Source organism: Trifolium pratense, linkage group LG3 (genome assembly GCF_020283565.1).
Source record: "Trifolium pratense cultivar HEN17-A07 linkage group LG3, ARS_RC_1.1, whole genome shotgun sequence".
In the NCBI taxonomy this organism is placed as follows: domain Eukaryota; kingdom Viridiplantae; phylum Streptophyta; class Magnoliopsida; order Fabales; family Fabaceae; genus Trifolium; species Trifolium pratense.
The window spans coordinates 10,947,025-11,175,955 of record NC_060061.1 but is presented as its reverse complement, the minus strand read 5'-3'; the positions used below and the strand labels follow the sequence as shown (position 1 = coordinate 11,175,955).

The 228,931-nt window shown below is 32.6% G+C and overlaps 28 protein-coding genes, 1 long non-coding RNA gene, 2 other non-coding genes and 1 pseudogene across 62 annotated transcripts; 17 read left to right on the top strand and 15 right to left on the bottom strand.

Annotated features, from left to right (window-relative positions):
- Positions 1-1,928: 1,928 nt before the first annotated feature.
- Positions 1,929-6,067, top strand: LOC123914215 (serine hydroxymethyltransferase 4-like). Its single transcript, XM_045965285.1, has 4 exons — positions 1,929-2,815; positions 4,620-5,010; positions 5,105-5,206; positions 5,497-6,067. The coding sequence occupies exons 1-4, from the start codon at positions 1,976-1,978 to the stop codon at positions 5,739-5,741; spliced, it is 1,578 nt and encodes a 525-aa protein (XP_045821241.1). The 5' UTR covers positions 1,929-1,975; the 3' UTR covers positions 5,742-6,067.
- A 904-nt stretch (positions 6,068-6,971) lies between these two features.
- Positions 6,972-7,846, top strand: LOC123914216. Its single transcript, XM_045965286.1, has one exon. The coding sequence runs from the start codon at positions 7,086-7,088 to the stop codon at positions 7,605-7,607; it is 522 nt and encodes a 173-aa protein (XP_045821242.1). The 5' UTR covers positions 6,972-7,085; the 3' UTR covers positions 7,608-7,846.
- Positions 7,847-14,361: 6,515 nt separating this feature from the next.
- On the top strand, positions 14,362-24,043 carry LOC123914214 (myb-like protein X). Of its 2 annotated transcripts, none has more exons than XM_045965283.1 (4): positions 14,362-14,525; positions 15,070-16,010; positions 21,479-22,658; positions 22,935-24,043. In XM_045965283.1, exons 2-4 carry the CDS (start codon positions 15,933-15,935, stop codon positions 23,408-23,410), a joined length of 1,734 nt encoding a protein of 577 aa, XP_045821239.1. In that variant the 5' UTR covers positions 14,362-14,525; positions 15,070-15,932; the 3' UTR covers positions 23,411-24,043. The 2 variants fall into 2 exon arrangements, with proteins under 2 accessions (XP_045821239.1, XP_045821238.1); XM_045965282.1 differs by lacking the exon at positions 14,362-14,525 and adding an exon at positions 14,624-14,783.
- A 6,606-nt stretch (positions 24,044-30,649) lies between these two features.
- LOC123914213 (protein ECERIFERUM 26-like) lies at positions 30,650-41,902 on the top strand. Its single transcript, XM_045965281.1, has 2 exons — positions 30,650-31,338; positions 40,770-41,902. The coding sequence occupies exons 1-2, from the start codon at positions 30,904-30,906 to the stop codon at positions 41,652-41,654; spliced, it is 1,320 nt and encodes a 439-aa protein (XP_045821237.1). The 5' UTR covers positions 30,650-30,903; the 3' UTR covers positions 41,655-41,902.
- Positions 41,903-48,391: 6,489 nt separating this feature from the next.
- Positions 48,392-53,273, top strand: LOC123914210 (protein ECERIFERUM 26-like). The gene is made up of 2 exons (XM_045965279.1): positions 48,392-48,925; positions 52,028-53,273. Exons 1-2 carry the CDS (start codon positions 48,485-48,487, stop codon positions 52,913-52,915), a joined length of 1,329 nt encoding a protein of 442 aa, XP_045821235.1. The 5' UTR covers positions 48,392-48,484; the 3' UTR covers positions 52,916-53,273.
- A 2,195-nt stretch (positions 53,274-55,468) lies between these two features.
- LOC123914212 (chaperone protein dnaJ 20, chloroplastic-like) lies at positions 55,469-59,117 on the bottom strand. The gene is made up of 2 exons (XM_045965280.1): positions 58,580-59,117; positions 55,469-55,709 (listed from the first exon to the last, which is right to left on the bottom strand). Exons 1-2 carry the CDS (start codon positions 59,003-59,005, stop codon positions 55,572-55,574), a joined length of 564 nt encoding a protein of 187 aa, XP_045821236.1. The 5' UTR covers positions 59,006-59,117; the 3' UTR covers positions 55,469-55,571.
- Positions 59,118-62,194: 3,077 nt separating this feature from the next.
- On the bottom strand, positions 62,195-72,152 carry LOC123914208 (uncharacterized protein DDB_G0287625). Of its 25 annotated transcripts, XM_045965262.1 has the most exons (11): positions 71,994-72,133; positions 71,083-71,613; positions 69,953-70,387; positions 69,276-69,792; positions 66,771-68,407; positions 66,628-66,682; positions 66,475-66,542; positions 65,979-66,388; positions 65,537-65,611; positions 65,143-65,286; positions 64,222-64,477 (listed from the first exon to the last, which is right to left on the bottom strand). In XM_045965262.1, the coding sequence occupies exons 2-6, from the start codon at positions 71,606-71,608 to the stop codon at positions 66,642-66,644; spliced, it is 3,156 nt and encodes a 1,051-aa protein (XP_045821218.1). In that variant the 5' UTR covers positions 71,609-71,613; positions 71,994-72,133; the 3' UTR covers positions 64,222-64,477; positions 65,143-65,286; positions 65,537-65,611; positions 65,979-66,388; positions 66,475-66,542; positions 66,628-66,641. The 25 variants fall into 25 exon arrangements, with proteins under 25 accessions (XP_045821234.1, XP_045821233.1, XP_045821230.1 ...); XM_045965274.1 differs by lacking the exon at positions 64,222-64,477 and adding an exon at positions 62,237-62,417 and having other exon boundaries at positions 65,979-66,542; positions 71,083-71,617; positions 71,994-72,125; XM_045965256.1 differs by having other exon boundaries at positions 65,979-66,542.
- Positions 72,153-76,119: 3,967 nt separating this feature from the next.
- LOC123914207 (probable magnesium transporter NIPA2) lies at positions 76,120-79,101 on the top strand. 2 transcript variants are annotated; one of them, XM_045965251.1, is made up of 9 exons: positions 76,120-76,164; positions 76,410-76,628; positions 76,717-76,773; positions 77,112-77,202; positions 77,345-77,505; positions 77,599-77,726; positions 77,809-77,946; positions 78,206-78,298; positions 78,403-79,101. In XM_045965251.1, exons 2-9 carry the CDS (start codon positions 76,502-76,504, stop codon positions 78,604-78,606), a joined length of 999 nt encoding a protein of 332 aa, XP_045821207.1. In that variant the 5' UTR covers positions 76,120-76,164; positions 76,410-76,501; the 3' UTR covers positions 78,607-79,101. The 2 variants fall into 2 exon arrangements, with proteins under 2 accessions (XP_045821207.1, XP_045821206.1); XM_045965250.1 differs by lacking the exon at positions 76,120-76,164 and having other exon boundaries at positions 76,378-76,628.
- Positions 79,102-79,867: 766 nt separating this feature from the next.
- On the bottom strand, positions 79,868-79,949 carry TRNAS-AGA. Its single transcript has one exon. It is a non-coding gene; the product is annotated as a tRNA-Ser (tRNA).
- A 4,497-nt stretch (positions 79,950-84,446) lies between these two features.
- On the top strand, positions 84,447-94,723 carry LOC123914206 (beta-galactosidase 9). The gene is made up of 19 exons (XM_045965248.1): positions 84,447-85,034; positions 85,300-85,395; positions 85,526-85,638; positions 86,119-86,185; positions 86,520-86,612; positions 87,150-87,293; positions 87,503-87,591; positions 88,159-88,264; positions 89,063-89,150; positions 89,264-89,385; positions 89,747-89,950; positions 90,160-90,392; positions 90,998-91,113; positions 91,905-92,002; positions 92,527-92,637; positions 93,280-93,387; positions 93,576-93,781; positions 93,870-94,218; positions 94,365-94,723. The coding sequence occupies exons 1-19, from the start codon at positions 84,822-84,824 to the stop codon at positions 94,506-94,508; spliced, it is 2,700 nt and encodes an 899-aa protein (XP_045821204.1). The 5' UTR covers positions 84,447-84,821; the 3' UTR covers positions 94,509-94,723.
- Positions 94,724-96,356: 1,633 nt separating this feature from the next.
- LOC123914205 (eEF1A lysine and N-terminal methyltransferase) lies at positions 96,357-104,872 on the bottom strand. Its single transcript, XM_045965247.1, has 16 exons — positions 104,364-104,872; positions 104,184-104,291; positions 104,021-104,087; positions 103,445-103,626; positions 102,399-102,647; positions 102,061-102,144; positions 101,926-101,973; positions 101,786-101,850; positions 101,507-101,555; positions 100,368-100,602; positions 99,505-99,626; positions 98,818-98,898; positions 98,618-98,692; positions 97,844-98,019; positions 97,560-97,710; positions 96,357-96,901 (listed from the first exon to the last, which is right to left on the bottom strand). Exons 1-16 carry the CDS (start codon positions 104,709-104,711, stop codon positions 96,704-96,706), a joined length of 2,238 nt encoding a protein of 745 aa, XP_045821203.1. The 5' UTR covers positions 104,712-104,872; the 3' UTR covers positions 96,357-96,703.
- Positions 104,873-107,646: 2,774 nt separating this feature from the next.
- Positions 107,647-112,394, top strand: LOC123914203 (geranylgeranyl transferase type-2 subunit beta 1). Of its 5 annotated transcripts, none has more exons than XM_045965244.1 (10): positions 107,647-107,922; positions 108,012-108,067; positions 108,146-108,296; positions 108,383-108,499; positions 108,705-108,771; positions 108,856-109,004; positions 110,489-110,622; positions 110,713-110,811; positions 110,914-110,989; positions 112,140-112,394. In XM_045965244.1, the coding sequence occupies exons 2-10, from the start codon at positions 108,014-108,016 to the stop codon at positions 112,232-112,234; spliced, it is 942 nt and encodes a 313-aa protein (XP_045821200.1). In that variant the 5' UTR covers positions 107,647-107,922; positions 108,012-108,013; the 3' UTR covers positions 112,235-112,394. The 5 variants fall into 5 exon arrangements, 4 of the variants coding, with proteins under 4 accessions (XP_045821200.1, XP_045821201.1, XP_045821199.1 ...); XM_045965245.1 differs by having other exon boundaries at positions 107,694-107,870; positions 108,002-108,067; XM_045965243.1 differs by having other exon boundaries at positions 107,694-107,922; positions 108,002-108,067.
- Positions 112,395-112,794: 400 nt separating this feature from the next.
- Positions 112,795-116,692, bottom strand: LOC123914202 (cation/H(+) antiporter 4-like). Its single transcript, XM_045965242.1, has 3 exons — positions 116,149-116,692; positions 114,737-115,732; positions 112,795-114,384 (listed from the first exon to the last, which is right to left on the bottom strand). Exons 1-3 carry the CDS (start codon positions 116,428-116,430, stop codon positions 113,302-113,304), a joined length of 2,361 nt encoding a protein of 786 aa, XP_045821198.1. The 5' UTR covers positions 116,431-116,692; the 3' UTR covers positions 112,795-113,301.
- Positions 116,693-117,599: 907 nt separating this feature from the next.
- LOC123914201 (glutamyl-tRNA(Gln) amidotransferase subunit C, chloroplastic/mitochondrial-like) lies at positions 117,600-119,850 on the top strand. Its single transcript, XM_045965241.1, has 6 exons — positions 117,600-117,849; positions 117,927-117,967; positions 119,193-119,248; positions 119,451-119,499; positions 119,582-119,668; positions 119,699-119,850. The coding sequence occupies exons 1-5, from the start codon at positions 117,670-117,672 to the stop codon at positions 119,655-119,657; spliced, it is 402 nt and encodes a 133-aa protein (XP_045821197.1). The 5' UTR covers positions 117,600-117,669; the 3' UTR covers positions 119,658-119,668; positions 119,699-119,850.
- A 668-nt stretch (positions 119,851-120,518) lies between these two features.
- On the bottom strand, positions 120,519-135,649 carry LOC123914200 (protein NO VEIN). The gene is made up of 13 exons (XM_045965240.1): positions 134,996-135,649; positions 134,549-134,883; positions 132,935-133,592; positions 132,221-132,331; positions 131,478-131,652; positions 129,414-131,164; positions 128,578-128,790; positions 126,061-128,322; positions 125,494-125,609; positions 123,744-124,137; positions 123,345-123,662; positions 122,241-122,498; positions 120,519-122,027 (listed from the first exon to the last, which is right to left on the bottom strand). The coding sequence occupies exons 1-13, from the start codon at positions 135,596-135,598 to the stop codon at positions 120,936-120,938; spliced, it is 8,286 nt and encodes a 2,761-aa protein (XP_045821196.1). The 5' UTR covers positions 135,599-135,649; the 3' UTR covers positions 120,519-120,935.
- A 3,070-nt stretch (positions 135,650-138,719) lies between these two features.
- LOC123914199 lies at positions 138,720-140,743 on the top strand. Its single transcript, XR_006811774.1, has 2 exons — positions 138,720-138,919; positions 139,954-140,743. It is a non-coding gene; the product is annotated as an uncharacterized LOC123914199 (long non-coding RNA).
- Positions 140,744-140,765: 22 nt separating this feature from the next.
- LOC123914198 (actin-related protein 2/3 complex subunit 4) lies at positions 140,766-145,605 on the bottom strand. Its single transcript, XM_045965239.1, has 8 exons — positions 145,365-145,605; positions 145,213-145,278; positions 145,081-145,133; positions 144,876-144,903; positions 144,254-144,328; positions 142,800-142,904; positions 141,837-141,926; positions 140,766-141,056 (listed from the first exon to the last, which is right to left on the bottom strand). Exons 1-8 carry the CDS (start codon positions 145,365-145,367, stop codon positions 140,967-140,969), a joined length of 510 nt encoding a protein of 169 aa, XP_045821195.1. The 5' UTR covers positions 145,368-145,605; the 3' UTR covers positions 140,766-140,966.
- Positions 145,606-147,765: 2,160 nt separating this feature from the next.
- LOC123914197 (TBC1 domain family member 13-like) lies at positions 147,766-152,789 on the bottom strand. Its single transcript, XM_045965237.1, has 9 exons — positions 152,383-152,789; positions 152,193-152,285; positions 151,649-151,753; positions 150,799-150,948; positions 150,221-150,319; positions 149,991-150,119; positions 149,294-149,473; positions 148,679-148,795; positions 147,766-148,188 (listed from the first exon to the last, which is right to left on the bottom strand). The coding sequence occupies exons 1-9, from the start codon at positions 152,641-152,643 to the stop codon at positions 148,027-148,029; spliced, it is 1,296 nt and encodes a 431-aa protein (XP_045821193.1). The 5' UTR covers positions 152,644-152,789; the 3' UTR covers positions 147,766-148,026.
- Positions 152,790-155,111: 2,322 nt separating this feature from the next.
- LOC123914196 (small ubiquitin-related modifier 2-like) lies at positions 155,112-157,052 on the bottom strand. Of its 2 annotated transcripts, none has more exons than XM_045965236.1 (4): positions 156,886-157,052; positions 156,610-156,732; positions 155,531-155,683; positions 155,112-155,377 (listed from the first exon to the last, which is right to left on the bottom strand). In XM_045965236.1, the coding sequence occupies exons 2-4, from the start codon at positions 156,724-156,726 to the stop codon at positions 155,300-155,302; spliced, it is 348 nt and encodes a 115-aa protein (XP_045821192.1). In that variant the 5' UTR covers positions 156,727-156,732; positions 156,886-157,052; the 3' UTR covers positions 155,112-155,299. The 2 variants fall into 2 exon arrangements, with proteins under 2 accessions (XP_045821192.1, XP_045821191.1); XM_045965235.1 differs by having other exon boundaries at positions 156,610-156,770; positions 156,896-157,052.
- Positions 157,053-164,555: 7,503 nt separating this feature from the next.
- On the bottom strand, positions 164,556-170,448 carry LOC123914194 (UV radiation resistance-associated protein). The gene is made up of 6 exons (XM_045965234.1): positions 170,024-170,448; positions 168,793-168,999; positions 167,493-167,673; positions 166,570-166,718; positions 165,967-166,194; positions 164,556-165,257 (listed from the first exon to the last, which is right to left on the bottom strand). Exons 1-6 carry the CDS (start codon positions 170,201-170,203, stop codon positions 165,135-165,137), a joined length of 1,068 nt encoding a protein of 355 aa, XP_045821190.1. The 5' UTR covers positions 170,204-170,448; the 3' UTR covers positions 164,556-165,134.
- A 3,159-nt stretch (positions 170,449-173,607) lies between these two features.
- LOC123914192 (UBX domain-containing protein 1) lies at positions 173,608-178,243 on the top strand. Its single transcript, XM_045965232.1, has 12 exons — positions 173,608-173,897; positions 174,080-174,218; positions 174,315-174,410; positions 174,926-175,002; positions 175,183-175,262; positions 175,835-175,895; positions 176,046-176,113; positions 176,196-176,277; positions 176,852-176,932; positions 177,010-177,087; positions 177,232-177,351; positions 177,795-178,243. Exons 1-12 carry the CDS (start codon positions 173,730-173,732, stop codon positions 177,969-177,971), a joined length of 1,227 nt encoding a protein of 408 aa, XP_045821188.1. The 5' UTR covers positions 173,608-173,729; the 3' UTR covers positions 177,972-178,243.
- A 544-nt stretch (positions 178,244-178,787) lies between these two features.
- LOC123914193 (PLASMODESMATA CALLOSE-BINDING PROTEIN 1-like) lies at positions 178,788-181,745 on the top strand. The gene is made up of 3 exons (XM_045965233.1): positions 178,788-179,287; positions 179,482-179,515; positions 181,153-181,745. The coding sequence occupies exons 1-3, from the start codon at positions 178,969-178,971 to the stop codon at positions 181,364-181,366; spliced, it is 567 nt and encodes a 188-aa protein (XP_045821189.1). The 5' UTR covers positions 178,788-178,968; the 3' UTR covers positions 181,367-181,745.
- On the bottom strand, positions 181,634-182,379 carry LOC123914575 (PLASMODESMATA CALLOSE-BINDING PROTEIN 3-like). Its single transcript, XM_045965777.1, has 2 exons — positions 182,046-182,379; positions 181,634-181,644 (listed from the first exon to the last, which is right to left on the bottom strand). The coding sequence occupies exons 1-2, from the start codon at positions 182,377-182,379 to the stop codon at positions 181,634-181,636; spliced, it is 345 nt and encodes a 114-aa protein (XP_045821733.1).
- A 1,436-nt stretch (positions 182,380-183,815) lies between these two features.
- LOC123914191 (PLASMODESMATA CALLOSE-BINDING PROTEIN 3-like) lies at positions 183,816-184,517 on the bottom strand. The gene is made up of 2 exons (XM_045965231.1): positions 184,202-184,517; positions 183,816-183,841 (listed from the first exon to the last, which is right to left on the bottom strand). The coding sequence occupies exons 1-2, from the start codon at positions 184,515-184,517 to the stop codon at positions 183,816-183,818; spliced, it is 342 nt and encodes a 113-aa protein (XP_045821187.1).
- Positions 184,518-185,068: 551 nt separating this feature from the next.
- Positions 185,069-189,036, bottom strand: LOC123914190 (pentatricopeptide repeat-containing protein At1g71210, mitochondrial). The gene is made up of 2 exons (XM_045965230.1): positions 186,265-189,036; positions 185,069-185,816 (listed from the first exon to the last, which is right to left on the bottom strand). Exon 1 carries the CDS (start codon positions 188,929-188,931, stop codon positions 186,355-186,357), a length of 2,577 nt encoding a protein of 858 aa, XP_045821186.1. The 5' UTR covers positions 188,932-189,036; the 3' UTR covers positions 185,069-185,816; positions 186,265-186,354.
- Positions 189,037-191,253: 2,217 nt separating this feature from the next.
- TRNAW-CCA lies at positions 191,254-191,325 on the bottom strand. The gene has a single exon. It is a non-coding gene; the product is annotated as a tRNA-Trp (tRNA).
- Positions 191,326-192,778: 1,453 nt separating this feature from the next.
- Positions 192,779-193,809, top strand: LOC123914574 (gibberellin-regulated protein 12-like). Its single transcript, XM_045965776.1, has 3 exons — positions 192,779-192,805; positions 193,321-193,351; positions 193,450-193,809. The coding sequence occupies exons 1-3, from the start codon at positions 192,779-192,781 to the stop codon at positions 193,629-193,631; spliced, it is 240 nt and encodes a 79-aa protein (XP_045821732.1). The 3' UTR covers positions 193,632-193,809.
- Positions 193,810-194,574: 765 nt separating this feature from the next.
- LOC123914189 (E3 ubiquitin-protein ligase SGR9, amyloplastic) lies at positions 194,575-195,968 on the bottom strand. The gene has a single exon (XM_045965229.1). The coding sequence runs from the start codon at positions 195,768-195,770 to the stop codon at positions 194,937-194,939; it is 834 nt and encodes a 277-aa protein (XP_045821185.1). The 5' UTR covers positions 195,771-195,968; the 3' UTR covers positions 194,575-194,936.
- A 1,241-nt stretch (positions 195,969-197,209) lies between these two features.
- LOC123914188 lies at positions 197,210-199,967 on the top strand. The gene is made up of 2 exons (XM_045965227.1): positions 197,210-197,437; positions 198,523-199,967. Exon 2 carries the CDS (start codon positions 198,535-198,537, stop codon positions 199,825-199,827), a length of 1,293 nt encoding a protein of 430 aa, XP_045821183.1. The 5' UTR covers positions 197,210-197,437; positions 198,523-198,534; the 3' UTR covers positions 199,828-199,967.
- Positions 199,968-200,781: 814 nt separating this feature from the next.
- Positions 200,782-201,306, top strand: LOC123914573. The gene has a single exon (XM_045965774.1). The coding sequence runs from the start codon at positions 200,782-200,784 to the stop codon at positions 201,304-201,306; it is 525 nt and encodes a 174-aa protein (XP_045821730.1).
- Positions 201,307-214,751: 13,445 nt separating this feature from the next.
- On the top strand, positions 214,752-216,228 carry LOC123914187 (annotated as a pseudogene).
- A 678-nt stretch (positions 216,229-216,906) lies between these two features.
- On the top strand, positions 216,907-217,236 carry LOC123914572. Its single transcript, XM_045965773.1, has one exon. It carries the CDS (start codon positions 216,907-216,909, stop codon positions 217,234-217,236), a length of 330 nt encoding a protein of 109 aa, XP_045821729.1.
- The last annotated feature ends 11,695 nt before the right edge of the window (positions 217,237-228,931 follow it).

Here is a 228,931-nt window from a genome sequence, read left to right as displayed (position 1 = left end):
GCTACACCAGTTTGATGCATTACATCAATGATGTTAATCCGGGAAATGTTTTTTTGAGTATTCTTTTATACTTTAAAATAAATTGTGGGGGATTATCCTGATGGAATATATTATAGATGCAATATATGAGATATTGCTTGTAGAGAAAGAGCCATTATATTAATTTGCGCTTATGAGGCGGATAAATCCTTAAGGACAGTGCGATCAGCACGCCTCAGGTATTGTATCACGGTTCACTATTTTGCAGGTTTATGATTATGTGGTTGTTTACTATGCAAATGACATCAAACTACTATACCACAAGAGATAAGTTCCTATGAACTCTATTTTAATTTATTCTCATTCATATTTGTTTGATTACATAAATTAATATGTTGTTTATTATTATGGATGTGACGATAGGTCCAAATTTTACAACAATCTTAAGGATTTATCCGCCTCACAATAACACACAAAAATCTCCCTCACCCAAAATTATGAAACTCTTGTGAATCGAATTCAAAGACAAGAATAAATCCTTAAGATTGTTGTAAAATTTGGACCTATCATCACATCCATAATAATAAACAACATATTAATTTATGTAATCAAACAAATATGAATGAGAATAAATTAAAATATAGTTCATAGGAACTTATCTCTTGTGGTGTAGTAGTTTGATGTCATTCGCATAGTAAACAATAATAACAATATTAATAATTAACAATAATAATACTTTAAAATAAATTATAATATCAAAATATCCAACAGTGGGCTAGTAGTAGTACATCATCAGTGGCTGAATCTTGACTGTGTAGTTTAAAATGAATTTTAAGATTAATTCATGCATCCAAATTTATGGAATGGAGCAGTTACTAGTCTCAGTCATATAAATAAACTCGCAAATGAACCAAAATGTCACGGTCAGTGCAGCCAGAAGAAGGGTTGGTGTTAAGACTATGGCAAATTTTATAGTTGCCTTGCGACCAACAACACTGAAAATTTTAGTAAAAATAAAAAAGACACTGAGAGTGAGAATTGGTGCATTAGAAACCAAATTTCAGTGACTTGCATGCCATAAGAACCAATCAAATGGCTTGACGTTACTTGTGATTCAAGCAACAACGAAATTTTAAATGAATAATAAAATGTCCCATGCTATACATATGGTCCGTTTTGAGTACAAGTCAAACTTGTAAATCTATTGCGACTGGTATGCTTTTTAATCAAAAGAAATAAAATTCTACTATTTTTTAATACATAAAATTCTACTCTTTTTTTTTTCTTTCTATAGTAATAAATAAAAAAAAATTTGGCAAATTTCTTTCAGCCAGACTATAAAGCCTTAAAAAACCTGGCTCAAATTATTAATCTCAAATCATGTGTTTTAGCGAGCTTGAAAGAACAACCATACAAATTTGTTGATTTTATCTGCTCTATCCAACTGGTCGAATCCAAAACATTTTTTTACCACTAAATTCATCTATTTACTTCCTCAGAAAAAACATAAAAAAAATTCGGAAGCTTAGCTCAGTTGGTAGTGATATGACGCTATATATGCATGAGCCCGAGTTCGAACCCGGGACACTCCACTTATTTACCTTTAAGTGATTCAAGTGAAGTGGTAAAAAAAAAAAAGTTAAATTAACAATTGAAGTGATTCAAGTGAGTAATCACAATTTTTAAATATAGAAATCCACGGGAGAAGAAAAAAGTGAACAAGTGGATCCAATGATCAGTTCTGACATCAAGTGTTCCAGCTCCCTCCCAATCACAGCTGTAGGAATCAAACCATGTTCCTTTATAACAAATTCAGCGCTAATCACCACCAAACTAATTAACGATTAATGAATAATTACGGACATTAAGCCCTCATTAATATCAAACAAAAAAAGAAAGTGAGTAATCACAATTTTCAAATATAGAAATACACAAGAAAAGAAAAAAGTGAACAAGTGGATACAATTTAGTCTCGTAACTAACCAACCATTAAGCAATGGCCACAACACTCCATTATCGTTTGGTTACAAACCCTTCCTTTTTAAACAAAATCAACACCAACACAATTCCATTTCCATTCCAATTCCACTCTCTCTCTTTCCCTCTCTCTTCTTCTTCTTCTTCCTCTTCCCCCCTCAGATCCATTTCCATTTCCGCCATGGATCCTGTAACCGAATGGGGAAACACACCTCTCGTAACCGTCGATCCCGAAATCCACGACCTAATCGAAAAAGAAAAACGTCGTCAATGCCGTGGAATCGAACTAATCGCATCGGAAAATTTCACTTCCTTCGCCGTCATTCAAGCTCTCGGAAGTGCATTAACGAACAAATACTCCGAAGGTATGCCGGGAAACCGTTACTACGGCGGTAACGAATTCATCGATGAAATTGAAAATCTCTGTCGATCACGTGCACTTCAAGCTTTCCATTTAGATTCATCTTCTTGGGGAGTTAATGTTCAACCTTACTCTGGTTCACCTGCTAATTTTGCTGCTTATACTGCTGTTTTGAATCCTCATGATCGGATTATGGGATTGGATCTTCCTTCTGGTGGTCATTTGACGCATGGTTATTATACTTCTGGTGGGAAGAAGATATCGGCGACTTCGATTTACTTTGAGAGTTTGCCTTATAAGGTGAATTCGACTACTGGTTTTATTGATTATGATAGGTTGGAAGAGAAGGCGTTGGATTTTAGACCTAGGTTGATTATTTGTGGTGGTAGTGCTTATCCTAGAGATTGGGATTATAAACGATTTAGAGATGTTGCTGATAAATGTGGTGCTCTTTTGCTTTGTGATATGGCTCATTATAGTGGCCTTGTTGCTGCTCAGGTATAAAATCTTATACTATCATTTTTACAATTCTAGTTTTATTAAAATTTAACGTTACATATTTACATAGTATTATATAAGATGCAATAGTGTGATGATTGATGAAGCCTCAAGTTGTTTTTGAATTGAATGATATTTGTAATTTCAATTCAACCGTTATATTTATTAGATTCATATTCTATGTTTTTATTCTATATAAAATTATTAGACGTGTATGAGCTCCCCTAGGACGAATCATTTGGGAGAATTCGAGTTCGATTCCTAATGGGAACAATCATTTGTCAGGTTTTATTTACCTCGCGGATGAAGTCTGGATTATCGGGGCCCCATCCCCTTGGAACAAGGAACCAAAGGGTTAAATACCAAAAATAAAATAAAATAATATTACAAGGTTTTCGGCCACCCTTCAATTGGCTAAAAAGTTCAATCAGCTAGCATTGAGAATAACTCTACATCTACTTTCACATGTTCTCTGCATTAAAGTAAGGTTAACATGTTTTGACCCTCACTCATCTTTTGAGTATGTTGAAATCCTCCGGCATCCTTTTTTTCCACCTCACAATGGCTAAGAAGTTCAGTAACTCCTTCCTTAGTTGGTTTTTCTGAATGCATAAAAGTTTCAGAATCGCTCCACTAGAGGAAGCATCCATGTTGACATCATCTACAACATAATCACTTCCACTAGAAAAACTCTCCTCAGGAGTTTGAAATGAATCAAACATTTTTAAAATAATACATGATCTGTGGATTCATGGGTATAGGTTCAATAGAAAACATTTGTTTGTAAAATTAACTAACCCCACAAACTTGTCTTGAAAGGTGACAATTGAATGAGCTTTATAAGCTCATTCATATGCTAGATCTAGATCCCACCTTTTTTATGATCCTCATGTAATGATTGAAAGTTTATTGATACGAGCTATACTGACTTTTGCTCAAAAATAAAACTAACAATTTGAAGAGTATCCTTTAAAAAACAATTGAAGTGAGTAATCACAATTTTCAATTTTTTTTTGACACACAATTTTCAAATTTAGAAAAACAAGAAGAAAAAAAAACAAGTGGATATAATTTATTCTTGCCGGTAACCGACTTACCAGCGATTAAGCAGTGACCACAGGTCCACAACACTACTCCATTAACGTTTGGTGAGAAAGTATCTTCCTTTTTAAAACACAATCGACACACACATTCCAATTTCATTTCCATTCCCATTCCACTGCTAACACAATCACTAACCACTCTCTTCTTCATTCAGTGAATCTGCATTACTGTTTTGTCCATTTACAGAATATGTTATATGTTCGATCTGGATCCAATGTTAAAGGCTCAATAGAAAATATTTATTCTCCTATCTGTTAGAATTTTTTTTTATTCTACTATCTGTTCTCTTAGCTTTTGGACTTAACTCAACCCCACAAGCCTTTCTTTAAAGGTGACAATTGAATGGGCTTTATAAGCTCCTATCTAGCTCAGTGTGTAGATAATACAATGTCCTATAAACAGATCTATGATAAACTTTGGTACTATGTTAATTTTGGGCCTAACTCATCTTCACAAGCTGATTTTTTAATGATGAGTTTAGTATAAAACCCAAGAACATCAATAACATTATAATAACTATAAGGAATTTTAAAAGGTATACCTTTTTAATAAATATTATTGACGATTTTTAGCCACCTTGGTGATGTAAGGATTTATTAGAAGCCATGTTCATTTATGTCTCAGCTTTTCGTACTGATAATAATATGACTTGTTTTGTTCAGTTAGAATGAATGATAACTTTATTTTGTTGTGTGTACAGGAAGTCAATAATCCATTTGAGTTCTGTGACATAGTGACAACAACAACTCACAAGAGCTTGAGGGGCCCTAGGGCGGGTATGATTTTCTACAGGAAGGGACCTAAACCACCCAAGAAGGGCCAGGCTGAGAACGCAGTTTATGATTTTGAGGACAAGATCAACTTTGCAGTCTTCCCCTCCCTTCAAGGAGGTCCTCACAATCACCAGATTGGTGCCCTTGCTGTTGCCTTGAAACAGGCCATGTCACCTGGGTTCAAGGCATATGCCAAGCAAGTTAAGGCCAATGCAGTTGCCATTGGAAATTACTTGATGAGCAAGGGATACAGTCTTGTCACTGGTGGAACTGAGAACCATCTTGTATTGTGGGATCTCCGACCTCTTGGATTGACTGGTAAAGGATACCTCACACCTAAAAGTCATCTCATCTGTTTTAAATTGTGCACAATTGTTTGAAACATAATATCACTGTTTGATGTTCTTTGCAGGAAACAAGGTGGAGAAACTTTGTGACCTCTGTAACATCACAGTGAACAAAAATGCTGTTTTTGGCGATAGCAGTGCCTTGGCCCCTGGAGGAGTACGAGTTGGTAAGAACTTTTTATGAACTTTACTGTTTTGGGAGTCCAGACTTGTGATGCATTGATAGTAAATAAAGGCATCTTAGAAGTTGTTGTAGATTTTATTGGAAAACAATTGAGGATGTGTTTGTAGTGCTGTACTTCTTTACCAAGTAGTATTATTCGATTAGTTTCAGCTGAGCATGTCTAATCGAAAATTGTTGATTATGCAACGTGATTGTTAAAATACTTGTTTTAATGCGTGCCTTTATTTTATTTTATATTTTACACGAGGTAGCTCACTGGAGTTCTGTTAACAGGTGCTCCGGCCATGACTTCTAGAGGCTTGGTTGAAAAGGACTTTGAACAGATTGGAGAGTTCCTTCACCGTGCTGTGACTCTCACACTAGAGATCCAGAAGGAGCATGGAAAACTTCTGAAGGATTTCAACAAGGGCTTGGTGGACAACAAGGCTATTGCACAACTCAGAGCTGATGTTGAGAAGTTCTCTTCCTCATTTGGTATGCCTGGTTTCCTGGTATCTGAGATGAAGTACAAGGATTAAACTTCCCTCTCAAATGTCTCACTCAAAGTTTGAGACAAGGTAGAGGAGTAACGGAGAAAAATAAATAAGCTTTTTCCTATTTTAGGTGCGATATCACGATGGTGTTTCAATTCAAAATTTTGAAGTTTTTGATACACCTTTGTTTTCATGTTTTCTGTTAGCATGATCATAGTTTTTCGTAATAGCATCGTATCGAAATAAAATGTGTTATTTTCCTTTTGCTTAGAGGCTTGTATGTTTCACCATTTTATATACAAAAATGCACGCAAACAGCCTGCAACTACATATTAAATTTAGCTAATAGAATAAAGTAGATTGTTCTTTGAGATCTTGAGTTGTTCAAATCCCACACTCTCTATATTGTGTGGATTGATGGATTTTTGGAAAAGGAAGAAATAGTGAGAAGAGAAATTGAAGAAAGATGTTATCTTGTTCATTTATTATGTAGGAAATGGGGATGAATTGAAATTTTTGGTGGGTTTCACTAAAACATTTCACTCCATTTTAGGCTAGATTTCTAGTATGCATTGCAGGTACTGTGACTTATCCTCCATTTTCCCATAATTCTAGCAAATTTGTACTCCCTCCCATTTTATCTATAAACAAAAAGATATATATTTGATTCAATTTTTTATATAAACTAAAAGGTACATGTACATGTATTTGGTTCAAATTTGGGAAAATGTTTTTTAGACCATGCAAGTGTTTATTTTCACGACAGTAACACCACAAACGCGTGTTTCTTTATCAAGCTACACTTTATAGTTTCTTATTTTTCACGGTGTAAAGGAATATAGAAGTGTGTATTGGAGGTACAACGTGTATCCAAACAGGGCATAACATTAGGCAAATGTCAAATGTTCTTTCTAAGGAAAAATGTTTAAATTAGTTATTATGTTAGTTTTTTGAGTTCGACCTTTATACCTCTTAATTAGGACTCCTGGGTCATTTTGTACGCCAGTAACCAATTGAATTTTCGGCTCAAGATGATTTTAGCGGATTCACTTGTCATGAGTATTAGTAAAATTAACACATGATGATGATTAACATATTTTAAATTAACTAATTGATATTTTAAATGTTAAATTAAACAAACTCTCTACTATCCGTTTATAAAGACATTGTTTATTTTCCCAACGGTCATATTCATATAGTAGCCCACCAACCAAATCAAATTTCCAAAGCAAAGTAGAGTTGAAATGAATATATGACCGTTACTTTGAATCTATCTTAGCATAAAAACATCTCACACTCATAAATCTCATAAATCTCCACACTCAAAAATCTCATCTCATAGTTAACCTTAATCACAATTTGGAAAGAACAAATAGAACTATAACAAAAATGAGTCAACAACACCAATACAACATTCACAAAGCATTCCTCTTCTGCAACTATATACTCTTATCAGCATCCTCTAGTTGCATCTTCCTCACTCTCTCCCTTAACCTCTTCCCTTCAATCTGTGGCTTCTTCTTCATTCTCCTCCACGCGTTCACCATCGCCGGAGCTGTTTCCGCTTCTGCATCATCATCTCTAAGAACTATTACAAGATGGTATTCTGCACACATGGTAGTCACTGTTTTAACAGCTATATTTCAAGGTTCAGTTTCTGTGCTGATTTTTACTAGAACTGAAGATTTTCTTGCAGAGTTGAAATCTTATGTGAGAGAAGAAGATGGTGCTGTTATACTGAAACTTTGTGGTGGATTAACTATTGTTATATTTTTGTTGGAATGGGTTGTTTTGATACTTGCTTTTTTCTTGAAGTGTTATTCTTACCATGAAGGTGATGGTGCTATGAGGAGTGGTAAGGTTCAGAATGAAGAGGAATTGAAGGATTGGCCATGGCCTTTTCAAGTTTAGTCTATTGTTCAGTTTATAAGTCATAATAACAATGATATTAAGTGCAAATTATTTGATTTATTTATTTGTTGGATTTGAATGTTTGATTATTATTACTCTGTTTTTTAATCCTTTTATTATTCTAGTTTAAATTTGTTCATTTTAAAAATATTAGTATATATCAAAATTTAAGGGCTAAATTAGAGTCCTAATTGAATGTGTGATATACTCCATTGAATACAATTTCCCTTACTCATGTTGCTCTTTAGTCTCCCTTTGATTCTATTATTCTGAAGTCAGTGAAGAGGAATTGTAAAGTTAATCTACTAACTTTTCTACTCATTTATAAATTATAAGTTCCTTTCATTATATTAAAGTAAATGGTGTGTTATAAATTATAAATACAGTTCATTTAGTCGGTATATTGATATGCATGGTGTTTGAGTTTGAATAAAAAAAAATTTACTTCTTCATACTTAAATGTGTGAGTCAAATAAAAAAACCATGTGTTGTAAAAAAAAAAAAACACCTTGATAAAAGTGTTGGCTAGAAATTTCCAATTTCTCCTTGTTTTAATCAATGTCCAAATTTTCATCTTTCAATATAAAAATCTCGATAGAAACAATAATTTAAAAGTGGTTATAATTAGAGACAGCGGTAATAGTATTTTCATCTGAAAAAGTTATAGGAAGCTATTATACGGTTTCTTTGATGATCTAGCATGTTTTCTAGCACAACAGTACGTAACAATGGTTATATAAACTAATAACTATAAATTTGATAGTTGATCGATCAATTCGAAATAATGAGAGAAACAATCCCAAAAGTTAGTTGATCAATCTTTAAAGATTGACAACAATCATCATTTCAATTTGTTGGTGTCTAGCTATAGTAGCATTTGCAATGGTATATCACCAATCCAAAAATTTATGTCTATCCTGTAAATTTGAAAAGAAAAAAAATCACCGAAAATATGTTATAAAGCCAAAACAAAATGCTATATGAATGCAAATTTAGAAAATGTAACAATCTATAGGAACAATTTCTTAATTTTCTCTTTTGCTATGAACAACATCGGTAGCATTAAAGTGGGCCTTAGACGGAGCATCAGCACCCGAAAAAGTAGGTGCCTCGGTGCCACCAGGTCCACGACCTTCCTTTGGTTGTTGATGACCGTGAGTACCATAACCTTGTTCCTTATAATCTTCTATATCTTTATAATTCAAGTATGGACTATCATTCAATGGAAGCCCTTCATTGTTCCCTTTAGATTCACTTGTTCCCTTTGTCTCCTCTTTCACCATTTGCTTCTCCATTTTCTTTCTTTCTTGGATTACAAGTTACAACCTCCTCTTTTGTTCCATCATTTGCTATATATAAGAAGACAACACTAATTTTCAATTGTTTTGTCTTTGGTTTAACGTAACACACATGGTGATCAATGAGTATTTTATGGACACGTGGCAACCTTTTTATAGAGTTTTCCATTTCCATCCACATCACAAGACCCTAATTTTAGGACTTTTATTTTAAGTGTATTGTGTATCGTGCTCAAATTAACCTCCACCTTAAGTTTATTGTGTGTGTATATGACATGTGACATATATAGTATGATGATATTATTTATTTATTTGACTAATGTTACGTATTATGATGATAATATTGATAACAAAATAACAATAATAAGAGTGAGGACATGACATGATGAGTGGAAGATTATTTATTTGACTATTTTTATTCAATCACTATACACTTAATATTGTAGGTGAATGATTTTATCAAGCAATGGACAATATGTTCACATTTGACCTATTAATTTGCCTATAGTATAAGACATGGTAATAAAAATCATGTCACTGCAACAAAAATCAGTTTATGCATCAACACAAATTAATGTCTAAAGGTAGTATAACAGTGGATCTATGTCTAATCATGATAAGTTAGTTATTAGCTCAATCAAAATTAGCTTCAAGATATTTAAGAATACTTAAATGAGATGATGCAAGTCTCTTTTAACTTAACTAAAATTCTAAATTTGATCTCTGGTTTGGACATACAGCAATATTAAGATTTTTAGAAAGAATTTACCGTCATTTAAATCTCACAAGATTTGAAGAATAACTCTTTATAGTTGCACGTAGACGATGTCTAATTTACGAGAAAAAAATAGCTTCAAAATCCTTTCTCTATTAGAATTGGTGCCTTTTTAAACAAACCATTTGCAAATTGCAACCCTAAACTATATTTGCACCCATGCAGAGCACTCAGGTCTCATTCCATGATGCCAAAAGTGCTGAACCTCTTTCCTCTGATAGCTTCTAGACCCTTCATGAAATGTGGCATGTGAATCAACCTTATCCAACTTGAGGGGTTGAGTTGCAAAAATTATGACACCAAAATCTCATAACAGTATGGGCCAACTTACTAAATTTGCGGATTGAGGTAAATATGTTTCAAACCAATCCATTCATTTGACATCTCTTGATAGTTCGCCAGTCATAATATCCTCCGGAATCATACGCATTGAGTTAAAAACAATCATACAAGGAAAAGGAAATCATATTTTAACTCAAAGTTTGACGACATTATGTTTGCTGTTTATGTGTTTTCTCACTTATATTCGTTTTTTTTTCTTTCCAAATAATGCGAGGTTTCGTATGAGACTTCTGACCTCATTTGCTACACAACATTTGTTTAATTGTGCAGTGAATTTTCACGTTTGTGGCAAAATTGCGACAAATTTCCATGCATAGGTTTGAATTTATATAGCTTTAGGATTTTCCCGAAAAAACATGCATTATGATGCGTTTTACGATTGTTGTCGTTTTGAAACACATTGATTTATTGGAGGAAAATATTTACAATATGGTATTTTTTTTTGCGCAAATCAAGTGCTATAAGTTGCAATCATAAGGAAAATGTTAACAAGTGTTATAAGGACATATGTTATGAAATCAAATATGAAAATTATTTTTTGAAACTAGTACTTTTTAACTTTTTAAATATTAAATTTTCTATATTATTAAATGCAAAATTTATTTATTAAATTACTTTAGGATACATGTTAACATAATCCTAATTTAATATTTTTTTCTACAGTGTAATGAATCTTTTAAAAATTCGAAGTATTTACCTTTTGCGAATCAAACAAATTATTGGGGAATGAATCCTCTGCAGTGTAAATTGTCTGCAGTGAAATCTCAGCCATTGATGTTTTACTATTATAATAGGTCCTACAGAATTGGATGAATATGATTAAAAGTGAACACACTCCGGTAAAAAATACACTCGAGAGGACCCAAATTATTGCAAGGAGTCTTTATTTATTATTTTTAATATAAAATTGGAAATGTAAATACTTCTACCAAAAAAATAAATTAGAAATACAAGTTCCTCATTTACAACTAGACACGTGTATGATCAGATATATGTAGTGATAAGCTAGGGTGGCGCCATCTGGAAGTGGCAGATGGTAATGGGAAGAACCAAAGCACATGTCTTCGGCAAATGACTTTTCAATTTTTTTCTCAAGTACACTGTACATGCACGATTTCACCTTTATTTTTTTTTGGTTGAGTTTAATAGATATTATCGGTGTAAAATAGTTTTATATTGACATTTAATAGAAAACTACTATGGTTCTATGTCATATAAATATTTTTCAAACCACTTGAAACGATTTAATAAAAAACCACGGTTCGATCCCCTGAAACTGCATTTGGGAGGAGACTGAAACCACTTGATGCCAAAACTCGTCCCAAACTCTAGAGTACTAGAGTTCCCTTCCCCTAGGAAGCAAATGGTGAAAACAAAAAATATATATAAAAATTTTAAAAATAACTATACAATAGTCGAACAATGTGGTAAATTGGTGGATTTTCATTAGATTTCATTGAATGTCTATATAAAACTGTTTTACATTAACCATGCATATCCTTTAAATAATTTTTTATTTTAGTAAATAGTATATGTACAAACACAATAAACTAATTTTATAAGTGTGTACTTTGTCAAGTCTTTTATTAGATTTCACTTTAATTGTATGATATGAAAAAATGTTTGACTTCTATTATAAGTCAGTGTAAAATTAATTTACACTGAGATAATATATTGATTAAACTCTTTTTATTTTAGGTAAGATTTCACTTTTTAAATCTAATAAGGAAAAATTTAAGGGCTTGTTGTACCAAATTTTTTGAAGGGCTTAATTATATTTTTATTTCATCTCATTAAGGTGAATGTGGTTGAATAATTTAACAGAATATAAGGTTATTTTTTGTAATAGTTTAATAAAAGACCAACAAAAAAAGAGTGTAATGGAGATGCACAATCGCTGTAATAAAGCGTGGTTTACACGAACATTCAATCATATTTCATTTAACTGCCATGTCAAATTTTATTATTTTTTAAAATATTTAAAAGAAAATTATAAAAATTGTTTTGCTTCCGCGTTGTTTGATATGCAACCCCCACCACTCCAACATTTTCCTCTTCACACATGCCCATCCTCTTCCATTGCAATTATGCACAACCTTTTTTTCATCCCAGCACCATTGAAGTCATACTTAAAAAAACCATCTTTTGTCAGAAAAGAAAAAGGGATAGATGCACAATAGGTTAACAAATTTGGATAGAGGGACCAACCACCATTAATGGGGTGGGATATTGAAAATAGTGGGAGGGAGTTGAGATGGAAGAAGAAGAAGAAGAAGAAGAAGAAGAAGAAGGAAGAATATGTGTAGAAATTAAGGGATACGATATTTGTTGTGGCGTTCACAAAAATCAGGGGGAGGGTGAATATGAAATAGCAGAAACATCATAGATGAAGATTGATAGTTTGAAAGAAAGTTACAACGTTAATGGAGAAAATATGGGAAACTGGTTGGCAAGAGACAAATTAATTTTTTATATATTTTAATTAAATAAATAAATGACATGGCAAAACTCTATTGGATGTTCGTGTAAAGAATTTTTCCATTGTGTGCTTATATTTCAATAAAGTATGTAAAAAAGCTTAAGAACATCAACTAAGAGAGGTTTAAGACATGAAAAATATCTATTTTATTTTTTACGTATCGGTGACAAATATTTATTTTATATTTTTTTATGTATTAATGACAATTATTTGTTAAATATTTTTTTAATGATAAATATTATTTTTTTTTTGCTAATAAAATTTTTGTATTATATTTTTCATACAATAGTAAAGAATATTTAAAAAATCACAGCAAAGCCGCGATTCAAGAAACCATAGTTTGTTTATGTCTCAAAGAGATAATAATCTTAGAAGAACAAACAAAATTTCATTGATTGATGAACCTCCTCCTTTGGTTTTTCATGAGAAGAACATGTTTAATCAATTTGCTCCCATTAATCGAAGGTGAGGTGGGAACAACGTCGTGATCAAGAGACATGTGTTTGCATTTTATGATCCACTGGTCCTCTTTAGAAAACTCATCTATTTAAAGAAAAAAAACAAAAAATCAGAAAAGAGGTTACCATAAAAATTACTACTTTGGTAGTGGGAAATTCAAATACTAGATCATTAGTCTACCAGAGGTTATTCCCTGTAGACATATGAATATGGGAGTAAGTAAAAAAAATCATTAGAGTATTAAAGAATTTAAAACATATTTATAAGTTATAACTATAAAAAGAATAAACAAAATTGACTGTAACAAGAAAATTTAACTATATTGTCAAAAACATACGTTTTTGGATAAGATTACTTTTACAAAAGTTACTTACGAGGGCGGCGTTTAATCATAGGGGTTTCTTGTCTAATCCGCATGATTTGGTGTCTTTTACTCGCCGGATATTGAAGACTGCTCCTATCTTTTTTTTCTTCCATTGTTCTTTAACTAGAGTTTCCTGGGAAGCTATTTCTAATCGGTTAGGACTAATGTTGGCTTCAAGTATGGAAGGATGAAACTATTTCTTATTGTTTAGTGATGTGATTAAATCCTAAAAAGGCATGCTCGTTAAACATCTGATTTGGTTGATTACTACTTGATGCATTTGGAAGCTTAGAAACAATATTATTTTTAATGGAGCTATGTTGAATGCTTCCTTATTGATAAATGATATTGTAGTCATTTCTTGGGTTTGGTTTAGCCGCCATTTCGAACGCAAATCATATTTTTGATTTTCTAATTGGTGTTATAACCGTCTTGGATGCTTACAAAACATATAATAATTTGTTTTGAATGGTAACAGATTGAATTAAATACCCATGTATACTCCTTATAATTAATTTTACTTATCAAAAACCTAACTATAGTTAAACATAATTAACACCGATGCGTTTGGTTTTTTTTGGGTTACCATGATATTGATACGAAATTTTCACCTCTGTTAGCAATGACTAATCTCCGTCGAGAAACCTATGGGGCACACGAGGTGAGTTCTCTCCTCCCAATCAAATTTTTTCTATACGCATGAGTCATAAATCAAACTCCTTATCATATATTTAAGAGGACCAAAACTCTTACTACTGAAAATAATTCATTGGTAATGTGTTTGATATCTAATTACCTAACTAATAAATTTGTTGTCTATAATAATGTACAATAAAAACAAAAGATTATACATATAAATATGTATATGGTCTATGCACTAGCTTTTGCCCACACCCCCTCTATTGTCCTTCCTTTTTTGTGTTTAAGATTCTAAACATTTGGGCTTTCAAGTGCTTTTCATCCTCGTGTGTACACAACCCAACAAAACCAATAACATTAACACTTAGCATATATTAACAATTACAAAAAAATGACATATATATAATATTTTTGAGACAACACACAACACAACTCAAGCACACAAACACAAATCAAGAGAGAGAGAGAGAACAAAGAACAAAACAGAGAAACAAAACAAAACAAACAAAACCCAGAATCCTCTAAAGAGTGAATTCAATAGCAACAACAACAAAGAAAGAAAGTACTTATCCCAATACCATATATTATTTTTTATTACAACATAATAAAAAATTACATAGTTTTTTTTTATTTTTAATTTTATTTTTATTTATACATATATATATTTTTAATAATAATAAAATTAAGATTAAAGATTATTGTTATTATTACTATTATTCTCTCTTTCTTATAATAATTGTATTCATTCATTCATTCATGTGAAAGAAAGAAAGAAAGAGAGATCTTGTTCTTCTACAATGTCCACTTTGTAGCGTACTAGGTAAATCTCTTTTAATAACGAATTTTCACTTTAACTCTATTTTTCATCACTCGAAAATTTTCACGTTTTTTTTTTCTTTCTCGTTAACGCTTCGAATCAAAGCTTCTTTTTTTCCCTTTTAATCGATACCGATTATTGTAAGGTGTTTTTGATTCTCTTTATTCGGTTTAATTTGAACCTTTTTATGGATTTTTTGAAATTGGGATTGGGATTAGGGTTTTTTCATTTCTTCTGCGTGATTTTCGGTTTCTATACTCAAGCTTCGTTTTTTTGGTGTTTTTTTTAGGGTTTCATTGGATCGTGTGTTGTGGGCACTTGCTGAATTTGGAAAATTTCTGAGTTGTTTAGGGTTTGGATCAGAGAGAGTGTGATTATTGAATGGAAGATTTTGCTTGAAATGGGCAAAAACTCTGATCTTTTCAGAGTTTTAGATTGTGGGTTTGGAACTATTTTCACTTGGAGATTGCTTAAGATGATGGTATTTAACATTGCTTCTTTTAGCATGGAAGAAGATTGTGTATACCGTTATCAGTGATTTGGGATTTTGTTAACCGATTTTGGACTCGGTACAGAGGCTTTCCTGGTCACCATTTTTGGTGTTTTTCTTCTTTTTTGTTTTCCAATTTTTGACCGGGGGATAATTGGTTGAGAAAAAAAGTAAGCAGAGATTATCGGGTTTCGGCGGTCAATTTTAGTTTCTGAAGCAGCCCTTTGAGTTGGCATAGCTTATCTGAGCTTAACACGGTTCCACGGTACTGATTGGGGTTGTATTGAACCGTTTACCTTCATGTTAGAACTTTGAAGTAGTTAGACAGAGTGAGTGATTTCTTTGTTGCTTATTGGTTTTGAATCAATTTCCAATAATACAGTTAGAGCTGTTTGATTATTTCGGTGAATCAATTTCCAATAATACAGTTAGAGCTGTTTGATTATTTCGGTGAAGGCAAATAAACCTCGGTGGTTTGGATAATTTGTGTGTGCAAGAGGTTTATGGAGGAATATTAAAGCTGGAAATGAATGTGGTGACATGGTGCATGGACAGGAGCATAGTTGTTGGTTCGTTCCCTTTCTTGAACAGTGTTACTGAATACTAATCGGAGGACTCAGTTTTGGAACGATTTTATACTAGGTGTATCTGGATTTTGTGCAATGTCGCGCTGCTTTCCATTTCCACCACCAGGATATGAAAAGAAGACTAGAACAGATGAAGTTGACATAATAAAAAAGGTTAATATGCTTTTCCTATGTTCACATCATGCATATAGTCTAGCTTAATATTATTTCTGACGCTAAATGGGGTTTCTCGTTAGTTGAATTATGTTGCGCATCAATAAGGTTCATTCTCTAGAAGGAACATTGAAATGTATAGCTAGAAAATAGGTGATATCATGCAGTTGTGTTTGATTTAATAATGTAGTATCTAATGCTTGATCTGTTTCTTAATAGCTATCCTACAAAAATTATGTGGCCTCTTTAAAATTGTCTAATACACAATGAAAATATTAAAGTTCTTGTTCAATTGAGGTATAGCTGCTGTTGAAAATAACTGGGAGCGAACATTACACCATATTTTTTCTTGGCTTATGTTGGTTAGTAGGGTGGTGCACTATTTGTTGATGAAAGTTGGTTAATGCGATTTACCCGTTTGGTTTTTGATTTAGATAGAAAGATATTGAATGTTGCCTTTATGGATTTATCTAGGAGTGTACGTGGGCCGGGTTGGGTAAATTCACTAATTTCCGGGTTGGGCAGTGGGTTACCCAAATTATTTTTTTATTTTTTTATATTAAATATATAATTGTCGAATCTTTATATATTTTTCATAAAAATAACTCAACCGTTATATTTTCTTGAAAAATAGTGTAATTTTTTTCATTATTAAAATTAATCACCCATTTTTTGTATAAACCCATTAATTTATGGGTTGGATAGTGTGCTATCCAAATGATTAATGATTTTATTTTTACTTTTTCAATATCAAATGACTAATAGATGAATCATTATATTTGTTTATGAAAATTATTCAATTTTTTATTGGATAGAGGCTTTTTTTTTTTTAAATAGTGCGATTAGTTATCATATTTATTTATAAAAATTATTCAATCTTTTTATTTTCATAAAAAATGTATAATTATTTTCAATATAAAAATATTTAATAATCAAATAGCAAAATCTTTAGTATTTTCATAAAAAATATTTCAAAATACATAGCACTAGTGGGTCAGTGGGTTTCTTGGGTTGGGTCCGGTTTTACCCAAAACCCGATTATTTTAATGGGTTTTTCATTTTTAAAATCCATATCCACCCACTAGCCCGACCCAACCCACTTTTTTGGGTTAGATTGGGTGGGTTTGACCGGGTCGACCGGATTTGCCCAATCCATGTACACCCCTAGATTTATCTGTCTTCTTATATGATCACTGGATTCTTGTTAGTTTTTTCTGTGTTGTGTTTAAAGTTTGGCTTTTTTTGGACTTTTGTGCTACTATTACGTGGTTATAAATATCAAGTCCTGAGAGGTTTGAGTGGAGAAATTGTGTCATGGCTGGTGAAGGTCAAGATTTTAAGATGATTAAAAGTTTATATGCCATGCTTACATTATGCACATCCATCTTGTCATTTACTTCCCAGCCTTGGCAATTTTTTTTCTTTTTTGTTTACCAAACAACGAGCTTTTTTTTAAGTGAATTTGATTTGTATTTTCATGTTAGGAGTGATCAGTAATGTATCGTTTACTTCAAACCAATCTATAATATTTAGCATGTCTGTCGAAGTAAATGTATATTTGTCCGGTCAGTCTCTCATAATATATAGACAAATACTTTTTATAGTTTTTTTTTTGCTCATTTTGTTGGGTGCGGGTGTGGGTAAACTTAGTCTTTGATTAGTATTGAATGAGCAAAATTAATCGTTAGTAATGAAGTTATGAACCCTTTTGTTGTAAAACAATGAGATTTGTGGGGATTTTGTGCCTTCCATGTGGCACCTTAGGTACTGAAGCAAATGTTTGGTGTACCTAGAGATTATCCACACATATGTAGATATCAGATATTCTCCATGTGCACTTCATATGCATTTCTGTTATTCTCCATGTTCTCTTGATCATGTCATTCAAAGAACAAAACTTGAATCTCAAATCTTGTTAGGCTGTTCAATCAGATTCATAGGATTTAAAGAGTTTTTTTTTTTTATCACATTATAATAATAGTATAACAATAATCATAATAATCACTTTTTGGGTTCTAATATGTTTAAATGGAATGATATGGTCATGCATGTGATGGAAATTGCACGGTTATTAACTGAAATGTATAATCAGACGAACATTCAAAGCTGAATTATGAGGCTTTAAATTAAAACAACTCCCAGAGGTGTGTACCCTGGAAAAATTGCTTCTAGATATTCTTAGCCAATCCAATTGATTTTACACTAGTAAGCCAGTTATAGGGCTCACAAGATACCTCTTCTCTGAAACCTTTGCATTGCAAGTTTTATGTAGCAGATCTATAGAACATGCTATGTGTAGCTTGCAAAGTTCCCACTGAATTTCATATCTTTTGATTGCAAGACTGGCTACCAGAAATTGAGTCGAGAGGCTATGGCTATTGTCTGATCTCTCCTTTTCTGATTTTTCTCTGTTTCTTTCTGTTAGACCTTTTTTTTTTGTTTCAACCTTGCATTAGATTCTGTTTGCAAGTTTAAACCTTGCATTCGATTCTGTTTGCATTAGCATTTCTGTCCTCTGATAGGTAGCCAAGCTTTTCTATAAGAATGCATTTGAAATTTTTAGGTGAACTTTTTCAAAAAAGCATCTTTTTATGTGGGACGAGGATCCTTGAGTGTGGTGGTTGAAGTTATGGACATCAGTTAGATTATCAAGATTGTTGATTTAGAGTAGTGCTTGCTTGAAGCCTTGAACTTCAAACTTTAATTGGATTCTGCAACTTGAGGTCTTGAACTTTGTTGTAGTTAACTGCTTCCCTTTATTTAGTAGTTTCAGAGGACTTTCAGATAACTGTTGACTAGGATTATATTATTTTTTGTATGCTAAATAATTGCCTTAAAAAATAATTTTAGGTACCGAGTTTGAATTGTTCCCCATGAATTGAGTATTATCTCTGGATCATTGGTATTATAAACAAGATTTATTTTTTGAGATAATACTTATTTTAAACATTTGAGAGTTAATTGAGATTTATGTTTAGAACATAAGTTTTGCTTTAGCATCGAGTTTGATACTCTATGCCAGAAGGCCTTCTATTTTTCTAATCCTGTTTCTAGAACATTGAACAACCTTCCTTAAATCGGGTATGTTTGTAAAAAAAATCTCGCAACTTGTAAGGGTTTTTCAAGGTACTAATGGTAGGGGTCCTGAGGGACATTTGTTTGGATTTTCAAGTAGAGTGGGGCATTTTTACCAAAAAAAAAAGAATGGAGGATAAAGTATTTCACTGTTTTCAAAACATTTTTGTAATCGGTTTCAACTTTCAAATATCTGGAGAATTGCAAATTTCTGTGCATTTGCTAAGATTGAACATGTTAGGAGCTGTCCCAATGTGGCATTAAAGCATGTTTCTTTACCCAATTTAGTGCTGACACAAGCAGTGATAACATTGATTATTTGTTTAATGCTTACCAAAATGAGTTTAAGTAGTTTGTTGAAATCATTCCACTTTTGGGAGCACACAATTGCACTCAGCAGCAGCTTGTTCCTTATTTTTTAAATGATCAATTTACAATTAGCTTCCTTGTGTCGTGGAGTATATCGGTGTCAACATTTTAAAAACTGAATCGAAATGGCGAGACCTCTGATGGAGAATTACAAGCCCAAATTAATCCTCTAGGACAGAATACTCCTGTCACTAGAATTTTATATGATATACGAGGAGAAAATAATCTCTATTATATTTACACAAAATGGCTTAATAACATTCTGAATCTAGACGGTATTTTATAACTCAAAAAAATCGTTAAATCATATACTTAAGTATAAAATCCTAACAATATGCTTCTCCCGTTGTCATATCTTCTGGGTCATGTTTTGATTGGTAATTGAATTAGATATAGTTTGAACAAGATATAGTTTTAATGAGAGTTGTTGGTTCAAAATCTTAAGCAGTCTGCTTTCTTAATCATAAAACATTTTAGTGCTGATCCCGTCACTCTGCACTGGTTATTCCAAAAAGATTTAGCTTCTCACTAGATAAAGATCCCAAGATCTTCATCGGTTTTGCTAAGTATGCTTCTCTACAGAGTAGAGAATATGTTAATAGAGTTAAGTATAAAACTTTTGTCTGATTTAGTAGACAATTGTACTGACTATGGTGCATACATTGCTTCTTGTGATTGAGAAGATTAGTGACAGAGGGTTTGTTGGTTGTTTTGTTCTGTGAGTGCGGCTTAATTTTGTCAGTAGCTAAATAACCGGGGCCTCTTCTACTTTGCATTCATTTTAGGTCAAGTAGTAGGTATTGGAGGGTGTTTTCCCTGGTTTCATTGAAGTTTCTTGTTCATCTGTCGGTTATTGCTGGACATCTATAATTTCTTTTCAGGAGTCTCTTATTTATAATCCTTAGTTTACATGTGAGTTGCACTTCTTAAGCTGTTGATTATGTGTGGGAGACTGGGACTTGATAATCCCGACTTATTTATTGCTGTTGACATCTAATGTCAGATTACCTAAGCTTGATATTTCCTTTATTTTTATTTCAACGTCTAACGTACAATATCTTTGGGCACAGAGAGAAAACGGGAGGACAGAAAATTGAAGAAGGAAAATAAATTTCGTTTGTTGTTCAAATAGAGGAAAGGAAAGTAAAAAAGTTCTCTCCATTTGTTTGGTGGAACGGAGAAGTGAGAAGAAAAAACATGAACAATTGATTGATTATTTTATCCTTGATAAAATGAGAAATGTCAAGTGAACCCCACACTAGATAGGAGAGAGAAATAGATATGATTGAAGAGAAGGGAAACTGTGTCATCAAAATTTGTTTTTTCTCCCCTAGTGGATTGAATATTTAACTGTGTCCTCAGAATTTTTTTTTTCTCTCCTAGTGGATAGAATATTTAACTGGGTCCCTCATCATTGTTTTTTTCTTCTTTTCTCCGTGTTTCCTTCCCTCTCCCAAACAAGTGATTTTACATTTTTCTTTTCATTTTCACGTCTTCCATACTCTTCCGTGCTTTCCCTTAAAACAAACAAACATAACTATGTCAGAGCACATGTTAATTTTAATATGAAATCTATTCCGAAAGAAAGATGTGAACTGGAACTTGAAATAGCTAGCTGGGCTGACTGAGAGAATCTTATCATTGAGTTCCCTTAAAACAAGCAAACCTAAGAATGCTGTCATATCACATGTTAATTTTAATATGTGAATTGGAAATTGGAATAGCTAGTGTGGTTTAGAGAATCTGATCATTGAGTTTGTTTTAAAGTGAGATATTGCTGGAGTTTGGTTTTGTTTAAAAATTCATTGATAGAAGTGTGTTTCCCCTTTTCTTGGTTATAGTTGACTAAAATATGCTTAACTAAAATCTAGAATACTTTGTAGGTAGGCAGTGAATATCTGAATGACTTTGATTTGTTGTCAGTTATGTTTGGAATTTCTTCCTTGGATATCTTTAATCTTGAACGAGATTAGGAACATGTTTTGCATGATTTCTTAGTATCTCTTTTGACTTATGATTTGCAGGAAAAGGATAGGGAAAGAAAACATAAAAAAGATAAGAAGGACAAAGAGAAGAAAGAAAGTAAGGATAAAAGAGAGAAAGAAGGACGAGATAAAAAGCATAAGGAAAAGGATAAAAAGGATAAAAACAGGGAAAAAAAGAAAGACAAGGACAAAGACAGAGACAGAGACAGAGACAAAGACAAAGATAGAGATAAAAACAAAACCAGTGCTGCTGATGGCAAGGGACTTCCGGGACAAGCTGAGGGTCTCAATGCAGTCAAACTCCAAAAAGAAATCAAGCCTGATAAGAAAGGTATATTTGTCGACAATAAAATTACCAGACAGTATACTGGTAACAATGGGGAGATGGATAGAGATAATAATCATCTGGCCGAGGAGAACAAGGATTCTAAATTCCTCCTCGAGTTGGAGAGGAGAATTAAGGATGATAATGGAGGGGCCGGTAATCAATTGGCTCAAAAGTTTACAAATGCGGACCATAGAAAGGATGAAGGGACTGTTAGGTTGTTGGCTAGGAATAGTAGTGCCTTGCATGGTGGCAGTGAAAAACTCAAGGATAAGGGTTTTGATGCTAAGAAGATTGATGGGAAAGGAATCCATGCCGAGGTACGACCTGTTGGAAATACAGCAGTTCAGAATCATGCTGGGAAAGGAATCCATGCTGAGGTACGACCTGTTGGAAATACAGCAGTTCAGAATCATGCTGGAAATTTTCATCCTAAAACTGATGGAACGCCCAAACTTTTGGGTAAGTATTCTGACGGGAATTTGGAAGCAAGAGTTGGAGGAAAAGAAAAGGTTGATGAAAAGAAAGATGGAGGAAAAGAAAAGGTCAAGGAAAAGAAAGACGAAGGGAAAGAAAAAGTCAAGGAAAAGAAAGACGAAGGAAAAGAGAAGGTCAAGAAAAAGAAAGATGATAAACGAGGAGAAAAAAGGAAAAATAAAGAGGAGAAGAAAGGGCATGGGAAGGACAAAGACAGGGATAAAGATAAGAAAGAGAAAACTAAGGAGCATACTGAACTTAAAACCACGGAGCAGAATAAATTGAAAGAAAATAACAATGTTGGTCCTATACATTCAAATTCCTTCACACAGATTAGCAAGAACGGCCATGAGAATTATGTTGGTGTTGAAAATCCCAAGAAACGGAAGGAGATAGAGTCAAATGGAGTTCCACATGGTGAGTGTTATTTATGGCGAGTCTTGTTCTCATTGCTTTATAGTGATCTTATTAGTCGTGTTTAAATACAAATAAGAAATTTCTTGCTCACCTAATAGGCTATAATCAGATACTACATCCTGTGAGATATAATGGTGAGGTTTTCATTAGTCACTACAATGTGTGCTTATGTTGATATTTCATTATTGGAATTTTGTATCAACATTTTCTTTAGTTTATGTGCATTGTTTTGATGCTGACTGACATATTATAGTTAATTTTTGAATTTTCTTACAGCCAGTGAGAATTGGCCGAGTAAGTTGCCAAGACCGTCCTCTTCTCACCCATTCAAGGAAAATGGAAGGATATTGGAACCTTGCCAAATTTCAATTTCAAATTCTTCAGATAGGTCAGGAGTAGCCACAAGCAGTGCTAAGGTAGAAAACAAGGAATGCAAGATAAATGGCTTCATTGAAGCTCAACCACTTGTAGTACCCTCAAATAAGACTCATGCTGCAACTGTGCCAACTATTCCATTAATTGAAGCATCTTCAAAACCATCCCATCCGGATACCAAATATCTAAGCCGCATATATTCGGTACCTAAAGTGGTATGGTCTGATTTGGATGATCAAGAATGGTTGTTTGACAGGCAAGAAAGAAAACCCGCAGTGAAATCTTCAGAGGCTGGAGAGACACCACAAGTATGGGCAGAAGCTGTGCACATAGAGCCAGCAGATGTTTATGCTCTGCCATATGTCATTCCATACTGATCGATTATTTTATTGGCACACAATACTTCAATTATATCTGGCACACAATGACCCTCCTCTTGCAACATGTATTGGAGGAACTACCGCACTTTGGGCTAGAAACATATTCCGATTTTCTTGACACGTTCCATTGTGCCTTGGTAATTGGCAACAAGTAATGAATGACTGGATGCATTGAACTTAAACTGTCTTGATGGTTACTTGTGTCGAACAGATTGCCTTGATTTTGCACCGATTGGAAGGTAATCGTCTGTCACGAATTGTTGCAGGTCTGGATGAGCTTTTTGCATGTTAGTAAAATTTCATTTAGATAGAGATTTTATAGAGGCAGCAGCCGGTACAGGTTGCGGAGAAGGGGAGGGAAAAGGTACAACTACAAGCTTGTGCTACTTGTTTATTCTATTTTTACCGAGTTGTACTGCTCTTTCTAATTGAGAATGCAAGTGCAACCAGATGTGGTCTTTAATTTGCAACTACACCACAATTTTGATTTGTAACATAGAACTCCTATTTACAAGAATGTGTATGATAGAGAAGGGGATAAAAATAGTCGGATTCATTTATTCAGTTTCTTGTAAATTTTATTGTTTACTTCATCATTTTGTAGGAGTATTAATTATCTTTCAGTTTGAATTATGTCTTCATAAAGGGATATAATAATAAAACAGAAAGACTGTTATAGTGATTGTTTTAAAAAGAAAAACAATTCTTGGTTAGATTTTATTTATCTTGTGGTCGTAGTCTGAAGGTGTTAAAGACGGAGTAATGCAAAAGTTGATCATCCAATGACGTGGTTCATCGAAGCATGTACTATTAGTCATTGAACACTTAAATAAGCTAAAAACAATCAAGTTCTTTAATATGCCAGGTAAAGAGTAAATTGTGAAATACTCCCCTGAAATCTTAAAATTCGTCAAATAGTTCATGAAATTATAAAAAGTCAATCAAATTGTCTCTTGACACTACTAGTCAGAGTCCACGTTAGGGGATAATTTAATTGACGTTTTATAGTTTTAGGAGGTATTTGCCTATTTCTAAATTTCGGGGGGTATTTGACGAATTTTGAAATTTCAGGGGAATATTTGGCAGTTTACTCGCCTGATAAATTGATAATGGTCCTGCCTCCAAATGAAGGCAACCAAAATTGTTCCAATTATTCTACTTATTGGAGGGGACGGTGATTCAGATTTTATTCATTCGAGACTTTTTCTGGAGAGAGTGAGACTTATTCCAATCATAGTACCGCACATAGCCTCTTGAACTTCCTAGTAAATACTTCTCCTATGTATAAGAGAAAAAAAAATTATTTTTTAATCCATTAAAGAATTAATATATTTAGATTATAACATATAAATATATCAAATCTTTAATGAATTTAAAAAGTAATTTTTTTTCCTTATATAGGACCGAAAGGAGTATTGCTCATTGAGTGAGTGAATGTTATTTTCATTTTCTTTTCTTTCTTAAATTCAATATCCAGTCCAAAAACAATTAATTTGAGGGAACCAATTCCACTGTTCATTTGCAGTGATTTCATTTAAAGTCAGCGTTTTTTTTTTGTGCAATGTATAGACTAGCCGATCGGTTTTTAAAAATATTACTCGCTCTAGTCCTTTTTATAAAGAACATTTTGAAAAAATCACACAGACTAAGAAAACACATTGTAAATAGTTATTTTCATTTATTACACTTATAAATTTAAGTTTATTCCATGTACTCCCTTATTTAATTACTCTTAAATCAACTAATTTACTTATTTTTAATATTCTCTTTCATAATAAATAAGGCATAAGTGAAATTATACATTTAAAACATTTGAAAGTTAGTCAAGATTTCTTATAAAAAAGACCAATTTTTTCTCCAAAGTGTTTCTTATAAAAAGGACTAGAGGGAGTATTAGTAATTATTTTAAAAACCATAGTTTTGGAGTAAAAATTAAAATATTATTAATCGTATCTTGATTTCTTAGAACAACTAAAGTTTTGGAGCAAAAATTAAAATCTAAAAAGACCAAAGGTTAAGGATGATGGGAATACAAATTAAAATGTGGTTGACAATTTTTTTTAGGAAAATGCTAAACAGTGTCCCCGTGACACTAGTTAAGTATACCAATATGAAAGTTTTATCTCGAAATTTGTGCATTTAATACATTAAAAGCATAAAAAGTCATGTCTTTAGCATTAACTTTATCTTTTGATTTCTTTTTTTTGTATGCTTAACAATTGTCTCAAGCATTGTTTAGCATGACTTTTTTTAAAATGACCTACATTTTTAAAAATATTTTTTTGATTTATTTATTCAATTTTCAATGCATTATTAATTATTTTTTCAATTTTCAATGCATTATTAATTTTTTTTTTAATTGTACCCTCTAACTAATAATACTTGTATCACTCCTAATTTAATACTAATATCGTCTACTCTAAAATACAACGATACATAAATAATAGGAGTATTTTACTAAAAATGTTCTTTGGAATATTTTATTTTTTTCACCATCAATATCTGGTTTATTGAACCGCCTAATCTGGTTCGAAGGTCAGTTTTGACATCATATGATTCCAACCCCTCCAAATTACAATTGCGATGATCAAACTGTGACCATCCCTACTAAATTAAGCATCAATCAGACACTAATCATCTATCGATCGGTTGGAAATACTTTCTTATCCAAGTGAAGTGGAATCATGAATCTTTGGCATTAAAAAGTAGTTGAAGTCATAAATACTCCTCTACAGCACATAAATAGATAGTAGATACTATGTAGTACGAATGTTCAAGTGTGTGTGCATACAAAATCAGAGAGTGATTCACAAACTCGATCGTGATATTGTATGTCTTCAAAGCATACTATAATTTGCTTTATATTGTGAGCGATTGAGTACCCTTTTATACTCCTTTATAATATATTGTTTGCTTATAAAAAAAAAAAAAAACTCGATCGTGACTTAGGCCAAACCTACTACAAACTGATGTGCAAAAACTAAAATAATTAAATGCTGAATATATAAACCGAATTTAAAGCATTTAAGGAGATCAATTTCACATTCACATCAACTAATTTTTCAAACGTTTTTAACTTTCATCAATGAGCAGCTGACATATATTGAGGTCAAGGTAAATGCACAACACATCCATGAAAGTGATTCACTTGGATACAGTACATCTGTAGCCAAAGGGTAGCTAGGGGACTGATCAAAATAAATATCCTTAGCATTCATAATTTAATAGTACTACTCTCTCTATGAATGTCACTTACTAGTTACTACACTTTTTAATGTGTGATGAATTATTTTTTGTTCAATTGCATCCTCTAATTATTAGTATTGTACTCCCTCCGACATTATTTATGAGCAAAAGTCAACAAAAAATTTGGCCTTAAATATAAGCAAAAGTTGTCAAAATCAACTTTATCTAATGTTATTTTTCCAAAAGTACCCTCATTAATTATTTTACTTTTTTAACATAATTGTAGAGTTCCAATGCAAATTATAAGGCTATTTTAGGAATTTCAATAGAAATATCACATGAAAGACAAAAAAACTACTCCTTAATAACTGTGCAAAAGAGAATTTTGACTTACAAAAGTCGTAAGGAGTACACTGTTTTTGAAACATTATACACGAATAATTAATAAGTGTGCTTAACTATACTCAATGATTAATAAATGAGTACTGCTATAGTAACAATAATTGGATGATGCTCTATTGAATTATCCTAACAAACTAATGAATCACTAATCAATTAAACCGTTTTTAAAACATTATACACGAATAATCCTAACAAACTAATCAATGACTCATCAATTTAATTCATCTAAAACTTTTTAAGACATTATTAATCACCTACAATTAGCAAAATCACACAATGAGCTTTGAAGAGGAAAATGTCAAAATTGACAAGGTTCAATATCAGAGATTAGTGAAAAAGTTATTAGTAGTATTTTTTAATCTACAAAGAGGATATTACAGACAAGGCATTAGAAGCATGTTGATTAAAGTATTCATGCATTGTTTTTAATGTTTATGTACTCGTGTCACATGGATTGTTTTTTGACGGATAGGAATTTTCTGAGAGGAATTTTGACTATAAAGGAAAATGACATGTAAATTTATTTGTATAAAATTAACAGTTGCATTAAATATGAAAAATGCTAAATATGACAATTTATTCCAGCAACTTTTTGGTGCTTATAAACACGAAAAATTATATTTTTCTCAAAAAAAAAAAAAGAAAATTTATACGGCCAGTGTTAACTTGTTTCCGAAGAATACATGATAATTTTTTTAAAATAATATAATTTTGTATTATAAAATTAAAATGTTTACTTTTAAAAAATTGAATTCATAGTTTTTAAGATAAAATTAACATATTTGAGTTTTTAACATATGCTCTTATTTTTATTTGTCAAAAAAAAAATATGCTCTTAACACTCAGGTTAACATTTTTTGAATGATAATGAGTACACTAATGACATTATTTAATAGTACTCTAAAATACCACTTCATCTATTTCTCTTTACTTATTGTAGTTGCAGAAAATTTTCTTCGAATTTATTTTATATTTTCAAAGTTTAATATAACATTAATTTTGTTTAATAGTTTTTATAAATATTAAGTATAGGCTATATAGCTCATTAATTCCTTTCCTTTTTTTTTTTTTTTATTTTGTAGAGGATTGGTGTTAGGGAAGTCTAACAAATAAAACCATTTGCAATGTATTTTCCGGGAACAGATTACCTCCCGTGCAAAATTCACTACAGAGAGTGCGGTGCTATTATCCACCCTTAATATAATTGTTTTATAATGTAATTTACTCTTCATTGTACACATGGATGGTCATGATTTCACTTACAGAAAAAGTGACAATTAGAAAATGAAACAAAACTATAATTGTTTGGTTCAACATAAAAGTTATAATGAAGTTATTTTTTATGAGATGATTTGTATTTTTGTCTAGTAAAAAAAAATGTAATATTTCTTTCTTTTTTTCCCAATGAAGCGATAGTGGACTTGGCTACAATGAAAGTATTTTATGGAAATATCATTGTTTTTCTAATACACTGGTGACGCAATAAAAAAATAGAAAAATAAAACGCATTTAAATGAGATAACACATAAGAAAGAAACTTCTTTGTAATTTACTATATTTAAATTGGATCTCATAACATTGCTCTATAGTCCTTGACTTTAACTGGGAAGCAAAATAATGGTCTTTGGTTTAATTTTACCACTGACATGTATGATGATGGTCCATCCTATGAGAGCAGATACGCCATTATAGAAACTGTCCCAATTAATGGTCCCAAGTCGAGTTATAGGGTAAGGTATCCCATAAAGCTTTTTTAAAAATGATTGAATGGTTAGAATTTTACATTTAAAATAAACTAGTAAGAAATTCAGCATTTTTTTTTTTTGGAAAGAGGAGCAGAAAGATATGTTATCTCAGAAGATAAATATATTAAAAAATATAAGAGAGAAAGATGTACAAATAAAAAGGGACTAGGCCAAAATCTTTTTAAAAGTTAACAAACCTAAAATTAGGTCTACCAAGTTTGTTAACAACAAAACTTTCTCTAATCGCATGAGGAATTTCATTCCAAATTGTAAGACAATCAAGCTTAAGCCCTATGTTAGCTAAGCCATCAGCACAATAATTTTCATCCCTATACATATGAGAGACTATGAAATTCATACTTCTAATAAGAACTGAACAATTAAACCATCTATTTCTTAAGTTCCAAGGACCAAAGATAATGATTTAAAAGCAAGCACCACTAAAGTGGAATCAGTCTCTAACCATAAATTGTTCCAATTGTTATTAGCAGCTATTTACAACGTCTATATATAAGTATTTTTTTAAAAGAAAATGTTTACTTTTTAGATTCATTATAAAATTAATGTACTTAGACTATAATGTTGCCTAGATAAATCAACTTTATAATGAATGTAAAAAGTAAACTTTTTCTGAGTGGGAAGGGTAGCTCAACTGGTTAAAGTTCTGGGTTAAAGCACGATGTCTAGACTTCAACACTGTGTTTGTTTAGGTAGATTTACAAAAGAGAGAAATAAGAAAGAGAGAGATAGCAAAGAAATTAGCTATTTCTATGGTTTGGATGAGAAGAGAAATAAGGAAAGAGAGAAATATAATGGTTAATAACTGCCAAAAATAAATCTCTCCATATTAGGAGAGATTTGTGTAACAAGAAGTGAAATAAATAATTTTACAACAATACCCTCATTCAACTAATTTATTTTCTTGTAGAAAAGGGTAAATTTGTTATTTTCTCATTTTTATTAATTTCTCTCTTCTCACTTTTCTATTCATCCAAACTATATAAAATTTCTATCCAATTTCTCTTCTATCTCTCTTCTCTCTTATTTCTCTCTTCACTATTTCTCTCTTCCCTATCTCTTTGACATCCAAACATAGTGCAAGTCCCAACAAAAGAGAAAAAATTAACATTGTAATACTAACTAACAACTAACATTATTTATAAATAAAAAAAACTTTTTCTTATATATAGACTCGAAGAGAGTATAATATTTTTTTTTATGTTGATTTACGTTTGTATTTAATATACTTTAAAATTTAAATAAGTAAATATTGTTATTTTATTCTAAGGAAATATCCATATATACTTAATAATGTCAATTTGATAAAATTATTTACCTCATTTTATTTGCTTATAACTTAACAATTTTTTCTTCATGTTTTCTCTACTGTTCTTAATCTAAGGGTTTATAAATTACAAAAAATAAAAATACACTTAAGAAGAGAAAGAATCAACCATTAGATTAAGAAAATGAGAGAAAACATGAGAGAAAAAATTGGAGAGTATCCAAATACTTAATTTTTGTAGAACAATCAAATGCCACACAAAAACTCAACCGCTAGCTGAAGAAATGATTGGAATACAGCTGCTTGTTGTGGGAAGTGTGGGTGGTTAAGTCTCACATTGACTATAAATGAGAAAAATATTGAATTTATAAGAGATGTGGGTCAATAACTTAATGCCTTAAGATTTTGGGTAAAGTGAGATGTTCAACTCACTTGTACTCTGTGCTCAATGTAGATGATTTCTCGGCTGCCCCTTCATGACCCAACAGTCGATTGATCGATGGTTTGATGAAAGATTCAACCGACTCTTTGCATCGAAAGTCTTCCTAACGAAGGATGGTCACAATTTGCCTTATGGCCCACTAACATGTAACAAGAGAGTGAGCATAAATGCATACTGAGGATAACCAATCCATAAATTGAGAAGGGATTGAGTGTATAAATCTAACTACTATTTATGTAGCTTCTACGGACCAATGGCCAAACGCATAAGTTCCCATTAATTCTCTATCCCATCCTCTTGGTGGTTCCTCACTTCCTCTCATATCAAATACTACTTCATAGTAATTCTATATATATTGTTGTTGCCACCCTCTCCTTTGGTACAACAACATTTTTTTTTTAAAAAATTCTTATAAGGTGAAGCCATCAATATGGTTTTCTCACATGAAGAGAAAGAGAGTTTAGTGTATGATGTAAGACTATCTTCAGTTGGACCGGGTCGGGTCACCGGATCAGATGTTTTCCACAACCCCGGCGGTTTGGACTTGGCCATGAAACTTCACTACCTTAAAGTGGTTTATTTATATGACTCTAAGGCCGCACAAGGCCTAACCATTGCAAAAATAAAAGAGTCCATGTTCAGTGTATTCAACCATTACTTTATTACTTGTGGCCGATTTCGACGATCGGATTCAGGCCGACCGTTCATCAAATGTAATGATTGTGGAGCTAGGACAATTGAGGCCAAATGCACCAAAACTCTAGATGAATGGCTTTCTATGAGGGATTGGCCTTCCTATAAATTGCTCGTCTCTCAACAAGTCATTGGACCAGAATTATCGTTTTCTCCTCCCGTTTTATTGCAGGTTCTTTAATTTGCTTAAGACTTATATGCATGCACGTCATACACACCTTAATCATATATTTTAATTCTTACGATATTAATTTTAATAATTTAATATTGTATTTTTTTTCTTGACCAATTTTATTATTGGTTTAATATGTTAAGTATATCACATCATATTACCGCAATACATATGCATGTCTCTACTCTCTTCTATATATATATATATATACTTCACTTCAGACAAAAATAAAAAACACTAATTAAGAGATAGCATTTTTTTTAAGTAGATAGATGAAATGAAAAACTATTGAGTTAGAATTTGTAGACTAAAGTTAGCATTTCTATCATTTTTTTTTTTTTTTGAGTTGGTGAAATAGAATTAAGAGAAAAAAGGTAAAAGCTTATTAAAAATAAACAAACTAAAAAGAGACAATTAGTTTGAATTTTTTTTTTATCCGAGAGGCATGAAAAAATTTAGTGGACACTCCTCTTCCTCAAGCCATGGTCATGACTCTAGAAAATCCATTATTTTTGGTTATATGTCTTTTTCTACTCTTGAAGATTCTAATTTAAGGATTTATATTTCTTATTTAAATATTCCGTCCCTTTCCGCTTAAATAAAAAAACAAAGGTTTTGTGTTTTCCAAAACTTATGATGTGGATCCGACTCCTAAATAAGGAAATCATTTTAGAGAATAAAGTGAATATTATGGTTTTTTTTTTTTTTTACTAAAAAGTGAATATTATGGATTATTTATTAATAAATCAAAATAGATATTGTAAGTATATTATAACTTAAATTTTAATGTTAATATACAATTACACTCAAGTTTTTTCAAATTTTAGTTAATACTGAAAATATATTAAATAGCACAAATAAAATTTATTTTAATTAATCAGTTTTTATCATAAGTAACTACTAGCTATAGCCAGTTTAATTTTGATTAATGTGTAAAAAAATAATATTAATTTACTTCAACTAATTTACGGTTAAATGTGTTTTTCGTCCCTATAAAATTAGCGAATTTTGTCCATGTGAGCTTAGTTCAGTTAGTAGGGACATTGTATATATTATGCAGGAGCCAAGATTCGAATTCTAGACATTCCACTTATTCACCTTTAAAGTGAAATTTCTAGCCATTAGACAACTTTACAAAAAAAAATTAGCAAATTTTGGTTTTCGCTCATATAAAAAAAAATCACATGTTTTAATTCCTTGAATATTTTATGTTTTGTTTTTAGTCTTTAACAATTTTTGTTCATTTTAATGTCAATGTTACGACTATTTTATGTTCAAGATGTGTTTACATATTATGTTAAACCTATTAAGACTATATTATGTCCAAAATATGTCAAAAACATATAAGAACTTTATCTATTAGGGACTAGAAACAAAAAAATAAGGTTGGACAACAAGTTTTTTTATTTTTTATTTTATTTTATAGAAACTGAATTGGTTGGAAAACAAGTAATTTAATTTAGGCTTATATATATGCAATTAGTCCCTGAAATTGTATCAAGTTTTGGTATTAGTCCCTGCACTTTTTTTTGTTGGCTATTAGTCCTTGTAATTTGAAAATAGTTTGCTTTTAGTCCCTACCGTTACACAAACGTTAAAAAATTCTTAGAAATTAACGGAGTGTCATGTGGTCCAATCCAAATAAACCACGTGGCACAACAAAAGTCTCACTTTTATGCTATTAATTTTATTAATAAAATTAAATAATTAGAAAGAAACAGAGATTACATAAAAGAGGGCTTTAGGAGTTGATCTTCTTCTTCCTCCGTCAAACAGCTTCCATGGCTTAGCAACCAAACAAAGATAAAACTACACCGAGAAATAATTGAAATTTGATAGCAAATTTCACCGAAAATTCCTTCCAATTTAATTAATTGGAAGAGATGAGTTAAGTTTAAACAAGTACTAATTAATAATCTATTTCTTCACATATGCTTCCTCTCTTCATTGCTGCTCTTCTGCTCTTGCGATCTCTACTGCAGCTGTTGTTGCGTTAGATGTTGTTTTCGTCACTGGCTTCAGATGATTTTCTAAATGAAGATGATTTTGATCGGTGGTTGTGGTTGTGACGGTCGTACTCGTGGTCGCGATCGGAATGGTGGATTTTCGGTTGGGAAGTAGAATTGCCACATGATGATGGTGGATTTGGCTTATGCACATAGGAATGGAAAAAACATTGTCATCTTCTTCATTTTAATTAATTATTATTTTTATTAAATCCACCCTTATTTATTTATGTTCTTCAAAAAATAAATAACATAGACTTTTGTTGTGCCACGTGGCTTATTTAGATTGGACCACGTGGCACTCCGTTAATTTCTAAGAATTTTTTAACGTTTGTGTAACGGTAGGGATCAAAAGCAAACTGTTTTCAAATTGCAAGGACTAATAGCCAACAAAAAAAAGTGCAGGGACTAATACCAAAACTTGATACAATTACAGGGACTAATTGTATATTTAAGCCTTTAATTTATATCATAAAGTTTTAAACCATGAGAATACATAATATTATATAAACTTATTGTGAAAACATTTTCAATTTTTTTTTTAAAGTATGTGTTAGTTTTACTTTTAATTGTTAATAAGAAGAAATGAGGTTCTTAAGAAATAATAAAAATAACCAACTATATGCAAAAAAAAAATCCACTTCCTCTTTTTTTAGGGTTTTACAATAAAACTGATGATCGAACTTAAAACTTTATGCATACTATCCAAATTCCTCGTCATTATATTAAATTTAGTGGCTTAAATTCACTTCTATTACCGTTAAAAATAATAATTATAAGAGAATATTTTATTGAGGCTAAACTATACAGAAGTTATGCATAGATATGTCAAAGAGCATATGATTAGAAGGTACAAAACGCAACTCAACCGGCAATGAAGAGTGAAATAGTAACAGAAAACTGTGCACGGGTCGGGTGTGGTCGGTTTCGGTTTCAATTTAGCCCAATCATATGAAACCGATCACACATAATACTGACCCAATTTCGACCGAACTATGCATCGGTTTTTCCGGGTCTCGGGTTACATGGGTCACGGGTAACACGGATCGGTTGATTCGGGTATTAAAAACTAGTTTTACAAAAACAAAACAAAAGGAGAAAAATCGAAAACATAAGAGAAGTGTCATGGATAGAGGAGTACTAATATCGAAATTAGAAAATAAAAAAAACACAGTGAATCAAAAATTTGAAGAGAAGAAGATAGAGTGATGATTGAGATTGAATGTTTATTGTTTGTTCTTGCTTAATAGATGGGAGTAAAAAGAATGATCGATCGTTTCAAATTTTGATTTGAGCTTTTTAGAGTTAATTGAAGAATGGAGTTTGAGTCTCTCACAAAAATGATGTTCTTAGTAGTTGTATGTTAGATCTAGTGTTGTAGAAGAAATTACTCCATGACTTATGATTAGGGTTGGGAACAGGCCAGGCCAGGCCAGGCCTACGATTTTTTTTTAGGCCTGAGCCTGGCCTGTGGCCTATCAAATGTTATTTTTTTTGGCCTGGCCTGAGCCTTTTAAAAGCCTGGCCTGGCCTTGTAGCCTGTTTAAAAGTCTGTGTTACATTAAAGCTTCTCTATATAGTTTTTTTAAATAGGCTAAATAGGCCTTAAAAAGTTCACATTTAAATTTTTATAATTTCTACAACATTAAGAAAAAGCTAATAATATGATTAACACAATAATTAAAAACTAATAAAATAACAAATACGATTACGAAAAGTCGCAATAATTAAAAGCTAATAATATTTATATAAATAATATTTTTTTTATAAGATATAAATAATAATATTATATAAATAATAATTATTATAAACAGGCCGGCCTATCAGGCTTCGTAGGCCTTTTTAGAAGCCTAAGCCTGGCCTATTTATGTAAACAGGCCGTTTTCAAAGCCTAAGCCTGGCATTTTTAATAATCAGGCCAGGCCAGGCCAGACTTATACAGGCCAGGCCGAAGGCCCCTGTAGGCCGCCTGGCCTATTCCCAACCCTACTTATGATGAGAGAGACTTGTTGTTTGTGGTGAGAGTCTGAGAGAGAAACTTCAGCAAGTATATGACTCATGTAGAAGATGTAAAGAAATTTATTTATTTTTTACTTACAAGAGAGAAAGTGATATTGATACTTAAAATTAATTTTATTACTAATAAATTGAGACTACTAGAAAGTTACGCCAATTAAATTATGTGAAGACTAGTCAGTGGGTAGCATGCTATGATAACTAGTTTGCTTTTGTGGGTCTCAAGAAAAATGACACATACTAATAATACTATGCTATGCATTAGTTTTCTTTCTTTTTTCCTGTGATTAGACAAGGCACTGCAAAATTTTGAGAAAAAATGCATTGGGGCAGTGATGCATTGACTCACATAGCTGTATATTTACATGTGTCGGTCGGGTTCGGTCTGTATGGGTGGAGTTTAAATAAAACCGGGCCCGATCGGTTCAACTCATCTAGACCTGATTTTTCTTGAACTGTGGTCCGGTTCACCCAATTCAACCCGCCCGAATTGGTTTTTCACTTTCGGTTTTTTCGGTTTCGGTCGGGTATTTTTTTTCTGCACACCCCTAAAACTAACAATAGTACAATACAGCCTCTTCACAATAAATCTGCTACTTCAATAACTTTGATAGCAAAATAAGCAAAGACAACTTGAAAATCTAATTAACACCTAATCCTACTTCATGTAAAGATAACATGTCTCAACATGCTAGCAAAACAAAGTAGATACATGAGAAGTCGGAAGTTAGTATAAGCGAAGAGTATCTAGACATCAGAGAACAAAACAAATTTTATTCACATCTTCTGTTTATATCTTCTTATTATATTAATAATAAAAAAATGTACATAAACCGGAGAGACATAGACCTTATCATTATTAGCTAAATTATATGAGACACCTTCACGCACGCATCTTGAATGACTCTGACTTGTCTTATAATTGAAACTTATTATTAGAGGACTAATGCAATTTTAATTTTTGGGTTACTATATATTATAAAGATAAAATTTCTACCGTTATTAAGAGTGACTAATAAGTCACATAAACTCACTTCTACCCGAATATTTTTTTCATATAAAAAACATTATAATTCGTCCTTTTTTGGCCCCGTTGTGTCATGAGTCATCTCAACTCAATTAATTCTCCAATCTCTGCACCATTTTTCTGGTAGAGAATTAATACACGTCCTTAAAAGGCAAAACCTATTAATATTATCCTTGTAGTACATTCGCAACTTATTTGCTTTTTTTTTTCTTCATCATTCATCAATATAGTACTCCCATTTAATTAGTACACGTACAAATTACAATTGCCGAACTATTCACTATCTTAAACATGAGGGGTTCTTTTTTAGTACAAATACAAACTACTAATAAGTAATATGATTATTAGTACAAAAATAAATTTGTCAAAAAAAAAAAGTAATAATAAATTCAAGCATGGCCATGGTTTTATATTTAAGGACAACTTTTTTATGAGATGAGTGTTTATGTGGACTTTTTTGCTAGGCTTGGAGCCTCATCAGGTACCAATTTCACAAGTCATACCTCTTCTTCGAAAAGCATACGTTAGGATCGATGTTATAGGAACTTTATTCCTTATCTTTGTTATATGAAAAAAAAAAAAAAAAAACTAGTTAGTGTTCTCATGGTACTAGTTAACAAATTAAAAAAAACACAAAAAAAAAAGTTATGGATTAAAAGAATTAAAATTTAGATTTTTAATTGGCTGACTACACAATTTTTTAAAAGAACTTTCTAAATTTGAATTTTTTAAAGTGTGTATCAAATACAGTAGTACTCCCTCCGGTCCTTTTTATAAGGAACACTTAGGGCAAAAAATTTGGTCCTTTTTATAAGAAACTTTAACCAATTTTCTAATGTTTTAAATGTTCAATTTCACTTATGCCCTTATTTATTATGGGAGAGAATTTAAAAATAAGTAAGTTAGTAGAATAAAGATTAATTAAATAAGGGTATACATGGAATAAATTAAAATTTATAAGAGTATTAAATGAAAATAACTATGTTAAATGTGCTTCATTGGTCTGTGTGATTTTTTCAAAGTGTTCCTTATAATAAGGACCAGAGGGAGTATTATTTAACGCATGCCATATTTAAATATGGAGAATGTTAACTTGTGCCCTTAAGGGCACATATTAAGAAGATAAATGTGGAAAAAATTTATTGAACATGACCCTTTAAATATCAAGAGAATATATCTTTATCTCACTACTACTCATAGTCTCATAGTATAGACATTTCTCTACCTCTTTAATACTTTTTGTCCTTTTATTTATGAGAGTTTGCGACAGTCAGAGGATTCAATCCCAAATCTGCAAATTGATTTTTGACTCTGTAATACACTTTTGAATAAGTCTTGATTTTATAAATATCTCATAAAAGTCTCTGATTTTATTAATATGTCAAATTAGTTCTTGTAGTATTTAATAACTTACTACTAATTTGGTCCATAAATTTTTCTCGCTTACTATTAATTTAATCTCTAACATATTCTAAGGTACCGTTTGGCCCGACTTTTTTATTGCCTAAAAGTTACTTTAAAAATAAGCTCAAAATAAGTGCTTTAGAAATAAAGTTAAAGTTGTTTGGTGATTTCATTTTTTTGGAAAACTTTAAATAAACTATTTTTTAAGATCTGTTTGATTAAATATTTTGTAAAAGTTTCTATAATATCAAAAATCATTATAAATAAATAAAATGATTTAAAAATATATTAAACAAATATTAACATTTTGTGTGTCTATATATAACATTTTTTTACGCAATCTATATATAACATTTTACTTAATAGTGTTTTATAAAATCTACCGTTTGATTAGAACTAGAAGTATATATTATTTAGATCTTCTATGTCAAATTTTACACAAATTTAAAATAATTTGATACGTTATTGATATTCATAAAAATTAAAAATGTTCAATAAAGATGCATAAATCTTTAATTTTAACGAACCTCGGTAACATATAAAATAATTTTAGGTTTGTGTAAAATTTTAATACAAATAATCTAAATGATATAAACTTTAAATCCATTGTAAATTTTATAAATTTATATTTGTTAAAATATTATTACATGACATAACAAATTATCAACTGTTTAATTTTATCTACCACAAATATACTGATTAAAATGAATGATTATTTTTTATTATTTTTATTTAATGAATAGTAGTATGCACTTTTACTGTGATGATGAAAATTAATAATAGTGCATTTTCTATGTGTAAAAATAATACAAATAATAATAGCAATAGTGCACATGATATCAAGGTGATGCATATAAATGAATATCTCACTTAAATCTGAATTATTTGCGTTGCATATACAAATGAATAATTGTTATATATAAGATTGTTATGAAAGACGATGCATATATATAAGATTTAATCACGTGTGTCAAAAAATAATATATAACAATATCACTTAAATATTTTTGCTTTCTCTGGGATTCGAAGAGGTTAGGGAGCGAAAAGTTGTTTTGGCCTAAAAAAAGTTCCATATATTAACTTTGCTAAAAGTTGATTATTGATATATTTTACACATACAAATTAAGTTACTTTTTTTATTAAGTACTTCTAATAAATACTGTTTGGCCTGACTTCTCCTTTTTTGGAGTAAAAAGTCAGAAATAAGCTGGGCCAAACGGTACCTAAAAAACACTAATATTAATGAAATTTGACAGAATCCATTTTTAAAATAAATATTCATATATACACTCATAAACTTATTAATTTAAGAACATTCTATAAAAATATATGGATCAATATATATTTATAGATGCTCTTAAATATATCGTGTGGTGTGTTGTTCCTTTTGAAAGAGTAGAGATAAGATGCATTCATTAATCCCCGAGTCCATGTTGTTTTCAGTCCATTAATTGATGTTGGGGGGAAGTCAATTTCTTAATATCAGGATAACAAGGGTCCTCCTAATGACACTGATTAAGAAAATAAATATTAAAAAAAAATTCAAATTTGACTTATAAAGTTGAATATACTGCTTTCAAATATAATATTTTTATATATTTATTTACTTAATTAATGTTCTAAGAATACTCTTTAGCAATTTTTTAAAATATATAGAAGGGAAAAGACTAATTTTTAAGAGAGCCTTTTTCTTCTTCAAGACATTAATAAATTATAGTGTACTCCCTCCGTCCCAAATTAAAAGGAAAAAAACAAAAATCACACTTATTAAGAAAAAGTAGAACATGATAATTTGAAATATGTTTTTGTGGTTTTTCTTTGGAATAAGTTGAATGGGAAGATATAACAACAATTTTTATTGGTTATTGTTTACTAAGAAAAGGGGAGAGAGAAAATTAAATGCAATTTATATTTAATTTTATGTGATTAACAAAAAACAAATTCTTAAAAATAAATTTTCTCTAATAATTTAGAATAAAAATAAGATTTTTTCCTTTATAATTTGTAACGGAGAGAGTATACTCCCTTGTCATGCAATATATCTAATGTTTGATCATTTTACAGAAAAGATCACATAATAATAAAAGAATTCTATATTAATTATTGGTGTATTTTTATTATTATAAACCTAAAGTGGAGAACAAGCAATTAAAGTTATATGAAAAATTTAAAATAACAAATGAATTCATGAGTCTTTTAAGTTTCGCGTTTGTAATAGTTAGGTCATTTAACTGTTTTAGGTAACAAATAGATACTTTGGGTCCGTTTGATTCGCTAAAAATAAGGGACTGGACAGGACAACTGTAGTTGTACTGTGTTTGATTGTAAAACTGTTTCAGGAACTGGACAAACTGAGAAGCAATGGACAGGACAAAAACAGAATTTTTTGTACCTCACTAAACCACAGCACAACTTTTTGTCCGCAGTACAAGTTGTCTAAAATGCCAAAATACCATTTTATTAACAAAATATCGTATAAGACAAAAAAATGTTCAATATCCCAAAAGTTTGTTCTGTGCTGTGCTGTTCTGTCATGTGTTGTGTTGTTCTGTCTTGTACTGTTCTGTCCAGTACTCACCCTTTAACAAATCAAACACACCCTTTAAGTTTTTTAGTTACCAAATTGTTTCTAACTTTTTGTACTGTTACCCTTCTTAAAGTTATTCTCCCTCCCAGTTGGGCCTCAATTGTCTGAACTTAATGGTTAACATCAGTTAAGCATCAAATTCACCATGGTTAACATCAAAATTAACGGTCATGTCGGTGTTTTTGTAAATATAGGATAACTAGAAAGGTAACGATACAACAAGTTAAAAATTTAAAGACCTATTTATTACCTTGAAAACCTAACTATTACAAACGCAAAATTTAAATACCCCTAAATGCATTTCGTCTAATAATCATATACCCAATTTTGCATTAAACAGCAGCCATGAATTGAATTCATGAGAAGCATTCATAAGTCTTTGTTTTTGCAGGTAACTCAATTCAAGTGTGGTGGGATTTCATTGGGTCTTAGTTGGGCCCATGTACTTGGGGACCCACTTTCAGCTTCAGATTTCATCAACCTATGGGGCCAAACCTTGAACAATTTGAGCCTAAAAAGTCCTTTCAACATTCCAAGATCCGCCCCAACACCCCTTAAATCAGGGCTCGAAAAGAATCCGGCTACGGTTAAACAGGTCGACCCGGTTGGCGATCACTGGATCCTAGCCAACAACAAAAAAATGGACACATTCTCCTTCCACATAACTAGCTCTCAAATGAATAAATTGCAAGCCCAAATTTGGAGTCCGAATGATGAACAAACCCCTCATTTTGAATCCCTATGCGCAATAATTTGGCGTTGCATTGCCCGAGTTCGAGAAGGATCCGAACCCACAACAGTGACTATTTGCCGACCCGACCCTAATGGTAGGGGCAATGATATAATTGGAAATGACCAATTGATATGCAAGGTTGAAGCTGGAAACGAATGTTCTATTGTTGACACTAATTTGAAAATTTTGGCTAGCATGCTTGTGGATCAAGGTATTGATGAGAGGAATCAAATTGAGGAAGTTGTAGAAAAAGATCATGGGGTGACTGATTTTTTTGTCTATGGTGCTAATTTGACATTTCTTGACTTAGAAGATGTCAATGTGTATGACTTAAAATTGAAGGGACAAAAACCCAGATTTGTTTATTACACACTTCAAGGGGTTGGAGATGAAGGTGTTGTTTTGGTGCTTCCTTGGTCAAAAGATCCTAGCATAAATAATATTGATGGAAAGTTTGTTACCATTATATTGCCAGAAGATGAAATGGTGAAACTTAAATCTGAGCTTAAGATGAATGGTGTTATGTTTGAAGGTGTTTATTAATATGAAAAATTATAAGCAAGTGTAAGAATAAATAAGTTTGGTATTGCAGTCCAAAAAAAAAAAAGTTTGGTATTATTTGTGTGTAATTTATGTTTGACTGTGGTGTGAAAATATATATAGTTTGCAGTATATTATGTTGGTTTATTTGGGGCTCTCAAATAAATGTTGTATATTGGCATGCAAGGCCTAATTGTTTGTCGTATAAATTATATTTTTAAGGGAAAATATTATCATATTTCTTTTTTCAAGGATTCGTTTTATATTCTCTAATATTCATGTTTCATTCTCTAATTATCCAAATAATCGGGATTGAAATCCTCGTAGTGATAATTTAGCTTCAGAGTTTGGATGATACTTTTATTATGATGAATAAATATGATATGTGAATGAACTATTTAGACACATTAACTGCAAGGTGTCTTTATTTGATCATGCAAATTAAGAAGAGTTGCATCATGTTTTGTTCTTAACCGTTTAGAGAGGACTTATATTTAGTCTACATGATGTGTGATACTAATTTTAGTATATATTACTTTTATTAATTTGTTTGTTTCTAGAGTGATCTAAGTATCATAATCTCTTTGGGTTAAGAATAATTTTAGTATGATATGAGAATGGTCTCAGTACCATTATTGATTGATATTGTAGGTATGGTAGTACCAATGATTTATAAATTTGATATTGTAGTATCAATTCGAGTGGTATCGAAGTACCATTCACGAAGGTGTATTTCTTGTTTGATTTTTTTACAGTGCAGTAGCAAATCGGTATACAATTAAACTGAGTTAGTTTATCCCGAGACTTCTGCTTGCACAATTTTGGACACTTACGTCCAGGGGCGGACCTAAGTTGTGGCAGAGTGTGGCCTTGGCCACACTGGTATTTTTATATATAGTGTATGTTTGGTAAGTCCAATAAGTTAACTTATATATTTTTTACACTAGCTTATAAATTTGTTTGATAAAATGAATGTGTTTGGTAACATACTTATCTAATTAGTTTATAGTATTTTTTTTGAGATGCTATTTTCAGTAGCGTATGAACATATATTTTATAGCTTTTTAGATTTTATCGCATTTTTATCCTTATTATTTTCATTTTTAAAAATTATAATAAGTACCCACTAATCATACGCACTAATCATGTACTTTTATGTCATTTTGTACTTAGAACAACTAAATTTATCAAACATTTTAATTTTAAGACTCAAACAAAAAAACAAACAGAGCTCTTTCAATGTCTTGATTTTCTGCTACAAATATTAAAAGGTTCAACAATGAATTGATTTAAGACTTAAACTTGGCCTTTCTTTTATTTACATCTTCATGAAATGATTTCATATATGATTGTTTCTTTACGATCTTGGCCACACCAGAATTTCATGTCTGGATCCGTCCCTACTTATGTGTTAAAGAGAGCGACTTAGTCTGCGATTCAACCCAATAATTTTTTCGGTAGCTGAAAAATTATTTTTAAGCGATTTTTTAACTCCGGTAACATCACCAAATGAGTAAAATTTTGAACAATATTAATGCTAAGCTATAATAACATCAACAAAATATTACTTGTAAAAAAATATTTTATTACCTTAAACCGAAACCTCATTCTCACACTCTACATTTATATTTTTATTAACACAAAAAAAGTTGTATCTAAAGTCATGAGTTTGATCTTTGACTTTTGAATGCAACAGTATTAAAACTTTTAGGGAGAGTTTGTCATCTATTTTAATCCATCAAAACTCGAATGATTGGTCTTTACAATTAAGCGTAAGTACCCTGTTTACGTCAAGAAAAAAAAAGTTGTAACGAAAATCACGCATCCACCTTATAATAAAATCTCTTGGTACATTTTCCCTTATTATAATAATTGATGTGTACTGCGTCAAAAAAAAATAATTGATGTGTACTTCCATTTTTATCATTTTACTCATCAAGCAGGCCTTTATGGAAAACATGTGCCCTCGAGATCATTTCTAGGAATGGAGTGTTTGGAAACCCATCTCTTTCCTTGAAAGCTTTATTTAATTGAACAAATGTCTTGTTATCTTCCTAAATAACACACCTTTCAATTTTCAACTTTAAGGGCCCGTTTGGTGCACAGGATAAGAGAGTGACAGGATAAGATATAAAACAGAATAAGGATAGGATAAGATAACAGCAGGATAACAATTATACTCAGTTATCATATCCTATGTTTGGTGCACACAGGATAACAAACATGATAACTATTATATTTTGTTTTTAATACATACTTGCTCATAATAATATGATAAGATATATAACATATTTAATTAACAAAATTACTCTTGTAAAACAATTGTTATTTTTTTAAAATTATTTTGTAATACTTTGAATTTTATAAATAAAAAATATAAATAAGTAATCAAATAACTTTATATAATTTAAAATAAAAATCATGAGAAAATAATCAAGTTTAATTTTTTATATGAATCATGATCAAATAAATAACTCAATAATATATACATGTTAGATAAGCCAAATAAATATATGATATATCTCATACGTAAATAATAAAACTACTATTGCAAAAGAATTATATTTAATTTTTTATAAAATTTAAATTAATATCCCTATTTGTCAATTTTTTAATAATCATTTTACTTTAAAATATTGTAATTTTAGTAAAATTTTGATTTTTTAGAATATATAAATTACAAAATTACCCTGTGAGAAAATCACATATATTTAAAAATTAATTATTTTATTAATTTTATTTTATGTATTTTAAAATATATTTTATAAAATAAATCAATAATTTTTTTTTCTTCTTATCCTATCCTGCTGGTAACCCAGCTCAAATTCAGGATAAGAATTATAACTAGAGAGACATGATAGGATAAGCTTCAGGATTAACTTATCATATCCTGCTGTATCATCAAACACTGGATTGCGACAGGATATGATACAGTTATCATATCCTGTGTCTTATCCTGTGCACCAAACGTGCCCTAATAGAATAGGATAGGATGAACAAAATTTTCATTATCTAGCTAATTTAATTTCTTACTATTTCACATTTTGTTTAACTAACTAAGCGTGTGTTTCCAAAAATGAGAAAATACGGTGATACATACCGAATGTTTGTCAAATTCTTTAATTCATCGTCTATTTCTTCTATCTTTTATTATTTATTTTTTACAAAGTAAACAAGCGTAGAAAATACGTAAAAAAAAAAAAAAATTAATGATGACGAAATGTGTCGGCGGTGACGACATGAAGTCTCATTGAATGTACTCAACACGCTATAAACGTTAAATTTGCATTTGCTCGATTTTAAATCCTTAATTATTGCATGAATTAGGATATGTTAACATTCTCCAAAAAAATATCGTAAATTATACGAGAGAAAGAAATTTATTGAATAATGATGATGATGAAATGGGTGACTGCAGTGACGACATTGAAGTCATTGAGTGCACTCAATCAAAAAGCAAGATTATGCATTCATACATAAAGTGCACTTTACGTATAGCTGATGAAAGTCATAACCGAATAACTAATTTTGGCACTTTATGGTTTTCTTTTCTTTTACAAAAGAGGTTAAGAGTTGTAATTTTGGAGGTGAAGATGAACTACTTTAGGAGTTTGATAGTTTTAAACTAAATAAATAAATGACGAGTAATACTAATAATAGTCAAAGTATGCATTTATTTTTTTATTACATAGAGGGCAAAAGCCAAAGAAGAAAAAACTACGACGGAATTACACGAGAAATATATATTCCCATAGTATTTGCATGCAACACTCTCTATGGCCAACAAGGTCTAAAATACAAGTCTATTTAGTATGTTTGAAAAACATTTCTCATATATAATCAAATAATTGATTTCGCCACTTTTGTTAATAACGACATTCGTGACTTTTTATTAGTTAGACAGAGACAACAATGTGTATCGTATATGAATTATTATAAAATGTACGATTTAAATGCGTAAATTATGTCACTCATTTGTTGTCGCCATCAAACAACGCAAATCTAGGATGTTGTCGCCATCAAAGGTAAGTTTTTTTCTCTAATCGAGAGATAATCTAATATGTAAGAAATGGGATGGGATCCTCTCCTGTGAGATTTCTACCGGAGAAAATCCAGTGACAATCTTGACCATTGAATACTTTTTAATAATATAGTAACTGTCTGCTGCAAAAAAAAAAAAAGTGCATCGTTAGAATTTAACCGGACAAACTTTCACTGTAGAGGATCTCCTCCCGTAAGAAACTATATCCTTTTGTTAGACTAAACCCTAATTTAAGTGCATGGTCATGGAAAGGCCTGTTATTGTATATGACCTTGCTTGCTTACTTGGTTTATAAATGTAAACAAAAATTACAATGGAGCATAAAAGAATAATGGGTACATGGACGATCTTGCCCGTGTTGACGGTCATTCATTCGCCTTGAATTTTTTTAGGGTTTTTATTTTGTCTTTTAGGATTATCTAGAAGTTGGTTTGTTTCATTGTCCTACGCGTTTTTGTGTGGACTCACAGAGTTAAGGTTTATGTCCCCTCAATTTTTGTATATATTTCTTTTTCTTTTTTAATATAATAATGAGTTATAGACAAAGGATGGGGGCGAAGCCTACTTTGTCCCTTAATGTCTAGATGCACTTTGATGACAGTCAATTATATGATGTTTTTAGTAGTAATTTAGGGTAGTTTTAATAGCAATTGAAGCCCAAAAGCAAGCAAATATTTGGAAAAGTGAAGTTATTTGGCCCAGAAGCAAGAAAAGTGGAAAAAGCATAAAAAAGGGCAAAAACGTAATAAACAGCGCAACCATCGTACCTACGATGAGATCCAGCGTGGCGCGTCATTGTGGCACGATGAAGCCGGTTGAAGAAAGCAGAAAATCTGGAGAAGATCTTATATCGTACCACGATACGATCCATCGTGGCCACGATGAGGCGAAATTACACGCCGTCGTGGCCATGATGATGGGTGCGATGGACGCGCAGAAAAGCCCAAAACCCAGCTGAAAAACTATAAATAGAGCCCTCCTTCTTCACTATTATTCCAAAATATTGAGAGCTATTCAATATTCACTCTAGAGTTAGGAGAACTCTAAGGCGGAGGCAAGGAGGGTCAAGGAACTCCAAGGCCAATAAGGTTATTTTCTTTATTGTCTTTGTAATTTATTTTTCCTATGTTAGGTGGAGTAGATGAACTCCCTTACGAATGATTGGTATTGTATAATTTGGTGTTAAATTCAATTGTTCTTACATAAACTCTTTTATTGTCCGGTTTTTATTCTTTATTTTAATATTGATCACATTCGAATAAACTCTAAGGAAAATTAGTGGATATCGCATAGGAAACGAAGGTAATTGTCCCGAACGAAGGATGTACATTCAAATCTCTTAAGGAGACCATTAAATTCAGTATTTGTGGTTTAAGTGTAGGATTAAAGCTAATAATAAGAACAATCAATTCTACACGAGTTAGGGTGAGAACTAGTATAGGCACACGTGACAAATTGTGAAACCATTGAGCCTTAAGGGTAAAGATACCTAAGTATAAATAACTACGAAAAAGTGGAACCGACTTGGGCGAGGATAATTATAAACAACGTAAAGGCAACCTATACTAGGCTCTTCTCAGATTGTAATAGAAATAGGCAAAGAGTGCTCCTGAACCTATTTTATAAAGGAAGAGTAATGAAGGGATTCGAAAACACTGGACCACCTCGTGTGGACACACACGCACCGTTTTATTATTATTTGTCATTTACTTTCCTGCTCTTTATTTTTATGCACAACTCTTTCAAACAAACAAAGCGAATGTAAAACACTTTTACTTTTCAAATTCCCAAGCGAAACTAGTAATTTTGGCACAATCATGTGGAGAACGATAACTTATTACTTTATTACTTGGTTGCGATTTTATGCACTTGCAGAGCCACCATCACACTTCGTCCTATATAAACATAATATAAACACATCTTGAACATAAAATAGTCATAACATTTAAGGATTAAAATAAACATAAATTTGTCATTAAGGATTAAAAATAAAATAGAAATTTTTTAGAAGACTTCCGTAGAGATAAAAACCAAAATAAACTAATTTTATAAGGACGAAAAAATATATTTAATTTAAATTTTTTTGACTTAATTTAATTTAAAGATATATCAATACTTAAAAATGTCAATTTGATAAAAAAAATTTTTTATCTCATTTTTGTTTTTTCTTTAATAACTTGATCTTAATATTTGTAAAACAATCAATGCGACACTTATAATAAACTGAAAAATAATAGTACAATATTCAATAACATCTAACCAAGATATTGAACTCAATTGATTAATGAGTTTTTTTCTAGGACAAATCGTTCAGGAGAACTCGAGTTTAATTTCTGATAGAAATAATTCTTAATCAAGTTTTTCTACCTCACGCCGAACTCTAGATTACCGGATCCCTTCTTCTATAAATTAGAGAGCTAATGCAAAAAAAAATATATATAATCAAATCTCAACCGTACGTGTTATTTTCAAAAGAATAAAAAACTCAACCGTTAGATCAAGACTATTTATGTCGACAACTAACTATAGGATTAAATTTCCTAAAATAAAAAAGAATGTACAATATCTTGTACGGACTATGAACCAATGGGAAAAATCATAAGTTCCCATTAATTCTCTACGCATCAATGTGGTGGTTCCTCACATATTAAATACCACTTCATAATAATTCTATATATTGGTGTTGCCATCCTCTCCTTTGGTGTACCAAAGCCTCTTTTCAATCAATCAACAAATTATTTTTATTTTTGCCAAAAACAAAAAACAAAATTATTTCTTATAAGGTGAAACTATGAATATGAATTTCTCAAATGAAGAGAAAGAGAGTTTGATATATGATGTAAGACTATCTTCAGTTGGACCGGGTCGGGTCACTGGATCGGATGTTTTCCACAACCCCGGCGGTTTGGACTTGGCCATGAAACTTCACTACCTTAAAGTGGTTTACTTATTTAACTCCGAGGCCATACAAGGTTTAACCATTACGGAAATAAAAGATTCGTTTGTCACTATATTCAACTATTACTTTATTATTTGTGGCCGATTTCGACGATCGGAATCCGGCCGTCCGTTCATCAAATGTAATGACTCTGGAGCTAGGACAATTGAGACCAAATGCACCAAAACCCTAGATGAATGGCTTGCTATGAAAGATTGGTCTTCCTATAAGTTGCTCTTTTCTCAACAAATCATTGGACCAGAATTATCATTTTCTCCTCCTATTTTATTGCAGGTTCTTTAATTTGCATGGACTTATATATTCATATGCATCATGCATGCATGCCATACACACCTTAACCATATATTTTAATTCTTATGATATAAATCTTAATAATTTACTATTGGTTTATTATGTTAAGATTACCAGTAAGAAAAAAGTATTGTATATCATATTTAGTCCCTTACGTTTATTTTAGGTTTTAAGTTGATTTTTTATATTTTAAAAGTTTTAAGGTTGTCTCTTAAATTTCTAAAATTTGAATTAGTTAATCCCTAATTAAAGCTATGACAATTGAGGCCAAATGCACCAACACTCTATAGATGAATGGCTTATTATAATGGATTGGCCTTCCTATAAGTTGCACGCTATACACACCTTAATCATATATTTTATTTCTTATAATATAAATTTTAATAATTTATTATTGGTTTAATATGTTAAGTATATCTCATTACTTACCATAATACATATGCATCTCTCTACTCTCTTTTATATATACTCCACTTCAAACAATTCAACAAATAAAGTAATTAAGCGATAAAGTTAGCATTTCTATCAAAAAAATTCTTTTTTGTGAGTTGGTGAATAGAATTAAGAGAAAAAAGGTAAAAGCTTATTAAAAAAACTTGAGTGCACACTCCTCTAGCCATGGTCATGACTCTAGCTAGAAAATCCATTATTCTTTGGTTATGTCTTTTTCTACAGTTGAAGATTCTAATTTAAGGATTTATATTTCTTATTTAAATATTCTCTTCCCTTTCCGCTTAAAATGAAAAACATAGGTTTTTTTGTGTTTTCCAAAACTTATTATGAAATCATGTGGATCCGACTCCTTTAAACAAGGAAATCATTTTAGAAAATAAAGTGAATATTTTATACAAAAAAAGAAGTGAATGTTATGGATTATTAAATTAATAAATCAAAGATAGGTATCATAATTATATCATAACTTAAATTTTAATGTTAATATACAATTACACTCAATTTTTTTAAAATTTTATTTAATACTAAAAAATATATTAAATAGTACAAATAAAATTTATTTTAATCTGTTTTTAGCATAACTACTAGCTAAGCCAGTTTAATTTTGCGTAAAAAATATTATTAATTTACTTCAATTAATTTATATCATAAATTTTTAAACCACGAGAATACATTTTCAATTTTTATTTTTTACTATATGTGTTAGTCTTACTTTTAATTGTTAATAGAATTCCAGTCCATGCATTAATTTTACATGCAATGTTACCAATTGAGCTATGTTCATGGGGTGTGAGTAATATATAATTTAGTGATACAATAATATTGTTGCGCTCTAATCATCGCAAATTTTAATATGGATTACTTTTTCAAGTGGTTCACGATGGACCAATGGATTGGTATTTAAAAAATATTTAAAAATATATTGTCGATACATTTATGTTTAAAAGTATAATTTAATGGTTATTTTCATTTTCATGATTGAAATAATGACTTAATTGACACTTGTTTGATTAAAATAACATATAATAAACATGTAAATAGTATTATTGACAGTCGTTAAAATTTCGAATAATTTTAAATATTGGTCTACAATAGAACACTTGTAAAACTAGTCCACCGTAATATTAGCCCTCTTATTATATATATGCCACATCATCGCTAGCTAAATTATATGAGACTTCACACATCTTGAATGACTCATCTTATAATTGAAGATTAGTATTAGCGGACTAACAAGATTTACAAAACTTCTAGACTAACAAAATTTCTAGAAATATATGGCCACGAATAGATTTTGCCTTTTTTTTTTTACTTAGGAATGGATTTGCCTATGTTTGCTACCATATTGACATAAAATTATTCATGGGTATGAAAGTTCCTTAAAATAAAATAACTTTCAATAATTTCTCTTATTCCCATAATTTTATTCTCAAAAAAATATGTGGAAAAAAAAAAGTTTCCATGAAAATAGAAATACATTTTAAATAACTTTTAATAATTTCTCTTTTATTCATCTTTATAAATAATTCTTAGGAAAATGTAATTAATATTAATCAAACATGATTTTTTAAAAATACCCGAAAATAAAGTTCTCATTATTATTTCCCAAAAATATTATTCTTAAAAGTAAAATTAACAAAAAATGTGAGTTTATAATGATTTTATCATGTTATCTATCTAAAAAAAATATTAACAACCTAAATAAACTCCCGAAAAAAAAATTATAATTCTTTCTTTATATAGGCCCGTTGTGACAGTCATGAGTCAACTCAATTATCTTACTTACTATGAATTAAATTCATAGCATATTCTCAAAAAGATTAATATAAATAAAATGACAGATTATCAAACTTTTTTAATATTGCTAAAGTCATAAACTTATTTATTAGCATCCTATAAAGATATGGGTCAATTTGTGATATAGTTTACTCAAAATCGATACCTTCAATTCCTATGTGAGATGTCGTGTGGTGAGTTGTTCCTTTCGAAAGAGTGTTTCCCTTAATCCCGGAGTTCATGTTTATTTCGGTCCATTAATTCTTGTTAGGAAAAGTCAAATATATATATATATTATTTTAAAAAAATCTATCTAAGTTGAAAATAAATCTGGGTTATTTTTGTTTTTTGTTTTTTAAATAAAATTAGTTAAACAGGAGAAACAGTACTTTTCACTCAAAATCATATATTTCTCATTGATAATAGTTAGGTCAAATATATTTATGAGTTATTTTAAGTTTTTTAAGAAACAAATAGATCATTTTAAGTTTTTTAGCTAACAAATCGGTCATTAGAGTTTCTAATCTGTTATACTATTATCCTTCTTCGAGTTTTCCTCCATTTCATTTGGGCCTCAATTGTTTGAGCATCATGGTTAGGATCAGATTGAGACTCAAATTCATTTTGGTTAACATCAAAATTAACGGTCACATCAATATTTTTGTAAATATTGGCAATAAGTTAGAAACTTAACGACCTACCTGAAAAACTTAAAGACTTAAATGTTACAAACACAAAATTCAAAAAAACCATGAATACATTGGGCATAATAATTATATACTCAGTTTTGCAATAAACTAGAGCCATGAATTGAATATCCATAAGAGGAAGCATTCATAAGTCTTGGTTTTGCAGGTTACTCAATTCAAGTGTGGTGGGATTTCATTGGGTCTTAGTTGGGCCCATGTACTTGGGGACCCACTTTCAGCTTCAAATTTCATCAACCTATGGGGCCAAACTTTGAACAATTTGAGCCTAAAAATTCCCTTCAACATTCCAAGATCCGCCCCAACATCCCTTAAACCAGGGCTCGAAAAGGATCCGGTTACGGTTAAACGAGTCAACCCGATTGGCGATCATTGGATCCTTGCCGACAGCAAAAAAATGGACACATTCTCCTTCCACATAACTAGTTCTCAAATGAACAACTTGCAAGCCCAAATTTGGAGTCCGAATGATGAACAAGTCCCTCCTTTTGAATCCCTATGCGCAATAATTTGGCGTTGCATTGCCCGGGTTCGAGAAGGATCCGAACCCACAACGGTGACTATTTGCCGACCTGGCCCTAATGGTAGGGGCAATGATATTATTGGAAATGACCAATTGATATGCAAGGTTGAAGCTGGAAACGAATGTTCTATTGTTGACACTAATTTGAAAATTTTGGCTAGGATGCTTGTGGATCAAGGTATTGATGAGAGGAATCAAATTGAGGAAGTGGTAGAAAAAGATAATGGGGTGACTGATTTTTTTGTCTATGGTGCTAATTTGACATTTCTTGACTTAGAAGATGTCAATGTGTATGACTTAAAATTGAAGGGACAAAAACCCAGATTTGTTTACTACACACTTCAAGGGGTTGGAGATGAAGGTGTTGTTTTGGTGCTTCCTTGGTCAAAAGATCCTAGCATAAATAATATTGATGGAAAGTTTGTTACCATTATATTGCCAGAAGATGAAATGGTGAAACTTAAATCTGAGCTTATGATGAATGGTGTTATGTTTGAAGGTGTTTATTACTGAAAAATTATAATTAAGTAAGTGTAAGAATAAAAAAGTTTGGTATCTGTGGAGTTTAATTTCTATACACAGTCGGTATAAAATTATTTTACACATATATTCAATAATGTATTATCACGTTATTTAATAAATGTGACACATCATGTATTTATAAACATAATATATACATGATGTGTCAATATATTATTAACGCATATGTAAAATAATTTTACACATATAAATTAAATTTTTATTTTGTGTAATTTATGTTTGATTGTGGTGTGGAAAATATAGATTGCAGTATATTATATTGGTTTATTTGGGCTCTCAAGTTTCAAATAATTGTTTGTATATTGGCATGCAAGGCCTAATTGCTTGTCGTATATATTATATTTTTAAGGGAAAATATTGTCATTTTTATTTCTTTTTTTAAGGATTCGTTTTATTTTATGTTGATTGGCAATTGCACGTATAAAAAAGTTTATAACAAAAAATACACATATATATCTTGTGGTAGTGGCCCTAATATCTAGTGGTAGTAGCCCTATAATTTTTTAGCTGGAATTAAGATTAAACTTAAAACAATTTAATGTATTTTTTTTATAAAAATACTTTAGGATAATAAAATCTCGAATAATTAGTCTTTGCTTGCAAATGCGTGTAAATGATACCTGATTTTACGTCAAGAAAAAAAGTTGTAACCAAAATCCAAAATCACGCATACACCTTATAATAAAATCTCTTGGTACATTGTCCCTTATTATAATTGATGTGTACTTCCATTTTTATCATTTACTACTAATCAGGCAGACCTTTATGGCAAACATGTGCCCTCCCTCGGGATAATTTGGAGTGTTTGGAAACCCATCTCTTTCCTTGAAAGTTTCATTTAATTGAACTTTAATAGAATAGGATAGGATGAACAAAATTTTCATTATCTAGCTAATTTAATTTCTTACTATTTCACATTTTGTTTAACTAACTAAGCGTGTGTTTCCAAAAATGAGAAAATACGGTGATACATACCGAATGTTTGTCAAATTCTTTAATTCATCGTCTATTTCTTCTATCTTTTATTATTTATTTTTTACAAAGTAAACAAGTGTAGAGAATATGTAAAAAAAAAAACAATTTAATGATGACGAAATGTGTCGGCGGTGACGACATGAAGTCTCATTGAATGTACTCAACACGCTATAATCGTTAAATTTGCATTTGCTCAATTTTAAATCCTTGACTATTGCATGAATTAGGACATGTTAACATTCTCCAAAAAAAAAGTATCGTAAATTATACGAGAATATACAAGAGAAAGAAATTTATTGAATAATGAAATTTATTGAATAATGATGATGATGATGAAATGGGTGACTGCAGTGACGACATTGAAGTCATTGAGTGCACTCAATCAAAAAGCAAGATTATGCATTCATACATAAATTGCACTTTACGTATAGCTGATGAAAGTCGTAACCCAATAACTAATTTTGGCACTTTATGGTTTTCTTTTCTTTTACAAAAGAAGTTAAGAGTTATAATTTTGGAGGTGAAGATGAACTACTTTAGGAGTTTGATAGTTTTAAACTAAATAAATAAATGACGAGTAATACTAATAATAGTCAAAGTATGTATTTATTTTTTTATTACATAGAGGGCAAAAGCCCAAAGAAAAAAAAAACTACAACGGAATAACACGAGAAATACATATTCCCATAGTATTTGCATGCAACACTGTCTATAGCCAACACGGTCTAAAATACAAGTCTATTTAGTATTTTTGAAAAACATTTCTCATATATAATCAAATAATTGATTTCGCCACTTTTATTAATAACGACATTCGTGACTTTTTTATTAGTTAGACAGAGACAACAATGTGTACCGTATATGAATTATTATAAAATGTACGGTTTAAATGCGTAAATTATGTCACTCATTTGTTGTCGCCATCGAACATTGCAAATCTAGGATGTTGTCGCCATCAAAGGTAAGTTTTTTTCTCTAATTGAGAGATAACCTAATATGTAAGAAAAGGGACGGGATCCTCTCCCGTGAGATTTCTACCGGAGAAAATCTAGTGACAATCTTGACCATTGAATACTTTTTTTAATAATATAGTAATTATCTCCTGCAAAAAAAAAAAGTGCATCGTTAGAATTTAACCGGACAAACTTTCACTGCAGAGGATCTCCTCCCGGAAGAAACTATATCCTTTTGTCTATATCCTTTTGTTACACTAAACCCTAATTTAAGTGCATGGTCATGGAAAGGCCTGATATTGTATAGGAAAATGTTATGTAAACACATTTATTCGACAAAAATACAACAAATATATTTTTTTGATTTTTTTAATATTTTTTGCATACCTCATTTTGCGTGCTTGTGAGTGGAAAGAGAGTTGTGTTAATTTTGTGTCTCAAAATTTGTGTTTGAATAACACACCTCTATTGTATATGACCTTGCTTGCTTACTTGGTTTATAAATGTAAACAAAAATTACAATGGAGCATAAAAGAAACTATATGTTTTTTTTAAAAAAAAAAGTAAACTATATGGTTAGCATACTAAAAAGTGCATATTTTCTAAACATTAATGTTATTATATATAATTTGATGTAGAGTATGAAAAGATACATATTTACATATACATTTATACACATAGGGAACAAAGGAAAATTGTAGTCACAATTCTTCCCTCTGCTGGCGCATTCGAGCAGCCCATGACATGTTCTCAGCAGCATCCTTGCTCTCACTTCTTCTCTTCAGACCAGAGAGTTGAGATTGCCAACGAGATTTCCATTCGCCTCTTTGTTCACTCACCTGATAAGAAAGCAACAACTTAGATCAGTATGTAAATTGAAAACCAACAACATTCAAGTCCTATTCAGTGAAAAAATAATTAGAAGAGTCCTATGAGCATAAAACACTGCAGTTTAGTCAGCTGAACAAGTAGATACAAAAGATTAAAACGTCGCCATCTAGTTTGAAGGCATGATTCATTAACATGATTATAAAAAACATGGTATGAATAAAAAATGATTAAGCAGATCACATTAGATAGACTCAGAAGGTAAATATTGTCATCATTGATTATTTTTGTTATATTTATATAAACCTATTGTCTGCGACTCATTCTATAAACGATTAAAACAATCAGAAAACAACCTCTGGAATTCTGTGATTAGTTTAAAATATAGACTGCTGATGAGCTGAAAAGCCAACTTTACATTTAATTTAATATTTAATACTACTATATTAATATTAACACTTGTTCAGATTTTGTGGTGGTGTAAGCTGGGATTGAAAAAGACATGTCCATAATGAAATAAATATGGAGTGAGAACCAAAAAAAAAACTAGAATAGAAGCCACAACATTATTTATTCTATTATTCATACAAGCAAAAAGTCTTGAAGACTGGTTTTCCATCTCTCTCAATTCATAAAATATATATCTATATAATTGATTATGGACATAGATAAGGAGTCAATTTGCAATTTTATAGACTAAGTAAATAATAATATAAGCTCACATCAGGAGAAAGCTGTTATATACCATAATGAAAAATAAGAAAAATGAGAAAATGCTAAGTTTTAGAAAAAAATTACTTAATTAGTGCCTACACCATACCGAAAACGTCAGTCAGATACACCTAACCAGGTTCCCAGTTTTTTATTTTATAGTATAAATTATAAAATTATAAATTGTTTGACTGCATACCAAAGCACACCTAACAAGTATGCTTGTTTCATGCTTCAATGGTTTTAAACTTCTATTTGCGCTCTTTTTGGGTCAAGTAGCCGCCTAGTGGCAGTGGCTAGACTCTCACACCTTAAATGTGGACAAATGGGGAATCCCATGTTCAAACTCAGGAGACTTCTATTTTCACTTTTAACAAGAGTATGATTAGTTTGAGAAAATATTTTTTTAAAGCTATCACTATATATTTACTTTGGTTCCTATTTTAAAAGGATTTGTACATGAAACAATGAGAACAATTTACGGTAAGCAAAAAAAAAAAAGTGAAAACAAAATGATATTTTTTGTAATTAAAAATGGAAGCAAAATGTATTCTGAAACTATACAGACCCTGAAGAGTTTCTTAAAATCCTAAAAAAATTTAAACATAAAGAAAGAGGGGGATGGCACAAAGAAAAGGAGTCATTAAGCACCAGAAGTATCAGAAATCACAAGTGCAGGATGAAGCAATTTTCATTCCGCCTCAAAATTTTATGATACTCCTTACAATCCAATTTTGAGGTTTTTTCCTAAGGTAACCAAATCAGTTGGAAAATAATTTTGAGACTCATACAAAATAGTCTCACTTCACTGAGATTTTATTAAGTTTCAGGCTCAAAAGTTAATTTGATGTTAAACTTGTGTAAATTTTAACATATCATAACCAAAACTAACTTTTTGCTCAACTCTTATCAAACTGAGGTTTGAGAGCAAAACTAATTTTAACATATCATAACCAAACAAGATAATTTTTAGCAAAATCACATTCTTCCCATGTGAAATCAATTTAAGGGATATGAACACAAGAATCATCTACTATTGAAGTAAAAAGGAGCATGACCTAAACTTGCTTCGGAGACCAAAAGCTTCTCAAACAAAAAAGAAACAAACAAACAAACCAATAAAGAGAAATCCATCACAGAAGTTATGATAACAACCGTCATACACTGACAAAACTTGAGAACAAATTCCAACCTCAAAAAAGGGAAGAAAAATATCCTAACAAAGAATAGATCAGAACCTTCACACAGCAACCTTTCATAATCAAAACAATTAAGGGTTTGTTTGGATTGACTTATTTGAACATTGAACTTATCTATTGACATAAACACTTTGTGAAAATGTTTGGAAGAGCTTATGGAAACAAACAACTTATGACATATCTATAAACTATTTCAGCTCAAGGGCCCATTTGGATTTGGCTTATTTTTGAGCTTATGAAAATAGCTTATACAAATAAATAAACTTTTATGTTAATTTATAAGTTTTCACTAACAAAAATTGTATCTTTATAAGTTGTTTTCTCATAAATTACATTGAAAAAGTTATAATAATACATAAAAGCTTATTTATTTGCATAAGCTGTTTCGCATAAGCTCAAAAATAAGTCAATCCAAACAGGCCCTAATTCCATAAAGCTCTACAATATAGCTTATGAAAACAGTTCAACTTTATTTTATCATTTCTAATAAAAATAACCAATACATAAGCACTTATGCTATAAGCACTTAATTAACAAAAATTATATCTTCATAAGTTGTTTTTTCATAAACTACCTTCACAAGCTTATAATAATACATTAAAACTTATTCATTTGCATAAGCTATTTCGCATAAACTCAAAACTAAGCTAATCCAAACGGGCCCTAAGTCGTTTAACAATAGATTTAATTTATATAAACAATTAGTGTAAAAATGTTTTAAACATACATCCAAAATCTAATCATAATGAATCATATATTAGTTCCTAAATTGCATATCAATCAATTAAACTCCTTAACAATTATGCAGAACAATAACAAACTCAAACTAAAACAACCCATAAATTCCAAAACAATAAATAAACAATAAAACACAAAAATCATAAACAAATTAAACAAAAAAACACACCCAAGTAAAAAAAAATCAAATTTTTATAAAAAAAAAAAAGAAAAAAAAAAAAAGAAGTAGAAACCTGATTATCAGAATGATTATATCTTTTACGAGCATTGAAAGCAAGATGAATCCCTCTAGCCATATCTCTATCATACATAATTCTCCTTGAAGGATCAGATAACGTTTCATACGCCTCCTGTACCTGAATAAACCTCTTGGTATACTCTTCGACCCGACCCGGTGGAGAAACATCAGGGTGATATTTTCTTGCTAGTTGTTTATAAGCGCTTTTGATATCCATCAATGAACCGGATTCGGATATACCGAGAAGATCATAGAAACTGAGTTGGTCGGCGACAACGCCGTCGTTGAAAGTGGCTTTGAGTTTTGACCCGAATGAAATTCGGGTTATGGGTTTGGGTTTGAAGGATAGTGATGGTGGAGTTAGTGTTGGAATGAAGAAGCGATTATCGCTTCCGGGGATTGTTAAGCCGTAACAACGCATCTCTCTCTTCTTTCTCTCTGTTGTGTCTCTCTTCAGTCTTCACTCCCTCTCTCTCTCTCTCTCTCTCTCTCTCTCTCTCTCTCTCTCTCTCTCTCTTATTTGTAGTTGAGGTAGTATCTGTTTTTATTATTTTATGGTTTTATTTGTTTTTTGCTATATTTTTTTAGTGACTTATTTTCTATTTTATATTTTTTTTATCTGTATTTTATTGCTTTAATGGAAATAATAATCGAATGATAATTCATGTGTTTAATTGAACTTTTTTTCCTTTAGTACAAGCAACACACCAAAGTCCGGGGGACGATAACCCGCAGCAACCATACCAAGACCTAATGAGAGATGTATCGCTCTACCTCTGTTTTTGGCGCCAAAAATGAACTCTGGCTCGATGGCACTGAAAATGTATCGGAGCTCAAGTGATTCATCGAAGCGACAAGAACTTGAAAATTGTTCAAGTGTCAGTAGTGGGACGGAGGATTTCAATATAAATCTCTGCAGATATTTTCTCTCTAACACATAGTACATCTCAATAGTTAACGCACTATTTTATTGATTAAAATTCATGGGTCCTATAAAAATTATTTGTTGATCCACATTATTTCATGGAACTCGTATGAATATCGACCAATAGAATAGAGTGTGTCCATAAATTTTTTTTTTTAACCATATTAACTTTTTTCCTTTTTTTTTCTTACAAAAACAAACTCAAATTATTTCATTAATCAAAATATTATAGAACCGAATAGAAAAGACAACAACTAATTATAAAAAGAAAAAGAACAACTTTGTTAAGAATAGACCATCTTAATTAAAGTATGGGCAACGATATTTGTTTGTCATCTAATCATTTTTTACTTCAAAGTTAAAAAATAACAATAGCAAAGTGTTTGAAATTAAATCAGTAAATTAAGATATTATACCAATAATATGTGATACAAATAACTGATATTACGTTGTTCCAAATACGGTTGTTCCTTTGCTTCGAAATACTCCAAATAACGTGATTGACACACAAAATTTTGTCTTTTCACGAGTTGATGCCTTGATTAATGACTGGTGCGCTGTGCAGCAGGCTAGACCTGATGTGATGGGGCAGCATACAACTACTGAGATTAAATGGACCAAGCCGGCCAATGGGCGAGTGAAATGTAATATTGATGTCTCTTTTTCATTGCATAATAATAGAGTTGGGATAGGTGTTTGTATTCGAGATGAGAAAGACACTTATGTATTAGCGAAGTTTGATTAATTCTCACCAATTTGTGATGTTCGTGTCGGCAAAGCTTCTGGCTTCTTGTTAGCGTTATCTTGGGTTCATGAATTAAATTTAGGACTGGTGGATTTTGAACTTGACTCGAAGTTGGTAATAGATAGTTTCCATTCAAATAATCATGATGTTACCGAGTTTGGAGAAATTATCTCACATTGTAGAAGACTTTTCAACGCTTTTTATGTTAACTCTAGTGTTAATTATTATTATTTTTTACAATAATTTTAGAACAGAGAATAATAATATTTTGGAAAAGATTTTAGCGATCGAAAAATATTTAAGACATTGGCGGATTAGAATAAATCCTTCTATTGGAGTTTTTTGTTTTGTTTTGATCATATGATGTGATCAGTTTTATAAAATGGAAAAACTCTTTATGGTCTCGAAAATATTTGTTTTTATGGTCTCAAAAAAAATTGTTATCCTTAACGTTTTATATAGTTCTGCTTTTTTTATTTTTATTCAATTTGTTCTTTTGTGTAATTGGTTTGTGGTTGTCATTAATATCTTTTCGGCAACAAACGAACAAAGAGGTTAAGAACTAGAAGTAGAAAGTAAAGAAAATATGGTTGTGGTTGTGGTTGTGTAATTTTTATCTTTCTTTTTTTTTTTTGTTACATGCTAAATAAAGAAAGGAAAAACACGACCAAATGAAGTATTCGCAAAGGGAAAAAGTTTCAGCCGCGTCGTTTCTGAAAAACTCTAGCATGCCATTCAAAGGAGAAGCGTGAATCGAGAGGCTGACAACTGAAAAAGCACCAAATTTAGCTAGAAAATATGCGCATTTGTTTTCCCTATCTAAAAGTGTGACAAATAGTATAATTGTTGTGAGATGTAAAATACACCGTTTGCCTTATAATGAATTTCATTTTTTCCTCCCAAGTGTCTTAGTTTATAGTCCATCATTCACTAACTTAATGGACCTTTCCAAAGATTTGGTGTCTAGACCCAATAAACTATATAACTCTAATATCCATATATGCAACTCACTCGTACATGAAACGTAGAGCTGAAACACGCGTAGCTCTCGTCACTTATCCGTGCAAATTACGTATAGCTGAAGCACATGTAGCTCATGTCCCTCGTGCGTGTAGATCATGTGGAGCTGGTGCACGCGTAGCTAACATATCTTCGTACATAACACGTAGCAGGCCAAGTCGAGGTCCAAATGACTTGCATAATTAAAGTAAGGGTGGAGCTCACCATGGCCTGAATGACCACATTGAGCTTGCCGTGATGAAGGTTGAGCTCAACATGACCTGAATGGTCAAACTAAGCTATATACACGTTAAAGGTAGAACTTATGGTTGAGTTGAGCTAGACATGTTAAAGATGGATCTCATGGTCGAGTTGAGCTGGGCATGCTGAAGATGAAGCTCACAAAATTGAGCTAGGCGTGCTGAAGGTGGAGCTCATGGCCGAGCCGAGCTACACATAACGAAGGTAAAGTTCATGGTTGAGTTGAGCTAGACATGCTGAAGGGGAGTTTATGGTTTAATTGAACTAGGCATACTGAAGACAGAGTTCATGTATGCTGAAATGGAGTTCATGGTAACTTGAATGATAAAAGTGTAATAAAGTACATATAGGGTGATCCTCCATACCGGTCCACAGTCCACTAAACTCAAATTTGTTAGGACATAAACATTTGTTCTTCATCAGATCAAGATATATCAGTCTACAATCCAACAAAAACATCATACCTTTGTCATTCAATAAAAACGCAAGTCATTATCGTTGCATAGGGTTAATAACATCGTGAATGACTTTATCTTCATCTTCTTTTCTAATATTCCAGCGCATTATAACACATAATTAATGAATAGGGAGTGAGAGGTCAAATAGTTATGTGGACTTATTAAGTAATTTCTTTTCGAAAAATTGATAGATTAGTATTTAATTAAATAAGGGTATTAAAGTGTTGTTAAAAAAAGTTAATAAATTTCTGTCAAAAAAAAGTTAATAAATATTGTGTTAATATTTCAATTTGACAAATAACTTGGGACATACAATTATACAAATATTGAAGTATGTAAATTAAAATAAAACAGAGAGAATAAATATCTCTATTAATTATAGACAAAGTACAATATATTAGTCAAGTTGGTGTCATATTTTTTGTCTTTTCCTTTTTTCTTCATCCTGTACCAAAAAAAAAATATAAATTAACAAAAAAGACGAATATTGAAGTGTGATTTATGAAACTTATAAATAATAAAATAAAGAGAATAAAGTTCATATGAGTTTAATTCAATCGATAAAAACATCACTTTATATATATATAAAAGTCAAAATTCAAACCCAAAATACTCCACTTAATCCCCTAAAAGGTGAAATTTATATATTTGACCAAAAATAAAAATAAATATCTTTACTTGTCCTAGACAAGTAAAATCCCATATGTAACAGCCAAATTGGTGTCATATAAATCAAAAACAGTATGATAAGAATAAGTGATTTAATTGCTAGAATGACGAGGAAAATAAGATTGTGGATGAGGTTGGAACTTGGAAGTGATATTTGTCTTCTTGTTCTTGTTACATACATCGACCTTATTTATAAATAAAAAAGAATTTTAATTTGGTGTTCACATATATAAGTGAAAAGTCATCAAATTAAACTTTATTCAATCTTATTATTTCAAAAATACCTATTGATAATTCTCTTATTTTTCAAGATCAGTCTTAGGTAGAGTACTTGGAAGTGATAATTCTCTTATTTTTCAATGTTGAGAGACTATAATAAAGATATGTTCCTTATCTAATCTAACGGTAAAAAACTAACTTGACCATGGTGGGAAAATTTATCACTTCCCCATGCTAAATGCCACCTTACCTCAAAGGTTTCGAGGATAACAAACTCCCTGATGGAACCAGAAGAGGCAAGCTTTGGTTATTACTAGATAGAGATATTTGAAGTAATCAAAATAGCAATTAACCTTCTTATATTTCTATACCAAAATCATATTTTAAATTGGATTTTATCATGTGACCGTACATCAATGACTCCACCATTTTATTTTACTCTTGTAAGATCGCATAAATTTTATACTTTGATTATTTTACCCCCAAAGCAAAGGATTTGAATCCCCTATCTTTAAGGCGGAAAATGTTAGGTGGTTTTAAGCAAAAATTGGATAAAATAGAAAAATGTTATTTAAAATGGAGAGAATCTATAGTTAAGGATCCACTTTCCGTATCGTATATACAGTTATTTGTTTTCCTTGAGAATATATTAAAAAAACGTAAGGAAAAAAAATAAAGTTAGCAAAAGTTGATTTGAATTGTTGAGAAAATGGATTAAGATCTTAAAGAAGACTATTTATACCCTCCATCATGAGATTGACGAATTAAAGAAGCTGAAGGATTCTTCCCCCAAAATACAGTACTAACATGATTTAATAGATCTATTTTATTGGTTGTCAAAAAAAAAAAAAAAAAAGATCTATTATATTAGTGTTCTACATTTGTCATTACTCATTACAATCTAAAATATAGAATTAACATCGAGTTCTAAATTCAGATGCCCCGACCAATGACGCTTTCTTGATTTTAATAGATAGATTTTGTGATTACTGTTAAAATCACTTGGTAGAAAAGAATCCAAGAGTCATAATAACATACAATCTTAATTTTTTTAACGCATATACCTAAATTTATTCAAATTATCAACATTCTTGAAAATTACATTTGATTCTAAACATGACATGACAGCATCCATTCTCTTAACCCGCGCTATTTAACCCTTCTACTAAAATTTCACTCCATTTATAAACATAAATCACACCTAAGCCACTGATTACTTTACTATTGCTTGAGGGTACAGAGCTTCATATATACCAGAAAAGTACTGCCCATTCCTGAGCCCTTAACCTCATATTAGTAGTTCACTTTTCTTTTATTATACTACTATGCAGAACTAAGAACAAATTAACCTCGTGGTAATACCTTTTCTTTACTTATAACTATGCAGAACAAACACATTTCGGCAAGACCTAATTCCCTAATATAAACTCCAACTTATAAGGCTGCGGTCAGTGACCAGACCAGTTGGTGGAGAAAAAATTGATTATACAAGGACAAGTGACCCTAAAAAAATAAGGAAAAACATAACACAAAAAAACTTGAGAACAAACTTCACAGAATCATCTGGTGAAAGAGATTCCGCAGCTGCTAATAAGATCATCATATCCAATGCATAACCTAACCAGAAAAAAGATAAATCGGGGAAAGAAGAGGGTGGGAAGAGAATGAGAAAGAAAAAGAAAATGGGTAAGCCTTCATATGTGATTCACAGTCACTAACATAATGTCTTGTGTCCTCGAGTTAGGAAAAATTCTAGAGCTATCAAGTATCTCTCTCATCATCGAACTTTGCCAGGCTCCTCTAAAGTGAGTTTTGGATTTAGAGGATAAAGTAATACAGGTCGACCATTAATGAGGAAAATATCAACCATTGATATTTTAACACAATCATGATTTGCTGTGCATATACAAAATATCAACAGTTGATTTATTAATTTATGGTTGAAAATGAGATCCCTTACTTTATCCTCTAAAGCAAATTGCTCACGTTAGAAGAGCTAAAATTATTGTTAACAACTTTATACTTCAAACCACAATCATATCATTAACACAAGAAAAACTCACAACACATAAGACAGAGAAAATCAGTCAGAGTGCATAGAATTGCAATTGCAGAGTGAAATATGGAAACATCACTATGAAATATGAAAACAAAAAAACTAAATGAAGCACTACAAGACTAAAGAGATTATGTTCATTTTAAAGGTGGCAACTATACATGCAAATGTTACTGAAGATCCTACACATATAGCGGAACAACCCAATAGTTTCACGGAGAATTACCTGTTGAAATCAATTGCATTTCAGCATTTACTTAAAGAATATGCTGTAAGTCAGCCAAGTGCTCAAATGCTACATGATGTAACTCATTGCAGCAACATCCAGGTTCAGTTGACATATAGAAGCTTTACCTAACCATGATAATGGCTTTGGGGGAAAAATGGGAGAAAAGAAAAAGAAAAAAAAAAAAGGGGGGAAAAAAGAAAAAATGGAAAAAAAAAATGCAGGACAATATAAGACACCAGGTGATGATTGTAAAAATATTGGCAAACAGTACTTAATGCAAACACTGAAACATATAATACAAAGTTAAACAGCTCTCATTGCTCTCAGCACTTATTGGGGAAAAAAATGAGACATGCTCTGAAGCATAGAGCATCGGAATCTGACTGCATACCTTAATTTATAAAGAGAAAATCAACCCGGCAAAACTGTATCTCAAAGCTCCAATGGATTTCAATGTGAATATAACCTGCATTTGTTTTGGGTATAACATGCCCACCGTGCCACAAAACATGAGTAAATGAAATGGAACCTATTGGTGGGCGACATAAAAGAATGTCGCTCGCAACTAAACATGATCATACCACGAAAACCCCTGAAGAGTATATAATCTAGATACAACAGAGACTAACAAGGCAACATGAACTAAAATATCACTAGAAGATTCAGTTTACACATTTCTACCCTTGGCCCAAAAAGTTTTAGATGTATATAATCAGGAGACTGGTTAATTTCAGATTCCACCAGATTTTAAAATTAAATATCAAGAACCAACATAGTAAACTGTGACACCTTTAATTAAACAACAGTATAGTTAAAATAACATTCCAACATACATTTAATCAACCAGTAAAAGAAGCATGATATAGTGCTGCATGGTTGATCATGACAAAAGTAGGTCATTTCTTGAAACCTTAAATCACACCAACAGCTGTGGGATTCTACATCTGATCTTTTCCAACCCAACCTGCAAAAAGAAGTAAACAATCGAAGAAGTTCATAAGCCAACAGAGAATATTCTTGGGACCCAATCAAATACTGGAAGCATCATCTGAGAATAGAAGTTCTCCTAAGAGGTATAGTCTATCTGTTGCATCCTTAATAAGAATATGCTATTATCCGATAATCATAAACATGTGCATAAATCTTCAACCATAGACAAAACCATGACGAGTGCAGTGCTTTTTCTCATAAGATTATGCTCTGGTGAAGATAAATCATATCAGCTTCCGGTAACACAGCTTCCCTGATCAGCATTTAAAAGCAAAGAACGTGGATTATCCTCTTGTTTCAAGTACTCCACATTTGAGATGAAATAACAGAAATCTATACTTATAGCTATATTGTTAGCATTGTCTAAAGCCAGGTAGAAAGTTTGAAATCATTGAGATCCACCACTCCTATTAAGCACAGAAAGCAACTTAGCTTTAATAATAACACACAAGTAATCAAATTTGTTCAATAATCAAGATCATTGGCTATTACCTAGGCGAGCTTGCTTAGCATTTCCCACTTCCCGCTTCTTCTACACATTTCCACCCTGTATCAAAGAATAAGATGAGATTTTGCAACATCTAACCTTACATGATTAATGTAAATGTTCAACAGTAGGATAGGACTTGCCATACCTGGGTTATCATCAGCTCCAGCATTTTCAGTCCACCCATCTAACTTTGTGTTCTCATTCTCAGAAATCAACATTCCATTACCATTCAGGCTTGTTAAGTCCTTCACATGCAAAATTGGTTCATGTGTGGCCTTGTCAAGATGTTTTGAATTTTCATCACCGGTACCATTTTCTACATCATTCAAATGGTGCTTAACGTCTGCAGATCCAGAATCAAATTTTGTTTTCCCTTTTGATTCGTACTGCTTGAAATTTTTAGGGGAAGAACCACTCCCATCATATTGCTGACGATTTTCTGATTTTGATTTAGACAAGGTTTTCTCTTGGTGCTCTGATCTTTCATCTTTATTTTCATAATCATCACCGCAGTGATGTTTGGCATTAGGAGACTTTGACCTGAATCTTTTGTGTTCAAAATCATTCTCATCTCTATGTGACGAAGTGCCTCCTTTGTCATGCTTACCTTCTGATGATATTGACCTGGAACGCCTTCTATCACGATGCTTTGACTTCTTATCTCTATTTTCACCAGATTTACCTTTAGAATGATGCTTCCCTTCATCAGACTCTGACCTGTTACCTTTTTTATCATGATGTTTTGACTTTTCATGTTTGCTTCCATCCTCTCTGACATCAGTCCGATCCCTATTTTCCAAAGATCTTGATCTGGAGCGTCTTTTATCACTATGCCTTGATCTTCTACTTCTGTTCTCATCCAATTTCCCAGACAAGCGACGCTTATCATCCACAGATTTTGACCTAGACCGCTTCCTGTGCCTGGATCTGCTTTCATCCACTTTTCTAGGGGATGATCGCCTCCTCTGAGGCTTCTCGCCCACAGATATGGACCTGGACCGCCTTCGCTCTCGATGTTTGGATTTTTCAGGTATGACTTCTTCGTTTTTGTCAAAGGAGTTAAGCTTATCATCTGAAGATACGGACCTCCTATTTTTGTTTTCATCCAGTTTGTCAGACAAGTGATGCTTATCATCGTCCACAGATTTTGACCTGGACCGATTCTTGTGCATGGGTCTGCTTTCAGCCACCTTTCTTGGGGAAGATCGGCTCCTGTGAGGTTTCTCATCCACAGATACTGACCTGGACCGCCTTCGCTCTCTATGCTTGGATTTTTCAGGTATGACTTCTTCATTTTTGTCTGAGAAGTTAAGCTTATCATCTGAAGATCTTGACCTCGAGCGCCTTCTGTTTCTTAATTTTTTCTCATCAATCTTTGGAGAAGACCTACTTCCTCTGCGATTACTTGGAGAACCAGAATCAGCACGAGACTGTTTCCTTCCTCTATGAGATGAACTTCCTCCGTGACGTTTTGGAGAAACAGGAGATCTCCTTGAATGAGGGCTCACACTCCTACTTCTGTTTCTTCTCGAACCAGATGAATGATTATCAAGAAATCTATCTGAATCCCGTCGTCTGAACCTATCACTATGTTCCCTGTTGTCTCTATACGACCTCCAGTCCCTTTCATACCTTGGATGATGATGGAACCTCAATGGTGACCTGGACCGATGAACCTTAGAATGGCGGGCAGGTGAGTATGAACGAGACTTCCTCCTTCTCCTGTAATTGATAGGAGATCTTGACTTTGATCGTGCTCTTTCAGGAGCGGGAGAAGGTGATCTACAAAAGGGAATTGAATTTTAGATTTAGAGACACCTTTGGGGGTGGGGGGGGGTTGCCACCATATTTTATTTTAAAATAATCATGATCAGCGATAGAATTGCCAACTGTCAGGCCACCAACAATATGTTACTTCCTTCTTACCTTTGCTGCCTTTGACTTCTACTTCTACATACATAGCCCTACCATTTCTAACTAGAAAATAATAGGAACTTCATTTGATTCAAAAATTTCAACCACACTACTCTAAAGTGTGAAACCTATAATAATTTTGTCAGTCACTAAGGGACAAGCAAAATTATGTACTTTGAACAGAATTTATTATCCAAATTATACATAGTTTTTCTCATGAAAAGTCTCCTTTCTGTTCACACATAACAAAAACATATCAAGCAACTTGGAATTCTCCTCAGTATATTGGTGATGTTGCATATGAAGCTCACTTTTTTTATCAAAAAAGTCATTAATATGTAGCTATAAATTTATTATTCTATACTATATTACTATCTGGATATTGAAATGCAGTATACCTCATGCTTTGACAATCATTATATTTAAATTTAGTATACTGATATACTTAACCTCGTCATGTGATATAAAGTAAAAGAATTATGGTTTTCAATTTGCCCCATTTGTAACTTAAAAACACACATTTAAGGCGTCTTTGCTCACTTTGCTACATCTTATGTTTTTTCAAGCAACGCGCTGAGTTCATGATTCCTAAAATTACATATGCAGGACATGCTAGCATGATGCTACTAACAGAATTTCAAACAGCTATAACATTAAAAAAAAAATGAAAGAAAATATACAATGAGCAAAAATAGTATACATTATCCTTAAAAAGACAACCAACAAAATATCACACCTGGATTTCTGTTTCAGCTCTTTTTCTTCATTTTCAAGTCCATCAGGATTCAATTTCTTACTTATTTCTAAAGCTCGTGCTGCTGCTAAATCTGTGGCAGATTTCATGGTTGCAGCTCGGTTAGCAGCCTGCTGTGCAGTCATTGTTTGCTGCATAATCAGTGCTTGCTGGAATTGCATCTGTTGCATGGCAACAGCTTGCTGCATCATCAAAGGAAGAGAGGATGAAGCATGTGAAGAATTCACGGTTGGTTTCGGCGGAAGTGATTTAGCCATTTCAACATTCAAAGGACGCCCCCCAACATCAATGTTGTTCAATGCCATAGCAGCAGTTGCTTCTTCAGGTTTTGAGTATTCTATATAAGCAAAATGCTTTGACTCGGTGATTGTACATTCAACAACAGTGCCACAGAAACCAAAGAGTTGTTTTAGCTGTTCCGCAGTGAGAAGTGGGCTAAGATTGCTAACTTGAAGAGTTTTCTTCAACACATCCTCCTTATTGGCTTGGTCAGGTGAACCTGATGATAGTGGTAGCAAAATCAGGAATAAGAAACAACTAGAAACAGTAAAGAAGACAATAAATTAAAATCTCAAGGAGAGTAAGTACTCCTACAAGAGTTAGGCAGTGAAGAACACACCGCCAACACAGAATAAAAATTAAGATAGCACAAAACATACCAGCGGAATCTTTTGCTGACTGAGCTTGCACCTGAGCTGCATGAGCTTGAAGGGCTTGGGCAGCAACTATTGCCTGAGCGGCAGCCATTGCAGCAGCAGAAGGTGCCATAGGAGCCTGGCTAAGTGATCCCATTGAAGTTGTGGCAGCTAAGGCAGTCATGAGCAAATTATGAGGTGGGTGATTCAAATTACAATCAACTTTTGCACAGCGCCCATTCAAGTAATCGCGACAAACTTCCCCAAGTGTGGCTCCAATTCCTGGCAAAATAGCACCCCCAGAAGTTCCAGCAATAATTCCTGGAATCATTCCCAACAATCCTGGGAATGCCCCTGAGACAGAGCCAGAGTAATTTGGCATGTTGGGCATAGTTTGATTAATCATATTTGGATAGGAAGATGCAGGAGCTAAACCCAGCAGTCCTCCATTACTATTACCTACGAAAAAAGAAAAAAAAAACAAATCAAGTTGTTGAAAATTCACTACCATAGAGGTTATTACAAGCCAAAAGACAGATATGTTTGCAGCAGTAAGGTCATCTTTATTTTCTTCTTAATTAAGGGTTTTATGATACAGCATAACGAATATCAAGAACAAAAAGTCAATGACTTTAGTAACAAATCCTGTTGTCCGAAATAGAGGGAGCATTCTTTTCAACTTTGGTATTTGTTACTCGATTTATTAGATTTAGACCCTAGTATTATTCCTTCCTACTCATAATTATATACCAAACAAACCAAAAATGGTAAGTATAAAAGAGAAACCAAGTAGAACTGGTGGTTATCAATGCCAGACAGTGTGCCCTCAAAAGTCAAAACGCTATAGTGGGATGACTGCTATTCAGAATTTTCTATACATATTAATATATTATAATATATATATATATATATATATATATATATATATATAATAAAGATTCTTTTCTGAAACATTTAGCTTCAATTCAATTGAGGCCTGATAATGGCCGCTACAGAAAACAGCTCCGCTGCATACTTCAAACAGCAACCATTGGACGCGATTGACAACACATAATATCAACTCAAAAGAACCACATTGTGCTATATACATATTCACATTCACATGCAATAAACATTAAAGCAGAAGATTTTGCTGTGTTAACAATGATGAGTACCTGCACTGAAAAACACAGGGAAGGGACTGCCATTGATTGGCCTGCCATTACATTCAACATTGACCATATAATTCCCTCTCTTAGGCACCACATAAGTAACCGTATAAGTCCCATCACCCATATCCTTCACAATCCCTTCTTGATCAGACCCTCCAACACCCAAACCTGGCGTCACTTTCACCTTAATTTGAGCACCCCCAGTCGAAACCTTCCTCTCGTCAGCATCCTTAGTCACCACAGAGAACGAAGAAGCCGCACAGGCAGTTCCTCCTGCAATTCCAGTGCCAGCAGCAGTGCACTTCGAAGGATCAACAGGCCCAATGGGCTTATGAGACAAGTCCTCATATTCATCCGAATCACTATCCGAATTAGCAGCCCTCTTCTCATGACTTTTCACCAAACCCTTAAAAGTGGCTTCAAAAGCGGCTTTAGCTGCCGCATCTTTCTCAGCCTCGCTCTTAATCTTCGCTTCCTCCGCTTGTTTCATCCATACCGGTTTCACAACGGCCAAACTCCGATCAGCCATGAACCCTAACTTCAACAACAACACAAAAATTGACGAATCTACAATGAATACCTAATCGATAAAGTAAATAAATCCTCAAAATAATTATTCAACTCAACTTCCGTCAACGGTGTAAAAAATTCCGAAATTGAATCTATAAACCCTAAAACTAGGGGCGAAAAAACCCTAGGAAAAAAAGTAAAAATAAATTGATAATCTGAATATTAAATTGGGAAATAATAATCGAAAAGAAATTGATGGAGAAGAAAATTGGTTTGGTGTTGATGTGATTTGGAAGATTGAAGAAAGAAAAAGGGTTGAGGAATAGGCTATATATGAAAACGTGTTTTCGGGGGAAGGGTAGAATGGGAAATTGAGAGTAAAAGATATAGCGATGAAGTCGTACCTGTTATCCTCCGTTTGGCGGCCAAGTTTGGTGATGGAGGGAGAGGATTGGGTGGAATCCAAATCCTGATCGATACACGAATGAATGAACGAACGAACAGGGTCAGTGTGATCTATAAGGGAACATGCTTACGTGTATTTTATACTTACTTTCCTAATTGGAGAAAAATAAAATATCTTCACAAAAAATATAGAGATATTTTTTTGGTAAATATAAATAAAGATATTTTTTAGTGAATGAATTAAATAATATCGACACTAAATATTAGTGCTGCTTTTTGTAATTCATTTCAAATTTACGATGTTTGTTAATAAAAGATTTTTACTATTAAAAAAAATCAATGGTATTATTATTATTATGAAAATTCAATAGCAAAATTATGTATTTTTTTTATATATAGTACTAGCGGGTCAGGCAGGCGCGCCTGTGTCTAACTTATGTCAAAAAAAAAATATGTCTTATGTTATGGTGAGTTTGTTAATAAAATATTTTTGCTGCAAAAAAAAATGTGTCTTATGTTATGATGTTTGTTAATAAAATTTTTTTGTTGCTACTAAAACAACAAGGATATTGTTGGTATTATTAAAAGTTCACACAACAACTCATGTATTCTTTTTATATATATAGTATATAAATGTACGAAGGATCCAAAGCCCAATCAAAATTGCAATCAATTAACATAAGGTATGTTGTTAAAACCCTAAACAAATTTCACTTGGGAGTTTTTAAGTCAATCATGAGTCCTTAAGTCGGGGTTTTTAAGCAATCATCCACGTTAAACTTGTAACATAAGTAAGGAGAAAGACTTCGAGCAATATTAACAAGTTTAGCCAAGTGATTATTATTATAACCATTTTTCAAGTTGATATGAGAGACATTAAATATGACTTGGTTCCATGTTTTGAAGAAGAGTTATTTACCAATAATAATCTCACTTGGAAATTTATAGAATTTCATATTTCACGTGCAATTACTTCAAAGAATATAAGTCATTGGTCCATGTGTTCTTTAATATTAATCTTGTTGAGATTCAAATGCAAACCACTATCTAACTTCAGGCTAAAATTTTTGCTTCACACTCCCGACAAAATGATGTTGGTCCAAAATTCTCGCAAATATCACAAAATCTAAGCAAATGCATAATAGATTATGGACAAATATTACATCAAAGGCCGTCATCGGCCATACCTCATACAACCTTTTACATTAGTGAGTAACTTTGAGTGTGTGGGATAACTTCCAAAGAAAGACATTAATTCAATGAGGACCATTCCAATGTCAAGTTTTTCCAAAGTTTACAATTTGAACAAGTGGACTAGGATGTTGGATGGGAAGAAGGACATAAATCGATTAAGAGAATAATAATTTGTCTAAACCAAGACTCCAATAGAAAACAATTGAAGTCACATGAACAGATATGCCTTCAGGTTGGTTCTTCACAAATGCCTTCACTTTTGTTGGTTGGTTCTCCACAAATGTCTTCCCACTAATGCCTTCAGGTTTATGCGGCACATGACCACAGATTCCTCCTGTAAAAGGTGTAATTCATCTGATGAAAATCTTTTACATTTACTCAGGAATTGTCCCGATTCTACTTCTATTTGGGATGCTCTTCTTTTCTCTTCACCATCTTCTTATTCAACAATTGAATTTGCGAATTGGTTTACCATACATGCCACTTCTTCCAATGGGGTTCTATTTATGGTAACTTGTTGGTTTATTTGGAAGTATAGGAATGATTTTGTGTTTAATAATAACAGGTGGAACAAGTCAAGTGTCATTGCCTTTGCCAAATTCACTACTTTGTTGACACTTTTTTGCAGGTTTTTGAATCATCGCATTTGCAGAAGCCTTTATGTCATGTATCTTGGGTTACTCCTTTAGGAAACACTATCAAAGTCAACGTGGATGGCAACTCCCTCAACAATCCTGGTAGAGCCGACTTTGGAGGTATCATGCGCAATAGTAAGGGTAATTGGCTACTCGGATTTTCTGGATTTGTTGGGATTGCTACTAGCTTACAAGCCGAGCTTCATGCCATTTACAACGGTCTTTGCTTAGCAATGGACCAAGGTTTCAACAATGTGATTATTGAATCAGATTCTACAATTGCAATTGGTTTGGTGGAACATGATATCTCTCATCTTCATCCTTATGCTCCTCTCATCAAAAATATTAGACAATTCCAAAACATGGATTGGACTATTTCTTTCCATCATACTATTAGAGAAGGCAACAAGTGTGCATATTGGCTTGCCAAGAAGGGTGCTACCTCAGACGTCTCTCTAAAGATTTGGCATAAATGTCATCCTCAACTTAGTAATGTTTTGATAGCTGGTGCTTCAAGTGTTGCTCGCCCTCGAGCCTAGTTTGCTTTATGTTTTTCTTTTAATTTCTTATGTATCAAAACTTCTCTAAACATATAACAAAAAGATAGAGAGATAAGAGATCTCATTGTGCAAGTCCCCTAAAAGAATCTAATTTTCGGAAGCTACAATGTCTCAAATATTATGCTCAAACTTCTCTAAACATACAACAAAAAGATAAAGAGATAAGAGATCTCCTTGTGCAAGTTCCCAACAAGAATTTATTGTATTATTAAATGCATAATTTTGATATTAAGATACTTTAACATGTGCCGTTAACATTACCCTTAGTTAATTTTTGCGAAAAAACCTTAAACAACGGTAAATTTGGAATAGATGGAGTAGTACATAGTGAAACATTAAGGTCTAAGAAATGTTGTTAAGATGCAAAGGATATTGTGGATCCAAAGGGCCAAGAGATCTCAACAAAAGTGGTTGCACTATAGTATAGGTGGTCCATGAAGGAATTGAACTAGTAGAATTTGTTTATATCTTGAGCCCTTTAACTATGCGGTAAAAATTTTGAACCCTTTAACTATGCGGGTAGGATATCTGACTCACGTATGGGGAAAAATTAGTTGAGACGAGAGAATCCACATTATATGTCCCATAAATTTCGCGACAGAGATTAATCATCGCTAAATGACGGTGAAATACATATAACAAGGAAAAAAATATAGCTACTTTTGTTTGTATGGAAAAGAGAAAATGTGACTTAATTTACTCAATTACCCGAGAACAAATTATAAGAGTGGAAGAAAGATAAAAGAATAAACAGTCACGGGCATAATAGAAAAATTAACATAAATATTGTAAAATAATCCATCTGTTCTAAATTATATATAAAAAAAAATTATAAGTCACATTTTAATACCAATGAGACATTTTATTTAATTTTTTCTCTTATACCGTTGGCTATTTACTACTCTATTTTTTTCCCCAATGATTTAACTTTTTTTCCATACTATTAATGAAGGATAATTTTATAAATTACTCATAATTTTTTTAACACAAAATTAATTACACATTTAAAGTTGTGTGATCAAAACGACTTATAATTTAAAACAAATGGAGTAATATATAAAATAAAATGAGACAATTTTTCGGACATGATACATTTGTTGGACAAAGATAGTAATATATTTAAATTGCATTCAAAGCCAACATGGTCTATTGAAGAGACATTTTTATATGATTTTTTTTTATCAATTAGTGGCTAGAAAATCTATCATAAATGAGATGTTTGAGGTTCGAACCCTAACTCCTACACATATAATGTGAGATCCCTGACAACTAAGCTAAGCTCACGGGAACTATAATTTTTTTATAGGATGCATGTATGAAAGAAATTACAACGTAAGTGCATTCCAATTAATTTCTTTACTTAATAACAAAAATAAATCAAAATAAAAAATTTCACAAAATCAAAATATTAATGCTTGAAAATTCGTTATAGGACACAAAAATAGGTGATTTATGAGACATGAGAAATGTTTTTATTATTATTAATTTAAAAACATAGCTAGTAGTAGCACAACACAACACAACACAACATTGTTCATGGTTATTACGAAAAGACATTCGAAAACGGTAGTTGCGGACAATCATATCTCGTCGAGTGTTGAAGTTATTGTTTCTTGTTTTCATGTGTAACATCTCATCTTCTTCACTCTTGCCTCTTCTATCTCTTGAAATTATAACATTTCACTCTCAATCAAATATTTTATTTTGTTCCCTTATTTGATCTACACAATAATGGTCTTTTAGTTACCAAGTAACTCATTTTGTAACGTGCCATGAAAGAGGTATGTACTTTTTATATATATATATATATATATATATATATATATATATATATATATATATATATATATATATATATATATATATATATATATATATATATATATATATATATATATATATATATATATATATATATATATATATATATATATATATACTAATGTGCATTTCATTTGATAATAATGCAATCTAATTTTGTTCTCTTCATTTTTTGTTAACAAGATCATTTGTGTTCATTGTTAAGGTCAAATTCATTGGATTCTGCATCTTGGATTTACAATTGATTTGATTCACTAAAACATTTTCTGAGAATCATTTATGTTCCTGTGATATTACATGGGGATATCCAAAGACAACGTAACAGGACTTGTTCTTGCGGTTTCTTCTAGCATTTTTATTGGCTCTAGCTTTATTGTTAAAAAAATGGGACTAAAAAAATCAAACACTCCAGGAAGAAGCGCAGGTCCATTTAATTTTGATTGTTTGTGGATTTTTTTTTAATTTACATTTGTTTCTTTAATCATTACATTTTATGGATTTGATTTGATCAGCCTCAGGAGGACATGCATATTTGTATGAACCATGGTGGTGGATTGGAATGATCTCAAGTATGTGATTTCCAGATTTTGTGTTTTTTATACTCTCATTTACTGAGTTTCACTATATTAGACAACATGTCCAATTTGTATATACACAACATTGATGACGATTTTATTGGTCTTTACTACCACTTTAATCATCTTAAGAGGTAGATAATATCATTTACTCTGTATCCAAATGAATCTCATATCATATAATTCTTTAACTTCAAGGAGGTCATCAACATCTCGATTATATAAGATCGATGTATTAATGTTTGTCATTGTTATTACACACATCCGAGTCTTAGCCTCTTAAAAAAAATCGATCAGCTCACTCTACACACAAATGCTTCAATTTTTTGTAGTGATTGTCGGAGAAATTGCCAATTTTGCCGCTTATGCATTTGCTCCCGCGCTACTTGTGACTCCTTTAGGAGCTTTAAGCATCATTGTTAGGTAATAAATATGGTATTCTCTAAAAATATAAGTTCTTAGGACTTTTCTATTATTTTTTTCAATACAAATATAGCTTCACATCTTCTAAATTTACTTTTGAATGTTTGCATGAAAGTAGTTATGAACTCATATCATGGTGCAGTGCAGTACTAGCTCACTTCATATTGCAAGAGAAATTGCACATATTTGGTGTGCTTGGATGTGCTCTTTGTATGGTGGGATCTACAACTATTGTTTTGCATGCTCCACATGAAAGAATTATTCACTCTGTTAAAGAAGTGTGGCATCTTGCTACAGAACTTGGTATTTTTCCCATTGAATTGTTTGAAAACTTAAAATTGGATCATACATTTATGGTTAATTAAACTAACGACGTTTTCTCTCATTCGTCGACAGGCTTTATTCTCTATACTTGTGTAGTGGTGATTTTAGTTTCAATCCTCATTTTCTATTGTGTTCCAAGATATGGTCAAACACATCTAGTTGTATATGTTGGAATATGCTCTTTCACTGGTTCACTTACGGTATGAATTATATCTTAAACACATGTATTTTGGTTGGTCATATACACACCATTTATAAACTTAGTGATACTATTTATTGCAGGTTATGGGCGTGAAAGCAGTTGGAATAGCTATAAAGCTTACATTTGAAGGCATGAATCAATTTATTTACTTTCAAACTTGGTTCTTTACTTTGGTTGTGATAGGATGTTGTATCTTACAAATTAACTACTTGAACAAGGTGAGATTTGTCATTGCAATACTATTTTGTCGTTTTGTTGTGCATTGTTTCATCCTATACCATTTTTTTTTTCTACGGTTGAAAAGTTTGTGTCAAAAGCAATGTTTACTTTTTTATACAAAAATGCAATGTTTGAATCACAATATTAAATGTATGATGTTCATAATTTAAGATTACAACTCTGCAAAATATATCATAACTATGCTTATTAAAAAAAATTATTGTAATGATATTTATTTAGTTCATAAACATGTTTCAGGCCCTGGACACCTTTAACACCGCAGTTGTATCACCAGTTTACTACGTCATGTTTACATCACTTACCATATTTGCCAGCATAATCATGTTTAAGGTACCTTTAACGTCTGGTTACATCACCTTCAACATTTTGTGTGTGCGCGCGCACTCTTTTTAAATCATTATTTGTTTATGTGCTTTATCATTTATTTGTTGCAGGATTGGGACACACAAAATGCATCACAAATTGCTACTGAGTTGTGTGGCTTTGTCACAATTTTGGCAGGAACATTTCTCCTTCACAAAACAAAAGATATGGGAAACAAACCCATTGAACAATCTTCGGCATTTTCAACTCCAGATCGAGCTATCTTTGCAACTCCAGAGCAAGATAATATTAATAATAACTCAAGCCCGTGTTAACTATGAATTTTTTTAACCAGGCAAGGCAACAACAACGATCTTTCATTTTTGCTCCCATGCTAAACAACTTCGAAAAAATGAAGGTTATATCTCATGGTCTTTCAAAGAAATGAAAGACAAAGAAAAGGTGTGGGCAACATTGTCTGATTTGAACAAGCTTATAGTGTTGAAAAGAGCAAAGAGGAAAGTATGATAGTTCCTATTGAGGTTTTCACATACCTCAATTTCATCATCCTTATTCATGTATACAGACAAACTTCAAAATGTTCATTTGGGAGCAACATAAGATCAACAAACAAAGATGAACATCAAATTTATAAACCTAAAGTATTTTTGTTTGGATAAATACTCTCATGTGTTATGCTTCATTGGGAATCAAAAAGGTTATAAGAAAAAAATGAATGATCACATCAATAAACAGAGATAAAAGTCAAATTTTGAAGCTTTTGAGTATTTATTTTGTTCAAGTGAATATTTTTCATGTGCCATGCTTTAATGGGTAATAATAAGGTAACCTTTTTATTTTATTTATTTTTACATAAGAAGGGTAACAAGATAAATAATAAATAACAAATATCATATGATGGTTATAAATTCATCTCACAAAAAAATTTCCAATGCACTTCTTGAAAGTTATAGAAAATATTAGGCTAAATTGATATTTCGGTTTCTTAACTTAGTTTTTTTATTTGATTTTAGTCTCCAAATTAGTTAGTCATGTCGGTCTATTCTGTTATTTTTTTTATTTTTTTATAAAATGAACTCATGATCAACAGATCAAAGTGTCATTTTAGATTTTATTGAAAACTAAATCCCTCCTTCTCCTTTTCTCCGATATTAGGGTTTCTTATCTTCTTATTAGAGTTCTTCATCTTCTAAATTCTAAGACTTTGTTTGCGAACTAATTTTCAGAGGAGAGAGAAGCTCTTACATTTCTTTATAAAAATAAGAACACTATAAAATAATTTTTAAAATAATATAAGTGTGATTGAATTTGAAGTATTATATGACAATTGATCATAATATTCTTTCAATTATTTTAAAATATTAACAATATATAAACCAAACTCTTCGAGACTCTCCCCTTTAAAATCATCCAAAAGCCAACTTAAATTCAAACTCTAAATAATTTTAAGGATAAAAAAAAAACTCTTGCATTAACAAATAACACTTTATGGGAACAAGAACTATAGTATAAAAGAGGAGAAAACATAACATGTTTTCGTTTTCGTTTTCAAAGAAAAAAAAAAACACAAAAAATCGTGAACAGCAGGATTCGAACCTGCGCGGGCAGAGCCCACATGATTTCTAGTCATGCCCGATAACCACTCCGGCATGTCCACCTTGATGGGAATTTTTATCGTATTCGTATTTTATTATTAGTTTAATTTTAATATGGTGAAAATTGAAACATTATTATTATTATTATTATGAAAAAAAATAGTTTTCGTCACTTTACCAAAAAGAATAGTTTTACTATGCTGCATTTTCTCGGGAAAATTTAACTTTCATGGAAAATCACTGAAAAATTCAAACGAGTTTCACGATCTTCGTGTTCTCGATGCAATCTGAATCGTTATCGAAAAAGGTTTTGGTGCTTGAAGAAGAAGAAGTTAGCGTAGGGTTTTTGTTCCAATGATTCCTCCAAGAAGGAAGAAATGGACCGAAGCAGAAGAGAAAACCCTAATCGACAAGTACGGTGAGATGTTATCCGATGGTTCACTCGCGAAGATGAGAACTCGTGAGAAGAAGTTTAAACCGATTGCTTGTTATGTGAATTCGGTTCATCATGTTCGCGATCCTGTGGTTTATCCTTGGCAATGGAGTTGGAAAGATGTTTCTACTAAGGTGCAGAATATGAGGCATCAGTATTTGCTTGTGAAGCAGAAGATTAAGAAGCCGGAGTTTTCGGGGATTGAGAATTCTGGTGGTGGTGGTGGTGGGGATTGTGATGGGAGTGAGTTTGATTGGATTGAGGGTTTAAGTCATTGGTCTAATTTTCTTAGGTATAAGGAAGTGTTTGGTGATGTTGCGCTTGTTATTGGTGGTGGTGGTCATGGTGGTAATAATGAGTTGATGGGGATTGGGGATGGGGATGGTGATCGTGATCATGGAGATGGGTTTCTTGGTGGTGGTGGAGGAATGGATATGGTTGAGTTTGGTCAAATGGGTCATTCGGGGGATGGGGATGGTGATTTTGCGGCTGCTATGGATGGAGTTGATAATGAGGTGATGGGTTTAGGGTTTGAGTATGATGCTGAAGAAGGGGAGGTGAATTTTAACGGGAATGGGAGGATGAGAGAAGATGCGGAAAATGGTTATGTGTATGAGGAAGGGGAAGTGACAGGGTCGAATTCAAAGAAAAAGAGGAAGGCGGCGAAGGGGATGGAAAAGAAGGTGTGGAGGGTTTTTGCTGATCAGTTGGGGCAGTTGAAGGAAATGGAGGTTCGATTTGAGCAGCGTGAGATGGATAGAGAGCGTGAGAGACAGAAGAGGGAAAATTTGCGAGTGGAGTGGGAAAAGAGATTTGAGGAAAGGGAAAAGGAGAGGGAGGAGAGGGAGAAGGAGAGGGAAAAGCTGAGGAGGCAGAGAATGTCTGAGTGGGAAGCTATAGAGAAGGAAAATGAAGAGAATGAAAGGAAAAGAAGAGAGGAAGAGTTGATTCATGAGAGGGAACGGGAGGAGAGGATGAATCGTAGGAGGCTAGAATGGAAGAAGAGGATTGACGATATGCTAAATCAGCACCGAGCAGAAATGGGTCAGGTGCAGACTCGGATTCTTCACGAGCAACAAAATCTTAGCAGTCAATTGCTTGGTATATTCTCACAGTGGACTGCCCAACCTGCTGCCCTATCTGATCATACTAGTGCTAGCAACCATTATCTTTCACAAATGATGCAAAATTTGCATCATGTAAATGGTATTGTTCATGAAGACACTAGGGTTGAGGGGGATAATCAAGAAGATCAATTCATTGTTGATGGATGATGTATCTCTTCCATTTTTGTGTTTCCTTGCTGAGGTGTCCAGAAACATTTCTGTCACCAGAAGTGGCGTAAAGTGCACATATTGTTCAATGCATTCATTATTGTACTATCTTCAAATAGGTAATTGTTGTATACTATGTCCAGTTTATAATATTAGTGTAACTAATCTATAAAATAATGCATTTTGTTCCTTGTGTTCCTCTGTATTGAACAATGAAACTGTGAGTGTAAAGGTCACATTTTTCGTCCAATACATGTTTGAAATGCTTTTATTCAAGCTCTTGATTCTTTAATATACATAAACTGAACTAGAAATTTTCCATCGGTTCTTTAATATGCAATCCAACTCATTGTAATGCCAATGCAACAGAAGATGCCGTTCTAGAATCTATAGTGCTATATCAATTCATTGTTTCCTGCTATCATTTGACTAATTAGTATAGGCTAATTATTGCCTTGTTTTCCACCTCATTCACTTGAGGGGTATGTTACCTCATGCACTTAAATTTTTGCTCTTATGAATTTTGCCTGTGCTTGTTGCATGTAATCCTGGAATAACGTATGGAATTTTAAGTTACTTGATCTTCATTTTATGATATTTATTGTATTTGTTTTGCACATTTGGATTATAACATTATGGTAAAGAGAAGTAGATGATATTTATTGTATTTGTTTTGTACATTTGGATTATAACATTATGGTAAAAAGAGAACTAGGAATGAATAAAAAGTCCTTTTATGCTCGCTCCTCATTGTACATTTATACTCATAAACATGTAAAGTGAAGGGGATGTTCACCTAAGGATCTGAGCCGTCTGCCTTTGAGGCGGGAAAAGGCACGCTGCCTTTCAAGCAACTTGGTCCGTCTGATGAATCGAGTGCTCCTTATTTAGCCACATTCCCGCCTATTTTTGACACCTGCTCTGCTGACGCCGTCATGGCCGTTTGATGCAATGGAATTCATTTAGTTTTTTTAACCTCTGTAGAAATATCATTTGGGAGCAATTTTGTTTTCCTCTACATCTATTATGTTTTTTTTCCTCATAATACTGTAGCTATTGTTCTTGACGGGATATTGTCGGTCGATGTTGTGCGGTGAGTTGATAGCAGCAACTTTGCTTGACAAAAAAAGGTTTTTGTGGAATGTTGTTTGTGTGTTTGAACATTTTATACAGTGTTTGAGCCGTTGTTTTTTAAAGAGAGTTAGATACGTGCCTTAATTTGGAAAACTCGATTCATCACAGGAACCAGGTTGCCTGAAAGACATAATTTATTTCCCGCCTCAACGGCAGACGATCCAGTCATCCAGACACTTCACCAAATAATAGAACTTTCTATTCTGTTTACTAGAGTTTTACATTCTCTTGGCTAGCCTTTTAATCACGAGACTAAACATCTGTTTTATTTTAGAGTTGTTACCAAATTCAAGTATTTGCATCGTCTTGTAATCATGTTTGCCTTCACATTAATTTTTAATCATCAAATGTTATTCAAGCTCTTGATTTTTAATACACTTAAGCCGGTGGAGAAATTTTCTATCGGTTCTTTAATATGCAATCCAACTCATTGTAATGCCAATGCAACATCATTTGCCATTCTAGAATCTGGAGTGCTATATCAATTCTTTGTTATTGTTTCCTGCTATCATATGACTATTCAGTATAGGTTGATTATGGCCTTGATTTCAGCCTCATGGACTTGGAAGCTGTGCTACTGTCACACTGTGTGTGTGCTTAGTACAATTGAAATGTGAGGAGAAACGCTGAGAAAAGATATTGAGGGATGTATCTCAGTATCTGTGTTTATATCTACTTCATTTAGTTCCTTGATTTTGTACTCTTATGAAGTTTGCATGTACTTGTGCATGTAATACTGGAATCTCGTATGTAGTATTAAGTTATTTGATCTTCATTTTATGATTTATTCTATTCTTTTTGTATATTTAGTTTATAACATTATGGTAAAGACAAGTTCTTTTATGCTCATTTAGTAAGTAAATTGAAGGGGATACTCACCAAATTATACCAGTCACAATTTTCAATTTGTTAAGAATTAGATAATTGTGTTTGAACCACTATGTTGCATGAGATGCTCAGTGGCATAGTTATTTTTGACCAGCTTGTACAAATTTAAGAAGTTTAAAATTTGTGTTAGCATTTTTTTAGTGTTATTTTATAAGTACTAGTATATGTTTGACTAATCTCATTGTCAACCCGTTAAAAATGGACATGACAAGTTCATTTATGTTTTAAAAAATTAAAACTGTATTAAAATTTGAGCCGCATGATCCTAATCAAACGGTTGAGAGATTCTAACTGCAGCTCGCACAAAAAATTCAATGTCCTTAATCCATTTCTAAACTCAAACTCTCACTTAAAGCGAGTCACTTTATTTGAATATAGAAAGAGTTGGCAGGTTGACTCATCAAAATAAAAAATACAGGTCATAGTAAAGTTTAAGTTGAATTAATGAATTAATAAAGATAAAAATGATAAATATTACAACTATTACATCATAATTTACCCACCGTACATAATTTTGGATATTATACTTACCAAAAAAACCTTTATAATTATAACATGCTAACTAGTTCTCTAGAAACACTGATTAAAGAATTAAAATAAATAAGTTTTATATTAAAAATAACACCTTTTATACTTTTAAGAATTTAACTACATAAATTCCAAAATATTTTATTATCTTTACTTTTTTAACTAATACTCGGAAAACACTAGTTAGTAAAATCATACCCTAAATATTGATTTTTTTTTTTATAACAAAAATAAAATTGAAAAATCGAAAGTTGAGTAGTTGGGTTTAATTTAATTTAATTTTAAATTTCAAACTTTTATATGAGAATTAATTTAGGAATAATTCACCAAGTTTTGTTTTCTCCCTTCCAAAATTCCAAACAAAACGAGGAATATATATGGGAACAATTCAGTTAATCATTAATTGTAAATAAAATAAAATATAGTATTGGATTTGGATAGGAGCAAAGCAATGGTTGGTTTTAGTCTTTTGTGTTTCCGGTAAGAACAAAGTAAAAGCAATAAAGAAATAAAGAGGAAACGGTGAAGTGAAGTTTTGTTTATTCAATATGATTGCGAATTATACTTACTTACTTACTTACAGTGACTGGTTGTTGGAAATGAAAATTCAAGCAATCCATTAGAACAATAAGATCATTCACTATTGCAATTTGCAAGCTGCAATTCAATTAACAAAGATGTTATTGAGTTTCAATTCCAAAGAAGGAAGAAGCAGAAGAACGGTAATTGCATGGATTTGTGTCTTTGTTTTCGTATCATCAATTACAGTTGGAGCAGCTCAGTGGTTCAAACCGTTCAACGTCACCTATGATCATCGTGCTCTCATCCTTGACGGTCACCGTCGCATGCTCATCTCCGCCGGCATTCACTATCCCCGCGCCACTCCCGAGGTCTTTTCAATTCTTGCTTTCAGCTTATTTCTATTACTTCATTAGGATAACTTGTTAAAACAACTTATATCTGTCGAGTTTAACTCAATTGGTGGGGACATCGTGTAATATATGCAGGGGTCTCGGTTTAAACCCACCATGGTCACTCCACTTATTCACCTTAAGTGTGGAATTCTAGCCATCAGACTACTTGACCAAAAAACAATTTGATTTGATCTTTTGTTATAGAAATAATTATGGATTTATGTATTTGATGTAATTTTAGATGTGGCCTGATCTGATTGCAAAGGCCAAGGAAGGTGGGGCAGATGTAATAGAAACTTATGTTTTTTGGAATGGGCATGAGCCTGCTAAAGGACAGGTGAAAATTTATATTACTCCTTGCTATCCTGGCTGGTAGCCTTATATATTCTTGCTTCAACCGAATTATGATATTTGTTTTTATTACCAAAATAACGTTTTCTTTGTTTAATATGGTTGAACATGTGCAGTATAATTTTGAAGGGAGATACGATCTCGTGAAGTTTGCAAAGCTAGTTGCATCCAATGGACTCTATTTCTTTCTCCGCATAGGCCCTTATGCATGTGCTGAGTGGAACTTCGGGTCTCTTCCTCTTTACTTATTATTATCTTACAATTTCTTGTTGCTTAAGTTTAACATTTCCATTTCTTCAACAAATAAAAAAGTTTTACCATTTCCATTCCTATAAACAACTTGAAGAGTAGGCTTTGTATTCTTTAGTGGCAATATGAAATCACTTGTTATAGAAGGATAATTGATGTTACTGACTTACTGGTACTTTGACGTAACCATAATTTACAAGATATTTTATGTGACCAAACTTATTAGTTTTAGATTTATCTTATCTGTTTGGAAAAGAAAAATATGCATAATTTCAAATTTGATATCCCGCTGCACTCCTAGTTTCATCTGTTTCTTTTGTTTTGCTTATATTTTAGTTGTTTACTTTTTTCAGCTCTTAAGGTTATCTTACCCTCGCCCATGGTTTGGTTATTTCTCTCTAGTAATGCTTATTTTTCTATAAAAGATAGACAATATTTCAAAATATTCATTGATTTGCAGTGGTTTCCCAGTGTGGTTGCGTGATATCCCTGGTATTGAATTTCGAACAAATAATGCACCTTTCAAGGTAGAGTGCTCTATTGGTTGGAATTTGTTTCTTTAATTAATTATTTTATTTAGTTTAACAGAGAAATAGCATGTTTTCTGTTTCTCCTTTTGTATTTATGATCATTCTTTTTATTCAGTGTTCCAAGTGTTAGATTTTGATTGACTAGGAAAGTGCTTTTTTATTTGGTTTGAACTCATCAATTGATAACACCACACTGTACATTCGTATTAAATATTTTTGGTGGATATTGCTTTTTTAGTTGGACTTGGAAAGCATTGCCTTAATATGATTTTGATCCACTTGTTTTTCTTCCATAATTTTTGAACCACTTTTTTTTTCTTCCATAATGTAGGAGGAGATGAAGCGGTTTGTTTCCAAAGTGGTGAATCTTATGAAGGAGGAAAAGCTGTTTTCTTGGCAAGGTGGACCTATTATTTTGTTACAGGTTAGAAGAGAGTATGGAGTTAGGGTTTTATGTGGATTATTTGATGTTTTTTCTTTCATAATTTGAAGGATATTCATATTCCTGTCTCTAGATTCTTGTTTACCTTATTGCCCCTGTGCTTCTTAGGAAGTATTATTTTTGGTTGGAGCGGCCTTTTACCAGATTGTAGATATACCAGTCTCTGGACTTCTCACTTCTAATTTGTTACTTTGTTTCTGATGGGCACCTAAGTAGGTGATATGTTATCGAATAGGTGTGATATTCTGAATGGTTGGCGATAGTGGTACATTCCTTCATAATTGATATATTAGTAGATATTGTATGTTAGGTTTGAATTGTTGATTCTTGTTATATGCCCATTTCTGTATTCCGATTATAAATCCAACTTATGGGCAGACCTAACTGTCTATGTTTGGTATCGTTGACTTTGCTTTATTTTGTTGTCATGGAACTAAAATATGCAAGTGTTGAATTTGATGCTTCCGTCAGTAGAATGCTGCGTTTAACAAGTTGTGTTGTGTGACTGAATTTTATCAGATTGAGAATGAATATGGGAATTTGGAGAGCTCCTATGGCAATGAAGGTAAAGAGTATGTTAAATGGGCGGCAAGCATGGCTCTAAGTCTTGGTGCTGGTGTTCCATGGGTCATGTGCAGGCAACCTGATGCTCCATATGATATCGTAAATTCTATTCTGTTCCACTATTGAAAAGAACCGTGATTTATCTCTACTTATCAAAATAAAATTAAATATGTTCAGGTCTTTTTTATTGATTATGAAAAATAACAAAAAGGAAACACATTTAAAATATTTACTATCTAGAATAACTGATGATTAAATTGGTTAGTTAAATCGATATTATTATTCATAGATTGTATTGTTATCCACAGATTGATACATGCAATGCATACTACTGCGACGGATTTAAACCAAACTCTCACAACAAACCAACTTTTTGGACGGAGAATTGGGATGGATGGTATGAACAAACACATCTTTTAAGGGAATTATCTTTTAATATGAGGGAGGGATGGTTGTCAATAGTCGCTGTAGCGGTTGCTGTTGCAGACCACATTAGTGTACTGGTCACCAATAGTCGCCATTACCTCTTTCTTGTACTGTTACTTTGCTTTCTTTGCCAAAGTAGCTGCTTCCTGATCTGCCACTAGCATTTTATGGAGCTAGCTGCTCTGTGCATGTTCTGCCATTGCATGCTTTGCTCATATGTGATGCAGATGTCAGTAATTTAGGGAATTATTATGTAATTAAGAAAGTACTATGATATCAGGAAGGTATTTACTTGTAGGTGCACTAATAGTAAAGGACTAGAGGGTGTATGATTATATAGGGAATGAAAGTAATATACAAGTTTAAGAATCAACGCTTCTGTGTGTGTGTGTGTGTGTGTGTGTGTGAAAGTGCATGCACCTCTGTGTGTTGAACTGTTCATAAGTAATAGATGGTAAAAGAAGTATTGTGCTCACAACTTATTTGGTATGGCTGTGTGGTGATAAATATTTTCATTGCTTCCCATTGATTTTTGAAGGTATACACAGTGGGGTGAAAGATTGCCTCATAGACCAGTTGAAGACCTTGCATTTGCAGTTGCACGTTTTTTCCAGCGCGGAGGAAGCCTTCAGAATTATTATATGGTATAATAGTTGATTACATTTTTTATTTGGACTAAAAGTTCATTTTTGGTTTCTTTACTGGCAGATTATGGTAGCTAACCAAAATCCGCGTTATAAATATGGCTTTGCGACCTGTGGTGGATAAAATAGGCGCTATGGCCTGTGGTACCTGGCACAGAATCTGCCATGCCACAAGGCCATGATGCTGCCATGGAAGCAACTTGACGACATTGTTCTTTACCGCGCTAAGCTAATACTACCTCCGTCCCTAATTATAAGATCCTGTTTGACAAAAATGTAGTATTCATTTACCTTGTTTTGACCGTATTTTTTTAATAATATATAAATGTAAATATTAGCATATAAGATCTTGTTCAATTTGTTTTGATGAGTATTTTCAAAATATTAAATTTTTATAATTTTTACTAATAGACAATTAAAGATATTAGTGATCAAAATTGTGCATTGGCGTACGTGTAGTGGTCAAACAGGGTCTTATAATTAGGGACGGAGGTAGTAGTTTTTTTGTTTGAACAAGGCACTAAGCTAATAGTTACCGCTTGATGGGTTCTTGTCCAATATTTGTATTATAGGGATTTACTACATTGTGGTTTCTTTTATCACTTTTTGTTCTTTATTAGGATTGAACATTTCTTTTGATTAGAAAAAAAAAGGATTAAACATATTTTTGTTCCTAAAAATTTAACAAATTTTGATTTATAATCTATATTTTACATCTATATCCATTTTATAATTTGTTTTTTGTGGATATATGAGTTATCTGTGGTCTGCATCTTGACAGACCTTTTTATGTTACAGTATTTTGGTGGAACAAATTTTGGCCGCACTGCAGGGGGACCCTTGCAAATTACAAGTTATGATTATGATGCGCCAATCGATGAGTATGGTACGTTGAAGTATAACAAATGACTCTGTTATTGAGACGGTAGCTAATTTTGGGATTCATATAACTGTTGACATGGTTGATGGCAATCAATTTGATTAAGCTTGTTTTTCTAGGTCTGCTGAGGGAGCCAAAATGGGGTCACTTGAAAGATTTACATGCTGCTTTAAAGCTTTGTGAGCCTGCTCTAGTGGCCGCCGACTCACCAACGTATATAAAACTGGGTACAAATCAGGAGGTTTGAGCCATAGCAGAAATAGTTATTATTTAATAAAAAGGGAATAGTAGCTATGATACCATGTTGAAGTTATAAGGTTTTAGATAAACAGGGAAGAAAAAAATGAAGACTTTGAATTATGAATATAATTTAATATGATTGATGATTATAATTTTAGACAAGACTAAGTACTAATCTACATTCATACTAATACAATACTTCAGACCCTAATTAAATAGGAAAACAAATTATGACATCTACAAAGAAATGTGGAAACTAATCTTAAGAGATACTCCTACGAGATAAGAACTTAGAAGCTAATAATCCTATGAGATAAATGGATGACATTTTTATTTTGTTGAATAACTTTTATCAATTCCAGGCACATGTATACCAAGCAGATGTCCACCCTAAAGGATTGAACTTGTCACTGTCTCAAATCTCTAGAAAATGCTCAGCGTTCCTTGCCAACATTGATGAACATAAAGCAGCTACTGTGACCTTTCGTGGTCAAGCATACACTTTACCACCATGGTCTGTGAGCATATTGCCAGATTGCAGGAATACAGCTTTCAATACTGCTAAGGTTAGTTTATGCAAGGGGTATTTTTGGGGCTTCAAGAAGTTTTGCATGACATCATTTTATGTCTCACTTAATTCAAACACAAAAGTTAGCTCATCGGGTGAGGGTTTCTCCCTCCTTATAACCAATAATTGGCCATTTGTCCGTATCACTGGTCAATGTGATATCTCATCAATTTTATCTTGTGGTTTTCTAACTCTAAATTTGCACAGGTTGGAGCACAAACTTCAGTCAAACTGGTAGGATCTGATTTGCCGCCTGCATCTAATATTTTGCCAGCCCAGCAATTGATACACCGCAATGGCATCTCCCCTATCTCAAAGTCTTGGATGACTGCGAAAGAGCCAATCAGTATATGGAGTAAGAGCAGTTTCACTGCAGAAGGTATATGGGAGCACTTAAATGTAACAAAAGATCAATCTGACTATCTTTGGTATTCAACCAGGTAATTATGCACTCCTGAATACTCTGCTTTGGGTATCAGTTGCTTTACAAAACATATTATACCGTTTGTTTTACTTTTAGTTTCTGACATATACAAATACATGCTTTACTGTAACAAAAAAAGAAAAGTAAGGTAGACTTGAAGTGCGGACAATACACAAGCCCCCACACTACCTCCTGTTTAAATTCAACCATTTTATTAGGACGGGGACAACAAAATATTAGACTCTTAGGAACTTTGTCATAGAAACTTTCTTACCATGTCAACAACAGACTTTCCTCCTAACAGCTTAAGAATGGTGAAGGCTTGTGAATAATTTTACATCTAACAAGAAGAAAAGAATACAAGAAAAAATATGCAGAACAAGATATTCATGATCCATCATTGCAAAATTTAAAATAAAAGATATAAGTTGCTTAAAAAGATCTCAAAACTGAAGAGCTCTCTAGTATTCCCTTTGTATATCTGCTCAAGGGGTTTCCTGGAAGAAACCATGTTCTGAATTCCATAAAATCACAATCGAATTTTTTTCCTCAACAGTTTGGTCAAATAATAATTCAATAGTTTTCTGATTCCATTCTCATTAACTCGTGTGCAAAATGCAGAATATATGTTTCAGATGGTGATATCTTGTTTTGGAAGAAAAATGCTGTTCATCCAAAACTTACTATCGACAGTGTCCGCGATATCCTGCGTGTATTTGTCAATGGCCAACTCATAGGTAATTAAATTTTATGGTACTGAACATATGTTTTATATGAATGAGTATCTTTTTATTCCTTAAGTTAATGGAAGTTTTGTTCCGAATAATGCACTTTGTTGTGTAGTTTCCCATGCAAGACTGATTCATATACTGAATAAATAAAATGTATTTATTGTTACAAAAACAAGCTACTCAAAGTAACAGAACTATAACTAACAACTACCAACACCCACTAGTATGCTAATAACTGATTACCAGTTATGTCTACTAAATTAACCAACTAGAAAATCCCGGAAAACTTCTAGTTGTTCATAATTTTATACTCTATCATCCCCATGCAAACCCAATGTGGTTGAGAAGTGAGCATGCAAGCTTCTTGACAGAAAGAGCTCTGGTTGTTGTGCTCAGTTAAAAGGCAATATCAACGTACACTTTACTTGCATTTCTTTCTTCCTCCTCATCTCCCAGCTTGTGTTTTAGAGAACTTGTAGTTATATTTTTATTTGCATCTCTCACTTTCAATGTACCATATCAGTGAAGCTTAATTTGGTATAATCTAATAGTCGAATAATATTTTACTATAAATTTTATTTTTGAACAAGGTTTTTAAAATGTTCATTCATTTAGATTTATTCTAGTTGACATGTAAATTATATCATGAATACTAAGGTGTATATTGTGAAGTACAATGGGTACTTCTTTCTCCAAATGGAAGCATCAATTATATCACAATTTTATGCTTTAGAGGTATAATCTCTATTTCATTTTTTTTCTCTATATTCATGTAATTCATTTCTTTCCAAGTGAAGGTACCGTTGTTGGCCATTGGGTCAAGGTGGTCCAGACTCTTCAATTTCAACCAGGCTACAATAATTTAACACTTTTATCTCAAACAGTAGGCTTGCAGGTGAAAATATCTACCCTTCTTCTTTTAACTTGTGTGTTTAAGTTTGCCGTGTAGGTATTAACTGAATATGGCATCAGATTTCATAATTATACACTTGCATTTATATAACTACATGCAATAATTTTTTTCCAATCCAACCATTGAAAGGTTGTGTTTATTTAGATCCATGGAGTGCAAAGTAATTCATGATTTTTAAAGAAAATAGAAAATATGAACATGTTATGCACATTGGGACCTTTTAATTCGATGCTGGAATTTTTTTCATTTTTTTAGAACATTTCCGTATAAAACATGTGTTTAATGATGAGAGAATGATTTTGTTGTCACCAATGTAAATCAGTGTTGGAGATATACATGTTAGCTTAGTTATCTATTAAAAGATTATCCAATAATGAATGGGTGAGTAAGGATTGTCCAATGTGTACACATAAGTATACATATCATTTTCCTCTCATATCAAACAACTGAGAGATAATGTTTACTCACTTTACATATATTCCACACTATTTGAAACAATGTTACAGAATTATGGTGCCTTCATTGAGAAAGATGGAGCGGGAATAAGAGGTACTATCAAGCTCACTGGATTTGAGAGTGGGAACATAGATCTTTCAAAATCATTATGGACCTACCAGGTTTGTATATTCTGTGATGTTGATTTTCATTTCTTGTTCTCTGATGCATTAATCTTTATAAATGATAAAGTTTGGTGATAAATAACATATTGGATGAAAAAAGAACTGCTATTGATGTAAACAAGAATTGCAAAAGGAAGGAAAATGCGTGAAATATCGGTAATACTTGTTTAATTTTGAGCCATTTAGGAAGTCATAGTTCAGATGCAAATAAGTTGGATCAAGATTATATTTTCTAGCATAGAAATGGCTTTTGAATCTTGATCTCTGGTTATGTATCCTTCGCATTATGATTAGGCCAAGTTGACTGTTTGAGGTTATGTACGTCTTTAAGAATTTCCATTGTCATGGTAATATAAGGACAGACATTTGAATTGCACATTTTTTTCGGTTTCTTGGAAGTCTTTTTTGTTCAACTTTGAGTTCGCCGCTATTTCTGTTTTCACTCCAAAATGCAGCTTAAGTGGTTGTATGTTTGCTTGTTACATCATTGGTTTCATTATCTTGTTCCAAGTTAATTTACATGTTCTGTAATTTTCACACTCATGCTATCAAATTCTTGTGGGATTTTTCATTTTACACCTTTCCTATAGGTCCAAGTAATTACAAAACTAACTCCAGTATATTCATTTTTTATCCTAGGTTGGGCTTCAAGGTGAGTTTTTAAAATTTTACAACGAAGAGAATGAAAATGCAGAATGGGTAGAATTGACTCCTGATGCCATTCCATCCACGTTTACATGGTACAAGGTAATTTTAAACCGTTGAAGTGGTGTATATCTATCAAAACTGTGGTATGCTAAACAATGATTACAATAAATAACCAAGTTGTATTAAATTTTAAAATAGACATTTAGCCCAATGGTCATTGTTTCTTTTCCTAAAGTACATTTTTTCTTTAAAATTACCTAATAATTATTGTCTATTTATTCAACCAGACATACTTTGATGTCCCTGGTGGTAAAGATCCAGTTGCTCTTGACTTTGAAAGCATGGGGAAAGGTCAAGCTTGGGTGAATGGTCACCATATCGGAAGATATTGGACTCGGGTTTCCCCAAAAAGTGGATGTCAAGTCTGTGATTATCGCGGGGCCTACGATTCAGACAAGTGCACAACTAATTGTGGAAAACCAACTCAAACCTTGTAAGTAGTCTTAAAAAGAAGCAATAATTGTTGGTTTCGTCTGAATGCAATAAACTTATTAAATTTGAATCATTGGTCAAATCTCTAGGTACCATGTGCCACGATCATGGTTGAAAGCATCCAACAATTTCCTTGTTATCTCGGAGGAAACCGGAGGAAATCCCTTTGGGATTTCTGTCAAATTACATTCAGCCAGTTTAGTTTGTGCTCAAATGTCAGAATCCTATTATCCACCTTTGCAGAAGTTGGTGAATGCAAGTCTCATTGGTCAAGAAGTTTCTTCAAATGATATGATACCCGAAATGCACTTGCGTTGTCGAGATGGACATATAATTTCCTCCATAACATTTGCTAGCTTTGGAACTCCTGAAGGTAGTTGTCAGAGTTTTTCTAGAGGGGACTGTGATGCACCTAGTTCAACGTCTATAGTTTCCAAGGTAAAACTCCAAACCATGCTCCTTTTGACACAAAGTTTTTTCGATAAAGTTGACATATGGCTCCATGCAAAGAAAGCAAAAGGTCCACAAGGTTTTGATATCATGGATTTGAATTAGACACTAAATATATATTTTACATTTTGAAGGCTTGCCTAGGGAAAAGCAGCTGCTCCATTAAAATCTCAGGTGCTGTATTCGGAGATGACCCCTGCAAGGATGTTGCGAAAACGTTGTCCGTGGAAGCAAGATGCGCATCACCATCATCCACTGATGGTTCCTTCCAACTTTGAGGCTGTAAAATGAGTTTGATGTGAACTCTGTTTTGGCCCCAAAGTTTGTTATGAGCTTTGTACATACACAAACAAACCTAGCCAATAGCCATGTACTAATCTGAAATAATCCCTTGTTTATATTCACCGGCTGATTGTATAAAAAAGATTCATGGCTAGGTGTATTTCAAAAGATTTTATAAATAAAAAGTATCTTGATATTTTATTTTAGATAATAAAGTATCTTGATATTCAATCATAACAAAATGGAATCAGTAGAACACTATTCTTTGGCCAGTCATAACATGCAAAGTTTCAAACCATGGATGCATCACCTATTCTCAAACAATATATGATGAAAAGGTGAAAAAAATAGTGATTAACTTAAAAGTCAACGGTACACCTATTCTCAAACCATGGATGCATCACCAGCAACATGCACAAGCAAGCAATAAGATAATGAGCAGATAAATCCGGTCTTGTGTGGTGGTCCATAATTTGAAGTTGTATTATAGTTATACCACTTGTCTTTGCAAATCAGAATAAGCCATTACATTCATAATGACCTTGATTTTTTTCATCAACCTTCCTCCCAGTCGATATTGTCCTCGTCGTCTTCTGCTGGAGCATCAACTTCAACATTAAGCTCCACCATTGCCTCTAGCAGGAGCTTCTTCCCACTCAGTACCATCATCATCATCATCATCATCTTCCTCGCGTTTATATTTATCGCCAACTTTGCGAATGGAAGTACTGCTAGAAGGATCATCTGCTGCGTTCGCATCTTGGGGATTTTTGGCAGCTTCTTCCAATTTGTGTTGCTTCTTTAGTAAAGCAGCATAATAAGCCTTAATATACTCATCCTGTATATTTTTATCATCGTGCCCAATTGTTGATTTTTTTTCATCTGTGTATTGTGCTGCTGTGGAAGTTGAAGTCCCGTCCATTTTTGTTTCTTGCTTGACCTCTCCTCCACGTTGTTCCTTCGTAAGATTCATACCTGATGTGATATCACTCGAGATCATAGGAGAGAGACAGCAAAAGGTGCAAAAATATATAGCGCAAAAGGTCCTTTGCCAAATCTTCTTCTCTAACCCATTGTCGTCTGGAATAAAAATTATCAACGGACCGATACAATCAAAATTCAAAGTTCCATAATAAATAAATAACCTTCTATTTTGTATTCTTTTTTGTAATAAGGCTTAAATGGTCTTTTGGTCCCTCTAAATTGGCGTGTTTTTGTTTTTAGTCCTGTATCTGTTTTTTGATTAGCAATTCATCCCTGTTCCCTGTATGTTAAAATTTTTTGATTTTAATCCCAAAAGCTAAAATCCGTAGGAAAATTCATAGGAAAACCTGCGGATTTTCCTTTGAATTTTCCTGCGGATTTAAAATCTGCATGTTTCCTACGGATTTTCCTACCGATTTTAGCTTTAGGGACTAAAAACAAAAACACGTCAATTTACAAGACCAAAATATCATTTAAACCTTGTAATAATGACTATAATCTGTTATTCCCTTCTATCTAATTTACTTAAAAATTAAAATAATTTCCTTTCTGTTTTTGTTTTGCTTCCTTTATAATTGAATATGTGAACTATATCAACAGAACTATCACTAATAAACTACATTGTACATTCATATGATAAGAATTATAATTAATAGAAGTATTCCTCTTATTATTTTCATGCATTTGTATCTCTCACTTCATAGGAAAACAATCTATATCCTTATTCTCACTTTATTTTTCCCTATTTCTTTAAGAATGTAGTGTGTATTTTCTTTGTTGGCTGTTTGAACACAATCTTTCCTTAGTTTTTTTTTTTTTTGATTAACTATTTTCCTCTAACTTGTATTATAATGCTTGTGTAATTCAAATAATGAATTCTCTCATTTCTCTACACCATTGAGGATTGCCAGTTGCTAATAACGGCCACAAGACATTCTTATAAAATCCAGAAAAATGACCTAAACATTATTCATCTTCTGGAAATTGAGGTACAACAATTTATACGCGGACATCTAGAAAAAAAAAAAAAACCCCACAAAATAATATCCCAAAATTAAGTTATATATTGCCGGACAAGTAGTTGATTGATACTAGGTTAAGAATCCAATGAGCAGATCAGTGACAAATATTTGGCTCTATAAAATCACTTTCTCCCTCATAGATAAGTTTCATGCACGTAAAAACAGTTAGGAAGGATAGCTGTGTTTCACTTCAAACGCTTGATCTTCTTTGTAGCATTAATAATCTTCTGACCTATTTCCGGGTGATCGAACTTTAACAATTTATCAAGTTTAAGAGTAGCTTCGGAAAAGCAGTGATCCTCAATACATGATTCTGATTTTAGAGCAAAATGGATCTCATTTACATCCTCATCATGCTGGAGGCAAAAGAGGTGGCTGAAGACCTATGTCAAGACAACAGAAATTAAACAAAAATATTACCGAATAATAACCGGTCTCTAAATACAATATAAACAACACCATGACCATTCTGTTGGTGGAAAGGGCATGGTGTGAAGAACCTTTACATTTTCATAAGATCAAAATTCAATACCAAATAAATAGTTACGTGTTGGATGGCAACATCCAGGGTGTGATATTCTCAATAAACAACCAAATGCTTCCTCTTGGTAAAAAAAATGAAATGTCATACTAGAAAGAACCAAAGGATGGATCAATGGCTTTTTTGTTAAAATTTAATACAGTAGCAGTTTACCCAACTATTATTTTACGAGATTATCTGTTAATAATTTTGTAACACATTTGCATAATATGCAATGCAACATGAACAAGTAGACTTGCTTAAGCCTAACTTTGGCACAAAATTTGTTTCAATTTTTAAATAGAAATATGCACTATGGATAAGTAGCAATATGCAAATGGATCCATGCAGTTACTAGTTAGAGACAAAATTATCCAACTCAGCCAGGGTTTCCTTTCTTTTTTATCAGTATTTTTTCTTATAAAAAAACTTTCACGTGAAGGAAACAAGAGGCTTCCTAAAATGGTGTAGAATATGGCATCACCCAAATGAACATTATCTCACTAATATTTTGTTTATACCTTTTTCATTCTCAAGAGAACCATGTCCTTGATGGCTTGGGACCGTGACACCAAATTGACAACAAAGAGTCCTTGCTCTGAAAGTTTGTCCTTTACAGTCTCAAGAAAAGATTCGTCCAAAAAGTCTAGGGCAGGACATGCCAGTCCAGAGCTGTCCAAAATATGTAATGATTAATTAGCAATTTTAAATCATATAATATACTATTTATATCATTGCACCCTTTTTCTTGGCAAGTCCGTAATAGCTTAATAAATGTAATAACTAAATGCACAGTTCAACTCACCTTGAGTCTGAAGAGTCGACATCAATAATAATTATATCAACTTTTGTAGCTTTTACATCTTCTGCATGAGTAGTTGAACTACCATTTGAAGGAGACTCGGAACTTTTGCTGTGAGACTGAGCTGCTCCAGAACTAGCATTCTCTCGAACAAACTGGATCCCATCAGCTATATGTACCTGGATCCCCAACATAATGGGATTTAGTAGACAATGTGATGAAATCCCCATTCCATAACTAATTCATCAAAATCATTTTTTTTTTGGTCAAGTAGCCTAGTGGCTAGAAATTCCACCCTTAAGGTGGATTAAGTGGGATGACCGGGGTTCGAACCCCGGCCCCCTGCATATAAAATGCAATGTCCCTGCCATCTGAGCTAAGCTCACGGGACCAAAATCATAAATTTTATTGTAGTTATCTTAATATTCCGGACACTGGTCTGGTGGTCCAGTCCCAAATAAAAAACTGAACTAGCTTTATACGCTGTTACGACATTCTACAACTCGCCCTGCATACAAAATATCTCACTAAATTTTGCCTCTAAATCTCAGTTTGACTAAAGGTGATAAAAAGTAGCTTTTGAGTTACATTGAAAAATTTACATGAAGTTTTACATCAAACTTGCAAGTAAAAAGTTAAAATACAAATCACTTTGCTTCAAAGTCAATTTTATTAAAATTAATTTCACAAAATCAAAATCATGCAAACACCCGTCCAAACATACACTAAGTTTCAGAAAATCTTGAGAAGAAAAGGTCACAGAAGTATATTAACTACCTTTAAGCGTTTATCCTCAACAAAACTGAAGTGCTCCCTTGCAATATCAACAATTACAGGGTCTAACTCCACTGCCTGTGGATATAAATTAACATCAAGCCATGTGATATCATATAAAATCATTCTAAGAACAACCATTTAGAATTGGTTCTGGAAATAAATTTATTCTCCCTCTGCTCATAACTGGAAAAATATATTACCTCAATTTCCAAAACAGGGATACACCCGTGAAGAAACATAGGAAGTAGACCTGCTCCAAGACCTATGATTACAGCTTTTACCTGAGATATATCACTGCTATGAATCAGCAACAAATAATAGTAAAAGTATGTTTCAGAGCATGTAAAGAATGTCAAAAACAAATTAATTATGCCAGTACATGCTATTATCTATTACAGACCAACTAAAAAATTTAACATGTGTCCCATTAGTGCAACTAAGTTGGTAGCTACCAGGGACATTATTGGAGGGGCCAGGGTTCGAACCCCGGATTCTCCACTTCTCTGTGAGTCTAGCTATCATGCTACTTGACCAAAATAAAAACTATTAAAAAGAAAAAAAAATCCTCATTAAATTGTGAAAACATAACACTTGTTGAGTATAACTTAGTGTGTTATTATTGGGGTGGCATGATCTATGATGCCACACAGTGAATGATACACTAGATTGGAAAAAATTAAAGAGCAAAATTAACAAGAAAAAGGAATTTGTGCTATACAAAAAACTAGATTATAAACAAAAATCAATCACTAGTCAGCAAATGATTACTCATTAACTGTTTCTGGAACATCCTTGACCGCACCAAGTAGTATATATTGCCTGAACTGGAAATATTTTTACCAAGAACTTCTATATAATTTTCCCATATAAAAGTTAAAAGTGCTTGCCATTTTCCCACTTGATGCCACATTTTTCATGTAAGAGGATATTAACGTGAATCCTGAAATAATCCCTGTATGATAAGAACTAGCTAAATAGCCATGATAGACAGTCATCTGGTTATATGCTCCTGCAACACCAATAGAAAATATTAATATAGCAAAGAGAATGAAGTTAAAGGCAGAATTGTAAACTAAAAAAAGTGATTAATTTAAATTTTTTATAAAATACTTTCTGGAGTTAACTGAAAATCAACAAATGCTAGAGAAAATGTTTATTTCCATCAAAATCAATTTTGAGACAACAAAAGAGCAAATGATGAACACAAATTAACATCATTTCATGAAACAAACAGAAAATGCATACTATCAATTTTACAACGGATTGAAAAGTATAGTTTCAATTTTGGAGTACTATGAAATTTAATACCAAAAGGTTTTACAATAATCCAATGTTTAAATTCCACATGACATTCGCCAGATCATTATGTGAGCGGTGTCACAGACTAAAAAAGGATAATGATGGCAATGTTTTGAAAAGCACATTTATTGATGGTTTAAAATGATTTCCGAAGAGCCTTCCAATACCTCTACATTGACTACACATTGTTGGGGAAGAAATTTCAAATTGTACACTACAACGTTTGGCCTATCATCAATGGCAAATGAAGCACAGCAAAGAAGTATGCACAACTATATTGCTAAAATAAAACATTTCAAATGACACTTATTTGATGAGGAAATTTTTTATTAGAGATGCAGAGGGGAAGATACCATGAACGATCCCCATTCCTCTTAAACTTATAATGATATATTAACTATTAAGATTTTACAAGTTGAGCAGTGAACATCAAACAGTGAATTCAACATACCATCATTCCGTCTTTGAGACCCCCTTTTCTTAGATTTAGAGGATGAGTTGTTTTTTTTCTCACCAACCAATTTTGTGGTTAGCAAAGCTTCAGACTGAACCAAATTTGCAGCTCTTTCAAAAACAAGGCGTCGAAACATCAACTCTCCAGAAGGAAAGGCGCAACTGATTTCTTCATCCACGTTTTCATAAACTACATCTTCAACAATAATTGATCCGGTTAAAGGAGATGTGATCTGCAAAACACAGATAATTATTGATGGTACAATGGGACATATAAGGATCATTTAAAATAAAATAGGCTATCACTTAAATAAGAGACCATATAATATAATGAAAATCACAAAAGCAAAAAAAACAGTGAATAAATAACTTTTTCTTTCTTATTGATAATAAGCATACTTTAATGAAAATTAATACAATAATGTGATAAGATACACACTTACATCAATAAAGCAGACGATAAAAAGATGAAAAACAAATTAAGAACACAGCGTTACAGAACACATCCCGTCCTCTAACAATAATGGCGAAACTGTGTGAAAACCAAGGGCTTAACACTATAAATAAAAATGGCATTTGATAGAGTGTATCATGTGTCTACTGTTAGCCTGTTCATATCTGATCACTTAGCCATTCTATGGACATCTTTCAACAATTACTCTCGTAGACTTTAGAACATAATTGGCACAAAATCAATCTAGTGGACAGTGCCGAGTGCATGTCATCTACCTCCCCAACATATATGTTGACAGGTAGGAAAGTTTTCTGCATCAAATTTCCCTTTTTTGTTGCTTTCTGTTTTATTCTTTTGTTTAGGAGGACTTCTTGTTCTAACTTTCTCTTCATATTCTTGCGAAAGTTGTTCTTATATTAAAACAAAAGTTATTGAAATCTAAGAAGAAGAAGAAGAAAAACACAGACGCACACAACAACTCCCTAGAAACCATGTACTGTAGAAGTAGTTTACTTTTATACACACGAATCAGATTTTAAACAGTACTCTTGTTTCCCATGCAGTACATTTAAATTACAATCAAGTTTTAACCAACTAAGGAGTCGCACAAAGCCCAAATAGAGAGAGGAGTTAACTTCATCAAAATAATAACAAAAGATAAATATCATTATATAGTTATTGACCTGGTGAACAATGTTTCGCTTCTTGATCCCATCACTTGCCATCAAGAAACTGTGCATATATTCAAGAATTTATTTATGAGAAAAGCCACAATTCATGAAGTGTAAGCATGACAAGGACACCTAGAAAAATGGCTTGGAATATAGTGATAACTGTAACGCATAAGACTCATTTGAATATTTTAACATCATAATATTAACAGAAAACAATGAATACTTCGATTGAAATTGTTCAAAATGGAGTAAAAATCACATAAAAAGCAGCTGGTACAAGATACGAACGGTATTTGAGCTTCATTCGAGTTCTCTTTAGGTTCCAACTGTTTAACCAATGGAGATAAATCCTTCTGAAAAGGGGTAACAAACAAAATTCAGTAATAGTTATTTTGTTATAATGGCGTAACTTAAGATGACATTTCTACCTGAATCTCATCCATGCTGGCATTAGTATGGCTGGTGTCCAAGAAAACCTAAAGGTGAGATTTGTTCAAAAATTCAATTATAAAAGTAACCAAAATACCAGAAAATGTTATTTCATTATGTTAATAACATAGTACCATTATGAGACGAGCTGCTTTGGAGCTTCTGACCACCATCCATTGTCCTTCTTCAGAAAAGAAGAGCCACTCGCAAGCACGAATCTGTGATGCAACATCCAGACATAAAATTCAAACAGAATATTGGATACCATTGTTATCTTAATCCAAAAACATTTAAAATAAGACGAAAGAGAAGCAAATAAATGAAGAACATAAGAAATACTAGAAAATCCTTCCATCTGCCATTCCTAATCAATGAAATAGTATCCCTCCAGCCTACAATTTTTACAATGGCATTAACTACAACAACCAACCCTCATCTATAAGGTGAGGTTTACTATGCTGCTAAGACACACCTTAGGCACAATGAAAACTCCACAGTGATATGTAAATGGGTCAGACAGTTCCTCAGCATCAAGGACTACAGCTCTATAAGAGAAAATAGAGCACCCTTGGCCACCCAGAGTTAGCTGCAATCGCCGACCTTGGGAAATTTTTGCCAGCTCTTCTTGCAGATCTTCCACGGCGTATAATGTATCAGAGCTACTGGATAATTTTTCACGAACTTGGTTTTCATTTTGAAGAGCATCCCGGAGTCCAGAAGCCTAGGACAAATGGAAGAAAAAAAACATAAACAGTTACAAAAATCTAATAAAATCTACAGAATATTTTTAGAATTTTACACATATACTGTAGGATTAGTTAGTCCTCTAGTTGAGAGGCAACCTAAGGAGTTATCCTTAATTTTATTATGTTTCCTAATCTGTTAGCCTAATTTGATTAGGTTTAGGAGACTTATGAGCTTTGACTTGCATTAGTAGTACTATTAATATCCATTATTTAACCTAGTTTTATGTATAAATAAAATAAGTACTATACAATACAATACATCAAATCCATCCAATCTCAAAGTATTCAAAGCACCTCTCTACCCTAGCTAAACCCTACAAAATTAAACAAAAGAATTAATAGTTCTCTACAACCATAACATTTACCCGCCTTAGCTTGTTTAAAAGGTTGAAATACCTCTCATAGTCCTATACACACACACACACACACACATAAATGCATATACACTACTCTTTTTGCTGGTTCAAGAAATAAAGTTATCTGTGCAGCTCACAAAAGCTACATTAATCATCCATGAATATTTATTATAAGAAAGAACTCGTGCCCACATGCAACTGAACAAAAAGGTATATTCTTTGGTACCCAACTTAACATTGTTGGGTACCGGTACGGTGGTACCTCATAGGCAAAATCCATTTAAAACATGGATTTTTTAAATATAAGCTGAGTACTACAGTGAATTTTGCTTATGAGGTACCGGTCAACAATGTAAGCTGAGTACCACAGTGTTCACAACAACAAAAAAAAGGCATAATTAGCCCATATATTCTACCTGTTTTGAATTACAATTAAGAGAAGCATTACGAAGTAATGATGTAATCTGGTGTACTGTAGTAGACAGCTCCTTCTCCACAACCACCATAAATGTTTGATGGTTAGATTCACTAGAAGAGTTCAAAGGTATGGCATCAACGCTCATTTTCCACCCAAGTCGAAACTTTGAGAAAAGTATATCTGAAAAGTGTGAATCAATTATTCATCTTCTACTCTAGCCATTCAAAATCAAGCAGAACAAAACTAAAAAAAGAACAAAACACAAAAAACAGTTCCAACAAATCATCCATTGGCAACTAATAAAGTTCACTTTCCATTTCCAAGATTGCTACAATCAATACAAAATGAAATCAACAGAAAATAGCTTGTGCAAAATGTTTCTATTCGATGACAAGTACAAGAGATAGGACACAAGTTTTGTGTTAAAATGTTTACATAGGTTAGCAACACCAAAAGCATCACAACCAATTAGTGTGTTCAACTACATTTTCCACAGTCCACACATCATATATTTCTCATTAATTTATAATCAAACAAAAAAAAAAAACTAACTAGATGAAGAAAAGAAACTAACCTAGTACGTAAGATTCGGCCAAGGTAAGGCACACAAACTTTCCACCGGGTTTTAAAACTCTCTTAACCTGTAAGATAAGATAAACTAGAACAATTTAACAAACACCATACATTCAAATTCAAATTCAAATTCCACCACAAATCACTCTACAGTAAACAAAAACCTCTAATAGATACTGATTTCCCAAATCGAAATCAGGACCAAGCTTAGGTTCCATTAAAGCATCCAATCCACCTTTATCAACAACAGCAGCAAAAGCCTCATCTTCAAACTGCAAAACAGCAGCAAAACCATCAATGAAAGTAACAATCAAACAGAACAATAATCAGGTGGAGCAACGAACCTGCATGGAAGTCATATCCATTACACGCCAACGCATAAGCGGTCGAGAACGGATGTTACGGCGGAGCATATCGGAAATGACGAGTTTAGAGAAATCAATGTTAGTAATGGAAGTGTAACCAGCATCATAAAGGTGTTCGGAGAGACGGGAGTTGCCACAACCGGGGACGAGAAGTTGGAGAGACGACGGCGGCGAGGAAGGAGTTAGGGTTTGGAGGAGGGAGATGAGTGGGTCCCTTAGGTTGGGCCATTCGGCGTACCATTCGAAAGAATCGGGACAAATGGTGAAGAAATTGTCCCAATTTTCTTTGCTTGTGAAGTCTCCTAGAGTTTCTAGAATATCACCCATTTTCGACTGAAAAGTGTTTGGCTGTTGTTGCTGCTACTGTGGTGGCGACTGGCGAGTGAGGAGGTGGGGTTTTACAAGTCCTACCAGGTTCAACCAAAGATTTAGTATTGAGTAATCACACTTGTGTATAACTTATTTTACTAGCGTATAAGTTATTTTTCGAACGCTTTAATAGCTTATCAGCTTATAACTTATTATTTTTTCTTCCTATTTTATCTTATTATTTTACTTGAAAAAAATTAAATATTAATTAAACATGTTTTTTTTATGCCATTTGCTAGTTCAACCGCTAATTTTACCAAATTTCTTCCCTTTATCGAGAGTCGGTGACTATTCATAGCTATTACCAAAAGTTCGACTCACTACAAAAATTCAATCAGTCAACTTATTCGCTATAAGTTAAAAAATAACTTATAAACTATCTGCTATGGCTATGTTTGAAAAAGCAAATCAGCTGAATACTCTATTCATTCCAAAATATAAGGGCTAGTCGCACAATTTTAATCACTAATATCTTTAATTCTCAATTAGTAAAAGTTATAAAAATTTGATATTCTAAAAAGGGGTTTTCTAACTTAGACCCTAGTTAGGTCTAAGTTAGCAAGGTGCACCTTTTCAACTGGACTAAAATACCCATTCTTTTAATTTTTGAAAGAATAGAGCAACAGGGGCATTTCTGTTATTTTACATAAAAAAAAAATAACAACACGCGACCCACCTTCTTAAACAATTAATAGACGTGGATCCAGTGTCGCGCGCGTACGGAAGGACCATGGTTACAGACCGTTGATTTCCATCAGACAGCCAAGATGTGATCTCATTAAGACTGTCTGATCAATCAGACAGCCCAGATCATCCTGATCTATCAGATCATCCTGTCTGCGCCACACTAGATTATAAGCTGGAGAGAGAAAATTTTGCTTTTGAAAAGGCAGCCACGTGTCAGCATATGAATGGGTCTGCGTGATTTTTTCCATTTTATACTTTAAACTCGATTATTTCGTCGTAAATTAATTTTTTATTTTTTATTTTTTATACCAAAATTCATAATTTTTTTTTCTCTACAAATAGAGACTTGGTTCGTTTGTTTTGGACACCGAAAAAAAAACGCAATTTTTCACTACTTTAAACTCGATTATTTCGTCGTAAATTAATTTTTTATTTTTTATTTTTGGTAGAATGGTAGAATGGTTGCACATAGTTGTATTCTGAAACCATTTTACTGGTAGAATGGTTTCAATGGGTAATTTATTAATTGTGTTTGCTTCTGAAACCATTTATCTGGTACAATGGTTTCAGAGAGTTGTAATCTGAAACCATTTTGCTGGTAGAATGGTTTCAGTAAGTTGATTATTAGTTATTTGCTTCTGAAACCATTTAGCTTGTAGAATGGTTGCACATAGTTGTATTCTGAAACCATTTTACTGGTAGAATGGTTTCAGTGAGTAATTTATTAATTGTGTTTGCTTCTGAAACCATTTATCTGGTACAATGGTTTCAGAGAGTTGTAATCTGAAACCATTTTGCTGGTAGAATGGTTTCAGTAAGTTGATTATTAGTTATTTGCTTCTGAAACCATTTTAGCTTGTAGAATGGTTGCACATAGTTGTATTCTGAAACCATTTTACTGGTAGAATGGTTTCAGTGAGTAATTTATTAATTGTGTTTGCTTCTGAAACCATTTATCTGGTACAATGGTTTCAGAGAGTTGTAATCTGAAACCATTTTGCTGGTAGAATGGTTTCAGTAAGTTGATTATTAGTTATTTGCTTCTGAAACCATTTAGCTTGTAGAATGGTTGCACATAGTTGTATTCTGAAACCATTTTACTGGTAGAATGGTTTCAGTGAGTAATTTATTAATTGTGTTTGCTTCTGAAACCATTTATCTGGTACAATGGTTTCAGAGAGTTGTAATCTGAAACCATTTTGCTGGTAGAATGGTTTCAGTAAGTTGATTATTAGTTATTTGCTTCTGAAACCATTTAGCTTGTAGAATGGTTGCACATAGTTGTATTCTGAAACCATTTTACTGGTAGAATGGTTTCAGTGAGTAATTTATTAATTGTGTTTGCTTCTGAAACCATTTATCTGGTACAATGGTTTCAGAGAGTTGTAATCTGAAACCATTTTGCTGGTAGAATGGTTTCAGTAAGTTGATTATTAGTTATTTGCTTCTGAAACCATTTAGCTTGTAGAATGGTTTCAGAGATTTGTACTCCGAAACCATTTTTCTGGTAGAATGGTTTCAGTGAGTTGATGTAAGGTAGTGAAAAATGAGATTAAGGTAGTGAAAAATTGCGTTTTTTTTTTTTGTGTCCAAATCAAACGAACCAAGTCTCTATTTGTAGAGAAAAAAAAATTATGAATTTTGGTATAAAAAATAAAAAATAAAAAATTAATTTACGACGAAATAATCGAGTTTAAAGTAGTGAAAAATTGGGTTTTTTTTTTGGTGTCCAAATCAAACGAACCAAGTCTCTATTTGTAGAGAAAAAAAAATTATGAATTTTGGTATAAAAATTAAAAAATAAAAAATTAATTTACGACGAAATAATCGTGTTTAAAGTATTAAATGAAAAAAAATTAACGCAGCCAATCATATGCTGACACGTGGCCTGCCTTTTCAAAAGGCTTTCTCTCTCCGCGTCATCCTTTCCACCACGCGCGCCTGTCGGCGCGTGTGATGCACGCGCGCGATTTTTGTCAAATGAGAAGCTGCCACGTGTCTGGGGGGAAAAAAGAAGTGGGGGGCGCGTGTAAAATTGCAGAAAATTACAGAAATGCCCCTGTTGCTCAATTCTTTCAAAAATTAAAAACATGGGTATTTTTGTCCAACTCAAAAGGTGCACCTTGCTAACTTAGACCCAACTGGGTCTAAGTTAGCAGCCCCCTTCTAAAAATACTCATAAAAAAAATTAAACAAGATGTTACATACTGATATGTATATCTTCTATATAAAATGATAAAAATAAATGAATACTATCATATCATTTAGTCGAATCGAAGTAGTTCTGATTCACGTTGTTTCTCCTCCCTCTTTTCACCGCCGACCGTCCATCTCAATTCCTGCGCCGCCGCTTCTTCTCGTCGCCGACGCCCCTCTCCGTCCATTCCAGCGGTGCCGATCTTCTCTCTCTACTCCACAAGCATATACACCGTGAGCAAAGACACCAACTTTCCTCTTCACAAGTCACTACATATATCTGCAAGTAACTTTCTTACTCATTCTTTCATTCTCTTCTGCTTTCAAATCTAAATTGATTCCAAATCTCAATTCCGTTTCCATAGTTTGCTTCAGAGATGGGAGAGCTAGTTGCTGATAAACATGTTCGTTACATACTATCAGTTGAAAAGGTGTGTTTCTCATTTCTCAATTCATAATTTTTTTTCCATTGATGAATTTCTTGCTAATAATAACTATTTATTTTCCAGAAGAAAGATAGTTTTGAATCTGTTGTGATGGAACATTTGAGGATGAATGGAGCATATTGGGGATTAACTGCCCTTGATATTATGGGAAAGCTTGACACTGTGGATACCAATGAGGTTGTTTCATGGATCATGAGTTGTCAGCATGAATCAGGTTGTTCATTCACTTTGATAATTATATTTTTGGTTAATTTCACGTTTAGTTTTCGCTGTAATTTGTACCTTTGTGTTGTTCTGAAGGGGGATTTGGTGGAAATGTTGGACATGATCCACACATCTTGTATACGCTGAGTGCCGTGCAAGTGCTTGCTCTCTTTAATAAGCTGGATGTTGTTGATGTAGATAAAGTCACAAACTGTATCCTTTCACGCACATGTTAGTTGATCTTGATCTGGATGTGTATATTTAAATGACTCAATGTGTTTCATGAAGAAATTAATAAAACGTCGTTTGTTATGAATTTTGATATAGTTGAATAGAAGTTAGTTGCCAAAATTATAATAGTGAAATTAAGTAAGCTGTAAAATATACTGGATCTTGTGTTTCTTAATATTTATGTTAGATATTGTCAGCCTGCAAAACGAAGATGGGTCTTTTTCAGGTGATATATGGGGTGAAGTTGATACCCGGTATATTTCTTAAGATTCCTTTTGATTGTTGAGTGCATATGAGCTTACTGCACTTTTTGACTAAAATCAACTTGTTTGTTTTAGGTTCTCATACATTGCTATTTGCTGTGTATCGATATTACATCGCTTGGATAGAATAAACGTGGAGAAGGCGGTGAAATACATTATAAGTTGCAAAAATATGGATGGTGGTTTTGGTTGCACACCTGGTGGAGAATCTCATGCTGGACAGAGTATGTTATACGTTGTTCATCATATTTGCTTTAATATTACTTACCTACTTTTATTTTTTGATAAGCACTTACCTACTTAATTTATCTATGTTACTTAATGCATGTACATCTATTCCTTGTGAAGATTTGTTTTCTTTTTTCACCACTTTACCTTTATTTAATATATTTCCTGGATTTATAATATAGCGAGCATCTCACTAAACCTTTATCCGCTAAGAGGTTAATATATGGATGGACTTTAGATAACCGCTTTAGCTCCTGGAGGCCTAATTCCATAATTTGGAATTTTAGCAATTTTTACCATAACTGTTTCATTGTTCAGTTGCTGATTGACTTATGTGGTATTTGAAGATTAGGCAGTGTAGCTTTTATTTAAGGAAATGCTGCAAAGTTTATTTCTTATGTGAAGAAAAAGGGAAAAGAATATTTTCTTCAAAACTAATAATTAGTCACCATAAAAGTGCATGCCAAACTCAGAAGGCCAAATAAACATGTATGATAGGTTGTGATGCTTGTTTTTTCTTGTTTATTTTCTTACTCTCTAGGCACACCTTGTGCTTAAAGAGTTTTTAATGTATTATTCGTTTGGCTTCTTCAAAAATAAAAAAAAAAATGTATGATAGGATCAGATGACAGGTGGAAATTTTTTTATTAGAGTAGACTGCAGAGAATGGGAGAGAAAGAGAGAAAACCCATCGTGTGAAAACACGTGTATATATTAGACATTTGGGCTTATGGAGTTATCATAGTTATGCCAAATCAAGTCTATTTTGAAAGGGAGTATAGCCATAGCAACACTTCAGTACAACATAAATAAGTCAACATCCACCCCAAGCTGGGACACATATATACTTTATTGACCAAATCTATTACATATTATTTGTTGATCTTTTAGAGATTTAGCTAAGGTGTCTTCTACCTGGTCATTTTAATATGCAAAGCCAGAAGGTATATTTTTTTAAGTGAAATGACATTCGACCTCAATAACATAGTTTTCTTATGAAAGTTGGATTGGAGTATTGTCTATTGCTGCTTGTTTTCTTGTGAAATGACAATCAATAATTCAAGAATAATAGAAAATGAATTATTGATTGAAAATAGATATATTGCAGAAGAGTAACCCCAGAGCAAAAGCTCCTCAGAGAAGAGACATTTCTCTCTCTTCCCAAACCATACAATTCCTAAATGAATAATACTCAATGCTTTCTCTCTTGCTATCCCTATCTTTTATATAACTGTCATTCCCCTCTAACAAGCTAGCCAGGAGCCACCTCAGCAAATGTAACCAACTCCTCTCTTCATTATTCAACACATTTGTTGGGCTCAGGCCCAAGCCCAAACCAAGTACCTAACAATCTGCTTTGATTTTCCCATTTTCTGAATTTCAAATGTAAGAATGCAATTTGTCAAAAAAAAAAAGGTAAGAATGCAATGAGTTGTAGACTTGAAGCAGTATTGTAAGGTATTGCTTTTCCTATTTTCAGTTTTCTGCTGTGTGGGGGCCCTTGCTATAACTGGGTCGCTAGATCTTATTGACAAGGACCTACTTGGTTGGTGGTTATGTGAGAGACAAGTTAAATCTGGAGGTCTGAATGGGCGCCCAGAGAAACTCCCTGATGTGAGTAAATCTTTTCAAGTTTAGATTTATTGCTTTAGATGCTCTTACTGTTTTTCTTATTTTCTCTTACCAGTTTTTAGATTATGTCAGGTATGCTACTCATGGTGGGTTCTTTCTAGCCTGATCATGATTGATAGGGTTCACTGGATCAGTAAGGAGAAGCTTATAAAGTTTATCTTGGACTGCCAGGTTATTTACTGGAATCTGTATACAAATCAGCATGTTCTGTTTTCATCTTTTGTGGTGTTAACTCGTATTTCTGAAAATTATGTTGTATGTTGAAACTGTTAGGACACAGAAAAGGGTGGTATTTCAGACAGACCAGATGATGCTGTGGATGTTTTTCATACATACTTTGGGGTGGCTGGTAATTTTTTTCTTTCCTTTTTTGTATTTCATTTGTTCTTGATTTAATTTAATTATGCTAAAATCTTGTCATGTGGGTATCCCTCGGTTCATAATGGAACCACAGCACCTCTCTCTATCTCATGCATTTTAATTATCTTAATGTTGAAATGATAGTGCTCACACTAGCGACTCCATTTAGACATATTATTTCAAAAGATACACAAAAGCCATTCTTCATGAAACCTAGTGATTTTTTGTTCTCGCTTCATGTTTAGGTTCATGTCATGACATCAATTATCCCATGTGCCCAAGCTTGTGGGCCTAAAGTGTGGACAGTGCATAAGACCACCTAATTTCATTTTGAAATTTATTTTTTGTTTAGAAGAATGGGGGCAAAGAAGAATTGCATTGTAGATCATTTGGTTATATATATTCACAATCATTGTAGTATAATTTCAGTTTTATTTTCTGAAAGTGCTTGTTAAAAAGTGAATCCAAACTGGCTGGATATCAACCATAGGATTCGAACACCATGGTGGAAATGGAGAAATGTTTCGAGACTCTAAGTAGTTTGTGATAGACAAGTAAGATTGAGTTTTGAAAGAAAATTTTACCACATCTATAAATTATGCAGAGTTGTAAGAAATTGGATGTTGGGTTTTATAGCTAATGAGAAAGTAATCACACGATGGATGAGTAATCACACGAACCAATATAGGATTAAGAACAGAGACTTTAGCAAGAAAGTTGGGGTGCACTCATAAAAGGATGATAGGGTCCTGTCTTAGATGGTTTGAGCTGTGTAGAGTAGACTTGTAGAAGCACTGATAAAGAAGCATTGTTTGTTTGGGTGGAAGATAGTTCAATAGTTACATGCAGAGAGAAACAAAGGAAACCAATAGGCCAAACCATTAAGAGAGATTTGAATATAAATGATTTGTCATTAGACATGTTTCATAACATATATCATGCACCAAATTTAATTTAGCATGTCCCTTTTATCATTTGAATATAAATGATGTAACTCAGCAATGAATCCCTTTTATCCTTTTTTGACAACACAGTTTTATTAATGTGTTTTATATTCCTTTTAAACAATGGACTCTTGCGTAAAAAAAAAAAAAAACAATGGACTCCGGATGCTGAAGTTGTTTTATTTGTTGTTGCAGGACTTTCGCTTCTTGAATATCCTGGATTGAAACCGATAGACCCAGCTTATGCTTTACCTGTTGACGTTGTAGATCAAATTTTCTTTAGTAAATAGGGACTTGGAGTTCAAGAACGTTATCAAGTAATGATAAAGTCTTGTGTTTAGATTCATAAGCTCTTTAATTCTTAGTAATTGTTGTATTCAATTTTCTGTGTAAAACATCAACTATTTGACCATCTAATAGCTAAATTTACAGTGATACTGTTCTCCATTATATTTATGCTACTATTTAAAAATGTGAAGTACAACTCAAATGACGAATGACAAATGACTGTAGAGACATTCGATATCCTAAGGCGCAAGTACGACTCCACATTACGAGTGTGTGTGTGTGCGCGTGCGAGTTTATCCGCTAGGTTATTTGTAAAACCATGTTTGCTTCGAGCCATTCTCCTCCTTTAAAAATATATAAAGAAAAGCAAAAAAAAAAAAAAAAGCCACTGAGATCTTTAAAAGGGTGATTGTCCATCAAAATTTCACATGCAGGATGCACTATATTTTGACTAAAAGTTAAGTGTCTTGCAAAGAAACAGCTTCTGTTATTCGTTCTTTAATCTAATAATCAATTTGGCACAACCGTGAGAAATAAGATGAGAATAAAAATATGTAGCTGATTTTGCTGGAAAAAATCTGTAGCTAGTTGTATTAAAACAATGTACTAAAACAATTTTGTTTTTGGATTTAATTTATATACACCGACGGTGTAAAATTATTTTACACCATCAATCAATGTCAACCATGTTTTCCGCCACATCACCCCACTTTCTTGATATAACATGGCAAAATGGTGGTTGTTTATTGGACGATCGTGTAAAACTATTTTACACCATCGGTGCATATCAATTAAACTCTTTGTTTTTTCTTTTACACCTTTGTTTACACTCTTCTTTCTTTCTTTCTATTTCTATAGTCTTTTTCCATCACTTCACACAAATACACAATCAGATTTCACATTTTCTCTTCCCTGCATCTCTGTTTATATCTCATAAAAGGGGTGGGGGAAAATCTTGTATCCCTTTTAGTTGTGTGAAAAAAGAGAGTATCTCTATTGTTTTGCACATTGCATCTCTTTGTTTTTTTTTTCTTTTCTTGTTTCACTTGGCTACTAGAATTTCCACCAGCTATCTGTCTTTGACTTGTTGCTGCACTACCAAAACACCGGCTCGGCTCCCAAAATCTGGTGAAGCAATCAAATCACCAATGACGCCTAACTCTGAATATTCACTCCAATCTTTTAGCCCTTCTAACTGAGGTAAGTCTGACTCATGTGTTCTCCCAACAATGAAAAAATCATGTTCATTCGCTATATCGCGAAGAACAGAAGATATCCTTTGACTATCATTCACAATCATTTTTTGGTAATAAACATTTTCCGAGCCATATTGTGGTGGTTTCTTTAATTCTTCTAGTGCCTCATTATCTAGTAGATATTCCATGTTTGGCACGTATAGCTCAAGTGCAAGGTGGTACACAACCAAGTTGATTTTCAGGTTCCTTATCGCTCTTTTAGCTAAGCACAAAGCCTCTCTGTCATCTCTTCCACCAAGAAAAATCACGGCTAGCTTAATGGATGAGTTGTTTTGTAACAAAGAACGAGTCACGAGGATTCCTACTGTGCATGGAGATACTTCTAATACCTTGCAATTTAAGGACCTTATGTTCTTGTCATCAGATTCAATGCCACCATCCACAGTCCATCTTATGTGGAAAGGAAGAATCACGATGGACGCAACTTTGTCCAATGCAAGTTGACAAACGTCTTCATGCATAAGGGTAGGTGGAGATATGGCTGTGTAAGTGTGTGTAGTTACTCCACCATAGTTTTCATGTTCATATAGGTCAAGAGCTAGAATGACGTCATCCGAGTAAGACTTGTGGCCAGTTTTTTGAAGACGATGGGAGATGAAAATGGGGGATGTCCTTCCAACTAGTTCAATAAGATGCAATGCATCCACAATGATAGGTTGTTCTGTTGTTGGAGAACAAATGTCGATGACATCTGTTATAGCTGATATGTTGTATTGTTTGTGAATGCAGGCCAGTAGTCTCAGTTCTGCATCCGGTTTTAAACTCACGATGTTCCTTCTCTGGTAGCCGGCATATTTTCTTGATGGGTCATACAATATCTTCACTAACCATTTTACTAGGCACGCTATGATCATAATACTGACAATCATCACTCCATAAGATGCATTATTAAAAAGCTGCATGGATGCAAATACAATCGAAACTTTTACATATGATCATAGTTATCATAAGACTAGTTTAAGCACCCGAAGAAAAACATTATGGTTTCGGGGTCTATTTGAATTGACTTATTTGGCTTATCAACACATATGCACTTAATGAGACTGTTTGAGAGAGTTTATGATAAAACATATGAAAACAACTTATATGAAATTACTTTATAAGCTTATTTCCATAGGCTCACCATGATAGCTTATATGAAAACAGTTCGACTTTATTTAATCTTTTGTTACGTAAATAAGCCAAATAAGTCAATAAGTTGTTTATCCAAACAAAGCCTTATTGAAAGGAAAATTAAGGTGGAAGTACCTTTGTATCATATGAGCCAGAAAATATGCCAATATCCACTACACCTTTTGCATTCAAAATTAGGGCAAGAGCCAAGGCATCTTTCAAGGGGATCTCGCAAATGAGGGAAGGTATAAGGTATGCTATTATTTTGACAAAGTGTGTAAAGCTAATGAAACCACCGGTAAAAATAATTTCTCTTGGTGTATCCGGCAAAGTCAAATCTGCCTTCATCACACAACAAGTCACAAATATAGGCAGAAATACACTTGTACCAAAGAATTCAAGCTTCTTAACCAATGCAGATCCTAATGGAGGTCCTTCTGGCACAGCCAACCCCAAAACAAATGCACCTAAGATGAAATCTTGGTTTATGCGAACTGAAATCCAACCTAAACCAAATACCAGTACAATGATAACATAGATGTAACCATCATCCACAGGTCTTTCTTCTTTAGTATGTTTGATGATCCAAAACATTAATGGCCGAAAAATCAACGGAACAAGGATAACAAAAGCTAACAATGGCATTCCAACTTTTATGATCCTGCTTAAATCATGTGAATACTTTATGACATTAAGAATACTTCCCATAGTTGTTCCTAGTATGTCACTCACCAACACTGAGGATAATGCCAACCTTCCAAGTTCGGAGTTAAGGATTTTAAGTTCGTTGAGGAGCGAAGCAATGACTGCAAAAGAAGTTATGGTATGGTGTAGCACCACATTAGGAAAAGTTGCTATAACTTCATGACTAGTACCTTGAAGTATGGAGAGTGGAATCAAAAGACAAATGAGTAAAGGCATAGCCAATCCCATGATTGCAATGGTCCAAGCCTTGTGTCCTGTCCTTGTTACCATGCTCAAATCCATTTGCACAGCATTGATAAAGATGAAGAGTGCATAACCGATTGATGTTATTGTTGCAAGTATGTCTTGACTTCCATATGGAAACAATATATTCTTGTATTTGTCGATTTCTCTTATTTGAATTGAAGGACCTAAAATTAGGCCAGCCTGCAAATCAATACAATTTTCTCAGGCACGTATATATTACAACCTATGAATCCATTAAGGAAGCGGAACTAGTGTACCTTAACACAAGTCATAAGTAATAAGAGATACAATGCTCATATTAATATGACACGTGATCACATCAACCGGTGAACTGGTTGGTTCGTGGTTCAACCGGTCGATTCTTGAAACATGGAAAACAGCTTCAACTCATTTTGTGTGTTTGTGTGTGTATGTGTGTCTGTTATATATACCTTGTTGAGATTGGTTCGAGGCCATAATGTTTAGACAAAAAATATGTAAAACTCTTCAAATGTTTTCCATGACCCTATAATAAACTTGAGCCTAGTTTGATATCAACTTCTAATGAATAACCTCAATCATCATAAAATAAAAACATGTAAAAGAATAGTACTTACCATCATTTGTCCAATAAATTCAGGGAAATCCAAACGTTTTAGGAATAAATCGAAGATTTGTGTGATAGCAAAAATCACAAGAACTTGCATCTCAAACATAGGAAGTGCAGACTTCATTGGAACCCTTCCATTTTTTTGTCCACCCCATAATCCATCTGAAACAATATTTGGTGGAGCAGCAGAACAAACATTGAAGGTTAAGGTTGTAGAATCTGATGATGTATTAAAATATGATATTGACAAGAATAAGGTCTGATTTGCAGATAGATTTAAAAAATCCATCTCACAACACCAAAGTTCTCAAAAAGATATATATGAGAATTGAAATTCAAAGATGTTGGAAGGAAAATGATTCAATAAACATATAATAATCTTTTGCTTTTTCTTTTGTTGTCACCAAGTTTTTCTTTGATGTCAGTAAGATTAGAGTTTATGATCGGATACTTTGATGTCACCAACATCAAAGTATACGATCATAAACTGTTGTTGTGGTAATCATTCTTTAATTCTATAAATAAATAATTATGTTATGACTTTGTGGCTTATTGATATAACTGCTTGTGACAGAACATTTTTATCAGAAGTATTATAGTTACAGTTTTTTTTTTTTTTTTTTGAAGATTATAGTTACAGTTGTATTCAATTTTTAACTATAGACTATAATTAGATGTATTATAGTTACAGTTGTATTCAATTTTTAACTATAGACTAAAATAGACATATGTGGCTTATTGCTATAACTGTTTTTTTAGAAATAATTGTTTATGCATGCCTCATTCTGTTACACTGAATCTTATTCAATCAATAGAGAAGGACAATTGTTGAAACAAATTTTCAATCTCATGTCAAATCTGTTGAGCATTTTTATGAGATGCGTTTTGTATTCTTTTGAGAGAATCACTCTGAGCAAACTACATTCCATATTTTTTAGAAAAATTCTCGAGACGAGCAGGGCGCGCGAGAAGTACATAGGTTGCCAAAAGTAATTCTTGAGAACATGTGTTAATTTGGGCTTAATGGCCCAACCCATAAATAAATAAATATGAGATTTTCTTCTTGCACCCCTTGAAAGTCATCGTTTGCCCCCGTAAATTTCAAAAATACTCTTCTCGCTACTTAAGTAGGGAACTCAGGGGGCGCCAAATTTGAGAAAAAACAGTTCGCACCCTAGAATGTGAACCTTAAAAAATAGGGGGCGAAGGAAGAGGAAATATTAGTTTTTATAAAGTCTGCATTCTAAAATGCAAACTATTTTTCCCCAATTTTTGCTATTTCACAATGTTTTTACTCATATATTAATAAAATTGTATTTTTTTTAATAATATTTACGAGATAATATTATTACGAAGTTAGTGATTCCTATTGCAATTTATAGAACTGAAAATTATCCTATTTAGAGAAGGACTTGTGCGAGAAGTTTGAATTTGTTTAGGGACTAAATTGAAATTAAAAACTTTTTGCTGATAAAGCAAAAAATAGAGTTCTGTTATCCAGAGGGACAAGGGTTTTGTAAGTTTAAAGATGAGTAGCAAAATGTTGCTTAGAGGAACACCATTAACATTAACATTATGGAATCCAAAAATCCAACACAAGTTGTTACAGTTACGAAGGTTGTCTTCAAAAACAAATTGTTCTTCTCTTCAACCTCCTAATGTTTCTCATTTGGCAAAAACTGCTCATATCTCTCTTACCCCAACTGAGGTTATTATTATTTATTTATTATTTAATTATAAATATATTTTTTTATATAAAAATAATAGTGATTTATCTTATTTCAGGTTGAAGAATTTGGTCCTAAAATTCAGCAGGTGATCGGCTGGTAAGTGAAATATAAACTGCTTTTATTGGTGAATTTTTTGGTACATGTATGAATATGTATCGATGCGCTGAGGTGGATAGTTGTGATAGGTTTTTATTAATTTTTTTATCCATCAGAATTATCCACATCAGCGTGTTTTTATTTGGCTATTTTTATGTTTGATAATTCTGAGGTTTGATAAATTTGGTTATTTGATTGATTTCATTGATATTGTTAGGTTTTATCATTTTTTTTTTGTAAGGCTGTATGTTTTCTCAAAGTCAGTAGTTAACTAATCCTTCGGAGTGTTTCGGGTGATAAAGTGTCGGTATGAATTCTAGCCACGCTACTTGACCAAAAAAAAAGTGTCGGTATGAATGTGAGTGAACTTTTGAGATAAGTATAGCTTTGGGAGGTTTAACTATCAGTATGTATCTTGTTTGGAGGTTCTGGTTTTGTATGGGCTGCTTTTTTTTTTTTTTTTTGAGGTGGTCTGGATCATGCTTTTGTGAATATCATAAAATCTCAGTGTTTCTGGCTGGTTTGGTTGAATCTCATTCCGGAATCAGCTGTCATTTTCCTGCTTGTTTGTGCAGCGGCTCAGTCAGCTAGACTGTTTGTTTCTGCTCATTGTCATTTTCGCTATGCTGCCTACAAAATTTGACAGTTGTTAAGTTGGAGTGTTAATTTATAGAATTAGCTTCATCTGTGAGGTCTAATAGTTATAGAGGATAGTTGTGGTTTTTCGTGATCTTTTGTTCGTATCTCTCTATCCGTGTCTGTTAGGTATCGGATTAGAAGTTGTTATTCTCGCATCTTTTTCAGTTGTCTGATGTTCGGTTGTGGCATGGATCGAAATCCTAGAGGTCCGTTGAGCCAGTTCTTTAGCTCAGACCGGGGTTTAGCTTCTCATATAATACCCTTATCTCATTTAGCGTCGATTTTGAGGCTGATTTCTCAGGTTTGGAATGCTAATTGTCTCTATGTATTACAAGCATTGTATTCTGTTCACCAGATTGTGTATCTTTGCATTAGGTTCAAGAGGGCATCATATAGGCTTTAGGGTTGGAGTATCTCTTTGTCATTATATCGCCCTGTGTCTGCTTTGGCCGGAACTTTTGTGTTCTTTGAATTGTTGGCATGTCTTGTTCCTTGTCTTTTTAATTGATTTTTTTGGCCTTTTAAAAAAAATCATTTTATTTTCAAATGGACCAACACTTTAAATATAGATTGATTTGTGTGACAGGTTTGGACAGTTGCAGGGTGTTGATCTGCAAAGCATTGAGCCCTCCATTAGAGCAGGTACTCTCTAAAAACTAATATCATAAATTTCTCGACCGTTTGTTTTTTTGCAGATGTTCGGTGTCAACCTTACTTTCGAAATGTTAGTGCTATTGCTGTGACTTACACAAATAGAATATCAATTTGCACGTTTACATGAAAATGCATTGTTGTTTATTGGTTTGGCTGTATGGTTTTAGTTTCTAATTCATGTTATCTGCAGACACTGAAAACAATTTGCGCGACAATACTCCTGAAATATTTGATCATCGGTGAGTTGTTTATTCATTATTTGTAACTTGAGCATATTTGATACAACTAACGGTGTCTTATTGAGTGGCATATTCGTGACAGGGATGCGATCATCGCTTCTGTTCCAAGCTATGAGGAGCCTTACATTAAAGTTCCAAAGGTCCTAAACGTGGACTGAAGTTGCTTAGTTATTTTGCTAAATAAGAAACTTATGAAGACTATTGTCTTGTACTTATAATTTTGTGGTTCTATATGAACCATCTCTTATTCTAAATTTTCACAATGGAAATCAGCTCAATGATTCTGTACATGGATAAATTTTTGAAATTAGCTTATTGTAACTTTTGAAATTAGCATATCATAATTTTTTTTTGATCTTTTACATTTTAATATAATATTTTAACAAACATTTTAATATGGTTAAAACTTAAAATAGAGAAAACAAGACTGTTTAAAAAAAAAAAAGAAAGAGAGAGAAACAAGAATACATTATTCTTCTGTTTCTATATATTCTATTTATATTATTGTGGATATTGTGTATAGATAAAACAAAATTCTCACCTTATTGCTCATAGTCTATGAAATACGATATGACTATTTCATAAACGTAGTTAGGTAAAATTTCATGTTATTTTGTAAAGTAATAAAGAACTGAAATTCCATTATTGCTAAATCTCTTCATGTGATTCGTAAACTCCAAAAAATGTAGAGATTCACTCTAGGAACAAAACGAAAAGGTATATAACTTTTTTTTGACTGAAAAAAGCTATATAACTGTTAATTGAAAAATCAACTATTGAAATTGAAGTTAATATATGGTTTAAATTTCCAATTAAACAAATGTATCTGATTAGTATTTCCTCTAATCCGTACAAGTGTTCAAATGATAGAGAACACAATCAAAGGTCTCGAGTTCAAACACAAGTTAAAAATTCTGCCGTTTTAATGTGATCCTATAGTTGCAATACCCAATTTATTCAAAATAAATTCTTGTAATTCAAATCTATCATACAACTTAATAAGTAACAAAGACCTTCAATGAATTTACTAAGATAAAAAGAAATGCATTACTATAAATAAAAACCAAAATTCCAAAGTAGGACAATGAATAATACATTTGATATTGGAATGCATGCAGTTTTGCATTTCTCCTAATGTTTGCTATATATATCAAATTGGAACCCTACTATGTTACCTGCAAAATTTATACAAATTTATAAAACATCAACCAGAATTATGGATCTTAACATGGTGGCAGCCATAATCCTTCCTCGAGACAAAATATCAAATAGGTGACACTGACAGGAACCTCTACCAAAAATATTGGAGACCTGTATAAAAAGTATTCCTTAATATTCCCACAATATTTGCCCAGCCAGACCAAGGTTGTTAGGTTTACTTCAAAGATTATTAGCACATGCAAATAAATTCACAAAATTCACAACAAGCGGTGAAGCTATGAGGCAACAGGTAACTGCCTCTGTTGTTTTGGCATCATAATAACCAGTTGTAGCCCACCTTGCCGACATAACTTTGCTGGATCTTCGAATTCAGCAATGTGCCCACTGTCCTCTCCTGTAATTACAACAAATGCAATTCTATAAGATTTGCCTTTCTCAATTGCACACTGCCACTCATTCATTGAGATGTGGAACCAGTCTTTTCTTGGAGACCTGGTTGCTTTAACTTCTATATACACTTTATTGGCATCCTCTCCGATGGTTAAATCATATGGATCTCCTTTTTCTCCACCTTTATTAACCCACTTAACAGAAGCCTTGCCATATTTATCAGCAAAGTATTTGTATGCAATTTTCTCGCCTAAATCGCCAGTTTTCTTTAATTTTGCTGCATCAAATGTACCACCATCTTGAAGTCGGTCTGTCATGTTAAAAACTGCCGAACTCGAGTTGGAGCAAGCTGGCGAACTAAATTGAGCTTCGGTTCGAGATTCGTCCATATCCTCACCCAAACTAACATGATCAAATTCGATATGGTGAGTCGTCTCAAAATCATGGTATGGTTGATTTTTAAAGTTTTCTTGTCGATCATCGGTGACATTCCAGTCAACTGATCCCTGTTCATAACTAATGCCTTCAGAATTATCATCAACTTTCACTTCATAGAAGCTACTAATCTGGGCAGGTTTGGTCTTGAAACCATTGTCAGGGGGATAACCGAAATCTGGTGCATTTTTCCAACCAGCAGGTGGCCAGTTTGAGTTTCTTCCAGCCTTCCTTTTTGACAAATGCAATATCTGTTCATTTGATGACGGAACATAGTCTGAAGGGAGTGATATTTCATCCTCTACAGGCGAAGACACAGTAGATAGTGCCCAAACAGGTTCTTCATCAGGAAGTTTTGGCACCTTTTGGTTATTCAACATATTCTCAAGGGATTCAGATTCTGCCATGTTTGTTATCCCATAAAGGAAATTTGCCAAGTGATGAATTTCACAATCCTCATCAATCCCATCAAGTAACAAACTCGAAAGCTCCATAAACAAGGAATGAGGGTCTGCTTCTCGAATAATGTACAAATTGTCTCCCTGTGATAAAGACATACATACAAACGAACCCGTGATATAGATATTGGTTCTCAAGCGAAAAACTTATGCAAGGAAAAGTTGTGATTTGCAATAGATAGCTAATGGGTTATTTGTGTTTCAGGCACAATAGTCATTTGATACAGGCAAAGAAGGAAATAATCAATACTCTCAATATTTTAATGCAGTGTGAAAAATACACGAATGCCAACATACCTGTAGAAGACAGCTACATTCAACTCGTTCCTTTGATACACTGTGACAGTCCTTTATTACATTCTTGTAGAACAGCTTCTCAACAACAATGACTTTAAGATTATTCAAAATACCGAAACCGGACTGCTTGAGTTTAATATATTTATCATTATGACGTTTATAAATGTAGCGCTGAGCATATGGAAGAGTCATATTGATCAATGATTCTTTCGAGCTACAATCAAAAAGACCATAAGGTATTGCCTCACGAGTCACCACCTGCACGTTGTTATATAGCATTAACGTAATTACATGAATATCAAATTTCTCTTGCTCAAGTAAACAACTATATTCGCATACATTTTCGGAAAGACAACTGGATGTAAATTTTGAATCCACAAGTAAACAACTTTTGAAACTTACTCCGTAATATCACATAAATTACTTTTTTTTTAGAGGAAGAAGGGAGGGGCGCGCGGGGTGTGTGTGTGTGTGATGATGGATAGAAGACTATGCTACAAAAAGCACCCAATTAAGTCAAAGGGAAAGCATTAAGCACCAAGCACTTTTGGGTGTTTTTCTAAATGTTGATAAAAAAAAACGTTGATCCCAAAAATTTAAGATAATGCATAAATGTGAATTACATTAAATGATGCTAGACACAACATCGATGTGGACCACGTTCCCAAGTTTGATCACTAACATAATAAAATGAAGTATTTTGTTACCAATGAATTGCTTTGCAACTTGGACAAAACAAGCCATTATTTTCATATGATAATCACATTAAAAGCTTCAGCAATTGAGGAGGAGGCTTGTAAGTGGTTGTAAATTTGTAATTAACCACCAATGTCAATGTCGGGCATTTTTGGAGAACATACACCCATGGCCCTGGGGCATGTCACTCCAAGTTGATTCCCATTTTTAAACTAAAAGTGTAAATAGATCCTCATATGTTAAGCACAAAAATATAATGCAAAATATGGCATGAATTAGAAAATAATCACACGCGCATGTGCACACATGTATGTGTTAGGGACGTAGCACCAGTGTTTGAGAAGTGTGTAGACTACAATGAATAATATGACCAAGATAAAGAAGTGCACAAGAAAAGAGTGATCATACCTCTGAGATAGCTGGAATACCTAATTTTTTCATAAGGAAGGAAAATTTTTTTAGCACCATTTCTTTATTAACCTCAGTTACTTCACCAAAATAAAGAAAATCAAGGTTATTTGAATGCTTAAATTCTTCTCTCAACTTTTTATCATCACACCAGCAGACAAGACCAAATGAAGGATGCAATGAAACCCACTTATCTTGCACAGTGGGAAGCACAGGAAATTCTAGTTTGGAAAGACAATCTTTCAAATACATGACATCTTCAACACTCAACAAACCAGATTTTAGTCCATCTGCCCACATGAGGAAAACTTGGAAAATCTGGAAAGAGAAAAGAGCAAGGTAAAGAATGTTTCAGGCAAACGAAATCAAGTCAAAATTTATTGCTCATCATAGACTTACTTTATCTGCAGCTTGTGAAGGCAAAGTGACGGTTGATAACTGCAGCAAAATTTGAATATAGCTGCGTAGAGGAGGTGCCTCTTGGACCTCACACTCATTAACAAAGAAACCACGAAGGCCAGGGTAAATATTGCACAATGACTTGTTAACTGGGGAATGAGATGAGCTGCATTGAGGATTGAACTTCTCCATCTTCTGAACAGAGCCAGTCGGATCATGCCAATACACTTCATTGGGATGCAGCAACGTCCCACGAACATCTTCATCATGACTATAGACAGATGAGTTAGGGACAAATATAAAAGGTCCGGACATCAAATCTTCCACGGTTTTCTGTTTTGAAACTGCCATTTCCTTCCAAATGAATGTGTAAAATTGGGACATTTGGCTTATGCTGGGAAAAATGAAAATTTATTAGTCAGTGAATGTATAATTTTAAAAGGAGAGAGAAAAAGCACGGATAATCAGTGTGTAGCCAATTCAAACATAGCTATAAATATGGGCATACATCATACAGGCATGGATAGTATACAACAACACAAATACAAGGATACGAAAAACTTACAAAATTATAGAAAAAAATGGAAGATAATTTCATACAAAAAGGGGAAGGGGAAATCAGAAAAACAATGTGGAGATCAAACAATCTTGATCTAAATGCATTCTGTTTTTTATTCATAAAAAATACAATAAAGAGAGGAAGTGGATGGACAAGACTTGGTCGATGATGCTGGTCACGTTCTATAAATGACATTTGTTAGCATTTAATATGAGAGAATAACTATATAACAACTTTATCTCAAGTTGCATTAAGTCCCACCATAATCACATAATTTTATATGTTTGAGTTTATGGTCTGTGAAAACTGATATCGATCTTGCAATGACACATTTATCATTGAATATTTTGGTGTAAGGCTACAGCTAACATTTTATATGTTGGAGTTTATGGTCTGTGAAAACTGATATCGATCTTGTAATGACAAATTTATCATTGAATATTTTGGTGTAAGGCTACAGGCTACAGCTTATACTTATCTTTTGATTGTACACATGCATACATTACTTAAATATATTTTTCCTGATATCTATTTTGGACATTGGTTTGACCAGCATTAGTCCATACAGCCAAAATGATACACACCAAATCCTTAAGATCTCATTCTTCTGACATTCATTCTTCTGACATAAAAGTGGATTTCTGCAAAATGTACAGCACGCCTATGCATTGTAAATGCTCTAACTAAGCTCAAAAGAACTCTTGCATGAGGGGCATGTTATAGATCTAAACCCACAAATAGCTTTTCCATCTAACATCTTAAGCTTTGACAAGATAATAAGCATTGAAAATCGGATAATTACAGCATGCAAAAAGGACAGTTTAAGTGGTCACCGTGACTGTGTCATACATATAGTCATGCATGATAAACATTCTTGGACACCATCTAATACTCAACGCATTATGCATTCTACAAAATTTTGCTTTCAGTTTTTATACCGAAGCAGATGAAACCCATAAAAATTAGACAAACAAAAGTTTTTATCGTATCTAAAATGCCTGTCGGTTTTGAAAACATTGATTCTCTGTTATAACTTGATGAAGTGTTGATCTTATATAGTGTACCCAAACAGTTTTCAATTTAAAATTTCATATATCCATTTTCCATGTTGTATGAAAAGTGTGGAAAAGTGTGAATACTCAGACAATCAAAGCCTTTTAGTCTGTACATAAAAGCCTAAAAAGTACACACCTGGCCTTGAAAGAAGTCCTTGATGATTTTCTCCAGGCTTTAATAATATCCAAAATGTCACCAAGAGTAACTCTAGTCTTTAACCCAATATCATTTACCAATCTTTCACTTTTCACCTGAATACATACAGCAGACATAATGATATCAAGACCCACCACCGTTAAAGCCTATTTTGATAGACAACGATGTTGTACTATTCAAAAATTCAAATCCAAGCACAACACTAATGTAAAACAACGAGAACCGCAAAATAATACCAATAAATAATAAATTTTCTAAAATAATCAAAATATCTATTAACCAGAAATCCTTAAGATAAATAATGTACCTTATATTACCAACCCTAAATATAGCAGGACCATCAAACCAAGCATATGACACAAAATCAGAAATAAAAACAGGTGATAAAATTCTACAACGAACTACAGATAACCGCCCCAAGACCCAAGCAAGCAAACTACACTGATAATTAATCTCAAGTTTGAAATTACACCGTAAACTAAAAAAAAAAATCAATGAAAGTACTCAATTGCACTGTATCACTCAAATGTACAAAAAAAAACTAACCTTTGGAACAGCATATGGCGCAAAAGTTCCAAGGATCAGTCGGACAGCTTCACAATCATGAAATAAATCTTTAGGATAGTGTAGCTCATCATCCATGGTTGATACCACCCATCGGATATCACATAAGTTTGATATAAAAGTAGACTTAAAGGGATGGCCATCTTCAACAGATTTAGAGTAGAAGTAACCTCTAGTTTTATCACTATAGCAAGCATCCCATAATGTATCAAGAGCCTCCAAGAGGTACTCACAATTTTCTTGATCACCACTTTTAGACAATAATGATACTAATTGTACTATTTCTGGGGATTCCCAATCTTTGACAATTGATTCAGCAGAAATTAGACCCCTATCCCACATCACCTGCTTAAAAGTGGCATCACATATGTCAACAACACTCTTATCCACCTGCACTAATTGAGCAAAATCAGTGATGCCAATTTCTTCAAAAAACTCCCTCCACTTGATTAGTGGTGATGAAACTGACTCATTTGCTGGGTGCTTTAGATAGCTTATGTCGACTTCATGCCACCTCATATTCACAACATCAGCCAACCTTTTTGCAGTGACAGGATTCCCAAATCCAGTGCAGAAATGAATTGGTACCTCAGCAGGACATTTAAAACCACAATCTGTCAGCAATAAAGATTTACAGCGCAGCTCTGAGATTATATGCTCCCTTTCAATGAAACAATCAGAACAAGTAGATTTCAAGTGCAGCATTAGAAAACATATATATTCTATCATCAACATTTTGTTCTTGCTTGCCATTGTCTGATCGGATAACATGGGTAAAATATGCAACTTCACAACATCATGTGCAGACAACTGTTGAACACCAATAGTTTCAAGTAACCGAGTAACATTGTCCAAAGAAGTTACATTCAAGCTTGAAGTACCGGAAGCTGAAGAAAGAAGGGAAGGACTTACAGTCCGCAGTTTACCACATATATTGGGGAAAGCTTCAATTTTATGCTCACCATCAAATCCTGTGTTAAAAGTATTGGACTGCAACCATATAGTTCCTTCATCCACTGAACTGTATGTACCATCTGAAAGTGGAATGAACGGTGTTTTTTTAAGGCGTTTTAGAATATCATCTTTTATTTCTATATTGATCGACATTGTGCCAGATGAATCAAACATCAACACATATAGTGTACTTAGACAAGATGCTAACCAACTCATATTCATTGATATCAGCCAATTCTTTGTGCAAAATAAAGATGACATCACTCGAACAAGTACTGAAGGCCCAAACTCCTCAATGCCTAGTGCCCGCGCTAGCGTATCAGACAATATTACATTTTTATCCAAGTATCGGAGCCCTAGGTGCTCAAGAAGTACGTTATCAGGAAGAAGACAACGCACCTGCTCAGTCCAACCTCTCAATACCTTGCAGGGAGGGGCCCATCCATTGTTGTCGCCCTCCACAAGTAAGCAATTCATCATGCGTAATTTAGAAATAATCAAACGAGGGAGAGTGGAGAAAAAACCATGCACTTCCCCAACTAAAGGAATGAAGCTCATGAAAGCAGATAATCCCTTTCCAGGCTCACTCCTAAAACAGGGAAGCTCACAAAACTCTTTCACTGCTCTGACAAACAAATTAGGATACTCCGACAACAGCCATTGGTTCCATGGGCTATCTCCATCAACTTCCTCTCTGGAGGAGGGAAGAACAAAATCTCCTTGAAGAATAAATTTGAGGCCATATGTTCTTAAAGGAAGGAAAGCAAAAACTGGCTGCTGGTTTAAACATGGACTGTAACCATCATCTGATTCCTGCAGTGTAAACGCCATAGATATTTCAGTTGTTTGCACGTCAAAGCGGATGGAATTTGTCTGCAACTTCTGAGATACTACAAACCATGTCATTCTCTCTTTCCCATGAGAAACCTTGATGATACCATCTTCTGAAATTTCTTTTTTCATAACAATAAATGTATCATTAAGCAAGTTTCTCAACTTGATACACTTAAGGCGGTGAAGGAATAGTAACAAAGAAGGATGAAGATCTGAAAACAGAGTCATAATATTATTCATGACAGCTCCGTCTGACAGATGAGATCTGAAAGGAAGCAGAATGCATGTGTTCCAGGGATTATCAACATATGAATCAGTACCAGTAAATGCCATCCTCCTGAGCAGCCCAATATCACACGGAGGAATTAATGTGGGCAAAACAAAACCAATCTGGCCTTCACTAATATCAAATTTAACATGAAAACCATTGGAGTGAATCTCTGGAGCATCTGTGACCTGAAGTGAAACCAACCGAAGTTAATAAAACTCATTATGTGGATAATATATTAATAAAGGAAAAGTACAATTAGAAAACCTTAAGGAAAAGAAGCAAGTTTTATTATGATATATCATTTTCTTACAAATGCAACTGAAAATGATTAAGAGGTCAACAAAACACCTCCTAAACTATCTTGAAGTTTTTAGTTTTTCAGCATTCATTAAAAATGTTATTATAAAGAGAAAACTAATTAAAATGTTTCCTTAACATACTCGAAACACAGACTTGAAGCCAATGCCTTTCTTTCCAATGTATCCAGCGCTGGAACCTTTCTTTGTTGAATTTCCAACATCACAAAGTGCTCTAATATTTTGAGCAGAGAATCCTCGCTCATTATTCAATATAGCAATACCAGAATCTTGAAGAATGAAAGCAAGAGTTGGCTCCACATTATCTGGATAATTATTATCGTCTGCATTTTGAACCTGAATCAAAAGGAGAAACTATAAGATACATGTTCAGAACAATAACACAAATCTCACCATCCCTACCAAGTACCAACATACAGAATTTCAAATATTGATAATGCATCTTAAATTTGAAAGATTTATTAAAATCATCCCTTCATAAACAGTGAAAAGTAATGCCAAGGATTTATACAGAACTCCTATAAAATAACTGCAAATTCAATAAGATGACAAACATTTTCAGAACATTATCACTGCCTTGCATTATAATTACCCCTTACCACCAAAGACAACTTCTTAATAAATTCACTCAAGCAGGAGCATCTATTTATGTACATGGTAAGTACAATTTACATGAAGAGAAATTATAACTAGCTTTAACTTCTACGGTACATTGAATCTAAGAATGAAAGGAACCCATTATATAATGAATTCTAATTGTACTTGGAAAGTCGAACGTTATTATATTCAATTTCTAACAGTTTTTTTTTAATCACTATTTCTAACAGTTACTAAGATGATGTGGATCAGTACATGTATTTTACAAAAAATAATAAAAAAGGCATGACAGCATAAAAAAACACTCCCCATCACTCCTTTATTCCTAAGCATGAGAAATGAAGTTGAAAGGAAATCCTCACCAATTCAAGGATAAAATGTGAATCTTGAGAATATAGCTCTTGTGAAAGACAATGCAATGCTCTCCCTAACCTAGCATGTTGCTTCTTCAACATGCAACTGTCAATATCAGAAAGACTGGGATCTAGGCCAAATTCATCTCGCCTAATAGATTCAATGACCAGAGAAGAATCAATATCTTTGCCACTTTGAAATGAATCTTCCAGGCAGCTAGTCATGGATTCATCAATAGTTTTTTCTCCATCAACCGTTTGACTAATTTCAGTACACGGTGCAAGTGATGTAACCATATTCACTTCAGGCACAAGAGACTTATCCATGATACCTTGGTCATGCTTCAGTCCTATGCTTATTTCAGTTTTAGCATCTTTTAAGCATGAAACACGGGCACCAAACTGGTCAGAAGTGTCGTTTGAAATAAATGCATGATAATCATTAATCCACTCAGTAATACCCAGAGACAGTCCTATTTCATGAAGCATGAGATGCTGCTCCATGTTGCTGCATTCACATAAAATAGCTGCAGCAGCATCCTTGAAAACAGATCGCATGCCAGAGAGCAACACATCAGCAGCAAAACTATGAAATTCAGCAGGTAGATAACCAAGACAATCAAGGACAAACCTTGAAAGAATTGATGCTACCTTATTCAATTTATGGTAGTGTTTGCCAAACTCACCACTCATTTTAGAAGTTGAAACTTCAGTTAATATTTTTGTTTTACATAAAGCTTCCTCAGACAGGAGAACATTTTTATGATCACTAACTTCAATATCTTCCACAAAGTTTCTAAACATGACTTCAAATGCACTACAGGCGTCGCGTTTTAGAAGTGACAGTGGAACTTTTCTTTTCCCCCCAAATAGTGAGATCAAAGATAGTAAATTCACTGCAGTTCGGAAAGAGGATCCTTGAACTGCAGCCTCGAGGAAAGATTTCAAGGTCGCAGAATGATCGATTCGTATCACCTTTCCATCTCTGGTAACCAAACACAACAATTCTTCTGTATTTACGTCATTCAGCAACCATGATATAAGCGATCCAAGGGAGGGTGCAAACATAAGATCCCAATGAGACCACTTGCTCAAGTCAGACAACATTGGTGACTTAAGTAATATTTCAATTGCCTTTTTAGCTGTAATAGTTTCAGAGCTTCGTGTTCTGTGGCCCACTTCTGACCTATCAGTGGTGTTTCCAGAATTGTTATCTCCATCACTTAAAGAATCTACGTGACAGTTCTCTTCAATCATGGTTGCAGAAAATACAACACATTTTGAAGTCACATTAGATTTATGCTCTCGAACAGTAGCCATCAGATCCTCAACAGACCCACTTTCCACAAATTCAAAACAAATTGAAGGAAACTGCCTCATAAGCAGCATGGAAATAATCTGCTTGGTTACTGTTTCATTCTCCCACAAACTACTAAGAGCCTGAGATAGTAGAGCAACCAACTCATTTGAGGACATACAGGCCTTGAAAGAGGAATTTTCGCACATGTCACCACCTAATATTTTGAGAAGCTCACGGGGCAATTGGAGAACATTATTCTCAAGGAATGATAAGAGATCCCCATGACCAAGAGAATTGAAGTTCTTCACGCCAAACTGCTCAGCCAACCAACTTTCACAGTTGCAAAACTTTTTCAAAAACATAATTTTATATTTCACCTCAGAGTCACTATTTCTATATACTTCATTATCAAGGTCAAAATACATTCCAATTTTTCTGACAACATCTTCAGCAGAAATACCTGTTATAAATTCCACAATGTCAGGAAGGGTAGACAAGATTGCGTAGGATAAGGAGTTTTGAGACGAAAAAAGTAACAAAAATAGTTTGTGTACCCTGGGTAATTAAAAACATAAGAAAATAAATTCCTAGAGTACTCATCTTTAATCATGGATATATCACTCTAATATAAAAATATAAGGAGTAGGCCCATAAAACTCATTTTCATAACTTGCCAAGTGGAAATTCTTTCAAAGGGAAACTATAAAAAAAATGGCCAAAATTAGTGGATACATTTGTTAGCCAATGCTTGATCCAAAGGCAAATAGACTCACATTTTGTATTCTCTGCACTATCTTTTGTTACCAGTGCTACATTTTCCAGGCTGGGTCCAACATCTATGGTCTCATATTCAGAACTCTTGGTCGGTGAGTTAGTTAATTCACTATGGTTGAAGACTTGGACGGTATCATAGATGCTATTCCACATTCCAGATTTGATGGCTGAAACCTGCAGCATTTTAGAATGGAAGTATTTCAATAGATGATATCATACACCTTTTAAAGGGGGGAAAAAGCCTATAGTATATACATCAATTCCATAAGGAAACCATACAACCAAACAGAAAAATATAAAGAGAAGTGAAAAGTGAAATAATTTATACAGGAAATAACTATGGCAAATTCTAACATGTGCCCTTAGGGCACTTCTTAATGAACCATACTGAAAATTGTATATTCAACACAAAAGCTTTTATTTTTGTATCCCTTAACAAGTGCCCAAAGTGCACATGCTAGCAAGACCCAATAACTTAGCAAAGCTGCAGTAAAAATAGGCTATGAATAACAGTATGTCCTCCCCTAATATTAGCCCATTTTGTGATGGGAGGAAGTTCAAGCCAAATGAACATTTAGCAAACAAAAACAATCCAGCTATTAATAACGTCTAATTAGCGTAAATTGGGAAGTGGTTAGGTCTCAAATGAAGCGGTTAATTATAATAAAAATTCAACTAATATACCATAAATAAATTTGTAAGTGTGAAGGAAAAATAATGAAATCAACAAAAAGAAGCTTACAGCAGCATTTAGTAACCCAATCAAGGGATATGATTCAAACAACTTTTGGACTCTCTTCTTTCCCCGGGATTTTATTTTTACTCCATAGAATTGAAACATCCTCTCCAAAACCTGCACATACATTGTGATTTAAAAACCAAATTTCTCAATGAAAAGAAAATGTGAAACAAGTGCTTCAAGGCTACTATGAAGATGTAGATGAATAATAATTCATAGCATGGTATCTTTTTTTCTAATAATGATTCAATACTTGCAATTCTCTGGAACCAGAATCATAAACATGTATGCAAATATGATACTAGCAAAGTTAGCAAATATGATAATATACCCTTTGAACCATAACACATTAGAATATTATATCACTCTTAAATGTTACGGAAGGATCCAACCTTCAAGCCATGGGATGGAAGTGATTCTAAATTCAGACCTCAAGATTTTCAAAAAATATAACAACATTTGCTCATTTTTCCAGCTCAATATCATGTTGACATTTTCTAAAAGAGATTACTAATTACCCAAATGAAAGATAAGATAAAATGGGTAAAGCAAAGAAGCAACATGTGAAATCAAATCTTCAAAATGTGCATTGTCATAATTACTTAGTACATTTTTGTAACAGACAGACAAAATGAACCTATCTCCAGAGAGCAGCAAGGAAAGGTATTACTATAAATGTATCATTATCATCTCATTTAAGTGATCTTAAATGCCTACCTCAGAGACTCCGTGCTCCGAACATGCTTCCTTCCAGGTTGTGACAAACATTTGCAAAGAATCATCAGTAATTGAAAGATATTTGTCCATGTCAGATGACACCTTGGTTATGATTGGGACTGGATCAACCTTTTTATACTTAAAGTTTTTTTTTGACGGTAGAGATTTTGTAGAAGTAACATTTTCAGATTTTCTTTTTTTTCTAGGGGGCTCAGTAAATCCACTTCTAAGGCTGCTATTAGAAAGGGAGTCTCCCTGCTTATCACCCTTCACCACAAGGCGTGCCATCTCTTCTGTTGCAGATGGGTAGGGACAGCTACTCACTCGTTCTGAACTTTTGCCAAATTGTGATGATGAGTTTGACCAATTCATAATAATGTTATCATTCTGATCATTATCTGTAGAATAATCACTACCTTCATCTTCTGAGCTTGAAGACGCAAATCGAATATGCTTGCCACAAAATAACTTTTCAGCAGAAGAAAATGACTCAACACGCTGAGCAATGGTGCTAAAACGGTCATCTAACTGCTTTTTCTGGGAAGAAGAAATAGGACGCTTTCTAAACTCGTCACTTTTCGATCTTAATGTCTTCAGGCATTTCTCTAGTGTAGATTGCTCTGATTTTCTAGCTTCCTTTATGGCAGTTATGTGCATTCTGTGATCACAAAATCAGTAATTAGGATAAGATGGCCTATTCAAGTACAAATGTTACACTTGTACATGACAGATCAAACTTAAAAGATATCAAATACCCTGACAAGATAAAAGCAGTTACGAGGGCAGGCAGATTGATGGTGTCATGGTGTCATGGTGTGTGTGTGTGTGTATATGCATTTTATTTTCATAACCAAAACTTATAATATGTGTGAAAATTACATTTGATATGGGGTTAGACCTCCCATTACCCAATTATATAATTGGAAGAAGAAGCTTGTGACAAGGAGAGTGAGTAGCAACAAGCAAGAATAGGATCATTGTTAATTTGATATAACATAATGTTTGGATGACTGAGAATACGGATTGCTGTTATAGTAGAATGTGTGAGTGCAGAGAGCGAAGTTAAGGGAATCTATTATGGGTGAGTTGAGCATAAGGAAAGGAGGTATAAAATGAGTGATTCAGTTGGTAGGGAGGTTGTAGCCCAACAAAGTGCTGTCTATTTAGTTTTATAAAAGATTGTAGCCCATATGTGCCATTACAATTACAACTCAAAATTGGAAGCAAAGAATTTAGATAAAATCAATATCCAAGAAAAATATTTGAACTCAAATTGACATTAAAAATGTAATAACAATCTCACTCGCTCACCTTCCCACCCCGCCCCCAAATAAAGCCAGTTTGTATGTGTTTCAACGTGACACATTATAATGCCTTTATCAGCATTGGTTCTATTGATAATTAATTTTGATCTACCAAATAAAATATCGTCTAAGGATATAATTTCATCAGGAGCTGTTAGTTCACTAACTAATTTGGCATTAATTCAAAGTTCATTCATTCAATTATCATTTATTGCATAAATGTTTTCAATCTATCTGTCTCTTTCAAATACTATAAACCACTACAAGCCCTATTCAACAAAATATGTAAGATGAACAAGACATAACATACCCCAAGTTCTGAATTCGAATCCCAAGAATTTCTTTGCGTCCAACCGACCGTTTCTTGGCAATAAACTCCAGAAACTCTTCAACCCCAACAACTGCTTTAGATACGTCTAAAATCTCGATCAAAAACCGAACTATCTCCTCACTAGTTATCTTAAATACTTCAGTCACATTGGAACGAACCGAAAAATAATGAATAACTAAAGGGTGGCGCAAAAAAGGCCCCAACCCAAGCTCTTCAAAGCTATCAACACCTTCATTTATGCATATAGCCAGTTCCAAATCATACAAAGAAGTAATCCTTCTAACCCCAACAAAGCAATGGATAAAAGCATTCACCTTCACATAACAACCAAAACAAAACATTGAAAACCAACCCTTTTAATCAAATTCATCATTGAATTGAACTAAACCAAAAAAAAAAAAACTTTGTTAAGTTAAGTATATATACCTTTCCTTCAGTGATCATAAGACGGTTTAGTGTGGGAACCTGTTGAATTTTGATACCCAAAGAGTTCAAAGAATCAACTTGAAGTGTCAAGAGAGCTTTTTGAGACACTTTCCATGCAGAAATAGTCTCTCCAGAAGCAATAAGGTCACGGCAGGCTTTGGAAGAAGCTTTGTCAACCTTATCAATAGCCTGTTTGGGATTTTGCTGCCGAGGAGTAGAGACAGGCTGGTTTTGAGACTGAGGAGCGGAGGGAGGTTGGTTTTGGGGCTGAGAAGTGGAACCGGGAGGCGGAGGAGGAGGAGGGTTTTGCGGACGATAGGTGTATGTGGGAGGGTTTTGAGACTGAGGAGCGGAGGGAGGTGGGTTTTGTGGCTGAGAAGTGGAACCGGGAGGCGGAGGAGGAGGAGGGTTTTGCGGACGATAGTTGTATGCGGGAGGGTTTTGCGGCGGAGGAGGGTTACGGAATTGTTGGTAAGGGCGGGAAGTGTTAGGGGGATGGAAGTTGTGGGGTTGGTAGGAGAAGTTAGGGTTTTGGAAATTTGAAGGTGGAGGAGGTTGCCCTGGTGGACGGCGGCCGCCGCCAGGGAAACGGTGAGGATACATTGGCGTAACGTAAGGAGAAGGAGAAAGAAAAAGCGTCGAAGTGAAATAAGGTTAAATCTTTTATATTATAAGCTTGTATACACAAGCAAATTCTAAACCCTAATTTGTTTTCTTTGTTTTCCCTCCGTTTTATCTTGCAATTTTTATTAAAAAACAATACAATTTTGTCTTGACTAAGATTTGAACCCACAACCCTTCAGTGCAAGACAATATTTTCAACCACTATGGTAAGTATATTAATTGTGATTAAAATTATGTGCAATAATTGATAAGCACCATCAATTTTAAAAGTATATCATATCAAAATTATTGTTGACTATATTATTCATCAAGAAATATTTTTATGTCTTTCCTGATCAATGATTTTTTTTCTACCGGATCATAAATTTAGAGAATAATTATCATGTGAGATTTGAAAAGTTATTATCACGTGTAATTTGGAAAGTTATTATCAAACTCAATTATGCTAAATCAATTTTTTTGCAATACAACCAAACAGAACCTTAGTCATGTCACTAATCACATTCATTATTTTGATTTTAACATTGCAGATTTAATATTAACCGATGATCAATTGATACAATATGCACTAGCAGACCAATTGTGATTTAAATTATGTCCACAAAGTGTTAAGCTCCATCAACTTTCATAAGAAAGATTTCATACGACAATTAAGCACCATCAATTTTCATTGCACAATTTAAACAATTAAACACCGATAATCTCTTATCTCTTATATTATAAGCTTACCAACATAAGCTAACCCTAAACCAAATTTTTTTCCGCTCTCATTTTCTCTTTCTTTTTATTGTAGCTTTGTATTCAAAAAATACAGATTTGTCTACGATGGAAATCAAACATGCATCCCTTACTTACAATAAAACCTTTCAACCGCTAAAACATGTGCTTCAATTATGAAAAAATTTAGAAATCCTAATATGTTAACCCTGTTTTCAATAAATTTGAACGGCAGAATTAATCACAATTTTTATTTATTTATGGATGTCTACTTGAGTTTATGTTCTTGATTGTGTCTTTAATGTTTTTTTAACCTCTAATTATCATCAATTTTTTAACCTTTAGGTATCAACAATTTTTTTTAATAAGTAAACAAAACGATGAGTTTCCAAAATTATTTAAAAAATTTATAAAATATAAAATAAGCACATAAACAAATATAGAATAATTAGTCCATGAAATTCCCTATACTACTCTTATTGAAAATGATCTTAGAATTTTTGTATTTTATTTTTTATTGTTACATATTACAGCTAATTAGACTCATGCACCGCATGGGTCAAAGTTCTAGTTATAAGAAGAAGAAAGTCGGTTTAAAAGGTCGAAAAAATACTAGTAGTAGGGTTTACCGTTAATCAATTTAAATGAATTTTTATTTTTTTAATTATTATATTTGTAATTTATTTTTTTATATTTATAATTATAATTCAAAATAGAATTAGGGCTAGTTTAGATTTGATTTATATAAGATAAGATAAGATAATCAAATCAAATTTGATTTTATTCGGTTACTAAGGACCAGCCAGATAGAACACGTTCTGTCTATTATGTAAATTTATGTCAAAAATAAAATAAAAAACATGTCTTATGTTATGGTGAGTTTGTTAATAAAAGATTTTTGCTGTTAAAAGAAAAGACATGTTATGTTACCGTGATTTTGTTATAAAAAAAAATTTGCTGCTCAAAAAACAAATCAAGGGTATTGTTGGTATTATAAAAAGTTTACACCAAAAATTTTGGTGTCTAACTTATGTCCAAATAAATAATATATATGTCTTATGTTATGGTCAGTTTGTTAAACAAAGGTTTTACTGTGATAACATCGGTGCATAAGGGTACCTAAGCTACTAGCAATAGAAAACAAGATATTTGGACGCTAATACTCTTGTGACAACCCAATATAAGCGAAGCGAACCAGAACATGCGCTGAGTGTGTTTGCTGAACCATATGATTGAAATCTTTTGACTACACAAACAATTTTAACATGTCGGGGTTAAAAGACCATGAAGCAACCAATTTAACCCTTCTAACATCTTCAAGAGATGAAAATGAGAATTCATAGAATCCTTTACCTAATGAGATGATCCCCATTTGGCTACATCATTCCAAAGTGGAGATAGCTTATTCTTCAAGGCAACAACAATGAAGAGTGTTGCACCCTTTGGGCTAACTGATTGTGCTTCCATGCTTCCAAACATGCGAGATATTCCTCCTTCGGGACCATAATAGCAAATTTGTCGCTTTTTACACACACTTGAGGTAGCTACGACAACAGGATATTAGAAAATTAGAGAGAGCTTGCACAAAGGTTTTTTGGGTTTTGGCTTCTCAAGAACTAAATTTGGTTGTTTCGAACATGAATCAAGGCAAGAACAAGGGATACATAAAGCTTTCCATGATGATCGAATCAGAAAATCACAAGACGGTGAAGTCAGGTGAGAAGGTATGAGGGTGAACAATGTATTTTCGCCTGAGCATTTTTGTTTTCGACTAACTATGTTTTAAAGTTCTCATACTAATAACTAATTGTTGAATAAGAGAAACACTTTAATTTATATTTGTTTTCATTAATTAAATTATCGCTAACGATAATTTTACAAATGTTGCTAATGAGATGTGAACTCAGTATCTCGAGATTGGAAAGTTAAGTTGTTACCATTGAGCTAGAAAAGACACAATTAAAAATAATTTTCAAAGTTAAAGACCCAAGTTAAAAATCTATAGTATCTTTTTTTTTTTGACTAAAAAAGTCTATAGTATTAATCAACACAAGAAAAACATTAATGTAGAGCAAATATTTGCGAGAAAGACAACTCGGTGAAAAAATTGATCTTGTACGAAAGTTTGAATTTTCAATTTTTATAGTAAAACTTTAAAACAAAATTTTTTGGGCAAGAGTTTAAAGTTTAAATTTTTGAGGCGTATACACCATGAAAACCTTGGGCGGGAGTTTGAAAATCTTGGGCGGTAGTTTTGAGCGGTATTCATGAAAACCTTGGGTGGGAGTATGAAATTCCAATTTTTATCGGCAACAGTAACACTCGCGTCTATAAATTCAACAACATGAAGCCAACTCTCTCATTCCCCATTTTCACTTCTCTCTTCTTTCTCTCTCAAAATCTCCCTTTCATAAATCTTTTCCCATATCTCAATCTATATTCTCTCCCCCCCCCCCTCTCTCTCTCTTTCAAAATTTCCCTATCACTCTTGCACCACCACCGTGCTACTTCTACACCGCCATCACGCCACCACTGCCTTGTCTTCTTCGATCGTGTTTTCAATCATCACTCTATACAACAACGGTTAGTTAGTCCTTTTAATTATTTATTGAAGTTAAAAACACAAAAATAATTTATAGTATCGATAAAAAAACTACTGATATAAATAAAAAAAATCAATATCATTAACCGACTACTATATTGTTTGCATCACACAAGGTTGATAATAAATTTATCTTTGCTTTAAAAGGACGATGATACATCTTATTGATTTCAAAGATAATACTTATGCATTTTCCAATTGTTATAAAAACAATTTTGCCAATTGCTCTTTGGACTTCGTAATCCTATGCATAAAATAACTCTCGTGGTTCAGCCTCTTCTTATCTTATTTAAATTCGTAATACTTTTTGTATTTTGTGATAATCCTTTTTGGACTTCACATGGGGAAGACAGAACCTCTGGCTCTGAATGAAAATTGCTATAAAGTATATCACAAACATCAATCATACAAAGGGTTGTAAGTTCATCAATCTTCTTGGTTAAACTCTTTTTTCTTTTGTTGTAGGACAACTTTACAACAAAAGAAAAAAGAGTTTGACCAAGAAGATTGATGAACACGCAACCCTTTGTAGGATTGATGTTTTTGTTATACTTTATATCGATTTTCATTCGCGGCCGGAGCTTTTGCCTTTCCCATGGGAAGTCCAAAAAGGATTATCACAAAATACAAAAATTATTCTGAATTTGAGCAAGGTAAGAAGAAGCTGAACCATGAGAGTTATTTTATGCATAGGATTACGAAGTCCAAAGAGCAATTGGCAAAATTGGAGCAAAACAATTGGAAAATGCATAAGTCCTTGATCTTGTATCATTGTATTCTCAAAGAAAATTTGATCAACATTCTAAACAATTGGAAAATGCAATTGGAAAATGCAATAGGATTACGTCTCCACAATTTTTAACCATTGGATTGATTAAAGTCGTTAGATCTCATGTACCAAAAACAAAAATGTCATTAGATCATATCTAAGCATTTTACATTGAATATTATTTTCCTTTCTCCTCTAACATTTGTTGGTCTCTTTTGTGTGCACTTGATGCCGGCAACACCTCAGTTAGCCACATATAATGTTGTTTGTCTTCTATGTCGCATTTGCGCTCTTGATGCTTCTGTGATATCCTCCATCTAAGTCTTCAACTTCTCTCTGAATATCACATTTGTGGCCTAATTTATGTTATGCATAAGTTTGAAATGTTTGAAGTGACAGAAGTTGTGGTGTCTATATGTTAGCCGTCTCTTAGATATAATTGTAGAGATCATTTACCAAACTATATAGGTAACTCATGAAATAGGAAGTTCCTCTAGCTTTTAAAGGATGTCATAAGGGTGCTTGCAAACACAGAAGACTAATGAAGTTGGAATCAATCTCGTTTGCTACTGGATTCTTTCACCCTGCTAGTTAGTCTGCTTTATGGGGAACCGCCTCGGAATAACGGCAGGTAGTTGCTCTCAATGACGAAACAGATTCCCAATTCCATCTCTCGAGAGTATCAGCACCGTAACTAAAGTGAGAGGCTTAAAATCACATAGAATAAGTGGAATCTCATGCAAGTTGAAATTTCATTATTTGAAATTTCAACTTGGTTCCTACAAAATTATGTTGATGGTATTCACTGAGAAATTGACAAAGTATGAAATGGTGAAGGCCGTGAAGATTAGATGTAGTTTTGCAGTGTTTGCCGCGACTGGTTAGATTGTATGCAGTCAACCAGTAACTACCTAATCCGAAATAGTGTGACTCTCCAACCATCGACTGTTGTCTTGGGTATGAGCCCAACAACTTGAACCCTAAAGGATACTGAAACTAGTACAAGAGCAAAAGACTTTTTTTTTTTTGAAACGGACAAGAGCAAAAGACATTAGGTGTGTGATAAGTGATAACCATTTATAATGAAGGCACAATATTTTCCAATATGACTTAATATTTCCCTCTACAGAAACTATTCTTTACTGCTACTGAATATAATAAAGACACGAGCATTGGTAATCAGAAAGAAAGTAGGACTAGATTTGAAATAGTACAATTTACACGGACTTGGTAGTTCTAATTCTAACTAGTCCAAAGCATCAGATAAACTGCTTCAGAAACTCCGTAGCCACGAGCCTCCCCCGTGTGTTCACTGACATTTTGAGCTCACTTATCTCCTTATCGATATCCTGTAATTTAAAAGCCAATATTATCCTACTTGATCCCAACAAATCAGCAGAATTACAATAATGGTAGAAAAAGAAGAAGAAAATAATGACTTGTTTTTGTTCAAAGGAAACATGCAATGGACCAATGAAATTAACAACTTTTTCTGTCACGAAGGCTATAGCAAAAGTAAAAACAACAGAGAACATCATCTTGCTCTAATTCATACTATCAGTGTCTTTTCTTTTTGGTTTACATCCGTAATCAGTAAATTATTTTAAAGCAACATAAGTATGGCAGACATGCCTCTACAATAAGTGTACTGCACCAAGTACCAACTACAAGTACGTTATGGAGAAATCAGTAAGTAAGCCACCTGTGTGGGAAGGGATTATCTACCTTTAAATTGTCTACCTTTGGTGACTTTGCCTGCATCTCTCTCTTAACCAAGATTTCTCACTCATTTAAATAATTTATTTTAATCATTCATCTCTGTCCTAAAGTCACCAAAGTAACCAAATAGTAAAGGTAGGGAATCCATTCTGCACTATTGCACTGTGCACCTTACCCTGCTTGAGAGTTGAAAATCATGGTCTATTGTTATACCCTAATAAAAGAATATAAAAATGTTGTTCTTTTTGTTTTATGGTAGCATGCTAAAAGTTTCGATATTACTTGATTATTTATAGAATTCAGGTCATCGACATTTTAAAGATTGGAATTCTGATATCATATCAGACAATGTCACATACACAAGCCACAAAATCAGACGCAAAATAAGTTATAGGGTCAAATATTCTTGCCTCCATAAATTGCACTATAAAATCAATGAGTTTTTGCTTCTGCATCTCCTCACAGTGGTAATTTGTAATAAGGAAGCTAATATCATATCCCTGTCAAGAGAAACAGCAAAAAATATGACACTCTAATTAGCTATGTCTTGCAGGAGTGATTGTCCAGCAAGAATCAAAATACTGTTAGCAAGGCATATAATCCACCCCACTGAATTTTGAAAGACAAATGCTAATCACTACCTACATCAACTTGTTAAGGAATCAAAAATGAAAAAGTGCAGCATTTAATGTCACAATTCATTGAATGTTATTAAGCGAAACTGAGGCTTTGTAGAATGAACTCCGATTAACAGCTCAACTAACTAAACATACAAAAAATTGATCAATAAAAAACGTTATATTTATTGATTCCTGAACCATTACTCTAAAGACACTCATGAGCAGGGTCCATTTAAAAATTGATCACAATAAACACAATGTACTATATTCTGAATATAAAAGGGTGCCAGAGTAGAAGGGGGAACTAAAATAAATGTGAGGATTATTTGGAAGTCCACACTTCCTCACCTGTCAAGTATATTGTGTGTGAAGAGGATTTTCTCTCACCTTTTCAACCAAGGGATAACTAGGAATTAGGAGAGAAACAAGAAGAGACTTGACAGTAATACAGTATGTTGTATGCTTTACCCTACCCTTGGTGATAATGACAAGGAGTAATTCCAATCACAACCACATAAACATGCAATATCAATATCTGAGGCAAACTCGACAAATATTTTTATCATCAAAAGATTCAATGAAACTTCATACATATTTATCCCTCTGCCCTGCAGCCATTTTTTTATCTATCACCAATAGATGTTCATCACCAATATCTAAACATTACTTTATTTGATCAGAAAAATTATTGCCAGATGCCGTTGTTGAATTTAAAATAAAACAGCCTAGTTTAATTCGCAAAGAGATATAAACCTGCACAGGCTTTCTCCTCAGTACTTGGAAAGCCTCAGCTCTCATTGACAAAAATCTAAGAAATTTCTTCGTCAATATGTTTTCAAGTTCATCAGCCTGCTTCACCTGCAAAGATGAAATGAAATAAAACAAAAACAAGGAATTAGGGACAAATAATAATGAATAATGTCACTTCATATGTAAATCTGATGGTTGCTAACACATTCTAATTCTGATATTAGTTTGCTTGTCTGCTAAGAGAATTAAATTGTGAAAGGAATTATAACCACCAGTTAATTGAAGTCACAAAACATTTGTAGCCAATCTAGTGCTACTTTGATACTTTTAGGATGCTCTAGTATAATAAGAGAATGCAAGAAAAATCATCAACAAAGGATGAATATCCATCAAAAATATTATATAATTTACAAATAGTAAATAAAAACTTACATTAAAAACTCATACCATAATTTAACCCCAGTATGATCATTGAACCGTTAGCATTCTTATCATTTTTAAATTCACAAATCTAAGAAGACCCCATCTAAGAAGACCTCTGAAAACTGATTGTTCAAGACACATACATTTGACCTCCTGATGTCCAACAAAACAACTGACTCAGTTCCTCTCAAATATATCAAAGTAAAGATGGTGATCCTATTTAGAAAAAATAAAAATAAGAAAAAAAGGGGGGCTGAATGTAACTGTTTCATAGAATATAGACACACTTTTCTAGCAAAACAATATAACACTCATTTGGCCAGTTGGATCATATATAAGCCTTACCTAATTATGTTTCTAAGATGAATAGCCCTAACTCCTAACCCTAAAAAGAAAGGTACGAAGTTGAAATCCCCTCAGTGTATTTTTTGACTGGTGTCACAGCCACTTTCAGTCTTGTACAAAGTTTATCTGTGCATTTGTCCAAGTGCCCGGCATCTCGGTTCCAGTAGGTATACCTGAACATTTTTATTTTAACTTATGACTCAACCAGCTAATCAGTTGTCTTTTTAAACTCAATTACTTTTTCTCTTATTTTGGCACATTCTACTTATTCTCTCTCTGCCCACCCATTCTCCAAACAGTTATTCTAATGCACTAAGTTGACCAAATTTCAATACTTGTAAAAGGTACATCATACCATAAAGTAACAGAACTAAAGTCTAACGGAGATGTCAGAGGTCCACCATCAGGTTTATACTTTTTACTATCTATTAGTAACAGAACTTACAAACTGTTAACATATAGTATGCCAAAATAAAAAATAAACAAAGGAAACCTAGAATAAAAGGAACTGCAAAGAAAACTCAAAACATAATGGAAAAATATCACCAGCCTGAACAGACAGTTCATCTCTTAAAGAAACACCGATTGTAATCTAATCGTCATATCAACAAAGGGCAAAGACCAATTTCAGATGATTCCAACAAAACACCAAAAGAAATAATTTCCCAAATAAAAGATAAAAGGTTTACCTTAAGACTTATCCTTAATGAATTGATAGATGTTTCTATTAAGCATTTTTCAGCTTCATTTCGGCATATCACAACCTGTAACAAAAATAACATGCATTCTTTAGAAAAGTATAATAAAGACGAAATTCTTAAGGCATAAACTCAACATATTCCTAATTAAGTCTACATCATTTAGAAAGTAATAATTTTTTTGGAAGCATACAACATATATAAAGGCAGCGTAAAAAGATGAAAACATTAACCCTCAATTCCCACCTATAAGAGTCAGCTCAGTCCAAATGAAGAGACACAAAAATCAAATATTTATGTTAAAGATGAAAAATATAGCAAGATCTAAGAATTAAAGAGTGAGACATCTTGATATGTAATGCACCAAAAAACAATCTTCATCTATAACGCACTGACATATGCACATTGCACATATACATGATACTGACACGTAGACACAAGTAATAATTTGAGAAAATTGAAGTGATTATATGTAAACACATGTGTCAGTGACGTGTAGATGTCACACATGTGTCGGACAAGCCTTCGATATGAAATGTCGGTTCAAAAAAACAAGGAAAATGCTGAAGTAAAAACTGGAGCGAGAATGATGTGATATAAGATGGGGTCTTACAGGATTGAGAAGGAGTTCAGGGCTGGACCTGCACATAGAAACATATATAAATAATCCTCAATTGAATTAATCTATTTAGGTCAAATTCAGATATTGATCAAACTTTATTTAATTTCAATGAATCTTAACATATCATAAACAATAATGATCTTAATTAATATTATGATCTTAATCTTAATTGAAGTGAGAAAATAGAAATAGTTACTTGAGTTCAACTTCGGGTTTGTTATGTCTTTCAACTTCTTGACAAGGAAAATTCTGCAATTACAGAAAATAGAAATATGATCGGAAGCAAAATGAATATATAATAATAACATAGAAAATGGTGAAAACGAACCTGAAGGCACATTGCAGCGTGGAGTGTGTTGCGAATGCAGGTTAAATATAAGCGTAATGTGCTACCCTGAAAAGAAACATGGAAAATGGAGTGAGTGGTGAATTGTGAAGAAAACTGCGATGAAAGATGATTCAGAGTGCATCGTATTGTACCATGAGTTTGTTTGGATTTGAATCTGAGAAAATTGGAAAATTGTTGAAGTGGAGTTTAAGCGAGGTGGATAAATAAAGTGAATGAATGAATGAATCTGATGATGAAAGAAGGAGGATCCGAATGAATGAATGAATGAATCTCACCAACTACTAGCTACTGCACTTTTCAGGAGGAAGGAATCAAATCATATATATTCTACCTGCATAATCATAAAATGAAACAAAAAATATATATATTTATGTGTTTGGACTTTGGGTATCCAATCAGAAAAATTGATTTTAACTTTGACTGATTATGGAAGGAAAATTAATACCGACTAAAATTGAATTGAATATTGAATTGGATGTAAAATATTTATGTTTAACCAATACTGCTGAGATGACAAAGTGGCTATAAGGGGGAAAGTTTGTCGTTCATTTTGGTTCTATAGACTCGAGAGATTAACATCTGCATTTGTGTGCAGAAAATATGGTTTAAACGATTAATGAGTTCCCTATAGAACAAATTGTTTGAGAGAACCCGAGTCTGATTCCTGATTGAACAACTCTTCGAGAGACTTAACTCTGAATTATTGAACCCCATTCCATAAGAACCGGAGGGTTAACATGAAAAAATTATGTTTAGAAGCATTTAGATAGAAGTAAGTTTCCATTAAATATTAAATTTGAGTGTAAAAACTAATTTTAGATTTAGAAGTTTCAAGAAAAATCAATTCTAAAGACAAAATTAGACAAAATTAATTTTAATTTACAAACACCTAAAATATCAAAATTAATTATACACCTAAAGAATTAATTTTGGGTAGAAGAGAACCAAACATACAAATATGACTGTTGCAAAAATCTTCACCATTTTTTTTTACTTCCTTTTCGACCAGCTTTATCTATTTTTCAAACTCGGACATTTGGATAAGATTGTGAGAGTCTATTAGTTAAGGCCTTAAGGGTCATGCTGGACACTAGTTAAGGAACAAAAAAAAGAAACTTTTACATCGAAAATAACATTATTCATATTATAAATATATTGACTACACAAATTTCAAGGTCATTATATCATATCCGGTAAAGCGTCTCAGAACACTATTTAGCATTTTCTCGAATAAAAAAAGTAACTTTTGCATTGAAAATTACTACATGGCAAATGCTAAATAGTGCCCCAGGGGCACTAGTTAAAAATTCAAATGTAGAAAGTTTATCTTGAGTATTGTGTAATCAACACATGAAAAATCTAAATTTTGATTTTTTCAAAGCATAACTTTTCTTTTATTTCCTCTTTTAGTTCCTTAACTAGTGTCTCGGGGGCACTAGTTAGCAAGACCCTTACTACATTTTGATTTTGAGAAATGATATTTGTACATCCAATTTTAGACAACATTTGAGACAACTTTCTCTCTCACACTCTCATTGTGAATCTTACTCTCTCTCCTAATCAATTTTTTTAATGTTTTTGTCCCAAAAGATAAAGGGAAAAAATGTTGTCCCAAAAATTGTTGTTCAAATAACACTACTCTTGATTTTAACCTGAAAATACAATAGTAGTAAACCTTTGGAGAACAAAGTTTTGTTGCCCATGGTTTTATTCGACCATTGACATCCTATAGTAAAATTCATTCAAAACACGGTGCAAAATATTTGTTTTAATATTAACCCTTTGGCTTGCAGACTAAAAGGACGATAGCGATCCTAGTGTGGGTCTGACTTCACATTAAGCAGATGAATCATGACGGTATCAATATCTAAAACGTAAAAACTTAAGAAAACGAGATCATCTCAATATAAACAGGTTTCAAATTCTAGAACATGAATGTGTAAAATCTTGAAATTTCATGTGTATAGGTGGCATTTGGATTCAACAATGGTTATTATTTTTGGGAAGAATTTGTTATTTCTAATGAAGTAAAACAATATATTTATTTATCATGGATAGTAAAAAATAAACTACAATTTATCATGGAATTCAACAATTGTTGAATTTGTTTAACCGATTGAACATTGACCTGTAAGTAAGTTTGAACTCTAATCCAATTTTTAAAACATTGCTATAGCACAATCACCATCACACAATGTCATACACCGCCACACCCAACTCCAACCTCATTCCTCCGCCATCATATCCATCGTAAACAGGAGGAACAATGGCTCACTTCTGTTTGCCAACCCAAGACAACAACCAGAGAGGACCACCACAAACAAAGGTTGTGGACCTTTGGGGCCAAGACAAGAGGTTGAATGAGAAGAAAGCTTACACAGGGATAAGGGGAGAGATTGGTTTGCAACATGGTTTGCTTGTGCAAAAAAGAGGATTTACATTCACAGGGCATGGAAAAGGCACTCACAAGAGCCCTTCTCGCCAATTTCTGTTTATCCTGTTAGAAGGTAGTGTGCTATATAATATCCATACTTCAATATAAGTTAAAAATTTCATATCATAGTTTGATCTAAAGTCCCAACAAACTATTATTTTTTGAAGAGTGAGGAGAGGTCAATATAGGCATATTACAAGCACGAATTGATGGAACCATAAGATAAATAAACACTAAATAGTACTAGACAAATAAATAGTTGCTGCAGCCTCAAATTTAGAGTCATTTACAAGCATTAGATTTCAAACACTAAATTAGAGATACAAAAGCAAAATGCAAAAAATTAGGGGCGAGAACCATTAGACTGACTGTACACGAAACTTATTGGCAACATAGAGCAAGTGGCTAATGTTTGTCGAGGGGTAATTTTGTAGCAACTTGAGATTTGAAGTGAAATCACCTGCTAGGAGGCGCTTGCGAATGAGAATTAGCATTGCACAACATACCCGGAGAAGCGTCTCCTGCAGAGCATTGTGTCAGTTTTCCCACTAAAAAGTGCATCGAGACCAAAAAAATTAACAGATAATCCAAACTCATTGACTCCCTGGTCTACAATCATCAGTTATATATACAGTTTAAGAACAGACAGAAATTTCCAGTAGCATGCAATAGTCACTGAAAACTAGAAACTTATGACACACTCGAGCGCTCTCATGCACAAAAAATAATAAGGAACAAAACATGTGTTCAATGTTCCAATAAATGGCCATAACCTTCACTTTTCCTTCACAATCAAGATCCTCTAAAGTGGATTTAGAGTATAAATGCAAACTGAAACACTAATGAAAAATCAACATCACTATGAGCAAAAACTTCTTTGCTGCTAAAAGTAACTTCAAAACATCAAACCCAATCCGACCTCTTATTATTGTTATCGAAGAAAGTGGGAGACAATCAAATTGACAAATACCATGCCATTAAAATAAAAAGTACATCGGAACAAGATTGTACCTGTGTACCCTCTGGATCACCTAAAAGAGTGTCCCAAATGTGAAGGCTGTCGGCAAAATTGAATTCCTGAGTCAACAGGAGAGTGATCCACCTAAATGCATAGAATTGGGGATTGATCTGACATTCAGAACAAGAAAAATTAGCCATTTCTGATAAACTATTTAATAGCCAAAAGCAAATGCATGGTTGAATGATTTGGAAAGCATGTAGAAAAAAATGTAGACTAATTAAAGGCCCGTCCATGTTGCTTAATTGGTAGATAAACATAAAAAGTATTAACAGACAAAAATTAACTAGCAAAATAACAATTCTAACACAGGAGGTAATATCACTAAAGCAATGAAGCAGCAAAGGGCCCATTTTTTCGTATACTCAATATTTAGTTTATTTAACAAATTTAATAGACCAGACTTCAGAGAAGTGCACAAAGTCTACAGACAATTGCATAACAGTGTATACCACAATGTAAAAACAAAAAAATTAAAATAGCTAACTGTAACTGTAACAGCAAGAACAAGAATGGTTTAAATTAGATGCACGGCCTACTCAGTATAGTTCCAAATGTAAACTAAAAGCCAAACTGTACTATACATAATATATCTTAAAAACTCTTACTTTGGAAGTGATCTCAAGATGACGCCACAGCTCTTCATCATGTTTTCTTAAAAGCTGGGACAATTTTGTAATAGTTGATCGGATTCCCACAACACTATTGTCTAGTTGTTGAACAAAGTTATCTCGGAACCCACTCAATAGCTCAACAAAACAAAAGAACGCATCAGCTTCAGCAAAGGTCTGCATATTGTAATTGGGAGCTGTTAAGCACAATAAACCAATAATATAAGAGAGCATAAGTGTAGCATAAATCTACATGACTCTTTATTACTATCTAAAAATTTATTTTCTAACAAAACAAACATTCCCGTGATCATACATTATACCAAGATTTCTTGTCTAAATTTCCGTGTGTAATGATACTTTTTTAACTGATCACACCTAAATTTTGATTTGTCATCTCTATCCCCATTATGGATTATCCTTCAATTTATGTATTCACTTGGAAATATCAACCCTTTTTTTTTGTTACAAAGTATCAGCCAGTTGAAAGATGAAATAAAAACGTGTGAAACGTGACAGATATGCATACAGAGTGCTTCTTATCAATATTAATAAGATTTCACACAACAAAAAATTTGATTAATTGAATGGAAAGGAGGCTACAGGGTCATGTATAATATTCTACTCTATGATGGAATAAATACTGGAAAACTAAGATTACAAGAAGTCAGGAAAAAAAAAATGATATACTCACTGCATTTTCTTCATCTGGGTCATTTTTGAACACATAGTATAGAGGAGCCAATAACTCATTCATCCCTTGAACATATTTTACACCTGGATTTAGCTTTGCAAAAATAATTAATATGTTCTTTAAAGCCTCCTGAAAATGTCAGCAAAAAAAGAAGGTAAATCATAGGTTCATGCCAGAAAAGACTTGAATCATGGAGATCATACCAATTTCCACAAAAATAAAGGAACAACCTGGTTGGATTTTGAAAATTTAGAATCACCAGAGAAAAAGTGCATATCAGGATGAGTGCGCTTTACATCTCGGTCAATCTGATCTATGATTTCTGTATCCTACAAAATGCAAAGAGGATCATTTGCTTCTTCACAACAGCCTGTGCATACCAAAATATTATAGTACAATAGCATCCAATTTGAAAAAACTAAAGATTAACAGATTGACAGTAGCAAGATTATCAACAGTACATGTGGTAACAAATCTGAAAAGGCCGTCACGTCATCATAAAGACATTCTATTATAGGTAAAAATTGACTATGAGATACTCATTAAAATTATAGAAAAATGTCAGAGTAGACAACAAGTAATTAACATTACAGATATCACAAATGTGCGCTACCAGTCCACTTTTTGTGCAGGTACGGGAAGTTTTTATTTCATGTGAAAAACAGTTTCCGGTTGTCACCAATTTAAGTAACATGTGATAAGTATCACGGGGACTGTGCAACATAGTTGATAGTTTATGCACGACCAGAGACTTCATCATATTGAAATATTCAAATATCTAATTAAAACAGATTCCTTTGCATTGTACCTGGAAGAACTGATTCCATACGCTGGTCTTCCCAAGACTCAAAGGATGCTCATCATGAGGGATTTCTGATCTAGAGAGCAAAGCCCTGTCACGCTTGGCATCATCAGCATCACCAATTGTTGAGTTATACATCTTCCTTGTGATTTCTGACTAGCTAGCGACAGAAACATTCAGAGCCAAAAAAGATAAAGCAAATAGAAGGTGCATCAAAAATACCAAGTCAACAAACATAGCACATAGACAAACATGTACTCTACAGATTTAAAAAAAGCAAAATCTGATAAAAGTTCAAAAGTTAATTTGATAATAGAGTCCTTAGAATTATCTCACTACTTCTGGCCCATAGTTTGATGCAAGAATCAATACAGATTATGCGAAAAGAAATGCAATCCGATTCTACAGATTTTAGTTCAACCTCTCACAATTAAGGAATCTTTCCTTGGGTAGAATCTGATATGGACTTGAAAGTTATCGTTGACAGGGTTCGCTTTGGAAGTTAAAATAATGCTTTTCTCACTCCTATTCTACAAGAGATCATTTCTCTTCTTCATCTTTCATCTTCCGAACCGGAAAACTCCCATTTATCGGGAAACCAATCAGTGTGCTGATTTCTTAGCTAATAAGGGGCATTATGCTCCCTTTGAATTTGAAGGCCTTAGTTTTGATGTTCCCTGTCCTTTACTTGCTACTATCACGTTGGATGATGTTAGGGGTGTCTATTTGCCTCATTTAATTAGTTAATTTTATTTCCTTTCTATTAAAAAAAGAAGAAAGAACACGAATCTTTCAAGCCACTCTTCTACCCTCCAAACTAAGATGATATAACATAATTCATAAGCAACTAACTTACAGGATTCATGAGAATCTCCTCTTTGAATTGCTTGTACTGTGACCTCTTCTTAGCTAATTCAGATGACCAAAGCCCTCGATCTGGTGGAAGATATCCAAGCAAAAGCTGCAAACATCAATAAGCATAAGTTGCAATAATAGTATTCTACAATTTGAATTTCACTCCTTTCAATCAACAAAAAAGAAAACTCTAGTCTATATTAACTTAAACCACCCAAATTAAATCCCAATATGGAAGGCATCATTACACTTCCATCACTACATTTCCATCCATAGCAAACAATACACCCTCCAGTCACCGTTATAAGCAAAAAATCACTCTTTAGGTTCACTAAATACTGATACATCAATTATTTAATGAACATAAAATGTATTTTTTGCTTATAACAGTGACCAGAGGGTGTACACGGTAACAAACATTCGACTCTCATTCTAATAAACACCTTCTTACTTTACATGATTTTCCATTCTCCTTCGAGAAAAGTAACACATCAACAATTATTACTTAAATCAATTAAAAAAACAAACTGAAAGAAAAATGGCACCTTCCACAATGTAGAACGTATTCCAGCGGAATCAGGCACACCTTGACAAGCAATCCTCCTCAATTCTCGCATATCCATCACCTTCTTCGACAACTAAACAAAACCAAACAATTCAAAAAAAAAAAAAAAATCAAAATTTGAAAAAGCGATAATAAACGAATAAGAGTGAAGAGTGGAAACTGGGAACTACCTCAGCCAACAATTGAGTCTGGTGAGAGATATCAAATTCGGAAGGAGGTGCGTCATGAGGATCTTCGGATTGAGATTCTTGGATAATCTGTGTAGGGGGAGGATCTTGAAGTATGAGAGGGGGAGGAGAGGGAGGTTGGGGAGGTGGAATTGGAGTGAAGACGGGGGAGGTGTATTCGGTGATGGCGGGAGAAGGAGGAGATGATGTAGGTGATGACCAGAGAGAACTGTTAAGCCAATCGGGAACTTTCTTCTTCATCATTTTGATCGCTGATTAAGGAATGTTACGAAATTTAGGGTTTCTGGATTTTCATTTCTCGATTGAAAAGAGAAGAGATCAACAACATAACATAACATAAGACACATGTCATTGCATTGGTTTTTTGGAATCTTGGTGTGATTTTAATTACTAGACTAGATTACTAGATTAATTATATTTTTAATTATTCAAATTATGGTAAAAAAAATAAATGAAAGAATTTAAAGCTATGTTGCCCGAGTGTGGGTACGTACGGGTATCCGGTACGGGTATCGGTACGATGTATGTCATTTTTTGAAAAATTAAAGTACGAGTACGTCCCTATAATTTTTTTTAATATAATTATATATATTAAATAATAGAATTATATTGTTAAAACAAATAATTAAACCTAAAAAATATCACACGACACTTTAAAAGTAATTTAAATTGTTCGAAACATTAAGATATGAAATTAAAAAGCAATTAGCTCAAAAAAAGTTCATTATTTCCCTGTTCATCATCACTAAAAAGAGCGACCTCAAGTTAGGTTCACCGCGAGAAAGACTAGCAATTTCAAGAATATCAACTATATATTAAATAAATTTCATTCATCTCTACGAATATCCCACATTTTTGTTGCACTTTCATTATAAGTATTACTATTTCTCCTTCTCGAGAGAAGACGAAGATTGATATGAATAAAAACCGGATAGTTGATACTTTATTATTATTTTTTAGTAGTAGTTACTACTTTTATATTATAAACAAATAAAAAACTTAAATTTTCCTATAAAAAAAATACTAATAAAAGGAAAAGGAGAAGAAAAAAAATGTATTTTTTTGGATTGGTATACCACAGGTGTACCCATTCCAAAAAAAAAAACTAGGTACGGCGTCGGTGCGTACCGGGGGAGTACCATACACGTACCGGTATCCGGTACCGGTACTCTGTCCAAAATGGAGTACCCATGCAACATAGATTTAAAGAAATGTATACTTAAGTTTGAATTTACTTATTTTTGAGCTTATACAAAATGACTTATACAAATAAATAAGTTTTTATGCATTATTATAAACTTTTTAAAGTAGTTTATGAGAAAATAACTTATAAAAATACAATTTTTGTTAATAAAAACTTATAAATTAACATAATTTTTTTTTTATTTGAATAATTTATTTTCATAAGCTGAAAAATAAGTTGAATCCAAACAGGCCCTTATAGAACTACTACTATTATAATTACATATAACGGTACATATTAAAATAAGATGTATAGTGAAATGTTCACCCAATTTATTATTATTATTCGTTTGTTGTCCATTTATAAGAAAGATGGAGAAAGATAAAAGACTTATTGTCGAAATTATTAGGTCGGACGTCGTGACCCGGGATCTCACAATTATACGTGACTTTAATTTTAGTGGATTATCACCTCATCTAAGACAAAAAAAAAGACTTATTTTTTTTCCACCACCAGTATCATGTCCACTGAACCGTCTAATCTGATTTGGTGGTCAATTTTGTCATGATGTGATTTTTAACCCTTCTCGATCACAGTTGCAGGTCATCGAACAGTAGTCCTCCCTACCAAGTCTAGCGTCAATCACCACTAAACCAACTAATACTCAAAAAATATTTAGTAATCATTGCCAAAAAATTGTCTCATTTTCTACCAAACTGCTTTCAAATTTTTAATTGCATTAATTATTAGCTATAAAATAGGGAGTGGAGTATTTTATTTTTTTTCACCCTCTGGTTCCTAGGAAAGGGGGCCCTAGTAGTCCAAAATCCGGGACGAGTTCTAGTATCAAATGGTTCTAGTCCCCTCCCAAATGCAGTTGCAGAGGATCGAACCTTGATCCTCCATACCAAGTTAAGTGAAATGGAGTATTTTTTAGAATTAGAATGAATGAGTTCTATTTTTTCTTACACTCGAGCATAATCTCCTCGTAACTAATAAATTAAACTTTGTGCCTAAATTAACTGATGAATTTAATTCATATACACCTTACATTTAACATAAACAAAAGTTCTCAGTCAATATGTATGATTGCTTATAGTTTTTTTAAAGTCATCGAATGAATACTTATTACTGTCGATAGTGTAAAACTTTTTACAACGGCAGTATATCAAAATTAATCTCTAAAGCAACAAGTTTCAATAGTTAGAGACATACATATACTATGTAATTTCACTGTGTAATTGGCATAACTCTTCTCATCTAATAATTTCGTTTGTAGACAAACATGTAAAGTCTGTCATGAAAATGTTCAATTGTAGTTCACCACATTGTAGAAAATAATCCTTTCAACTGAACTCAACATTAGCAGCATTATATTATAATTGGTACCAAACAAACTACTATGTTCATCAATACAATATAGGTAGTTTGATCCCATTGGTAAGAAATTTAGAATTCAGATCATATACTCACAAAAATTTAAGTTCGAATTCGACAGTCAATATGAGAACATTGTTGATATATAATATCATCATAAGGGCATGAGATTAAATTTTCACCAAGTCAATAAAGATTGTATTTAGTTAGTACTCCCTAAGATAAAGGTTATAATCAAGAACATGCAAGTTTTAGGTACATTTTTGGGATCATGTACCAAAATAGTCAAACAATTAAACAGATTAACAATTCATAATAAGCTCACTACTACTAAACCATTTAATTTCCTCCAGCTGCACCACCACCTCCTGTTTGCTGTTTTACAGCATCAATCTGGTCATCATTTACCATCTTCAACTGAAGATACATATCAAAAACAGAAACTATATGTCACTTGAATCAAAATCATAAACTTTATAAGTAAATAGTTCTCTCACAATTCCAAATTATAAGTCACTTGAAATGAAGGAAACTATGAAAAGAAAGCAAAAAGTTATGAAAGAAACTAACCGTCTTTGGTGTATCACGCTCTTTTCGAATAGGTTTGCCTTCAAGGATAAAGTTCATAGTCTCATAGTCCATGTTCACCTTTTGACAGTAACTTTGTAATGCTGGTTTTAAGTACCGATTCTGGTTCAATCTGAAGAAAATCTCCTTCCCATCCTACATTTGAATGAAGAGAAGCACATTGGCAGATAACAAAAGTAAAAATGTGAGAGATGTAATTAACTACTTGTTCTGCATGTTTTGATTCATGCAAAAACTTAGCACATGGACATTTATGTTAGATAATAAGCTAAAGCTAAAAAAAATACCTAGAGGCTCTATTTGGTAAGGACAGATTTTGAATTTATAGCTTATAAGCCCATATGACAAAAAAAGACCTGTCTGGTAAACATTTTTTAAAAAGAGCTTATTTTAAAAAGAGCTTATAACTTATTTTATCAGCTTATAACTTATTTTTCAAATATTATTTCAAGTAGCTTATGAGTTTATAACTTATCATTTGTTCTTCCAATTTTACCTCTATCATCTTTTTTATCAAATACATATTTACCAAACACTACAAATTCAATCAGCTAACTTATAAGTAAAACTTCTCTTATAATAAGTACTAGACTAGATGGAGTATTTGCTATTTTTTACCAAACAGAACCTTAGGGTATATTTGACAAGACATATAAAATGACTTATAGCTTATAAGCTCATATGAGGAAAAAAAAACATGTTTGGTAATCGTCATATCATCACAGCCTCATAACTTATTTTACTAGCTTATACCTTATTTTTCATATGTTATTTCAAATAGCTTATGAGCTTATGAATATAAAAACTAATGAATCGACTTAAAATCAAGGACCAAAAGTTATGAATATTTGAAGGACTAAAACTTGATAAATTTTTTGTAGAAACTAAAAACAAAATTCAAAATATTTACCTTGAACAAAAACTTATTTAACCATTTATGCTTTTGTAAAGAGAAATCAAATTATGTTTTACTTACTAATTGCAAGAAAAAAAATGATTATGAAGAGAGCAAAATAAGGGAAACAGAAGTAATGGAAATGAAAAGAGTGTTACATTCATACCTGACCCCTGATTGAAAATTTGATATAAACACTAGCATCATCTTCAGTCTCTTCATCGTTGTCTGAATATTTTCTCTTACCAGCAAGTTTCCCACCATTTGAAGTCATATTGCTCATATATTTCTACACACAAACACAAGAACAACAATAATAATAAGATCCTTGTCACAATCAAAAGGCAAAACAAATTTTTTCTTCTATACAAAAAAAAAAACACTCTATGTTAAACAAATGCTTGTCTCGGATGAGAAATGAAGAAAAAGATGGAGTACATACCAGAAAATACCACAAAGGTGTAGTGAGGAAGTTTGTTCAACCTAGTGGCCTTGACTCTTGAGTTTCTCTCCCCTCTGCAATAGTATTATGCAGGTTGTAGTAACTTTTTATCTTGAGTACTTACTCTTTTTTTTTTTTATATAAAATCGTGAGTACTTTTTAGAGAGTACTTGTTATAGTACAAAGGGTTTTAAGGAGGATAAAAATGCTAGCAACACACTCTTTAATAAACACACTCCAACACACTCTTTTTTATTTGTTGAAATTCACATGGGTCTCATAAAAAAAGTGGACCAATATAACTTTTATGGGACCCGTATAAATTTTAACCAATAGAAGAGAGTGTGTTAGAGTGTGTTTATTATTGGAGTGTGTTGCTAGCACTCCTCTAAAATAAAAGATAGTTGGTGTAAATTAAAGGATTAATAATTGTGATTTTTGAGCAGGGAAAAGTTGGCAGTTTCACAAATACAGTACTAGTATTGTGTTAAGGGTATGATGAGTGAGTGAGTTGCTTGCTTCAGTTTCCATTTGAAGCTTATGGACATTAATAACATGTACTACTATATTGCTATTGTTATAATAAATTGGAAAATCAACAAAATTATCTTGAAAGACATTGGTTACTATTAATGTTGAAATATCTATCTATAATGTCAACTTAAAATAGTAATGTAAAATTATCAATGTAAATGTCAACTTGCAATAGTAAATCTAAGTTAATGTATTCATAGTTTTAGTAGTATAAATACCACCCTTTGGATCATGTAAAAGACACTCTTGAGAGCAATAAGTAATCTCATAAAACTTCTCCATTCTCTCCATTCTCTTCATTAGTATAATATATATTTATAGTATTATAACTACATTAGTAATTTATATCATTATATTAGTCCTTAAAGGATACTTAAATATTTGATTTTCTCAACACGTTATCAGCACGATCGTTTCTATCGGAAGTGATTTACCACCACTAGGTATATATCATCTATCCTTATTACTTTAATCTTATGATAATTATAATTATTATTCGCCCCGTTATAGAGAACTGGCAATTTGTCAAGTGATTTATAACTAGAGTGGCTATTATTATTATTATTATTATTATTACTACTACTTTACCCACTTATTATAGAAAACTCACAACTTGTCAAGAACTTTATAATAAGTGTGAATATTATTTAAGTTTTGTGTGGAGGTCTAAAATCCCCATAATATCACAAAAGATAATTTTTGATTAATAATACTAATTTCCATGGAGGTATTCAAAACCCCATCTATATTACTAACTTTCATACTTAATGGAGGATTAAAACCCCATATGTATGACTAACTTTTATACTTAATGGAGGTATTCAAAACCCCATCTATATTACTAACTTTCATACTTAATGGAGGATTAAAACCCCATATGTATGACTAACTTTTATACTTAATGGAGGTATTCAAAACCCCATCTATATTACTAACTTTCATACTTAATGGAGGATTAAAACCCCATATGTATGACTAACTTTTATACTTAATGGAGGTATTCAAAACCCCATCTGTATTACTAACTTTCATACTTAATGGAGGATTAAAACCACATATGTATGACTAACTTTTATACTTAATGGAGGTGTCCAAAAACCCCATCTATAATGCTAATCTTCATATTAAATGGAAGACTAAAACCCACATCTATAATATTGCTAACTTTAATTCTTAATGGAAGACTAAAATCCCAGTCAATAATATTATTTCACGAGAGACTCATAATTAAGATTTTGAAATTTGATATTATTTAAAGTTATTATCATATAACTTTACATGTTGTTCTCTCCATTTGTGCATCTTAAGAGCTAGATGATTTTTAACATACTTAGAATAATTTTACTCATTCCCAACGGTAACAAACAATAAAATTTAACACTTTTCTCATATCCCCTAACGGCCACATAACGGCCATGAACAGTAAAAGCTTACATTTTTCCACTATCTCCCAACGGCCACAAACCCAACGGTAACGTAACGGACACTTCATAAAATTCACCTATAAATACTTCACCTTCACTCATAAGTTTTCATACCATTCTCAAACTTTTACTCACATTTCCAAAATGTTTAAATTTTTTCTTATGCTTATCACTCTACTTGTCTTTATGTTTTTCATCTTCTGGATCACCAAATATGAAGAATTAGGAGAACCTTTTATAATAGTAACAATATTTGTTGTTTTACCATTACTTGTATTAGCCTGGTTTATTAGCTGATAGAATCATGGTTTTTGTAATCATAGCTATTGAATAAAATAATTTATTTATTTTTTTGTCATTGTTTATACATTAAAAAAATTGATTCTGTTCTTTTGTATTTTAGATATAAACATGTCAAACGTTAAGCATCATTTCAAAATTCTAAACATAACCGGAGATAATTACATAACATGGAACAATAGCATACCCCGAAATAAATGCAACAACATTTAATCGTGGGCGTGGTGGCCATAATCGTCATAAAGGACGAGGGGGTAAAGCTCATTTTGATGGTCGAGGCAGAAATCACGGTCGAAACCACTTTCGTGGTAGAGGTCGTGGACGAGGATATGTGAATAATTATAGGCCTCCTAAATATGACCAAAATAATAAGAATCATCAAGGTAAAGATAAATATATCCAAGAAGGTCCCTCAAGGAACCGTGATGATATCTGTTTTAGATGCGGAAAAAATGGACATTGGTCTAAGACGTGTAGGACACCAGAACACCTGTGTAAAAAATACAGGGCATCTGTTGAAGAAAAGGGAAAGGAAGTAAATTTTAATGAAGTTGAACCCAATAATGATACTACCTACCTTGAGGCTGCTGATTTTGTTGAAGAAGAAAATGAAATGAATATGAATTAAGTAACTAATTAAATAAGTATTTGAATAATGTGTGGTGTGCTTGTATTACTTAATAATATGTGTGACTTGTGTGGTGTGCTTGTATTACTTAATAATATGTGTGACTTGTGTGGTGTGCTTGTATTACTTAATAATATGTGTGACTTGTGTGGTGTGCTTGAATTACTTAATAATATGTATGACTTATGTGGTGGGCATTGTGTAATATTTGGTTATTGAATAATAATGTTGAATGTATTATATTGATTTATTGTTTTCCTATCTTTAATCTTGATTTTATTTTAAGAAGGTCAGACATGGAACATGTCAAAGACATTTGCATCCCGGACAGTGGAACTACCCACACGATCCTCAAAAGTAAGAAATATTTCAATGATTTAAATTCTACTAAAGGTGTGATAAATACTATCTCAGGACCTGCTGATTTAATAGAAGGGACAGGTAATGCTATGTTCATGTTACCAAATGGAACAAAATTTGTCATTAATGATGCTTTATATTCTCCTAAATCAAAGAGAAATTTGTTGAGTTTTAATGACATATATCGTCAAGGGTTTGACACTGAAACTGTAACTGAAGGCAATATGAAATATATTAATATTACTACTAATGTTTCTGGAAAGAAGAAAACCTTAGAAAAGCTACCAAAATTGCCTTCGGGATTACATTATACATATATACATAAAATTGAATGTAATTTGGTAGTAAAAGAAGACCCCAAAACTATGATTTTATGGCATGACCGTTTAGGTCACCCTGGCTCAACAATGATGCGAAAAATAATTGAAAGTACTCATGGTCATCCTTTGAAAGGTTTAAAGTTTACAAAAGAGGATAAACCATGTGAAGCCTGTTCTCTTGGAAAACTAATAACAAAACATTCACCAGGCAAAATTCATACAGAATCACCTGCATTTCTTGAAAGGATTCAAGGTGATATATGTGGACCTATCCATCCACCGTCTGGACCATTCAGATATTTTATGGTATTAATTGATGCATCTAGTAGATGGTCGTATGTTTGTTTATTGTCAAGTCGTGATATGGCATTTGCAAAATTTCTTGCACAAATAATTAAATTAAGAGCACAATTTCCTGATTATACTATAAAGAAAATTAGACTTGACAATGCTGGTGAATTTACATCAGAATCATTCAATAATTATTGCATGTCAGTAGGAATCACTGTTGAACACCCTGTTCCTCATGTGCATACACAAAATGGCTTAGCTGAGTCATTAATAAAACGTCTTCAATATATAGCTAGACCATTAATAATGAGAACTAAGCTACCAGTTACTGTTTGGGGTCATGCAATTTTACATGCTGCAACACTCATCCGTCTAAGGCCGAGTGCTGATCATAAACACACCCCTTATCAGCTTGCAATAGGTAAGGAACCAAATATTTCCCATTTAAAAATTTTTGGTTGTGCAGTATATGTCCCAATAGCTCCACCACAAAGAACAAAAATGGGACCTCAAAGGAGATTGGGAATATATGTAGGGTATGAATCACCGTCTATTATTAGATACCTTGAACCTTTAACAGGTGATGTTTTTCAGGCAAGATTTGCTGATTGTCATTTTGATGAAACAAAATTTCCAACACTAGGGGGAGAAAATAAACACATAGAAAATGAAATAACATGGTATGTACCATCTTTATTACATTTGGACCCATATAATAAATCATGGGAAGAAAATGTAAAGAAAATAGTACACTTACAAGATTTAGCAAACCAACTGCCAGATTCATTCACTGATTTGAAAAGAGTGACAAAGTCACATGTACCAGCTATAAATGTCCCAGCAAGAATTGATATTTCAAAAACAAATGATGTAGCAAGTACATCCAAGGCACGCTTGAAGCGTGGCCGACCTATGGGATCCAAAGACAAAAATCCCCGAAAAAGAAAAGAAACAGAAAAGGTGAATATGATTGAAAGTGATCCTGAAAAGACACTAGATAACAACAAATCCATGATTGAAAATTGTGCTCTCGAAGAAGCACAAAATGATGACAATGAGATCATTAATAATGAAGCTGATAACAAGAATGATCTCGAGATTTCAATAAATTATGTTAATACAGGAAATCTGTGGAGCCGAAAAGGTATGAACATTGATGAAATATTTTCGTTCTCAATTGCATGTGAAATCATAAACGAAAATGATGATCCTGAACCCAAAACTGTGAATGAATGTCAAAATAGACATGATTGGAAAAATTGGAAAGATGCGATAAATACTGAGTTAAACTCTCTTAAAAATCGAAAAGTATTTGGACCCATTGTGGATATACCTGAAGGTGTGAAACCTGTTGGGTATAAGTGGGTCTTTGTAAGAAAACGAAATGAGAAAAATGAGATTGTAAGATACAAGGCTCGTCTTGTTGCACAAGGTTTTTCCCAAAGACCAGGAATTGATTATGAGGTAACATATTCTCCTGTTATGGATGCCATTACTTTTCGTTATTTAATTGGTTTATCAGTGTTTAACAAATTGGACATGTATCTCATAGATGTTGTTACTGCTTACTTGTATGGATCACTTGATAGTAACATATATATGAAAATCCCGGAAGGATTTAAGATGCCTGAAAACTCAAAACCCAGAGAGACGTATGCAATAAAGTTGCAGAGGTCATTATACGGGTTAAAGCAGTCAGGACGCATGTGGTATAACAGACTGAGTGAATATTTATTTAAAGAAGGCTATGTAAATAATCCTATTTGCCCTTGTGTTTTTATAAGAAAAACAATATCTGGTTTTGTAATAATCGCTGTCTATGTTGATGATTTAAATATCATTGGTACCAATAAAGAAATTAAAGAAGCAAGAGATTACTTAAAGAAAGAATTTGAAATGAAAGATTTGGGGAAAACCAAATTCTGCCTTGGTTTGCAAATTGAATATACTAAAAATGGTATATTGGTACATCAATCAAACTATACAGAAAGGGTATTGAAAAGATTCAACATGGACAAAGCCAACCCTTTGAGTACCCCAATGATGGGCAGAACATTAAATGTTGAAAAGGATCCGTTTAGACCTAAGGAAGAAAATGAAACAGATCTTGGCTCTGAAGTACCATACCTCAGTGCCATTGGGGCACTCATGTACCTTGCCAACTGTACAAGGCCTGATATAGCCTTTGCAGTGAATTTACTAGCAAGATTCAGTTCATGTCCTACAAAGAGACATTGGAAAGGAATAAAACATATTTTTCGATATCTCCGAGGTACTTCTGATTTTGGTTTGTTTTATTCTAACAATACAAAACCAGTTTTACTTGGTTATGCAGATGCAGGATATTTGTCAGATCCACATAATGCTAAATCACAGACTGGATATGTGTTTACATATGGTGACACCGCAATATCATGGAGATCTCAAAAGCAAACACTTGTAGCAACTTCTTCAAATCATGCTGAAGTAATTGCCCTCCATGAAGCTAGCAAAGAATGTAGATGGTTGAGATCAGTAACTCAACATATCCAAGGAACGTCTGGTTTACCAACTGATAAGAATCCAACAATTTTGTATGAAGACAATGCTGCATGTGTTACTCAGATGAAAGAAGGATACGTCAAAAGTGATAGAACCAAACACATTCCTCCAAAATTCTTCTCATTCACACAAGAGCTAGAAAGAAACAAAGAGGTTGATATTCAATACATTCGTTCGAGTGAAAATGTGGCCGATCTCTTTACAAAGGCATTTTCCACATCAGTCTTCAAGAAACACGTACGAAGTATTGGAATGCGTCACCTTCGAGACATTTGAAGAAGAATTACCTAGGCTTGGTTAAGGGGGAGCATAATGTTGTACTCTTTTTCCCTTATTGAGGTTTTTATCCCAATGGGTTTTTCCTAATAAGGTTTTTAACGAGGCAGCACATGTTCCCATCACAATCTCCTCGACCAAGCTTCAATAAAGCACCATGATAGATATTTCAAAGGGGGAGTGTTATAATAAATTGGAAAATCAACAAAATTATCTTGAAAGACATTGGTTACTATTAATGTTGAAATATCTATCTATAATGTCAACTTAAAATAGTAATGTAAAATTATCAATGTAAATGTCAACTTGCAATAGTAAATCTAAGTTAATGTATTCATAGTTTTAGTAGTATAAATACCACCCTTTGGATCATGTAAAAGACACTCTTGAGAGCAATAAGTAATCTCATAAAACTTCTCCATTCTCTCCATTCTCTTCATTAGTATAATATATATTTATAGTATTATAACTACATTAGTAATTTATATCATTATATTAGTCCTTAAAGGATACTTAAATATTTGATTTTCTCAACAGCTATATATAATATATAATATATAATATTCTATCCAAAAAAAATATACGAGTATATAATAATAATAGTATGAAGTATGAACACAGTTAAGCATTTTTTGGACGTTTATAAAGATTCTATTTAAAAATTATTTATTTAAAAAGTTAAATACTATTTTAATTTTTATTGTATTGATTTTTATATATTTTTCCATTAAAAAACATATATTTTCATATATATTTTTACTACTAACTATATTTAAGAGTATACAATAGTTAGTGGTATTTCTTAAAAAAGAAAAAGCAAGTATATGACATCCGAAGCTCAAACAACACGCAAGGGAAAATCTTACATTTTGAAAGTAAGTACTAGCTTAATGAGTAGTCAAATTTTCTGCACATAATGAAAGTAGCTTAATGAGTAGTCAAATTTTCTGCACATAATATTCCTGATACTGTCATACTACTTCGGTAGATATAGAGAATCTCATAGCTTTATTTCAAAAGTTTGGTGTTAAGCATCTACTAGGATTTACTACCATTTTCACAATGTAAAATGAAAACAAAACAAAACAAAAAAAATATTCTTATGAAAAATAGAAATGGTTTCAAATATTTTTCACATATGCGCTAAAATTAGAAGACACAAGTAAATTTGAGTCTCATTTTCCATTTATATTTGTTCTGGTCCCTGTATTCTTAAATTTGTTCATTTTATCCATCAATTTATTAATTTCACTGATGTTTAATTTTTTCTCTGTTGATCAAGAAATGGTTGAGATCCACCTGGAGCAAGAAAACTTCCACACAAACGTAAGAATTTGTCCAGAAAATGTCTATACAGCATGACAGCCTCACAAGAGATTCACCTGAAATGTTCTTTCAGAAGAACAATATAATCAACAACTGTGTATACTTTTGAAAAGAATATCAAATCTGTTATAGAAAATTCGACTCAATTTTGATAACAATGCTACATTGGACGGTGCACCAAAAAAATTGCACCTGTGTGTGAATTAACAAAAATCAATTTACAAGAAATTTGAAGTTCAGAAAGAAGTACTAGATTAAGTTATCTATAAAAGCTGAAGACTGGATAGTTCTAAAAAGTTCCCTCAGATTAGCCAATACATGGCGTGGTCCCAAACTCTTGGCACCAATGAAATTCAAAAGCTGCTCTAAGTCCTACAATCAAAAAACATAAGTGAAATAAGCAGTGAGTTAAGATTAATCAGAGTGAAATAAGCAGTAAGTTAAGATTAATCAGAATGGAGATTTTACATGGTAGTAAGTAAAATGATATCCCGCTCAATAACACAACTATGGTTTCAAGGAGAAAGTAAAGAAACAAAGAGTGGGAATGCAAAGACATTCCTCATAATGACAAGGCCAGTGCAAATTCAACAGCTTTTTTCAAATAGTTAGGAGAATAAAACTATGGTGAAGAAACAAGTTAACTAACATACAGTAGGTCTATTAACCGAGTCTATTAATGCATTGCAAAGAAACATAAGAGAAAGACAACACAATCCAATATGATGCTTTAGCAAAGTCTAGAAAATGAATCCAATCTTCTCCAAAACGTTACTATTTCAGTGAAACAGATATGAAAAAAGCTGCTTAACGACAGAAACACAGATCATAATCAGATATACAATCTACTAAACAAAGGAATGTAAATAAGTCGCAAGCCATTAAGAAAAGTTCACAACGCAAACAAATAAATTAAGCAAATGGTAAATAAGGGGTGGAGTGTCGGTGAAAGAACCTCTGAAGGAAACAATGAACAAGAGGGAGACTATCATGTTATGTTTTGCAAAAGTTCAAACTAAATATTAAATTCAAAGCTCGAAATTACTACAGGGAAAATATTAACATATATGTGGATATATACCTTGCTTAACAAGAATACAGCGTAAGCTGCTCTTGTTGTGTCTTGACCTTCTAAAAATAGGGGGAATTCTACATGCTTGGCATTTGTGAAAGATTTTGCACTTGTTGAAGCTTCAGAAGAAGTTAGCTCTAACGAGGGTGCATGGTCAATAATATATGAATGAGAGGCACCCAACCGTACAGGATAACGTAGAGGAACTTGCAAGTATGAAGCTATAAGTGAAACAGCCTGGAAAGAAGAAAAATCAATCAGCCTGGTAGAAGCATGTTTCAACAATTATTAGGTCCACGGTCCCATATAAGCTATAGTAAAAGAGAGGTGCTTTTATCCCCCCTGACAATTTCAGATTTTGCCCATCTGGACGAAAACAGAGTTTTAGAAACTGTGTGTGTGTGTGTGGGTGGGTGGGTGTGTGTGTGTGTGGGTGGGTGGGTGTGTGTGTGTGTGTGGGGGGGGGGGGGGGGGGGGGGGGGGGGTAGCGTATTAAATCTGTATCACGACATTTTTTTGGATGAATCATAAAAAGCACAAGTTAAAAATAAAAACATAAACAGATCATATGCAGTTCTGAGGCAAAGAAGGCCAGGGAGGTAATAAACTTACATGTGCAACATATCCTAGGGCTGTGGCAGATTTCTGAATTTCCTTTTTATCTGTGAAAAAACTCATCTTTCTAAATGATAGCATACTTAAATGCAGACCCTGAATCGTCAAGGATCCTTGATTAGTTGGTTTGAGTTCGGGAGGAACCCCTGGGCAAGGATATAAACACAACTTCTTTTAACAATGATTATGAGAAGATATCATTTAGAAATGCAGTCAATATTATCCAAAAAATTGCAAAATTTAAATTACTACTATGCAAAATAAAATAGACTTTAACATTTAGTGAATTGCTATTATTCTAGTAGTGTTTCAGTGCATCCATTCCATACTGTGAAACATTCCACGAAAGCCTCTTTATGGTATAAAGAAAAGTAACATGAATAAACAATAGTACTAATTGATAAGTTGAATGTTCAAAGGATCTACAATTGTGTCATCAATATTTCAATATAGAGGTTATTAATCAAATAATATTTAGGCACGCAAAAGATTCACTCAGCTAGTACAGTGTACACCTACATTTAGAACAACAATAATGTGGTCTGCAGTTTATTGCTTATAATACTGCCTTTTATTCTATAAAAAACGAGAGTGAAGTATGAGATATACTGTTAATCAAGAATGTGACATTGTACTTTGTTTTCAAAAAAGTTATAATTTAAGGCAGTAAACATGAAGCAAGAACTATGCAGAAGCATCAATGAAAAAGAACAAGTTGTGAGGTGCATCAGGTAGATGAGTCACAGAATGAGAGAGACTCCTTTTCAACACAACAGCCCAATTTAAGAAATAGGAAACCAAGGGAGAGTGGGTGAACCATCTTAGCACCTCAAGTTTCTTCTTTTGTATGAGTTCAGTCGTGTCTTATTATAGGGGTACAATCCACACCAAAAAAAAATTATCACTAAGCTGACTATTACCTGCTGGGCCACCTAAAGGATATGCTTCAAGCTCTTGCTCTTGTGCTGGTCCAACCACCAACTTAACAGGATACAGCATTGAAATTTGAGATGTCATGTATTGTTGCCTTATCCTTAGCATCTTCTGTAAGTTTCTCAGATGAACATAGCCATTTTCTTCTGACAGTAATCTACTTGATTCCTATAATAACAGCATCATCAGGTTTCAAACTACAATAGCAGGAGTAAATATATGACATTACTATTTTCCCCTGTATATGAAATATAGCACAAATAAATAATAACTTAATTTGTATATGTCAAAATAATAAATTTGTCAGATGCTATTTCTTACAAAGGCCAACATAGGGGGAAAAAAAGGCCTTTCAAAAATTGAGGGTGCTTGAATTTGTCTTTGGGATAGGTACAATAGAAACTGAAAAAGGCACACTCTATTCATCTGACCATAAATTAGGCCAAAAGCAAAAAAGATCAATATTATGATGTCAATCGTTAACACATTCTTTAACATCAAACAAATGAGTTTTTTTTGCAGCAAGACAACAAATGAGTCTTTAAGAAACTATTATTCGTCAAAGAAAAAATCCCCCAACGTGTTATCACTATGCTAAAAGTAACATGTTTGCAGTAGTCAAGAAGGAGACATATCACCTAGCCAATACAAAAGCACAAAGTTGTACACAAGCAGCATTGCCTTTTTCAATTTGTAGTTTAAAAAAACTCAGACCAAAAAAATAAAACCAGTGAATGTTACGTACTACCCTTGAGAGGTTTGTTTTTTTTTTTACACAACTTCCCCTGAGAGTTGAGACTATTTATTTTTTGGTGTCGGCTAAGTTGTTGCTAGGGTCTTCAATATTAAAATTTTCTTAAGAATGTCAAATGATATACGAATTGAAAGCTGAAAAGCTTCATACATTGTAAAAACTAAATTTGTACACATCAGAATTTAGAAAACTGCAAATTGTAAACATAAATATTCTCAGAACCCCTTCACAATTACAACCCTTTAGAAATCCTTATATCCTCTTCTAAATTCTAATGTCAACTGAAATGGTGTGAAAAAGGCCAGGTTTCAACCCATGTCCCTCCCAATTAGTTGTTGACATTCATCAGATCAGCTACTTTTATGCTTGTTTTCAGGACGTGCCTTCGTAATTCTCAATTACTAAGGAAAGAAAAAATAATAGAGCCCACTGATTTTTAAATTTTAATTATTTCCCCAAAAAAGCATAAGCCACCAAGCCCGCTAGGAAAAACTAACATATTCTGTAAACAACAAAAATAATAATAATCTCACCTGAAGGTTTCTGCTAGTTACAGAGAGAGTGCCACCCGCCACTAAAAGTGACTGCACAGCACCACTAAGCTGCTCCTCCTGCTTACCAGCATCCTCCTTTGCCAGCCTAGAACGTATGGACATATTCTCCATCATCAATTTCTTTGATTCCAATTTTTGACGCATCTCATATAGTTCATTTAATCGACCCAATGATTCACCATTGACCTGCTCACAAAATCATTGCCCGCTAATACGCGGGCTCATTAATTAGGAACAAGTATAGTTAAAAAAATATACACAGACTGACACATCAGAAACTGACATTAATGACCCTGTTTGGTTGGTGTTTTCAACAACTTTTCTACAGTTTTGAAAATTCGAAAAGCAAAAAAACTTGCTTGATTAGCTTCTTATCCTAAACTCTATCCCAAATTTGTTTGAATTTTAAAAAAGAAAACAAAAGCATCTCATTTGAATTTGAATTATCCCATTGTTTATTAATTTTTAGATCAACGGGATGTCTCCCTTCTCTCAATTACTTATTTAGTATATATATCGAAAGCGACGTGAAGCCAAAGGGTGGCTATTTTAGTGTATGTTTGATCTGGCAGCTTGGTAGACCAAATCACGACGAAAACTCACAGTAACTTGGAAACTCCAGTTTGTAGCTTCTCTGATATGGACGTGTGTTTGCAACCTCAAATGCTAAACTAAACACTCAATTAGTTGGTAAATACAGAAGCCCTTAACTTGTGATGCAGAGGTTCAATCCCTCCCCCACCCCCAAATCACTATAAACCCTCATTCAAGCCTACCCCAAATGAGAGATCAACTAATCCAACCATAATACACTGGAAAGTGATTGACTTTAACCTTTAAGCCTCTCAGCAACCAACTAAAACACCAGAATCCCTAAATTGTGAATTGCGGAGAACCCTAAATGGAAAATAGACCACAAGAAAGTAATGAATTGGCAAATAAATTATTGCCTTCTAATCTTACGAATTTACTATAGATGATAACACTACAAACAAACACCGCAAAATTGCAATTACTTCAATTTAATTGCTTTTAGGAATAAATAGAATCAAATATAGAATGTGATTTCATAGTGGAACTTTCCCCTTGCTTTAATTTCAATTTATCTTCAATTCAGAATTAACTCACCAACAACACACAAAAATTCAATAATTCCCAATTTCGAAAAAACAAAAACCTAATTCTGATTAAGCAAACACTAAAACCCTACCTGGATAAGGGACTCAAGTTTATGCTGAAGGTTTTTCTTTTTCTCGTTAGCTTCGTTGAGTGCAGAAGAGAGACTCGATAACCTAGCAAGATCATGCTCAAAATCTTCCCACTCAATCACTCTAACATCTTCTGGATCAGTAACAGTTTTCAGCAATGTGAGATTTAGATTTTGTTCCATGAGGGGTCGACCTCATCATCGTCCTGGAATGGTTTGTGAATCACGGTACCAAGCTCATCGATCGATGGATCGATGACTGTTGTTGTTGTTGTGTGGGTGATTTGATTTTCTCGGGAAAATGGGTGGATTTTCTCGGGAAAAAAGAAAAAGGGAAAAAAATGGGTGTGGAACGATGTTGGTAAGAGTTTGGTTTATTCAGTTAGAAGAAACAAACCGTATGATGATATTATTGGACACGTTGTGTTGTACGCGCGCATCATACTTTACTTTAACATGCCAAATTGCCATAGTTGTTAATTAGTGGGAATCTATTCTGCATTGTATTTCCTCCTACCTTATTTATATTCCTCCGACTTTATTTATAAGCAAAATAATTGAGTAAACAGCCACTTTGGTCCTTGAAAGTGTCACTCGCTGTCAAGTTAGTCCCTGAATGAAGGAAAACTAAAAAATAGTCCCTGAATGTTAATTCCGTTAGTCAATTAGGTCCAAAACGTTAGATAGACGTTAAATGTGATGATGTGGCATTGTTATTAGAATATTTTATTAATTTACTGATTTTTTTATTGTCCATTATGACTTTTATTTTATTTAACATCAATTTAAAAAAAAAATAATAATAATAATACACAATATCCAAAGAAGAAGAAAAAAAACACAACCAATTGAGAAATCTAGCTATCTTCTTCCTCTTCTCTCCTCCCCCTTCACCATCACAACACACGCTCCACACCTCACCACACCAAACTATGTGATTAAAACTTATTCACAATCCCAACAAGTTAGTGATTATGCACTTCTTTCCAACATTTTCCTATATGAATCCCCTCTCTCAAACACATTTCAATCTTCTTCTTTCTCACAAACCCACCACCACACTCAATCTTTCCGGCATCGCTGCAAAACCGTCTGACACCAATGGTCGACACCATTTTTCTACTCATTAAAGTTCTACCTCCTTCACCTAACGGATCGTTAAACTACCACCATCATTGTCGGAGCTCCGCCACTTTAAATACCGTTTCCAGTCACCCACGATGCCGGATCTTGAAATATAAATATGAGATTTATGTTTCTCTTCAACTCTTTGATGAAAACCCTCCAATTGATTTTAAACCCGGCCGATTTCCGACCACTGCAAGCCAACCCATAAAAAACAAGCACCAAATCCTTGCTCCTAGTCACGAGCTCTATCTATTTATCAAAGTTTTTTCATTTATTGAAACCTTGTCGCCTGACCGCCGTCGTCTTTGCCACGGGCAGCAAGAGAGAGGATGTGGATGCAATTTGGAGAGAAAATTGAAATGGAGCAAGAATGAAGAGAAATTAAATTATTATGTTTATGTCTTTTTTAAATTGATGTTAAATAAAATAAAAGTCATAATGGACATTAAAAAAATCAGTAAATTAATAAAATATTCTAATAACAATGTCACATCATCACATTTAACGTCTATCTAACGTTTTGGACCTAATTGACTAACGGAATTAACATTCAGGGACTATTTTTTAGTTTTCCTTCATTCAGGGACTAACTTGACAGCGAGTGACACTTTCAAGGACCAAAGTGACTGTTTACTCCAAAATAATTTATATATCACCAACATAGTGCGACGTAAGTGTAAATACTTGGATCACTTAACCATTTAATCATAGGTTCGATCCCTGGCCAGTATGTATGGAGAAATAATTGTTGGAAGATGTCAACCCCTCAAATGAATCTCAGTTACCTCGAGGAGATTAATCTCTACAGTTTTAAAAAGTATATTTTGCCTATAAATAAAGCCGAGTACAAATTTCACTATAGCTGGTTTTATAGTGCAAAAGTGATATAAAACTTGCATTACTTGCATATGCATTTTTTTTAAAAGGTAAATGAATTTCACTATTTGTTCATGTGAATAGAGCTCATTTCAGTGGCGGAATTGGAAAATAATTCTTGGGTGGGCCGCAAAAAAATTATAATATTTAAATTAAATATAAAAATTATATTTCATACAAAAATTTAATTTAGAATAAATATAAATTTTACCATAAAATTAAATTTCATGCTCTAAATAATATTCGACGTGTTCCAAATGACTTGAAAAATTATCAATGATTTATTTTAAATTAATATTTATATAAGTTGGATCATCAAAAAATTATATATTTTATTGCTTAAAAGATAATAATTATTTTTAATTGAAAATAGTTGTGCTTTTTTTATAAAAGAAAAACAAAATTGTTTATTTTTTGTATTGATATATATACATGAAAATTAACATTTTATGAAAAAATGTGTTTGGTTAAGTGGTTTGAGGAATTGTTTTGGTCTCAAACTCTCCATGGGTTCAAATTATGGGTATTAAACATGAATTTTTTAAAAGAAAAGAAGAAAAGAAGAAAATGCAAAAAATATGGGAAGAGGGAGTTGAACACAGGACCTGTTGCCATAAAACCATGCAACAGACCACTAGACCAAACTCCCAGTTTAATATATTTTTACCGCAACTAATATATATAGTAGATAGGTATAATTTTATAAACCTCCCAAGGGTATTTAAGTAATTTCACATTTTTTGGGGGTGGGCCTTGGCCCTCCCCAGCCCCCCCCTAGGTCCGCTGATGGCTCATTTGGTATAAATGTTGTATTTTATACAAAAAATTGAATATCACTATTTATTCAAATCACACGCAATAAGATAGCGCGATGAAATGGTAAAAAATATATTTAATCATGATATAAGACTATTTTGTTTGTGTATATTAGATGAAATTGGTGATAATACAATTATAACGCCAATTTGGTATAGTATAACAATATGGTCGTCGAGAATCTCTATGATGATAGAACTAAAATCGTTTAGTTTTGTTTGGACTTCGGCCTTCTTTTGTTAAAAAAAAAAAAAAAGAGAATTTAATGACATTTGAATCTTGATAATATTACTACTCCCAAAAAATAGAATAAATTAGATGAGAATCCTAACCCAAAAAAAAAATTAGATGAGAAAAATAGGCTTGAAAGACCACTTAAGACTTAATTAAAGATTATATGTTTATTTTGTTTTAAATTTTAAAAAAAGAACATAATAACCGGTAAAAAAAAACAGAAAACAAGATATGCACTATTTTTCGGTACAAGGATATGCACTATTTTTTAACTTTATCCAATAACAATTATGTTTTATTGATAAATCACTTTGACACAATAAATTATTGATTATAATTTATATGTGATGTTTCTATCTCCTGAAATAAATAAGATAAAAAAGCATATCTATTTTTTTTTTTACTAAAGAAAAAAACATATCTATTAAACTCCTAAAATAAGCACAGTATCTTGTAAAAAAAAAAAAGTACAGTATCAATCTAAAATATTTTCCTTTTTTCACAAGACAAGATCTCAACCTAAAAATTAAAATCTAATCTAATTAAAATAAAAAAAAAACAAAATCATACACATATAAAGCCAAAATCGAAACATCAAAAACCATTGATTTGTATTTTTCCAATCGGATCCACCGACGAAAAAAGTGACCGGAGAATGGCCGGGGTTTCTCTCCAGTGCGGTGATTGTGGCGCTCTGTTGAAATCAGTAGAAGAAGCTCAAGAACACGCTGAACTCACTTCACACTCCAATTTCGCTGAATCCACAGAACCCGTTCTCAATCTCGTCTGCACCACTTGCTCCAAACCCTGCCGATCCAAAACCGTTAGTCCCACCCCCAATTCTTATTATAAAACCTAATCCTTCCAATTATTCATAAAGTTTCAATTTTTCCAATTCGATTGATATAAATTAACTTTTTTTTGATATTTTAGGGTTTAATTTGATTATTTTGATTGAAAATTTGAATCCGATTAACTGAATTACGTTACTGTTTGATAATATAGGAGAGTGATTTACACACTAAGAGAACAGGGCACACTGAGTTTGTTGATAAGACTTCGGAAACAGCGAAATCAATAAGTTTAGAGGTTCCTAAGGGGGGTTCAGAATCACAAGAGGGTGGAACTAGTGATCAAAATGAAGGTGATGGTTTTTTAAATAAGCTTAGTGGTTATTTTGGTTGAATATGTGTATCTAGTTTATTCATTATTGATTTGCTTTTAATATTGTAAAATACAGAATTGGTTGTTCCTGAAGTTGATAAGAAGTTGCTTGAGGAACTTGAATCAATGGGCTTTTCTACAGCTCGTGCAACAAGGGCACTTCACTTTTCCGGTAAATTTACATGCACTCGCAGTTTTTGAACATACTTGTATTGTATGGAGTATTCTATATGGGTTTGTATTACTGATCATCACTGTTCTATAGAGCATTCATGAAATTTGAGATTAATATTTGTTTTACTAGTACTAGTATGATAGTATCATCAACATTGATCGTTATTATGCCAAAGAGCATCAGTTTCTGCTGTTTGAAGGATATTTAAAAAGAGCATTTTTTTATCCTATTGGTTGGGGTTGGGTTCGCAAATAATAGAATATTAAGTAGATAATTTGGTATTCATGCATGATGAATAAAATCGGAGTAATAAATTATCAGTTGCAAATCCTAATTTTTATTGTTCATATGTTAAAGTAGATGGATCTAGGATACATGTAGTACACAGTTATTAATTTATAAGGTTTTTTCAATACATTATTTTATGTTATCTATATGGGCATTGATAATTAATTAATTAATTAATTATGTACTCTTTAGAATATTGAACTTAGGCTTCTCTCTTATTACAGGTAATGCTAGCCTCGAGGCTGCTGTAACTTGGATAGAAAACCATGAGAATACGCCTGACATAGATGAGATGCCCTTGGTACAGCAATTCTGTTTATTCATTCAGCTTTTTGTTATTTTATTGCGCATGCACTGTTTCATAAGCTGTATATGTTGATTTGGCAAACTTCAGTAAAAATAAGAAGACTAGTTCACATTATGAATAAATACAGTGTAATTAAGTTGCAATCTCTACCTTCTGACCCGATGGTTGACTCAGGTACCTGCTGTCAGTAAAGCTCAAGCTTCCAAACCCTCTCTTACCCCAGAAGAAACAAATGCCATACTAAAGGAACTAAGGTATGAAACTGAATGCAAAATAAGTTTCACGTTGTGGGCCAAATTATAAAGCTGTTTTAGACTTTGAATTTATTGTGGCAAAAGATTGGGGAATAATTTTAAACATGCATTGGTTGAAGTAAAGTGATATGTCTAATGGTAATCTCTTATAAGAAAAAAGAAGCAATTATTGTTGAGGCATTCTGGTAATTATTTCTAAAGTAGCTTAGGGCAACACAGTGAACACTTGACATTGATGTACATGTATTACACCTGTTTTATGGATGGTCTTTGTAATGCATCTGCAGATTTCAGTGTTCTCTATCATTGCGATGTGGGTTATTTATACGCCCTAAATATACAACAGGATTAGTGATGGTTGAATCCATGACCATATATTTTGTTGTGGGAATAATGAATTTATGTTCCTTTAATGTTTTTATGTTTAGTTTTTTAAAACCTCAGTCACTCAAAGTGCATGTCGTGTAGTATTTTCCTAAAATAACATATGCCTGTATATCTTGTAGTTTTTAAAGCCAATTTATTCTTACTAGTCTTTGTAGTTATTGAACTTTTTGAGTTATAATCTTAAGGGAGAAAGCTCGTAAGAAGAAAGAAGAAGAAGAGAAGAGAATGGAGAGAGAAAGAGAAAAGGTATTTTGCAAACTCATGAGTAAGAGGACCATAACTTGTTTAAAATACGCAAAGATCGTAATATCGTTGTATGAATTTCAAGCTGCCATATGCATGGTTTGCCCTAAATATTTGGGAAGCAATTGACTTCATCTTTGTTTTCTTATTCAGGAGAGAATTCGAGTTGGCAAGGAGTTGCTTGAAGCAAAGAGGATTGAAGAAGACAATGAGAGAAAACGGTACGACTCACCTATTTGTCACCCATCCTATGTTTTAATTTGAAACCTCCCAGCTACAACAGAATTCTGCTTCCTTTTGCAGGTTGTTAGCTTTGAGAAAAGCAGAGAAAGAGGAAGAGAGAAGGGCTAGAGAGAAAATCAGGCAAAAGCTGGAAGAAGACAAGGTTTATACTTTTTTTAATTGTTTTGTTATTTTTGACTTCCGAATATGTTTATCATCTTTCTCAATACATCAGAAGTAGAATTCCCAGATAACTATTCAGGCCATAAGAACATTTTTTAAAGAGTATATGACTATATTTAATCCTACGCTTGTCATTTGGCTGTTATTGGATACCAATAGGCAATGGTACTTTTTGGGATATTTATTCCAATTTTTTTAATCCAAATTTTGACATTTGGCCGTAATTGGATACCAACAGGCAATGACACTTTTTGGGATTTTTGTTTCAAATTTTTTCCCAAGGTAATCTACCTTGAAAATATTATTATGGACCCAAAGACAATGAAAGTTGGCTGGGAAGGGAGGTTCTGATTCATTATAAAAAAACTGTCGAAGAAAAGCAATATTGGAGCCTCCTATCATAGTATTACTATTGATGGATGAGGAGCTTTAGAGTACTTTAGTCCAATTTTTTAGGGATACTTGTGGAGCAATTTTAACAAGATGGCACAACAAATTAAACATCTGTTATTGGGGGAGCAGAACTAAGTCACTTTATTTCTCAATCATGACAGGCGGAAAGAAGGCGAAAACTTGGATTGCCTGCAGAGGAGCCTTCAACTGTCAAACCTTCAACTGTTGTAGAGGAGAAAAAGGTATTATCTTGCCCAGAAATGGTGGTGTTTTTTATGCCATGCCTATTTATTTGAAATTTTCAAATTTCTGCATGCAGAGTTTCCTACCAATTAGACCTGCCACCAAAACCGAGCAAATGAGAGAGTGCTTGCGTTCTCTAAAGCAGAACCATAAGGTACATTTACATTGTCACTTGCTGTGAATTCTGTGGTTCATCTGCATACTGATAATTCTCAGATAATGTTTGTGAAACAGCATTTTCTGCTTAAATATTGTTACCCCTTTGCATGTTTACATGTTTGATGTATTATTGGAGCAGGAGGATGATGCCAGAGTGAAGAAAGCATTCCAAACTCTTCTAACTTATGTGGGGAATGTTGCCAGAAATCCCAATGAAGAAAAATTCAGGAAGATTCGTCTTAGTAACGCAGCTTTTCAGGTAAGATGGTGCACTTTGTAATTTTGGAATTTTCAGAGAATTCAGTGTAGTTACTAATACATAGGGAAGAAAAAAAAGAATCTTACTCAACCAGAAAAAAGAAAAGATCAAGTCTGATCAATAGTCTGAAATTCGGGATGGGCATTATAACAGAGTTTGGGACCTTCGAGTCATCAAATTATTGTCGGGTGTAGGTAGAATTCTGCATCCACCACATGGATCCAAAAGTTATACTATCAGTATCAGGTTTATCAGTTTCAGTAGTTTTTAGTTGACATAGGTTCGACTTTTTGTCATTGTAATACTCAATTGTGTATAGTATTTCTCTTGTCTAAAACTACGTCAGGGTAAGATGTTATTGTATGCTTATGAATATATTTACATGCATATAAATAATTCAAATACTGTATGTTAATAAGCCCATGTCGTCGTTGTGTTTACAGGAAAGAGTTGGTGCTTTGAAGGGAGGCATTGAATTCCTTGAAATCTGCGGGTTTGAGAAGATCGATGGTGGTGAAGTTTTGTTTTTGCCCAGGGACAAGGTTGATATTGCAGTCCTGAATTCAGCTGGATCTGAACTCGACTCTGCAATAAAGAATCCCTTTTTTGGAGTTCTTTAGTCGATGCAATTGTAACTTTAAAAGGCTTAACAAATTATAGTTTGGTGTTTTAAGACGAAGTGCTTTATTTGTTCATGAAACTGTTCTTTTTCATAGCTTAAAGGGTTTCAAACATATTTGTCTCTGTCATAATAGCTTTTTGCAGTTTTAGCTGTTTTTAAGCTTGGGATATTTGAAGCAGTTTAAGCTTAATATTGAGAGGTGTATATCTAAACTATTTCAGGGAATAAGTTATTGCCAAGAATATATATAGTCAGTAATCTTTGAGACAATTTTTTTTTTTTCCAAGTCTTGGTAGTCTGTCAATATAGGACAGGAATTGATTTGGCAATCTAATCTAATTTTGGACGTAATTCATAGCAATACACAAAATTTATCAGTATCTTTTGGCACATCAAAATTTATCATTCATATTTCAACTTCCTTGCTTATATTGATAATGATAATACAGAGTTATTAGAAGTTAATCTATCAGTATCTTTTATTAAAAAGCACACATCATAATAGCAATATTTGTTTGCAAGTCGCCAACAGAAGAAGCCAAGTTGGTGAACTTGATTCTCACGTAGTTGGGATTGACACCAACGTTACAACATAAAAAAACAAAACTGAAATACAAATTTTTACGATGACATTTTTGCAGTAAGCCACTAGGTTTAGTCTAGTGGCGAGTGATTTGGATAGTATGTATGATTCAATTTTGGATGTTGAAATAACATTCTATACATAATAATTTGGGTTATTAAGCTTGTCTCTCAATTTTCTTCTTTAATTTCTCATAATTAGCAGCTATATATAATCAATAATCAATTTTAAAAAAAGAAAAGAAAAAGAGAAGCAAAAAAGAAAGCAAAAGCTGCTTCTATTCTCACACACCACACTGACTATATAATATTTTTCTCTTTTCTGCTCAACACTTCTCTTCTTCTTTCCTCCACTCCCTCTCTTCCTTTACCAAAGCAAAACAATACCTTAATATAACAACATTCATTCTTCAATGGCATCATCAACATTCTTGTTGTTATTGTTAACCATTACTATGGTAATGATGAATGTGAATGGTCAACAAGTTGGTAGTGCAAGTTGGTGTGTTGTGAGAAGTGATGCAAGCTTCAATGCATTACAAACAGCATTAGATTATGCATGTGGAGCAGGTGCTGATTGTCTTCCTCTTCAACCAGATGGACTGTGTTTTCTCCCTAATACTATTCAAGCTCATGCTTCTTATGCATTCAATAGTTACTATCAAAAAAGAGCTAGAGCCCCTGGTTCTTGTGAATTTTCTGGCACTGCTACCATTGCTCAAACCGATCCAAGTAACCATTCTTTCTTTCATTCGTCGGTTTCTGTATTATCCTTATACATTTTTTTCTTCCGTAGACGAAATGACAAACACCTAAGTGAAAATGTTCGGTTTAACAATGTCGAGCTAGACTTATTAATTTTATTTTAGTTATCTATTACTTTGATCTCATTGATTAATTTTTTTACTCATTTTTTGTGTGTGTAGGTTATGGATCTTGTGTGTACCCTTCTTCTACAAGGTATGTCATTTGTATATTATTATTATTACTTTAATATATGGTTTTCATTTTAAAGTGAAACTACATTCCTTGATATTGAAGTAAATGGATTTTATTCTCAATCAAGCTCAATTTTATTTGTTTATTTGTTATCCTTTCACTTTGGTGACTTTTCTGTTGTCTGATCCTAATGGCTTACCAAATAAGATAGGGGTAGAAAGAAACTAGGTAGAAATGGAAGTTTCACTGTTTTGTGTTTTTGAGAGTGTGTGTCATTGGAGCTTAGGTTAGGATGTGAGTGAGCTGTTGAATAGGAAATAGGAGAGGGGACCTAGGGATCTCAACGGTTCCGTGGAGTGTGAATACGATCCTTATCCCGCGGGAAAGGATTTCACACTGTTACAGCACCGTCTTGTAACAGATTTGGACCGTTTGATTTTAAATCGACAGTTCATATTGTTTTGTCGTGTAAAACTGTGTATGTAATATTAACCGAATATATTGCGGGAAACTGTGTCAAATAATCACTGGTATTTTAATTTTCTACCATCATCACATCACATGAGACCACAGGCTCTTTGTTTGTGTCCCGTTTGTTTTTGTTCAAATTTTCAAAATCTTGGATTGCATAATTTGGTCATACTATTTGACTGACAAACACTGATCCTGATGGCTACTTTCCAGACCCTTTGTAATTAGACCGTTGGATGAGTCTCCCTGTCTCAGTCCATCCAACGGCTGAGATTCAGCTTTGATTGTGATTTTCACTTTTACAGTGCTAAAGTAACAACTTATGTGAAAATGTCATCATGTTGAGTTGTTGTTATCTCTCTCTCTCTCTCTCTCTGATGCCCAAAATTGACCCATCTTTCTTACCTTACACTTTTGTGTATCACTACTACTACACCTTCCTCAGTAGACCTCTCTAGTTATCCAAAATAGTGAAAGTTACTAGTAAAAAGTAAAAACTTCAAAATCTTGGTAATAATATGTGCCAACTTTATTTTCATGATTTAAAAAATATCATTATTGCTTGTGATTGAATCATTGTTTGTAATGTGTTTGATGCCTCAGACATGACAAAATAATGTGCCATGCCATGTGGTCACATACCTACCTACATGGTTATATAAAAGTTCAATATTGTACCACTTTTGTTTCACATGGTAGCACCATTTTCTTTATTCTGTTTTAGCTTAAAATTTTGTATTGATCCTTAAATAGCAATGAGTAAATGAACAAGGATAACTAACTAACTAACTTTAAGCTGGTTTTTGAAAATTAATTTTTGTGCTAAGCCACGAGAATATGGTTATCAATATCTTATGATAATCGATATGAGCCGTTGTCCATATCTATTTTAGACACGATCATCGCAAATCATTTTGATCAATCATAACTTGCCCCTTAAAACTTTGAGTATCCAACTGCTTTTTTGTCGTTTGAGTTATGATTTGAATCGCAAATTATATTGAGCAATGTATGCAAAAATAGTCTGTGTTTTTACTATGCTTCGCAAATTATCTTAACTAAATGTCACTTTATCGTACATCTTATGATTCATAATAAGATTCGATACATAATTAATTCAATACATGTTACAATTCTAATTAGTCGAATCTAACGGTTAACTATTTCATTTCTCATAATGTTTTTAGTGGTGCTGGAGGACCATATACACCAACCACATCAGTTCCAATGACCAATCCAAACATGTCATCACCTGCAACTTCAGCACCTATCTTTGGTGGCTTATCACCAGGACTAAGCTCTCCATTCAATGACAATTCTAGAGCATCTTCAAAGGAACTAGCCACATGGTTTTTACTTTTCTTTTCTTCCTCTCTTCTCATTCTCTCTATTATATCTTAATATGATCTTGAGGAGGCTAATTGCAGTTTTGTCACAAGTTAAAGGCAAGCCTTTTGTTGTTTATAACTTTGCTTAATGCAAATGCTTCTTATACACTCCAATGTATAAGTAAGGTTATGAACAAGTTAAACATGATTTGGATCCGTAACGTGCAGCAGTTGTAGAGACCGTTAGATCTAGTAAGAGCTAGGGTTGTAGCAAGGCCTTTGATGATCATGCTGAGATTCTTGATTTATATAGGGCTCAAATTTATTTAAATAGCTCAATTTATTTGTTCCCTTTGCAAAATGTACTAGGTTTAAAAACAGTGCAATATCATTAGCATATAAATGAATTTATTTAATTTGGTTTCTCTTGATCTTATGATTTAATTCGGTTTCTATATTCGTGCATCGACCCATAAAAGATTGAAGATGACATTGTTCGTGCATGTACAAAGATACCTTGCGAGCTAAGAAAAGCACTATGTACAACCATTAATGTGTTTAGAAGTGAAAGCACTATGAATGTTGCATCTCACAAATTATTATAAGATAAAAACTTATATCTTGGTTGATCAAACACCGTATGATTTTAGTTCTCATAAAATGAGCGAATTTTAATTTGGTTCCTCCAGATATTTTAAAATGATTCAAATATTTAATCCAAAAATTAATTAAGTGGGTATTGAAATTCATACTTGGATCAATGGAGACAACATTTGCACTACCAGCAAAATCACAAGTACCATTAGCTTGCTTCTTGATCTGATAATAGCTATTGAAAGCATATGAAGCATGACTTTGGAGTGTGTTTGGATTATAACAGCTTCCAGTAAGTTGAATAGGCTCATAATCAGCTCCAGCTACAGGTCCACAAGCATAATTTAAAGCATCAATAAGTTGTTTTGTAGTAGCTTCACTCTTAGCAACACACCACGTTTTATCTCCTCTTACAATCATCACATTCATCAAAATCATGGTTGTCACAAAGGTTAACATGAACATTACTGAAAATAGCTTTGATGGGGCCATTGTAGGAATATATCAAAATAAGTTGTGGAATGGTTACTCTTTTCTTAATTATTATGAGGTGATTTTAATTTGTTTTTATCTATTTTGCTCTATATATTAGAGTATATATAAATAGAACATGATATGAAATTATTAAAGTAAAAAAGATTTTCAACATAAAATATTTAATATTTAACAAAATAATCAATCAAAACCAATTTTTTTAAATTAAAATTCTTCCTTTTTATAATATTTTTTTCTTTCTATAAAACATATTTTGTAAAAAACAGTCTGCTACATAAAGAGCAAATCTTAAAAAAATTTCATCACCCACCTCTCATGATTTTTTTTTTTTAATGAAAAATAGTTCAAAAGTGTGAACCATTCCTTCACCCCCAAGAAAATATATGAACAAGTGAATTAAAAAAAAAAACAAAAGAAGAGATTTCAATTTATAGAATTATATGGTGTGTGTGATTGATCAATACTATGTCACATCCGCTTCGGTGTTCAATCAAAATATGGTCTTGAACGATGGCCAAATTTTTATAAGGTTCACTAGTTAAGGTGTAAATTGAGTTCACACACTAAGTATCGAATTGTATTTTTTCATAATATTTTCATTCACGGGGAGCATGACTTTCATTCACGGGGAGCATGGCGAGTGCAATCGTCTGAATAGCAAGTGAAGAAAATAACCCAACTTTATTTTTTTATTCCTAAAATAGGGTGTAACTTATTTTTATTATGTTTTTTTAGCACCAAATATTATATCGACATAAAATTCATATTAAAATACTTGCAACTAGCTTTGCAAACATCAAAATAACCAAAATATGAATAAATTGTGTTTTTTTTTTTAAAGAGTGTGAGATATGTTAGTGTAAAAGCTTAAAAACTTAATTAATTAGGTTTGGTTTAAAAAAATTGGGATGAGTTTGGTGAATGAACAAACCTGATTTTTTTTTTTTTGGGTTAACTGGTTTATGTGGGTTGGGACCGAATAAACCCGTTACCCATATTTAATCACCGGTTTTGCAATTTTAAAAACGTCGTATTCATTTAGTATTGTCCAACATTGTTGTGTCTTTTATCCATATATTTGATCACCGGTTTTGCAGTTTATGACACAAGTTAGCATGATATTTTCTGATGAAATAACTGTGCCAATGGTTTTAGTATTTTTTTCTTAGTCGACATCAATCATAGAGTTAGAAAATATAAGTACACATTCACAAATTATTATAACATAAGTTTTATTTAATAATTAAATCTTATAATTTACATTACAAGACAAAAATATATAATTTCCAAAGGCTCTGCGACCGGTGCATATGCTCCTTTAGCTGCATTAATTAAACAAATAAAAAAGTTTTTCTAATTATTAGTCACCTTTATAAAAAATGTTAGGAATTAGAAAGGTAATAAAACATTGAAAACAATTTAAGGTCATACCTTCAAGGATATCTACATGGTCCATAGCCTGTACCCACATTAAAAAGAGAAGATGAAATTAATTATCAATCCACAATGTAATGTCTACTATATACATATATATAAATATATCACTATTGAAAAAAAGTTTAAATTTTCATCTAAAAATTAAAAACAAAATACAAAAAATAAATATCATTAAATGTTTAATTGAGTAAAATTTAAAAGGCAAAACATGTTTTTAGTCTATAAAATAAGTAAAGTTTGATCTGGTCCTTGTAAAAAAAAAGTTATAATCGACGAAAAAAATTGTTGAACATAACTGAAATTTTATCATTTTATAAGAAATAAAAAATATATTTAAAATTTAGTAATAAAATTAATTAAATGGAGGGTATTTTGTTCATACTAGGATCAGATACAGCAATGGATGCAAGGCCACCAAAACTGCAGGAACCAGGGGCTTGGTGCTTGTTGACATAGTAACTATCAAATGCATATGAAGCATGACCTTGGAGTGTGTTTGGATTATAGCAGCTTCCACCAGGTTGAATTGGCTTACAATCAGCACCATTTGCACATGCATAATTTAAAGCATTTTGCAGTTGTGGCCCAGCAGCACTACTCTTAACCACACACCATGTTCTTGCTTCTATATTCATCAAAATCATAGTTGTTACAATAGTTAACATTAACACAATAGAAACTGATTTTGGTGAGGCCATTGAAGAAATCAAAGGGAGAGGTATTATTATTTTTAAAATTATGTTTATGTTTTGATCTGTTATGTATCATGTATAAATAGAACATGGATTGATCAATCATGTATAATGTATAAATTATAGAAGACAAAATATACATATAAAAATAAAATATTTAGTATAATTTAATATTTTTAATCTTAATATGTAACTTTTTATTTATTAAAAAATATTTTTATATCATTTTGATCAATACTTAGGATTGATGACAGTCAAATTGTCTGGTAGAAAAAGGTGATGATAAAATCAGAATAAAGTACATGGTTCCAAAAGATTTTGAATATTTTTTTTTTATTGGGATTTCAAATATTACCTTTTCTTTACACTATTTCTTTTTCACTTTATTACACATGGATGAAGAAAATTATTAATATTCTTATTTTGTTTAATCTAGTTTTCTGAATTTTTATTATATCATTTGATTTCTTAATATTATATTACCACAATTATCCCACTCATTAATTGAAAAGTAAGGCTTTAGTAAAAAGAAATTGAAAAGTAAAGCAATAAGAGTATAATGTTAATAAATTTTTTTAAACAAAAAACAGACTATACAATCTTAGGCAAACAACTCCAATAGCATTAGCAAGCAGAGAATATTGTAGTCGAGGAGGCTGGCTAAGATATGATCGATATTTTATATAAAAAGACTAAACAATAATTCTTATTTATACAAATACAAGACTCAAAATCTTAATTAAATAGGGAAACAAATCATGATAATAAGAGTAATATGAAAATTAATCTTATGTTATGTGGTAGTCTAAGATATTGTAATACAAGAAACTAATCCTATGAGATAATCTAAGATACTTTAATATCAAGGTATTACAATATGTTTTCACATCTTCTAACAAATGCACAAAATAAATATTGCCAAATGATGAAAAGGCATTATAAATTATGCTTTCACGAAGAATGCAAGGAATATAGCTCAGAGGCAAATTGCAAGGTTGATGTATGAATTAAATTCCTTATATGGCACTGGCATGAAGCTCCCAACCATTTATGCAATGAGAACTCCATTTCTCGAGGAATTTGACCACATCCTCAACTTGCCGAGATAAAACGCATCAAACACGAGATATTCTATCATGGCAGAGGATTGCAAAGATAGAAGACAGCAATGTTGTAAGATATCGGCAATGGCGACGCCATGGATGATTGTGGTGACGGGATTTTTTACAACCGCTGTGGACAATTTGTGAAGGATGGTGGCACCACTGCATTTTCTGGCAGGCTAAAATGGTGGCTTTCTGCCATCTGCAATCGATAACACAAAAAGGCTTTCTATTAATTTCTTTGTGAATAAACCACCTAGTGGGCAGGTTCAAAATATTTATAGTGAAATAGCAAAATCCAGTGTATGAAACATATATAAAATAAGTGAGAACAATAATCGCATATTTGTCGTCTCTTATTCTGCAATCCTACTTCATGAATCAACTGATATTAGTTTTCATTCTGTGTAATGGCAACTAGCTTGAAAAAAGGATAAGAAGATATGCCCAAATACATTGCTAATGTCGGTCTAGTGTGATAATAATACAAGGTGGAAACATATTTTATTCCTACTGCTTCCACAAAGAAAAATAATAGAAGGATCATAAGAGATACAAGGATTGCTCTAAAAATAACACTCAGGTGGAATAAAAAAAATGTATTGAATGTAACCATATTTTTCAATAACCAAGTAAGAATAGATCCTTACCAAAATTATATGAACCCTTCCGCATCTTTAACACGTCAATTGATTCTCCTTAAATGAATATGTTAGTATACTCCGTTGGATAAAATACTTTTATCGTACATTTCTTCTATTGTTCTCTATTGGATAAAATCCTTTTTTATGCATTTCTTCGACCCACTGCTTAGCCTCATCATTTCTCCCATGATTTTTGAAACCATCTACCATAATATTATACGTCCAATCATTAGGCTCATAACCCCTTTGACATATCCTATTAACCAACTCACAAGCTTGGTTCATATCATAATTGGTTATTCTTCTCAGCAACAGATTGTAGGTGTACGTATCAAGCGGAAAGCACATCGCTATTAATTCCTCCAGTTCCTCGATAGACCGGTTTACTCTGAGACGACCAGAAAATGCACCAATGACAAAGCTCAGTGTAGAAATAGGAGAACTTTCTCCCTCTTCCGCTCTTCCTATTTGAACACATATATCATAGACATCCGGCGACGTCAAAGAATGACAAAGAAATATGTTACCAAGAAAAGAAGTTAATCGACGTCCTCTTTTCATATACACTTGAACAAGATTTATCGCTTCATCATATCTTTTCAATGAGCAAAGTTTCTGCACAAGACTCTCATAGCATTCAATGCCTGGATTTAATTTAGCGTTTAACATTTCAAACAAGAAATCACGTGCAATGTCAGCCTTATTGTTCTTGCAGAGACCAATAACCATGGATGTGTATAATTTTTTACTCACCACACCCTGGCGCCGAAGACTATCAAAGAATTTCAAAGCATAATGTATCCTTCCGCTTTTCAAATAACTAATCAACACAAGAGCTTGAGAAATAATAGTGGGCACAATGTTACACCTTACCATCAAGTCATATAATTCCCTGGCCAAATCTGGTTTATTGGCATGCACAGCCCCATCAATGAAAAAGTTGAAAATCTGAATATCAGGTTTACCGTGAGTCAGCATATCCAATAAATATAAAACGCGTCGTATTGGATTATCCATATCAAGTAAACTGCAAATAACAGCTCTGTACAAGGGTCGCGTCAGTTCAAAATGTTTCTCTTTCATTTCAACCAGAAGTCGAGCAGCAATGTCCCCCTTCTTTGACTTAATAAAACCCTTAATCATCTTAGAGTAAGACAGTCCACAAGTTGCATTGTTAAGCTCCCCGTGAATCAAATAACCATCTTCTACTCTTCCAGCTTGGCACAGAGCCGATATAAACTTGTCATACGTGACAGCGCTTGGTGTAAAACCCCGTTCCACGGCAAGATGGATCAGCTCCTTCATCTCATCAACCTTGCGCTCTCTACACAAAGCACTGGCAAGCGTGGTAAAGGTTTGTGTATCAAGAAAAAGACCATTACCGATAGAACTTTTGAGAACACTGTACGCCTCCTTAACACTTCCATCCCAACACAGAGTAAGTATCAAATACTTATAAGCCATTTGATTCGGATTCAGTCCAAACTGAGACCTGGATTTGTACAATTGGAGCGCAACATCTACCATCCCAGTTTTGCAAAAGAAGCACAAAACAGCATTCATGGTAACCATATCAGGTGGAATACAAGACTCATTCATATCCATCAACAAATCATAGACCTCATGAAGTCGACTCTCCCTCAAAAGCCTACAAATCAACATGTTATACCTAGGAGAACCAGGAACATACCCTCCAGAATCTCTCTTCTGCCTAAAAAACCCCAAAGCCTCATCCAACCTACCGCCATTCACAAGACCCTTTACACAAACACCATAAGCATGTTCCATAGGAACCAACCCTGAATTCCCAAATTCCTTAACCAACTCAACCGCATGCTCGAACCTATTCCTCTCACACAATGAACCAACAAGAAAACCCACCTCAGAACCACGCAACTTTTTCCCACTACCCAACAAACCGTTAAGATAATCTTCAGCCTCATCCAACCTACCCTGCTTACACATAAACTTAACAACAATAGCATCAGTAACATTTGTCGCATAACCCCTAACGCGAATCTGATTGAGAATCATATTAAAAGCATTAAAATAATTATCCTCAGCAAGAGCATTGAGTAAAATATGGTAACCAAAGGTATCCAAGTCAAGACCTTGAAAACACATTTTACCAAACACTTGGAGTGCAATGTCAAGTTTACCAGCAATAGCATAACCAACAACAAGGGTATCATTAAAACGAACCCTATGAGCGACAACACGTTCGCGAAACTTTTGAAGGAAGTCAACAACACAAGGAATGTGATCAGCGTGTGTTAGGATACGGAAAATGGCAACGAAAGTGGCGCGAGTGTGATGGAAACGAGGTTGACGACCAGCCCAATCAAAGAATTTGACGCAGGATTGGATGTCATTGTTGTCGCCGCCATGACGGAGGACACTGATGACAAATTCTGGAGTGAGGGGAAGTGAAAGGGAGGAAAGAGAAGATGAGAAATCGTCGCCGCCGGAAGAGAGGATTTTGTAGATTTGAAGAAGGAGAGGGTCGTGGTAATTGTGGCGGGTTTGAAACCAGGTTTTGAAAGTGGAAGCGACGTCGTTTTGGGTGATGGAGAATGAAGGTGTAGAAGTAAAAGATGCATAGTGAGTGAGGATTGAAGTGGAAGAAGAAAATAGGGATTTGAATTTGGTTACTACATGTTTCAATGGTAGCATACTTTGTTGCGTGTGTTCCAAGTGTTTGTGAAAATGTCTCTGTTGTTTTCGTACACTTGAGTCTTTATACTAGTCTTCAAACATTGATTTTTTTTGGTACAATCTTCAAACATTGATTTGAGTTTGTTTATTTATTAAGTGGTAAATACTTGGTGATTAATCATTTGGTTCTTGGTTTCGACGGGTGCATATAGAAAAATATTTGTCAGTAGAGATCAACTCCTTAAATAAATCTCAATTATCTTGAGAAGATTAATTTCCGCAGTTAGGTGCAGATGATATTTTAGAATATTTTAATTTAATTAATGTCCATGTTGACAAGGTGATAAGCCATGTCATCAAAATTTATCAACTAAGCACCAAATTGAATTGGGGACTACAAATTTTTTTTTTGACACAGGGGACTACAAAATTAGAAATGGGTAAATGTGACGAGTTAAAATTGCTCAAATAATATTTTACACATATATTTAATATCGTGTTACCACATCATTAAATAAATGTGACACGTCATGTGTTTTAAAACATTTTTTTTTTTTGACTAAAAATAAAGGATATTCATTCATTCAAACTGATAGAGTACATCGATGTAATACAAATTCAAATTTGCTAAAAACAAAAAAGATGAATTTGCAAACAAACTCACAGCATCCATGTTAATAGCATAAAACGGCAAATTACATAAGCCTACATATATGACTATATTGAAGTGTCTGGAATGTCCATGCCCCCAGATCTGCAGCGTTGATAACACAAAAGTCGACATTGGATAGATTTGTACTTGATCGGATCTAATTCGTCAACCTGAAACAAATGAACACCGCACAAAGACGGGAAAACAAAATACACCGCACAGAGACGGCACAACAGAATACACCGCACAAGGACGGGATAACAAATAACACAAAACCAAACAAATATGTGAAAAATCACACTTATTTAATAACGAGAAAGAAAAAACAATTTGGAGGGGTGATTTTAGGTCAAGATTTGACCTGAAATCACCCCTCTTTGATAAACTAAGAAGAAGAAAAAATGTGACGGCTAGGGTTAGAACTTAGAAGATGAGAGATGATGTGTCAATATATTATTTATTTTTTTACACAACGTGTCAATATATTATTGAATGTATGTTTAAAATAATTTTACCCCAACAATTAATATAAATTAAATTAATAATTATATTTGGGCTGGGCCGAGCTAGCCCATTTGACAGCTCTACTTTTTTTTTTTGAAGCAAACAAATTTATAGCATTTCATTACGTATCAAGTAATACAATTTGGTATATCAACCAAAATTTGGGCATTAGCTATACATGTGGCTGCCTCAGCTAAGCTATAAGCAACCTCATTTGCTTGTCGCCTAACAAACTCAACAGTAGAGTTATTATAAAGAGAGAAAACTGACTTTTACAATGAGCAATGATTTCACCAAACTCGGTATTGTCAACCTTATTGACTGAAAATTATCCACCACTAATTTCGAGTCTAATTCAAAATCAACCGGACCAATGTTTAACACGTGTACCCAGTTGAGAGCCGATAATAAACCAAGAGCTTCTCCGATCCGAATGTCACATATTGGCTTATATTGATCATACTTGGCAGCCACATAAGCACCAAACTTATCTCGAATGCAAATTCCAAATCCTACTATGTTAAAATTGGACGAAGAAGCTGCATCTATATTGCACTTGTCTCAGCCACTAGAAGGCTTTCTCCATCTATGTTCAATCTCTGTCTGTTGCACTGTCGCAATACCTCTAGCTACTTGAACAATCCGCCACTCTGTCAAAACTGTAGCAGCAAGCGAGTACACGAAACTCTGTGCATCTGTCACACTGTTCCATATGCGGTTGTTCCTCTGTTTCCATATACTCCAAACAACACAAGCCATGAATGTGTCATCTTCAGCAGTGAGCTGCTGCAAGAGCTCAAAGATCAATTCTTAAGCATCTAGATTGCGCCGCAAACCTGCTAGAACAACATTATTAAAACTGCACATACTCCAAATATTTTCTGCTACTCACAATCAAAGAAAATATGGCGACTATCTTCTTCGTCCTCATTACATAAAGCACAAATATCAGTACAGTTCACTCCTCGCGTACGAAGATTAACGCGTGTGGGCACACACCGTCTGCGGACATGCCAAAGAAAATTCTTGATCTTTGGAGGTACTTTTAATTTCCACAATAAACTCCAGTTACCATTCCACTTTTTCTCTTCAGGTAGTATAATATCTTGACAGCTCTACTTATTACTTCTAAGTTCTCTGGTAGACAAAAAGTAAGAAATAGTAAAAGAAAAAAAACAACAAAATGAACCTGACGTGAATCGAACACGCAACCTTCTGATCTGGAGTCAGACACGCTACCATTGCGCCACAGATCCTTTTGTTATAATGTTTGACACTTGCTTTTAAGTATTACTCCATCCGTTTCAAATTACTTGATTTTTTAGAAAATTATATTTTTTTCAAATTACTTGATTTTTTGATAATTTATGTTACCCTCCTTATTTTAAATCTTTTTATTGTATCATTTTTTTTGTACATAACATATTAAATTTTTTTTTTTTGTACATAACATATTAAATTTATTGAAAAGAGAAAGTGTGTGAAAAAAAATATTGGTAATTAAAATAAGGGTATAATAGGAAAATAAGGTGCAAAAATACATTTTCTTAATTTCTTGTTTTTTTTCTAAAAACTCAAGTAATTTGAAACAGATGGAGTATAAACATTAAATTTTTTAAAGAAATATGTGAAGTCAACCCATTCAAAATTGAAATATTTTACTTTTTAAATAAATAATTTATTTAAATAGAATACTTAAAGAGTACCACAGAACACTCATTAGCATGATTTTTTTCCCCTACTCCCCACAAAATTCGTCATCTCACCTCTACTAATTAATACTTTCCATACACACACAGCGTGTTATTGTGAAATAACATATACTTTTGTTAAAGAATTCTACTATTCAATATTATTACTCTTTTTTCTTGAAGTACGCAATACATTATTGCAAATTTGCCTCCGAATTAGATTAGGTGGTTCAGTAGATCGGATATTAATGATAAAAAAAATTGGCTGTTAAATTTTGAGTAAATTGACGATTTTATGTCAAAATTTGCATTGATTAATAAGAGTATATTATTATGCATTTTTCAATAATTAATATCAGGGTCGACCCAAGAGTAAGGTCACTAAAACAATTGTCTCAGACCACCAAAAATATAAAAAAAATTACTTAATAAAAAAACTCATATTCTAGCACTTTCGAAATTAATATTGCTTTAATAAAGACTAAATCAATTTTGGCAAGGACATTACGCTATATATGTCATGGCCGGTGTTCGAATCCTGAACACATCAATTATTCATTTTAAATGTGAAATTTCTAGCTACTAGATTACATCATAAAAATATAGAAAAAAGGACTAATTCTAACCACATAATTGTCTTAAGACCTTATTTGTTGGGCAGGCCCTAATTACTACTTTGAATACACATTAATTCGTTGTAGAATCACAGTTGATTTTATTTTGCTTATAGAGTTTTATCGCCATATTATTTTCCTCAAATCAAAGCATGCAATGCAATGTGGCTGATTTAACGGTTACATTTTGATGAAATTAAATATTTATACCAAAATTAACGTTGAATGTGCGTATATTAAGCTTCTTACTGTCTTTTATATATCGTTCTTTCCCATAAGTCATACATAGCATTAGTCATCTTCATTGATAAAGGCTGCAAGAAATAAAAAAAAAAAAAATCAAACAAAGCAGCTTCATGGCTAAAATTACATGTCTTAGCTTTACCATTGTTCTCATCCTATCCATGGCTTTTGTCATCCAACTTGCCTCGGTGAGTTTTCTTTTGTATGTTGAAAAATATTTGTTATAGACACATAGATTTTGGTTTTTCTTTGTTATATATTTGTTGAAAATTGTTATTTTATTCTTTTTTTTTCTATTTTAACTAAAAGAGTACATTAGGTTATGTAGAGTTTCTTTTTCAACCCTTAACAAACACTTCCAAAATCCAAAGTATATTTTCGTTTTCGGTCCACTGAACCACCTAATCTGACTTGTGGGTCAGTTATGACATCAGATTGTTTCATCCCCTCCCAATTGCAGTTGCATGAAATATAACCATGATCCTCGCTACCATGTCTAACGCCAATCAATATACTTTTTAACACCGCTGTCACACAATTGGTCATCGATTCTGTTTAAATTTAAACTTAGTATTTTTGATTTAGCATAAAAATTAAATCTATTTTTTAAAAACCGTTCGATCAAGATTGGATGACTTATATAACCATGAATGTGTGAATGCTTTTTCTGATGGTTTTATTGTTGGAAATAAAAAATCTACAGGCTGGTGGTGAGGGATCACTTCGTCAACAAGGTAATGTCTCAATATTTCTATAAAATTTTAAGGATTATAATTAAATTAAAAATACTAGAAAAAAATATTAATAATACAATTTTAATTAATTTTTGCAGAATGTGCTGGTGCATGTACTTATCGATGTTCTGAGACTTCTCACAAGAAGCCATGTTTGTTCTATTGCAACAAATGTTGTAACAAATGTTTGTGTGTCCCATCTGGAACTTATGGTAACAAGGAAGAGTGTCCATGCTATAACAACTGGAAAACTCAAGAAGGAAAACCAAAATGTCCCTAAATATGATGTTAACCCGTAATTAGCGTACCAGCCAGAAGTTTAAGAAGGAAAACCCTAATAAGTACTTTGATTTTATTTTTCTTGATAAAAGAAGTTACTTCAATATTAATTTGTTATGCAATTTAATTTACATTGTAACGATTTTTCTAGCTTCATCAGTATTCAGTACTACTAGTTATCTACTATGCATCTTCTAAAATATTTCCAACAAGAATATTAGAGAGTTTTATAGATTAATGATTCATATCTTTTTGTTTTTTTAATCATTGGATTTCCATGACATCAAAATTGATGATAAGCTTAAATTATAAGATACTTGAACGAAACTCACTTGGGTTGGTCTAGTGGTGTTGGTTTGGGTCCTTGGAGTATGCTTCTCTCAAGGTCTCAAGTTCGATTCCCCATGGTGTCAATTTCGGTGGGCTAAGTCCATATAAAGTAAAAAAAACTCTGATTTTAAATGAGGTCTTCGCAAGTGGGCGGTGATTCCTAGGGTCGAATACCAAGTTTTTTAAAAAAAATACTTGAATTATTTATTTGCTACGCACCTTTCCTATCATAATTTCTCTAATGCAAAGAAAAAAATAATAATAAACCAATTATTACATTACAATGCACTAAACAATAAGAACCTTACAAAATTATATGCAAGAAGCCAAACAATCATTCTATCTGCTCTCGTCTACCACAACAGTCCCTATCTAATTAAGGTCCAAAACATAAAAAACCAAACAAAATTAACACATATGCAAGAAGCCATATTAAGCCTACCAAGTGCCACGCCATCTTCTCCTCATCACCCAAATCATACGCCTTATCTCTCACATATATATATATATATATATATCAATTATATCCTAGGAAGCCTCCAATAAATCAAGTGCTAAATAGTAAATAAATCCCTTTTTTCGATTTGTTTGTGAAGTAAGAAATAAAAATGAAGTTAACTAGTCAAGTAAACTTAGCTTAGTTGGCAGGAACAATGACATGAACAACACATTAAATATGTAAAGGACTGGAATTCGAACTCCGATCATTGCATTATATATTTAACCAAAAAAAAATGAAGTTAACTACTGTAATGTTAAAGTTGAATTCTTAAATCCTATTATGTTGTTTAGCTAGGGATCTGGATTCCCTGATGTTGGGTATCACACAGTTTTCACGCTGTTTTGCATCTCAGCCATTCATTATCAGATCGAACGGATCAGAACAATTCATTTACAAAATTACTCAAAACGATCACAACCACACGATTATGATCGAACAGTCCCTAGCTCTGTAACAGCAGGAAATCCAGATCCGCTAGCCAGCACCCATTTTAAGCAAGATTTCCCAAAGCCGTTGGATCTCTCCAAAAACATCATCGGACGGTAACCGGAACCTGCAGCAAGGACAGGTGTTTTTGTTACCCAGCCACGGCAAAATACACATCCAATGAAACAAATGCTGACATGGCAACTGACACACGTCTCTCCCCACTCGCATCTCATCTTTACATATCACACACTCTCTCCCGCCCACACTCACCACCACCGCCGGCAAAGAAACAACCGTCGCCGCCGAAGCTGCCACCTCTTTAACTTCTTTCCCTTCTTCACAATCCAAAACACCCACCAATCTCCAACACCGGCTCACTGTCTCGATAAACGGAATCAAAACAGACCCCAAACACCCTCCAAGCGGTGGTGCAGAAGAACAAGACGACATGATCAATAATGTGTTGGAGAAGATTTTGTTCAAATTCAATCTCCAATGAGAAAACGGTGCGTTTAGAGCTTCTGGGTTGTGGTTATGTGTTTCGCAGAGGAGAAGAAGGAGCAAGACTGCGTCGATTTCACGTTGTCTCATGGTTGTTGAGATAGGAGGTGGAAGCGGTGAGGTTGATTGGGTTAGGAGGTGTAGAGAGGAAAGAAGGTGGCGTGAAATGAGATGAGTTTTTTGGGAGAGAGAGAGTTTGTGGAGGTGATGAAGGGTAAGAGAGAAGATGGATGGGGAAGAAAGGAGGAAAGTGAGACGGTGGTGGTGGCGGCGGGTGGATGAGTGAATGGAGTTTGTAAGATGAGTAAGGTGGGAAGGTGTGAGAGTTGAAACTGCTTCCATGATGATGGTTGTTGTTGTTGTTTCTTCCATAACCATTGATTCATTAATTTGTTTGGATGAGTTTGGGATTTTTATTTATTTATAGAATAGAAACTAGTAGAAAGAATAGAATGGTGCTTGATGATTAAGGTGGTTTTTTATGTATGAATGAATGAAAAATGAATGAATGTACCTATTCTATTTCTATGTGGAATTTTATGTGTGTTTTACTTCCTTTTTGTATGATCCTATGTGTCCTTGGTCTCTGTTTCTTTATTCTTTTTTCATTTTATTGAAAAGTCAAAAAATGATAGTGGAAGTTTACATCAAATTCATGGATCAGATTTTTCGGTGTCTTACGATCTACGCATTGCATCACCCGTTATATTGTCTTTATTTAACTAATTAACTTAGATGAATGGACAAATTTCACTAAATTCATTCGCAACTATTTTATAAAAAATTACTAGACTAATGGGCGTACTCAGGCTCCTCAGGTTCGGGCTGAAAATCACAAAATCGATAAAAATTATAATGATTAATTTGGACCCAATTTCGACCGTCTATATTTTCGAACATGTACTTTAATCCCATAGTACAATATTTGATTACCACACAAGACAAAAACTCTACTAGTGAAAAAATGAAGAAGATCGTGGTGTGACGGTTGCAGGACTGCCTAAGTTGGAGGTTCGCGTTGTTACACACCATCTTCACTATTCAAATTTCCTTTCAATTTCATTTCCACAAGTGCAACTTTGCATGAAGTATAAGTTTGAGGTTGTGTAAGATGAACCATAAATTAAATTTTGGCGTTGGTGAACTTTTTCAGATTCTAAGTTTTGCCACGGTTTAACCGTGACCAACTCTTTTTGGAACTCTTTTTTTCAACCGTTCCGGTTTACATTTGTTATCATAAAACTTAGGGAAGTGGTCCGAAAAATGTTCCATTTAGCTAAATCGTGGCTAAATGTTCAAAATTCATTTTTTAAGTTTTCTAGAAAGGGTAATATGAGAATATTGGTTTATTTGTAGGGGTAAAGTGTTAAATGTTGGGGTGGAAAAAAAATTCCTAAACGAACTAATTGAATTTGACAAAAGGTACGATTATATTTTGATGGGTTTTTTTTTACAAAATTTTGATGGTTGTTCTTTGCTCCGTTTGCATTACTCACATTAAAAAAATATTATTGAAAAATATTTTATTGTAAAATTTACACCATTAAAAAATATCTATTAATAAAATTTGCATTACCAAAAAAATTCTAATAAGAATTTCGGGTTAATGGGTTGCCCCGTTATCCTTATTCATTTTTTGGATGTTTTTGTTACCATGTAACTTTCTCGTGCGCCTTGTTAATTTTCTAATTTATCCTTCCATTATTTAGTGGACGTGTAAAAGAAAAAGTTTTTTTCAAAAAAAATTCTCATTTTTATAATGTTCGTTTTTGAAGTAACAGACATTATATATATCAATTTGGATGGACTAATTTAAAAGGTTCAGAAACAAAAGTAAAGGACATTATGATAATTTCGTAAGCATTGCCAGGGTAGAAAAGAAAATCTAATAGGAATTAGGAAATACCGACGCTACTCTTTTTTAATAAGTCAAATAGTACTTATTTCTCCATAGTAGTGACCAAGGACAAAAACTAGCAGTGTCGGAACCCACCCAAAGTGATCTTCTTCATCACCGTCCTTCTATTCTTATTAACCTCAACAAGGTATGTTTCTTCTTCTTCTTATATTCAGAAACATCAACTACGTTGAGTCACTATATATTTTCATTGTTTCAAATATTGCTTACAAACTGTTCGACGCAATGTGTGACTGAATTATTTGTTACAGGAATCAATCAATGAATGATCCTTTTATTTCAAACCCATTTTTGTTGTAATTTACACTGTAAATATTGTTTCTTTCATTTGATGTGCCTAAAAATATTGTTTTCTCTACCCATCGTCCTTTTTTATTATAATCATAATATCATGAATGTTTATACTTTGAGCTATAATCTGTTCTGTGATCGTTCATGTATGTTAATACTATTGAAATTCCTACGACAGAAAACATTAAACTCATGCTTTTTTTGTGTTACAATGTGGGAGGTTGTGTCAAAATACAAAATTTAGTTGAAAGTAGTAAAGAACTGGTGTAATATTGTGCAAATGTGTGGGGGGGAAATGATTCTGCCACATGTTTTTTGGGTTTCTCCTCTCCCTCACAATTGATTTTTCTGTCACTTCATTCTTTTCTTGAGAGCTTTGTTTAATAAAACATAGATGTCTCTATGATTCATTCTGATTGCTTTCTGGTTTAACACATTTGTTGTGTAACTTAAGATAAGACGCGTTGGATTTGAGTCCTTTTGTCGGGTCAGAAACATAAGACGTGTATCTTTCTTCCCTCAAAATTTCAAAATAAATCTCCTTGCATTTCCATATCGCTACTTTTTATTCAAATCTAGTGCAAGTTCTGCATATTTTCAGTTTGGATAACATTCATTCGTTCAAGCATCAGTTGATTTGTACACGTCCATTTGATGAAAGATCTAACCCGTTAGAAAATTAAGATATTGGGTACAGTTTTCATGATTTGAATTTTATGGTTGCTGCCTGGTTTCTATTTAATATACTGAAAGGGGTGGACTTACTTATTCTTGGTATTAGGTGCTGCTGTTTCTTGATTTTGAATGTTAGCCAGAGTTGTAAATCCATGGAAAATTAGTTAAATTTTGCTAAATATTCATAATTTTTTGTGTAATGGTTAAATTATGCATAAATTTACTTATATTGTTCTTGGGTTACAGGGTTTAACCTGGATGTGGCGCAGAAGCGGAGAAGGTTTCAGCCGTCTCCGGCGGTTCTCAACCGCAGTGCGGCGACACTTGGAAGATGAAGGTGACTGGCTCTATGCCTCAGAGTGGTGGGGTTCTGCTTCTGACGAAGGCAAAACTGTTTTCCGGTCAACTTCTGGCAAGGGAAATGGCATCGTTTCAGTCACTGCACATCCATCCTCCAGACCCAATAGAATTGAATGGTCAAAAATGGAAAGATGGTTGCAGCAGAGGTGTGAGGAAGCGCATCCTGGATATGGGAATGAAGGGAATCTGAGGGTGCTTGGATATCAATGGCGGGCGCTGCGTTTCAATGATGATACTCGCCAGAGCACGACAAAAGTAATGCTTACTTGCAGAGAAAACAAGCCGGAACTTGTCTATCTTATGCAGCAACCGCATTGCTTGGCTGTTCCGTATCTGAAGAGTATGGTTTCTGCTGGGTTGACTTCCGTAGCCTCATGTAATTTTGATATTATTAGCACATTGCAAGGAAAGAAAAATATGCGTATTTTATGCATTGGTCATGGTGGGGGAAGCTTGCCACTTTTTTTGGCAAGTAAAATCCAAGGTGCCATTGTCGACGTAGTTGAAATCGATCCCCTTGTTATCTCAGCATCGATTCATGCAATGGGGTTCCCGGCTTTTTCACTCATGACAAAATCAGGTCACAGGGCTATTGCAAAACCGGATATCATCAATCAAGTTATGTGGAAAGGCATCCATGAGAGGATTTGCCTTCATGAAGCAGATGCTGAGGAATTTATAACTAATAATACAAATCTATATGATATGATCTTTGTTGATGCTTATGATGGTAATGATGTATTTCCCCACAAGTTATGGAACCCTGATTCGCCATTCCTAAAATCTCTTAAAACTTGTCTTCATCCCAAACATGGTACTGTTGTGGTGAACCTGCATTCCGACTCTGATGTATTGAACCATGATGGATCAGTTCCATCTGAGTCTGAGCAAATTCTACCAATGGGAAAGTATGTGTCTCAAGTTTGCCGAGCATACAAAGACACACTTTTAGAAACCAGAAGCTCTTGTGAAGAGAAAACAGGTTCTGGCATTGCTTATACTGTTCAAGTTCCTTGGACGTGTAATACGTCCCTAGTTGTGTGTAGAGGCTTTGGTAGAGATAACCAATATATGAACCGGAATTTGGTTGTAAACACTCTCATATCCAAATCCCTTGAACTGGAACATGTTATGGACTTGCCATTCTCATGTTTGGAATACATAAAAGGAGGTTTTATTCTTGTTGATTAGTTTGTTTTCCAGAATATCTATGTAATAGGTTTTTTTTTTTAGACAAACATAGTTCTTGAGACTCTTCCCGTCTTTCGTTTTTATAGCCAAATGTTATTTGTTAGTAGCTAAGATTTTAATCCCGAAAACCACTTGAGTTACATCACACCGGTGTTTTTAGTTCTATTTTCAATTGTAGTTTTTGAATTTTAATTTTGTCTTATAGTTTTGAATTCTTAATTTAAAGGAAAACTTGGAGGGGTTAAGTGCTGGCTACTGACTTACTGTGTAAATGTAAGTCTAGTAAAAAAAAATTAGATTCATAGAAGAGCTTCATGAGTTATGTAAAAAAATATGTACCCTTTTATACAATATCCTTTATTTTACACTCACTTGATCTTAACCAAAAGGTCAAGAAAAATATTTTTTAAAAATTTTAATTATGGTATATCCTTTATTCTACAAAAAATTACAATAAATCGGATTCATTAAGTTGTTAATGTACTGTTTTCATCAGAAAAGAGTTGTTATTTTATTTTATTAATAAGACTTGTTATTTTTTTATATATCAGTGCATAGTTCATTATTATGATTAAGTAACATTATTGTGTTAGTTATTGATGAATATTATTTGGCTAAAAGAAGATAGTATAGTTTTTGTATATTCTTCAGAAATTTTGCCCTGATCTTGAGGTTACGTATATTTCAAATCTAATATAATTATCTTATTTTTTTGGATCTATATATATAACAAGATTACTTATCGGGTGAATCTTTTTAGATTTTATTTTATCTTTTCACCAAATCTTATTAGATTTATTAGCCTATTTTTTCTTGATAATCAAGTATTACCGTTATCAACTTCTGCCTATAAAAGCAATGTATACTAAACAAATTAAACCAAACTCAAACAAAAAACCAATTACTTTTCCACTTCTACTTCATACTTGCCATAAACTTTTCATCACTCATTCAATGGAATCCTTCTCCTTCAAGTTAAGAGTGAATCCAATCTCTAAACCCATCTCACCAAACACTCCTTCTTTGAATAGTTACTTCACCATTCGTTTTCGTTATAACCACTTGACTATTTCTTCTACATCCAATAATCCAAAAAACCCTATCTTTAATTACACAACACCTATCAACGACAACTTCTCGATTCCTCGTGAAGTCTTATGCAATTATAGTAGACACACAATCATGGATTCCATTGATAACACTCGCTTTTTGATCGACACCTTTCATGATGTGCCTTATTATGTATTACCTGAAGTTCTACATCAAATGGGAGATTGGGCTAGAAATATGGTTGCACCCAACACTGAAGGATGTGGAATGTTGCATATGAATGTATTGCTTCAGATTGTTACTAGAGTCGATATGGGGTTTTCACCGAGATTGGATGTTGAAACTACTACCTCAAAGTCTACGGATCAATGTTCAATTTGTTTGGAAGAATTTTGCAACGGATTCCGTAAAGAATGTCTTATCAAGTAGATCGATCAATGCATCAATTGTTCTTCTTCTTATTCTTGTCCGTTGTGTCGAGGTGATGTATTATGAATAAAGAAGGAGCAATATGTATTTACTATACAGTACAATAATTGTCGTTTTTTATACAAGTGCATTAGTTGTTTAATGGTTTTTAAGTATGCATCTATATGAAAAAGTTTTTTGATTATGTTTACCAAACAAAATATATCTATCTATGTTTTAACGCTGTTATTTTTTTCTGCGCATAACAAATCGCCCATTAATAATGATACGCATTTAAAAAACAAAAAAATAAATATTAATTTGAACATAATTAAGTCATAAACATTAACGAGCTATTCATCTACCAAAAAACAAACGAGCTAATTCAACGATTCCTTTTCTTTCTTTTTTTTGTCAAAAAAAAACGATTCTTTTTTTTTGGTACATAACGATTCATTTTTTTTGACTAAAAATAAAGGATATTCATTCATTCAAACTGATAGAGTACATCCATGTAATACAAATTCAAATTTGCTAAAAACAAAAAGGATGAATCTGCAAACAAACTCACAGCATCCATGTTAATAGCATAAAACGGCAAATTACATAAGCCTACATATATGACTCAATGTTTTAAGAACCGGACCGGACCGGCCGGTTCGACCGGTTCAACCGTGAACCGAACACAGCACCGGTCCGGAAGAAAGGCCAAAACCGGTAGTCAGTGAAACCGGTAAAAAACCGTTTTGAACCGGAGTGAACCGGTGGGAACCGTCGAAACCGGTGAACCGGTCACGGTTCTAGAAAACCGGCCGGTTCTCAATCAGTTTTAAAAAAACGAATTTTTCATTTTTTTTTTTCTTTCTTTTTTCTGTTTTCATTTTTCTTTTCACTGGAAACGCTAAACATGGAACTGAAACATTTTCTATGTTTTTTTTTTATTTATTTCAGTTTCAAACAAATACTCACTTTTTTTCATTTTTTCCATCGTTAGTAAGTATTAACTTTTCCTGTGTAAAAAAAATGTACCGGTAACTTTTCCATTTTCTTCCAAGTTTTTCATGAACAAAGAGGGAAGTTTATTTATGGAACACAAGGAATGAAGAAGAAGAAGAAGAAGAAGAAGAAGAAGAAGAAGAAGAAGAAGAAGAAGAAGAAGAAGAAGAAGAAGAAGAAGAAGAAGAAGAAGAAGAAGAAATGAGAGGCACACAAGAAACAACAAAACAATAACAATGACATAACATGAATAAATCAAAAACTAGTAATCCATTTTTCTTGAAAAAAAAAAACATACGTGAAGAGAGAAGAGAACAGGGGGGAGGCGGCTGTGCATCTATTTTAATTTTTTAGGGTTTGTGTTACTAGTGTGTTATTATAATATATATATATATATATATATATAGAAGTAAATTTGGACCATAGAAAGTTAAAAGTTTAATTTTTAAAAAAGTCCAATGTGATTTATTTTTTTTAAGAAAAAAATCTTTAGATTTCCATATATAAAACAAGTACAAGATTTTTTATTTTTATTTTTTTATGGTAAAATAAGTTCAAACATCAAAATTATATGAATGGTTTAATGTAAACGGTTTAATAACGGTTGAACCGATCCGACCGGTTGAACTTTGAACCGGAGGTCACAACGGTTCGACCTCCGGTCCGGTTCTTAAAACATTGATATGACTATATTGAAGTGTCTGGAATGTCCATGCCCCCAGATCTGCAGCGTTGATGACACAAAAGTCGACATTGGATAGATTTGTACCTGATCGGATCTAATCCTTCAACCTGAAACAAATGAACACCGCAGAAAGACGGGAAAACAAAACACACCGCACAGAGACGGCACAACAGAATACACCGCACAAGGACGGGATAACAAATAACACAAAACCAAATAAATATGTGAAAAATCACACTTATTTAATAACGAGAAAGAAAAAACAATTTGGAGGGGTGATTTTAGGTCAAGATTTGACCTGAAATCACCCCTCTTTGATAAACTAAGAAGAAGAAAAAAGGTGACGGCTAGGGTTAGAACTTAGGAGATGAGAGAAAAAGAGATGCAAAGACAAGCACTTTAGGTACATAACGATTCATGTTCTCATGTATGTCATGTATTTTTATTTTATTTTTCAAAGGGATGTCATGTAAATAAATGTATCAAGTTTAATTTAAGTTTAACTATCAAGTTTAATTTAAGTTTAACTTAGAACAAGAACACGATGTTTTTTTATTAAGGAGTGTGAGCGGTTCAGATTTAGATCTATCAAAATAAAATATTATCCGATATAAAGATTAAAATAGTATGCAATTACGTTCACTTGGAATTTCTTTTGAAAAGGTCTCGTTAAATTGCTGTTTGGATTGTATTGATACATGTTTAAAATGTTAAGAAAATCTATTAGTACAAGAATTTAATTTATATGTATTGTCGGTGTAAAGTTATTTTACACATGCATCCAATAATATACCAACACATCCTTTATATATTAAAATAGAATACAGTGCTAACAACAATTAGCGCCTAAACGTTTTCAACATATCCCGCCTAAATTCCCTTCACACATCCTTGATATTCTCAATTTTCACTAATTAATAGTATAATAATAATAATAATAATAATAATAATAATAATAATAATAATAATAATAATAATAACTACTATGTCAAAATAATAACTACTATTCAGTTTCCATTCACCTTCATCGTAAAAAAAACTTCCTCTCTTCCCAAGATACTACATTATTATTACTTTGTAATTATATTTCATCATAAATGGTGACGTTTCTTCTTCTTGAGAACCCTTTTTTTCCCTCTCCTCCATTTTGCAAACAAACAACTCTGCTTTTTTCCTCCATTTTTGTTCTACATCATCATACATGGGATTTTTTTGGACATTTTTTACATTATCATATACATGTGTAGCAAGTTGAAATTTTATTCGCTATTAGAATCCACTATTTATTTTTGAAAGAATTCTTTATGGATGGGTTGAATTTTTTTGGGGTCTTTCTTTTTTGACAGCGCTATGTCTCTCCATTTTCTATTTTTATCTCTTCCACATGAATTTCTTCTCTCTATTTTTATTCTTCAAATTTCTTTTTCTTTCATTCATGTTGCCTGGTATAACAAGTCTATACGCATAACCAATGTGACTGTATTTTGAGATGGAAATGGTGCAAGCAATTTATAATGGTAATTGGTATGTTGATGCTTAGATAATGGTAATTGGTATGTTGATGCATCATTTATGCACTATGATAAATATTTAATTGTATTATACATTTTTGTTTTGAGTGTGGTTCTTTTTTGTACATCTATTTTATTGTATTGAAGATAAAGTTCATGTGTACCAACGGTGTAAAATAATTAATTAAACTCACATTATTGGATGCACGTGTAAAATAATTAATTAAACTCGCATTATTGGATGCATCTGTAAAATAACTTTACATCGATGGTGCACAATAATTAAACTCGCATTATTGGATGATGCATGTGTAAAATAACTTTACACCGACGGTGTAAAATAATTAATTAAACTCACATTATTGGATGATGCATGTGTAAAATAACTTTACACCGACGGTGTAAAATAATTAATGCATGTGTAAAATAACTTTACACCGACGGTGTAAACTCACATTATTGGATGGTGCATGTGTAAAATAACTTTACACCGACGGTGTAAAATAACTTTACACTTACGGTGTAAAATAATTAATGCATGTGTAAAATAACTTTACACCGACGGTGTAAAATAATTAATGCATGTGTAAATAACTTTACGCCGACGGTGTAAAATAATTAATTAAACTCACATTATTGAATGATGCATGTGTAAAATAACTTTACACCGACGGTGTAAAATAACTTTACACTGACGGTGTAAAATAATTAATGCATGTGTAAAATAACTTTACACCGACGGTGTAAAATAATTAATTAAACTCAAATTATTGGATGATGCATGTGTAAAAACTTTACACCGACGGTGTAAAATAATTAATGCATGTGTAAATAACTTTACACCGACGGTGTAAAATAATTAATGCATGTGTAAAATAACTTTACACCGACGGTGTAAAATAATTAATTAAACTCACATTATTGGATGATGCATGTGTAAAATAACTTTACACCGACGGTGTAAAATAATTTTACACCGACGGTGTAAAATAATTAATTAAACTCACATTATTGGATGATGTGTGTAAAATAACTTTACACCGACGGTGTAAAATAATTAATTAAACTCACATTATTGGATGATGCATGTGTAAAATAATTAATGCATGTGTAAATAACTCTACACCGACGGTGTAAAATAATTAATGCATGTGTAAAATAACTTTACACCGACGGTGTAAAATAATTAATTAAACTCACATTATTGGATGATGCATGTGTAAAATAACTTTACACCGACGGTGTAAAATAACTTTACACTGACGGTGTAAAAACACCGACGGTGTAAAATAATTAATGCATGTGTAAAATAACTTTACACCGACGGTGTAAAATAATTAATTAAACTCACATTATTGGATGATGCATGTGTAAAATAACTTTACACCGACAGTATAAAATAATTAATTAAACTCACATTATTGGGATGAGAAATTTAATGGGATGAGAAACAATGTATGTATTCGTAGATTAGCTTTATACTTTGTGGTCTGATTTGTATTTGTAGAATGATGCAGGAAAATTGGCTGTTAAAATATTACATGGATTATGGAATCTTGCATTTTTTTTTGTTATTTGATTGATGTGCGGTTTCAATGGTATATGAATTAAAATTGAAGTGGTTTGGTAGCTGCTTATATATATATATATATATATATATATATATATATATATATATATATATATATGTAGTATATACTGTATATAGATTATTTTTCATATTAGTACTCTTCATGAATATTGAATTAGATCGATAATAACTAAAATCTAATTTCTATGAAAATAAAAAATTGTTTATTGCTTACTTTTGATAGTTGCACTGGCCAAATTTGATCGATAATAACCAAAACTTACCGTAGTATTTGAGTTTTAGTTGGTATCATGTCTTTGAAATTCTAAAGGAATATTCATGATGTTCTTGCAGCGACGTGTATTCTTCTTTTTCTTTTTTAGACAATTTTTTGATAATTTTCTCTCTTATACTTACATTATATTCTTATTTTCTCTCTTTCTTTATATCTCTCTATTATTTTTATCCAATTAATAAAAAAAGTTATCTCAAAATTATATAAAAAAGTTGTTCAAATAACAAATGTGTAGTTTGATGGTGTCTAATCTATTGTCTTTCTACTAAGTATCCCAAAAATTCTACTAGAGTTTATTGACATTAAATTACTAATGTATGAAGTTATGGAAGTGTGTTTAGATTACTATTCATGTTCTAGAATTTCACTTACTTTTTTCTCCTAATAAAGCTATCATATTTCTAGGCATGTTTTAATCAATTTATTGAGTTCTTCAGTGTTTGGAGTACTCCTTTTCTTATTTTTTTTCCCACTTATTGTATAAGTTTAACAATAGAATGCGAGACAGTTGAGGGAACACGGAAGGCAAGAGTCTATTTCACAAGGCAAAAAAATCAGCTTATAGCTTATGTCTTATAGTTAAAAACATGTTTGGTAATAATCTTTTTAAAAAGAGTCATCAACCATAAGCTATAAGCTATTAGCTAGCTTATCAGTCATCCGTTAATTTTGCCAAACAGAGCCTAAGAGAGAATGGTGATGAAATTTTCCGGCTATGTTTTGAGTTTGCTTTTAGAACATCTTCAATAGTAATACCACTTTGAGTTTCATACATTACTAACAAATGGTCTCTATAATGCTTATGCAACTCACAATGGTACAAAAATAAGCAACTCATACTTCTATTTTTTTATAAAAGTTATTTAAATTGACCCATCATATTAAATAAGGCAACATGTACCCAAAAAAAAAGTCAAATTTTAGGAAAAAACTAACAAAAAAATAAAATGACCAAAGATTAGAGACATATTAAATATGTTTAGGAGAAAACTTAGGTAAAATACCATCCATTCTTTTTGTCTGTTTTCCACTTAAAATTGACACATAAACAATTTTTTCATGTCAGTTTTTAATAAATTAACACTAAAAATGGAAACATAGGATGCGGGGTAAAAAAATTGTTGATGTGTCAAATTTTAAGTCTTATACAATATATATTTAAATTTTTACATAATTATTTACTTTATTTTTTTTGACACTTACATAATTATTTACTTAAAAAATATTTTATTCTTCTTCATAGTCATTTTTTTAAGAAAATTATTGTAATATATAACTCCTCCAAAATTCGTCCGTGCATCGCACGGGTAGAAGAACTAGTTATGTATGGTGTTTAAAAACATATGATGTGTCATATTAATTAAATGATGTGGCAAGATATCATTGGATGAATGCGTAAAAAAACTTTACACCGACAATATATACAAATTAAACTCTTATTAAAAATACAATCTATTATTCCACAAATTTTAGTTCAATTGGTAAAAAAATTTGAAATTGTTAAGTCGGATATGCCACACCCTTTATTATTTATTTTTAAATTTCATATGACTTCCCTTAAAAGACAAAAAAAAGAACTTGTTATACAGACCCATTAACTTGTTATACAGACCTTTGTGTCAAACAAAAAAAAAACTTGTATATACGGTGCTTGGTCCTATTTTTTTAAGACTTAATCTTTTAATTTAAATTTGTTTGGTAAAATATTTTTATAATTTTTTTTGATATTTTAATACAAATTTATGATAAATAATAGGCTTATGAAACTCGTGTTTTTTAATAAAAGAATATTATATTACGTAGAGACTTGAATTAGTTTATTTTATTTTAAATCTGCACGCCTTTAAATAGGCTTATAATAGAAATCCTAGTTAAAATAGGTTAATAATTAACTTATCATACATTCACTATCATCTAAATTTTAAAAGATAATTAACCTAATAATAGAAAACTTAAAAAAAGATAATAACAACTTAAAAAACGATAATAGCAACTAATAATAACAAGTTAAAAAATATAATTATCAGTCCTTATGAGATTAACTCAGTTGGTAGGGACATCACACATATTATGCAAGAGTCGGGGTTTGAACCTCGAACAATCCACTTATTCACCTTTAGACTATGATTGGATTGATGTAATATAATAAAATGGAGTGAAGCGGAATAGAGTGAAGTGGAATGTGATTTAGCGGAATGAAATAAATCTTTCATTCCATTGTTTGAATATTTTAAAAAGAAGAAAAATTGAAGGTAAGTGGTGGTTAGAGATGAAATCCATTCAATTATTATTTTTCAAATTCAAACAGTGGAACATTATTCTATTCCATCCATTTCCATTTCATTCCATCTTATTCCATCAATCTAAAAATAGCTTTGAGGTGGAATTTATAGCCGCTAGGCTACTAGACAAAAAATAATTAATTATCATAATTTGTTTACATCACTTATATTGTGTTTTCTTCATTAAAAAAAAATTGTGTTGCCCCTACTTCTTCCTAAAATCTACTTTTTCAAGACGCTACAACTTGACCCTACTTTTTCAAGACTTAAAAGCTATTCCCTCTGTCTCATATTATAAGCAAAAAAACTCATTTTTTCATGTCCCAAATTATAAGCAAAAAAAACTAATTATTATTATTTTCAAGATAAACTTTTACTTAATTTAATCTCTCTCATTTTTTTCTCATAATCAATAATCAATAAAAACTGTTTTTACATCTTCCAGTGAAACTGATTTCAACAAACACACAAAAAGTCAACCTTGAAATTATCATATTTTACTTTTCTTAATAAGTGTGAAAATATTTTTTTTTTGCCTATATTATGGGACGGAGGGAGTACTTTAAAATAAATTTGAATATAAAAACTTTAAATTTAACGTTTTTAAGGAACACATTTAAAAGGCTTAAATATCAACATCAGCAAAAAAAAATCTACTCAACACCGCCAAATCATCATAAATTTCACATGTTAGCAAAAAATCTAGTTCAAAGACAATTTTAAAAGTTTTGAGATTTTGCAGGGACTAAAATTAATATTTTTTTTTTTTTACAGAAATCAAAATCAAAACGAGACATATTTGCAAGGGACCAAAACCACCTTTAAGTCAATTTATAATAATGGAATTTGGCTATAAATGTATAATTGGAAAATTATAATTATTAAAAATATATAAAAATAAAAATACTAGTAGATGGTATAAATATATAATTGGTAAATATAAGTTTGGCAAATTCTTAAACACATTTGTATATAAGTATATATGTGGAAAAGTATTAATTTGAAAAATATTAATTCTCAAATTTGTATTAAATATAAAAATTACGTAATTATTTAAATTTTAACTGGGAGATAACTTTATTTGTTCACTATGTACCAAAAAAAAACTTTATTTGTTCACAAATTAAATGACATGTAAATTGTCAAAGAGTTGCAATGGTTGGTGAAAATGTTTTTAATGATTTCTTTTCTTGACAAGATTTAATTATTGGTTGTAAACACACATTTTGCCTATAAAATAAAGGCATTGTATACCAAAGAAATTAAATCAAAATCATATACACAAAACCAATTACTTTTCTACTTCTACTTCATCCTTGTGATAAACATTTGATCACTCAACTCATTCATGGAGTCTTATTCATTTGACTTAAATGTGACTCCAAATCTTGAGTCAATCCAATCGGTTTTACCCGACCCTTCTTTGAATAGTTGCTTCTCTATTTTTTTACATTACAACCATTTAACTATTTCGGCCACGGCCAATGACCCGAAAAACCTCACATTTAATTATCAAACACCCATCCATGGCAACTTCACGATTCCTCATGAAATATTATGTAATTATAATATACACCCGGTCATTGATGAATATGATCACATCCCTCGTTTTTTGTACGACACCTTCCGACCTGTGCCTAATGCCATATTAGACAAGGTTCTATGTCAAATGGCTGATTGTGCTAGAGGAATGGTTGCACTTAACATTGAAGGAAGTGGAATGTTGAAGATGAATGTGTTGCTTCGAGTTGTCACTACACTTGAGGTGGAAGAAGATCAATCTGGTCGATTTCAAGAAAATGTGGGATTTTCAATGCAATCGTATGTTAAAGCTATGTCATCAAATTTTAAGGGACCATGTTCAATTTGTGTTGAGGAGTTCTGCAGCGGATCACACTCAGAACTATTTTATACAAGATGCTCTCATATTTTTCATAAAAATTGTATTGCCAAGTGGATTTATGGATGCATTAAGCGTTCATCTCCTTACTCTTGCCCGATGTGTCGTCGTCAAATATTATGAAAAGTGAAGGGACAATATGCATGTTTTTGTACAAGTAAACTAGTTGTTTAATGGTCAATAACTATGCATCAAATATGAAAAATTGGATTTGTACCAATAAAAATAAGTTAGATGCGTACATCTATATGGATGGAAAAATTATTATTATTGTATTTTTCGGACAAAATATTTCATAGTGTATTATCAAGTGAATTTATGGATGATTTAATTCATCATTCATCTCCTTATTCTTATTAGTTTTGTCGATGTGAGATACTTGCTCAACTTCTCATTTTGTGAGGGTAGTTGGAATTATATTTTTGTTATCTTAACTTATATTTTTGGTCTCCATCTATCTGAATGAAATTTCACAATATCGTTGTTGCTGTCAATACAAACATATAAAAAAATTATAGGGGTTCATGGATGATCAAAATTAACATCTCACTAAAATTCAAAGGTTTATTAAACACTTATGTTCATTTAAACACTTGGGCATAATCTTTAGTGCGTTTGCAAGTTCTCTCTAACAAATTGTTAAAATATGATTATGAACATGGACTTCGTTTTGCTATGACAACAAACTATGAAGCTTTTAAAATTTGACTGCCTGATTTTTCAATTAAATACTAAGTTGGTATGGAAAAAAGTTGATATGGTTTAGAGTATCAATGAGTTAAAATAAAATAAAATCAATTAATCATGAAAAAAAAGACTTTGAAAATATGATTATAATTAATTGAAACAACGTTGAAAACATTCAAATGAATTAATGACACACGAATTCTAATGAACGAATGTTATAAGGGAATTGACTAGGGAAGAAGGTGAGTGTGGTACTTTAGAGTACCAATGCGTCATAATTAAAAAAAATTCACTAATTAGTCCAAAAAATATATCTTGGAAATATGATCATAGTTAATGTAACTAACGTTGGAAACATACAAATGAATCTATGACGTACAATTTCTAATGAATGAATGTCAAAAGGAAATTGATGAAAAAAGAAAGGAGAATGTTAACATGTGCACCAAAGGCACGTGTTAAGAAGATAAATGTGGTAAACATTAAATGTTAAGTTGTGAATTCAACTCTTTAAACATTAAATATTTTGTATCATTAAATGCTATATTTCTACTTTTAGGTAGCTTAACATGTGTCCTTGGTGCACATGTTAACATGACCCAAAAAGAAAATAGGTAGGGTTTAGAGTACCAATGCGTTAGAATTAAATGAAATTCAAACCCACTTGGGTTGGTGCATTGATATTGGTTTGGGACCTGGAGTGTGCTCCTCTTGAGGTCCGAGGTTCGATTCTCTCTGGTGCTAATTTGGGTGGGCTAATTTAGCTTATTCAAAAAAAAAAAATTAAATGAAATTCATTAATTAGGCGAAAAACATCTAGGAAATTTGATCATAATTAATATAAGCAACATCACCAATCGTTAGATGGTGCAGTGGTGATTGACGTTGAACTTGGTAGGAAAGACTACAGTTCTATACCTTGCAACTAAGATTGGAAGGGGCTACAATCACTTGATACCAGAACTGACCCCAAAATCAGATTAGACTGGTGGTAAAAAAATGGAAACATACAAATGAATTGTTGACACACACATTTGACTTTTTTGGTACATTGAAAACTGAATGTATGTGTTCTATATTATAGACTACATACATCCATTTTGCAATGCACAAATTTGCTTATAAATGTAATTGGGGGGAGTAGAATTTAGAGTACTAATTAATACGTCAGAATTAAAAGAAATCCATTAATTAGTCAAAAAAAATTTGGGAAATATGATCATAATTATTATAAGCAGCGTTGGAAACATACAAATAAATTAATGACGCACAAATTCTGATGAATAATGTTAAAAAGAAATTAATGAAGGAAGAAAATAAGTAGGGTTTAGAGTTCCAATGTTGTTAGAAATAAATGAAATTCATTTTAATTAGGCGGAAGATATCTTGGAAATATGATCATAATTAATGTAAGTAACGTTGGAAACATACAAATGAATCAATGACACACATATTATGATGAGTGAATGTTAAAAGGAAATTGATTAGGGAAGAAAATGGGTAGAATTTTGAGTACTAATGCGTCATAATTAAGAAAACATACAAATGAATTAATGACGCACATATTCTAACCGATGGATGATAAAAGAAAGTGGGTATGATTTAGAGTTAGGGTTGGGAATAGGCCAGGCGGCCTACAGGCGCCTTCGGCCTGGCCTGTGTAAGTCTGGCCTGACCTTACTTGTTTATTAAAAATGTCAGACTTAGGTTTTGAAAAAAGTCTGTTTATATAAATAGGTCAGGCTCATGCTTCTTAAAAAACCTACAAAGCCTAATAGGCCGGCCTGTTTATATTTAATTATTATTATTTATATTATTTTTTGCCAAATAAAAAATATATTATTATTTAATCATATTTGTTATTTTATTAACTTTTAATTATTGTGTCAATCATTTTATTAGTTTTTTCTTAATGTTGAAGAAATTATAAAAATTTAAATGTGAAATAGGCTTTTAAGGCATGTTTAGCCTATTTAAAAAGACTATATAGAGATATTTATGTAACACATGCTTTTAAATAGGCTACAAGGTCAGACCAGGTTTTAAAAAGGCTCATGCCAGACCAAAATAAATAACATTTGATAGGTCATAGGCCAGGCTCAGACCTGAAAAAAAATCGTAGGTCAGGCTTAGGGCTATCAAGGTCTGACCTGGCCTGTTCCCAACTCTATTTAGAGTAACAATAAATCATAATTAAAAGAAATCAATTAATTATGAAAAAAAAAAGGGGGACTCGCCCTCATGTGATACCAAATTAGGAGGGAAAATTAAGTGATTAGGGTGGTATTAGAACTGTTGGACTATCGTCTTGGTAAGTTTATCTCAATTGATAGAGATATGAGATATCATATTATATGAGCAACTACGTTGGGTTACCAGATACTCCCTCCGGTCCTTATTATAAGGAACAATTTGGAAAAAACACACATACCAAGAAACCTTATCTTTCTTAATAAAAATTCTAAAATTTTACAATCTATTCCAAAACTAACCTTGCTGTATTAATTTATCCTTAGGGAATATATCACTCTAATTAATGCATAACTTTGGAATGAATACAATTTAATAAGGGTAAAAATGGAATTGTAAGAATAAATTTAATGATTGTTTCTTATAAAAAGGACCAAATTTTTTTTCCAAATTGTTCCTTATAAAAAGGACCGGAGGGAGTATTTTCATTGTTTCAAATATTGCTTACAAACTGTTCGACGCAATGTGTGACTGAATCATTTGTTACAGAAATCAATCAATGAATGAATGATCCCTTTCTTTCAAACCCATTTTTGTTGTACTTTACACTTTAAATATTGTTTCTTTCATTTCATGTGCCTAAAAATATTGTTTTCTTTACCTATCATCCCTTTTTATTATAATCATAATATCATGATTGTTTATAATATGAGCTAAAGTCTGTTCTGTGCTCGTTCATGAATGTTTATACTACTAAAATTCCTACGACAGAAAACGATAAACTTATGTGCTTTTTGTGTTACAATGTGGGAGGTTATGTCAAAATTTAGTTGAAAGTAGGGAAGAAATTATTCTGCCACATGTTTTTTGGGTTTCTCTTCCCTCACAATTGATTTTTCTTTCACTCCATTCTTTTTTTGAGAGCTTTGTTTAATAAAACATAGATGTCTTTATGCTAGCTGTTAGTGCCTTCTTTTTCTTTCGTTGTATAACTTAAGATAATAAGACGTGTTGGATTTGAGTACTTTTGTCGGATCAGAAACCTAAGAGGTGTACCTTTCTTCCCTCAAAATTTCAAAAAAAGAATCCAATGCGTCGTTGACTTGTACATGTCCATTTCATGAAAGACCTGAAATAACATTCACTCTTTCAATCTTTCAAGCATTAGTTGACTTGTACATGTCCATTTCATGAAAGACCTGACCTATTAGAAAATTAAGATATTGGGTACAGTTTTCATGTTTTGAATTTGATGGCTGCTGGCCCGGTTTCTAGGTGCTGCTGTTTATTGATTTTGGAAATTTTGAGTTTGAAATTGAATGGTAACTAGAGTTGTAAATCCATGGCAAAGTAGTAAAATTTTGCTAAATATACATCATTTTTTGTGTAATGGTTAAATTTTCCATAAATTTACTTATGTTGTTCTTGGGTTATATCCTAGGGTTTAACCTCGATGTGGCGCAGAAGCAGAGAAGGTTTCAGCCGTCTCCGGCGGTTCTCAACCGCAGTGCGACGACACTTGGAAGATGAAGGTGACTGGCTCTATGCCTCAGAGTGGTGGGGTTCTGCTTCTGACAAAGGTAAAACTGTTCTCCGATCAACTTCTGGCAAGGGAAATGGCGTCGTTTCAGTCACTGCACATCCATCCTCCAGACCCAATAGAATGGAATGGTCAAAAATGGAAAGATGGTTGCAGCAGAGGTGTGAGGAAGTGCATCCTGGATATGGGAGTGAAGGGAATCTGAGGGTTCTTGGATATCAATGGCGGGCGCTGCGTTTCAATGATGTTACTCGCCAGAGCACGACAAAAGTAAAGCTTCCTTGCAGAGAAAACAAGCCGGAACTTGTCTATCTTATGCAGCAACCACATTGCTTAGCTGCTCCGTATCTGAAGAGTATGGTTTCTGCTGGGTTGACTGCCGTAGCCTCATGTAATTTTGATATTATTAGCACATTGCAAGGAAAGAAAAATATGCGTATTTTATGCATTGGTCATGGTGGGGGAAGCTTGCCACTTTTTTTGGCAAGTAAAATCCAAGGTGCCATTGTTGACGTAGTTGAAATTGATCCCCTTGTTATCTCAGCATCGATTCGTGCAATGGGGTTCCCGGCTTTTTCACTCATGACAAAATCAGGTCACAGGGCTATTGCGAAACCGGATATCATTGATGAAGTTATGGAAAGGCATCCACGAGAGGATTTGCCTTCATGAAGCAGATGCTGAGGAATTTATAACTAATAATACAAATCTATATGATATGATCTTTGTTGATGCTTATGATGGTAATGATGTATTTCCCCACAAGTTATGGAACCCTGATTCGCCATTCCTAAAATCTCTTAAAACTTGTCTTCATCCCAAACATGGTACTGTAAACTGCTGTGGTGAACCTGCATTCCGACTCTGATGTATTGAACCATGATGGATCAGTTCCATCTGAGTCTGAGCAAATTCTACCAATGGGAAAGTATGTATCTCAAGTTTGCCGAGCATACAAAGACACACTTTTAGAAACCAGAAGCTCTTGTGAAGAGAAAACAGGTTCTGGCATTGCTTTTACTGTTCAAGTTCCTTGGACGTGTAATACGTCCCTAGTTGTGTGTAGAGGCTTTGGTAGAGATAACCAATATATGAATCGGAATTTGGTTGTAAACACTCTCACATCCAAATCCCTTGAACTGGAACATGTTATGGACTTGCCATTCTCATGTTTGGAATACATAAAAGGAGGTTTTATTCTTGTTGAATAGTTTGTTTTCCAGAATATCTATGTAATGTTTTTTTTAGACAACATAGTTCTTGAGACTCTTCCGTTTTTATTTTATGAATAAGACTTGTTTTTTTTTTTTTTATAATAATAATAAGACTTGTTATTTGATATATCAGTGCATAGTTCATTATTATGATTAAGTGTCAGTTATTGATGAATATTATTTGGCTAAAAGAAGATAGTATAGTTTTGGTATATTCCTCACAAATTTTCCGGTTACATATATTTCAAATCTAATATAATTATCTTATTTTTTGGATCGATATCTATAAAAAAGATATAACAAGATTACTTATTGGGTGATTCTTTTTAGATTTTATTTTATCTTTTCATCAAATCTTATTAGATTTATTAGCCTATTTTTTCTTGATAATTAAGTATTACCGTTACAACTTCTACCTATAAAAACAATGTATACTAAACAAATTAAACCAAACTCAAACAAAAAACCAATTACTTTTCCACTTCTACTTCATATTTGCCATAAACTTTTCATCACTCATTCAATGGAATCCTTCTCCTTCAAGTTAAGAGTGAGTCCAATCTTTAAACCCATCTTACCAAACACTCCTTCTTTGAATGGTTACCTCACCATTCGTTTTCGTTATAACCACTTAACTATTTCTTCTACATCTAATAACCCAAAAAAACCTATCTTTAATCACACAAAACCTATCGACGCCAACTTCTTGATTCCTTGTGAAGTCTTATGCAATTATAATAGACACACAATCATGGATTCCATTGATATCACTCGCTTTTTGATCGACACCTTTCATGATGTGCCTTATTACGTATTACCTGAAGTTCTACATCAAATGGGAGATTCGGCTAGAAACATGGTTGCACTCAACACCGAAGGATGTGGAATGTTGCATATGAATGTGTTGCTTCAGATTGTTACTAGAGTCGATCAATTTGATCTTAATTGTATTGGTCGACAAAATATGGGATTTTCACCGAGATTGGATGTTGAAACTACTACCTTAAAGTCTACGGATCAATGTTCAATTTGTGTGGAAGAATTTTGCAAAGGATTCCGTAAAGAATGTCTTATCAAGTAGATCGATCAATGCATCAATCGTTCGTCTTCTTATTCTTGTCCGTTGTGTCGGCGTGAGGTATTATGAATAAAGAAGGAGCGATATGAACTTCCTAAAGTACAATAGTTTTCGTTTTTTGTACAATTACATTAGTTGTTTAATGGTTTAAGTATGCATCTGATATGAAAAATTGTATTTTAGAAGTTTTATTATTGTGGTTCCCAAACAAAATATATCTATGTTTTTAACACTGTTACTTTTTTCTGTGAATAACAAATCGCCATCTATAAGAATATACAATAATGATAAGAAATTTTTTAAAGATATTTTGAACATAATTAAGTCATACAATTGTCATGAAGGGAATGTTGAAAACATTAACAAGCTAATTCAATGAAAGGGATCGGATGCCATGTAAATGTATCAAAGTTTAAGTTTAACTTGTAACATGAACACAACGTTCTAACGTTCTCTTCTTTTGTCCAAAAAAAAAAAAAAATGTTCTCTTTTTTTAGGAGTATGAACGGTTCAGATTAGATCTATTTTAAAATATAATATTATCCGATATAAAGATTAAAATAGTATGCAATTTCGTTCAGTTGGAATTTTTTTCTAAAAAGTCTGTTTTCATTAATTTGATGTTTGGATTATATTGATATGTGTTTAAATTGTTTTAAAAAAATCTATTTAGTAAAAATACAATCTATTAGTCCTGAAGTCCTAGCTCAATCGACAAAAAATGCTAGAATTGTTAGGCTGAACGTTATGATCGAAGTTCGAACTCTGAGTCTTTCACTTATGTGTGTGAGTTTATATGATGTTTATTTTTTTTTTTACAAATAATCAAATATCCACTTAATTTCATTTAACCATAAAAATGTTTATTTATTTTTAAACTTCATATGACTTACCTAAAATTTCATATGAGATTAAAAAAAAAATTAGTTTAGTCATTTCATTTATATACTAAAAAAAAGCAGAATTGTTCGCACCAAAATTGTTAAATTTTCATGATCAGGAGATCCTGCATTTAAATTCAACTGCAGGCTATCCATATGCGTCTTTTTCGTTCATTTTATTTACACCAACCTCAACTTTTTCTCCTACATGCACACAATGCCGACCCTATCGTTGATGAGTTGGCATAGTAATGAGGCGGAGCACGGATGGATTTTGCCGTTCCCAAATTCAAATCCGTCCTAATTTTTAACGGGTATGAAAAGTAGAATCTCAAATCGAACGCAGGGTTCGAGTCCCCGTGGGTTTCAGGTATCTCTATTCCGCCTCACCTCTATATGAACTTGAGTTGAATTTTGGTATTTTTTATTAAAAAATGGGTAAAAGTCAAAAAAAATTGTTTTGTTAAATAATTTTTTTAAACAAAGAATATAAATAGAAAAACCAACTTTATTTAAAATCGCGTTAGTCGAGTAAAAACAATGAAAACGACACTGGCAAGTCGGAATGCTACGAAATTTTGTAGATTCGCTATATGTATTTTTATAGTACTCTATACAAAACATGGCGTGAAAATTTTATTCCTACGCCGTTGTGGCTGGGAAAAATTCAAACTCAATCAACTCGATTTTTTCCCGTCAAAATCGGGGAGGGTGGGTACCCGCGGATATGAGTTATGTTGTCATGCCTATTGATGAGTGCTTCTTCTTTCCTTCACTATAAAAAATTCGCTCATTAGCTATGAAGCACAAACTTCGACATGGATATCTGACACGACACAGACACGGCGACACTGCACTAATGTAAAAAATATATGACACTGACACCGCTACATACTCCATCCGTCCCAAAATATAAGCAAAAATGAGTTCAAAAAACTTGATGTATTTAGTTAAAGATTTAGACCAAATATATTCATTTTTGTTGACCATTTTTTGCTTATATGTTGGGAAAGATAGAGTATTTATAAAAGATCTAAATAGTATTCGACCTTTATTTATTCATCTACTATTGAAAAAGTTACAAATAATGTAATAAAAATATGTATGATGTGTGTCTAACGAGAGTAGAAGCAAAGAAAGAGCTGATTTTTTTCTTTCAGTTTCTATCAGTTTCCACGAAGAAATATGTAAATTTCCAGTTTCAATCGATTTTTTAATTTGCAGCAACATGTTTTCTCAATTTGCTCTTCAGCTATTGAACTCATGGTTCCTCAAACTAACATCACTTTACCTCAATTTCCGCTTGTGGCTGTTGCTTTAGCCACCGCTTCTGTCGTTCGTCGTTAAATTAAAGATTAAATATAATTTTTAAACTAATAATTCAATAATTAAAATTTTCGTTAATGTCTTCAAAGTACTCATACTTAGATTTATAAAGATTTTTTTATATGTTAGCCTTTTGTGTATTACTGCATTATATTTTGTCATTGAGAAAAGGAAAGTAGAGGTACAAATTGAATTTATTTATGAGATAATAGATATTTTTTATATATGTTAGCCTTTTGTGTAATAGATAAGTGAAGGAAGCTCTACCAGCGGTGCTGTCGTTGTGCCATGCAGTGGCGACTCCAGGATTGTTAGGGAGCCTGGACAAATTTTTGGAGGGAATTTTATCAACCCAAATTTCGAATATAGAAATATTTAAACTTTGTTTTTCAATATTTAATTTTGGAAGAAATTTTTAAACAAGAAATAACATGCAAGAGTATAGTCATGTTTCCAATATAATTAAGGCTCAACTAAATAAGAGACTACAATGAAAACTTAATCCACATCGACGTATATAATTATATTAAACTACTTATTTATACAATCAAAACAACTTAACAAATTTTAAAATTCAAAACACCATCAAGTCATCAAACAAAGATTATAGATTGAGAAGGTTTTAGGTTGTTAAAAATTAGAATTAATTGCATATTTGATCTGTTATGTTTATTTTAGGTTTCAATTTGGTCCCTTATTTTTTAAAAGTTTTAAGTTGGTCATTTTCCTCAAATTTTAGTTTAAATCGTCGACTTTTCTAATGAATTTGTGTACGTAGACCACTTAGGAGAGTACTATGTGAATGTTTTAGAAAAATTAACTCAAAATTTAACAAAAAGTTAGAAAAAATTAACTCAAAATTTAACGAAAACGACCAACTTATGTTGAGATCAATAACATAAGGAACCAACTTGAAACTTTTAAAAAATAAGGGACCAAATTGAAACCTAAAATAAACATTAGAGACTAAATATGTTTCGTACGGTACCTTTACGAAATGCGTTTCTTTCTTTTATTTTTATTTTTTCTTGTTTCTTATTATTACAAAAAAAAAAAAAAAAAGAGGCAGCCCAGGCATGTGCCGGGCTTGCCAGACGGCATAATCGCCACTGGTGCCATGCATGTTAAACTCCTGCCCTTGCCATGCAGTCACATCTCACACCATTACCGCCATTGATCTTAATTGATTTGGTTTGAGATGAATTTTTTATAAAAATAAAATTTGAATATTTTTTTGCAATAAAAAAGTTTAACTTATTGTATTATGAATCTTGGTCTTGCATAATTTTTTTATAGAAACTACAACATATCACTTTTTTCGTCGAAACCAAAAACAAAATTTGATAATTTTGTCAGGAGCAGAAAACATAATTAATCATATAAATTTATAAGACTTAAATATGACTTTGGTCCCTGCAAATATGTCTTGTTTGGATTTTGGTCCTTGTAAAAAAAATAGATTTTAGTTCTTGCAAAATTTCAAAAAATTTAAAATGGTCTCCGAGCTAGATTTTTTATTGACATGTCAAATTTCTGATAATTTGGCAGATGCTAAGTAGACTTCTTTTACTTTTCTTCGCACTTCTTTCTTCAACAAACAATAAACCTTAATTTTTCATTTACTCCTTTCTATTTTAAACGGATCAAATTCAATTTTTTTAATTAATTATGTTTTTATGAAAAAATGAAAATTTAATTTAAAACCTGAAATTTAAATGAAAATGTTATTAAAATATTAAATTCGGCAAAAGAAGTCTACTCAGCATCCAGTTCATGGACCATTTTAAAAGTTTTGAGATTTTGCAGTGACTAAAATCTATATTTGCAAGGGACCCAAACCATATTTAAGCCAATTTATAATTATGGAATTTGGCTATAAATGTATAAATGAAAAATTATAATTATTAAAAATATATAAAAATAAAAGTACTAGTACATTGTATAAATATATAATTGGTAAATATAAATTTGGCAAATTCTTAAAAACATTTGTATATAAGTATATATATGTGGAAAAGTATTAATTCGAAAAATATTAATTCTCAAATTTGTATTAAATATAAAAATTAATTATTTAAATGACATGTAAATTGTCAAAGAATTGCAATGACATGTAAATTGTCAAAGAGTTGCAATGGTTGGTAGAAATGTTTTTAATGATTTCTTTTCTTGACAAGATATAATTATTGGTTGTAAACACATTTTGCCTATAAAATAAAGGCAGTGTATACAAAAGATCAAAATCATATATACAAAACCAATTACTTTTCTACTTCTATTTCATACTTGTGCTAAACATTTGATCATTCAACTCATTCATGGAGTCTTATTTACTTGACTTAAGTGTGACTCCAAATCATGGGTCAATCCAATCGGTCTTACCAAACCCTTCTTTGAACAGTTGCTTCTCTATTTTTTTACATTACAACCATTTAACTATTTCTGCGACACCCAATGACCCAAAAAACCTTACATTTAATTATCAAACACCCATCCATGACAACTTCATGATTCCTCATGTAATATTATGTAATTATAATATACACCCTGTCGTCGATGGATATGATCACATCACTCGCTTTTTGTACGACACCTTTCGTCTTGTGCCTAATGCCATATTAGACGAGGTTCTATGTCAAATGGCCGATTGTGCTAGAAGAATGGTTGCAAGTAACATTGAAGGAACTGGAATGTTGAAATTGAATGTGTTACTTCGAGTTGTCACTACACTCGAGGTGGAAGAAGATCAATCTGGTCGATTTGGAGAAAATGTGGGGTTTTCAATGAATTCATATGTTAAAGCTATGTTATCAAATTTTAAGGGACCATGTTCAATTTGTGTTGAGGAGTTCTGCAGCGGATCGCACTCAGAACTCTTTTATACAAGATGCTCTCATATTTTTCATAAAAATTGTATTGCCAAGTGGATTTATGAATGCATTAAGCGTTCATCTCCTTATTCTTGCCCGATGTGTCGACGTCAAATAATATGAAAAGTGAAGGGGCAATATGTATGTTTTGGTACAAATAAACTAGTTGTTTAATGGTCATTAACTATGCATCAAATAATTGTTTCAAAAAAAAAAAAAAAAACTATGCATCAAATAAGAATAATTGTATTTGTACCAATAAAAAGAATTTAGATGCCTACATCTATTTGAATGGAAAAGTTATTATTATTATTATTATTATATATTCTGGACAAAATATTTCATAAAGAGTGTATTATCAAGTGAATTTATGGATGTATTCCTCATTCATCTCCTTATTCTTATTCTTGGAATTGCATTTCTGTTATATTAATTTATATTTTTTGGCCTCCATATTTGAATGAAATTTCACAGTATTATTGTTGTTGTCAATACAAAAATTTAAAAAATTTATAGGGGTTCATGGATGATCAAAATTTAATTAACATCTCACTAAAATTCAAAGGTTTATCAAACACACTTAAACACTTGTGCAACATCTTTAGTGCGTTTGCAAATTCTCTCTAACAAATTGTTAAAATATGATTATGAACATGGACTTCATTTTGCTATGACAGCAAACTATGAAGCTTTTAAAATCTCACATCCTGATTTTTCAATTAAATAAGTTGGTATGGAAAAATGTTGATATGGTTTAGGGTACCAATGAATTAGAATTAAATAAAATCAATTAATCAAGGGAAAAAAATACCTTAGAAATATGATTAAACTTAATTGAAGCATCGTTGAAAAATTCAAATGAATTAATGGCACACGAATTCTAATGAACGGATGTTATAAGGGAATTGACTAGGGAAGAAAGTGAGTGTGGTACTTTAGAGTACCAATGTGTCATAATTAAATAAAATTCAATAATTAGTCAAAAAAATATCTTGGAAATATATAATCACAATTAATGTAAGTAACGTTGGAAACATACAAATGAATTAATGAAGCAAAAATTCTAATTAATAAATGTCAAAAGGAAATTGATGAAGGAAGAAAATAGGTAGGGTTTAGAGTACGAGTGTGTTAGAATTTAATGAAATTCATTAATTAGGCGAAAAATGTCTTGGAAATTTGATTATAATTAATGTAAGAAACGTTATCAATTGTTAGTTGTTTCAGTGGTGATTAACGCTGAACTTAGTAGGGAGGGTCACGGTTCGATACCCCGCAACTAAGATCGGGAGGGGATTAAAACCACTTGATGCTAGAATTGACCCCTGAATCAGATTAAACTGGTGGTAAAAGCCAAAAAAAAAATGGAAACATACAAATGAATTGATGACATGCATATTATGATAAATGAATGTTAAAAGAAAATTGACCAAGGAAGAAAATGTGTACTCCTTCCAATCACAGTTATAAGCAAATTTGACTTTTCTGGTACATTAAAAAATGGATGTATGTGCTCTATATTATATAGACTACATACATCCATTTTGCAATGTATCACCAAAGTCAAATTTACTTATAAATGTGATTGGGGAATAGAATTTAGAGTACTAATGCGTCAGAATTAAAAGAAATCCATTAATTATAAAAAAATATCTTGGAAATATGATCATAATTGATATAAGCAACGTTGGAAACATACAAAAGAATTAATGACGCACAAATTCTAATGAATGAATGTTAAAAGGAAATTGATGAAGGAAGAAAATAGGTAGGGTTTAGAGTGCCAATGCGTTAGAATTAAATGAAATTAGTTTTAATTAGGTGAAAAATATCTTGGAAATATGATCATAATTAATGTAAGCAACGTTGAAAGCATACAAATGAATCGATGACGCACATATTATGATGAGTGAATTTTAAAAGGAAATTGATTAAGGAAGAAAATGGGTAGAATTTTGAGTACTAATGCGTCAGAATTAAAAGAAACATACAAATGAATTAATGATACCAGATTCTAACCAATGAATGATAAAAGAAATTTGATGATGAAATAAAGTGGGTTTTTTTTATAAGCAAAAAATATGAATTATAAGGAGTACAAAGTGTACTGTACTCGACCCTTACAATTCGATAACAATCTCCTTAAATGTTTTTTGGAAACAAGCTAAAGGATTATTACACCAATCAGTAAAAGATACATAAACATTAGCCCTATCCTTCCTATGAACCAAAACCAAGAAATGTAAACAATTTGATCCATCAAGGAAGACACATTTCCAACATCTCCTCCAAACACAATGTTGTTGCGCATACGCCAAAGACACCACGTCGTAGCAAGCCAAATAAGGTGACTAAACTTGGCTCTATGTTTTCCTTTCGCTAATTTTCCAAACATATTAAAAGTGGGTGTGATTTAGAGTACCAATGAATCATAATTAAAAAAAATCAATTAATTATGCAAAAAATGGAACTCGCCCTCATGATATAGGAGTACCAAATTAGGAGGGAAAATTAAGTGATTAAGGTGGGATTAGAATTGTTGGACCATCATCTTTATAAGTTTACTGTTTACCTCAATTGATAGAGATAGGGGTGGCCCAAGCCCATGTGCAACATGGGCCATGACATAATGCCTCATAAAAATAAGGGCCTCAAAAAATATTATAGGGTAGTATCTCTAGTATTATTTGTAAGTTAGGGGGTGTGAAAATTAACTATATTACAACACTGTAAGGCCCAGCCCAGTTTTTCTAAAGGAAAAAAATAAATAAATAGGAATATTAAGGCTCAATTCAGTTTTTCTCAATTTTATTAAAAAAACCCTTTATTATTAGTGGTGATAGGTTTGGATAGTATGCTAGAGGTCCTGGGTTCGATCATCAGCTCAATTGTAAACGATGATTCTAGTTCTATATGGTTTAATGCAATTGGTTTAATATTGATAGTTTATAGGTTTACAAGAATAAGAATATTATTTTTTATATTATTTACAATTTAAATAGATAATTTTTTTATTTAAAAATTATGTGTTTTTTTTATTAAGGGGCCACTTTTAGATTTTGCACATAGTCTCATTATATAGGCATAACATCGGGAAAAAAAGAAAAGAATTGTTAGATTATCAAAAAATTAAAAGTAAGGTGTTTACCTTCTTATTACATGTCACATGTCATTTACTTCAATAATGTTTCAATTTTGCAGTTTTTGGTTTGCTTTGTCCAGTTTATTTTTTATAATTTTCTTCATGTAGATTTTAGTATGTTATTTTAATTTTTGACAAAATTAATTAAACATTTCTTTTAAACTAAGAATGGCAAAAATATCCATACCCGCAAATATCTGCGGATAAAATTTGTCACGGATACAGAGCGGATAACTTAATGGATATCCACGGATGAAATAAATTGATATTTTAATTACCCGATACTTAATGGATATGAATACGGATTTAATGGTATCCATGCCCGCATATATCCATACCCGCTAATAAATAAGAAAATTACTTAAATATCTTTAGTTATTAAATATAAAAGAGACTTTCATATTTCGCATAATTTTATGATGAATTTTATTTTAGTTAGAAATGTGTGTATATTATTTTTTTAAAGAGAAATATATGGATATTATATTAAGTTTTGGTAAAAAGAAGAATTTATAAAAATAAAAAAAAAAAGAAGAAAAATTAATGTGGTGACATTGTTGTAAATTGAAAGTGAAATGTATGAATATTATTATGTGTTAATATTTCTTTTTACTTCTTTTAAGAAATTTTAGGTATAAATATAATTAGAAAAAATATATTTTTTTTTTTTAAAATTATCATCCATGAATATCCGTGAATACCTCAAAACTCGCGGATTACCCGCTTAGTGGATACCCGCACAGATATGAAGCGGATACGGATATCATATTTATTTAATGAAGTAGACACGGATATCATATTTATTTAATGAAGTGGACACGGATATCATGCTATCTGCGCCCATGGATATCCATTGACATCCCTATTTCAAACCGTCATTATGCAATTCAATGCTGCAAATGTAGACGGAACAGAAAAGGGTATTTTCATATTTTGACCATCTTTTCAAATTATATTTACCAATTTCTTATTCATTTTCTCATTTTTAGCTCTACATTCATCTTTGCGAGACTTTGTGCATTTTTCTGCAAGATGAGGAAGAATTTCGAAAAAACAAGCAATCAGTAGAGGTACAAATTGAATCTATGTGAGTACTATTGGCACCATTCCAACTTAATCTAAATAATAGTGTTCAAAGTATAATATCAGCTAGTATATATAATTTTGAGTAAAAACAAAATTTAGTAGGACTAATATTTTAAGACTCAAGCTCAAGCCCTACATTTATTCGAATTTGACGGGTCCACCCGTATGACCACGTAGTCGCCAACCAAATGATATGACGAAACCGCTTGCTATTTTTCCCTTTAGCTGTGTCTCCAAACAATGTGAAGTGTTGTGAAACTGATGCATATTGAATAAGGTTTGTGTTAAGCCAAATGAAAATTGCGTGCCAAACCTGCATAATGGTTCTGCAATTGAAAAATAAATGTTGAACATCCTCAACCTCCTTGAAACAGAAAACACAACTCCTCTCATGAGTATCGGTGATTATTCCTCTTCAGTATAAATCTTCTCTCGTCGGTAATTTTTTTAGTAACAACCGCCAATCAAAATTACTCACCTTCGATGACACATTATTTAATCAAAGTTGTTTCAGCACTGCCTCTGCCTGAGAATCAATTGCAGCCGCTGCAAACCGCCTCTGCTGAACCTCATACATCGACCGAACAGAGAAAAAACCAGCAGAGTGTGGTATCCATTTTTTTGGGTTGATGATTATCATATATCGTCTCACACCAATGTAGTAACAATTTGCAATAAAATGACTTCGTACTGGATTATGTAAATTTAAAAAACAAAATTATCAAACTGAATAAAATAAATTATGAACTAATTTGTTTTCTGGATCTAATAGTCTAGTACCTAGAAATTTCGAACTTCGACTTCTACATAATATACGTGATTTCCCTATTAACTGAGCTAAGCTCACGAAAACAATTATAAACTAATTTAATTAATTATTTTACATTGTCAGAATAAAGAGTTTATACATTATCAATCAATTATAATCGTACGTCCATTTATTATAAACATTTGATATTTATCATGAAGTTGTTTTGTTTAAAAAAAAAAATACTCACGAGATAATTTTCTCTCAAAAATATTATACAAGTTAAGCCAAAATATTATATAAGTTATTAAAATTCAAGGGCATTTTTGTCTACTCAAAACTAATTTTCTCTCTTCCTTTCTCTTTTTGTTCTTTAAAATCTAAACAGGGTTCCCGAAATACTTGCTAAGCATACCAAAAATAGAAATAAAAAATAAAATTAATGTTGATAAGACAAGTTTTTACACTTTCGATAATTTTTTTAAAAAAACTTTCAATATATTAAATAATTAAATGCATAAGTTCTAAGGCAGATTTTATTTATTTATATGCTTAATTGGTGTCTTGGAGTATTGTTTAATATTTTTCTAAATACAAATTACTTTATTTATGATCTCTAAACTCTTTCTAATATTTTCACATTTTCAATCCCAACCAAACTCTCACACTAAATAACCAAACTCTACACTGAAATGAACTGACACCTCATATAGAAATAAATGATAGTATTTATGATAAAGGATGGAGAGGTATAATCTTTATCACTAATTATCAACAATCCCCATCCCCAACTCAGCAATGAGTCTAGCTTTGCTCTGTCATTGATAATGATCGGGAAGGGTCCTTTTCAAGTAACAACATCTTTCACTCACTTTGTAGCTTATTTCTATGGACTATATCAAAGTCTTGCTTAATTGGATTAGATTTATGGTCACAAACTCACAATTGAAAACAATGTTTCTACTTTCTAACTCTTTCAATCGGTAAAAATATCAAATTTGTTAGTTCGATTATCATGACTGGGGTTTGAATCTCGATCTCTTCATTTTATGTGTGTAATTTTCAATGAATTTCTTTTCTTCCTTTTCTTATCAACTTTGAATCTCGACATTTTTATCTATCTACAAAAAATGTTTCTATATTTGAACGATTTATTTTCTTTCTTTTCTTATCAACTTTGGTTTTAACGAGAAAAGAGATTAAGATAAGTTAGAGTTCGACCAAAAAATAAGTAAAAAAATTGTTACAGTTGAAATTTAGGAAACAAATCTTTTTAATAAAATTACATGTATATATTTTTTGTCATATTTTTGTTTTAACATAATAAATGAGACATTTACTAAAATTATGGATTAATTAATTCTTAATTAATTTTTTTTGGTACATAATCCTTTTTTTTATATAAATTAAGAGTATCTAGATATCAAGATAGGGACAGACATCCCAATTTTGTTGGTATCTCTATCATTCTCTGTCCTCCATCTATAGCTCATATTATTATTAAAAAAAGAAAATAAAATATATACATAAGCTGGGGGGACATAGACTTAACTCTGTGCGTCCACACAAAAACGTGTAGGACAATAAGATATATCACAAAAAAATAAAAATGAGACATTTACTAAAATTAGAGAAACATGTTTCT

Bases quoted from the DNA above. Each gene is read 5' to 3' on its own strand.
- LOC123914188 (XM_045965227.1), top strand. From the start codon at position 198,535: ATGTGGCGCAGAAGCGGAGAAGGTTTCAGCCGTCTCCGGCGGTTCTCA.
- LOC123914575 (XM_045965777.1), bottom strand. From the start codon at position 182,379: ATGGCCCCATCAAAGCTATTTTCAGTAATGTTCATGTTAACCTTTGTG.
- LOC123914206 (XM_045965248.1), top strand. From the start codon at position 84,822: ATGTTATTGAGTTTCAATTCCAAAGAAGGAAGAAGCAGAAGAACGGTA. The intron at 88,265-89,062 runs GTATAATAGTTG...TTTATGTTACAG, and splicing joins GCCTTCAGAATTATTATATG to TATTTTGGTGGAACAAATTT. The intron at 93,782-93,869 runs GTAAGTAGTCTT...TCAAATCTCTAG, and splicing joins GGAAAACCAACTCAAACCTT to GTACCATGTGCCACGATCAT.
- LOC123914213 (XM_045965281.1), top strand. From the start codon at position 30,904: ATGGTTTTCTCACATGAAGAGAAAGAGAGTTTAGTGTATGATGTAAGA. The intron at 31,339-40,769 runs GTTCTTTAATTT...TTGTTTTTGCAG, and splicing joins CTCCTCCCGTTTTATTGCAG to GTAACTCAATTCAAGTGTGG.
- LOC123914196 (XM_045965236.1), bottom strand. From the start codon at position 156,726: ATGAGCAATATGACTTCAAATGGTGGGAAACTTGCTGGTAAGAGAAAA. The intron at 155,684-156,609 runs GTATGAATGTAA...ATTCAAATGTAG, and splicing joins AATTTTCAATCAGGGGTCAG to GATGGGAAGGAGATTTTCTT. The intron at 155,378-155,530 runs GTTAGTTTCTTT...ATGTATCTTCAG, and splicing joins AGCGTGATACACCAAAGACG to TTGAAGATGGTAAATGATGA.
- LOC123914194 (XM_045965234.1), bottom strand. From the start codon at position 170,203: ATGGAACAAAATCTAAATCTCACATTGCTGAAAACTGTTACTGATCCA. The intron at 169,000-170,023 runs GTAGGGTTTTAG...TTTTGTGAGCAG, and splicing joins AACTTGAGTCCCTTATCCAG to GTCAATGGTGAATCATTGGG. The intron at 166,719-167,492 runs GTAATAGTCAGC...ATCCTTGCCCAG, and splicing joins TCCTTTAGGTGGCCCAGCAG to GGGTTCCTCCCGAACTCAAA.
- LOC123914208 (XM_045965273.1), bottom strand. From the start codon at position 71,608: ATGGCTGATCGGAGTTTGGCCGTTGTGAAACCGGTATGGATGAAACAA. The intron at 70,388-71,082 runs GTACTCATCATT...CTTTTTTCGTAG, and splicing joins CCCTGTGTTTTTCAGTGCAG to GTAATAGTAATGGAGGACTG. The intron at 69,793-69,952 runs GTATGTTTTGTG...CACTATCATCAG, and splicing joins GTCAGCAAAAGATTCCGCTG to GTTCACCTGACCAAGCCAAT.
- LOC123914214 (XM_045965283.1), top strand. From the start codon at position 15,933: ATGTCGCGCTGCTTTCCATTTCCACCACCAGGATATGAAAAGAAGACT. The intron at 16,011-21,478 runs GTTAATATGCTT...TATGATTTGCAG, and splicing joins AAGTTGACATAATAAAAAAG to GAAAAGGATAGGGAAAGAAA. The intron at 22,659-22,934 runs GTGAGTGTTATT...ATTTTCTTACAG, and splicing joins GTCAAATGGAGTTCCACATG to CCAGTGAGAATTGGCCGAGT.
- LOC123914190 (XM_045965230.1), bottom strand. From the start codon at position 188,931: ATGCTACCATTGAAACATGTAGTAACCAAATTCAAATCCCTATTTTCT.
- LOC123914201 (XM_045965241.1), top strand. From the start codon at position 117,670: ATGAGTAGCAAAATGTTGCTTAGAGGAACACCATTAACATTAACATTA. The intron at 117,968-119,192 runs GTAAGTGAAATA...TTTGTGTGACAG, and splicing joins ATTCAGCAGGTGATCGGCTG to GTTTGGACAGTTGCAGGGTG. The intron at 119,500-119,581 runs GTGAGTTGTTTA...TATTCGTGACAG, and splicing joins CCTGAAATATTTGATCATCG to GGATGCGATCATCGCTTCTG.
- LOC123914198 (XM_045965239.1), bottom strand. The intron at 144,329-144,875 runs GTAAGACCCCAT...TTTTTGTTACAG, and splicing joins CTGAACTCCTTCTCAATCCT to GTTGTGATATGCCGAAATGA. The intron at 141,057-141,836 runs GCAAGAATATTT...TTTAAATTACAG, and splicing joins TTATAGTGCAATTTATGGAG to GATATCGATAAGGAGATAAG.
- LOC123914215 (XM_045965285.1), top strand. From the start codon at position 1,976: ATGGCCACAACACTCCATTATCGTTTGGTTACAAACCCTTCCTTTTTA. The intron at 2,816-4,619 runs GTATAAAATCTT...TTGTGTGTACAG, and splicing joins GTGGCCTTGTTGCTGCTCAG to GAAGTCAATAATCCATTTGA. The intron at 5,207-5,496 runs GTAAGAACTTTT...TTCTGTTAACAG, and splicing joins CCCTGGAGGAGTACGAGTTG to GTGCTCCGGCCATGACTTCT.
- LOC123914210 (XM_045965279.1), top strand. From the start codon at position 48,485: ATGAATATGAATTTCTCAAATGAAGAGAAAGAGAGTTTGATATATGAT. The intron at 48,926-52,027 runs GTTCTTTAATTT...TTGGTTTTGCAG, and splicing joins CTCCTCCTATTTTATTGCAG to GTTACTCAATTCAAGTGTGG.
- LOC123914202 (XM_045965242.1), bottom strand. From the start codon at position 116,430: ATGGATTTTTTAAATCTATCTGCAAATCAGACCTTATTCTTGTCAATA. The intron at 115,733-116,148 runs GTAAGTACTATT...ATTGATTTGCAG, and splicing joins AATTTATTGGACAAATGATG to GCTGGCCTAATTTTAGGTCC. The intron at 114,385-114,736 runs GTACTTCCACCT...GCATCCATGCAG, and splicing joins CTGGCTCATATGATACAAAG to CTTTTTAATAATGCATCTTA.
- LOC123914573 (XM_045965774.1), top strand. From the start codon at position 200,782: ATGGAATCCTTCTCCTTCAAGTTAAGAGTGAATCCAATCTCTAAACCC.
- LOC123914203 (XM_045965244.1), top strand. From the start codon at position 108,014: ATGGGAGAGCTAGTTGCTGATAAACATGTTCGTTACATACTATCAGTT. The intron at 109,005-110,488 runs GTATGTTATACG...TCCTATTTTCAG, and splicing joins AGAATCTCATGCTGGACAGA to TTTTCTGCTGTGTGGGGGCC. The intron at 110,990-112,139 runs GTAATTTTTTTC...TTGTTGTTGCAG, and splicing joins TACATACTTTGGGGTGGCTG to GACTTTCGCTTCTTGAATAT.
- LOC123914207 (XM_045965251.1), top strand. From the start codon at position 76,502: ATGGGGATATCCAAAGACAACGTAACAGGACTTGTTCTTGCGGTTTCT. The intron at 76,774-77,111 runs GTATGTGATTTC...AATTTTTTGTAG, and splicing joins GTGGATTGGAATGATCTCAA to TGATTGTCGGAGAAATTGCC. The intron at 77,947-78,205 runs GTGAGATTTGTC...AACATGTTTCAG, and splicing joins AAATTAACTACTTGAACAAG to GCCCTGGACACCTTTAACAC.
- LOC123914189 (XM_045965229.1), bottom strand. From the start codon at position 195,770: ATGGTTATGGAAGAAACAACAACAACAACCATCATCATGGAAGCAGTT.
- LOC123914191 (XM_045965231.1), bottom strand. From the start codon at position 184,517: ATGGCCTCACCAAAATCAGTTTCTATTGTGTTAATGTTAACTATTGTA. The intron at 183,842-184,201 runs GTATGAACAAAA...ATGTGGGTACAG, and splicing joins CATTGCTGTATCTGATCCTA to GCTATGGACCATGTAGATAT.
- LOC123914193 (XM_045965233.1), top strand. From the start codon at position 178,969: ATGGCATCATCAACATTCTTGTTGTTATTGTTAACCATTACTATGGTA. The intron at 179,288-179,481 runs GTAACCATTCTT...TTGTGTGTGTAG, and splicing joins CATTGCTCAAACCGATCCAA to GTTATGGATCTTGTGTGTAC. The intron at 179,516-181,152 runs GTATGTCATTTG...TAATGTTTTTAG, and splicing joins GTGTACCCTTCTTCTACAAG to TGGTGCTGGAGGACCATATA.
- LOC123914200 (XM_045965240.1), bottom strand. From the start codon at position 135,598: ATGTATCCTCACCGTTTCCCTGGCGGCGGCCGCCGTCCACCAGGGCAA. The intron at 132,332-132,934 runs GTAGGCATTTAA...ATGTATGTGCAG, and splicing joins CGGAGCACGGAGTCTCTGAG to GTTTTGGAGAGGATGTTTCA. The intron at 122,499-123,344 runs GTATGATCACTC...AACAACGTGCAG, and splicing joins GTATTCCAGCTATCTCAGAG to GTGGTGACTCGTGAGGCAAT.
- LOC123914205 (XM_045965247.1), bottom strand. From the start codon at position 104,711: ATGGGTGATATTCTAGAAACTCTAGGAGACTTCACAAGCAAAGAAAAT. The intron at 104,292-104,363 runs GTTCGTTGCTCC...GCTGTTTTGCAG, and splicing joins TGGATATGACTTCCATGCAG to TTTGAAGATGAGGCTTTTGC. The intron at 104,088-104,183 runs GTTTTTGTTTAC...CTTATCTTACAG, and splicing joins GAAATCAGTATCTATTAGAG to GTTAAGAGAGTTTTAAAACC.
- LOC123914572 (XM_045965773.1), top strand. From the start codon at position 216,907: ATGGATTCCATTGATATCACTCGCTTTTTGATCGACACCTTTCATGAT.
- LOC123914574 (XM_045965776.1), top strand. From the start codon at position 192,779: ATGGCTTTTGTCATCCAACTTGCCTCG. The intron at 192,806-193,320 runs GTGAGTTTTCTT...AAAAATCTACAG, and splicing joins TTGTCATCCAACTTGCCTCG to GCTGGTGGTGAGGGATCACT. The intron at 193,352-193,449 runs GTAATGTCTCAA...TAATTTTTGCAG, and splicing joins GGGATCACTTCGTCAACAAG to AATGTGCTGGTGCATGTACT.
- LOC123914212 (XM_045965280.1), bottom strand. From the start codon at position 59,005: ATGCGTTGTTACGGCTTAACAATCCCCGGAAGCGATAATCGCTTCTTC. The intron at 55,710-58,579 runs GTTTCTACTTCT...CTTTCTTATCAG, and splicing joins ATAATCATTCTGATAATCAG to GTGAGTGAACAAAGAGGCGA.
- LOC123914216 (XM_045965286.1), top strand. From the start codon at position 7,086: ATGAGTCAACAACACCAATACAACATTCACAAAGCATTCCTCTTCTGC.
- LOC123914197 (XM_045965237.1), bottom strand. From the start codon at position 152,643: ATGATGAAGAAGAAAGTTCCCGATTGGCTTAACAGTTCTCTCTGGTCA. The intron at 150,949-151,648 runs GTAAGTTAGTTG...GTCGCTAGCTAG, and splicing joins AGGAGATTCTCATGAATCCT to TCAGAAATCACAAGGAAGAT. The intron at 150,320-150,798 runs GTACAATGCAAA...TGCATTTTGTAG, and splicing joins TATGGAATCAGTTCTTCCAG to GATACAGAAATCATAGATCA.
- LOC123914192 (XM_045965232.1), top strand. From the start codon at position 173,730: ATGGCCGGGGTTTCTCTCCAGTGCGGTGATTGTGGCGCTCTGTTGAAA. The intron at 174,219-174,314 runs GTGATGGTTTTT...TGTAAAATACAG, and splicing joins AACTAGTGATCAAAATGAAG to AATTGGTTGTTCCTGAAGTT. The intron at 176,933-177,009 runs GTATTATCTTGC...TTCTGCATGCAG, and splicing joins CTGTTGTAGAGGAGAAAAAG to AGTTTCCTACCAATTAGACC.